The sequence below is a fragment of the Pygocentrus nattereri genome, chromosome 1 (assembly GCF_015220715.1).
Source record: "Pygocentrus nattereri isolate fPygNat1 chromosome 1, fPygNat1.pri, whole genome shotgun sequence".
Classification (NCBI taxonomy): Eukaryota; Metazoa; Chordata; class Actinopteri; order Characiformes; family Serrasalmidae; genus Pygocentrus; species Pygocentrus nattereri.
The window spans coordinates 41354318-41625152 of record NC_051211.1 but is presented as its reverse complement, the minus strand read 5'-3'; the positions used below and the strand labels follow the sequence as shown (position 1 = coordinate 41625152).

At 40.2% G+C, this 270835-nt stretch overlaps 4 protein-coding genes and 1 long non-coding RNA gene across 15 annotated transcripts; 4 read left to right on the top strand and 1 right to left on the bottom strand.

Moving 5' to 3' along the window:
• Positions 1-27259: 27259 nt before the first annotated feature.
• Positions 27260-139764, bottom strand: foxp2 (forkhead box P2). 9 transcript variants are annotated; one of them, XM_017694020.2, is made up of 20 exons: positions 139499-139764; positions 131475-131539; positions 130957-131021; positions 95483-95660; positions 70446-70535; positions 60792-60929; positions 59339-59428; positions 56181-56373; positions 54720-54933; positions 52961-53071; positions 45429-45516; positions 43258-43341; positions 39442-39652; positions 38514-38590; positions 38279-38380; positions 35736-35857; positions 35118-35187; positions 33606-33820; positions 32123-32194; positions 27260-28641 (listed from the first exon to the last, which is right to left on the bottom strand). In XM_017694020.2, exons 4-20 carry the CDS (start codon positions 95648-95650, stop codon positions 28497-28499), a joined length of 2190 nt encoding a protein of 729 aa, XP_017549509.1. In that variant the 5' UTR covers positions 95651-95660; positions 130957-131021; positions 131475-131539; positions 139499-139764; the 3' UTR covers positions 27260-28496. The 9 variants fall into 9 exon arrangements, with proteins under 9 accessions (XP_017549509.1, XP_017549511.1, XP_037394808.1 ...); XM_017694022.2 differs by lacking the exon at positions 95483-95660 and having other exon boundaries at positions 139499-139763; XM_037538911.1 differs by lacking the exons at positions 130957-131021; positions 131475-131539; positions 139499-139764 and adding an exon at positions 105918-105938.
• Positions 104473-107793, top strand: LOC108425395. The gene is made up of 3 exons (XR_001857706.2): positions 104473-104672; positions 106102-106345; positions 107074-107793. It is a non-coding gene; the product is annotated as an uncharacterized LOC108425395 (long non-coding RNA).
• On the top strand, positions 138314-154107 carry ppp1r3aa (protein phosphatase 1, regulatory subunit 3Aa). Of its 2 annotated transcripts, none has more exons than XM_037538892.1 (5): positions 138314-138534; positions 146071-146780; positions 147701-147753; positions 147838-147920; positions 151776-154107. In XM_037538892.1, the coding sequence occupies exons 1-5, from the start codon at positions 138406-138408 to the stop codon at positions 153744-153746; spliced, it is 2946 nt and encodes a 981-aa protein (XP_037394789.1). In that variant the 5' UTR covers positions 138314-138405; the 3' UTR covers positions 153747-154107. The 2 variants fall into 2 exon arrangements, with proteins under 2 accessions (XP_037394789.1, XP_017549508.1); XM_017694019.2 differs by lacking the exon at positions 138314-138534 and adding an exon at positions 144062-145126.
• A 62169-nt stretch (positions 154108-216276) lies between these two features.
• On the top strand, positions 216277-217111 carry LOC119264065 (small integral membrane protein 30-like). The gene has a single exon (XM_037541378.1). It carries the CDS (start codon positions 216302-216304, stop codon positions 216497-216499), a length of 198 nt encoding a protein of 65 aa, XP_037397275.1. The 5' UTR covers positions 216277-216301; the 3' UTR covers positions 216500-217111.
• A 369-nt stretch (positions 217112-217480) lies between these two features.
• gpr85 (G protein-coupled receptor 85) lies at positions 217481-222037 on the top strand. Of its 2 annotated transcripts, none has more exons than XM_017694016.2 (2): positions 217481-217834; positions 219082-222037. In XM_017694016.2, exon 2 carries the CDS (start codon positions 219238-219240, stop codon positions 220369-220371), a length of 1134 nt encoding a protein of 377 aa, XP_017549505.1. In that variant the 5' UTR covers positions 217481-217834; positions 219082-219237; the 3' UTR covers positions 220372-222037. The 2 variants fall into 2 exon arrangements, with proteins under 2 accessions (XP_017549505.1, XP_017549506.1); XM_017694017.2 differs by lacking the exon at positions 217481-217834 and adding an exon at positions 217875-217987.
• The last annotated feature ends 48798 nt before the right edge of the window (positions 222038-270835 follow it).

The window sequence follows — 270835 nt, the reverse complement described above, 5'->3', positions numbered from 1 at the left end:
ACCACTAAAAGAGCAACAGTAAAAAATTCTCATCAAATCTGTGGGGCAGAGAAATGTTTTTATTACCTTTTTAATTAATGTTGTGGAATAACTCGAACTGGCCATTGCAAATATGCAAATACTTCAACAGCAAAATACAACCACTTGTAGTAGACCTTGAAATATTACATGGACACTTGAAATATTGAAAATTTAAATGTCCCCAGCAGCTCAGTCTTTTAAACCTACCTATCTTCTTGAACTAGACACCAGCCATCATTTCTTTGCTGCAAATTCATTAATATTTTGGCTCAAGTTCCAAGCTGCTGAACTAACGTTAAGTACTTGGTTGAACTGCAGCTGAAATGCATTGGTGGTTTGACGTGTGAAATTGTGTAGAAATGTTTTGAATTGGGGTGTAACTGCTGTTTCATACACTGCTGTTGCATATAGGAGAGTTGAGTTAGAGCACATTACATTGCAGTGCATGCTGGGGACTGTACTGAAGCACATTGTGAAACAGGCTAATAATAATAGAAAATAAAAGTGGGCCGGTAGGATTGTGTGGTGGGCCTGGTCTGGCCCGTGGACACATGGGGCCTTATAGGGTAAAGTGTAATGAACCAAAAAGTGTTTAATGAACCAAAAACACTCCTGATCCATTTTTTACTTGAGCATTTCCCAACCAACTGTATCCCTTAGAGATTGTTACGAGGTTTTCTTCTGACAACAGTGAAATGTAAATATGATGGCTTTTTGTGACATTACAGACACAAGGAAATTAAAACTGTTTTTCTCTATATGACTTCGAACTGGGGAAAGAACAGTATGCTTTGAAATCTTAGTAATGTTTAGATATTACATTAAACCCATTTATTTTGAGAAAGCAAGGAACATGTAGCTTTCCACAATATGGCCTCTTTAAGTATAGTAATAAAGTATAAATGCTCAAGTATTTTCCATGCCTGCATATAAAGGTAGTATTTTCAAAATAGGAGTTTTGTTGTGACAGCAATTGTATGAAATATGATATAAACTTTTCAGCCGCTAGTGTCTATGCACATCGTTCCAGCAGGTTCTTTCACCTGACAGGCTGCATGCTGTAGAAAGGGTGGCCTACATAAATCAGCAAGGCCTGTGAAATCTTATCAGTAATCAGGAGGCCTCATAGGAAATAGCCTGTCCTCTAAGAGCAAAGCGACATTACACATGACAAAACAGCTTCTGGGAGATGCTATCAGAATGTACTCTGACAACGAGCAGTGTGAGAGAGAGTGTGTGTGTGTGTGTGTGTGTGTGTGTGTGTGTGTGTGTGTGTGTGTGTGTGTGTGTGTGTGTGTGTGTGTGTTGCATTGTTTGGCATTTATCTCCGCTGCCTTGGAATGTAAATTTGGCAACTGTTGTTCCACGGAGCACTGCAAGCCAAGAGCTTGGCCTGTTTCGCTTTTTCTTCAGAAGTGCAGGCCACCCTGCCTGAAGAGCCAGTGCAATGGGCTTAAGAGAACAGCGATTATGTTAATTGATCTCTGATATTGATCTCCGACCCTTAACAAATAATATACAATCAAATAACACCATCAAGAGTGTTTACCGATGACACCAGACAGCCTGTTCAATCTATAGCACGAGCTGACACCCCCTGTTGGGTGTGTACGTAATGGTTGTACTCGTAAAGTCATTTAAAGGTTAATGAAATATGGTGCTTATCATTGGGGAACGTATTCCCTGACTTAATATAATGCAGTCAAACTCATCTAAAAGCTGAATTCCCCATGGTAAGATATTGGGAGAGATGCAAATGCATAAGGCTCAAATTCAGCATGACACTTCTAGGGGCCCTGAGCCAACACCACAGTCATTAACTCTGAATAAACGCTGTTTATCTACCAAACATCAATTTCAGAAAAACACCCGAAGGCTGACTTATACATTTCAGGGCTGAATGCGAAGCTAACTAGCTAGATAGATAAATAGACAGACAGACAGACAGACAGACAGATAGACAGATACAAAAGGTGGAATTTACTCACACACACACACTATCTATACTGCTTATCTTTCTGGGTCACGGCGGGGTATCTGGTTGGAGCCTATCTTAGTGGTCATCGGATGGAAGGAAGGAGGTAGAATTTATAAGTTAATAATATATACATGATTGTGTTGCTACAGATAAGATCAATGGGGAATCATCAACGCCTTCCAGGCCTTCAGTGAAGGCTTAATAATTGCTAAGAACAAAAAATAAATTAATATTTAATTTGATAGTATCATCATGCTTATCTTAATTATACTCTTCACAGATAGTAGTAATGCTCTTATTTCACTGTTAAGTTTTGATTGGAAACAAAAGGGTTAAACCTTGAAACATCCCCACAGAAAATTGTCCAACCAAGGTGTTTATCTCCGTCGTCTCTATCTCCATATATAATAGCTGTACTTCCCATTAATAATGTAATTCTTTTCAGACAGTAGCCCTAAAATGATTAGAATATTTGGTCATTTTTTCAAATATTAAATTATTAACCTAACATCATTACTAGAATATTTGATCCCCAATGTACCTATAAAACTACCTGTTTATATTTCTTTTCTTGTTTTTGGCAAAAAGTAAACATGTGTGGGTTCTGCCCCCAAACCAGGCGCAAACGATACTTGCTAACGGTGGACTGCAAGGGAGGAGTGTCCATAAAGCATCATGTCTCAACTTCCTAAAGAAAGTTTTTCACACAGGAAGTAGAATGGTGGAACCTGTTAGCTTAGTCTATAGTGAAACAGGCTACAGTTGCTCCCCTAACATTAAATTACATGAAGTTACTTAATATCTTCACAGAAAACTCTGAGTATTTACATTTTTCTCCTTGTTTAGCCGACATTTAATCTGTGCAGGCAAACGTTTAGCAAGTTATTTATACTGTAACATCCTTTGACAACGTCTCAAAGTCTGTGTTTAATATATAATGGCCAAAAATGTTAATGTTATCCAGCATTAGTTTAGCACTAATACAATATGAGAGATCACACAGGGGCACCAGCAGAAATTTGGAACCAGAAATCATAGAGGTGGGTTTTTTCTTGGTTTTTAATGTTTGTGCTCCAAGCTGAAGGCTTAGTTCGAATAACGCTAACGGTTTGTGACTGGAGTAAAGAATAACACTACAACAGCTGGTGCAGTAGGAGTTCAGTAGGCCCTGACAGTAAGATGACTCATTCTAAAGTATATATTTACCAAAAAAACAATAGTGCTCATCATTAGTGTAGTTATTAATGACAGTTCACAACAGGGGGCCAGTCGTCCGGTCTGTCAGCAACACTCAGCTGAGTAAGGAAATGGCAGGCCTCAAATTTGGGGTCTTTAAGATAAAAGTTATTGGTGCAGAAGTCTATATATCCATTGGAGGTTTGTGCTTCTTCAGTGTCCGTCTCTGTGGTGGATTGTGGAGATTTCTGGCAGTGTCATGAATAAAAGATCAGAATCTCTCTCGCCAGCAGACCATGGTGTTCCTCACACACACCATGGAACACACTGGAATAAACTTGAGACAGAACAAAACATTAGGTATTACATCCCATTTGCATATCATTAGTAAGACGGGGGCCGCCACCCCCTATGGGTTATTCCCTTATAAATATATTTAAATATATAAATATCATGAATACATTAATTGATATTGCCCTCACATCCTCGCTAAAAGCATCCCCGCTCTTTATCATTGTATTGCTCGCTCTCTCGGGACAAGGCGACATACATGCAGACACCAAATGCATAGACAGACAGACTGCCACATGCATGCACATGCACACACGCAGATGTCTGTGGTGCCTTTTTCCCTTCTTCTGCCTGAATCGGAGCTAGAACACTATAAGTTCTCCTTTTTCTTGTTTTCATGGTTCACCGCAAAGAGCAATTACATCAGCGTCTGCAGGCCTGAAGACGTTAGCATCGCTCGGGGCAAACACCTGGCTGTGGTTACAGCAGCGGCAAAGGGGCACAGGCCAGATGTGTGGGTATATTTATGTGTGCGTGTGTCTGTGTGTGAGCCACTCTGATCTCCTCCTCACACACCACCTCAGAGAAGCCCTCATCCTCTCCCATCACATCCTATTAATATTCTGATCCTTCAGTGAGGAGTGCTGGGGCCACCTGCGTTTCACTCACAGCCTGCAGTCTCCTCCACTTCAGCTGCTTCTGACCAGAGCCTCATAGTCTTCTGTAGTGTAGCAGCCACTTTTAGTGCAAGTAGTGTGTTCACACTATGAAATGCATGTTTCTGGAGACCCTTTGGACAATTGACTAGGGTATTTAAACTAAAAAAAAATTGAGTTACTCTGATATCAGGACCCGCGACCCTGACAGAGAAGCGGCTTGGAAAATGGACGGATGGATGGATGATATCAGGACTCTGTTGGCTCTCTATATATGTTGCGTTGAGATGCTAGAGAGCAATGATGGGTGAAAGGGGAGGGGAGAGGACCCGCTTGCTTGAAAACAGTTCCCACTCCACAAAGGTGACCATGTTGAGATAAAAAAAAAAAAATCTGACTGTAGCTTTCTTAATAAAAACTAGCATTTAGCCACAACCAGTGTTTTTGGACTTTGGACTTTGGATTTTTGGAATTGGTTGCGTTTGCCCTTTTGACCTTAGTTGCCTGACTCTGTCATGTTTTTCCTTGTGTCTTTTTGGATTGTACTGGATCTGACCTTTGACTACGAGCTTGGATCACACTACAAACAATAAAGCCTCTTCATTTAACACACACACACACACACATATATATATATATATATATATATATATATATATATATATATATATATATATATATATATATCAAGATGATGTACTAGAACTAGGCATGTTGCAGTTACTACATAATTTGCCTGATTGTGCTTGCCTAAAATAATTGCTTTGATTTTCTGCAGTCGAGAAAGTTTTGAATTTTTTCTAAATTGCTGTCTTATTGTCAGTAATAACACAAGCATGTTGCATAATTTTGTATTCATTATTTCTGACTCGCTAAGCTAAGAAATTCTGTCATAGCTTTAGTCAGTACCACATCTGTGCCCACAAGCAGGCAAGGAGATATTTTATCATAATAATTTTATTAATATTATAATTTGATGAAACATTTCTCTTGTGTGTTGTTTTGCAAAAAGAATAACCACTGAGCACATTTTGGCCATGTTTTTACATTTTGGCCATTTCTTGGCATCAGAATAAAAAGTCAAAAGTCAGAAGCATACAGTCAAAGCTATCAACATAGAATGTGAATTAAATGTTAATGTATAATTAATTAATAGGGCGGCATGGCTCGCCTCACAGCAAGGAGGGCCTAGGTTTGATTCCCCGGCCGGGTGACCGGGGTCCTCTCTGTGTGGAGTTTGCATGTTCTCCCCGTGTCTGCATGGGTTTCCTCCGGGTTCTCCAGTTTCTTCCCACAGTCTAAAGACATGCAATCAGGCCAATTGGACATGCTAAATTGCCCCTAGGTGTGTGTGTGTGTGTGAGTGACTGTCTGTGTCTGTCTGTCTGCCCTGCGATGGACTGGCAACCTGTCCAGGGTGTGTCCTGCCTTTCGCCCAAAGACTGCTGGGATAGACTCCAGCACCCCCCGCGACCCTGACGGAGAAGCGGCTTAGAAAATGGATGTATAATTAAGGCAAAAATGTCTACATATATAATTACTTTTGTAAATGCCACTTTTATCCGTTTACATTCTTCTGCATATATATTGTGTACACTTACATTGCATTCTGTGAATAACGTATCACACACTTTGTATTGTACCAGTATACCAGTGTACACCAGTACATTGTAAGTACAGCAGTTACACCAAGTGAAACTCATCATATGTGCAAATGTGCTTATCCAGTAGAATGATTCTGTTTGGAAGAATGGCTTTAACATTTTCAATGTTAATGGCAAAGAAAGCATACACTATTTAGTGGAAATGATTTGAGACCCTGCAGAAATCCAAGTACAACATCTGTGAAGTACATAATGCAAAGTGTAGGAACATAGTGCATATTGCCCAAATTCAGACACAAGGATATCCTTTCTCATGATGAATATGATTTTGTTGTAGTGCTGCTGAGTATTTTATGTAAGGATTAAACTGGGTGCTGCCCAAAGCTAATTTTACCGAAAGAGGAAAGACTTGTTTACTTGTCTAGTGAAACCCGCAGTGCTGCATGAACACCTACAGCATTGACTTCACTCATTCAGAGTGTCTCCAGCTGGAGTTAAATGAATTCTGTCAAGTTTAAAAGAAAATTCCACCAATTTTCCACAGTTTCTGAATAATTAAGTTGTTGGGATATGAACGTCATTGAGAGTATGACAGAGAAATGGTACATTGTAGAGAAACTTATGCCTGTAGCCTTTAAAGTCTCTGAAAGCTAGCTCACTTTTACAAGGTTACAAGGTTTTGGGCTGACATGTATTGTGTAAAATGCATACAGTGCAGAGAAATATGTAAATAATGTTGTGAGGTAAAATGGTCCCCATAGTGCTTTTTTTCACTGCTATCACATTACATATAAAATCTCTGAAGGTTTGTGTGTTCTGGTTGTCCTTGATAGTGAATATAATAGTAGACATCACAACAACTTGTTTCTCTACAACTCAGCATTTCACAACAAAACTTTCTGATTGGCTTCAATTCAATTCAAATCTCAAGGACGGAATGTGAAAACTTGGTGGACCTGCCCGTTACTTAGTGGAATTGCATTGTAAAGTTTGTCTAAATCAACACAGACTTGAAGCTTTGATGAATGTGGTTGCTAATTCAACAGTGCCTTAAGGGTAACTACAGACAAATTCCTGAGAATGACCCTTGGAAGGAAAGCCACTGTCCTTTTATCATCATGTGACCTTAATCTGACCAATCTCATGTAGCTTCCCAACATCACTTGTTGCTGGCGGAGAGCCACCACACACCGCTTAGCCAATTAACGGCAGACTAAACCCAAACAGATTTCAACTGATAAATCTTTAATGATACGAGGGATTTTACACAAACGCACACTTGACAGTGCTAAATTAAAGTAAATACTGCACATGATTAAAATTCCCCTGGCTGTGGGAAGATAAATGTTTGAATAATTTATCAGATTTAATTGACAAGACTGTGATGTTGTAAACAGAAATGTTTTGATGTTCATAATACATTTTGACATGAAGAGCTTTTTTTTGGGACTGATCCAAGAAAGGCGCAACATAAAGTATGACAGCCGGAAGCGTGTGAAAGTGTGTGTGTGTGTGTGTGTGTGTGTGTGTGTGTGTGTGTGTGTGTGTGTGTGTGTGTGTGTGTGTGTGTGTGTGTGTGTGAAATAGGGGGTGACTAATTTATACTCCAGCCATGATTTCTGTAAATGAACTTTCAGTGCTCTGTATTTACATATTGCTGGAGCTCAGACTGGGTAAAGCAGGGTGATGCCACCGGGTATCTTATAATAACTAATTTGAGAAAAAAAGAACGTGAGCGTGTGAGACGAGAGGAGAGAGGCGAGAGGAGCGTGTGTGGAGGAGCAGTCTACAAACACACCAGTACACAAAGCTCAGAGCCAGCCTGGGGCTAAAGCACTTTACTCTGACCCTGATAAGTCGACGCTAAACAAGGATGTAAATGCAGCAGGAGAGAGATTCCAATGCCAGACATATTTACTCACTGATACAGAGCCAGAGAGAGGAATCTCTACACGTATAAGCTGTACACTCATACCACTCATACATACTCATGGACTGTGGCGGTAATGGGGCCATCAGGGTCATGACCTGACCTATTTTTTAATGTAGGCTCAAAAACTTTCAATAGCCTACCACTATATGAAATCCAGATCTCTTATGTCTGGTGGGTCAACCTGTATCACAATCATCACATTAAAATAGAAACATTTACTTGTTCATGATTGATTCAAACCTTTTGTATATATATATCTAAGATTAAACCAGTATTAAACCAGTGTTGTCAATAAAATACAACAAATTTGTTTAAACAATTGACTGTAAAATAATGATTGATATACCTGTAGGTTCACTGGATTATGGCAAAGTCTTTACATTATAAAGGAGGAGGATACAGTCTACCAAATTACATGGCTTATAACATTGAAATTATCATTTGTTTACAGGGAAAAAATATGTAGTGGTCAGAGCATGTCTTGTGTGTTATTTGAAACAAATGCTACAATTACTATTAATGCCTATTTTTGTCCAATTTTAACAGTGATTTCAAATGTTTTTGAAATGTTAGTGCACCTCTCAGTTTTTGAGTTTATAAGTCACATATAGGAGTCTTGTCTCATAGGAGTGGAAAGAAATACCCTTTTTTATCATGTCTCTGGTTCTGCTTTAGCAAGGTGGCATTAAAAAATATTGAGACTGACATTTAAAAAAATGCAACTTTCAAATATTTTTACCAGATCCACAGTAGATTTAGATATAAAATGAAATCATCTTCCTTTGCAGTAAAGTAAAGCCCTGCTGATCATTCTAACACAGTTTTAACAATAAATGGTCTTAAATGCTGAAGTTAATGGAGCCTATAACTGCTAATTTACCAACCTTTAATCCTGAAGGTACAAAAATCTTGCCTTGATAGTAGTTAACAAAACAGCAAAGAGAACCATTTAAGACAAACAATGATAATTTGGGGACAGACGGATGAACTTGCATTTATAATCACTCCAGCTGGTTTCCTGATATGTTTAGTCTGCAAAAACAAAACAAAACTGTCAAACACAAAGTCCTGAAGTTGAAGTCAGCTTCTCGTTTACCAGCCTCTTGTTTGAATTCTTCCGTTCCACCTTAAATGGTGCAGCAGTTAAATGCTGGCACTTCAGGTGGAATAGGAAAATTCAAACAAGAAGCTGGAGAATGAAAAAGTTGAACAATTGAGTGACATTTTACAAGAAACTGTTCTACTTTTGAGTAATGTTTTCCTGCCAGAGATGCAAGAAAAGCACTATAGCAGAGCTAAAGCTTAAAGCAGAGCAAAGTAAGTCTGCTTTTCATTAATATTATATATATTACAATATATATTATATATTTTTTATCCTTTACTAGTGTATCAGCACATACTGAGCCAGTCAACATGGTAAAATAGACAAAATATTCGGTGGCTCCCAAGATGGTGTGATTTTTGTTGAAAGGACAAAATGGTTCTTCTTAATATTTGGGTTGTTCTCCCCTGATCTATAATCCCAATTCCAATGGAGTTGGGACATTGTGTAAAACATGAATAAAAACAGAATACGATGATTTGCAAATCCTTTTCAACCTATATTCAATTGAATACACTACAAAGACAAGATATTTAATGTTCAAACTGATAAACTTTATTGTTTTTTGCAAATATTCACTCATTTTGAATTTGATGCCTGCAACACATTCCAAAGAAGTTGGGACAGAGGCAACAAAAGACTGGGAAAGTTGAGGAATGCTCAAAAAAAACCTGTTTGGAACATTCCACAGGTGAACAGGTTAATTGGAAACAGGTGAGTTTCATGACTGAATATAAAGGGAGCATCCCTCAAAGGCTCAGTCGTTCACAAGCAAGGACGGGCGAGGTTCACCACTTTGTGAACAACTGCGTGAGCAAATATTCCAACAGTTTCCAATATTTCCAACAAGATTTCTCAATGTGCAATTGCAAGGAATTTAGGGATTTCATTATCTACAGTCCATAATATCTTCAAAAGATTTAGAGAATCTGGAGAAATCTCTGCAAGTAAGCGGCAAGGCAGAACACCAACATTGAATGCCTGTGACCTTCAATCCCTCAGGCAGCACTGCATTAAAAACCGACATCATTCTGTAACGGATATTCCCACATGGGCTCAGGAACACTTCAGAAAACCACTGTCAGTGAACACAGTTCGTCGCTCCATCTACAAGTGCAAGTTAAAACTCTGCCATGCAAAGTGAAAGCCATATATCAACAACACCCAGAAACGCCGCCGGCTTCTCTGGGCCCGAGCTCATCTCAGATGGACTGACGCAAAGTGGAAAAGTGTCCTGTGGTCTGACGAGTCCACATTTCAAATTGTTTTTGGAAATCATGGACGTTGTGTCCTCCAGGGCAAAGAGGAAAAGGACTGTCTGGATTGTTATCAGCGCCAAGGTTAAAAGCCAGCATCTCTGATGGTTTGGGGGTGTGTTAGTGCCCATGGTATGGGTAACTTGCATGTCTGTGAAGGCATCATTAATGCTGAAAGGTACACACAGGTTTTGGAGCAACATATGCTGCCATCCAAGCAACGTCTTTTTCAGGGACGTCCTGCTTATTTCAGCAAGACAATGCCAAGCCACATTATGCACGTGTTACAACAGCGTGGCTTCGTAGTTAAAGAGTGCGGGTACTAGACTGGCCTGCCTGCAGTCCAGACCTGTCTCCCATTGAAAATGTGTGGCACATTATGAAGCTCAAAATACGACAACAGAGGCAACTGAAGTTGTACATCGAGCAAGAATGGGAAAGAATTCCACCTACAAAGCAAGTTCCACCTACAATTAGTGTCCTCAGTTCCCAAAAACTTATTGAGTGTTGTTAAAAGGAAAGGTGATGTAACACAGTGGTAAACATGCCCCCATCCCAACTTCTTTGGAACATGTTGCAGGTATCAAATTCAAAATGAGTGAAAAAACAATGAAGTTTATCTGTTTGAACATTAAATATCTTGTCTTTGTAGTGTATTCAACTGAATATAGATCGAAAAGGATTTGCAAATCATTGTATTCTGTTTTTATTTATGTTTTACACAACGGCCCAACTTCATTGGAATTGTGGTTGTAGGAACAAGGGTGTCCAGTTATATCTGCAAGGAGCCAGTTGATCTTAAACAGTTGATTATGTATGCTCCTGCTTCTTTGGAATGAAAACCTGTAACCAAGATTGGACACACCTGCTTTAGGATGTATAAAAAACACAATGTTTTTGCAATAAACATTAAACTTGAGTCAAGCTGTACACAGAAACATTGCTAACACAGTCAGGCTTTGAGAAAATGATAATTTTGTGAAAAGGAAAGCATGATCCTCACTTCCCCCAGAGGCATTTTGACCAGCTCTTTGGTCAGATAAGCAGTGTTTGCTCATCTCCTGCTCTTCTTCTGCCCCCTAACCCCCATCCCCCTCAGTCTGTACTATCAGCACTCACTGCTCTAAATGAATACATCAAACTTTGATGGAATGGCCATGTTGTGCATCCATGGCCTGCAGTGCTGTACGCCATGATACAGTATATACCTGCATACATGAATAGGAAAGAAGCAGCTTGTTGTTTGCTGGCCGCTGTTGACTGAATGTTTAAACACGTTGTTCTAATCTAACGGCAGGCTGCGTCTCGTCTCACTGGAGACAGACAACACAAAGGCGTGAGAAAGGGATTATCTGCTGTTCTGCTGCCTCTCAAGCATCCTCTCAGGGCCACAAGCAGATGTAACGAAGCGGAAGTCTGCTTTGACCTACGTTACAGATTTCAGCAGAGGACAAGAGAAAGTGACAATGTTATGGGTTCAGATGAATAGAGGAACTTGTCACCACTGTGTATTTCCAAACTAGGCTACGCCTTCCACCACCCTCAACCCAAACACACAGACACACACTCCTGGTCTCAGATGGGTAGCCTGTTTCAAAAAGCAGGATTTCTCAGTTTAGCTGGATGATATAAAGTGCACATATCATGGAAACCCAGAATTTCACTCACTTTTTAAAAAAATAAGAGTTTAATGCAATAAACACTGTTTCACTCTGTAGTTCAGGGGTGGCCACAAGCGGCTCTTTTACTTTTTACCTTGGCTGCCGTTAGATAAATAGTCTTTAGTCTTCTTGGAAGGCTTTGGCTACTGTGTGGTTGCTCCTGAACATTTTTTGGCAGTGCTTTTCTATGGAGAGTATACAAGCTGTTTGTGCACACCTGATTGCTTATATCTGCAATGGGTGCACCTTAAAGTAGTTGAATTGTCTGGATGCCTTTGGACACATAGTGTTCATCAATGAATCAGAAGCGACAATTCTTGGATTCCATTGTTTTGCACTGAGAAATGACTTTTTTGCAGTGAGTGATGTCACTGGTCCATCCTAGACCGATGTTAATTTCATGAATTTACCAGATTTCTTTTGGATTTCTCAGTCATGGTGATGCCACAAATACACAAGCAGCAATGCCTCGAAATGGCAGCAAAACACTTTTGGAGCAATGCTGAAATCAACTACATTCTTGATGATAACAAAGGATTTAAATATTCTTTATTTTCTAGATTATGCATGTTCATATTTTCAGGGAAAATGGCACAATGATTTAAAAAAAAGCCACAGCATGAATTTGGAGTTTGTCATTACGTTTACATCAGGTCTTCTTCTGTGAGCTTAGCAGAAATCTGATTACTGCCTGGCTCATGTAGATCTGGAGTTTTCCCATTATCTGATTAGTCGAGTGCATATGAACGCATTGATCTGATTACTGAAAAAATCTGATTTTCTGCAGTTATCAGATTAAATGCATGTGAAAGCACTCACTGTTGGCATGTTGTCTATGCCACTTGCACAGTTTGCATAACTATAGGATGTGCATGGAAGGCCAGGCCAGATGTCTTTAACATGTGTGGTAGAGCAGTTTATTAACTTCCAATCAATAAACATGCAGCCGGGGCGGAACTTAATCAGGAAATGCTGGCAAACTGGCTGACAATGTCTCAAAGCTCTGCGCTCAGAGGCAACAGCAAAGCCCTAACAAGCAGTTTATTACCGGTAGCTGTTACTGACATTAGTCAAAAAAACCAAGAAAGATAAAATGGAATAAGCAATGCGGTGCAGCAGAAGGGCCCACAGGCGGCGTGTTCCTCACACGCTTTTGATAACTGCACGTCTCCTCTTTGATATGATAACAAACATAAATTGTTTAAAAGCATCAAATGCACAGAGAACCAGGGCCAACGCAGCCATGGAGGGAACATGGAGTTGAACTGAAGCACAGGCCGCGTTGATCATGCGCAGGAAGCTCCAGTGATGGCCAGCTTGGCTGGTTATGCTGTGGAGACCTGCTGGAGGTGGTGGGTGGAATTCTATGGATTATCCTCCATCAGGTGATGTGATGTGATGATGTGCAGCTACAGCTGATCAACTAACACCAGCATTTCTGGAAAATAGCATGGTTCTCTCTCTCTCTCTCTCTCTCTCTCTCTCTCTCTCTCGCTCTCTCTCTCTGTATCTCTTTCACATTCTCTCTTTCTCACTAACTCTCCCTGTCTTTCCTTGTCTTTCTCTCTTTCTGTTTCTCACTTTCAAAGTCACTTTCCTCTGTCTTTCTCCTCGCCTCCTCCATTCTCTCTTCTCTCGTTTTATCTCAAATTCTCCTTCTCACCCTTTCTTTCTTACCCTCATTTTTTTCTTTCATTCTTTCTTTCTTTTCACCCTCATTTTCTTTCTTTCTTTCTTTCTTTCTTTCTTTCTTTCTTTGTCTCTTTCGTTCTCTCTTTTTCTTTCTTTTTTTCCTTCTTTGTCTGTCTTCTCTCTCTTTTACATTCAGTTTTTCTATCTCCCTCACTTTCTATCTCTCTCACTTAGTCTCTCTTACTATCACCCTTTCTTTCTCACCCTCTCTGCCTTTCTATCATCACCCCCCCCCCCCCTCTCTCTCTCTCTCTCTCTCTCTCTCTGTACTGTAGCAGAGGCCAAAGTGTGGTGAAGAGGGCAGACTGAACTCATGTTCAGGGGGCTGTTTGTTTCAAACCTGAGCTAAACGGAAGAACCAGATATTAAATATCTGCTGGGTATAGTGTGTATGTGTGTGTTTGTGTATGTGTGTGTGTGTGTGCGCATGTGTGTGTGGGTGGGTGTGCGTGTGTACCTGTGTGTCTGTGTGTGGAGCGTGTGTGGGGTGAAACATGTCTCCCTCACCCTCGGGTATATAAGAAGATGCTACAACAAGAAAAAAAATCTCATCCAAATAATTTTTGTGCCCCGTGGGCAGATACATGCAAATAAGAGATCAAACGCGTGTTGGGTGGAAAAAAGGAAGATTGGTGTGAATATCATCAGGCAGGTGTGACGGGTGGACTACACGGAGGAGAAAAAGAGCAGGATGCAGATCACAACTGACCATGCAGCAGAGAGAGAGAGAGAGAGAGAGAGGGAGAGAGAGAGAGAGAGAGAGAGAGAGAGAGAGAGAGAGAGAGAGAGAGAGAGAGAGAGAGTGAGCGAGAGAGAGAGAGTGAGCAAGAGAGAGAGAGAGAGAGAGAGAGGGAGAGAGAGAGAGAGAGTGAGAGAGAGAGAGAGAGAGAGAGAGAGAGAGAGAGAGAGAGAGAGAGAGTGAGCGAGAGAGAGAGGGTTGCAGTACTGAATTGAATACAGATAAAAACTCACTCAACATTTTTTGGCTTCAGATGCAGGAGAGAAAACACTGTGCTTTTGATCTCTCTCTCTCTCTCTCTCTCTCTCTCTCTCTCTCTCACACTCACTCACTCACTCTCTCTCTCTCGCTCACTCTCTCTCTCACTCACTCTCTCTCTCTTTCTCTGACACACACACACACACACACACACACACACTATAGCAGATTTTACTGTGCAAAAATCAGACCACCTTTCATTTAATTTCCAGCCACACAACCATTAAAATGATTCATTTTTCCGGACATATTTCTGGAGAGATTACACAAAAGATAATCCCATTTTGTAATGAATGAGAAAGTAAAATGAAAATAACTGAAGAAACAGGAGTTTCCAAAATGTTCAAACAGTCATTAAAAGATACAGAGAAAATGGAACTACAACCATGTGAGACCTGCTAAACCACCAAAACTGCCCCATCAGATAAATAGCACAGAAGAAAACAGTCTGAGTAAATCCACAGGTGTTTCTGTCCATTTGTCCACTGTGAGAAACTCCACACTCTGAGTCTGAAAGGATGTGTAGCTGTTAAGAAGCCTTTACTAAGAAAAGGGAATAGACAAAATAAATAAATCAATAAAAATTTGCAATTTGAATGAAGAAGCTGCTGGATATACTGACCACCCCAGGGTCCAGACCATAACACCACTGAATATGTTTGGGATTTTTCAATTGTGAGAACAGAAAATGTGACTAATTTCTAAGACTGAACTTTAGAGGCATGGACAAACATCCTCACACATTTCTTTGAAAAAACTGAAAGCAAATATTTCAAAAAGAACAGAAGCTGTGATGAAGTTCTAATGAATTTGTGGTGAAATTATTGCCTTCAGAAGTGCTCGATAAGCTGAATAAGGTGTTAGATTTGTGCTGGAGATGAAATCTGCAGGAAGGGAAATCTCCACACTCTCAGAAATAAAGATAATAAACTATCACTGGGGCAGTAACCCTCTTGTCACTGGGGTAGTACATCTCAGTAACTGTAGTCAGGGAACATAATTCATAATTCATAATTCAGGGAACATTAATCCAAAATGCATTACAATTATATTTTCTAGGTTCTATTGACTCCACACACCCCGTCTCGTCTCCAGGCTTTTATTTTAATGTTTTGCTTTAAAACATTAACCTATGAAAAGGTACAAACACGTACGTTTCACCTGGAAAAACGTATTTAAGATACACAATTCTACATTAAAACCGCCATTGTACCTTTGAGGGAACATTTACACTGTTTGTACCTCAATGAATGAAAACTGTATCTTCACAGAACCTTTATTTCTAACAGAGTAGGCGTGCTTGTGACTGTACTAACAATTTTGTTGCAGGAAAAAATAGAAAATGATTCTGTTATGACTCTACTGCTCTACAGATATGTCCAAAATGATGAATAAAGGTGGTTATGATTCTAATATGACTGAGAAAGCTATAGAACGTCAGGAATAAAATTATTACCCAGAATGACTGATTAAATCCTGAGGCACATTATCAAGGAATTACTGTAAAAATACAGTCACACTGGTGTGTCCAAAATCCTGAAACATTGAACAAAACATCTTGAAACACGTCTGGTGTCTAGCTCGTAGTATTTCAATCAACTTTTTTGAAACTTTTTAATGAATAAATGTTTCAAAACCTTTGAATGTGAATACATTTATTTCTTATCACTGTTGTTGGAAAAAACCTCATATCTCCAAAATGGTAAATTTATATATCTACTTTTAATGTACTTTTAATGTAGTCAGTGGAACCAGACTTTTTTACTATTCATTTTGGGTCATTTCTTTTGGTCCATTTGTCATGAAATTGACACAATGTAAAGTGCAGCAGGCAGTTTTTAATTATGTCAAAAACTAAAAAATGACAAAAATGGAGATACAAGGTTTTGTTCCAAAAGCATCAATATATCTCTTTATAGGGACCAACCAAATGTCCCCACAATGTCATAGATTTTAATTCCTGGGATGTTTGGTCCTCACTAAGTATGCAATACCAACACCATATGCACATTGTGTAACAGAGACATAAACACACATTATAACTTCATGAAAACTTGTTTTAAAAGCTTCTCAAGTACGAAGCAGAATTTCCAGCAGTTTTTCTGATCAGAGAGTGAAGCTGCAGCCCACTGTCACAGTCACAGCATCTCTCCATCACGCATCCATGCACAGAGCACAGGAGGGGGGAGATCAGCAGCATGTGTAAAAGCAGACCGCACCAGATGACGTGCAGATGAGAACGGGCCCAACACAAGGTTGCCGTGACTACTGCTAATGGCCCATATCACATGACCTTCAGCAGCGTTCTTGAGCACCTTCCATTACAACATCATCAACATCAGCCTGGACTGAGAGTTGCCACATCAGAGCCCCATCAACCTCACTGAGGAGCAGTGAGTCTGTAACGCTGCGGAGAAACTCTTTTACTTCTTTGATATTAGGAAATTTAATCACAATCTAAAGGGATTTTTTGTCGTTAATTGAAAGATCTTTGCTGGGATAATTCAGTTAGAGATGCTTCAGCATTTCAGATCGTATTAGGTGACACTGAAGGGCAAGAACTCATATATGCGTTTGTGATGCAGACAAAAAAAGAGAGTTGATTTTTCTCTGTCATTTTCCTTCCTCTCTGAGCAGCTGCATCAGGTAAAATCCTACAGCCGTGGCGAGGCAGCAGTGACTACTGAGTCAGCACAGTGGTCAGAAGAGGCAGCGGTCTTTATCCACATTCATTCACACTTTAAGGCCAAAAAGAGATCATTCACCATTACCCCCAAACCCTTAATCCTAATCTCTTCTTCTCTGTCCATCTCTCTCAATCACTCTCTCTGTTTGTCTCTTGCCACTCTCGCTACTCTTTCTCTTCTCTTTCTCCCTGTGCCCCCTCCTCTCTCTCTCTCCCTGCTCACTCTCTATGTCTCTCTCTCTTTCTTTCTCAAGTCCTCTCTCCCATGTATCTCTCTCTCTCTCTCTCTCTCTCTCTCTCTCTCTCTCCTGTACACTCTCTCTCTCTCTCTCTCTCTCTCTCTCTCTCCTGTACACTCTCTCTCTCTCTCTCTCTCTCTCTCTCTCTCTCTCCCCAAGCCTCATTATTGCCAATCATTTGACTGTGAGTGGCCAGTGTCACCTGCTCTGTAATCTGATTACTTCATGCAGGAATTAGTATGTATATTTAATGTAGTTTTTTTTTCGTTCTTGTTCTTGCTCAGTCTTGATGAGTGCAGCAGTGGTGAGGAAGCAGAGGAAAGGTTGTCTGGCGGATATGCCAGCATCGCACTAATAAATGACAGCTGATTTATGCATCTGTATTCTTTTATTTATAAAAAATAGCAAGCCGGCCGATATTCTGATATTAATAATACAAGTGGATCCACTTTGATTAGGCCTGTGCAGAGAGGCGCGCATATTCAGCATTACAATTAAATCTTCTGATGTGAAATGGGGATGACACGCTAATGAAGCGCGCCAGCGAGCCTGAACCGAGACTGTCCAACATCATTATGGGAAATCTTAGATGAAGAGTAATTATACGAGGAACACTGAAATGTCATTAAAAATCTTCAGTAAGTGATTTAACCCACTATTCCTCAGTAATGCCATCTCTCTCTCTCTCTCTCTCTCTCTCTCTCTCTGTCTCTGCCCCCCTTCTCTCTCTTCAGGACACCACTGTACTGTACAGAAAGTTCCTCTTCAGAAGTTCCTCCAGATGAAAATTGTAGGCCTTTGAATGTTCTGAGATTTTTGCAGACAGATATAATCAAGTGTCCTAATTTAATTTGGAGCATCAGAACTCAGTGATGATGGTGGTGCTGGTGATGGTACGTAATTGAAATCGTTCTTTAATAAATTCAGATGAATTGGCAATTAGGTCTGGATGTGAACCCTGAGCGCCGGATTGAAGCTGATAGTTGAGCGCTCCTTCAGCCGTATCACTCCAGCCACTTTAAACTATTACATCTTTAACTCTGATATGTGCTAAAATGCGCTTAAGAAATGATCATTTATGAGATTTATCATTCCTGCAGCTGCGCATAGACTATCACTGAATGAAGTAACCCTTAGAACCCTGGACGTTTGGGGAAATTACAATTGCAATTATAAAGTGTTTACACGAGACAGTCATACATGACATATGCTGTTATTTTCAGGAGACCCTGGGCTGCTCAGACATGCCATTATTTGACATAGAAATGCTAACAGAAATATGATATATTTATGAATTTGGTTAACGTTTAACGTGTACATAGCACTTCCAAAATTGTGTATTTTTTTAGCTTATACAGATCTCATATACAAGCTGTGCCTCAGATACCTTTACAGAAATTATTAGTCTGGAGTGCCTGTTAGCTGTTGTGATACATTCTATTGGGTGTTATGAGCAAAACTAAACAATTAGCATAAGGAGGACATGTTTTTATTGATTTCCTGTCTGCTTGGATTCAAGTGCTAAAACTCTGATACACAGCAAAACAGGCTTTATTTTTAATTCCAAATTCAGTTGCATTTAATGTCATATACTTTCAATACCCAAAATCAATGTAAAGTGAAAGACAGAGCGAGCTAATTATAATTAATTTTATAATAATATTTGTCATATTTATTGTTATTTATCTGTGAGAATGTGTTTTAGGGCCTGTTTGTGTGATTTTGAGGGAAAGAGGGAAAGTGCACTCAGTGCAGTGATTGGGACAAGGCCATTTGTCACCTTTGTCACCATCAGCTTAAGAGTCAGCATGAAATACAATATTACTGTTATGATATAAAACACAGCGGTGAAACAACTGAACTTTGACACTAGGGCATCAGTGATGTCATACAGTGTAGGACCCTCCATCAGAGGTAACCAGAGTTCTTGGGCAGAGAAGCCCTGAACCGGTCAGAGGCAGAGAGATGAGCCTGCCATCCAGACTCAACACTCCATTTTAGCTCACTGAAAACAGAGAGAGAGAGAACAAGATAGACTGAGAGAGGGAGGAAGAGAGGTGGGAAAAAAGAAAGAGAGAGAGAGAGGAAGAGAAGTGGAAAAAGACAGAGAGTGAGAGAGAGGGAGGAAAGGAAGGGGGAAAGAGAAAGAAACAGAGAGGGAGAAGAAGAAAGAGTTAGAAAAATAAACGGAGAGAGCCAGAGAGAGATAGAGAGAGAAAGAAAGAAACAGAGAGAGATAGAGAGAGAAAGAAAGAAACAGAGAGAGATAGAGAGAGAAAGAAAGAAAGAAAAAGAGAGAGATAGAGGAAAGAAAGAAACAGAGAGAGATAGAGAGAGAAAGAAAGAAAAAGAGAGATAGAGGAAAGAAAGAAACAGAGAGACATAGAGGAAAGAAAGAAACAGAGAGACATAGAGGAAAGAAAGAAACAGAGAGATATAGAGGCAAGAAAGGGGGAAAGAATAATAAACAGAAAGAGGGGAAGAAAGGGAGGGAAAGAAAAACAGAGAGACAGACAGAGGAAAGGAAGTGGGGAAAAGAAAAAGAAAGAAAGAAAGGAGACAGAAAGAATGGGGGAAAAGAAAGAGAGTGAGAGAGTAAGAGAGTGGGAAAATGAAAGAAACGGAGAGAGATGGAAGGAAGGAAGTGGGGTAAAGAAAAATAAAGAGAGAGAAAAGGAAGAAAGAGAGTTGGAAAAAAGAAACAGAGGGAAAAAGAGAAGGAGAGAGAGAAGAGAGAGACAAAGAGAGAGAGAGAGAGAGAGAGAGAGAGAGAGAGAGAGAGAGAATTAGAAAGCATGCATGTGTGTGTGTGTGTGTGTGTGTGTGTCTGTCTGTGTGTGTGGTACAAATGTGCCACAGGCTGAAATTTATCAGTGTCAGCAATTTCCAGAGTTTCCACACCTGTTCTAATGGCTTTCTGTTTTACACAGAGCCCCCCAGAAAAGTTTGGTGGAATATTTGCAAGGATTCACTTTATAGACTTTCATAATAACACATGCAGTTTTATCCCTCATATCATTGAGTTTTCTGGAGCAGGTTCCACACAATGTCTGCAGACAGACAGCACTTTGCAGACTGTCAACACTTTCAAAACGTTGGTTCTTCCTCCTTCCCTCCAGATAGAGCGCAGTGCTTCAGCATGTAGTAATAATGCATCTCAGTGTAAACAGTGATTGAGGTGCGCACGTCTTTACGGTGAGTAATGAAGAGCTGTGCTCTTTCTTATCTTAATAAAAATGCTCATCAGTGTGTGAGTCGGCGCAATGATCAGACATGAAAGCCTGGCCCTTTGTGGCTGTGGAGTGGAGCACATCAGTAACGTGACCAGCAGAAGAGGAGGAGGGAGAGAGAGCAGTGGTGTCCCTGAGGGGAGAGAGAGAGAGAGAGAGAGAGAGAGAGAGAGGAAGAGAGAGAGAGCTAGAGCTGTCCAACCCAAACGTGCCTCCCAGCCATGCAATTATTTTTTGCACTACGTTCCAATATCAACTCGAGAGCAATGCAAATTATTTAAGACACACTTTTTTTTCTGGAGCCGCAATTATAATAATGATGATCTCAATTAGCGTTGCCATCGCCTCAGACTATTTAGTGGCCGATTCTGTTGCCCTAGGGTGCGTCCTGCTGCAGAGCAGACACACACCGTCAGGGTTGAGAGAAGAGGGACATTTCTGGGCAATGAACCTATAAACTCAATATATCATGATAAATCACTATTCTCATCCACTATCATGCACTATTATCAGGCTGTGTAAAGTTATGTGTCCCCTACTGACATATACAACAAATACGTGCTTTAAAGGAATCATTTTTTAATCTCTATCTGCTGCACCTGTAGCGTTCGGCTCATTACCTCAGACAGATATGTTTTCCAGGACTTTAGCACAACAAAAAATCTGTCTTAATATGCAGATATTAATGTGCAGACTTAATGTGCAGATGCTTCAGCAGTTGCCCATTGACTTCCTTTATAAGTTTGATTCAAGTCAATGTATTTGTGTTCTCTTCTAAGGACAGGAAAATTACTGTCTGTACCACTGAATATATTCTACAGATAGACAGGCAGCAGATGGATTTGGTTATGAAATGCTGGAGTAATCATTTAAATATACAAAATATTATTTGAATGGTTATAAATATGTAATACATAGCAAACTTCCTGGTGCTGACCGCACTCATTGAATTGGAGACGAAGCTTTTAGTTCAGATGGACACAAATGACCACCGTAGGTGTTCAATCAACACTACATCAAACAATGAAATATGTTCCCAAATATGATAGAAATATGAACATGTCATAGATATATTATAAACATATGATTGTCTTATAAATATGTATCTAGTTCAGAGCAAAAGCTCAATCCTGAAAGATCTCCTCTAGTGTTTATATCAGTCCAGCTGGACACAAATGAGCACCACATGAGTTTATATAATGCTGTAGGTAATTGGTCACTACTGGGTATCATGCTATTGATTTGCATGTAACAAATTAACATGTGCACCAATTAGATACAACACATTTAACTTGGAATATCCATCAATAAAATACCAGCTGGGCAAAAATGACCACTGGCGTTCATCCTCTTTCATGAGTGGAACACAGTTGTGATGTATTATTCGCCGAAATAAAAGGAACGTCACCTCTGTTTTCAGAATGCTATCAGCTACAATCTAATTTAATGAACAGACTTGGACCTTTTCCTCAAGAGTGAAATGCAAGACGACCTATTTCAGCATTTCATCTCTTTTTGCTCCTTCTCTCTCTCGCGCTCTCTGTCTCGCTCGCTCTCTCCTGCGCCGTTTTAAAGTGCCTTCCTCCTTCCTCTTCAGTTCATGTGTGAAAGGCTTGCACCACTACCCCTTTCTTTTATTCATTGCACTGTAAATAACTCCACTTTATGAAAAGCAGCCAGTGTGACTGGCGGATCCCCACTAAACCACAACACATTATTATTTCATGGCCTTTGAAAGAGGGGTCTGTAATGTTGCTCACACTTTAATGTCTGCGCTCTCTCTGATGTTGTGTAGTACACAGCGCCCCTTGTTGCGCGCCGTATGCCATCCCTCACTTGAATTCACAAACACTTCCAAGTGCATAAATAGCACAGAAGAAGAAGAGTTGCCCCCGAGAGGTAGTGTACTGTACTGTGAACGCCAGAGACGAGCCAGAGCTAGTAACTAGCAGCTACCACCACTGGGCTGAGGGGGCAGGTGATAGTGCTTCAGACATCAGGCAGGACGTTTGATCAAAATGTATGAAGCGCTGTGCAAAAGTCAGAGACCACCCTTCATTTCTTTCTTTTCTAGTCAAACCGGTTATTGAGTACAAGTTACAAAAACATATATTTAACACAGAAGCATCATTAAGTAAATAAGCATCATAAAGTATGAAGCTTTTCAGTATTTAGTGTTTCCAATCTTTACCTTTATTACAGCTTCCAGTTATTTTCAGGAGACTTGCTGTCAGTTATCACAGAAATCTGCACAGAGATTTCTCCACTCCTCCAAGTTTAGTCTTATAAGTTGTTTGGATGTTCTGCTTCTCACAATCCAAATAATCCTAAACACTTTCAGTGATGAGATCTGGACTCTGGGGTGGTCAGTCCATTGTTTTGAGAACACCAGCAGCTTCTCTGTTTGCAGATGTTTCTTTCCTCAGTAAGGGCTTCTTGCAGAGTTGTGTCCTCACGGTGGAAGGATGGACAGAGACACCTGTGGATGTTTTTCAGATCTGAAGCAAGAGTGGAGCTTTAAGTGCTGCTTATCTGATGGTGGCAATTTTGGTGTCTACCAGCACTTGCAAATTGTTTGGGGTTCTATTTTCTCTTTCTCTTTTTAAGGCCAGTTTTGGGCTTATTTTCACTTTGACTTTCCTCTTTCTTGTGCAAGCGGATCATCTTGTGTGTAATCTCAGAAATATCTATACGCCTGAAAAATAATAGCCAGAAATTTTTAATGGAGAACAAATAAATCAAATGTGGTCTCTGATATCTAAATACAGCTTCCTTCTATATATCCCTGTTGTTGGAACAAAACCTTGGATCTCCAAAATTATAACTTTACATGAGAAGGAAAGACCTTCTTTACTTTAATTTAAGTCAATGGAGCCAGAGTCCCCAGCCCAACCCCCAAGTCATTTTTGGGTCATTTCTTTTGGTCCATTTATCATTAAATTTACATACAATGTAAAGAGCAACAGGTATTTTCAAATGATGTGGAAAAACTGAAAAACGTCAAAAATGGAGATACAAGGTTTTCTTCCAACAACAGCGATATACTGTACGTGTGTGTCTATAAGTGGGGTGTGTGTGTGTCTATAAGTAGTTCACACTGGTGAGCTACTTATAGAAGGGTTCTCAGGGACCTGTTAGACCACTCTTTGAGGTAAAGTCAAACCCCTTCAGACTTAAGGGCCACTGAGAGAGTGGGCCATCAGTCATGGTGGGACTGGTGTGAATGATAATGAGATGAGATTTTTACACCAGAGACTTGGACTCTTGGACAAGAGTCGCTTTTACTTTTGTGGCTCTTCACATTACTTTTGTGGCCAATGCATTTCAATGGCAAATTGAGATATTAGGACAAATCATGAGTCTTTTTAGTCAAAGTTGGGCATAAACTGAAGCAGGGCCGTCATGATCAGTCAGTTAAACTCAATTTAGAAAGGTGTCAAGTAAAAGTTGCCCCCTCATATATTTAACACATGCACAGATGAACATACACACACACACACACACACACACACACACACATAACAAGTCTTTCTCATTTTGTTGGTATCTCTGAAATCCTATGCACTATTGAATATGATTCATCTCTATTACTGGGCCTTTCTCAATCGTCAAAATATTCAGCGCATTACTGGAATACTGATTAGTAGTGACAACCCTATACTGAAGTGCACTTTCGCTCCTTGGTGCAAAAAGACAAAACATATTGTGCTCTGTGAGAGAATGCCCTGCACACAAGCCCAGCATATTCAATTATGAATGTGCCCCCCCGCATGCTACAGCTACCCTACTGCTGGCAGACATCTAAGACTACACGATGCTCAATGCTATGCATTATATCAGCTGGGTGAACCGCAGCAGTCCCTTCTGCAAGGCTTCAAATGCACTTGTAAACACGTAACGCACACCATGGTGTGACTCGGGGCCAGAGAGAGCTAAAGAAAAAGAGCAGGAATGAAGGGAAAATGCGCTGTTTTCCCAGAGAGGGTGCGCTCTAGCCCCAAATAGCCTTTCAAGTAAGTTGTGCCAGGCCATGTTCTCCAAAGATCAAAGCCTGAGGCTGGAGAACATGGGCCATGCCCATTAGATCCAGCTCAGCCTGGCCTGGCCACGCTCTGCCCCAGTCCTGCTCATCTAAACAACACTCTAGGTACTGGAAGCTTGAACAAAGAACTTGTAACATAGCTATTAAACTTTAATTGTTTTTTCTTTTTCTCACATTCTGGCTTTCTTTCTGGGGCCATGAGTTTCTGCGATGAATTCCTCTACATTGCATAAAAGCGTAATGCCGGCCTGATTTCCGTGGGCCTTTGTAGAATAAAAGATATATGTGTACAAAAAAGTAGGAACTCCCTGATGTTGGAGGTAGACAGTTGCTTTTCAAATCCTAGTTTTGGTCCTTTATTTTATTCAGCAGTGAAAAGCCATGAATACAGAAAATAATAACGCCTGTTACAATTCTCCATCATGATCTCTACTCTCGGCGAAAAAACCTTAACGTATGGACACAGTACACGGTAATGAAAAGTATCAAAAATTAGTTAACCTTGATTCAAAGGAATATAACAAAAAAACAAAAAAAAAAAAGAAAAAGAAGGTATTCACCAATTACATAAACATGTTTTTGCTACTGTCCCAATTTACTGTATACATAGGGGATCATATTCCCAATCATTAAAGAATGATAGTAATAGAAACGATACATGACTCATCGGCCAGACATAATGCTCCATAACGTATGCACAGAGGTACAAGCAATAAATACACACATTAGGTAAAGCCTTACAGCTACGCAACGCAGATGCAGGAAAAAAGCAGGTTTGCTATTCTTAGCAAGCAGTGTGAGAACAGTAAAAAGTCATGAAGTTCAGAAAAGAAACACTGATCTTTTAGCTTAGAAAAAAAAATGTCTGGTAAATTCATGGGTCCACCAACATTTTTTTTTTATCTTTTTACATAATATGCACAATTATCAAAATACAGACAAAATCATTATCCCAGAAAAAATCCAGACAATCCTAAATCTAGTGGAGGAGCAGATTGCTGATCTGGAGGTCTTTCTGGTATTATGTGCAAGCAACTATTTTAGACATTTTTTAAAATGTTTTTACAAAACCCATGCAAAATCTACAGGTAATATGCATTCTGTGGCTGAGAGTTCATTTTTTTCCATCCTCCAACCCCTCCCCCCTCCCCAAAAAAAACAGTATAGCTGAGGTATGCATATTATATGCATTGTACACTTAGGCCATCATCCTGATCTTTTTATTATATGCTTTTATTAACTCTTATTTCCAGTCCACCACATGAGTTTAGACATGCATTTTTAAAACACAATATCCCCTTACAGGTATATTTTTACATAACCATTCTACAAATGTTTCAGGACAACCTATTACAATGCAAAAACTTTCCATATCTGGCATTGGGAATGTAAAACTGTCTGTTGGCAACGTCTTATTGAGTCAGGTGGAGACATAATGTGACAGCTTTTGTAGCATTCTAATACGTCGTGCAATCTGCCATATTTGTTCAGAAATCATCATCATGAAGAGGTAGAACCTTTTTAGAAAGCCTTTTTGGATAAGTGGGAGAACCCTTTTTTTCCCCAAAAACCAAAGACGCTGTGTCCCTATATTTGGTGTGATAAAATTATTAACGTCTTCAAGTCAATTTGCTGACTCCAGCAAAGGATAAGGGATAAGCTTTGTTCCTGGATCCAGCTTCGTCTTTGAGCTGAACTGGTGTAAGAATCGTATTAGAGTGTGTGCGCATGTACGTATGTATGCACTGTGTGTGTGTGTGTGTGTGTGTGTGTGTGTGTGTGTGTGTGAGTGTTTGCGCTAAGCTAGCAGCCAACCCCTCGGTTTGGCACAACATTGGAGAGCGACGACTGCACAGTATGTTTCCATACGTACAAAGCAAACAAACTTGGATTTCATGTATGATACGTAGCATTATCGCTTTCAGACAGTTTTTGCTGTGTTGGTAGTTGACCAGAACGAGGACCAGGAAAGTCAGCAGACCAAAAAAGAAAGAAAACAACCAACCAAACAAACAAACAAGAAAAGGAGAACATTGCTGGACTGAGTGAGCCTTACAACAGCTTTGTGTGCTAGCATCTCTATCCCACACGAGAGGAGGCAGAATTTTGTGTAACTTTGGTTTGACTGAAAACAGAAATGACCTTTAAAGCAACAGCCACTTTTCTAGATGACATTAGCTATGATCAACACTCAAAACACTCAAGACTATTCACATCTGCTTTGATACCTAATCTCGTTTATACAGAGCACTTGCTGTACCCCATATACCTTCTCAAAAGCCAATGCTAGCTAAGGACGCCTTCTACGAGAATCTATGGAACAAAGCAAATCTCACCTAGAAAAGGTTCTTCTCAACTTTGATATCCTCTTTTACAATGGCTATATTATTTGCTTTCACAAGATAACCAAGCCATAATCATTTCATGTCGACTTGAAATCATGATTTTTTTGGCTTTACTAGATATCTTAAAGTTTGGTTCCTATGTTTTGTTTTTTTTTTTAGTTTTTTTTAGTTTTCGGCTTCGACGCGGCTCCAAGAAGAAAACCATACAGAGAGAAGACATGACATATCAGACAGTTCCACTGAACAATACATTTCACTAGGAAAGAAAACAATGATAAGATGGTGGACACAAATAATGAAGATTAAAACAAACAAAAACATCATGTATATATATATCTATATATAAAAAAAAAAAAAAAAAAAAAAAGATCTTCACAACAATTTTTTTCTGCACTTCCACTGATACACAAATGGTTGTTTTGGTCATGATCCACTTATAGCTGCTCTCTACCGCTTCTAGCCAGCCCACACGCCTGTAGTGTACTGCTCTCTCTGCCTGTTCCCCGGCTTGCGGCGGACCCTCCGCACATCGTCAATGTGAGCTCCCCCAACTGGAATCAAATTAAACATCAAAATCGCCTTCTTTAAAATCTTTGTACAGGGCTAAACGACACAATCCCAGAGGTTATTCGAAGGTAGTTAGCGGAAAACAAAGCTTCTCTTTGTACTAGTTAAAGTCACAGAAGGCTGACCAAAGAGTCTGGTGGCTTCTGTCTAAGCTATTGGCCATTGATAGTGTTGGCTTTGGTTTATAGCTGTTGCCTGTGACTCTTTGCAGGTAGACAAAGCTTTAGAACAAGGAGGTAAAGAGACTAGTAGAAGAATATGCAGAAATTCATCTTTTTTTTTCCTCAGCGTGGTGCTTACACAAACATTTACGTTTCAACTCAGTAATCACATTTCACTTTTCAGCACAAACAGAGATAAAGAGACACTGGAGAGACCTACTTTTTTTGGACAGCTGCAACAGTCTTGATACCGCGGTTCTGTTATTGGTGTGAGTTTTAAAAATGGCATTTACAGTTGGTGGTGTTGCAAATGTGACGGAAAAGAAAATAAGCTTTTGTTAAAAAAAAAAGAAAAAAAAGAAAAAGAAACAAAGAAATACTGTCTTTTGATTATTTTAGCAACATACAGGCAGTGACACTAATTTCTGATACTACTCCTGTGCAAATAATAACAGAGCAACAACTTGAATTGAACCAGCAATTGTATCTAACATCAGCGACTACTGTGGGCTGGATATTCACAAACTTAAAACTTTTTTGGCAGTATATGTGGCCAACAACTTTCTTACAGTAAAGACTCAAGTTTTTGTTTTTTCGTTTCTGTCCATGAGTCACGGTGTGAGGTGGCCATGCCATCTGAATGAAATCTTGTTCTTTTTTTAATTCATTTCTAGTCATTTTTAAAAGCAGACATCTCATGCCTGTTCTTATGTGGTCCTCAAAGGGCTGAGAGAGTTTCTTTGGGCCAGTCTCCCGGGTGCATTCGAAATAAATATTCCTCGCTTCCATTTGCTGCTTTTCTGTGGTTTGTGGAGTGGTTAGAGGGGCGAGTCCCAGCAAACGTGGGCGGAGACGACTATCACTCCAGGTCCTCCGATAAGTTGCCTTCCTCTAGCTCTCGTTCCTCCTCCAGCTCTGGACTGTGGTTGGCTGTCGTCACCAATGACATCGGACAGTCGTCATCGTCCATGTTTAGCGGCTCCTCCTTTACGTGAACCGGAGGCCTGCAAACAGTAACAGAAAAGAAACTATATTTAATAAATTTAAATACATTTAATGACCTACAGTGTTAAATTTAGCATAACGGGGGTTGTCAGTGCTCTGTGATTGGATTCTACCTATGATGTGCTGAAGTAGTGAGTCAAGAAGGATAAATATAGTGTAGTCATGAGGTTGAAAAGGGAAGGGCACTGTTGTGTATTAGCTGCCATTCTACTCATGCACAGATACAATCCAGAAGTAGACTTCATATTCAACACACCTTTGGCAAATTTTCAAGCCAGGGGTTGTTTTTCTCATATTTCGTATAAATGTAAATAGCAATTAAATTTAGATTAACAGAGCAGTCATAAAAATGCAGAGCAAAGCGGTTGATACCTCGACATGTTTGGCATTGAAAAGTTTACTGATGGCACCTGGCTGGAAAAAAAAGAGAGAGAAGCAGCAACCCCATTATAAATAATGGAGAATTTCTCATCCCCTCACCCCCTGGAGCAAAGGGGGGAGTGGAGCTTTTTTTATCTTGTTAATAGAAAGCGCAGGCCTTCGTTAATATGCAGGGGCTGCGGTGGCGCTTCTTGAGAGGGGAGAGAACCTGCAGCTAGGCTTCTACCATTAATCAACTCCAGTCCGTCAGTTCACTCGGACACCATGATCCATGTTTTTAACTCCAAATGGATGAATATCTTTACTGACTGTCAATAAATGGAGAGGGGAGGAAAAAAAAAACACAGTGAGGCGGCAAGTGAGCGACTTCTCCCCCCTGCAGAACGGCGGAGAGGAGAGGGTGGAAGTGGGGCTACTAACAAGAATAATAATGCTGTCACACACAAACAAGGCTTAACATGATCCTGGGCCCTTGGCAGGGAAAGGGGTTTGTGCTACCATGATAAATCTGACAAAACCTAATTATTTCTGACACGTTGGATGCATCGGGAAATCCCGCTAGACTAGGCGAGAGAGAGAGAGAGAGAGAGAGAGAGAGAGAGAGAGAAAGAGAGAGAGAGAGAGGGAGAGAGAGGGGAGAAAAAAACCTTATCAACTAGTCTCTGCATTAGAACATGTCTGGCAGTCATCTCTTGGGCTGCACTCATCAATGGCAGGGGGAACTTTGAATTTGAAAAGAATTTTAAAAGGTACAGATTACTTTAATATTTATAGCAAAATAGATTAATATTCAGATGTGGTAGAGGAGGGTTGCTGGCGCTGGGATGGATGCTGCTGTCTGCTGAGCCAACTGAGTCAGAAGGAGAGAAAGACACTACCGTTCACAAGTTTGAAATCCCTTATCATATATTGTTTTTTTTAATATTTTATATTCAATACTAACTTACACAACATAGATTTAAATTTCACAAACTATTCGTCAAAAGGTAGTTTTAGATGTTTTACTCAATATTTAAAGCATGTTGTAGACAACAAGAAATTATAAAATGATAAACAACCGTATTTATATATTCAGAATAATTTTCTGAAGTTACTAGCCTCAAGATTTTATCGCCACTTTTGAAATATGAGGCACTCTGGATTTTCATTGTAACTTCATTCTTAATGTTATACAGCTGTCTTTAGTCTTTTTGGAATCATCTACCCCTCTGTTCATCACTCTGAAACGGACAGATCTAAAACTTTTTCTCAGTCTCTTAGTAATTATTACAATTTATTATTTGAACGAAAAGGAATTTATTTTATTGAAAACAATTTTCAAACTTTTAAATGGTAGGCTCAACAGGGCTGCACTATAATGAGTTGTGAAAGTATTAAAAGTTTTTTTTTCACTTGTACAGTGTGGTTAATTAGTCTAACATTTAGTAATTTAAATTCTTTCTTTAAAGTTAAATTCCACTGATTTTTCAAAATTTCAGCATTTAAAATTTACATGTGTCTTCTGAATTTTTATGTGTAACGCTGATAATGGTTAAAAATAAATATGAAATAATAAATACTAAATATGAAAAAGTTTTATTTGAGTGCTTTTTTGCCTTAGAACACACTGTGTGTACCCCTCAACCATAAATGACTTAAAAAATGTTTTAGGCCAAAACCATCTCAGAAACAATGTCTCAGGCATCAGGCAGCGTATTCATAATAATTTTATGTAATAACTTGAGGGAGGGAGGTGAGGGAGCTTTCAGAGGCATTACACTTTCTAGATGTCTGGTTCCTGACTCAACAGTTCTGACTCTGTAAATATATAGAATGGGGCATTTCACATCACACCAATCTCAATGATTGTTTCTTAACCATTTAATTAAAGAGAGATTTTGAAAAAAATGTGTAATTCCCTTTTAACCTCTTAACACATTCCCATCCTTGATCAATTTTCATAGTTTTATAAAAAAAAATTAAATGTTATATTTAATAATGCACTTGATATCGGTGAAATTGAACTTTTGGTACTGTGACGACCTTAATAACCTGTCAGCTCATTCAGCACTATGGTGAAGTTGCTGCCGCTCCAAACATACACATCCTCCAATAAAACACATATCCAGTATATACTAATATTATGTAGCTGCCATCTCTGAATCTCATTCATATAGTGCACTCGCAGTTCATCTGTAATTACACAGGATACATTATGACTGTTTCTACCCACAGAGCAACAAATGTGCTGTGAGTGTCTGTAAACATGCATTATAATGACACATTATGATATAGGGCCATAAAAGCTGTCGCTGACCTGCACCTTGACTCTTCGCTGGGCTCTTTAAAAGCCACAGAGAGCTCAGAGGAGGGGCTGCCTCTCACATTTATCATGCCATAACAAACAGGTCTGCAGATATGGGCCTAAAGATATTACCCGGAGACAAATGATCCCCGGCCAGGCCAGCGCTGCACTGGCCATTAAGCCCGACACAGGCCTTTAGCCCGCATGTGAAGAAGCATGGCTTACAGCTTTCATTTGCATTCATTAGAAATCAGCGGCACACTTGTGTGGCTTGGAGGAGGGAAGAAAGCGATTAGTCCTTTCTCCACTGTATTAAGACATCAGGATGAGTCATTTAGTGGTTAACGAGAGGCTGGCATTAGCAAACCACGAGCTGGTGCCCGTGCCAGCCTGCGTGTGTGAGTGAGTGTGTTTGTTTTTGAGGTAATGACTTGCAGATCTGAGTCATTTAAAATTGAAAAACATATCTGATGTCAAATGCTGCTGATTATGGAATTAAATGTCATAACCCGTGTTGAAACAAGCTACTTCAGACATTGTATTTGTATTTTTTTAAAACATTTTAAACATTTTTTATTAACAATTTTGTCTATATTTCTATACACTTTCTCTTAAACAAATCTTAAATAGTGCCGGAACACACAAAAACCAACACATGCCTGACACTACCCATAGCTTGACTGAATGCGCAAATCATAACACGTTATGAAAAAGGTTAGTCTGATTGTGTGGTTATTCTCTGGTGGGCAGACGTGAAAATGTTGTCGGTAGCTGGCCTCTTCATTATTAAATGCATCCCAGAAAAAGCCACTTACAAAACACATTTCTTCCATTTTGGGCATGTAGTGGCCATGTAAGGAAGAGGCAGCATCGGCCACCTTTCGTGTCTGAGACAGAGAGAGAGAGAAAGAGAGAGAGAGAGAGAATGCTAGCATTCAAGAAACAGACTCAACTGTCCATTATTAAAAGTTAAATAACCTGAGGGAGTGAATATACTGGGATTCTGTCTGGCTTTCAGATTTGCCCCAGTTAACACTCCTGTCCCACTTCTCAACCTGACACACACACACCCCAACATGCGCTTGCGCACACACGCTCATGCTTACATATATGCCCGGCTGTATTTGCTAATTTATAGGGGTGATAAGGCACCACTAGCACAACTGAGGTGGGAATCCTGCTTTGGAATGACAAGAAGCAGAGAATGTGTCTACATATCTATGCATGTGTATGTGTTTGTGCATGTGTGACAGTGCTAAGTGTCCTATCTTTGGCCCGGTAAACACTGCACAGTGACATGTATGACATCACTGATTAGTGCAGGGCACATTCTACATACGCATTCCTCAAACTCACACCACATGAATCTTTAATCACCCTACTCTCTCTCTCTCCTGCTCTCTCTCCGCACCATTAAAAAAGATGGAAAGGCAAAGATTTTAAAGTAATTAATGATACAGTTAGCTGCTAAATATTAATAGGAACAGTCTTGCATAAAATATAACAACTAAACCTCTACGATGCGGACGTTAGAGTAATTAAAACAGAATCTGTAATTAGGACAGTCCCTATTTATAGGTGAGAGGTTAAAGTCTAGAACCAAATGTAAACTTACTATGAAGTATGATGTCCAAAGTGTGGTTCAGTGTGTGTTTATGCCTTTCATAGGACTGCACTTTAATTCACAGTACAGCCTACACCCTTAAAAAAGTGGCTTCTTGTCTAAAGGCAGTGGTTATATGTAGAGGCATGAACACTCAAAGAACCATTTCAATGCATAAATGGGTCTGTGCATGGTTAAATATTGCCTCTCTAAGAAGATACGCTGTATATGGTTCATTGTAGAACCTTTTAAAAATGGTTCTATGTAGCCCCAAAAAGGGTCCGGCAATTGTTACAAGTTACAGAACCTTTTTTGGTACCTTTTATTTGGTACTATATAGAACTCCAAGAGTGTAGTGGTCATTGTAATACTAATTTTTCTGAGTCATATATGTTTATACTCTTAGTTGAAATTCTGAAATGAAACAGAAATTTTAAGCTTGTTTCGTGTATAGAGGTACTGTTCAAATTGTTAGATAACCTATCCACTGACTGATGAAAATGAGTCATCTCACTAATTCTTGTCATGTTTACATCAATTCATATAATACTAATAACATAATACTGTAATAATAATCCATGTAAGTCATATTTACATCACAAAACAATGACCATAATCAGTGTATATAAATAAACATAGTAACTAAAAGTAAAGTAAACCACTGTGGCGGTATGATCTGCAGTGTGTCCACTCACATATGGGTCTGTGGGGAGTATCCGGGGCTGCTGTGACCATTAGTGTCGAGGTGGTCGAGCGTGCCGTTGAGCTCGTCGTGGGTGCTGCTCTGTAAGAGGCTGGGTGGGCTGCCGCTTAGCAGACCGGGTGGACTGCCCCCCATCAACCCTGATGCACTACTGTTCATCAGTGCCGCATTACCCAGCAACGGCAGAGATGTCTCCGCCAATGCTGCCTGAGACAGGGACAGAGAGAGAGAGAGAGAGAGAGAGAGAGAGAGAGGGTGAGAGAGAAAGAAATGAGCGAGTGAGAGAAAGAGAAGAAAGAGTAAATATATAGAGAGAGAGGAAACAGAGTTGGGGAGAATAGAGAGAGAGAGAGAGAGAGAGAGAGAGAGAGAGAGAGAGAGAGAGAGTGAGAGAGAGAGAGGGAGTAATGAGCAAGTGAGAGAAGGAGAAGAGAGAGTAAAGATAGAGAGAGAGAGAGAGAGAGAGAGAGAGAGAGAAAGAGAGAGCATTTCTTTAATTGATGTTTTAATTTCATGCGTTCCAACAGCATTTAGTGGTGTAAGAAAATCTCTAAAAATCTCTAAAACTAGAATCTATATATTTTACAATTTTTGATTACAAAACATAAATATAATTACTACTGTTAGTTAAAAATCTTAATGTTTTGCTTAACAGAATTTCTATTGGTCCATTTTTCATTTCTAATGCTGTGAAAAACAGTGACGACAATGACAATGTCAAGATATGCAATTTATGTAAAAGCTATTCCCTGGCTGTCTCTGAATTTGTATCACTAACTGCAACAAGTTCACTCTGGCCTTGATGACATCATATGGAAGAGGAGAAACTGAAAATAATCTGTTTAGACACCTGTGAGCTCCAAAAAGAAACAGAAAGGCCTCAGAGGAGCATCAGGAAAAAACATCAAGCATCTGCATGACTATTAAACTGGCCAAAAACTTTACCTGAAAATAGTAAAAAAAAAAATCTCCTCACAATTTTTGCCTCTTGCACATTAAAGTTATATATGGTAATTAAAATTTTAAGTTTTTGCCATGAGCACCTCACTGCCCGACGCTACGAAGCCAAATCATTTATGACAGCTTGGATAAATATTAATGCATATTCCCTTGCATTTGTGCAGGCTGCTATCAATCTGAAGCACAGGCATGCAGAAAAACTAGACTGGCAGAGAAGCTACCTGCCTCTGCCACACGGTGTCCTTCTAGACTCTCACTGCTTATGCCAACCTGGCTCTCTCTCTCTCTCTCTCTCTCTCTCTCTCTCTCTCTCTCTCACACACACACATACACTCACACACACACACACACACACACACACACATACACAAAACTCTGAGGAATTTATTCTCCTGCTGTTCAGGCTGTAATTATGAGAATACAGAGAAGCATACACAAACTGTGTACTCAGGCAAACAGTGAAACTGCTCTTTTATTTCAGCTCTGAGAACAGGTCATGGTCTGAAAGTGGGGGCTATCCCTATAAGAAGAGCCGGCTGCTTACCTGCAAGCTTGCATTAAGAGCTGCTCCGTAACCCAGACTGGATGGCAGGTTCTTCACCAGCGTTGGGCTCCTGTCCACAAAAAACACACACATTCAATTATTTACATCAGTTTCTATTCAATTAAATCACTTCTTCACAGCTTATCCTATTAATCTCTAGGGATATGCCTATGTACAGAGGCATGGACTAGTTTCTCACTCTCATACCTAGAGAAATTGACTATTAATTACGGTAAGTACACGTCCGTCTCTTACTGTCTTAATTACATGGCTTGCCTCATCAATATCTGAATGTGTAGAGGTGTTCAGCAATAACACATGGCCCACAGACTCCAACAATGCAGAAGGAGGCTTCATATGCATCATTGTCATTAGATCTTCACCCTTGCAATGTGGGTAAAGTGGATCCGGGACTGACTTATGCCACTGGGATTTACCCATGGTAACCGTCTTATAGCACAGAGAACTGTCTATATTAACGTAAAGAATTAAAATGATCATAAATGACCACTGATCATGCATGAATATTTTTACTTCTGTAGCTATAATAGTGACATGATACATTCTTACAACTTTGTCTGAGTGGAGCTTCAGATAATAAGAGACATTGGGCTTTACCCTGTTATCTTCTGTGATCTGCGTTTCTGGTACTCCATCTCGTCCACTGTCCACACTGCGCCCTTCACGTTTTCCACTCGCACAAAACACTTGTGCAGGCTCAGGTTGTGGCGCACTGCATTCTACAACACATAAACAAACATCCTTTGCTACAGTTATAAAAGCTACATAAATACAAATAATTACATAAATGTAAGTATAGTAATTATAAACATGTATAGATATAGATTGATTACATCATTATATCAAGTTCTCTTATCGTCCTTTATCTTCAAAAGACTATAATATCACTGTCTCTAAATAAGTCTATGATGCTTACAATAAAGAATACAAAAGCAAATATTGGTGCAAATATTCATCATCAAATCACACATATGTGATTAATCTATGCACCACTCGCTGTGCTGAGAATGGTGCACAGTATGTGCATACATTCAGATGGTCACTAATAATATCCAGGAGGTCTCTGAATTAAGCATGAACCTCACATGGCTCTTCTGACATCTATTTGTGCGAACACACCTATATTTAAATAATCCCCACAAATCAGGTTTATGAAAATGACCCCAAAACACGTTTACATTCATAATCAAGGAGGGTGGAAGGACGGGGTCTGCAGCACACCTCCTATATCATGAAAGAATCTAATTAAAACACGTGGCAACAGCAGCCAAATAATAACCTTTGCTTTAATATTACAGTTTTTTTCATGTTTTATTTCAGGGATGGGTTGTAGTGGTTTTGCTCTAAGAAAGGGATTCAATGAGACAGGAGGGGAAAAAAAAACTCATAAGCAGATCTCGCATCTGACCTGAAAATCCCAGGATTTGATTGATCTTAATGCCCATGGCTCTGAATATGATAATTTTAATATTAATGAGCAAATGAGCAGTTTTATTATGCATGCTATATAGTTATAACTAATAAGCTGCCGGGGCCGAGAGCTGGATCCCCAAGCTGAGCTGATGAGACCAAGCAGAGATATTAAATCACCTTTCATTCCTTTTTAAAAATTCTCTCAGTTAATCAAATGACAAGCCCATCACAGCCCAGCCTTGTAGAGCCAGCACAAAGGAGCAGCCAGACTCAAAATGTAAATATCCCAGCCTGGCTATTGTAAAAGGAGGGACCCGAATATTCCTAAAGCTACTCCAATGTTTTTTATTTGTTCCACCCGTTGGCCAGATTAAAAATATTTAGTGATAAAGAGTGAAAACCTAGTGCACATGTGAAAATACAGGATATTTTTAAAGAGAGCATGAGATAAGAGTTCTACCTATACTGAACACTGTCTACAGAAGCCCTTTAGGTTAAGTAAATGTTTTTATGAGCAGCAATGTTGGGCATCAATGTCTCTCTGATATTTAGTGTTGAAGCCCATATACAGTAAACCAGTTCCGGCCCTGTGTACTGATGTACAGGGAGCTATTGCACACCCTTGTGGAGCTGCAATCATACACCAGCATCATTAGCAACCCAAATCCAAATTAATTCACTTTGCTAAATCTAGTGCTGGGAGATGCTTAGCATGCTGATGAGAAAGAGGGAGAAAGCTTCTAGCCTGGCTCTGAGAAGGGCTCCTGGCTAAAAGTCATTTTATTGAAGTAAAAGAAAAAAAAACAGTTCAATGCTATCAATCTACATATATATATATATATATATATATATATATATATATATATATGTGTGTGTGTGTGTGTGTGTGTGTGTGTGTGTGTGTGTGTGTGTGTGTGTGTCCATCCGCATGTGTGTGTGCAGGTGTGCATTTCTAGCCCTCTTTTCACCACGCACCCCTCTTCCCTCCAAAAAAAAGCAGATCTGGGGTAACATTTTTAAATCTCATCTCCTTTTCTTCTTCTTCTATTCAGAAAATAGCAGACACTGAATTTGTTGGGAAAGGGATACAAATGAGAGCCTTTGTCCTGGTAAATAAAGTATGCTCCAGCAGTGACAGGAGCATTTACTTAGTGTTGGACTGGCCCTTTCCGTTCTCTCTCTTTCTATGTACATGAGCCACGGTGTGTACAAAGAACCACCCGACAACACCAAAAAAAAAGAAAAAGAAAAAAAAAATCCCAGACTGTCTGAAAGGCAAACAGCCATCTTTCAAACTAATTAACCAATAATATGCAAGGGGGGTGGAAGAGTGAGGGAGAGAAAGAGAGAGCAAAAGAGAGAGAGAAAGAAAGAAAGAGAAGAAGGAGTAATACACTGCATCTAACAAAAGGTGCTGATGATTGAGTGGCTGGGTAGTAATTAGTGCGTCAGAACGCACACCTCCCCGCCAAGCCTCAGCTATTAATTGCACCAAATTAGAAAACGATATCAGAGGCCGAATTATTCTTTCACTTGTCATTTTTCTACAGAGAAGAGAAAGAAAAGGAGAGGAAATTCACCCTTTTCAAGAGGCAGGTTAAAAAGAGGGGAGCGCGATACTAATCTATTCGTGTCAAGTAAATAAATGTCCCTTCCGGGCCTCTGTCTCTAGCTATCCAGTGGACAGGTTAGGGAGGGGTAGAGGAAAAAAGCACGGGGGACATTACCTTCCAAGTGGCGGCGTTACGTCTGAAGTAGGCAAAGGTGCGTGTGAACCAGCTGTAGATTTCATTAAGCGTTAACTGCATGTCTTTCGAGTCCATGATAGCCTGCAACAAGACGCCATCAAATAATGCTTTACTAACCAGGCCATTTAGCCACTCTCACCCTGCTGCAGTGTTAATTCAAGCAGCAATTAATTCTAATCTAATCAGGCAAAAGCTAATTTATTTCCCCACTCACCTGCCTGATGAGAGTTGCATACGTGAATGGTGGTCTGACATCAGCGTTCTTATAAAACTCATAGTTTGGGGCTATTTCTGCAATGGATAAAATAAAAAAAATTAAGAAAAAATATAAATAAATATAAATTGTCATCGCATGGAATAATTGCTAAATGCAACTCCTCAAGGAGCTGAATTCACTTAGGATTTAATGAAATTAAAAAAGAAGGGAAGAGAAAAAGGAGTGGGAGGGTGTGCACATCAAATCAGCATTTTACATGTCCAACAAAATGCATTTTTAATTAATCTCTCTCGAGAGAAATCTTAAACATTAACACAGGCGTGAAATTAGAGCCTGTGTAGATATTTTGTATGTATCTGAATAATTCATGCACCCCATGTGCAACTGCACAAGACCAGTAAATATAAACATCAGAGTGGATTCTGTAACGTGCATAACTTAATACACATGGCCATTTTAAATGTGATGAATATTGTATCATTTTCTGTTTGACTGTAATTAACGTTCATAAAATATTGATGCACTGTACGGCATGATATTTGTCTCTTTTGCATAAAGGAAGAAATGAAATAAAAAGCTTTAATATGGATGCTGGTTCCAAATGGAGCAAAGAACATGTCAGGAAGAATGACTTTTTTTGACAAATTTTACTTGAGGAATACTATATTGTTGCTGTAGGAACAAAACCTTGTATTGAAGAAATGTCAGATTTAAATAGAAGAAAAAAACTTTGAATGCATGCAAATTAAAGTGATTTTATTTTAAGTAATTTTGGATCATTTCAATTGGTAAATTGGTCAATATTCACAAAAAGGGCAGCTGGTGCTTCCAAATAACAAAATAATCAGAATAGAAAAGCAATGACTGCAACTATATAGCAAAACGTTGTGCTTTTCTATATGATTAGGCATGAGGGAATGCATACCTGAGGACAAGGGCATGGAATATTTGTCAGAGTGGCGTCTACGCATGGCGCCCATGCTGGGCACGTTGGCGGGGCTGAGGACTGAGGGGACCTGGGGCATCTGGCTCAATGGTGTGACGGGGGCTGTGGGGGTGGTAGGGGTCTGGGGCAGGTTCGGTGGGGAAGCTGACGGCAGGTTCTTCGACATGGTGATACTCGAGACTAAATTTAACTGATGAGGGAAAGAAGAAAGAGGAGGAGGAGCGATAGCAAGAAAGAGAGAGAGAGGGAGAGAGATACAGCGAGAGCGAGAGAGAGAGAGAGAGAGAGAGAGAGAGAGAGAGAGAGAGAGAAAGTTTAAAGGACTCAGACAAACAAGAACAGATTCAGTTGTACAGCTGTGTTTCCACTAATAAGCTGCAGAGGAAACAGCCAATCTCCACTAATTACAGGATAAAATTGTATCATAAGAATTCTAATTAGAGCACGCTGTTAAAGATTATCTAATGATCATCCTTTGTGTTATCCCAACCCATCTCCATCCCACAAGGGCCTCCTACATGTATAAGTGTGAGAGTGTAAGTGTGTGTACAAAACACAGAGAGTTACCACCTGTTTTTTTTTCAACCACCTGTATTAAAAGTCTAGACTAACCTCCTTCCATCTCTCTTCAAACCCAAACACAGCACATCACACTGAGATATATCACTGTCTCCCAGCATTCTATTTTTTTCCCTCTTTCATTTCAGTGTTCCGTTCCAAATCTCATGTGAGAGGGTCCAACCGACTGGAAAATTCCACCCTGACCTTTAGTCCCTGCTGCTAATTTGTGGGAATGGTAATGACATCATTACATATTCAAACCAAATTGCCTTAATTGTGAATGGCGAATAGGATTCTGTACTGGTTTGAATGGAAAGTAAACCAGAAATGGCAGAGGGAGAATAAAAGGAGTCAGGCATCAACAATCATGTGTGGCATGTGTTGATAAATAGTATGAAATGTCAAGTTGCCCATTCCCTCACGGCTGGGTGCTTTTGCAATTGATAATTATAACTCTACTTAATGGTAATTAGACAATGGCAACAGAAAGGGGTCCAAGCACTCTATATACAATTATACAAAGGACAGAACTCCACTAGAGCAGGGGTGTCAAACTCAACCACAAAATAGGGCCATAATAAAAAATCTCAACAAATCCGTGGGCCAGCTATGTTTTTATTTCTTGACCCGTGCTGGCCATTGTTTATTCAAAACATGCCCAAACTGCAACAGCAAAAAAAGCCACTGAATATCTGACATATTAAAAAAAAGAAATAAAAAGAAAACTGTTTTATATACAACAATAGATTTTGTATAAAACAATAGGCTACACTGCTACAGATAACTGTTAAACCTCTTTAACTGTTCCCAATATAAGGCAGGTTTTTAAACCTGACACCTGTCTATACACCTGAACTAGACACCTGCCATCTTTTCTTTTTATGGTGCTGTTCCATAGAAGCACATTATGTCTCAGTGTATGCTGGGGATTGTAGTGCAGCTCATGGTGAACTGGGCTAATATTAATAGAAAATTCTAATAATTCTGCGGGCCTTGTGTTAGTCACATGGGCACTAGAGGGACAGTGTACGTTGTCCAAACTTGTTGGTAATTGTGCTGCTTGACCCAACAGCATGGCAACATTAGTTGTCTTGTGTCTTTAAATGTAACAAGCGTGACATTCTGGTGATGGGTGAAAATTGTGCAGTTGTGAATCTATCGGTGTCATTTTTCTCTGTGCAGAGCACTCCATTGATGTGTATAATACAGGAATCTCCATATAATTCAGCCGAGGTCAGGTCAAGGCAATGGGCCGACACTTTGAAGAGCCTCCCTCTTAATCCCCCATTCACTGCAGCAGACTGTACGAGCAAAACCACAATATCAACCAGTAATTATTCGCTACTTGTTCTACACTGGGAACAACAAAGGCTGCTGATACACCGTCAAACATAGCGAAAAAAAGGCACTTCATAATAAATCCTATCAAGAGTGACTGAGTGCAAGTGTGTGTGCGTGTGGCATGTATATTTATAGTGTTAAGACAAGATTTTCTTCCCCTCTCTCTTCACCTGGTTACAGCAACAAGCGTAACATGTTTGCAGGCACACAATCCTGTATTTGCAAAATGGAATTTATTAAAACCTAACTGAGCAGGAGCGAATGAGAGGCAGGGATGAGCACTTTGCCACCTCTGCTCATCTGAATATATATTCAAGGTTGGCTGAGAGAAAGAGAGAGAGAGAGGGAGAAAAAAAACCCTCATTATTCAGGACTTGCAGCCTTGGTAACTTTGATTTTCAGCCATCCATGGCATGGCCAAAAGGTAACATTTAATGAAGTGCCATTCAGGGCGTAAATGGGGTCATATAATAGACAGTGTGTCTGCACCTTGTGTTGGGCTACTGATAGCTGTTAAGGGTGCGGTGATGAACCAACAGAGCTCATTTCGCCCTGCTAATAAATTCACACTATTAATATTTATCAAATGTGTGGGCTGCCTCCCTCTCAGCCGTATGCATGCGAGGGCGGAAATCCGTGCCATGATATCTATTACCTCTCCTCTTTTGTGTAGTACATACATTTTTGGGTGGATATGGCGTGTAGGATACGTGTTCTCTTTACACCAGTGATATTGGAAATATCAAGTACAGTTGTGTACACACACACATAGAGCTGCAAAGAGCTACATGCACAAAAAAAGACATGCAGATGCGCGCACACACACACACACATACACATACACACACACACACACACACACACACACACACACAGACAAAAGAAGGAAAGTGGGAAAAAACTGAGGCCATCATCGCTCATTTAAAAATCTGCCATTAATTGCTCGCCATCAAATGCAATTAGCAGCCCTTTCATGTGTGGTTTATGTAATGTAATACTTCATTAATATTATTCATTCATATGCAGTATTGGATTACAGGCTGAAATTCTTTATTAGTGTAGATGTAACCAAGCTGCTGGAGTTTTGAAGATTAAAAAGGGGAGATTGAATAATAAATTGGCAGAGGGGAGCAGCCCGATTCCTGGCGGATCTGCAGGATAATTATTCTATCTTGTGATTATCTATTTTATATGGTGGGAGGTGATGAGGAAAATTATGCCATTGAAATTAGGCACTTACTAAGCAGTAGAAACACACTATGCATTCCTCTGCAAAATATTGAATGTGGGTTAAATAATTTTGACACAAATATTTATTTTTGCTGACATCTATTTGTAAATAGTTTTGTGTAAGCCACACATTTTATATTTTTGTCTGATCCAGCTATGTTTTTACAGATTTTCCAAACTATTAATCCTTTTTTTTTCAAAGAAAACATCTCTCATCTCTCCAGCTATCTCTCAGACTGTTTACAGATTGCTGGTTATTTCATTTCACATCATCTTTGCTAGTCTCCATCTGTCATTACAGCTGTTTGTTTTCAGAATGAAATGTCTTTTGTTGCCTCCAGCTTCTTTAAGTGCTACTCAGGTCATGGAGCTTAACAGCTTCTGCTGGCCAACAGGTTGTTTGCAGTATTAAAGCCATCAGGCCGTAATGGCAGGGCCTTTTTTGGCTCAGATTGGGGGTATGATTTAATGCACTCACCGTCATCACAGTCTCCCCCTAGCCGTGGCTGATGGGGAGCAGTGAAACCTGGCATTACAAATCCCATTCTCTCCTCGTTCACTATCGCTCTCTCTCTCTCTCAGCGCTGTTAAACAGTGGCGTTTAGAGAGCTCATTTGCCGCCCTGCCGCCCTGTTTACCGTATGTGGAGCAATATGCACTCACCGGTTTGGGAGATGGCTTGGGCTCCGAGGGCCGCATGTGCAAGTGGGCCATCATTGCCTGAAGACGCTCACGTTCTTTAGAAAGCTGTTAAGAGAAAGAGCGGGAGAGAGAGAGGGAGGGGAGAAAAAGAATAAAGAAAAAAAAGAAAACAGAGTGGTTTTAGAAATGAGCGATTTTCCCCAGACTACCACAGTAATACATCTTGTTATTGAGCTTGTCTGGTTGTAATGAATCCTGCATATGCCCAGTCTGGCTTTCTTAAGCCTGCCTCAAAGACAGAGAGAGATAGAGAGATAGAGCAAGATAGGGAGAGAGAGAGGGGCAGAGAGACAGAGATACAGAAATGTGAAAGGGGTGTGAAAGAAAAAGAGGAAAGAAAGAATAATAGGAAGACAACCACAAGAACCTCAGACTGAGAGAAAGAGATTAAGGAAGAGAGAGAGAGCCAGAGAGAGAGAGAGAGAGAGAGAGAGAGAGAGAGAGAGAGAGTATAAAGAAACAGAGTAACAGAGTATAAATGAACAATAAAATGAAAAAAAAAATAAGGAAAGAGAATGAGTCAACTGGAGAAAGGAAGACTGAAGTAAGAAGATACTCAATAGTAAAAATGAAAAAGATAAAGAAAAAGAAGTCAACTTTCTCCCTCTCTCCTTGTATATATATGCATATATATATATATATAAACAGGGAAAAGGGGAAAGGAAGCATCATATGAAGAAGAGAAGAGACCCATTCCTGGTGAGCAGTGTGGTGGTGCCAAGAGGTCAGGGAAAACAAATAGCACTTCATCTTTTTGTCAATAGCAGAATTTAGGTCAGCGAAGCTTTGACAGTAACAAGCTACTCAGGCCATAAATTAGAGGGTTCTGGGCGTCTAGTCAAAGTCCTGTGGACACAGTTAAGGCTGGACTGGAGCCAGCAGCTGCCAAGAGGTGAAGGGGTCCCACAAACAGAGTGCCAGCCAAGCCCCGCCTCCACTCCCTCCACTCGGTCCCTCCGAGGTCCAGTTAGTGCCCCGGCGATCCTCTATCATCAATCTAGCTCACGGCGAGTGACAGAGACCAGCCCGCGACCATGCACACATGCTGAACTCCAGCACGGAGCCGGTGTAACCCACTCTGAAGCGGGCCTCATTACCACTGACGGAGGGATGAAAAAAGAAATGGAGTGGGATAGAAAAAAAGCAAGACGGAAAACAGCAACACTGCTGTAATTGGTCACAGTGTAAGCACGGGGTCGGCGCCTCTTTGGTCTCTGGGTGCACTCAGAAGGAAAAAAAAGGAAAAAGAAAAAGGTGGTGGACTTTTGTTATTTTACATATAAACAAGAATTATTCATTGTTCAGATTCAAGAGCCCAACAAATAAATAGGGATAAATTCACAGAGCGTAAAAACCTTTAAAGGTTGAGAGCAACGCTTGGCTTGCATTCAGACAGGCATCACAGAGGTTTAGGCAACAGTCAGAGTGCTATAGAGCCTGGATGGACAGATCCACATGGAAATAAAAGTTTTTTTTTAATATATATTTCCTGTGCTTCAACTAAATCGGATCCATTTGGAACCTTTAAGCAATCCACTACAAATCTTAACCTGTAAGTTGTTAGTAAGTACTATCAAAAAAGCTTGGTGTTTCCATCCCTCCAGAGTGATCCCCTTCAGAGTGACCCATGTTTCATTCCCATGCTGCACTGGGGCAGACAGGGGTGTGAAGATGTTGCTGGCAGGAGAGGCAGGCCTCAGTGCTGAGTAATAACGTCCTTCAATCACTGCACTCATTATCTTGCCAGCGTGACTCCTTAATAAGGTCACGCTCCACCTCCTGAAAATAGTGGCCCTCTTTAGAGCTTCCTTCAGGTGCAAAGTGCATTTAATTAACACCGACCAGCCCTAGATGCGTGCATATTAATTGGACGGCATAGAAAATAAGCACAAATCCTAATTCAATTAAAAAAATGCCATCCACGGCTCTTGCTGGCTCTCCATGCTCCTAGGATGTGTTAGTTTCACTAAAATCGTCCTGTACTGTTTTTCATGTTTTGGACAATAATGGATGAAGTAAGACCTGGAAAGTGGTGATAAACCCGTATATTGGAAGTTAACATTTCTGCTGTATTTACAGTTTTGAATTTTACATTGGTGATCGTGTAGATGATGCTGAGTGCTGTACTGTACCTGTATCTCTAGCTGCTGTACCACTTGCATCTGGACCCGGCACTGCGCCGTGCTCCTGTCGTCCAAAGCATGCTCACTGTTAAGGTGCCTAAAATCAGAGGACAGAGAATCAGAAAGCATTCCAGCCACAATTAATGTTAATAAAGACACTCATATTAACCAACATATTTATTTTACTTGATCCCTCTTTAGCTAATAAGTCATCTTTTCTTTAATATTTGCTAATAGTCTTGTCTGGTCTCTTCAGCATATTTTATATCATACACTAATCAAGAACATAGGATTACTCTACCCTAGATATATATGTTAATCCAGATTTCTACATTTTATAAAAGTGAAAGTATTGGCATTGGCATATATGTGCATAAAAATACTGGATATTGACATCGTCCCACAGTATCAGTACATCCCTAGGTAATAACAGTACTGATTCTAAAAAAAAATCATTAATAACAAAGCTTCTTGTTATTTTAGTTCATCAAACCATCATCAAAATTGTTATAGTGATGCTTTATGGGTCATCTTGCATTATTAGCCTTTTGGAAAAACAAAAAAAAAAAACCAACCTCCCTGTCTGTGAGTGTTCTCCATGGAGCACTGAAAGCTAGTGTTTAACATTACAATAGGGGCACTGTCATCTAAATCAGAGTCCTGCACACAGCAGCCCAGCTTATGAGGGATAAGGGATGTTGGCGTACAAAAGGCATCGCAAAGTGGTTTTGTCCTCTTCATTTATGGAAAACAATAAACGCAATTTAACTTGAGTAACATTTAAAAAGTGTCTCCTATGAAGAGTGCATTATTCAGCCATGTATTAAATGTATCTACTCATCCCTTCATTAGAATAAAGGGGGGGAAAAAACGCACAGCAGACTGCAAAAGCAGTCAATGGCGGTTTTCCCTGATTGGATTTTGTCTGCAGGACACAAAAGAAGCTCGCCATTAAAATAGACCTTTATTCCCAGTGAACGCACGGAGGCGAAAAGGTTTTTAAAAGTGTTGTGATGTTCGGTAATGAGCCTCTATCTAAATTATCATTGGTGACAAACCCACAAAGCGCTCTTTGAGGAGACATGGTTATGAAATGCCAAAGCTGCCACTTTCTTTCCTGTAATTATAGGTTAGCTTGCAGACCCTTCAATGATCATTTACAGTACAGCCTCCAGTGCATTAGAGTGAGCTTAAATCACACACACACACACACACACACACACACACACACACACACACACACATACACACACACACACACACACACACCACTGCTATGCATTCTCCCTATTCATTTGGACCACTCTATTGTTTATGTGCAATATGCAAAATAACAACGTATTCATAACCCTCCCAAAACACGCCAATCAAAGCGGAGGGCATCCAGGAGCACAATAGCTCCACTACCTTTCAATTACAGCCATGCCCATTTAAAATCATTTCATTTTATCATGATCATTTCTGCTTTTGTAACCATTTCAGGTCTAATGCTCAGATATTCTCCATTATAAATCAAGAATGAGATGCTTTAAAAAAGAGTGAGAGAGAGAAAGAGAGAGAGAGAGAGAGAGAGAGAGAGAGGGAGAGGGTGACTGGGGAGAGTTGGTGGCTTCCTCCAGCCCGTGCCTAATTGCTGTTTCAGAATGCGCATGCAAAGGGGCATTTCATTAATCATTTAATCACGTCCCTCGCAGGGAAGAGGGGAACTAATGTTGCAAATACCCTTTTCATTTCAATGCTCATAATGCTATCTTACGCACTTGATGTATGGCGGATGTCATAAATTACAGCTGCTTCAAAAGGGCCAGACGCCTTGCTCTGCTCTCCCCAAAGACGGCTTTGGAAAAACACATCTTATCCCTTTACTCATCATCAGCCATCTAGATTTAATCTTTTTTTTTCTCCTTTATCTCTTTTTTGGAAAAAGGGTACACTGCTTATGTGATGTGGTCACTTACTGAATCTCTTACAAAGGCAAGCGCTGGTCAGTTAGCTAAGGCTGTGCATATGATAGAGTGGGCTAATAAAAGGAGGAAAAGGAGGGCAAGGAGAAATGAGAGAGCGAGAGAGAGCAAAAAAGTGAGAGATTCAGAGGAAAGAGAGGCAGAAAGAGGAAGACAAAAAGACAGAGGGAAAAGGGAGAGAGTGAAACAGAGGGAGGCAGAAGCAGAGAGAGAGAAAGAAAAGGACAGAGGGGGGAAGATACAGAGGGAATCGGAGTGACAGAGGGAGACTCAAAAACAAAGAATGGGGGAGAAAAAGACAGAAAGACAGAGAAAGAGAGAGAGAGAGAGAGACATAGAGCGAGAGTGAGAGAGTGAGAGAGAGAGAGAGACACAGAGAGATTGGGGTGAGATGGAGTCACCAATATCTCTTAATGAGGCAGAGGCGGTGGGCTCAGTTCAAACAGAAAGGTGAGAAGAGTCTGCACAAAGACAGCTCCTGAACAAACATCTCTGCAGCCGTCTGTAATTTATGGGTCACTTTATAGGCATATTGATTTTTGTTTTGAGAAGGCGAATAAGAGCTGTGATGGGACTGGGCTCTGTGAAAAAAAAAAGACTGACAGGAACAATCCTTACTGACTGACTGACTGACTGACTGAGATTACAATTTAGTGTGCTTGAGAAAAACGGCCAAGCTACTATTAACAACACCTCATATGAGAAAAGATTATCTGATCTGAATGTAGTCTGAATAGGAATAACTACTCACATATATAGCAGTGGAAATGTAAAAAAATGTGCCCTTTTACACTGTGTGAACATTTAAAAAATGACATGGTGCAAAATGAATTGGACTAAAATCTTCTCACATTAAAAATACATTAAAATTAAGAACTTTATAGAAAGTCACCATGTGGGAAATCTAAAGCCACAATGTTAACTCCATCCTGGAATATGTGGCAAGCATGTTCATGAAGCAAATGCTGGCAGCCTTAAATGGCCAAACTATTTGCTATTCCAACAGCAGTGACAGCACTTACAAAAACCTTGCACACTTTCAGAGGTCCTGCCACCCCCAGCCACACACACCAGGAGTTGGGCTGACCTGGGGCAGCCTGCTGGCTTTAATTATCAACCAGTTTCAGTGATTGGCGAGCAGGTGACCGGTGGAGGCCTGGGTAACCACTTCCCATGGTTTGAGGGTACTAAAGACCCTCACGTGGCTGAGATGAATATGAGCAGAATAGACCCTGTTAAAGGGATATAGACCTCTGAAATTGTGTGCCATTTTGTACTCGGCAACATGCTCAAAGGACTCTGGATCTAAGCTGTTTCTGTCTAGGAGAGAAATTAATGTAATTTTTTTAAAAGTGTCCCTATTGCACTCTATAGTAAACAAAAACAGCTGATGCGTTTTGTCCTAAGTACATTTAATCCTGAATTGCATTTGGCTTTTGTATTAAGAAACTGTTAAGTACACAATATAAATACATAATACAAATACTGCCACATACATGCTACAACAAGGTAACAGTTTTGCAGATTGAATTCACATTACTAAATACATTACATAATACATTACCTCAATGTAATAATACATTACCTCAATACATACAACACTAGCTAGTCAAAATGTGGCTTATTACATCCCAAGCCTCTTAATTTCCACTTTTGACAAGGCATCATTTGTGTGGGCTGCACAGAGCTTGATATCGGCGAGTTTCAGAAACACTGTTAATTTTTTCTTTAGAGAAAAAGAGCTTTAACTACAGCTGGGTGTTATTGCTAACTGATATCACTATACTTCAAGAAATTTTCACAATACATAACGTCACGATATTTATGTTTCACTGACATCTGATAAGTTGGAACAGACAAAAAAGAACAAGCAGTGCCACCTACTAGTAAACAATACTAACAAAAACTATGAATGCAAATGATTTGTATGCAGTGTTTCATTGCACCAAATCCAGTTTATCAGGCCTAATTATACCTTTTTTCTAATACAACATGCAGTTGTTTGGTATTCTAGAAGTACTGAAAATATCCACAATATGCTCAAAAACGCATACTGAGATATAATTTACCACAATAATGATATATACTGTAATGCTGTCCAGCCCTGGCTTAAACCTAGAGCCCCTCCAGATGGACAACTGCAAAATGTCGACACATCAGAGGTCATTGAGATACACTACGCGACAAGTTCACCAAATTAAAAAGATCCCATATAGGGCTGAGGGATTGAGATTATGGAAGGCGCCAAGAGACTTCTGGAAAACAGTTGCTGTAAATATGCAGTGAAAAGGCAAGGAACTTTCTTGCTGGCATTATCTTCCTTTCTCTTTCCCTCACCGTCCTCCTCAAACATGTGAAAGGAAATCAATATGAGAAGTAGGGCAGCAATCTGTAGCTTATATAATAATAAACTCCCGGCATGGAAAAAGCAGAACTCGAGCGGGGATGAATTTGTTATGCATTTCTTTTTAATTTGACATATTTCCCAAATAAGTTGCCCTGAATCACACCACAAGAAGCTCTCAGAATAATGTATACTGTGATGCATAAATATACATATCTTGAGGTGACACACACACACCCGTACACACACACACGCACACACACACGTACACACACCCACGCACACACACCCACGCATGCACACACACACACACACACACAGAGTAATATTCCATTTGAACTTCAGAGCTAATGTAAGGTGCCAGGCACCTCTAGGCTACCTCTCCAGGTGAGAAACACTTAAAAGAACACTGAAGAGCTATTAAATGCTGATCTTGACAAGTTTCTCCGCAGCACAACACAGAATCCTAAACGCACAGAGCATATTCCTTCACCGGCAGCTGCAAGCAAAGCACCCCCCCCCCCAACAAACCCCACCCCCCACCCCCCCCGCCAAAACCCCATCAAAGGTGCCATTTGATTCTGACACCTATTTTATGTAAACCATTTTAGGCGTGTGTACCTGGCTGATGCGCTGCAGTGACTGCCATATCCTAAAACATTAAAAGCCTCTTCCTGACACCGACAATAGCTCCTCCAAGGCACAGCGACACCCGCCATCTCACTGGCTCAGATCATGCCAGCTTTGTTGGTGGGTGTGTGGGGGGGTGTTCTTGTGCAGGTTACAGTACGGAAGCCTCTGACTCGGGGAATGATCGGGGGAGTCTCATCCCCGTTTCAGCGCTGCACACTTGAAACACGCTGGTTTGTATGCTGATTGTTATGGCAGTGTCCTACTATGCAGCCTGTCACATGCAGAGTTCTTCGCTTCTTTTTCTTTTTTTTTCAGCTTGTGTTATGCATGTCTCTGTGCTTCATTTAATACTGAATCGAGCTCAGCAAGTCAGAGATCAGACTTTACACTGTATATAATATCACAGGCAGAGAACATATACAGACTTAGAAGAAGAAGAGGAGGATGTACCTCCTGGATGGAAGGGCACGTATGGATATTCTTCTATATCAGAATCTGTATCAGCTCTTATTAATCACAATTTGGATAAGCAAAGATTGCAGAAAGTGCTGATTTTTGTCACTTTCCGCAGCACATTTGCTGTAACTACTAGAAGCCTACTAGAAGGTAAATGTCTGGAGGGGTGCAGTTCCAGCTGAAAGCCTCTGTAATTAGCAAGAGTAATTTTGATTAGTCTCCTCCAAATCTTCCACTCTGCTTAAAGTGGACTCTTTTAGTTATGTCAGATGCATTTGAGAACCTGCCCCCCTATCCCAGACTGATTGAAAAAAAAAAGAGAAACAGTGTCTCCCACTTTCAAATGCTGTTTATGCGAACTGACGTGGACATTTACACCCACATAACGCGTGCAAGATCATTATTTCACAGTTAATTATGAACCTAATTAGAATATTCAAATGAACAGTTCTCCTTTTCTTCTGACGTTGAGGCACTCTTCTCCAAGTGGCAATGTGATAACCTATAATCTCTGGCATGGCAAACACCTTCTCCTTTGATGGCCCCCACTAACATCCACCGCAACAAAGCAGACCAATTACAAATGAGCTAATTAACTAAATTGTTGATGGAGCATGAAGAGTTCATTTCACTCCATTGGCTGCACCATGACAACACTGAATGTGTCCCATTGTGATGGGCTAACGTGGCTACACAATCTGCCATTTGCTGGTGGCACTCTTCACCAGCCTATCATGCTTTTTCCTGCGGCTGAGGCGCAGTCTATCTGTGGTCATTCTGATGCTCAGGCTCTGACAGCCTGACAGACAACACGGCAAGTATCACTACCTGTGTTTTACACTTACCAACCGAGTGTGAAATCTTTCGACTCCTTCCACATTTGTGTTAAAAACCCTCTTCAGGTGCTTTTTTGCAGATTACTTGATTAAATATTTTAATGAATAATTACTGAAGTAGTTAACCAAAGGAAATGTGATGTGGATGTGTATAAGTTAACAAATGGTTGGCAATCAGAACTGTCCAAGATTGAAATTGGCAGGTATTCACTCCTAACATACAATCAACAGATGGCTCATTTGTTTTTTTGTTTTGGCTGATCTGTGTAATGATTTTGTCACGTAAATAATGTGAGCCAGCAAAGTACATGTGTCCAAAAGCTATGCATTCATGTTCCAGCTTGTGTTAGGTCTACCCTACCCCACCCTCTTATGGGTTTTCGGTGAGTTCATTTAGTCCACAAAGTGCTTAAAGACATGGGAACTGCTCAGAGCAACTCTTTCTTTTGGACAAAGTGGTAATTCTGAGTTTATGGTTGAGAATTCTTCATGCATTCAGAGTACTAGGATCTGACCCACACATAAAACGCATTAAGAACAGTCTTCAGTGTTTTAGAGGTACGAATTTACAGTAAGACTAGCCTTATAAGTAGTTTAAAATGGTTGTATAGCTATTAAAAAGGTCATAGACATCTTAAATATCATTAATGAGCAGTTCCATCCATCCATCCATCCATCCATCCATTTTCTAAGCCGCTTCTCCGTCAGGGTCGCGGGAGCCTATCCCAGCAGTCATTGGGTGGAAGGCAGGATACACCCTGGACAGGTCGTCAGTCCATCGCCCGGGCAGACAGACAGACACAGGCACTCACTCACACCCAGGGGCAATTTAGCATGTCCAATTGGCCTGACTGCATGTCTTTGGACTGTGGGAGGAAAACGGAGAACCCGGAGGAAACCCACGCAGACACGGGGAGAACATGCAAACTCCACTTAATGAGCAGTTATAAAATATAAATAAAAAGGGCAACAGTAAGCTGTTATATCTGATTAATATAAACATCTGATGAAGCTGATATGTATAATGTTCACTGATGGAGAAGACAAAGTAAGATGTGTTATAGCAAGATCTGAGGTTTAACAGTATGGATGAATATGGGCTCACTATCTGGCAAGCAACCAGTCACTGTTGCCATTTTTATTTATGTGTTATAACTGTGTTTTAATGATTTTTAGGTGTTTATGACCTATAACCATTAGAAACTAACTCATTCAACTTATTCATAAAGTTTACCATTTCAGGATACTGGAAATTCCAATATTTCCCCCTGCACATACATAATGATATAAATATTGAGGGACACCTACTTCAAAAACTGTCCGAAGTCCTCACAGACACTTTCACAGCCTGGCCATTTGCACACTCCATGACCATAGAGGGAATGAGAATGTGACGCTCCAGTCTCTTCATGTAACGAGCTGTGAGAGAGAGGTGAAGAGAGGCAGAAGGGGGGGGTGGCGTCAGATTTCTTCACAAAGGGGCACAATAGCTAGAGGCCGCCTGTGCCTGTCAGGTTACAATCAGTGACAATCGGGTCAAAGCAGGCCAATTCAGCTCAGTTCTCCAGAACGGTTCAATTGGCAGGGCTAGTGGAGGGAGGACAGGCCATTAATGGGGTGGCAGCTGCTCAGAAAGGCTGGAAAAGCAGGCAAATGGCCCTTCCGTGGTACCACTGTCTGATTATTGATCCAGAGGGCAAGCGAGGAGCAAGCAACGTGTGAAAAACAGCCGTCTGGCCAAGCAAAATCAGCCTCCGACATTTTTTCCAGCGACTTTCACATTGTAAAGCTATTAAAAGGCACTCATGTAAACAGTGAAAAAAACAGACCCGGTGCTATAATTTTCATCAGGAGATTAATTTGTAGGGTAACCGCCGTTTTTAAGGACATGGCCTGGTGTGAAAAGCCACCAGAGGAAGTTACAGTCTCACTTCAGCCTGTTAGAGCTAAGAACTAGACCTGGGATACAGGCCTAAGAGGAAGAACAGGCTTCTGTGTATGTTTGTGTGTGCGTGTGCATGTGTGAGAAAGACCTCACTGCCTGTTTTACACCGCATCGCTGTGCCTTTATTGATCGGCTCCCGTTAGTAAGCTTTGACAATACTCCATGCTCGATCATTACGGGAGGCTGCAGGCCCTTGAGACACTCTTAGCCACAAAAAGAGTTTTCTGTTTCCAGCATTATTTCCTTCCCCTGCGTTTAATTCTTTTCTCTCTTTCAAGGGAAACTGTTTCTAAAGATATATTTTTTCTGAGTAGGGCTTAAGTGGCTGCTCAGATAGCATCTGCTTTAACCCAATTACACAACAGCTCCACTGCCAGTGAAGTCGACGGCTGGCGCTAGTTACACGTCGCTCGCGTGGCAGCAGGAGCCTGAATAATGCATGGAGCAGGTAGACAGGAATGCAGAACACTGTTTCACACCGGCAGAGCAGCAAATAAAAGGACCATCACACGGATAAACAGCGTGGAAAATGCCATGCCGGCATCAGGTATTCTGTTTACATGACAAGCTGTACAGGCGAGGTAATTTCAAAAGGAAAAAGCAGGCGCTAAATACTTAATGTACAGTGAGGTTAGCTGTTTGTGCCTGCTGTTGAGAGATGCACCTCCATGCTTTTGATATAAGTGGAAGACAGTGCGTTCAATGAGCGCACAGTCCTCAGATCCCCAGGGAGCTTTTGCCTTGTTTTGACTATTAGTACACATGCTTTAATAAAGTATTGATGAGCACGCAAACAAACAAGAAAATATTAAGATCTCCCTTTAGGAAGAAAATATGTCTCTCTTGTTCTAAATGGGGACAAATACAACTGTTCCTTTTTTTCACACATCAGATGATGTCTCACATGAAAAGGAGTTTAAACAGGCGCCTGCGGTTTGTGTTTGTGAGCATGTGTTGTATTTATACATACATTAGATGCTCTATTTATGTGTGTATGCCCAGAAGGAAGACGTAAGAGAAAATATCAGCATGTGAATTCCATGTGAATTCTGTATGTGCATGCATAGCACATGTAGGCTTGAAAGCATGTGCCTGTGCAAATGTGAATGTGTATGATGGTACCTCTCTCTGCGGTTGTTGAGGGCTGGAGACTGGCCGTTGGAGATGGGGTGGTGGGAGATGGGCGGAGAAGCTTTGGAGGTGGTGGAGGAGGTAGTGGAGGAAGAGTTGGTGGTGCTGAGGTCCAGGCCGCTATGCTTCAGTCCGTTATCCTCTATGGTGTGGCCGCCAGTCACATCCTTCCACAACTGCTGGAGCTCGGCTGGGCTCAGACCAGCTGCGTAACACATACAAAAAAAAAGTTTAGTCAAGTCTGTCTGGACACATATGATCAGTTCACCTAACATTAGCTGGATCATATCCTCCTTCACTTGCTCCTTATAAAAACAGACAGTAAAATAAGTGCTGGAAGTAGAGTAGATAGACCTGCGCTGTTCTGCTGAGTCAAGCACTCTCCATTCAAACTTGTCCAAACTCCATTGTCTCTTTTAAGCATCTGCAGATAGACTAGGGTAAGATCCGCTTGGACACTCATCTCTCGCTTGCTCTTCACTTCAGACCCAAAATCCAAAAAGTGCCAGCCTGCTAGACTCCGCCAGTAGTGTAGAAACTCATCTAGCCATGATTATACCTTCACAAACAAGCTTCTGTCTGCAAAATCATATCATCATGTAATCCCTCAGTTGAGACAACAACAATTCTACTCCAGAACATTCCAACAGCACTGCAATTAAGAGCCATTTCGCCACTATTGTTATCCAGCGCCATTTTGGTAACCACTGTAGCACCAGGTGTTTATTCCAGCAAAAGCAAATGGCAACGGCTCCTCGTCTTCTCCTCTCTGGGCTCGCACTGCAAGGCAGTAAACAACAACAACAACACCAGGGAGGGAGGTGGGGGGGGAGGCAGAGAGAGGCAGAGAGAGAACAACAAGCACACAGACACAGGCACCAGCCCTGAGAGAGAAGAGACAGAGAGAGAGAGAGAGAGAGAGAGAGAGAGAGAGAGAGAGAGAGGAAAGAGACTGCAAAAAACAGTGCAAGAAAAGGGGAGAGGAGACAGAAAGTGAGAGAGGAAATAGATTAGAGAGATGGAAGAGGAGAGGATAGAGAGAGAGAGAATGGCAGATAAAGAGACAGAGAGAAAGAAATTGAGACACCAACAGGGAAAAGAAAATGAAAACACCAGGAGAGACATACAAGTGAGGTAGAAAGAATAGAAAGAGAGAAAGTGAGAGAGAGAGAGAGAGAGAGAGAGAGCAGAAAGAGAGAGAATCAGAGAGAAAGCTAGTTAAAGACAAGATACAACAGAGAGAGAGAGAGAAAAAGAGAGAGAGAGAACAGAACGAAAATCCGAGAGAGCAAGATACAGACAGAACAGATAGAGAGAGAATAAGAGAGAGAGGGAGGGAGGGAGAAAGAGAAAGGGAGGGGATAGAGTGAGCATAGCACAGAGCTATGGAGAGATAGAGCATGTGAGTGTGAGTCACGTGACATTAGCGGAAGCGCTATGCAGGGGCTTTACCTGGCGGTAGGCTCTGTCCTGGCAGGGTGGGCTGTCCTGGGCCCGGGGGCAGAGAGAGTAGGCCCTGCCGCTGCATGTTCAGCAGGTGCTGCTGCTGCTGGAGCTGCTGCATCTGCAGGAGCTGCTGTTGAAACACCAGCTGCTGCGCTGCTAACTGCTGCTGATGCTGCTGCTGCTGCTGCTGCTGCTGTTGCTATAGTGAGCGAGACGGAGACAGAGCACACACACACACACACACACACAAAAATCACACACATTAACAAGAAAGTGTGCGCTTGCCATACATATGACCCTACTGCTGTTTTTCCTCTTCCCTTCTTTTAACTCTCCCTCTGTCTTCCACCTTCTCTCTCTCTCTCTCTCTCTCTCTCTCTCTGTCTCTCTGTGTGCCTGTGGGAGTATGTAGTGTATAATATGAGAGAGGGTGGGTTAAGGGGTGAGTCTCCTCCCTCCCATCGCAGATAGTTAATTGTCTTGCATTTCTAATGGTCTATTACAGCTTATGGGGCTGCAGGGAGAGAGGCAGAGTGAGAGAGAGAGAAAGAGGGCGAGAGACAGAGAGAGAACCAGCCAGATCCCAGCCCCCCCACCCCCCAGCCTTGTTTACTGCCAGCTTAGTCTGCCTCTTGCATAAGCTGGAGCAAAACAACAACAACAACAACAACAACAACAAAAACAACAACAGCAGTGGCAAGCAACAGCAGAAAAACAAAGCAAGCTGAATGCGATCAAAGCATAGCCACAGAGCATGATGCATTGTTTCGCTCTCAAAAATAAAACAATAAATTAGGAAATTGAGGTTAAAACCAAAAAAAAAAACTAGAGGGAGCAGCTGAGAGTGAAAAACATCCTTTAATTTCCATTCAGCCTGTGATGTGACTGACAAGCCAAAGCTGTATCTGTGCTAAAGTGCTGTATCTGTCAGAGTCTAACACTATGGAGTATTTTTATATTCTATGAATTGTTTCTGTCAAAATCTACCACTATATAGTATTTCTATATCCTGTGAATTGTATCTGTCAAAGTCTACTCTTATGCAGTACTTCCATGTCCTATGAATTGAATTCACTGGCCGTTTTTTAGGGGCCTCTTTTAAACACGTCTGAAGTTTTATCTCTCGATGGACTATGAGCATGGTCTCCAGAGGTCTATTAGTAAACTGGGATCTAGCAAAGGGCTTCCATAGACACACTGCAAGCCTCAGTTTTCTCTCTCTCACTCTCTCTCCTGCTCTTCTGCTGTCAGAATATATTACAACCAAGTACTCAGTCAAAGGCGGCAAAAAAAAGGGACCCCCATTACAGGAGAAAAGTCTAACTTCCCATTTTTTGCCAGGAATTACAAGAGCGAGTGGAGTAGAGCAGGCCCCAGAGGAGCCCTTCAACACATCACACTTCAGCTTGAGCCTCGGACACACTTGCTGCTGAGGAAGACCTTTCTCTTTTAGTTTTAGGGAAGAGAAAGAGAGAGGGAAAAGAGAAGCAGAAAAAGAGGTATAGAGAGGGGGGCAAAAACTTGTGAAGCGCTCACTGGAAAACAGCCTGCATAATGGAGCAAGCTGTGTGGATTGGCCCCTGCGTCTCGAGAGAAATAAGGGAGCAATTTCTATTCCATATTTGATGGTGGAGGCCTGCGAAAATTCTATTCACAAATCCAAACAGAAACAAAGCCTCCGGGAGGTCAGGCCTGCTTCCTGTAGGTCCTGCATAATGGGCCACGGGAAAAGAAGCAGGGAGGCGGGGAGGTCTGCCATACCTAGCTGATCAATTTAACTGCTTCAACACGTTTTGTTTGGATTTGTCCCACCCCCTCCCACTGCGCTCTGCTTTTGATGCCTGTCCCTCTGTGTCTGAGTCTCTCTCTCTCCCTCTCTCTGTCTGTCTGTCAGACGGGTCTGTGAACTGACTGTCAGCGTGATTTATGAGCGTGTTGTGGTCGAACTTTTTCGGCTCGCCGGCCCGAACCCACAGTAGTGCTTCATTAATCAGCGGACCCTGTCCCGTCCTGCGCTATGAAGGGCCTTTAACAGCACTCTCGCTCTGCATCCTCCACCAGCCTGACACCTGCCAAAGCCCTGTATCTGTCCGCCGTGCTACCCCTGTCAGCATGGAGCTTTCTTAGCAGCCATTAGGACACACTGTCTGTATAGACTTTGCCTATAAAGTTTGCTTTAACATAAAAAAGGAGAGACTCCTTCTAGCATTCCATGGAGTCAGCAGAACAAGTTTTACTGCTGAGCAAATAAGCTGGACAGGATAGGAGCTTTCTGCTGTTAAAGTAATACTCCAGCATTTTCTAAACTAATCTCTGCTGCATTTGTAACTACTAAAGTCTGCTGCATTTGTAGCATACGGTCGAGTACACCAGGCAGTAATTTTGGCACCTTTCCCTGTACTTAGGAGAAGAAAAACTGTTGATTCAAAACACACTTTTAATGGAAGTAACATGCTTATAATTGAAGGAGCAGACAGAGATTAGATTGAAAATCACTAGTAGAAGTGGGCAATGTGACAATATTTTATCATTATCCTGATAAATGTTGTTATGATAAACTGGGTAACATCAGAACTTAATCACTGACCAACTGTTTCATTAAAAAGAGAACATAACTGTATAATTAGATGTAGTGTAGCACAGTATGTGAAATGCTGAATAAAAATGTCTGGTGGCAGTTTTTAAATGTAGCTCTAATAGTGCATTGTGTCTGTATCAAAATATTGTGAAACATATTTGGTATCTTAAGTATTGTTATATGATATTTTTCCCATGTTGCCCACACCTAATCACTGTAATAGTCCTTAAATTTGCAGAATTTGTATGTGTTAGGGTTGCCCTGCTTCTGATAATGCCATCACAAAATTGGCCTTTGTAATACTGACAGCAGGGTGCAACATGCAAATTGACCTTCTAACTAACCACAATACTATTTACTGTGTGCTGTGAGCATCTTGATCACAGTTCCAGCTCCACATTAAGTTAAAAAGAAACACTATCTCGGTCAATATTGTATTATTGATTCACTAATGTTGTTTTAACATAATGCACGCTGTATCGCATTCACAATATGTAGAAACAGAATCATAATACTAGTATTCTGTCCATAATGTGCAGCCCTGTGTATGTGTGTACATCTATGAATGTATGTTGTCATGCTGTACCTCCTTTGCCTGTTTGCTGGGGTGCTGCTGCTGCAGAAGCTGGAGGTGGAGTTGCTCCTGCTGCTTCTTGTAAAACTCCTGCAAGTGTTGCTGTGGACACACAGTCATACAGTCAGTGAAGGATGGTTCTGTGGATCCTCTGAGCATAGACACTAATATAAAACTACGACAGCAACCTTAGTAATAGCACATAATAAATAACAATTACACAAATGGATTGAATTGAAAGTCCAGTGTTTTGTTTTTCATAACCACAAACAGAAAATCTGCCACAGAGTTCCCTGAGTTCATACCTGATGGCTGAAAAACAATTGAACAAACAAATCTGCGGCCAGAGCTGAGCTACTGTGGCCGCACCACAGGCCTGAAAGCGCTGCTGGGTGCTCATAAATAACCTCCACTCTGAGGGTGAGTGTCGCGGACTAGCACTTCCCCTCGCACTTCTCCATATGGGCCTCAAATGTTCCTGCACGATACTGCATGAGGACCGATTAATCACCTGCACTATATATTTCTCCTCTTGATGCCTAGACAGGCAGTGAAATGTTGAGGTGAATACATCACACTCGGAGGAGTAGATTCATCACTGTGAATTAATGCCTTTAACACACTTCTGCTCTCGTCCACTGAGGGCTAGCCTTAGGAGCCCTGCTAGAAACATGGCTGTTCAGTTTTTAGCAAGAGACGTCTCAATGCAGATTTCATTAAAAGAGCAAAACTAATGAAATAAGGGTTGTGCTCACATTCCTAGCAGCATTTTAACCATTTAAACTCTCAGAGACCCGTATGCAGGCCCACACTTCTATTATAAAACGCGAGTTCCTGAACTAAAATCTGTTTTTCTGAGCCACATATTTAAATCCCTTATATCATTGATACATGCACATCTATCAGAGCCTCACTGAATTCTATATTATTGCGACTAATCAGCATGTCTATGAAGTAAATGTACTGAAAAGTTAAGGGATGTTGTTAGTCCTTAAAACCCCAAGTGTGGCATCTCATTGCATATGGCTTTATTCTTCTACTATGTGCTATGTACATTATCCATGTACTAATATGTACATATACATATGTTTTAGTACATAGTAGTTACTGAATAATTCATAGTAGTTAATTTTAATAACTGAACAATAGACCTGCAGTTTAAGGGGTTAAGAGAGCATTGTGTTACACATGGCCTGGCTAGTTGGGCATGCTGAAGTCTCTCCTGTCATACTTGCTTATGTCTATGCTGTGTCAGTCCCTGAAAGATGTCCCTACTGAAAACACCTAATTATACGCCTGTCCATTATTGTTTCCTTCATCTAACGTCAAGGACATGAGCAGGATACGAAGGATGCATATTTCTACATGGATGTGAACTGAAACTTTTTTGAAAAAGTCCATAAGCAAATATACAGATGCACATGTGGATTAACGTCAGTGGATTTCATTGTGTATATGCATGTACCTGCTGTAGCATGACTGCCTGCTGTTGCTGTAGAAGGGCCTGGAGCTGCTGAGGGGAGAGAACCTGCTGCTGGAGGATTTGCTGCATCTGCTGGGGAGTGATGACCTGCGGACTCATCATGGCCACTGACACTGGTACCTGGAGACAGAGAGAGAGAAAATCGAGAGAAAGAAAGAGTAAGGAGAAAAATAGATCAGTCCTATTTCTTCTTCCATTCACTGATGCATGTGTGCACGGCTGAAGCACTGCTATATCCCTCTTGCTTGAGCCCTGTGAACAGCAAGCTGTATGTGTGCTGTGCTGTGTGTTTTTATATTTTTTGTCAGTTCCCTCAATGGGAAAAGCATGGCACTTTAAATAGTAGAGGACCTTAATTAGCTGAACCTTTGAACTCCCTTAGGCATTCCCTGCGCTACACATTTCTACTAGACAGCAGGAACACTTGGCCTGTAGAAGTACAGAGCAGAGACAGATACAGACTGCGCGTGTTTGCATGTGTGCTCTCTGCTTTTCTCTCTGTGTGAAGAACCCACTGAAGTAGAGCTCCAGCTTCTTCTGTTTATAGGAAGGTGAGCGGAATTACTAGTTGCTTCAAACCGTGCACTGAAGTTTCTCAAGTTGCACTCTCACACACGAAAGCAGCCAGAGGCACAAATCCTCTTCAAGATGCCATTTTAAAAAATTCATGTCATTTTTTAGGTGATGAGAATCATTAAAATACCAGCTGTCAAACCGTGCAGAGAGAACTTTTTTGTGTGTGTGTGTGTGTGAGAGAGAGAGAGAGTGAAAACAAAACAAAGAAAATATTTTTCCAGCCCAATTCTTATTAGACAGCAGTGACTTCAGAAAGAAACAGATCAATAGAGCAAGTGGATGCAACTTTTTCTGCGAGTTGAACACTACGACTGCCTGCGCACATATTAGCAGGAAAATGTGTGCAAAATACCATATATTAATTCATCTCAGTTTTTCTACATGCTTAAAAATTAAATACTGAGTGTTCAGATAAAAAATGTTTACTCTGCATGGAGAGGCCAGGAAACAGAGACATCAAGGAAAGAAACTCTAACCAAGTTCAACCGACCTCAAGTATTGCCACTGAGTGTATTTACATGCATACCAATAATAAGATCATTATCTGATTTCAGCAGTAATCAGATTAGTCAAGTGGTCATGTAAACAACATATTCCGATCTAAGATGAGATTAAAGAAATACGATTTTAAGACTTTTTCAGCATACTCTGAATGAATGAATTTCTTTCATTTCTCTACACATGTGCAGAACTAGAAAGTGAAAAGCTGTGTTTGAAGCTGTAAACACGACTTACTTAAACTCTATAACCATGAAATGGCTGTATTATGTGCTGTCTGAAGCCATATTAACTTTCAAATAATCTTTCAAATAATCATTTACCCGAAAAAGGGAAACAATGTTAAAAAGAATAGTGCAAGAAGTTTGAATTTTATGTCCTGTGCTGCATTTCTTTGGTGAGTTTACCGCTGAGTTGCCAGGCAACGGTAGAGGTGCACGTTGAGTATTTAGAAAGAAATTTGGTGACTTATGTAGACCTGGAGTTTTCTCATTATCAGATTATTGAAGTGCTTGTAAATGTTCTGAACAAATTATTGCCAAAATCTGATTTTCTGCAGTTATCAGATTGCTTTGTACAAGTAAATATACTGTAATATGAAAATTTCATATTTTGATTTTTATTAGTTTTTTTTTCATGTTACTTGAAAACACAAGCTTCCCTTTACATTGTGTGAATATTTCATGATGAATGGACCAAGAGAAATGGTTCTAAAATAGTAGATAAGGATGAATTTTTGTCCTGTAAAAGGATCATTTCAAAGATAATTTCAAAGATTATGTTATGATGGCCCACGACCCTGAGGGAGAAGTGGCTTAGAAAATGGATGGATGGATGGATGTTATGATGGCTATAACTTTACCACATACTCTTGGTGAGGAAGTGTTTTCATTTTGGCTTAAAAAATGACACAGACCAGAGTGTCAGTGTCGGCTAGTGTGGGGTGGTGGAGTGGTGTGAGGCCGGTGTGAGGCTGGCGTGTGGGGTGTGTATCAGGGGGCTGTGGAGATACGAGCGCTCCTCATGCTGGCTAATCAAGCTGCTTGATTGCTTTCCATACATCCGAGCTCTCGGGGCCTTGACACGTCCTTGTTTTGCTCTCCTCGCTCGCCCTGGCTCAGGTTCCCCTCTTTGATTAGCAGAGACATTTGCATGGTCACTACACATTTTTCATTTTAGAAGTCATTATGCATTAGCGCTCCTGATCGCCCAGCTTGACTAATCCTGATGAACTGAGTCGCACAGCTGAAGGTCACACTCTATCCTCACTGCACATTCATATTCATATTCAAACAAATCCAAGCACCATTCTTCATTAGACTGGCCCCAAAACTCAACAAGCTCTGCTATGGAAGAGCTGACACACACACACACACACACACACACACACACACACACACACACACACACACACACACACACACACACACACATACACACACACACACACACAGCCAGACACTCTCTCTCTCTCTAACACTCTCTAGGGGAAGAGAAAGTGATAGGAGAGAAAGAGGGAAAAAAATAAAACAAAGAACAAAGCAACAAAGTCACAAATTAAACAGCTGCATGTAATTATGCAAATGTATGCTTACACCTTCAATGTTATTAAACCTTAAGACACATTTGTGATGTGTAATTACCCCCAGGTTCAAGCGGGGTTCTGCGTTGGACTAAATGACAATACAAAGACCAAAGCACAGAAACGCAAGAGGAGATGTTCTCATTACGCTCATTATTTGTCTATTTAAATGAGCTTTTGGTGAATAACAAAAGAAACCTTGGTGGCTCTACAGTCCACTGAATACAATAAACATGTAAATTTCCGAACAATGCAGTATTAGTTTATTTATCTATCCGGTCCGATTACGTACGGTAAAACAGTCGCTGAGCGGGGTGCCTGAAAGCATGTGATTCCTAATCGTTTCAGAGGCAGCGAGCAAGAAGCCCGTCCTGACAAAAGGAGAGAGAAAACAGCAAACAAATGAAGTCAGGAAGCGCCTTTCAGCCTTTCATTAGCTTTTTAGTGGAGAGATGGATGATAATCATCTTCATTTCATCGCTCTTCCAAACAAAAAGAGGCGAGAGGAGAAAGGCAAAGTGGAGGGCCCCGGCCCATTCACTGCGAGCCCTGCACAATGCTAATTCCAGCATTTAACGGCATGCTTTTCTGCCTGATGTATCAGAGCTTGAAAGATGAAAGCAGATAAGTAATTGCTCTCCTGGTTCTTATTCTTCACTGACAACCCATAAATTTAATTTTACACACACGTTCATTTACATTTTCGAGTATATGACATGATAATTGGCGGAATATAACACCTCCATTCCGCTGGATACTGCACCGGGGGATGATTGACAAGTCGGGTGAATTGAAAGGAACAGAGGCTGAATTGCCTCTCCTGGAAATGATTTTGCAGAGAAGGGACAAAATTAATGAGCATTTACAGGAAGGGTCGAGCGGTAAACAGCCGCAGACAATAGGCAGCTCTCCGGCGCAGACGCCACACCAAGAGCACAGCCATGATAGTCAACAAAAGAACACCCCAGCGGTACAGCCAAAATTCTATTACCACACACTTGGGACAAATGAGATTCTTAAAGAATCATCTAAAATCAGCCCCACTGAAGACCTTGGCTGAGGACACTGATTAGAGACTGTTTTCATTGACAAAGTAATAAAGACCTGGATTCTCTCTCTGTTTGGATTCACAGCCTTTCTGAACAACTATTGACTTCATGCGGTCAAAAATATAACAAGGTCTCCACTGTATTTCCAGGCAAAATAAAGAATATAGAGCTAGAAAATAAAGCTAGCCAGATGATCTGCACTGACCTGCTGTTCAGAGCTACAAGCTTCTGCACCTGAGAGAAAGTGCACAACAAAGACCTTCAAATTGGCTGGTGATGAGAAAACATCACTGGTGCTCATGAAGAACAAGTACATCTTTATGGGGTTCTCACCACACTTAAAGCCCTCTCATTCTCTCTCTCTCTCTATCTCAATCTCTCTCTTTAACACCCTGTCTCTCTAAAAAAGGCTATCTTCTCATGAGCAGCAGGCAACTGTTGAACTGTTCTCTAGTCCATACTAGAAAAAGGCTCAATGTGTAGGGAAAACAGGAAAGGACAAAGGGAACATAAACAGTGTTGCTATCTTTGTTGCTTGTTGCATTAAAAAAAAGTTTCAGCCAGAAAAATTGCACATCCAAAAAGAGCTCAAAGTTATACCTAGAGAAAAAGACACAAATGTCATCCTTTCATGTGAGATACTTCTGTTCAAACCTGGATAGAAGCTGTACAGACATCAGGCGGTAAAACCAGTGCGCAGTGGCATATAATATGCCTAAGCCATGCAAAAGCAAGAATAAGGCACACTCTTATAACTCTTATTAGGAGATGTAATGTGTTTTCCCCATTTCAAATCACTATTCACTTTTCTCCCACTAGTCTAACAAAGACATGCAACATTTGCACTACTGGTTTATCCTCACTACAACAGCGAGGAGTACTTTGTCAGATTATCACCAGCCAGGCAGGGTTAGAGCCAAAACAGTTAGCGCGAGCCTGTTCAATTCACCATTTCTGCACCATTCATAGGCTAAGTAAAGGAAAGCGCAGATTAGATGTGTGGAATAGGCAGGCAGGCTGCTGAATGGGATGAATAATGTGGCCACTTCAGAGGAGGGGACGATGGCGACACTCGCCACAGATACTGTTAAGATAAATAAAATGAGAAATGGAGGGGCGTGGGGTGGTAATTACTTTAGCTGCTTGGCTGTGAGAGCCACCGTGTTAATTAAGGTGTAAAAGCCTGGGTTTGATCAGAGAAATGAGGGGAGAAGGACGAGGGAGAGGAGGAAGAGTGGAGGAGAGAGAGTGGGATTCCACACTCGCTAATTCATCTCAATCCCAGACTCCGGAGGGACGACAAGTCCCAAAGTCGGACCACCACGGAGCGCTCAGGCTGACCCCTCCACTTCTGCTGAGCTGACACCGCTAATTCACTCTGCAATTAATAGCCATGGCAGCCAAGGCTTTATTGATAGAGGGCCTGCTTTACTGAAGAACCACCAAGGTACAGGAGCTGTGGCCAATGAAGATACAGATATAACATGCACTATTTCACATACCTTTACAATGATTCTCTCAGACATGCACACAAAGAGAAAGATCATTCAGATTAGGGGATCAATGTGAGTGATCCTCAGGACCAGAGTTAAGTAGATTACGGGAACGTTTTCCCAAATCAATTTATTTTGCAGTTCAGCAACACACTATGGGAAGTGTAATGCATTTAAAGTGATGATAAAGTGGATGTAGTGCTCCATTAGAAGAGCTAAAGGGGTAATGGTGATACAATAGACCCTCCACAAAGATTTATCTCCATGTAGATAATCATGCTTTCATTTCCATCAATACAGGGAAGGATCACACACGTTGTACTACAGATGGAGACTTCTGTGCTGAGCCTGCCTGCGCTTTCCAGGAAGCTGTAATGAGCCTTAAAGAGCTGGGGAAGAAAAGCAGAGATAAAGTAATGTAAGGAATTGAAAGAAAAACCTTTCAAATATGAATGCACCACAGCTAACAAGTGCTCTTCATCATGAGCCACGTAAGATGAAGCAAGGACTGTGGATGCTCGCAGGCTACTATAAGGGTTTTTAAGTACTTTTAAATTCATTTCTAAAAAAAAAAACTCATGTCCACACTACCATAATTAAAGGGGTGTATTGTGTAACATTCACAAGGCACACTCTTGAGTCCCCCTCTCTCTCTCTCTGTCTGCTCTCTGATGTCACAGGTAATAGGGAGTCCATCGGATCCAGTGCCTCATCAAATGACACACAATAAATTACACGAGCTTCAAGCAGCTTGGCGAATTCTAGTTCATCACTTGGAAAGACTTCCCTCCACTGGGCTACACATATCAGATCTGCCAGTTAGGATCCAATTAACACCCTGGCCAGAGTAATCAGATTGCATGTGTAAGGGCTGCTAGAACTCGTTTATTGCTCCCATGAATCTTCTGTCAGAAGGTAAATTTGTTGCTGCTACATCAAAGCGCTGTGGCACTCTTTTTTTCCCTCCCCCCCTCTTCTCCCTACCTCTAGCCTTAGGGTTATACTCCAACTTCTTTTGCATCACAATGATGAATCCTGCGTGCTGTCCCTTGCAATTTACCCAGCCGGGAAAGTAAAAAAAAGAAAAAAAAGCTTGTTTTCTGGTTACAAAGGCAATAACTGAAGGTATCCAAGAGAGAAATATGCCGACATACTTTTAACCCTCCAAAGGTCCCCCATGTAAGTCTTTTCTTTCCTCTACAATAACCGTTCGTTTCTCCATTTCTCCTTGCGATCCCACCAGGGGGAGCGGACTTAATAATAAATGTTAATGTGGGAGCATATGTCTCTCTATAAATTCAGCTGGCTTTTTCGCACGGTTCCAGTTGGTAGACTAAGTAGATGAATTTTAAGGAACATGGCGCAGGAATGTGGCGCTTTTGATGAGATGTGTGCGGCAGTGACCTTTAAAACGGTGACACCCTGAGGATGCCCCAGTGCGCACGGCGTGATTGGGTGGGCTATCTCCCGGCCCTGTACTCTCTTTTCATCCAGAAAAACCATGCCAACCACTAGGCCTGATGCAGACTTCCCATCCAGCCTGGTGCAAGGGGAGGGAACTGTGCAGAAAGAGTAGAGCAAGAGCTGAGAGAAAGTCTTTTTTTCTGTTTAAAAGTTGCATTTGCTTAGTGAGTGGACCTGGAGTGTACCAAAGGTCAGTGTGTCCAAAAGTGGTTCCTTTTGTCCATGGAAACACCAGCGCTCGCAGGCCTGTGGCTGTTTGTGCTATGCTAGTGGCATGTCCGTGGGTGTTGAGGCTCAAACTGCTTTTGTTCGGTCTCTCATTGTGCTCCTCTGACTCGTTAATGCTTCCCTAGAACTCACAGGCCCTGCTCAGACCACAGGGCAGGGGTCAATGCTCCCTCTTTACACTCTGCTCTGACATCTAGGCGGCTGTGCTCGATCACACCACCCCCCCCATACTCATACACGTTGGCATGGTAGGCTGGGTGTTTGCACAGCCTGTGTTTTCTTGCCGTTCTCATTCAGCGCACACCTTGCGTGTGTCAGTGCTGAGCTCTGGCAGCTGTTTCTACTCTGCTAAATGCCCATTCTGCCACCAGGATGAGGCGATTAGGTGGCCTGTGTGCATCGGCGGAAGAATGGAGCCTGACAATGGCAAACAAACAAACTAACACGCGGCTTAGAGATGCGAAATGACAACTGAGCTGATCTGGAGGGAAGGGGGGGCGGGTGTGGGACACGATTGTCAGGCGCAAGAGCTGGCTGTAATCCGCCTTCCCTTTCGTCCTCGCCGCTTCTTTATTTGTGTTTTAAATGTCAGTGTATAAAATGTGGAGGAGATATTGCCATGCGGGGAGAGAAAAAGGCGTGGAGACGTGAGAGGGCTGTTGTGTGCCTTGGGAAATCCTTGTAAGCAGTGTGGCGAAGGCACGGGGATTTACGGGAGAGAAATAGGTGTTTATTGAGTGCTCCCGTGGGCTTACTGGGTAATAATAGACCTGTCACATTACGCAAATGTGGAAAAGCAGCTTGTGTGCATGTCAACAGCCTCCGATGAGGCAACGGATAGAATTAGTCAGGCGAGAGCCTTTAGACACTAATGCAAGTAATTAAAACTGCACGCCGCAGCACTTAGATGCTAGTGTGGTAAATAATTTATACGGCATGATGTATGGATCGTTTCCCCTTCCTCCTGCAAGGAAAACGGCGGGATTTGTTAGTGTCGGGCGTAAACTGGCTCTCACTTACTGAAACGAGGGGCCAATCAAGCGAGGTGCTTGAGCACCATTGAGTAAGCTGTTGACTGTTCATGGCATTGCTGTCTGAACCGGGAACTGGTTGATGAGGAAAAAAAACAAAACTTAAAACACTAAGAATTGAATATAAATCTGACAGAAACTGGATCACAGTTTAAAAGTTTACCTTTCCCAAGACATTCTGTCCATTAATGCCAAGAGGTGAAGATGTTAATAATGGATGGCCCAAAAGCAGTGATTAACTACAGCCTGTTATACATGACTCAACATGACTCAAAGCCCCTGATTCATATTGATTCATATGGCTAACATGAGGCAAGGATGTAGTAAGCAAATGTAAATATTCAATATTTACTATCCTCTAGTGTTATTAGAGTCAGAGTCTTGGTCCTGGGTCGCCAGTTATCACAGACGTTCCTCAGCCAATATCACTCTGCTCTCGTCTAAAGTATTGTGCCGTACGTGTGGCAATTTGCAGTCACACAGAGTGCCAGGAATCCATTCTCTAAGTATACAGAGGGCTGGGAAAATTCAATAGGCTCAGCGTATTCAATACTGCGTCCTGCTAGACTTTGTTTTACAACTATGTCTTGCGCTCTGAGGAAAAGAAGAAGAGAAAAAAAAATCCCCAAGTTATGAATTCTCTCATATAAGATGCGTATTTGTAGTGATAAGTCTGAGTGTATTAACATTCAGAACAGAATTGATTTGGCTGATTCCAACAGCACCCTTCGCCAAGCTTATCTTTTGCCACCACATAATTAGATACACAGGGGTGTGACTCCAATTGAAGGTGTCGCCATTGTTATATTCTGTGAAAATATTAACGATGAGGGTTAACGCCAATTTTCCCTTTCTTTAATTAAATGCACAGAGTACTAATGAGGTAAACCACTACTCCCTGATAGCACTTATTAGCAGGGAGGAGAGCACACACTCTCACACTTCAGTTTGAACCTAAAAATACAGAGCCTGGCAGATGTCAAGTGCTTACATAATTTCAAGCAGGAATCGAATGCTGCATTTGCATTGTGAAGATGTGAGAGAAATGGCCTAATAAGTTTCCCTGACAGGGAAGGAGTAAACAGCTCTGGCACGAGGGGAATGCATCACGCACAATGCTATCGTGACCTTTACCAAATCACTGACAACAGAAATAGAGCGCAGCTGGAATCAGTAAGGCAAATTATCTTGGTGGAGTTCAAATGGCAGCTACTTAGAATATACTACAGTATGGGGAAGAGCTTCAGCAGGCTGCCATTCATACTGGTGTTCATGTGTGCAAATGGACTGTTGATTCATGTAAGGGTTATCCTGGAAAGCATGCATATTAATGTAATCATGCACAACTGAGTATGTGACATGCATGTTGTCGGAATGAGTGTTATTATTCATTCTTTGTTAGCAAGGAATTTTTTTATGGCACCCGTTGTAATACGTCCACAGCAGGACATGAGGTGAAAACATCTGTGTCAGAAAGCCTGACAGAATGGAGTTACCGCTCAAGTGGACAGCAGAAAGTTTAGTAAAAGAATGATGTATCTTGTGTGAGTGTGTGTGTGTTTCTTCGGAGAAGGGCAGACCTGACAGGTTTAGAATTTCAGTGACAAGTCCAGAATTACATTGCCAAGTCAAACAGACTGGTGGAACAGAGGAAATCTTTTCCAGAGCACCATGTATTATGGATGGACTTAAGAGATTAGTGAGGAGCTGCTCACCTGCAGCGGACGCTGTTTGTCGTTGTTCTTTGGAGACTTCAGGCCACTGCCTGGTTGCTGTAAGAGTAATTGCCTTGCTGCTTGTAGGGCCTGCAAAAAGAAAAAAGGAAGAAGGCGGCAAAATTAGATATTTTTTGGCCTTTTCTCCATCCGACAGTATGACACACACACACACACACACACACACACACACACACAGGAAAACCATGTCACCAATCCCACAAAGACCTATCTGCCTTTGCTTTAAAGATGAAGCCTGAAAAATACCGGACGCATATTATACATTTTTCATGATGATCCACCAAGCCGTGATGAAGAATAAATACAGTTTGTCTAAAGCACCCCTGAAGTGTGGGTGAAAAAACCACAGAGCGCGTCAGTAGAATTGACCTGTCTAGTGTGTGCTCAACTGAAATACCCACTTCTCTGCAAATTACCAGCCCATTTGCATATTCATAATATCAATTTGAAGTAGAGGCAGGCGATGTGAAGTGTTCCTACAAGCTGTAATTAAAGTTGACAAAATCAACATCAGATTACCTTAGGAGTGAATTAACAAGGAGCTGGGGTTTTACACTGTGCATTAGCGGTGCTTATGAGCAGAGAAGGGGAAAATGGGCTTTCTAGGCCTAATCATACTGGCTGCCTACTGTGCCTTCTCTGAGGGGAAGACCGCTACCTAATGTTACAAACATAGCAAATGCAATGAAACCAGGAAAAAACACACTTCTAGGTTGTTTTTTCCCCTCTTTCCTTTCTGTAAGTAAGATGATGGCAATGGCAGGCAGGTGGGATGATGTAATATGTTGTCCATGCACTGTATCCACAGCCGCATCTAGAGCTAAGCTCATAGTGAGGCCACTCTTATGACTTCTTTGCGCTTTATCCGGCACAGAAAGGCAGAAGAAATAGGCCTCTCTGGTGCAGCTGCAAACTACGGCTCCCAGAAGCCCAACAACAATAGACTTAAAAAAAAATAATAATAAAATAAACAAAACAATATGTTCACAGGTGTTGCTTCAAGTGGAGAGAGACAAGGTGAGGAGCGAGGGAGAAAGAAAAAACTGCTTCAGATAAAGAGTGACACTTCTTCCTGCAGAAATCAAGGGGTTGTTTTATTTTCTGGTGCTTGCCAGTATCCATGACAACAGCTGCCTTGACAGGATGTGCATATGGCACCGCTCTGCCAGCTGGTGAGAACAATGTTTGAACTAGTACATTGAGATGCTGAGCAAACAGGGAGAGGGAGAAAGAGAGAGAGGGGAGAAAGAGAGGGGGCGAGAGAGAGGGGGTGTGAGAGAGAGAAAGAAAAGGGGGCGAGAATGAGGGAGAGAGAGAGAGAGAGAGAGAGGGAGAGAGAAAGGGAGAGGAAAAAAAGTTGCCACATCTTAACCCTCTGGGATGGCAGCCATCCCCCTGATCAATTATGAAAAGACAGAGGCGAGGAGCTGCCACTGTCTGTCTGGCTGCGGCTCGGAGGAGCCAGGCTCTAGGAGCCCCAGTAAACAAACACAACACAGTGGCGCTGGGTCCTAACAGCATCGATCTGTCTCCTCAGACACATGCACACACACAGCCCACTGATGTGGCCTTACTCTTCAGAGGACACTAGGGGCGGAGACTAGCGCTGGTGCACTTCACATTCTCTCCACTTCAGCCTCGAGCTCACGCTGCCATTGTCTCCAAATGCCAAAGAAATGACAAGGACTGTCATTGAAGCCTAATAAATCGTCAACTTCTTGTTTTGTTTTGTTTTTTTTTTCTTTCACAGCCTGGGAATATATCAGGGCCCATGATTTCAGAATGCTTTACTGGTCTCTCCATTTCAATGTTGAATTGATTGATTAGTTACGGTGCAAGTGATGCTTTTGGATGCATGAGTGACTTATGAGCAGTGGCGAAACTTGCTCCAGGTCTCAAGTCATTACTGGTGAAGATTCGAGGTTGAGATTGTAAATTGCGGAAGATTTCACGCCCATCCAAGCGTTGATTGTGATTGTGGGGCTTTGGCGGTCGGCTAATGGGTTCGGCACAACAATTAACAGAAGGAAAATGTTTATCTGAGCTGGGATCAATACAGGCTCCCTGTCCTCGGGTGAACAAGGACAAGTCAAAGACGTCACTCGATAAGATACTGGTAGAAGAGTGTGGTGCACTTTTCCAGTAGGAATGGTGCAAAAGTGCTGAGTGTACAGGAAACCGATCAACTTCCTACCGCTTATTAGAGTAACTATGTTCTCAAGTTCTGAGAATTTCAGAGGTAGTGTCATTATTTTCAGCATTTGGAGGCCCTGAAATTCAACTGAAATCATCTCCCTTACCAACTGATGCGCCCTTGACAGTTGTCATTAGTGACATCAATGCTGAGGCCATAGCTGCTCCTCTGCTAGGCTCTAATACAGAAGCCTACACAAAGCTATATCAGATCCCTCAAAACTTTAACAATGAGAACTAAAGTAAGGCAGCCATCAAAACTTTGCTCAAAAGCCCGAACTGCACAATGTGTCCATTTAAACCAGTGTTGCTGTGTGCAAGAAATGCCAGCACCATTCCATTAATGCACACATTGTATAAACAGCACAATGTGCTGCATTCCTCAGAGCTAGGAGCTCAAGATCCCTGGCTGGAACATAAATAACAAGACACTCAGGAACATATTTGATGTTGATATCCATCTCCGAGGACCTGGAGAAAAAGAAACACACAATCACATTCTGCACACTAATACACACTCAAACACACACACACACACACACCTATGCACATTCAACCAAACACGCTAGGACGCAAGCACGCAGCAGCTCAGGATCCTTATGAAAATAAGATTCAGTCCAAATGGATCTGCTGTAATTGGTTTCAGATAGCGAGGTCAGGAGAAAGCCGATACGAGCAACTATTATGCGAAACGGAGGGAGAAACACGAATGTTTACATAGGCACTCCCCAGCAACATTAATAGCCTAGCAGAGCTCACCGGAGAGGGAGAGGGAGAGAGAGACAGACGAAAGAAACATATGTCAGCTATCGCCCTCCTCCAAACCTCCCCCCCACCATCTCTTTGCACGGCCTGTGTTTACACTTAATACAGCAGTAATAAGGAACACATCACAATGCACCTTTGTGAGACCATTCCCTAGCCTAAAACAAGCATGAAATACATTAGCAGCCAGCCGCAGCTTGGCACATCATTACAAACACGTCACCATTCCTCCAGACCACCACTTGAACCGCACTTTAATAGCCAGATACAGACTCCATGGCTGTGACTAAAGGTATTAAAAGAAAACACAAACAGGGGAGAGATAGCATGCAAGATGAATTACCTCCTGAGGGTCAGAGGAAGTTGATTTGTTTGAGAAAGGAAATATATCCAAGTGATGTGGATTCTAAGGAATGCTGGGCCCATGAAAACAGGCAGGAACTGATGCGCCAATACAAGCCTGTCTGTTTAGTGTGTAGGTAATGTGTAACGGGGGAATGAATGGTGCTGGATTTGAGAGAACATGTATTTAGTAGATATAACAAGTATATTGAATGCATTTTGTTTTCATAATTGATTATATTACCTAGTAAGTACATGTGTGTGAGGTAGGGTCAATAGTAAGGCCTGAATTATATACTCTTTTAAAGAAGATATTGGCCAATATTGAGAACCTTTGTTTTTCATTGATGTTTTTAGCCTCTTAAACTTTAAACCGGTATCATCCACAAAATTTTCATAATAGTCAGGCCCTAGTCAATATCACTGGAAAGCTGTAACAGGGCATTAATGGTGGGAAATATGGAAAATATATCACAACACTTGAAGACACTTTGACAGTATATAATTTGTCATAATTTGACAATATATAATTTGAATAACTGAAATAAACTATTTAAGAAGAAACAAAAAGGAGGAAAAAAACTTTATAAGCTCTCTATATTTGGTTTAAATCTGTCATTTTTAAAGAATGTATATGTTTAATATTTTAAAAGCTCTCACAACACCTGTAATAAAGTGTGCACACCTATAAAAAAGCAAAGTGTTATATAATTTATCATGATAATAATAACATATAGCCATATTGCACATTCTAACTGTGCATTGCTACAGTGTGTGACATTGACTTATAGCAATATAGGTGGGTGAGAGTGAAACACCATTCTGTCAGCTTTAACAGCTCCAGACCTGTAGACAGGGCAGGCATGTCAACCTGCTTATCTGCTCTGTTTGCTGGGAAGGGAAATACATGGTCTAAGAGAGAGAGACAGCGAGCAACAGAGACAGATGCAGAGAGAGAGAGAGACAGCAAGCAACAGGGAGAGGGAGAGAGAGAGAGAGAGAGAGAGAGAGAGAGAGAGAGAGAGAGAGAGAGAAAGAGCGCAACAGATTGAGCAGCAAGAGAACACAACCCTTTTATCAAACCAGCAGGAGTCGCCTGCTGCTGAAAACAAGGGACAAACAGTTTAAGCTGAGCAAACAAACAGAGCTGATTGGCTGGCAGCCTGCACGGGCTTTGCAGAGATAGGGCCTAACTCTCTGCACCAAAATATTGACACCATATCTGTTATGTAAGTGTGTTCAGGACATAGGGGTGTGATGGAGGGCCAAGCCACTCATGAATATAAAACCATACTTCAGGCTACGGATTTCATAAACAGCTTACAAGCCGAGAGGCTGAGGACACATTTCTACACGCACCATACACGCTTCTGCACACACTGTGTGGAGAACAGGAGCTGGAGGGCTGGACAGACATCCAACTGAACATGTACAAGCAGCAAATGTGTGTCTGGTAGTGGTGTGTGTGAGAGTCACTGGTTTGAAGTCACTGTCTGAGAAAGGAGCAGACTGGTATCCTTTTATCAAAGGTCACTTGCTGCTGTGCAGCTCCACTGAGTACAGTCTTATCAGCCCAGCAGAGTCGACTCAGTCTGCTCCCAGCAGCCTCTGCTCCACTGACTCTTCACAAATTGAGGAATCAGAGCTGGAATAACAGCACCTGAGAGAGCCACACCTGAGTAAGAGGGATGCACTAGTCCAATACGTTGGATCAGCAACTGCTCTGATACTGAGCTTATTAAATGGATCAGATTTTCAACAGATGTGATAACCCACATTCAGTGCTGCTGCTCAGTCACAGTCATAAAACTGTTACAAATTAACAATATAATTAAAAAGTTTTATTTAAAAAGAAAGTTGGTGTCTAACCGTCTTCATTATGGTACATAAGTGCCCTGCTGTGTGTTTATGTTCTTTGATATTATGACAGCCAAGTGCCTTATTAGAGCATTGGGTCAGTACCCTAAGTTCTGATATCAGAAGTGGTACTGAAAAAGAAAAAATCACCCACCATGAAGGTTTCATGGCTTTAATCATATCCATTTAAATGGTATGTAATAACATCACATATTAAATATTTTAACACATAACGTCACATTTAAAAAACATCATTGTATATCAATGATGACTATGAGAACAATGTTGAGTGGAAGAAAGAATCAATGTGGCTGGAGTGTGATTTTAAGAAGGATCTGATGTTCTGTCAAGCATGTCATCAGTTTCTACAAGCAGACACCACAAGTTCTTTACAAGGATTAATTCGTTTGGAAAGCTCAATATTCAAAAGCACAATTGTAGCTTTCAACATTATTGTTATTATAGCACTTCTTTTTTCAGCAATCCCAATAACAAACCTGCATAGCCAGTTGAAAGCCTAATGAAGATGGAGGTCAGTCAGTAGGAATGAATGACATAAATTTTCAAAAAAATATGCATATACACTATATTTTAACCAAAAGTATTCACTCGTCTGCCTTGAAACTGAGATCCCATTCTTAATCCATAGGGTTTAATATGATGTCGGCCCACCCTTTGCAGCTATAACAGCTTCAACTCTTCTGGGAAGGCTTTCCACAAAGTTTAGGAGTGTGTTTATGGGAATTTTTGACCATTCTTCCAGTAGCGCATTTGTGAGGCCAGACACTGATGTTGGATGAGAAGGCCTGACTCGCAGTTTATGAACTAATTCATCCCAAAGGTGTTCTATCGGGTTAAGGTCTGGAGGGCAGTCAAGTTCTTCCACACCAAACTCGCTCATCCATGTCTTTATGGACCTTGCTTTGCACACTGGTCTGCAGTCACGTTGGAACAGGAAGGGGCCATCCCCAAACTGTTCCCACAAAGTTGTGAACATGAAATTGATCAAAAACTCTTGGTCTGCTGAAGCATTAAGAGTTCCCTTCTCTGGAACTAAGGGCGCTTTACACCACTGCATTCAAAGCTTTGCATTGTGTTTGGTGATGTAAGGCTTGGATGCAGCTACTTGGCCATGGAAACCCATTCCATGAAGCTCTCTACGCTGTTCTTGAGCTAATCTGAAGACCACATGAAGTTTGGAGGTCTGTAGCAAATGACTCTGCAGAAAGTTGATGACCTCTGCGCACTATGCGCCTCAACATCTGCTGTTTCCGCTCTGTCGTTTTATGTGGCCTATCACTTCATGGCTGAGTTGCTGCCATTCCCAATCGCTTCCACTTTGTTATAAAACCACTGACAGTTGACTGTGGAATATTTAGTAGTGAGGAAATTTCATGATTCGACTTTACAGGTGGCATCCTATCATGGTATAACGCTGGATTTCACTGAGCTCCTGAGAGCGACCCATTCTTTCACAAATGTTTGTAGAGGCAGTCTGTATGCCTAGGTGAGTGAATGATGAGTGGATGAGTGAGTGAATACTTTTGGCAATATAGTGTAACTACCTGACTAATATTGCAATTGTGAGTCACATGTGATTATTCTTTCTGAACAATGCTGCTAGCCTTTTTTCTTGCAAAGAAGACTAGTTACAAGACCACTTTTCAGACTTAAGCTTAAACATCAAAGGTAGCGTGCAAGACTGCCGGTTAAGAAGCTCTGTGTTATTAGGTCATTTTTTTGCTTGTTTATAGTTAGTACTTAGTTAGCACTTAGTCTTATTCTTCAGTAATGTAAAATATATAATCAAAATTGCAATTCTTATGATTTGTACTGCATTCTTTTAAATTGTAGTTTAATAAAAAAACAATTAATTTATATAAATTTAATATAAAGACACTTCCCGTATCTGCCCTTCTGGTCAGCCAAAAGTTTGCACATATAAGAGATTTATATTTGGTTATGTAGTACCTCACAGAGCAAAAGAAAAAAGAAAAAAAAAAGAAAAAACTCAGGCAAACAACCATTCTTGTACTGTTTCATGTATTCATAATGTAATACAGACATCAACTCTTATATACTTTCACATAGACACACATCTACTTGCATCTCATTCATTGCATTGTGAAGTTCATTGCATAGCCAATAAAGGTCCTAAACTGAACTCTAGTGATGATTCAGCAGCGGAGGAGCAGGGAGATAAACAAAAAATTGAGAGAGAGAGAGAGAGAGAGAGAGAGAGAGAAAGTGGGAGAGATTTTAAAGCTTTTGTGGAATCAGATTGTTTTTCAGTGTGTTTTTCTTCAGCTGAATGCCAGGCTTCCCAGACAAGAGAAAAGGATGTGGGGATAATGAGCATTTTTATGTATGACTCAATAAATCAACAGAGTGTGCAGTGCACGGGCCGGTCCGTGGAGAATCTGCCTCGAGTGCGGGACGGAGCGCGAGCTAACCAGCAGAACAATGGGCTTCTGTGTGTTGCTCTGGCTGCCACGACCACTTTCTCTCCTCACTCTATTTCTTTCTTTTTTTGTTCTTTTTTTTCTCTTTTTCACTCCCTCATTCTTCCACTTGCTCCTTCAATCCCTCCATTTCTTATTTATGTATTCCCCTATCATTCTATGCTCTCAGATCTCTCTCTCTCTCTCTCTCTCTCTCTCTCTCTCCTTGTTTATTGATTTTCTAGATTAAGAATCCCAGGGAGAGGGATTGTAACACACAACCATAAAATTATTTTGGGGTGTGCTTATTTGCCTTTCCCTTGCATCTATTTGGCCTGTGTCTGTAGACAATTATGCTTCCCGGCCCAGACTCAGGTGCTAATAATGAAGGACAAATAGAATCATATGTGTAAACTTCCCCTTCTGATGAAAATTTATATTAACTTTCTGCCACTGTAAACAGAGAGGCATAGCGCAGCCTTCCCTGGTGAATTGGAGATGAATTCAGTCATTTCTACCCCAGGAAGCTGTGCATTTATAGGAGGCAGAGAGGGAGGGAGGGAGAGAGAAACAGAGTGAGGAGAAAAAAAAGAAAGACAGAATCCTGCCTCATTGTGTAACCTCACACTTATTTTTCCAAGTGCGAGAAGACAAAACATGGGCCTGTTCAGCCCATCAGGACGAGAGTGTGTGTGCATGTGTCTCTGTGCCAACACTGGTGTGTGCGCGCGTGTGTGTGCATGTGTATATATATGACTCCAGCAGGCTCTCATTGGGACAGCCCTGCCAGCAATAACAGGCCAAACAGAGCGGCCTTCCATCGTTCACTGCAACCACAAACATTCATACACTTCCCGCCTCCTGCAGACACTGTTATGGATGGTTCTTGCAAATACGCGCCACACGTTTTGCGATGGAGCACGTATAATAGTTTACAGTATCGCCAGCAACCTGCGGAGAGAATTAGACTGTAGGGGCCCCATACTGAAAACAACATCTGTAACCCATAGAAATACAGCAACAAATAGAGCAGAATGAAGAAAAGAAAAGCCCCCACCCCAATCACCTCTACTGCTGCTAATTACTAGAGCTACAATCACAGTCATTCACTGAGTTCTGCTCTGGTCTATATCAGTCTTAAACACTGTAGGTGCTATAGCTGCAGTAGAGGGGTGGGTGAAATGACCATATATTGTCATAATATGTTTTTTTTGTGTACACAGTGGGTATCGTCATTACTTAAAGAATGCTGAACAACTGCATGTTTCATAAAAGCGATAGTTTGATGAAATATCAAATTTACACACTTTTCTATTTACCCCAAATGTAGCCAATCAGCCCAGACATGTTTGGAGTCCAAACATTGCTTTCTTAGTTTAGAACTGGAGCCTTGAGGCTAACATTACTAACAAACACTAGAACTAGAACTTTTAGTCACCCAAATAGCTTAAATAAATTCTATGAAAAAACATCTCAAAACTTCTCCCAAATTACATCTAGATCTTCACTAAGTTCAGAGCACAGAATAACTTATCGTGAGATATAAAACTAAACAAAAGTTCTTTGCTAGGGTAGATGTTTCAGAAAACACCAGGGCTGGTTGGTATTCACAAGGCAGGACAGATCTTTGCTCAGATTCTTCTATAAGTCTGACGCTCATTGTCACAAATGCTGATTCTATGTCAGCACTTCTTCCTGATGTAGTTTGTGAATACAATTGTCTGAAGTGGCTGCCTACAGTTTTGTTAATTTATATAATTTACAGTAAGTCATAAACTACTGTGTCTTACACTACACTGACTGTATAATCTTAATGAGAAACTGGATACAGTCTGAGTGGCTTTAAAAGAGGTTTTGACAATGTATTTTTATGGAAACAATTTTAGGCTATCTGAGGAACTACTGAGTTCTAGTGTTTGATAGCAACGTTAGCCTCACAGCTCCAGCTCTAAACATAAGAAGCAAAATTTTGGACTCCAAACGTGTCTCAAAAGATCAATTACATGTGGGGTAATCTTTGTATACAAATATGTTGTTGGTGCATCGTGTCTCTTCTAACATGTACCTGTATTTTCGGCAATATGATAATATTATTATCATGACACAGTATATCACATTATGTCACAATATGCTGAGCAAACTGTGGATATTGTCAGTGGTTAAAGAAAACTGGCCATGCACGTTTCATCATGAAAAGAGCATAATTAGTCTTGTTTAACTGGATATAGTGCAGCACAGTACATGAAATGCTGGATAAAAATCATTGTATGCATAGTTTTCCATTTTTAACTGTGGCACTACTGGTGCTTTGATGTTTTTTATATCAAACCTCAGAAAAAACAAATATAATGATGCATATTGTTTATTGAGAAAATGACTTGATATTCCATGATATAACATTTTTTGCCATGTTGCCCACTCCTAGTAGAGTCTGTTTCTGGCTCTCTCTCTCTGGAAACATTGTCTCAGAGTGTCTCTCAGCCAGCTCCCTCACTTATGAAATTCAATTTATCCCCCCCTTCTCTTCGGTCAGCTTTAGTAAAGCCCTCACTTTCAACTGTTGTATAGCAGCGGGGTTTAGATAAGGTGACGCGCAGGGCCATTCACTGCTCTTTTATCTGCCTCCTCTAAGAGAAGTCCTTTACACCAGCCACAACTGAGAGCTTGCACTATCTGCTATCAAAAAAAAGAGAGAGAGCAAGAGAGAGCACTGCTTTTCACTTACACCATCAACATGTACGCACAGCAATCTAAGAATAAGAGAGAAGCAGAAAGAGGAAAAGAAAAAGACAGAGAGAATAAGAAAAAGAAAGGCAGAGAGAGAGCCAGTGAACGCCCACTTCCCCTTGGTCCTAGTGTGCACTTGATCCGCTCCGTTTGGCCTTCAAGTGATTATGATCCATCTCCTTTTCACAGTTCCACGCCGATGAGCGTCACACAGTTGGAGGAATACCTCTTAATAAATGTTGCATTAAAGGGAGAGAAAAAGCACTCTCCACTTCATTTAGAGCGAGGCCAGTGGAAAAAAAAAGTAAAGTGCACCATGGAAGGAGGTTCTTTAGTCTCAGCAGCCGGCAGGTTCCAGCTGAATGGAGTTGTTTTGCGCGCTGCTCCGTTTGGGTCTTGTCTTTGTTGACAAGCACTTATTAAGAGGCTCACACACCAAAGTACACGGCCAGAGGCGAAGAGCAGCGTGGGGAGAAGCCGGCAATCTTTCAGCAGCTTCGACAAAAGCAGAAGTGTTTGTGCTGTATGTCAATACCAATACGCTCGACTGCCAGGCTCGCGGCATCTCATACACACAAACAATGAAGTTTGAAAAATAAAAAACGATCTAGCAAATGAAAGAAAAGCTTACTAGCTGTACTGATGTCTGCAAATTCTTTTAATTTATTAAGGTAAGAAAAAACACACTTTTTTAACTGAATAAAAAGATTAACCCTTAGACAGCCAGTGCTAACTAAAGCATGGTGTGATTTCATTCTCATTATTTCTCACTGAAACAGGCTGAGAAATTCTGGCAAGTGCATACACTAAAGTTTCTATTGATATTCCACTTGTGTTCATAAGCAAAAAAAGTTGAAGTTTATGATTTGAGTTTGATGAAATGTTATTATTGAGCACATAATCTTGTTCTTGCTATTTTTGTTGCTGTCATTCTTAACATCAAAACAAAAGTGAAGAATTTGGTAAATAAGCAAACCCAAATCTGTCAAAACATAAAGTATATTGAAGATATATATTGTTCGCTGTGTTTCTATGTAACCAAACATGTGTAGGGCTGGCCCAAGTAATTTGAATGCGTATTTGTTTGTTATGCACCAATTTCTCTATTCTGTGTGTGTAGATTTTGTTCTTACTTAAGAAGAAACCTTAAATAAGAACACACTGGTGATGATCAAGTTTTCATCTTCGTGAAAACTGCGTAAGTGCATTTTAAGAACAAATTTCTTCTTATGAATGGTTGGTGAATGGGGACCAATGTTTTTAAATAAGATTTTGAGTACATCAGTAGTCATTCAGGAATAGCACAGAGCATTTAAAGCCAAAATGCTGCACTGACCATCCCTAAATTGGTAACTATGTAGTTCTATTTGAATTCTTCAACAGTTCTGCATATGTGGGCAAAGCCATTTGATTTTTCATTCGACGTGAAAAGATCAGTTGTAGAGAAACTTACTGACTCAGATTTCTTTGCAGTGGTGGTACTAGAAGTCAAAAGCCATGTCTACATTGCAGAAACAGCCATTTTATTGACTATCCAAAGTAATCCTACACATTTCTTTGGTTGTATGCAATGACGATAATGGTAAAATAGTGGTGAATGAGAAAATTGAGGTTTTGGGCCTGTTTTATTAGACAATGACTTGCATGTACCCCTCTACCATGTATTTAACACATTTTTAAAAAATAGCAATGTATTTGTAACCCTGTCATGTAATAACTTTCTGTGGAGTAGCTATTAGAAGCAGTGAACTCTTTAGATGTCTGGTTCCTATCACCACTACTGTGAAAAATTATAATTCTTTAAGTTTCTGTAAAATGGTGCATTTCACATCAAACCATGCTGAATGGCTTTGTTTACATTACATGAATTTAATTATGCAGAAATGATAAAAACCTGTGGAATTACCCTTTAAGGTTGAGGTCACACCTTTTTTGGACTCTTCTCACAGCAATTAACAGTGATTCAGTGCACTGAACTACGCTTCACTGATCTACACAAGCTCTCTCGCTATCTCTATTAAATGAAACGTTTGTGCGTGTGTGTGTGCGTGTGTGTCAGGGGGCCCATGTGTATGCGAGCATGGCCAGGTCGCACACGTGGAGGCACTCAATCTGTGGGTCAATAGTGTGTGTCTGAGTCGGAATGGCTCAGCCACTGCTCGTACAGTGTTACCCAGAGGGGTCGATCGAGCGTCTCTCTGACCTCAGATGTAAATATCTTAACCTTAATTACCGTGGATGTGATCTCAGAGGCTGTGGTGTGGCAGGCTCTATTTTCCAAACGTGTCAAAGTTATTGCTCAAGGAAGAAATATGTGCTCAACCCTCTAGGAGTACAGTAAGGAGAGCAAAAGCTGCTCCAACTTTATCACTCCTGGTGCACTGGGGTGGGGAAGAAATGGCCAGCATGAAATGACATAGAGTTCAACAAATACAGTACAAGAGTGGAGCTAATCTTGTCTGCACTCCAGGTGAAGGCAAACTATTGTTTTCAGTCCATTTACCTGAGCGTCAGAATGTCATTAGACCACGGTGGGCCAGCGGAGTCATCCAGCCAGAGTGATGGATCTCTCCAGTCCATCTGAATGAGTGTCCAGCTCCACCAAAGATCAGCAGAGTTAATGGCACTGCATCTAGCTGGAGGAGGGCCAATGCATCTCCGTCAGCACTGGCCCCAGCAGCTTATGAAGCCCTACTGCACTGCATGCACTCCTGATCTGCGCGCTCGCTTTGTGAATATTCCGATTACAGCACAGGCCTGACCTTTTGAGAGCCGAATGAGATACAGTTATCTTCCAATATGACATGCACCGTCTATCAATCAGTGCTGCTTCGCATAGAGAGAGAGAGAGAGAGAGAGAGAGAGGGAGGAGATAGAGAAAGTAATGAGAGAGAAGAAAAGTGACAAGCAGGAGAAGAAGAAGAAAGGGGAACAGACAGTCAGAAGCAGAAAGAGAAGAATGAGAAGAGAGTGGAAAGAGAAAGTAGTGAGAGAGAAAAAAGACAGACGAAGGAGAAGAGAAAGAGACTCAGAAGAAACATGCAGAAGAGAGAGAGAATAGACAGAGAGAACAGTGTGAGACAAGACAGAGAAGAAAGAGAAAAAGAGAAAAGAGAAAATAGAGGGCAGTAGGAGATATAAAGAGAAACTGAGTGAAATAAAGGAGAAGATGAAAAGGGAGAAGGGAGATAGAGGGAGTAGAGGGAGTAGATGGAGAGAGAAGAAAACACGGGGGAGACAAAGAGATAAACAAGTAGTAGTGAGAGAGAAAGAAGGCATGAAGGAGAATATAAAGATAGATAAAGACATCAAAAAGAGAAGAGAGAGAGAGGGAATGGGAAGAGAAAGAGTTGTGAGAGAAGAAGAAAAGGAATAAGAGAGAAAGAAAGAGAGAAGAATGTGAAACGTGTGAGGGAGAGTAGATAGGGAAAGACAGTGGAGAGTAGAGAAGGAGAAGAAAAGAGAAAGAGATAGAGAGAGAAGAAGTGTAAGATGAGGGAGGAAGAAAGGGAGGGATAAGAGAGAGAAAGCAGATACAGTAGTAATGAGGAAAGAGAACAAGATCTAGAAAGAGAGAGAAGTAGAGAAAGAGAAAGAATTAGAAAGAGAAAGAGAGAGCTTGATTATATATTAGATAAAACTATGCTGTGAGCAAATGCACACATGAATGCTCTGATTAAGATTTATCCACTGAACACAGACAAAAAATATCTGTTCTCACACTACTTAATGGATCTTGGATGTGTGTTTCTAGGAACATTTACATAATGGAGAAATCTTATAAAAAGGTTCTTCACATTGACACACTTCATTTACAATAAGAAATGAAAGGTTCTTCAGGGAACCAAACATGGTTCTTCTATGTCATTCCCTTGAAGAGCCCATTTTGGCACCGTCATTTTTAAGGCCGGCCTGTAATCAGCCCTCAACTGCCTGAATACACTCAGCCTCTATAAACAAGAGTCTTTCCACAGGCGTCCCATGGCAGGCTTATAAGAGGAACCTAGCATGACCAAAGTCATACTTGTTCATTTCCCCCACACACCCCCCTCCAAAGACCTAATCTACATCTTTCATTGAATCAAGAATGGAAATTCAGAAGAAATGCTTCTTTTTCAATTTCATGCTGAAGTAGCTCAAGTTAGTGGATGTAATTTCTCCTAACAAGAAAATTTATCACTGTGTCGTTCACTTAGTCTGCCAATGTGAGAAGCAACCCCCCTCCCCTTCTTTTTTTCTGCATTTTCTTTTTTCTCTGCTTTGATAAATGTGCCAAAAGCATGATCGCTCCTTCCAAAGCACTCCCGACAAGAACAGCACAATTATACTGCTTATTAAAAAAACCCACTGACTACAATCTCCATCAAAAAGAAATGACACATTATTCATGGAGCAGCCACTGAGTGCAGGCGTGTGAGAGTATAAAAGGCACTGAGTGATGCATTTCACCCTCACACAGCCAAAGTCATCAGTGACGGTCAGAGGACAGACGAGTCCATCATTACATGTAATACAACTACAAGCATTACTACAAGCAGTGCATGGACATACGATTGACAATGCGAGAGTGATCACTATTGCTTGGCACTGTTTGGATTGCAGTTTTTTCTACTGTTTGAAAAATACAGAAAAAAGCAAACCTGTTTGTGTGTTGGTGTGTCCAAACTTTTGACTGAAAATGTATATGAACTTTTGTTTATAAAGCATCATCTTTGAATCAGAACATATCATAGTCATACCGAAAGCTTGCAACTTCAATTTTTGCTCATGCTTGACAACAGCAGCTTCTCTATATATATTGTATAAACATTTAATGACTAATGGACCAATAAAAATCTTGCTAAATCAATATTAGTTTGTGTTTTGGGGATTTTGTTATGACAACAACATTAAATTGTTCCATGTGTGGTACAGTTGTTGGAAATTGAGATCATTTCTGAGCAGGAAAAGTCTGACATCGTTACACAAGTGACAGAGGGGCCTGGCAGGCAAATCCACTCAGCAGGAACATACATCAAATAACTTCTGGTAAATACTCGGGCAATAACAATCACATTTCAATTGAAACGGAGCCGGTATTGGAAGACTCAAGCGTGAAACCAATATCAGCTTAGCGTCAAGTCAAGCATGAAGCATCGCGCACAACATTAATGCATGCGCTGTATACGATCACAGTGTTTCCTTATCGCATAATACATGCAAATACACACACACACACACACACACACACACACACACACACACACACACACACACACACACACACACACACACTCTCACTGTGGTACACCAGACGACTGCTGCCTGAGCATTTACAGTAAGCTCACACTGCTGTATGTATTACATGTGATATGATGATACTTTATCACTATTGTGTATCACTTTATCACTATTGATGATACTTTATCACATTTATGCAACATATGCTCTTTTAAGTATAGAGTATAGAACACTTACAAGCAGTGTTGTTGGTTTTCTGGTGCATTTTGTCTATTGCAACTTATCAAAGCTCAGAAAAGCTAAAAATCATGAGAGAAGACATTTCGGTACTGATGGGTATCTGTGCTATGCTGGTACCAGCAGAAAATGCTGGACTGGATATGAGAGGGGAAAAAAAGAATCTGTTTCAATCCTGTAACGAATCTATAAATATCAGCTCACATTGTGTGATGTGATGTTGTTAGCTGTCTCTTTCTCGGGGTAGAAGAGTGTTCGTATCTCTTATTTCTTTCTCGGGGTGGCAGAGTGTTTGTGTAGCTTCAGCCTCATAATCTACTTTCACATGATCAACTTAAGTGAAGAGCTTCAATTAAACTAGCTCATTTAAAATTTCAGTAGTTTTCAAAAAAGAAATGTTTATATTAGTGTTGGTCAATCAAGGTTTCAATATTTGTATTGCTATTGAAAAAAATGGCATTGTGCCAGATTCTTATGTTAAATTTCCCAACTTAAAACTTGTTGAATAGCTTACAAATATAATATAACAAAAATTGCACTTATAAAATATAAAAACAATTAATTGCTCAGGCCAAGTATCATGTTCTATTTCTGCCATATCGCTCACCACTCATGTGTATCTGCTGACACTACTGTAATGGGTGAAAATGAAGACATCACTCCAACGGTGACAGCATTGAGGAAGGCACCGACCCTCCACTTTAAAAACACCCCTACAAGCCTTTACTACAAAAAACCCACCCACAGAGAAAGAGTGAAAACGCACTCTAAGTGACACATGTGCGTGTTTGAAAAGCCTCTTGTGTATTTGTGAGGTGAGGCCAGGGCTTATTTACTGCATTTGTTCAAAAGCCCCAAAGAGCTGCAGGCTGAGAGGCCCTCTTACATATGTATTCAGCGTCTGGGGGCAGCGGGCTGTAAGCTGGGCCAAACTCTAACTCTCTCTCTCTTTCTCTCTCTCTCTATGCCAACAATATGGAATCGAAATTTTCAAGTGCAAAGCAACAAACATCTGACTACCCCGTGCATAGTAAGAGAGAGAGAGAGAGAGAGAGAGAGAGAGAGAGAGAGAGAGAGAGAGAGAGAGAGAGAGAGAGAGAGAGAGAGAGTGAGAGAGAGTTCCAGTATCTCAGCCCTCACCTTCTTAACCAGATTTACATCATTTTAATATTTGTTAGAGAGGGAGGAAACCCACACACAAACATCCCTGGGCCGGCGTTTCACAGGCTGATTTGTTACTATTCATGGCCAAAGCAGAGAGAAACTGTAATACTAGACATGCTTGTTAAATTCACAAGGCTCCAAAGCTGCCTTCTAGCAAATCCTGCCTCTTGGTTGTCAGCTTAAGACGGTCGGCATATGCATATATGGGCTTTTTAAGCTCTGTTAAATGGATAGCAGTGTCGCAGGCTGTCAAAGACGTCGAGGAAAAAAAAACCCTGCCTGCGTTCAGAATGGCTCCTCATCCAACAGCAGCAACCTAGTGTTTCTTTTCACTCTGCTTGTGCTCATTTACTCTAATACATGCAGAACTGTGTGGAGCCTTTCACCTGGAAAAGCAAAGCCATTCCTTTCACTACTTCAAATCATGAGTTTCAGGCGTGAACTCCGCTGCCCATAAACACGTAACTGGAGCGCTGCACCTTTAAGACATTGTTTTAATGGGATGGGTCAGTGTATAAATGCTTGGCTGTTGGGGGCAGGCAGAAGCCTCTACCGTTAAGGTTCTATAGATCCAGTGTCATTAATTTCCCCAGGCAGAGGTAGTTAGCAGGCATAAAAGGAAATGAGTTGTGAAGTGGTCATTGATCTTGACCCGGGCTGCCTGTTTGAGTTTTATTTACACATGGAGATTAACCTGTAATCGCTAAACATAACCCACTGGGTCACATAAACAGTGAGTTGCATGCTAAAGCACTATATTAAAACATACTGCATTGTGTCATACTGCATTGCAAAGTGTCATATGCACTGTATCGTACTGTATTATTGTACAGTGTGTCAGTGGCGCAATAGATCAAGGCACTTTGCTAACCCTAACCCTAACCCTACAAACAAGTTGCCACAAGGGGTTCTTTGAAGAAAGTTATAGATTAACCACTTTAGATTCTCTAATAAGCCATGTTTCATAGGAGATCTCTGAGTGGTTATACACCAATATAAGGGTTCTTCCAGAAACCTTTACGTTTTGTGGAGGTCCTTTAAGCTGTACAATGTTCTTCACACTTATATATCAAAACTTATCAAAACTCTTTCCTATCATATTGAACCGCATTATGAATTTCATAAATAGGTATAATATATATGTATTGTTGGAATTCAGAAATCTATATAACAGACATAAACAGCTGCAACTGGAGTGGCATCAATAAAAGCTGTTGTATATAGAAGTCTGGATGCCCCAGTCAAATTACATTGTATTGTTGGTTCTAACTTTCGTTTGTTGTAACTGAAAATAAGAAGAAATAAGATATAGTGCATTCTACATAGAGCACAGTTCTCCACATTTTAATGCATTATTGTTTAATAATTGCACATTATTGTTTATTTGTTGAATGTGCTGGAATGTACTGGAGAGAAAAAATCTAAATCATAAAATGTAGTATTTTAAAAATATTTATTTTTTCAATATGCTAAAATCAACAAATTACTGAAATGTTGCACTAAAATATGTGAAACAACTGGCATGTTTATGTTTGTCCCCATTAGAGAATGTGTAAACTTACTTTCAGTTTACTTTAAAAACCAACAAGATGTAACTTAGCCAGGGATTTCAAATTTGAACTGTATGACTATGTTATAAAGCTATATAACAGTCCTAAACAGCTATTATACTTTGGAGGTGTGTGCTAAACCATAACACACACACACACACACACACACACACACACACACACACACACACACACACATATATAGGGTGAGTCAAAAGTCACAGGACATGTTTTATTTTATTTTTTATTATCGACTTTTATCTCTGGGATCATCTCAAACAAACTGTGTATGCTGAGAAAATCTGCAACAAACACCACCTTCAGCACCGCATCGTGGAGGCTTGTGACAGCATAAAAAATGAAATAAAATAAAACGGTGTCCTGTGAATTCTGACTCACCATGTATATATCTTACACACTATGTGTAGGTGCAGGGTTTATTTCCTATACAGGATTGTGTGTATCTCGGCGTGTGTGCGCTACACCTGTGATCGTCTTTGACCTGCACCGCTCACCGTCACAATGGCACAGAGCTGCTCAAGCATAAAATGGTAGTAAGTGTTTGTTTCCAGGAGATTTCACTCTGACTCTCTATCTCTCACTCTGTCTTTCTCCCCCCTCTGCTTGCCTCAATCTCTCTCTCTCCCTCTCCCCCATCCCTCTCTCCATGCCTCTTTCAAAGCCGCTGCTTGACATTTCACCGGGTCTCTGGAGACCCTGATGTGAAATGGAGTTACTACAGCAGCCACACTGTAAATTCCATGCAGCCACATGTAATGTGCCTTAAACACAGATGACCACTCCAGGTTTGCAGCCGGAGCTCTGGAAGAAGTGTATGTGCCGCACAGCACACGCATAAGTGTGTGTGTGATAATAGAATAATGCTCTGTGTTGTCTAGGGAGCGGAGCAAACACACGCTACACTGTCATTCATGGCCCTATATCTTACAGTGTCATCGCCTGGAGGAGGACAACTCTATATGTCAGTCCTCAATGTACTATACAGCGGGGACCATACTGAAGATAGCGAAATGTTAACAATGAAATGTAGAGCACAATAAATAAAGTAGGATGTGGGCCACTGCAGAATGCCAGCCCATCAAAAGCACATAAAACACAAAGTCCACAGAAACTGCCTTGTTTTGTTATTTTATTTCCTCTGATCTGAGATTTACTCAGGGATTCTGTGGTTTGTGAGGAAGCAAATATTTCAGCAGGTGTTCCAGGGTCTATGTGAGAGTGTGTTATGGGTAGGCAGTACATTATCATTCTCATGATATTTCTCCAAATATCTCCTCTTGTTCCCGCTCAACCACTTAAAACTCCAGGCTTATTATTTTTGAAGGCTTGTTTTTTGAGGTTTAACAATGTATATACAATATGCATATTAGATGTGATACAGTGGTGTGGCTGCAAATGCACCTAAGATTAAAATGTTAATGTTTCCATGTTTTGTTTATAAGAACATTCAAGATAAAACAAGTACAATATTTGAAACAAAAGCTGCGCTTTATGGTCCTGATTTAATGCTCAAGCCTGAAACTAACACACTGGACACAAGCTAACGTGATAGACATGATACAACGATGTGATGTACTGCGATACAATTCAGTTCACTGCAATACAATTTGATACAAAATAATTTGCTAAAATACAATTTGATGCAATAAAATATGCTGCACTGCTACTCCTCAACTTATTATTAGACTTTAATGTGAACTAGCTGAGGTATTCATATACTATAGAGCAGTAAGTATACCTGCTCCATAGTAGGTAAGTCTTTTTTTTATTTTAATAGGGGAAAATAAGTTAACCTACCCTCCCTTCTGCATATTGTAATGTATAATTTGCTGAGTTTAACATATTGGAGGAAAAAAAACGTTGTGGTATATTTAACATTTTATGTTTTACTTTGAAATTAGTTAAACTAAGCAAATAAACATTAAATAAACAACTGTGCTCCAAAATTACCATACTTTTTATGTAAGTTTGCATATAATTTTATTTGCCATAAATTTGCCATACTTTTGCATGTCGCTATAGAAACGTGTAATAAGTTTGTTAGTTTATTTCTGAAAATAATAAATGAAAAGAAAAAAAAAAACATTGTATGTAGTTGTTATAGCCTTTAAAATTGTGGTGCTGCTGTTTTGTCAGTTCAAACCTGCAAATCATATACATACTGTATTGTGGAAATGTCTTCAGGTATCGCAATGTTACATTTTTTGCCATATTGCCTATCCCTCATGCCTGAGTGTGTGTTATTTACGCACTGGAGTGGCGGAGTCTCGGGCCGGCGTGATAAAGCTAATGAGCTTCTGTGTTGGAGTGTAAATGAGAGAGAGTCAACCCGCTCAGCCTATCGGCACGGCCGAGACTCCAGGGGTGATTACCGCTTTAAATTATGCTCAAGGGCAAAGCGCTATTTGCATCAGAGGGGCTTTTACTGGGCTGATGAGCGGAACCCGTCAACACCCTGCCTGAGATGTTGCACTCTCTGCTCCCGGTGGACGTTGTGGAGAATGAGGAGGGAGATGGAGACAGAAGCAAAAGCAAGCGTTTGTATGGCGGCTTCACCTTTACAGCTCCTCCTGAATGACACTCGATGGAGCCCCAGAGGCCCCAGTGAAGTCTGGGTGAATGTTTGTTAGGTGACGATGAAGGCAGCCTTCCTGAATATCAATTAACACTGTGTAACGGTTTGTGTCCCATTGAGTAAAAAAGTGACAGTAATATCACAAAAAGTGAGCCGTTTATCTGAAGATAAAAAGAAGGTAACTAATCGAATACAATCTAATGAAAGGTTAAAACCACTGCACCAAATATTTTATACTACCAGTCATAGTTAGTGTCTTCAATTTCAGTTGCACCCCCAATCCTATGAGCCCCCAACACCTCCTCCCCAGTGGCTTCCTTAACCATGATGCTACCTCCAATTTCATTTGCTCTTAAAGCCAGAGAACAGTAAAAAAATGGCTGACGTTGGCTGTCAGATATCTCATCTTAAATTCTCCTCAAGCTAAAATGTCGGGTTAATTGCTGTCACTTTTACATTGGGCCAGTGACTTACAGGCGACTTGCTGTAGCGATTGCTGTGGGCATGAAAAAGAAATGTCCTCTGCATCTGGATGGCATTCATAAAGGCCAACACAACTTCAGCAAACAGCATCATTCCGCTACAGAGCTCAACAATGAACAGTGATTGGATTTCAGCAGTCATTTCGAACACTGCAAGAAGAAAATGAAAGGAATGTGGGTTTCCTCTGATAAAATAGAGTCTGGCAACTGCTTCTGAAAGTCATAAAGGAGTCCAGGATGACTCTGATGCTGCCCTGAGCACAGCTCTACCTCTCCAAGAAGGAAGCTCACTGACAGAGCTACACTGTTCTCGAGCCAACAGACTGTGCAATAAAATGCAGAGACTGAAGACCACAGTAATCACCTAACAGCTCCATTACAGTATATTACTGTATGGATCCTCAGATCAATGTAAAGCCTTCGTGTATACACATTATCATTACCATACATTAAAGCATCTATTCAACACAGACTTATAATCAATAAATATTAAGAGCAGCAGGCATTTTTATTATCACCTTGCCACAGAGGTTTCATGTGGCTTTCTTATAAAATTGAGAAACTTTTGTAAATCAAATTATTGTGATTTCATCTGAAAAGACTTAATGAGCAAAACTTTTGGAACTGACACAGTGAAACAATTAATAAGAACCAAAATGCCAGTAGAAATACAACGTCATGGCAACGAATTTCCATCCCCAGATATTTATATATAAAACTGTAAATGCAAACATACAACAGTTTATTACACAATTGTTTTCCCTCCAAAAAGAAAAATAACATCTGAAAATCATTCACGGGTTTAAATAAAACAAAGGTACCAAACCTAAGAGTTTTGTGATTTTCAAAGAAGTGAGCAGAAAATAAAGCAATTGGTCTGTGATGATGGTGAAGGATTTTGCTTACAAGTTTATACATGAGCCTCTGAGAAGAGCTACTGAGCCACTGTTACTGTCTAACTAATCCTAAGACTGCTAAACAGACTACTACTAATGACTTGCAAATAGTAACAATTATAAATTAGTATTATTATTATTATTGTTAGTAATAGTAGTAGTAGTAATATTGATTAGTAGTATTTTTTGAGCATTATTATCATCATTGAACATAGCACTACTACTATTACTCCTCCTCCTCCTTCTCCTCCTCCTCCTACTACTACTAATAATAATAATAATACAGATAACATTCTGCAGAAACTGTTTCAGATGCAAAGTAAAACAGAGAGAGAGAGAGAGACAGAGAGAGATAGATAGATAGGGGGAGAGAGAGAGAGAGAGAGATGAAGAGATGAAGAGGGACAGTACTAACAGAGAGATTGGGCAGGTTATTAAATGTGTAGGTATTCTCTAGCTCTGGCTTGGGCGTGCATGTGAGAGAAGTGGGGAGAAGAAAGAAGAAGCTGGGCGCAGGAAGTGTGTGAAGTTAACAGCATCTGGCCTCTCTTTAAGAAGCCTCTGGAGGCCTGTTAGCCGGATCGCTCATTTCAATGCACAGGAAAAAATTGTCTCCCTCTTGCTGTTTGCCTGAGCATGGGAACACACTGTCACTCTACTGTCTCTGCTCAGTCCTGCTGCCCACAGTCACCGGCCTTTACTGCGACCCTCATTACCATATGCTTTATAAAGGACCCTCAGCATCTTACAGCACTGTTTACAGCAGTTTTCTTAACAAGAAAAGAATTATTATTATTTTAATAATAATAATAATAATAATAATAATAATGCACAGAGATTTGGAATATTACACTGGCATTTTATAAATGTTCCTCATATATATATATATATATATATATATATATATATATATATATATATATACATACATACATATAAATAACAACATCAATAATAATAATAACTATTTTTTTTTATTATTTTTTATTAATAGAATTAGTAGTATTGCTGTTGTTATTGCTGCATACCTAAATTTAAATGTAAAAGTGAATTATTAAATAACAAATAAAAATAACCCTAACCCTAACGCTACTTAAAGTTGTACATTTCAAACTAAACAACCCCCCCCCCCCCCCCCCCCCCGACCACCAACACCTCCCCCAACAAACTCCCACACACAGTCTGGAGTAGGTGTGCAGGTTAAAACAGAGGACAGTAATGAGAAGGAGGGGGTTGACCTCAATCAGACGTGTATGGAAGCAGAGACAGAGACAGAGACCGAGAGAGAGAGACAGGCGCTGTGATGATGAATGGGGGGAGAGGCCATGGTGTCGGGGTGCTGTTGTAATCACCAGCTGGAGTGTGTGTGTATGTGTGTGTGTGTGTGTATTGGGGAGGAGGGGGGTACTAGAGGGGCCCACACATCCCTGCAGGACACACTTCATTCTGCTACAATGCTCCCTCACCACTGGCTTTCAGCTGCCTATACCAGCTCCGGGTGCATGTGCCCACAGACAAACACAGACACATGGATACACTTACAAATAAAAAGAATTATAAACTAAACAACATACAAATAACACTAAATATATTGTTAACATTGTAGGACATAAATAAGTGGCAGAGTTCATGTTATGTTATTATGAACATGGGAAAACATGCAAAAATTTTACAAAATTCACACACACACACACACACACACACACACACACACACACACACACACACTCATGCATGAACATTGTGCCGTAAACCTCTCCTGCAGCCCAGGGTGACCCCCAGCGCTGTGCTTTTGGAAAGCTGTCAAAGCCATCAGTCAGTGAATGGAAACACACAAGAACTCCCCTGATCTGCTGTCACCCAAAACTACAGTGGACACATAACACGCACACTCAGAGCAGCAATGCAAAGACCTACATACCTCATATTTATATAAGAAAAAATAAAAGTACGTTTCAATTATCAGAATGTCTAAACTAAGTTTTCTACCTGGATGTAAAATGTCCTCTAAGAAGCAGCACAGTGTGTTTAGTCCATAAAATGCTCAGGATATTACAGCAAACGGGCCACGTTTGAAAAGTCTCTCTGTTTCGGCGGAGAAGACCAGTGGAAGTCGAGTTAGGCCGCCCTCTGGTGGCAGCTGGAGAACCCAAACACATCCATGCGCTCCAGCTCACTCCCCCTTCTCCCACACACGCACAGACACATATGGCCTCGGCTTCAGCGTGTCGTTCACCCCGGCACAGAAATACAAATAAAAGCAGTAAATACCTCCAAAAAAGCATCACAATCTCCACATACGTCACACAACTACTCCTTTCAGCAAAAACCAGCACTGCCATAACCAACACTGCCACAACAAACAAGCAACCCTGAAGATCAGCACACAAACAACAAATCAATAAACAAAAAAATATTACACACACAAAAAAAAACCTACAGAAAAGTCCAGTTCCTATCTAAACACACAGTGGGAGATTTTTTAGAGCCCATGTGCCTGCGTGTCAGTGTGAATCTAAGCCCTGAGAGCGAGAAACACAACTTACCTGCTGTTGTTGCAGATGCAGCAGCTCGACTGTGCTTACTTCGCTGCTCGTGTCACCGCTTGATCTTCCATCTCTACTGCCAGCATCTAATTGGCTGCTTAGGGTGCTCATTCCATTTTGACTCATTGAACTGTTGCTTATTGTCTCACTGGCCGACTCCTGCATCATGACTTAATACCTAGAAGTGATTAAGAGGCACCAGTTAAGGCTCTTGTTACAATCCCCCTTTAAAAAAAAATTTGCATTATCAAGCCCTGGTCCCTCTCTGCAAATTAAAGCATTTAACAGGGGGAGGGGGGAGGGAGATGCGGGAGAAATTATGCATTCATTGTGTAAATGAAGCAATACAAAGAGATGCACGTTTTCTGAGCTCATGGGGGAGGAGAGTGTTGGGTGCTTTTCTTTTTTTGTATTTGCAGGTTTAAATTTGCTTTGGATTCTTTAATTGAACAGAATATTCACATACACACAAATACATTTTTAAAAATGTACGTGAATAAAAGAATTTTCCAGACTCCCTTATTTTCGATGGGAATTGTCAACGTAATGCTTCTGTAATATAACACATGAACATAACTGTGTGTGAATGTACACACACACATACACACACGTACGTATATACACACATCATAATAAGCTTTTTTTGGACCCCGTTCATACAGTCTCCTAAAATATCCCCCGTCTTGACAGTGTCAGAGTTTTACGCTGCGTCTCGACTGAATGAAGTTGCTTAATGATGCACAGCTAATCATGCAAAATTAAAATTGGGTCGCGGAGATGAGGAGAGGAGGGGGGAGTGTAACAAATCACATGGTACCATCCCGTGATGAACGATACAATGGTATTCTCCTCTAACTAAAGCTAAATAAAATTTGCCTGCAAGGCTTCTTAAGGAGAAAAAAAATCCTCTTGACACATATTGACTAGTTTTCTCTCTTTTTTTAATCAAACCTGCAATATTCAATTATTTTTGGTGACATTTAAAACATTTAGCGCAGCAGCCATCCCCAGAGCACAATTACTGTGGCCAGAGAGCCCAAATCAAATGGTACGGGGCATCTTAACCCTCAATTTTTAACATGGACAAATAAATGAAGGATATTAAATTAATTTTACCAGCATCTATTAGATATGAAAAACAGGGGGGGAGCAGACGCAAGAAAAGAAAAATCTATCACGAATATCACTAATGATTGTGCTAAAAACAGCATAAATTATGCATATTACCTCCTCTCTAGTAATAAATGTTTTATCATTTTCCCTGCATAAATGCTCTGTACTTTCAAAGGAGCAATGAGGAGTCCTGCCAAGATCTGTGGAGATCCTCGCAATAAATAAAAGAATCGGCCTGACCCAACAAATGCAATTCAAGGTGTGTTCTGCATAGCTAATATACCCACAAGAGCCTTTTTAATTCACACACTCCGCAGCTCGAACCTCATCGCCTCTCTGTCATTCATATACTCATTAAAACACCTTTTTTTCCTCCTTTCTTCCACATTACACATTTTGTTCCTCTCAGAAAATGATTACTGGACGTCTCATATTTCATCTTATTAAAATATAAACAATATTAATTATATTAATGGGGGCTGCATCCCTGTATAATAACCCTAATCTCATGTAATGTTTAGAGCGGATTCATTTTTGAGCAATATTTTCATTTATTTCTCTGACAGGGCTGCCATCCTCCTTCGCCTAGATTAAGCACATCAATTTTGTCACCTGCTCTGCATGGGCAATTAGTACGGCACTCTGAATAAGAGTATACAGTAGCGAGACAGCTTAGCGTTGAAAAATAACACCGATAATCAAATGCTCGACACAACAAAGAAGATGTCTTCTAATCCGTGGCTGCTTTTCAGATCAGTAAATGACATTTTAACGGCACAGGGCTTTCTTCTGCTTAAAAAAAAAAAAAAAAAAAAGAAGGCAGAGGCAGCGGAGGGAGCGCTTTTACGCCGTCCAGAAGGACACTAGGCAGAAAAAAAAAGCACGACTTAAGTTCCACACAGGGTGACAGCTGCCCACACAACGGTCAACAAACAACCAACAAGACATGCTCAGCCACAAACAATGCCAGCTACTAAAACAGCATTGACAGAGGGAGTGAATGACAATAAAAATGAAAGAGACAGAGAGAGAGAGAGAGAGAGAGAGAGAGAGAGAGAGGGGTAAAAAGAAACAGAGTGAGAGAGAAGGAGCAAGAGAAAGAGTGACGACGAGATGCTGATGAATCTCTCTTGAAGAAACACAAAGCTGCCGTAGAGATCAGGCGACTAATGAGTATTCAAATTAGGCATAAATTTTACATGCCCTGTGTTTTAAATATTCAGAGAAAGAGTGCCTGATTGCCTTTACTCGAATTTTAAGAACAATCTAATGGAGTGTTTTTTAACAGCAATGAAGTGCATAACTTGAAGATAACGCAGATAAGAAGGACTTTGGGAAAAAAAAGTTTGTATAAAATCAACTCTACAAACCGCCAATTAAAATCATTCTGATCTTGTTTAATAAATCGGAAATTCAAATATATAAAAAAAGAAAAGATGGTAATTTTTTTCTATAGAAATTAAATTCCAATGCAATATTAACATTCTACCCAGAAGAATGGCTTCAGCTTTTTTTTTTTGCGGAATAAAATATAAAAAATGTATAATGCGCCTGCCACATTTTCTTCAAACCAGAATCTGATTTTCTATTAATGCTCCCGAATACTGATGAGATCATTAAAGACGCACACGTCATTAACACCATATTTACCTCCAAATCCACATTATCCAAAAGTTGAATGTAGGTGTGTAACTGGAAATAATAGGCATGCAGATATATGCAAAGTGTATTCAGGGAGATCAGATGGTGCTTTAACCTTAATGACAGCGGTGAGATAAATTAATTAGCCATCTAACAGCAGCATTCAAATCTGCCAATTACAATGTCAATTAGAAACACACCCTCGCCTGCATTCGTTTCCACGCCACGGAGCAGGGGAGGAGTGTGTGCACGCCACGGACTGGAGGAGTGTCACCACTCACTGTACAGGCTGAGAGAGATGGACAGTGACAGGAGAGAGAGTGAGAGAGAGACAGAGAGAGAGAGAGAGAGAGAGAGAGAGAGAGAGAGAGAGCAAGAGGGTGAGAGCAAGAGGGAGGGAGAGAGAGAGAGAGAGAGAGAGAGAGATGTGTTCATCAAATACACCTCTGTCTTTGCAGACACACATACACACTGGCCCTAAGGGCTAGCAGCCTGTCACTGTATCAGACCGTCCTTTCCTAAAAAACCCACTGGGGCAGAAGGCTAGCCCCACTGGAACAATATTTACAGCTCCCGTTAGTGCTGCTGTGCCTGCAACTTCCTTACAGTTAGGCTACCTTTTCATCCACAGCAATTAGGTTTGTGTGCAAATTGGCACATTCAAAAAACTGTTTTTCATAACTGAGATGCTAATCAAAATGTGCCATCCATTATTAGATCCATCAGCACGGTGACGTGCTAAAGGAAAGTCAGTCAAACAAAAGGTGACCTCACAGAAGCTCCAGACCTGCCTTAAAAAGAGTTGACTTGATAAAACCCAATCACTGCAGCTCTTATATAAAGAGCTATTTGCACCGTCTCTTTGTTTTATCTCTTCTTTTTGGAATGCTGTAACAGTGCCACACTGTCTGTGTAAATGTTTGCTCTCAAACTCATACGACGTGCAATTCTGTCTTTTCCATCAGGTGAAAAATCCCAGACAGAATCCTGACATCGCATTCAGGGCTATAGCTGCGATTTTGGGGGAATATAAGCAGACGGAGGAAGGTGTGGGAGGGGAGAGAGCCACTTACAGCCCAGATGTTTCAAGCAAACACACCACACGCTCACACACACGTGCGCGTGATCACACACGCACAAACCAATTCGATAAGCTGACTTCAAAGACGTTAATGTTGACTCATTAGCTAACATGACAATGCTTTTATGAGACTGATTCACTCAAATCCGACTTTTCCGAAATCATAGCCAAATGCCTGAAACAATTCTCATGCTTCAGCATTACTTTCAGCACTTTTTTTTTTTTTTATAAAAGATGCCCCTTTGGCTAAAGTAGCCTCCCTCTCCACCTAAAAAGGACAGGGAACAGAGCCTGAAAGCATCAGAAAAGGCACACTGTCATTCATAAAGTCTGTTCATTATCAGTGCATTGCTCAGGTACTAGGAATTCTAACGGTGGAGGAGGAAAGAAAAAAGAAAAACTAAAAATTACATTTCACAGTCTGCTAGCTACTCCCACTCTGATCCAGTTAAGATATGGATACTGTTTAAAATAATCACAAATTCTGTGCTCCACTGAAATTAATTCATCATTGCCATAAGTTATAATGCATACAAAATAAAGAAGTGCAGCACCCGGCATGCTCAAATATTTAATAGTTGGGATTGCTTAATAAATCAAAATGCCAGATTTGCACCATTTGAAACACGCTAGCCTGGCCACACTAGCTGAAATGTTATCCGAGTCTGTGCGTCTGATCCGCTGCTCTACCTCCCGGATGCAGGTACTGAGGAGGACAGGAGAATTACAGTGACTAATAAACAGCATGTCTATAAAAGCAGGCTTTAAGGTGCAGGAGAATAAATACAGACACTTTTAACATTCAAAAGTCCTCTGAAGATTAACAATGCACGCCAGATGATCTTTTTTTGGCTTTAAAGGGCCACCACACAGAGAGTTAACGACTCCCATATAAACCTGAGTAATAGCATGGCGCTCTTCTCAGATAGGAGGATTTCAAAGTGATTCACAATGGATGAGATTGCCTTAGAAAGAGAGAGTGTGCAAAAAATTATATTTACAAAATCACCAGCTCCAAAATGAAAGGACCCTGAGAATAATAAGCTGGTTTTTCGGATTAACGTTATGCAAAGTAACAGAATCAAGTTGTTATCTGTGGTACAAGACAGCACATTTAGAGGAAAAAAAAGAAAGAAAAAAAATTCAATTCATCATTTCAGCCAACAATAAATAGTCTTTATGTCACATGAGTCACTCTGCGGAGAACGCTAATTCAGTTCTATTTACATTAGCAGAACAAGAAAAGGCAAAAAGAGATAAAAGAAAGAATGGAAAGGGAGAAAGAGAGACAATTGAGTCAATCTTTGTACGAGGGTGTGGGATGTGGTGAGAGCTCAAAAGGGTCTCGGTGAAATAAATGCACGTACTGAAACCTGTACTAGCACATTTCACTGATTCACTGATTGCTCGTTCTGACTCTACCTAAGGACAGTTAACACTAAGAATCATCTTTGTGACCGAACAAACAACCACAAAAATTAATCCAATATTGTAACTGGAAAAGTTCTCTAGAAAGAGGAACATTTCAATTTAAAAGCACACCCAGCCAATGTACGGTAAGATGTGGAGCATATGAGATGGGCATTGTCTCTTGTCTTCTCCAGCACCACTGTGCTCCATTCTTCAGTTCTTTTCATATAATTAAAATTTTACCCAGCAAAAGCACCTCCCTGTAGGAGAACAGGGCTCAGAAAGTAGGTGAACAGACAGTGACACTATCTAATCAAGCAGTCCACCCGTTTTCATTTTGGGTAATTTCTTTAATTAACTCAGCCCACCTAATCATCAGTAATTGACCTATAAAAGGGGGAGGCCCCATTGTCTGCTCCAATCAGCTTTGGCAGGAGAACAGTTCTGAGGCAAGTGCTCTCTCTCTCTCTCTCTCTCTCTCTCTCTCTCTCTCTCTCTCTCTCTCTCTCTCTCTCTCTCTCTCTCTCTCACACACACTCATTCACTCGCTCACTCATTCAAAGCTCTATTTATCCATCTTCCTGGACTATTTACCCGACTCAAATGCATATTTCATTTCACCGTGGCATTGTTCTGGTCCAATTATCCTCAGTGTCACCAGCTGTTTTCTTTTTTTCTTTTCTTTTTTTTTTTTGCATGGAGTGGGCTATGTGGAGGGGGTTAAATATTAAAACAGGGGCATTGACTTTCTCATGCCAGTGCTGAGAGGTGCTTACGAGTCCTGTGGCAAGGAAGGTGAGGGGCAGACAGTAGCGTTAACGGCAGTGAGGAGCTGGCGAGAGGAACACGCAGCTGCACAGCCATAGAGACATAGCTCATAGTGACGTTTCCAGTTATTTGGGGCTGATTAGGGTCATTATGTCCCCAGCTCTGATTTATGTTGTCATTCCCTCTCCCCAGTCCTGCATCGATAGATCTTAATGAATTGGTAAATAAGGGTGAAGATTATACTTGACAACACCGCAACATTTCTCATTCATACCCGACAAGATTTATGTAACCAATTAGGGCTGTAACAGGCGGGATTGGTCAAGAGAAAAATAATCTTTCCAGAGGAAAATTACCCAAGTCTAACCCTCGACAAAACAGATAATGGGCAGTCTTTAGCAGCGGCTTAGTCACAGGCTAGGCTAACCAGGCTGAAGGCTCCTCAAAAGTGCATTTACAAAAGGAAGCTGCTCTTTTCCCTCCCAGAGTTTTCAAATTGATTTTTTTTTACCCAAGCATCACACTGTACAAAGTGAAGCCCCCCTACATTTCAGTACGTACACCTAATCAGTCTTCTCGATGGAATCAATAGATTAAAAATTAAACTCTTGCCAACAAAGGAGCACTTTGATGTGCAAATGCAAATTGAAGGAGGAAGATTTTATAAGCTTATATACTCTCCCAAACGGGATTAAAAAAAAAAGACATAGATAAATAAATAAATAAACTACAAATCAATCGCATCTGATAGACTTCACTTAAGGTTTGGTATGACTGCGGGTCCATTTGCATTTTTTAATAATCTCTCATTTCCGTTATTACATTTTCACTTCTGCAGCGCGAGTAATCAGTCTGTCCGCTCTTTGTCATTAAAATATCAGATAAAAGTGCTGATCATCAATAGGGAGCGACAGGCCGGGAGGAGCTGAAGGGCGGGAGGGAACAGAGGTGGAAAATGAAAGCAGATAGAGTGCTGCTGCAGCCAGCTCATCCAGCTTCCCCCTTCAAGCACATGCAAATGAGCCTGTGATGCTTAACTGCATCATTTATGGGGATAATAGCGGCATCATCATTATGGGACTCAAATTAAATTACATCACAATTAGCATAACAAAGTGATTGGTTAAACTTTCAAAACAAATACCCTGCTCGGTTAATGAACGGTGTTAATTGGCCCGGGTGCATTCTAAATAAAACATGTAGGTAAACATGTGTTTTAGTTAAACAATTTTAAAATTCATTCTTTTTAGAGAGGGTGTGAGAGAAGAGGAGAGGGAGGGGAAAGAGGGAAAAAAGGCTCCAAACAGAATATTGCCGAGGGGATTTGTAAGCTGAAATATAAAATGTGTAGCATTTAATTTCATTGCACTAAAGAACCTATTATATTCAGACTCTTGAGAACAATGTGAATTATCTGTCTTCAGAATGGAGTTGGACCAATTCTCCATACGAACTAATCACATAGCTCATTATGCATTGGGGTATTAAATTATGAAGAAGAGCCCTTCTGCATTCCAGCACAAGCCCTATGAAATGTTAATAATATGCTCACAATAGCCCAATACCATGCCTTACTCACCCTCATGAATATTTAAGTAAACAAATTATCAGCCCGCCTTTGATAGTGATAATTAGTATTTCACTGCTCATAATTTTACTGACCCCTCCTCCTCAAAGTGGGATAGGCTCTATAAAGTTCTGGATGACTGTGAAAAATCTAAATAACTCCTTCAAATAAAAAAAAAAAAAAAGAGGAAAAAAAAAGCTCACCGTAGTAAAACAGATATATGCAACTCATTAATATTTTACCACTATTAGCTTATTAAAGAAACATAATGGCTGGCCTCCTCTTTTCTTTTATATATCACCACCAGCAGACACTGAAGTACAATAAAAACATTAGTTTCACCTCTTGATTTTAATGATGGTGGATTGCTCTATTAGCACATTGTAAACTTCGCAACAGCACATTCCTAAAGACAGAGAACACTTCAAATAAAAGCGCACACACCAAAGAGGCAAAGTTGAACTACTCTGTTCTGCAGGACGCGCACACATGCGCGCTCACACACATCCATTCATCACCGTGATTGCCATATCAGCAGTAATTAACCCAGAGACAAAAGCAAATGGAACAAGCCGGAGCAGGATGAATCCTCAGCTCACTAAAGCGGCAGGAGCGAGAGACAGAGGTAGAGTGAAGGGAGAGGGGATGGAGAGATGGATGGAGAGGTCGGTGTTACCTGCATGTGAGCGGGGACGGGGCTGCTGTGCTGTGCTGTTTGGCGGCGCGCTGGCGGCTGCTGTCACGGGCAGCGACGTGCTCTTATCTGTGTCATCACTCCAACTGTGTTTATACAGTCTGGCATCATAAACAAGCGCCTCGCTCGCCCCCGTCCCTCACGCGCTGCTCATGCATACTTAAGTTACCGGTGCACCCATTAGAAGAAGAAAAAAAAGAAAAAAAAGGACCCCTCTCTCCTGACAATTATTCCATCATTTCCACTTGTCACCGGGCAATTACAGCGGCGGACAGACAGACAGACAGGGGCCCAATAGGAGACGCTGGGGTTTTTGGGGGGGAAGAAGAAGTAGCAGCAACGTACCCGTCCCGGCAGAAGGGGGGCCGAGGGGGGAGCAGAAAAGTGTCCGAAATGGAAATGTATTGCCTCGACCAGCTGCCTTTCTCCTTTTCTGACACACTGGAAATAATTACCCCAACTTACTTCTTGTCTCTGATGAAATATATCACAATTACTTCAAAACACTATTTATCCTTTTATTTGCCTGCAGTTTTTACATTTGAACTGCTTGACAATTATTTCTGCTCTGAAAATAACCTTTAAAAAATTCCTCTGCTTTTTTTTCTTAAATCGCCGCACTGCTCTTTGGTGAGTTAGAGTGAGAGAGGTGAGTGTGTGTGTGTGTGTGAGTGAGACTGCGCTGCGCGGTGGCGATGCTGTGTGTGTGTGCGCCTCTCTCTCAGAGGCTGTGCGGGGAGCTGCTCCTCTGCTCGCGCTCTGCCAGGCGCCCCTCGCGCCGAGAGAGCTGCGGCAGACACACGCATGCTCTCTCTCTCTCTCCGTAAGGCACACAAGCTTGCACGCTCCTGTGTTCGGACTCTGGCTGTGGGGACTTAACAAAGGCTGGAGCTTCCCTTAATGCTCCCGGAGAAAGGTATGTTAGCCTGCTTTCTATTCTAGCCTGCGTGTGTTTAAATTAGAGTAGTCTATTCAGAGAAAGAACAGCAGCCAGTAGCCTCGGCAGAGAAACGAGTGAGGGAACGCTCCTCTCTTAAACAACAATTAGCAACCTCTTGTCTTTAACTGGCAGGCAACGACACAGCCTTACAAAAAAGAAAACAAAAAAGCAGCATGCCACATAGCTAGAATATGCCTCAGAGCAATACACAAACACATCAGCTCTCAGAAGCTGTCAGAAAGAGAGAAAGAAAAGTAACCTACCTTTTAAACAATGACAGAGAATTCCACCCCCCAAAGGTAGAGTCATTTGAAGATATTCTTAGAAGCCTTGAAGCATTAATATGAATCAAAATGAGGGAAAAAGAATGCCACTGGTAGGCAACAGCATCAGAGAGAGTGAGAAAAAAATAGAAAAAGGGGGAGAGAGAGTGGTGGTGGGGGGAAAACTAGCTGACGCTCACTGTCAAAGCCATCATCAAAGAACTATTTACAGCAGTATTTACACGACAGCCAGAGCAGCCTCTGCCCGATCACGTCCCACAGCCGCTGCATTTTACTTAGGCGCGTAATTAAAACAAAATCAGCCAGACCTCTGATTGTTTTGGCACACAAGGTACACAAAAAATCAAGCAATATGATGGGATGGGTGGGGGGTGTTCTGGGGGGCTGGAGGTATTGGTAGTTTGGTTGACAGGATTGGGGGGGGGCGAGGGGAAGGGGCTCAGAGGACTTCTTTCTCTTTTTTTCTCTCCTTTTTGTGGTGGTGGTACAGGGGTAATCACCTGGTGTAGTCAAAGAGGAGTAACCTTAAACAACTAACTACTCCTCGTGTTCTTACTCCCTTTTTCAGAATAAAATACATGCAAGATAAATAAAGTAAAAACATCATCTACTAAGAGAATGTGTCAGTCCCTTAAACAGGCACTAACGACTCTGAAAATATGCCTGCTGTATCCCTTATTAGGGCAAGCCTACTGAAAACCAAATAAGAAAGAAAGAAAGAAAGAAAGAAAGAAAGAAAGAAAAACTCCTTACAGAGCAAATATGTGAGTGGAGGAGCAGGAGGAGGAGGAGGGAAAACGCAAACCAGACAAGCTTTTTCACAGCTTTTTCCCGCGTCAGATAAAGCTTGGAAACCACTTCACAAAGGCAAATTTGTCTTTACAGATGTTAATCAAGCCTCGGTCTTTTTGAGCTGCGGATTCCTCCATTTACTAACCTTAATTAGAACCGCAGAGCAGAGGCTTCTGCCAGGCAGCCATCACAGTGATGTATTGACATATGTGCCGTACTGTAAACAGTACACACCAGCAATGACATGGAACATCTTTGGCTAATGGTGTTTGTCAACCCTTTTGTCAATTCTGCTTTTTTCCCCCTCTCCCCCCCCTTGCATGCCACAGATGTTTTTCTTAGTCGCTCCAACAGACAGGAATCTACTTGCAGAGAAGAAAGCCCTCGCTCTCCCCCAGGAGTGGAGTACAAAGGCCGGTCTGCACACAGCAGATGCAAAAAGCAAGTCCATCTGCTACCAGCTCCCTCTACCACATGGACTTGGGGAGATTGAAGAGAGTGAGGCTTGTCTGGCTGGGTGTGTGTGAACACACAACTGGAAAAGGAGTGAGGGAGCCAGCTGTTTATGAACGGGTAACTCAAAAAGCGTGCACTTGTGTCTGCAAGACTGAAAAAGTTCAAAATGTGCTGAGAAGAGAAAAGGGAGCAAAAATAGGCCTAGATGGGTCAAAATATTGGCGATTCACCTGCAATTTACATAGAAATGACATAAAAATACAGACCCAGCCCACTCATGAAATCAATAATCTCTCTTGCATGTGCACATACTGCCAAGTTTAAACACACACACACACACACACACACACACACACACTGTCAGAGAGTGAGCAAGAACTTTCATGTTGTGTGAGATCCACCCAAGGCAGGCATGACAGATTTATTTAGTTAAAGATCTAGCCATCAACGCAGCGCAAGACCACTTCTCTGCTCCAAGCTCTTTGTTGGCATGATTTAACAGGCTCTGAATACTGTATTATCTACCAGCTGAACTGGAGCATATTTTACCAGTATGATATTATTAGAACTGGTGATCTGAGGCCAAGAACTGTTTTTATTGGCCTCCACCCTGGGCCCCGGGATAAACACTAAACAAGGCAGAGCAAAGACTGCTACATCAAATGGCAGCTGCTGATGGCTTTTAGCCATAGACATTAGCCTGGCTAGCATTTCATTATAAATGAACATTTCAGCTAAGCTATGTTGATGGCCCTCTCCATCAGTTTAGCTGCAATTTTAGCACTATTCGCTGCTTCCTCATATGTGTACAATGCTAATTTTCTCCCTTTATTCTCATTTTGCAGGGCTTTGGACTACCAAGGTCAATGAGGACAAACAATCCCAGCAGCACTTGAGCAGTGGCAGAAGAAAGCGTGCGGCTGGTGGGTGGGTGGGGGGACGGGGTGCCGCGCGCATGGTGGTCACCGCCATGCCGGTGGAGCTTTCCGTCTCCAAGCGATGGCATAATTTCCATAGCAACCCCCTCTAACGATTCATTTTCAATTAAAGCAGACACAAAAACGTGCTGCCCCGAGCCAGCAGACAGTGTCAAGAGCCCATCTCCATCTTCCTCACTCCTTCATGTGGGGGTGATGTAGCCTCCCTTAGCCCAATGCCACCAGCCTGTCTTACAGTAACAATCACACAGCCCTGTTTAAACCAATAACTCAGAGCACAAATCATATGCACACCAGTGTAGAAACCAATGGTGTATTAACAATCACCATAGAGTTAATGGTATAGCATACATTGTGAAACGTGGATGAATGGACGATTCTTGAGCACGGCAAGGCCACGCGACTTAGCTTGTGTGCAGTCATTGAGAATTTGATGCGTTTCAGGCCTTGCAGAATTGCCACAAGCATTAAAGCTGTTCTCTCTGGTTGAAGAGTTATCCACTTGAGTTCATCTCCACCTCCATTCTCCCTTCCCCCCTTATGTCCGAGCCATGCAGTATGCACACGGTACTTGTAAACACTGCCCTAATAAACTCACAGCATGTTGCTGTCTGTCTCCCGTCCATAGACCTGCCTTTATTTGCACATGTATGGGATTTCAATAGAATGTGACATTTGAACAAAGCAAATTCAAATATAACTCAGCCACTAACCACACTAAGTTCAGTCTAACCAAACATTATCAGCATCATCACAGAGACATCTAGTGCATCAGAGGCCATATATGCAGGGTCAATATTGTGTAATTGGTTAAATGTGGTCCAAATAGTGAGTATTAGCTTAATACCACAAATTTAGCAGATTACCAAAATCACATAATTACTAAAATGTCTTCTTGAAAGGCAAAAATAGCGCATCAACAGCTCCAAAATTACACACAAAGATCCTTTCCGCTTCTATGGCAAATCCCCACCAGATAAAGTAACAAGTCGTACATTTATCTATCCCCTCCAGCTAAATATTCCCCTGCAATGAACAGTGCTTTGTGAAGAAACAGTGGTTCTAACTTGCAAACTCCTACTCCTACTAGTGCTGGTTTTGTAACACTTCCAAGGTGAGAGTATGTTTGTCTAATTATGCTACATGGGTTGAAATGTCCATAAATAGTGCCTTTGTGCAGAGGTCCATGCATTTGTGAAAAAAAAGATTAATAACAAACTAATAGGACCAACGGATTTCGGCTTTAATGATGTTCTTCATTATACATCAAAATGGCCTGAAATGGACAATTAGAACACAGAGATGATATAAGGGAGAGCTAAACATTGCAATATAATGTACTTAAGCTCTGGAGTATCCATGGCAACTTGCCTTTGCCATGCAAGGCACAGCCTTAATGAAATCCCTATTAAGTAGCCTATAATGATAGTGTACAAATATATTTGCATATCCCTGGCAAGACGGGGGGGGGGGGGGGGGGGGGGGGGGGCAAAGCAAAGCTCAACAATAAGCAGAGTAAGCATGTGTATACTTAATCTTTAACATAAATCTGGAAAGTAACAAGCCTGGAGCACAGGAGCAAGAGACAAATCTCAAGATAGACACAATGCACATCAAAATAAGCCGCTATCCAGGCGGGTAAATAAGCTGCGCCATTAAAACGCTAATTAAGGCCGGTGGGCGCGAGTGTGAGGAGGCCTCCTGCGGAGCCAGGGCCTGCTCCTCTCCACTCGCCTCGCAGGATCCCTACACAGGAGTTCGCACATGTGACTTCCATTTGCGACTCTGGCCAGCCGCCCAACAGGACATCCCCGAGTGAGTGTTTGCTCGACTCAATATCAACAGGGCGAGTAAGCAGCTCCAGGGAAGGGCCCTGATTCAGTTCCTATTGAAAATAAACCAGCACACATTCGTAAGAGCTGGAATATCAACATGCAAAAGCAAGAGTCACATATAGCATTCAGCAGTGCTTACCCTCTCTCTCTCTCTCTCTTTCTCTCTCTCTCTCTCTCTCTCTCTCTCTTTCTCTCTCTTTTTCGTGTGCTTAATGATACCTGCACTCCAGCAGCTGCAGGGAGAATTGAAGTATACATTACAGCAGAGAAATAAAAGAGATAGAAATGATAGAAGTCAGACAGTTCAAGCTGACCGGCCACTTCAAACAGAAAGCCCCAGCGAACGCGACAGACACTCCAGGTTAAATTGGCTCTTCTGCACCTTCCCTTAAAATGTGGGTTTCTTCAAAAGCGCATTTGAATTAGGCGAGTTGATGAAATCAAAGACTTGACTGTGTGGGTAAATTTATACAAGCAAGTACACCTCACAGCAGTTTACCTATTATGCAGCAGATTGGAGCAAGATGAAAGCATGCTGTATGACAGCCTACTTCCCTTTTCACACACAAGATATTATCATATTGTAAAGGCTGCAATTTGTATTAGATTCACTTTGGGGGAAAACGTAGGTGACAGGACTTGATACGCTCACGGCTGCCAAACTTGTAATCAGATGAAAGGATATGCGATGAGGACTGTATAACAACCACTCGACACATTCGGCACAATGACAAATAAAAACAAAACAAAAAAAGACTCAAAATACACTCATTCATTTTGGCTGAGACCACTTAAATAAACAGAACAAAAGAGAGGGAAAAGAAAAAAGAGACCAAGACAGCATCAGTGACAAGAAATAATATCCTTGTGCAGTTGACATGTGATTCATTGGAATTAAGTGCAAGTTCAACGCAGTGGAGGAGAGAGAGTGAGAGTGTGTGTGTGTATGAGAGAGAGAGAGAGAGAGAGAGAAAAAGAGACAGAGAGATAGAGTCCAGGACACTCTCACATTACATCAGGGCTCAGTACTAACATTAACCTCATCCATTCAGCAGTTAAGGTCTATTCAAACAGACACAAATTAAACAAAAAAAAGTAAGAAAGAGAGAAAGAAAATTCATTCAGGAAAATGGCATCCTACCAAAGAATAATAAACTCATTATATGGAAATTTCAAACTTAACCGTTCTCTATGCCGCTGCTAATTTAAACCTAATTTTTACTAGCCACTAATTCGGCAAGGGCGGAGAAAGGAATTACATCTGGAGGTAATTCACTGCATGGAACTGAGCCCAGTGGAGGCTACCCAAAGAGAGAGAGAGAGAGAGAGAAAGAGAGAGAGAGAGAGAGAGAGACTGAGAGGGAGAGAGGAGTAGGGGGGTGTGGGGTTCCGGTCTCTGAAAACTGGAGAATGTTTTCATGGTGCTGTCATCGGATGAGGCTTAGAGCAGACATAGGTGTTGCATGTGCGGAGAAAGAGGAACAGACTCTCAGCTCGTCCCGGGAGGAGTCCAGCGCACTTTCTGCTGTGCAGTGGGGCAAAGGCCATCTGAGACCAAGGGAACTGGATGGTGCAAGTGGGTCAAATCTAACTGCAGTGTTTTCAAACAGCATTTACATAGCTATGCAATATGTGTGCTCAACATCAGTAGCTAAAGGCTTCTCTCAACACTACATAACCATGAAATCTGCAAGACCAATAAAACTACTGCTTTATAATATGGTAAAAAACTGGTACTAGTGCTGGGAAATATGACAATATTTATCATTATTGTGATAAACTATTTCAAATATCTGTGATGGACTGGCGACTTGTCCAGGGTGTATCCTGCCTTCCGCCCAATGACAGATAGGCTCTAGCACGCCCCCGCGACCCAGAAGGAGAAGCGGCTTAGAAGGTGTGTGTGTGTGTGTGTGTGTGTGTGTGTTCCAACTATGTCAAATGATGTACTTCTGAGCACACAGTGGATACCATCAGTACTTAAAAACACTTTGCAACTGCATGTTTGATTACAAAGAGGGCATAATGAGTCCTTTTTGAATGGATTTTGGATCATAGTATGTGAAATGATGAATATAATCATTGAATTCATAGTGTTGTGAAAACTTCTTGAAGCACTGTGATACTACATTTTTTCCATATCAGCCACCTCTAATTGGTATAATATTGTATAACTGGTAATGTTCAGTTATTAACCATAAAGAAAAATGTCGGAACAAAACCTTGCATCTCCATTTTTTTTTGCCTGTTCCCTTTACACTGTGTATAAATTTCATGAAGGATGGACCAAAAGAAATTACCCAGAATGACTTGGGGGAAAAAGTCTAGACCCAATTACTTACATTCAAAGTATGTTTTTTCCATCTGCTGTAAAGTCATTTTGCAGATATGAGGTTTTGTTGTGACAGAAGCCATGTTATACATACATATGAGAGAGAGTGTAAATAAAAATACATTTTGAGGACAGAATACTGCACAAAATTGGAAATACAGTGAAATGTGTGGTCTTTTTTTACCTCAATCTATTTTTGTTCTCAAAACCTTTTTTATTCTGAAAATTTCAGCACATAATACAGCTGACTAGCTAACTGCCCCACTGCTGTTAATGAATGGCTAGACTTCTTTTTCCTCCAATCTAGCAAGTATATGACATTTTATCACTCAAACAATATAATTTCCCTTGCGGTCAGAGGCTTGGCTTTAATTGCCATCTGCATGTATTACTTCTTGACCACGTTATTTACAAAATGACAGCTCTAAGTGGGTGTGTAATCCAGCCATGTACATTCTGAATGGCTGATCTCCTGTCTATATTCTTATCCTGCTGCAGAAATGCTGCAAACACAGTCTGTTTTGATTTAAATAACACAAAGGATCAAACTTTCATAGACTAAGCTTATCATTGTCATAAAGGAAAAGTTTATCCCAATAAGGACCAAGATTGTTTTATCGCCCTGCATTAAGTCAGACAATAACAATTACGAGCAACCATAAACTAGTAGAACTGAGATGGGACATGATTCTGAATCTCACTGCGGTAAACTTTCCGTCTAACAAAACACTGACTGGTTAGACACTTACAACTCCCCTACTAACCCAGTGGAATTTCTTATGCACTGGCTGGTGCAAACTGCAGTGTTGTGAGTTTGGATTAATCTACTTAGACTACCAATCTGCATTACCATACACTGTAAATCCAACACATGGTGTAGGAGAGAACTAGAGAACTAAGGATGTTTTAACCTGAGAATGTAAGCGCATGGAAATTGGAAAATTGCAATAATTCCCAACCTCAATCACAAACCACACAAAGATATGTTACATAGAGTGTAAAATGCAGTCACTGCATGTGAATGTGATGGCCTTACAAGGAGGAAGTACTGGGAGGCTAGGTCTTGGCCGTTTTGAGAGCGAGCATGGTGAACAGGGACGCCAGCCGCACACTTCTCTTACCGGTCCTAGTGGGAGGGGAATTAGAAGTTTGGGATCCAATAATCCAGAGTGAAAAGTGGCTCAAAGAAGACATTTACATTCGATACAGAGCCTGGCAGAGCCCCCCCTCCCCACCACCTTCACCTCCTCTTGAGGTGAACAGAAAATGTGTTTTCCAAATGAAAATAAACTGAGGCTGGCTGGTTTGAGGCAGTTAAACTCAGGAATATGAGATCAAATAAAGGCTCCTGTGGAGTCTGAAAGGAGAAATGAAATCGCTTCTGAGGGGAGATGTACTGGGTAATAAAATCACTCCTTTATATCTTCCTAAACGGCACATGTTCCTCAGGAGTGGTTAAGCTTTTGCACTGCGGTCAAAGACAGTATGCAAGTGGCAATTTTTACTTCCCAAAGATTCCCCCCACCGATATCCTTCTTCAGTCTTGTGCTCTGCAATTTGGCCAAGGCGGTGAACTCTTTCACTGTCGAGTTGGAGGGAAACTTTTTGCGACAATTGCTTTAATGACATTCCGAGTCAGACAGTTGTTGAAAAGTCCATATTCCATCAGGTAGAAATGACCGTAATAGCATTGCCATTGGTTCAAAGGCCTCTGGTTCAGGCTGCAGTGGTTATAGAATACATAGTCTTGATTGGGGACCACTGATGACATACTGCACAAACAAAAAAACACTTTCATTCTGTGGGGTCTGACAGTGCATGTACCTCTTTTCTCCCTCACTCACTCTAGCCCATCTATTCGGCTGCCCATAAACGGATTGACAGCAGAATTGCGGTGCATTACCAAAAACATGTAATTGATTTGTCTTTGAAAAGGTAGCCACAATAAAATTCAGACCGCATTTTAGCCATGGCAGTCGGCTATATTGAAGGGCATTAGCAAACGGAGGAATACATTATAAATTATAATACAGCAGTTATTACAGTTCCAATAAAAAGGGTTTAGAAAGTGAAATGAGCCACTTATCAGTTTGCTGCTGCACTACCTTAAAAGCAGCCCATGTTCTGTAATTTAAGCACAGAATCACAGTCTATGGTGACACTGAAAACGGGACTGAATGTACAAATTTTCCTCAACACAAATGGCTTCCATTAATTCCTGGACTAGCAGAAATTGTAACTGTTTATGGCAAAAGATGAAAAAGAAAGAGGTGTGGGACTTAAAAGCGTTAACATTTATGCAAAAACACACATCCTGTTTCAAACAACAAGCAATCAAAAACCAAACAAACAACAAACAAACAAAAACTACTTTAAATCTTTGGTAGAAGAATTTGAAGAAGGCATTATAGACATTTTTGTAAATGCACTTAATTGTAACCTCTTAGCAATCAAATGTCTGATGGGAACCATCATCAAATATCAGCAAAATAAAGGAAATAAAGAAAGAAAAACTTTTCTGGGTGCAGAAAATCTGTAATGCAGGGTTCACAAATATGGTATCTTCAAATACACAAAAGTTACAAAGATTATAGAAAAAAAAACAACAAACTCATAAGTGAATGCTGGAGCTTCTCATCTTTCACTTATGCATCATTCGTGATATTATTCTGGATCTTTCTTTTTACTACTTTGACATGCAGCTAATAGATTTTCCTTCAGCTAATATTGTTTTGTAGTTACTGTAGTCATTTATATGGTACCAAACTGTATGCTTTGTGGTGGTTTTGATATTTTCTGCCACCCATGTACACATGCATGCACACACACATATATTACAGGCATATTTTCATAACAGACATATCTGAATCAAGCAAATCAGGGATCATCCCCCTAGAGCCCAGAGCAGCCTCTGAGAAAGTTGTGAAAGTTATAACCGTGGGCGATTTTAATTTTCACATCCAAACTCAATCACACTCCATGGCTACACTGCTTATTCCCACTACCAGACACCTACAACTTACTTTTTTTTTCATTATTCCACTTAAGAGTTCAGCACAGACTTTTTTTCAGCCTTCCCTGAAAGAGTGATGGAAAAAAAGGAGGGATGTTCATGACAGTTTAAAAGTGCCCAACAGCTGCTGCCAGGCCATCTAAAAGCACATACACCATCCACCTCCCCAAACAAACAGAAGACTCGACTTCAAATACATAGCTGGACTATTAGGTAATCCCTCCTTTGTTCGGATTCACTGAGGCTCGATGGCCAGCCTCCATCTTCCCTACTGCTCCGACTAAAGCTTTAAACTAACAACGGAACTCTGAATGCCAGCATACAAACAGGCCCACAATAAATAACCATGATGACCGAAGAAATATGCGTGACATATCTCATGTTAGGAAAAACATGATGGTATTGCTACTTGCATATAGTAATCATGACAGGACCCCATCAGAAGAAGAGCCGAACAGCAGGAGAGAGGCCTGAACAGGGTTCTATTGTTTGGCCCGGACAAATCTGGGTTTTCCTTTAGCACATTCAATACCCTGCAAGCAGCAGGGCATGCCCACAGTAGTACACTCTGGCTTACTTTTGTGGATGTATAGAAGTTATTGAGCATGCAAGCCTGTAAGTTGTTCAAAGACTTTTTACAAAGAGCCAAACTACCGTAAATTAATAAAACATGAAGACATAGTGTTGACAGAAACAGCAAGGTATTTACATTCTTTTGACCGTCGTCAGTCCAGCAACTTGTTTAGCAATAAAAGTGTACTTTTGCAATTGCTTTTCTGAGTTAACAGTAATTGTCTAAATGTCAGCTAGGTTTACAATATTCAGAAGTACCCAGCATGAAAAAGCAGTGTGCTGTACTGTTATATGGGCCATCATCCAAATTTTCTTGACATGCTGCCATAAGAACGAAAGGCAAATGTTTCATTAGCAGGTGACTTTTTTTTGTTCCTTTTTTACAAGTCTACAGAAGTTCCGATTTAAGACACACAAATTCACACACACACAAATTATAAATGCAAGGATCTTGCTATGGGGAGCTGAACTTTTCACACCTTTCAAAGCCACAAAATTGGCTGCTTTTGGGCTTTCTGCAGCTGCTGCTCTGCACTAATGCAAGGCGGTGTCATATGAAAAATATTCTTCTCCCCAAACCACAGAGCTGGTCATTAATGAAATACAGGCTGCACGGTGAGGTCATGCAAAGTCTACGTTTCAGCAGCCGCATTTACAAAAGACAAATATGCTCCAAAGGAATCGGGCAACATGAACACAAATCAGATTCCAGTCCCAAGGACAGAGAAAAATAAATAAATAGAGGCAAGCAGTGGCCTCTCACATTTTCCCCCCGCACTTTGCAAACAACCGTCAACTGCTACTCAGAAACAGTGCGGGTTCACAATGAGAGCAGACTAAACAATCAGATCCCAGCCAAGGCAAACGCTCTGCAACTCTGCACACAGTCGCATTACAGGATGTCTCAGCCTAATTGCCAACTATCAAATCTCACAATGGAATCTGTCCATTTGGCCAGGGCCTCGCTAGCAGACCAGATAAAACGTGGTTTAGGACAGAAAAAAGTGACAACTTGGGCCAGAATGAGGAGAAAATCATTCGGAAAGAATCATAGTTTCTAACACAGCCCTGGCAGCAATTCTTTCATTTGTTTGTTTATTTCTTACATTTCATTGCCAGTTGACAGAGTAATGGAGGGAGAGGCAAAGAACCCTCACAAAACTTTTAAGAGGGGGCTATTTTACAGAATGTTAACCCAATGCACTCTAAATACAGAAGTAAATTCAGTTTATAGCTAGTGCTGACTGGTATTATGTACACCAGTACTGGTGTCACACAGTGAACTACATTTTTAGTTTTAGCCTTACTGATGGTTAACAAAACTTACAATGTAAAACTTTAAAATTTACTTAATTACAATGTATAATACTGTACACAAGACCTACTCAGCCATAAAAACTGCTTAAAATAATTATCTAGGCAGTAAGGATGTCTCTGCCAGTCAAAAGACCATATAAGATTATAACAAATACAAATAAACATTAACACAATGAAATGTAAACAGATTTTTTGTTGTTTTTAAAATATATTGAAGTTTTTAAAATGTATTAAAATGACATCACAGAATACCACATTTCCCTTGTCTTTTGGATATGTAATAGTAATATGTAATAGGTAAACATTGTTAAAATTTCAAAACATATCCTTCATACAATCCATGCATGGAAGCTAAGCTGCACAAACAGTTTTGAATCCACTGTATCTGTGATGTCACAAGAACCAACTCATTTACATATATCCACCTACTCAACTTACAGCAGTTTAGCCCTACCCGTTAATACTGCAGTTCTAATGTTTCACCTCTGAATGAGGCACGATGCAGGGCAGTCAGTCAGAACACAGCGCATGTATCTTATACCTGTCTTAAATGCACAGTTACAAAAACGGCCTGTTTCATTATGCGAGACGCAAAGAGGTTGGAAAATGATTATGTAAAAATGAATTATTAAGTACGTTAAAAACTTACAGGAACAGATAAAATACAAGGAAAATGTAGGATATGGACCACTTAACACAATAGACAATAGTTGGTTAGAATACAGTTAGAAGAACACAACTTTTTTTTTTAAGTTTTGCACATAACTTCATGGATTTGTTCAGTTCCATTAGCAGCACACCTTATTTAATTTAATGAAGGACTGATCGATGATGTATATCTGTCTAGTTTTATTTATTCTAATATTACTGTTTTCAACAAATAAATCACTGCTGTTGGAACAAAACCTCATATCTCCATTTTCGTCGTTTTTCAGTTTTTGAGATCATTTGAAAATACTTGTTACTCTTTACATTGTGTGTAAATTTCATGTTGAATGGACCAAAAGAAATCACCCAAAATTACTTGGAAAAAAGTCTGGTTCCATTGACTTACATTAAAGGTAAAGTATGTTTTTTCCTTCTCCTGTAAAATTGTCATTTTGGAGATACAATGTTTTATTCCAACAGCAGCAAAATGCTCTTTGCTTTACATAAAATCTTCTAAGATGTCAAGGATGACTGCACAGTACTGTACATCATTTGATTATTTAAAATACATAAAAAGTGACTAAGTAAGTAGTAGGTTTTATTTTACTGAAACATGGCTTCTCTCTGATTAATGCTAACTGTACTGTAAGAGCTTCCAGTTGGTGTCATTTTAAGAGAAGAAAGAGAACAAAACAGTCTAATCAAACCGAGCTATGCCAGGTTTCTTTTAGCATATAGCACCAGTACTCAGGAAGCACAGGTTCATTAACTTTGTCACTGCAGACTAGAATATCATCTGATACTGTGATACATCCAAACTATATCATGTTATTGCATCTACAGTCAAGCAGAATAAAGCGAGAAGGAGGATTTAGCTGAGTTGCATGGAGAGCTAAGTATGTGTGGGAATGTTCAAGTGTCTGGGAGGGACTGGGAAATAGAACAGACAGTAAGTGTGAGGGACAGACGGTAGCGTGGTGGGAGTGGGAGAGGGACAGGCACTAACTGGGCTATGATGCCAGGCTAATCGCTGTGTCACTCCTCGTGGCATTCTGCTCTTCCAAGTCAGACTCTCCAGCTCCCTGATCCAAAACTTCAAACAACCAAAATACCAGCACATTCATAAAACAGAACAGAACCGCTGGGAATTTAAGGAGAGAGAAAACACAAGCGCACATATACAATCTCATACACACATGCGCACACACACACACACACATACACACAAAGGTAGCAGGCCTCAACAGCAGATGGTAAAATTAACATTTCAACAGTTCTCCCCTTTCATGTGGGTCTCGGCAGAACTGCTTTTTTTCCTGAAAAAAAAAAGGAAAAAAAGTAAGGGCTGGGGTTTGGAAAGATGCAGGGCTCGAGAAAGCATCTGGAAAACGGGAAGAAGAATATTGGCTTATTGCTCCTGATGGTCCTCCTCCATGAAAAATTAAATAGGTCTGTTTTGCAGGTTTGGCTCTCTGGAGTGCCCTAAGCTGTGTTATGGAAACATCATCTCAGTAATTTATATGTGCGAGAACACCTGGTGATGAAAGAAAATAAACTTTTTTTTTTATTCTTTAAATCTAGTCCGTTGACTTTTTCACCCTCCTTTAATCTCCCCCATTTCCCCCTTGTTAACTTCCAGACAATCGTTACTCAACGTTTTGCAAGCTTCAACCTATACAGTATGTGCGACACCTTTGACAGAACAGACTAAACATTATTTTGAGTTTAACACTGAATAAATTCTCTAAACAGATACCAGCACCATTGGTGGACACAAGCACAATGAGTGAGGCACTGCCTACTGCATTTCCAATAAATAAATGAAAAAATAAAATCATAAAAATATCAAACTGCCTGACTCATCTGGGCCTATTGAATGGAACGTCTGTGCAGAGGCCATTAATTTGGACACAGTTATGGCTAAATTACACATGTTCCACCTCTGTGACATTTTAAATGCAATTAAAAGCTGGTTATGAAAGAGTGCGGACTTCCTTGTGATGAAGGAAATCGCTTTCGTGATTAACATGCAAACGAGCTCACGCTGGCAGAGTAGATTGGGGTTTGAAAACCTCAATTACTTTTGTGTGATTATCTATTTACCAGTATACAGCGTTCCATTTTTCATCCCTCCTCAGCCTCCCCTATGCACGCCACTCAATTACACTCCCACCTTTATTTATGATTAGCGCGGCATTGAAACATAACTGTGGCAATTTTTCACACTGCTGTTTTGTCTCACATACAGTAAAGTACAGCTACAATGGAAATGTGCATTAGCTTCCTCTGAGTTACAAGCGAGCTGGACTTTAAGTTTAAGTTCATGTACTGCGTACAATAAAATGTTCTACCATTTGGCATGAATAATGCTGGAAATAGGTGGTTATTAGTAAAATGGTTCTGAATGCTATTTCTTAATTGAATCTGCTCCTGTGCATGTGCATGGATTTAATCCAGGCGAGTACAGGCCCTTCTGATTGTGGTTTTCCTTACCACAGCCTCACTGCTGGAGCAGTGGATTCAGACTGAAATGAACTGTCACCTTAGAAACACTTTCAGCCCTATTATGCTTCGGCGTGTTGATGCAATTATCATCAGAACGCCTGGCAGCATCAGAGGAATCTGATTTAATTAATTTAACCGGGTGAATAACCACAGAATTCCTGTTGTAGGAAATGTGTGCAGAAAATTAACAGTGGAATTCTAAAACGGACTGGGCTGAGGAGTAATATGGGGCTACACCAGAGTGTCTCTATTTTTGCCTACTTCAGCAGTGTATATACAATATACCCTATGTGTTTTGCTGAAATGGTACATCCTGATTATGCATAAGTCACTAGCAAAAAAACAATTATCTGCTGTCATCAGTCAAAACAAACGTAATCTGAATAAACACCCTAAGGCATCACACATTTCCTGAAATAAAAATACAATTCTGGCCTCAAAACAAGTTGATGCGCTTTTTACAATTACAAACGAAAAGAAAACGATTATGCAGAAACCCATAAAGCATGACAAAACAGACAAAAAAGGACTGCTTTCAAAAAACATAACAAACCACAGCAAAAAAAATGATTTCACAGCAATCTCCTAGTGCTGCCTTTAGTCTTTGACCCCTCACAGGCACAATAATGGGCTGGAGGTAGTGGGTGAGCTGTGGTTTTGAGCCTTCTGTGCCCAGCATCATGCTTCCACGCTGGGTGCATTTAGAGGCGCTTGCCCTGGGACATGGGTTGAGGAGCCTCTGGCACTCTTGAAGTTCCTGCCTTTTCAAGTGCACTCAGCCTACATAAAACATACCCTGTTGCTGCAGCCGTGGGGGCTGGGTGAAGAAAAAAGGAAACAGTGCCATCATGTGATGTTTCTGAGCATTCCTCAAGTGCTACGAGCTCATTTCCTCATCTTAGACCTGATCTCCAGCAAGCACGCAGTTGAAAATCTACTTTCAACTACAAAACATAACAAAAGAAAACAAAACCTGCTGAACATTTCCAGCCTCAAGATTAAGGGGAACTGTGACAAGATCTCAAATAAAGTGTGCATATTAGTAGGTTACAGCAGGTTATTATACAATAGTTTATTAATGACACCCACCATCATGAGAAAAAATAATTCAAGTAAGAGTCTATAAAGCAACTAGGGTTGGGCATCGTTCCAAGATGTTCCAAGACTCCATTGACTTCAATACCTGTGTCTGAATAATACTTAATTCACTACACTCTTTTAAATTACAAACCGAAGGTGCTAGAATGGGTATATTTACCGACTGCAACAGACCGCAAGAAGCAGTGAAGCTTACAACCAGCATTTAGAACACATCACCATGCCAAATTTGGAAAAAGTATGCTTATTGGCTCACTCGTGCTGATAAGACTGGCTACTTAAGTACTGAAATTTGATACTGAACGAAAGAGAATCTCTGTAGAAACTCTCTGTAATTTTGTAGTACTTCAGTCAGTACAATTAAAGCACTTAATTTTGTTAATCAGCCATATGAATGTCACAATCACAAAATTTTAGCTGATGATTAATTGCCATATAAATAACTGTGATTAACAATTTAATTGTCCTTTTTTTGTTGACTGTATGCAACTACAGCATATGGCTAAATTGGTCAAATTGGCTGATTAGCTACCTTGCTTCTTTGTTGTTGATACTCAGTAGCTCCCAACTGACACACACACACAACTCGAGCTCAAATAAACAAATATTACTCATCACTGCCCTCTAAAGGTGCTAAAACAGCAGTCAGACGTTGGAACTTTCATTGGCCCATAATGTGTTTTAATACATACATTTCCTGCTTTCTTCTGCTTACATATATTTGCCTCAATCTAATGAATAAAAACACATTCACATTCTGTTTACTGCGATGTAGCTCTCACAGAAAGACTGTGAGAGCTTACAACTGTGGAAAATAAGTCAGCTTAAATAACTGTGCCCAGATCAAATAATTGTGATCAGGTGATTATATAATAATGGTGGTGACGGGCTTACGTATGCTATGATCAGGTAAAATCTTCACAAAAATAGTGGCAGGCAAAACAACTGAGAGACATTTGTAAATATTTACTGCATATATAATTTAAATAAAAGCACAAACATTTAAAAACCATCAAATATAATCCCTGGAACAACCATAAGCAATCAGACTCCATATTGCTCCTATACAAAGAGTAAGAATTTGCATTTAATTAAACATATAAAAGCTAATTATATATAAATGAGGAACCGCTGGGCCACTGAGCATCACAGGGAGATTTCCTGTTCATTTTAAGGCCCAGAAGAACCCCCTCCCAGCTCTAAATCTATTGATCTGTGAAACACTGTACTCAAGGGAGGCGATTCACTTAATATTATACATCTAATCATGAGATGAAGAACGATTATACCATTTGGTAATTAAACGTCTTACAAACCATTTAACTGACTGTATGTCAAAAAGGGCCACTGGAGGTCAAAGTGATTGTTTTTCATTTTAACACGGTGCATGCAGAGAGAGAGCGAGAGACAGTTGGGGGGAAGAGACAGAGAAAAAAACACTACGTGACAACAGTAAAAACACATTGATGGTTGTTAGCGGCTACAGCGCTAATCCTCTCCGCTGTCAAGGCAATGAAAGGAAAACAATTTAAGGAGGGAAAAAAAGCCAGACAAACACCTCATCTTTGTGGAAAAGTGGGTAAATTATATATTTAGAAAGCTCATTAGTCGGCATATGCATGGTTTCACAAAGAAAGGGTTCAGCCAGTGAGAAACAGAGAGTGTTGTGTGTGTGGTATGTTGGAGCCTCTGTGTATTACTGTCTCTGATCCACACCCAGGTGCATGAAACACATGCTAAAAGCCAATTTGCTGTCAACATTTCCATTCTAATCCCTACTTAAAGCTAATAATTACCCAGTGTTAGTAGCTTTAGTTTGTTGTTCAGCAGACAGGCAACTTCTGAAGTGTGAGAGGTTAATGCTATGTACATACAGTGTATGTGTGTGAGTGCATATATATATATATATATATATATATATATATATATATATATACACACCTGTCAGTGTTTTACAATGGACATATACACATTTAACCCAGTGACAGAACCTGGCTCAGCCACATGGTGTGAAACATTTCCATATGCTTTGTTTTCACTGTCTCTCTTTAAAAAAGTAAGAACCATTACTTTTATTTGCTATACAGTTCAAATGTAATTATGCAGCTACATTTTTTATCGCACAGTAAGTTAACATTAAACCTGTCTGAATCTCCACAAAAAATCCATTTTTATAGAACAAAGCTACCCTTTACACTGTGTCAAAATGACGAACGAGCTATCAAACTGGAGTAAAATCTTGTTACATAAACTTCCATCCAAACATCAGAATGTTTTTCCCTCCTGTAAAGTTACTTTTATGTACATTTTTCTTCCAACCACGGCAGTGTACATTCATTTACATTCAACAAAGTCTGCACTTTTAGCTTTTTTCCACTTGAACTTTTATGGAGCAGTGAAAAATTTGGCAAAATGTAAAGGACCGTTTTTTTTTTGCACAGCATGACTGTACAACCAGCAATATCTCCAGCAAATCCAAATCATAATAAAATATCTTCTCTCCTGCTTACAAACACAAGCAAAGATTAGTGACGGAAAGATTAGAACCTGTGCTTTCAGCACTATTCGCCACTTCCTTCAGTGATCTAGAGAAATAATGAATTTCCAACTACACCATGCTCTTCTTATCTCTGGAAGTAACTGCATCTTTCAAGGGTTAATGTATATTATAGTTAAAGAAAAGTAATATTAAAGACTGATACAGATGTCACAATATTTCTGCAGCCTGTGTAATCTCTAGAACGCACATATCAACCGTTCATACCGGCGGCCTGTCACATACCAAGCATGTTCGTATTGGCGTGTACACATGCACACATACAGACACAAATCCACTCATGACTGTATTCTTGTATCTCTACACAATACCTTTATTCTTACACTGGTTGCAGTCAAGGCGAACACTGAGCCAGTCAAGTGCTTATTGAATGATAGCTAGTAAACACTGTCATGGCGAAGGTGGGCTGGATTAAATCCTGGTAAAGGCATTGAGCAGAAGAGAAAAGAGGACAGAAATCCAAACAATGGCAAAATGGAGGCCAGTATCACATCGGTCCAATGACATGATGAATATGTGAGAGATTATAGGAACCGTTCCATCATTTACATAATGTAAAAACTCTCTCTTTCTTCCCCCCTTCCACTATTCACTAAATAAATGAGAAAACTATCAAAGCACTGAAATGTTTGACAAAAGGAGGAGAGAGTGAATTCAGAATGACCTAGCGCTCTCCACAATACACACGCAGCACAAGAGCATTCAGGGCCAGCAGACTGAGGAGGAGCTGGTAGAATATTTATTATTGAGTACAATAGTAATGTATTACTGTGTCACCTATACCACTCCTCAGCCCAAAGGAAATCACATCCAAATCTGAATATGCTCCTTCCCTCCAGTGGAGAAAACTCCAGAGGAAAACGGTTTTACATTCAAATTTGCATGAATGTAAATCTATGGAAAATGGAGTGGTTTCAAAGGCTTAAAAATTAACATAGCGCTTATCTAATGCGGACTGCTTCAACTTTCAAAAATCTAAGGCTGCTGCACTGATTCAGAGTAAACGCACTCAAACTGATGGCCCGATGCTTTTAAGTCATTTGTATGAGGAACAAAAGCATGAATGAGGAAACGTTGCTCTATGATCTGTGCACGTGGCTTCCTGCAGACCATCAAAGCAATTAACACAGAGTTCCACACTGTGTATCCTAACTTTTCACTCTTTCACTCAAAAAGAAAAGGTATTACAGTATATTTGATGCGTCATATTGGTACAAACAATGTTTTTTTTACAAAAAATTGGCCAGTATTACATCACCAGAAAAGTATGACTGTGCTCAGAGACTGCACAATAATACACTTTGAGTAAATTTATGGTTGGCATTCCTTGGAAAGGGGGTTTTAAATCGAACCGTTTGCTTTCTCCGAGACCTCTCAAAAAACATTGGACTTGTGAAATTCCTGGGCCATAAAAACAGCTCCCTCCTTCTGTAACTCACACCTCTAGAAAAAGCCTCATCCCAGTCCTTCTTCAGCTTTCTATCAGCCAATCATGGTCGGGACTGCGCATTGTCTTCTGTGTGTGTGTATGTTTCAGATCATTCCAGTCTATTTCGGTGAACTCTCATAAGGCAACCTATTTTATTTACTTTATCTTCAATAAAATGGTTCAGTGAACATTAGCAACTTTGAGACATGAGTTTCAATCAGTCCTGTGGCAGCGGCGTCAGTCTGCATTAAAGCCTGAGGCGTGCGTGTGTGTGCATGTGTGTGTGTGTGTGCGTTTGTGCGTGTGTATGTGTGTGAGGAGCAGCAGAAGGAACTATGCCTCAGACAGGAGTGAGTGGGGGCTGGAGAATGAAAGAGAGAGAGTGGATTAAGGGATGGAGATGGGGTTTGGAGAAAGAAGCCAAGTGTGAGGATAGGGAGATTGAGGAGCAGAGCCTGACCGATATACTGGCTGGCTGATAATATCGTCCAATATCTACATCCCACAAATTTATCAGTATCTGCACAAATCCTGGAGATAAAACACTGAAGATTGCTTGGTGTATGTTGTAAGTTAGTGGTTGTAAGTAGTTTCAAACTAATATATCTTTCAAGTAGCAAACTTACCATCCAAAAGTTACTGCTCACTTTGATGTGCACAGGTACTCAAGAACTGAGCTAAATATTCAAGATGCCACTATCCAAATACTGAAAACACTTCATTAAGGAAGATACACAAAAGGAGAACGTACACTGGTTAACGATGCAATGAAACACATTTTAGGACTGTAAAATATGACAGATTTACTCATACTTACAAGTAAGTCACTATGTTTTACAATTATATTACACTTTGCTGCAAGTGTGCCTTAACCTGAGTGCTAAGGATGTTGTGAGGCTTTTTTACTAACAATGTTAACTATTCTAGCTGATGGTAGCTAGGTCTAAAACAATGAAAATATATTTCTTTTTCTGTTAGCACACTATCCAAGGAGGAGAAAAGACCTTGTGTAGAAGATCTTATCAGTACAACATTGTGCCAGTTAGCTGTAGTATTAGCTCCATATCTCTTTCTCCAAACCTCAACTCCAAAAGGTTTCTGCTGTTTATCAAAGGTTAAGAATTTAAAAGCTCATAAATGACAATCACATTTGATCATTCACACCTGACAAATGAAAGCCATATCAGGAAAGAGTCTGTTTAATTTTTGATCATACTGTATGTATTAATATAGGTAGATTTTAGTTCCTTAAAATCACTACTGGCATCACAGTAACAAAAGTTTCAAATCAGTTGGGCCCTGGACAGAGAGACAGAGACACAGAGAGAGAGAGAGAGAGAGAGAGAGGTGCACTCCCTGGACAGTGTGGAATAGCTCATGTACAACAAAACACAGGTGAGTGGCCTGACACTGAGTGATGGCAGAGCCAAGACAACTCAAGAGCTTTTACATGACATGAAGTGTGGAGCTTGGAAAATACAAGTCACTCTGATGAAGACAGAAGGAAAGAGACAGACAGAGAAAGAAAGAAAGAATGGAGAGAGAGGGAGGGAGGAGGGGAGAGCATTTTAAAGGACAGGTCTTCACAGGTGAGCTGGGGCAGAGGACACCCTGTCTCTGTGTGTGCTGCTGAAACGGCATGTTTATGCAGACTGGAGTCCTCTCACATGACTCCCCTCTGGCTGCTCCAGTCAACATCACTCCACGAGCCTCAGAGTCAGCTAGTGTGACCACACAATTGGCCTGGAGGCACCGTTTTCATGAGGGGGGGTGGGGCACACGAGTAATCAGAAACCCCATTTCAAATGTTCCCTCAGTTTGTCAACACATTCACACACACATGTATTATCACTGTCTTAGATAAACCTCAAATCTCCAAAATGGTGACTTCAAAAGAGATACAATAACGTAATGAGATTTTATATCAGGCAATTTTGGATGTTTTCTATTAATCCTTTCATCATGAAATGTTTACATCATGTAAAGATCAGCTGGTGGTTTCAAATGATGTAAATAATAAACACAGAGAAGAGGATATTAAAGGTTTGATATGTCATTATAACACATTACATTCACAAAAGTCTGTGGATGTCCACACATCCACTATCCAGACTTCTGACCAGTCGTGCAGACAACAACATCGCCCAGACAAACACTTTCACACCGCTCCATCAAGCCAGGTAGCTGTGACGCGGATACATTGTGCAGGCTTGTGGTTTGTGGTTGGGAAGCCAAATTCCAAGCTCTAGTACTACTGTTTCCGTTGTATCACTTTTCAAGCCACGATCAAATGATCACAGAGAACAAAGCAGTGGGCTTGTTCTTTTGTAGTAAAATCTTCTGAATGACTGTGACTTGACTCTAAGTGTTCAAACGGGGAAAAAAGTATTTCAAAACAGTGCTATCAAAGCAACTCAAGGAGTTAAGGCTACTTTCATAAAATAAAGTGACTGATTATTCTAACAATAATGTGCTATAAACTATTTACACAAAACTTCAAAATTGCATATATGAAAAAAGCTGCCATATATTGTGCTCCTGAATTGTGAGGAAAGAAAAAATGAGACTGGGTTAATTTAATCTAATTTACATTTATATGAACCTTCTTTGTGGCCAATTATTCCTATAATCTGAGAGTCTTACAACTCCACAGGAGGCCAAAATCCTTCAGACTCAGTTGCTTCAAAGTGGATAAAAACTGTTTCTAAGAAACCAATTGCAGCTAATAGAGTATTTATTATATGATGTTTTATATAATCATTTTGGTTTGGCTAAACTATTTCTTGGCACAGTCCTTCAGATCATCGATGTGTGTAATCTGGCAGTTGTTAAACTGAAATATATATCGTAACTACAAAAGTAGCACAAAATGATACAGCAACATAATCAAGCTGTAACTCAACAACAAAAGCAAGAGCAGCCATGTCTGCTGCAGACAGCGATCCAGTTCATGACTGTGCTGATCACAGGGGACTGCAGTGCTGTTGGGATAATCAACGTTAGACGACACAGCGAGGGCGAGACAACGTGAGACCAATGCATTGGACATGATCACCTTTGAGAAAAGCGCCTTCCTAATTCCCCCCACCTGGAATAACGGGGTGAACACTGTGTCAGGCTGCTCTGATGTCATGCCTGAATGGGGTCCCATTTCACAATCATCTCAGGCACTTGGAAAAATTCCACCTTTTGGGATTCAGCGCCCACACTTTTTCCAATTAAGTCGGAGAGTAAGAATAACACATGTAATGTGATATCGTCCGGTTGACAAAAAGAATGCAGGACTGATGCTCTTCTATCAGAGTTATTGACAGAGTTGTGGTCTGGTGTGCAGCTCTCAGTAGAAGTGTAATGGGGATGTTGGGGGTGGCGGGTGGGGGGGGGGGGGTGAGGAATGAAGAAGAGAAGTGAGGGAGCTGGATTAGAAGTCGCAGTGAAGGACACTGAATCTCAGCCCATTCAGGATGGTGATTAGCATAGCTCCCCTCTGGATCAATAACCTCATTGAGTCAGTCTGTCTCCTCCATCAGGAGTGATGGCAGCAAGGCGCAGACTCTCCTTTGTAACTTTATTCTCATGGCAACTGCTCATTCTCTTAAAGGTGGGCAGTATTGTTTTTGTCACAGTTTGCAAAACAGTCTTGCTACATTTTAAAGAATATACACAATTGATTTAAATCTATCTTCACACTCAAAAAAGCATAATGTTAAATCATAATTTAGCATGATAACCATAACATGTCATCATACCATCCACTTCTATGTTCTGCATTTTCTTGCACTTCTCTCCCTTTCTACATTTCTCTGTTTCTAACAAGTAACCAGCAAGTTAGTTATTCACACTGTTAAAACAAAATGTGCAAGTACTGGACACTGTAAATGTGTGCAAAGTATACAAAGTTTTATGCAGCAAGCCCATTTCCTGAATTTACTTACAAAAAAGCACTTTAGTAGCATATTTGAAGAAAGCTCTTTGAGAGAGGAAGACAAGGAGCCACTTAAGATCCAATTTGCTCACAGCATGACTTTATCAGCCCTTAACCAAACCTAGTTTAACAGGAATATGGAAACTTGGTCAAGCTCCAAAAAAAAACTCTCCTTCTTTCTAAAGCAGAGACAAAACAATGAAGCGGAGAAAGTTTAAGAATGAGAGAAACGCCAGATCCTTGAACCGCTGGGGGAAAAAGTGAACCTTTGATGACAAGGACTTTTTTGTCATGGAAAAAGCTTAAGTTTAAAATATTCTGGGTGGCTATGAAAGGGGGATTGACCAGTGACCTGATCCCAGGAGCACTCTGGGTGCTAGGGTTAATGGGGGATAAAGATTAGCTTCATCCCCATCCCATCCCATCCACCTTACCCTCCAATCCCAAATCAGCCACACAATGAGACCTGCCAATGGGGACGGAGCCCAGCGCCTTTGATATCCCCCATCTTCTTCGCTCCAAGTGGCCAGAGCAAAGCTCCGTGGAGGTTACACTTCTCCACGCTGGGGAAGGAAAGAGCTCTCAAAGAGCCATTTGGGAAGGAAATGACAGGCGCTCTGCCAGAACAAGAAATCAATTTTTAAAGGGGGAGCATGAGCAAAGCTGTCCATCCGAACTGCCATCTTCAAACTTGGGGCGAGATATGCTTAATTGCAGCAGATTTTGCGACGCGTGTGCATTCGTGGTGTGAAGTTGGGGGGCAATTATACTTTTTTCCCCTGCCTTGATGAGAAGAGTTCTGTTCCAGAACAGATCTGCTTTAAGAGTTCATCTTTGAAGATTTAACTGGATACTCGACAAATTAAAAACTAATATTCAAATCTCTTTAAGGTGGGAAGAGGGAAGCGGGGTTCTGCTAAGTCTTGTGAAGCGATGACTCATGGGATATGAGCTTCGGCCTACAGCCAAGCCACCCAACCTCGCGGCAAACTTTAATCATTTCTACAGCTTGGCAGAGGCAGAGCTATGGAGTGGGATAGCCACACGGGTAGAGGCCTTTCCAGTATAAAAATCCACAGGACTGGTTTAATCAAGCTGCCCATTATCACTGGTTGGAACTTTGTGAGAGGAGAAAACAAACTCCCCGCAGAATTTAGCCCTACTAACTACAGAAACGCTGATCATGGACATGGAGGTATGACTTAATAGGTAGAGGCATGAAATTAGACGTGTTAAAGGAATAAGTATTCTCAAGCATCCTCTCTAAATCTTGTATTTTAAAGTGTATGTTTTGTAAAATATAACTTAAGTATTATGTCTTCTGGGAATAACACCTGTCAAGTCAAGAAAATATAACTGTTACAAATATAACTTTGCACTCGAAAACATTTATGTATACATTCTAAAGCTGTCATAAACTCAAAATGGGCTTTGGAGCTTTTAGTGTATGCAAAAACTGCCATTGTTCCCTACAGATTTAAATATACAACCTGTCACTTCCTCAAAAAATGGGAAAAAATACTGATGTGTCCTGTTAAAAACCGTCTTGAAAGATAACCTGTTACCTAAATACATCTGCTTATTAATAGCTTCTGTATGCTATCAGTTAGCAATAGCAAGCAGTAAATCATGTTCTGTAAGTGTGTCTTTGCATTCTTCTAACTGTCTGGTCTGTATGCTGCTTCCTTTCCCAACCACCAAATGCCTTCATATGTAAACGAGTTTGCAGTAAGTTCTAAACTTTTTTTGTGAAAGTCCAGTTTTGCATCCAGCTTAGTATTAACTCACCAGTTATGGTGAAGTGTTTACAGAGTCTGATGTATATCAGGCTACAAACTCTACATATTCTTCCCGTATTTCCTGTTTCAATAAGAATATGTCAACATTTGGAATCAAATAATTCTCATCAAGCCATTTCAAGATTATTTAAAAATCTCAAATGATCTTCTGTGTTTCTTTACCATGAACAGAATTTCTGCTTGACACCACATCATCCAGTTAGCATGTGAGCAAGAGTTTCTTTTTTTTTTCTCTCTAACACGACTACAGTTCAGTGTCTAGCAATGTCTGTATGACGGCATCTAAGTCTTCTCTTTAGGGGGGCTATACTGCTAATGACAAACTCTGCCACTGCTGTCACATAATCGGTGGGTGAGGAAATTCCTCGCACTTCTTCTGCACTGACTTGGTGACAAACTGCTGCCGTTACTGAAGCCTGCGAGAGAGGGCCAGAGGACTCGCTGCAGCTGCTCTCAGACACTATGTACAATTGAATGAGCTCATTTTGTCATTAACATTAAACACTTCCAGAGTGAGTGGTGGGCACTTACTGTTCTGAGAGTTTTAGGAATTTAGGAAAGAGCGATGGAAGGGCCTTCTAAGAATGAAGATGCGTGTAGAGTCTTTTCGTTTTCTCTACTACACATCATTAGAGTTGCTCTCTGGCTGTAGTTGATGGAATATTTAATAGGGCAGACTTTTGAGAATGCATCACGATTATGACTGAGACAAGACGATGGGACATGCAAATGACCACTTTAAAGACTGCATTTACTCACCACTTCTGCCTTGGCTTCAGAGTGCTCGGGCTATGCAGTGTGCAACTGCCATACCAGATCTCATCCTGAATGAGAAAAATGAGAATGGAAATTCACGTAAGAACATGTTAACATTTTGCCTAATCCACTGAAATGGTTCCATACCTTTTACCCTGCTTTTTTGTCTTGTTAGCAAACACAGCAACAACTGAAAGTCTATGATTCTAGTAAGTAATACTTGGAAAGAATCTTAAATGATACAAAAATACATCAGACTCTCTGTAGATCTATAGATTTCTGTTTTTATCGTTTAGCTCAGGTGGTACTCCAAAGAAAAGGGAATTAAAACAAAGGGCAGCACTGAAACATCAAGGTAGCAAATAAAATTGTAATTTGATAGAAGATCATTTGCTATATGCCAGTCTGGTCTGCTGTCTCTAAACTATCCTTCACTCATTTCTTTAAAGAAAAAAACATATCTGCCAAAAAGATGAAAGCCCTCACAGAAGTACAATAGAAACTGTGCTTTGCAAACTTACCCTGAGGGGAAAAACGTTCAGCCGATGTCCGTCTTCTGAGGGGCGAGTCCAGGTATGCAAAGGATCTGTCAAACAAGACATCAAATATTACTCACTCAAAGCTGCTTCTATTGCTTCAGTGATTTGTCTACTTTAAAACAGAAGCAAAAACTTTATACAGACATTTTTACACAGAAATATACATCTTGAAGACCATGTGATTATATGAGTGTTGAATGTTCCTTTACCTGAGGCCTCGATTCAAAAGTATCGGATTTTGAATAATAATCTGAGTTACAAGTGAAGGAGTGAAGAAAAATGTTTTGCCTTAAAAGGGCCTACTGTGCCTCTCAAAAAGCAACTGTGCATGCATAAGGCAAACTTTTCACTAAGTGCTCTCATTTTTGCTGACACTAACAGATATCTGCGTGCATAGATCAGCTCATAATGGTTAAAAAAAACTCGCGTGTTGCAGCATATGACTGTCTTTTGTTAGAAACATTTCACACATGAACTCTCTGGCATAGAACAGACAGACACACACACACACTTTTTCAACCAAGTGGCCTGGATACTCCTGAGATTTTTTTTCCTCTCAGAATTCCAATGACCCCTGTAGGCAACTAGCAACTTCTGGATCCTGTGGAATGTGCTCCCTGAACTGTACAAAGGGGCGGGAGAGCATTGCTGCAAACAAAAACTGCCAAGTGCCATTACGTTTACTGCCTGAGTTCAGGGAGGTGTTGCAAAGACCTCGGCTACTGAGCATTAAAAAAGAGTGTGAACTGTTTTATCAGCCCAGCCATCAGGACAAGGCTGATAAGACTGCTCTGTTTTTACCTACACATGCTAAAAAGTGTTTATTATTGCTAATGTTTGTGCTTACAGCATCTTTTTCAGAACCACTAATGCTCAGTTTGTTTGCTCAAACAGTGCGTCACTTGGTGTATATTTAAGCCTACTTGCTCAGTCAACATTTGAATCAAAGACTTATTATGAAAATTAGATTTCAAACTGTTAAGCCCTTTTTTGTGTAAATAAACATTGAAAATGAAATGCAATATAACATGAACTCACCACATAATTATCCTGGCAAAACGTTATTTTTTGTTAATGTTCCATTCATTTTAAATGGCCTCTGAGTTTACTTTAATACCACAACACCTCTGGACTGTGAAAACTCACAATTTAAATCACAGCAATGCAATACCAATACCATTAGTCTGCGTGACCTCTGCATCAAGGGTTTACACAATGCCATAGCTCTTTCTATTCTCCATACAAAGCGTTCTTCTAAATACTATCAAATTATGTATACACACTCCATCAGCCATTCATAAGCTCTAATAATGCCAATGTCTGATATTTACATGAAGCGCCACGCTAAGTCAAGATAAACTATTTCAAATCAGAGGCAGGAATACCTCCACAACCCCATACCGGGCTGCGAGGACGAAAGAAGACATTATGCTAACAAGTCAGATTACTGTACACAATAATTTTTATCTTTAAAGTAAATACCATTCCTGTATTACAGGGAAAGTCGCCGCAATATTTTTTGACAGAGGCCAAATGCCCCTTATCTGTGTTAGTCAAGCAATTCAAGGCCTCCGAACAAAGATGGGTCTTCAAACTCCTTCTATTCATCACTGGACGTGTAATTACCCCCGGTTCACAGTCTAGACGTTACCGCTTTCAGAGTATTTAAGACCCCCTTTGCAACATGCATGGCGCTTGCACCCAGCCCAACGTTAAATCTGCACCAGATAAATTAGCAAAGAATGCAATAAAAAAGAGCACAATGAAAAGAACTTTATCCTTCCCACTGCTAAATGAGATTTCTTTGAAATGCAGATCAGTGGCGCTAGATTAGTGAATTTTAGCTGCTGTCAACATCATAACAAAATACAAATGCGATTGTTCGCCTGGTTCTTATCTCCTTGCTTCCATCTGCTGCCTCGTTATTTACTCTCCTTGATTTACTATGCAGATCTAAATAAGACGCATCAAAAGGAGGGCTTACAGCACAATGGCTTTTTAAGCTTCTACATCAAGGTATTTGAGAGCGCCGTCACATGAAAAGCCGGCCCATCAAAGGCACATCCCTAATGAACTTCCATATCAGAGAGGGGTGTGTGGTGCTCCAAAGCGGCACAGGGAGAGGGAGAGACACTAAATCAGAGGAGGTAAATAGAGGCAGGATACCTCCGTGGCCCAGGGAGATTAACGTCCTGCAGGGACCCTCATTGAAGCCCCACATGGGCCTGGCCAAGCCAAGCACAGCCTCTTTTCCACCACACCTCTCCAACGCACATTAGTGGTGGAATAAAAAAAACACTCAGGTAGCGCAGCGTGTGCTTGAGAGTATAGTGAATCAGGCCTGAAGGCAGGACTGCTGCCTGTAAGTAATAAAATCCAGCCTGCCACCATGGCAGACATGGACATCTTGACATATCTGTGTGTCGAGTAATCACAAGGAGAGCATTATGTGGGTGCGTGTACAGTGCGCAAGGACACAAGAGTTCAGCCGAAGCTCGATTCTCATGGAGGTGCCACAATAATGACGGTAATCTTCAAAGCTTGGGTGTAATATTTGGGGAATAACCTCTAATTTCACGCCATATTTGTTGCATCCTGCGTACACAGACAGGATTACAACTCAAATCCCACAACTTACGGAGGCGGAGGGAGCGGGTGGGGGCGAGAAAAAGTGTGAGTGTTTGAAGATATCTCTGATGTTATTGGACTCTGGAGCGGGTTAAGAGCCTATATGCAGTCAGTTTAGTGGGGAGCAATTAGCCCCAGAGGCAGAGCAGATGTAGGGCTGGCACATGTGGCCTGGAGCAGGGCCATGGGAGCCCACCAGATGATGAGAGGGCAATAAGGGGAGTGGAAGGGGCACAGGGGGTATGAGGTGTGCAACGCGTGGCAAGCACTCATGTGCCAAGCACCGGCTCCTGGACATACCCTGTTACAGACCACCACACCCCCCCCACCCCCCAAAGCCCCCTCCTTAGAGAAAAAGAAAATAAAGAAAGAGGAATTGTATCCTGTTCTTAGAGCCTTTCTTGTGCAGTTGCAGGAAACAGGCCCTTTTCACTCCACAAAGTGCAGGCGGCCCTTTAGAAAATGGCATTAAGCCTCATCCAGTGGGTCTGTGGTCGTGCCACACAAACCACTGTTGTCTTTTCACCATCTCTCAGCCCTCCCCTTTCTCTGTCTCTCTCTCTCTCTCTCTCTTGCTCTTCCTCTTTGCCTGCATGGTGCCAAGTGGGCTCAGTGCCAGTCGCATTTGCAACCACAAGGGACCGTTGCCTTTTTTCTTGTTTAATGAAATGACAAAACAACAGATTTACATATGCAGAAACAGGTGTTGTAACAGGTTTGACTCCTCTTGACCTAAAGTGCACAGAGGGAAAAAAACAGCAAAAAAACAGAAAAAAAGTTTATTAGCAACAGCTGCCTAGAGGGTATTTAGGCTCTGATGGGCATTCAAGTCTGCACCATCTGCCCTGCTGGTTGCCAGGAGTGACAATCTAAATTAAAAACCACTCATCAAATATCATAAAAATAAACCATTGTATTGCTGTGGCCATATGCTGCAAGTGGCCCTATCAAAGACAAAAGCCTCTCAGGTGCACACTCAGAGTATAATTAACCTTCTGCACAGCCTGCATCTCCAACCACAGCACACTGCCAACTGAAGACATCCCTGTGCAGAAAACAAAACAATGGCTCCTGTGTTATTCACAAACACATTCCTGCATGCCCCTAAGTGCATACTGTCAGTCTGTGCAGAGCAGGGGATGTAGTTTTCTAGAGGAATTTTCATTCTGAGGAGGGCAATGTTCAGCTGGTTAATATCAGTGTTATAAGGAACAATTACAAACAAATTACAAATTTTACGATATTTATAAAATAACATTAGCATATTAATTTAATGTGTTTTTTGACAATAAAGTATACCACAGTTTACAATATAAAAGAAACTAATCACGGTCATTTCAACAACAAATGATATTGTGGTCATTCATTTAACTCATAAAAGCATAAAAAAGTAAGTCCTATAAGAGACGTGACAACATGGCTATGTGCTCTGATTTTCAGAAAGAGAGGGAAAGAAAAAAAATTGAGGCCAAAGAGTCAAACAGAAAACATTTGCTTTGCCCTTCTGTTAGACAAAGGCAACATTAAAGTGCTTGTTTTCTGCCCTGTTTTTATTTAGAGGGAGGCAGGAGGAACAAACCTGAGACAGTCGTGACCCTGCCAGAGTGTTGCAACTTGTTCTAGAGCTATGCCAGCAGAAGGCAGCACCATATGCCCCCAGCCCCGAGCCCGATGCTCTTTCTGCAGCCTAATACGCCTGTCAGGAGATGTTACCATCATAAATCCTGTTTTTTTTTTTGTAACATTTTCAAATAAACAGATTTTCCCCTTTCCTAACAGCACTGTCCTCAGAGATTCCAGTTAGAAGGTTGCCATTTGGCTGTACTGTTTTGATTATGACAATTATACAAAGTGTTCTCAGGATTTATACAGTGTAATGATTTTACTGAGTTTACTGATATTATTTAAAGGGGAGACATTTTGCTTATTAATGCTATATTTTCACCTGGCCTAATATAGTTATTTAAAATGTACTTACTCACAAATGTATTAACTAGGCAAAAAAGCAACACACTTAACTGCTGTACCAAATGAAACAATGTCAATAAGCACAACAAAAAAAAGGTCACAGCCTGTCCTGCTCTCTTGTCTTCCCTGATGCAGTTCACTGTTTACTATACAGTCAGGCCAGGGGCGAGTGTGATCTGAGCGCTCATGACCTTGCCGTTCACTACAAATGACACCCCTCCACCCGATCTTTCGTTCAGGCTGGACCCTGAAACCAAGATGCTTTCACACCAGCGTGCTGTCACCTTGCTCTGAATCTGTGAGCTCAGCCTGAGATGCATGCCATGCCTTCACACCACAGAGGAGGACACATACAAAAAATAGGTTTATAAGCTTTACATGAGAGATCATTACACTAATAATGACTGAAGAACATTTAAAGGCAATTAATTTCCTCTCTTGGTAATGATACACAACTCTCCCCACTTTTCATGACGAGTTATCTCAGAAAAGCAAAAAGGAAGGGTTGAAATCAACAATTTGCTAAAGGTTAAAGTGATATTTCCAGAATTCATTTAAAACATGTATCGAATGACTGCATTCAAGCAGCAGTTGGAATGTGGAGAGCTTTGGGTCATCTGTCCAAAACCCCAGTTACTAAAGAGCCCTGAAATTAAATTGTTCCTCTGCTCTGCCTTTACTCAAACAAGACACTGGACATTTTAGAGCCTAGACTGCAATCCACACATAATCCATATCCGCTGACCCCACCCAAAAAAAACTTTTCTTTTTTCCTGGCCAGAATTCGCAGCACTTTCTCATTGAAAACAGCAGCTCTAGTCAGGCTTAATAGGTGACCCAGAGCATAACTAAAAAAGCCTCAGCTCTCAGCCTCTTAGTTACTGAAGCACACAAAACACCATTACGATGATGTGGATAATTATGGCACACGAGGGCCTCTTAAGCATGTAATACAGTCTTTTATCTAAAGAAGTCAATCTCTCCTAGGCTGACAGCTAGAAGCATATGATCCTGGTAAACAAATACTTTCACGCGGCACAAAAGTGCCATTAAAGGCCAGAACTGTCAACACAAATTCCATTCTTACTGGAGAAGGAAGGGAGAAAGAAGGGGAAAAAAAACTTGATCACCTCTGGTTGCCTTAACTTGCATGGAGGTTGTCATGGAAACATTTCTGTGAAGTTAATGTGGATAAAAACAGAAGGCTTTCGAGCTTAATTTCCATTAGTGTTTTTGGACCTTGTTTAGGCATCCGCAGGTTTCAGGAAAAGGCCAGCAGAGATATCAGGCAGTGCAAGCTGCAGATCACTGGCCGTTGTTTTTCTTTTTTCCAAAACAGTGCAACACCTCAAGGTCGAGCAAGTGGGCAGTTTGATTTAAAAAGTGGAGCAGGGGGCTAAGCAAGGGGGAAACGGGAAAGTTGAGATAAAACAGACACATAAAAATGCATTTTCTTTCAGTACATATTGAGGAATGAACCATACAAAATAAATTTGCCAAAATAAAGTTTATACTAACAACTGAAATAATTCATCCAAATAAGCACAAACAGTGTATGCTGACCTTTTATGGGTGAATAAACAGATCATAATTGTATGTTTTTGGTATGAAATGCCAAGTCGGAAAAGAATATGGATATGTACATTAACCTACAAGCAGTCGACTCAACCCTTAATTTTGACAAATGATTTCAACTTAACAAAATGCATGCACATTAATCCAGGGAGGCCATACATTTTCCTATCAGCAGAACACACGGAGTGGCCGTGATGAATGGTGTAATCTGGGGGATGTATGCAAAATGCCAGGCTGAACGTGGGTTTGGGTCCCAGTCACGGGTCAGCTGTCATCTGTCCCCCATCAAGTCATCACACTGGCACTGCGTGTGCGCCCCATCCCTCTCCACAGAGGGTGCACTGAAACGGCACTAATTAAAATCACCTGGAGAAGACTGCGTGAGGCTAACGAAGGGCCAGGCTTCGGGTTGCACTGAGAGGTCGGAGCCGTCGAGGTGTGCTCGGCAAAATTTTACTACTGCTGTTACGGCCCCTTTGAAGAGGCCGCGTGTTGAGTGATGAAATGGTGTGAGACACACCTGCACTTCACCTGCACAGCTGCCAGAGTAAACCAGAGGCTTCGGCCCCAGCTAACACAGAGGTGAAAGCTTGAAAGCTAATCACGGGTCACCACTGGAGCTGGGCTACTACACCTCTTGTTAGCAGTTAAATGGGTTAAAAGGGGGGAAAAAAATCACCTACCCTATTCATTTAGTCACAGATATCTTTTACCCACCAAGCCCCTCAGATAGTGCCATAAAATGGGCCTGGATCTAAGAGGAGTGCTGCCCCTTATCCGACTCTGTATTACCTGCATCATTACCACTTACTATCAGTACTCACACTATGGAGATTTCACAAGGACCATGGGATGGGAGCAAGCAAACACGGTAAGATAATAATAATAATAATTTTTAAGATGTCAATTTCAGAAAAATATTAGTAAGGTACTTTTAACACTTTTTCTGGTTTGATATTTTGTTTGATGCCTAACAAATGATCCAACACAGAATAACATTAAAACACAAACTACATTTTGTCCTAAACTACACATAGTTCCAACGTGCTTTTAAACTAAAGAAATAGGACGTAGGCAATGTGACTATTGAGGTCAGCATCATTTCTACTTAAAAAAAAAAACTCTAGAAAAAAGCCAGCTAAATATAAATTGTTTCCAATAATCTGTCCTGAAAGCACATAATTAGCCAATGTATTATAACGTTATGTATTACTAATTAGTAACACAACCTGCTGAAAGTTACATTTATACGCTGCTAATTATACAGTTACGCAAGGAAATCGTGTAGTCTACATTTTAGACGCACCGTCTGTGCTACATTTTAGCGAGAAAGCCAACAATACGTGATTTATTCTCTACTGTTTCAAACTTTTTTTAAAGTGAACTCATCATGCCTGTTTTTGCTTCTACTCAGTCTTTAACCAACTAATGCTTTAGCGGGGAAAAACTACATACAACGTACCATTTCTCGCTATTTGCACTGAGTGATATATAAAGGCTAAATGAAAAGAGTGAGGAGTCTCTCTCTCGCTCTGTCTCTCTCCTCTGTGTATTGACTTCTGTGTGACCCACGCCGGACACTAACGATAAAGCTTCAGGGTCTGTTGGCACCAGAACTACCCCACAAAGACTAACTATGAGAGAAAGACCCTCAAAATATCACCCCCTTCTCACTGAAAGCCCTCAGAGTAGCTGCACCGCTCGCACCACCACAAACTGCTCGGGTGAAGTTGTGTGAGGTTTCGGCTCCCAGTCGACACGCAGCAGCTGAAGTGAAACTCACTACACAACACAGGAGGCTGGAAAGCGATAAAACAGTGAAGTGGAAAACTCACCAAAACACGCGCTTATTTCCTCCGTGGGAAGCAAAAAATAATAAAAAAAAAAAAACACAACAACAACAGAGGTTTGTGGAAAACACACGAAAGTGTGGCTCGCTTTCGGCGTCGTGAGGAAACAGGCTAACGCACGTGAGCGTACAAGTTAATCATAAAAGCAGGTTTTAAAAAAATGAACAACAAGCCGTAGAGTAAATAAGACCGCTGAGGTATCCCTCCGCTCGGAGATGCACGCGTTGCCTCCTGTCTTCAGCCAGAGTGCTGCTGTTATTACTAATGCAACACAGGCAGAAAAAAAGCAAGCCGAGTACACTGAGTCCTGTTACAATGCTCGCGCATGAGGCGCAATACGGAGCGGCAGCTTGTTTTTTTTTTTTGCGTTACGATTCAGTACATCAAGATGTATTCCGCCGAGCGTTCGGGACTAGCTGATTAGAAAGCAGCCCCCCCAGGGGAGGCTCTTCCGCGGAGGTGGATTTTGTTATTTTTTGGAGTGCCGCGACCGCGTGTGACGTCATGTCCACCTGCTTTGTAAACAACAACAGAAAACAAAACTCGTTAGAAGTTGTATTTAGGCGGGTTTTTCACACTTTTGCCCAGCTGAGCTCTTGAAAGCCACTACTGAGCTGCTCCTAGGCGTCTACGACAAACAGCCTGTGGAAGAATATTTTCTGCTGGAAAGTTGAGAACAAAAGAGTGAGAGAGCGCGCGCCAAGGAAGAAAGAAACATGTTTTAGATAGATAGATAGATAGATAGATAGATAGATAGATAGATAGATAGATAGATAGATATGTGTGTATGTATACTATTATGACTGTATTACAAGTGTACAATATACACACATCACACACACGCATCTATATATATATATATATATATGTGTGTGTGTGTGTGTGTGTGTGTGTGTATATACATATTCATATATGTATACATATGTATTTACATTAAATATGAAGTATAGGAGTATATTATATGCGTGTTGTATAGAATTAGTCTAGTATATATGTACACAATACCTTCATTAATGAACTATAACCTTGTTCATCGCCACAATTTCTTTTTTAACATTTTCATCTTACGTCTCACATTTAACTGACTAGACCGAGATCGTTTAAAACGTATTTGTTGACGTCATTACAATGATCAAAAACCTGACCACTGCGCTTTCCTTCATCTCCATATTCGCGCTACAGCTGCGATTTCGGGTCCATTGTCCACTCTGCGCTCGGAAACTCACTGACCTTTGTGTTGAACAAAAACTCTAAAGTTCTCCGGCCAGCAGATCTGTGCTAATCGCAGGTTAAGTCCCTGATCTTGCCGTGTTGACTGCCATGGTAATTTGATATGAATAATTCAGGACAGTTTTCTCGTGAACTCCTCTAAAACAGCGAGCGCACACAGAGTAACGGCTCGCGCTAATTTAAATGACACATGACGGCACATCCTTTCAGTCCCACAGTCCATCAGTCCGGCTTTAACTCTGCCTGGACAGAAGCACATCAGCCCAAAATCTAGGCGGTTGTTTATGCAGCCAGCAAAACTGTTCACTTTCAGATGAGTTTTAATAAATAAAAAAAAACAAACATTTTAACCATGTTGGGATTTAAAATCAGATCTTTAGAAAACGAGTCGTGTTTGTGTAGAATGTAAAGTGTGAGGCATTTTAATGTCTTCATTAGTTAATCGGACCCATCACAAAATCAATATCACAATAGCCACAATAGTACACACACACACACACACACGCACACATATATCTATCTATCTATCTTTATATATATATATATATATATATATATATATATATAAATTCAACGTACAACAGGATGCTCGTTATTAATGTTTCTCCACATCTAGAAAACAGCAGAAGATGCAGAGTCAGTTCAAGAAGTGCTACTTTGTTCTTGAAATCATAGTTTAATCTATAATCCTTACAAACAAATATAAACTTTAGTGCCAGTTATCCGGGCTGCTGACTCTTTTCGTTGATTACATCATTAGAAATTTAGCGAAGAGTAACTGCGTGTGGAATTGCAAGAAAATAATAAGTGTAAAAATCACCGGAGACTCCGGACTCAGCCCAAAGAGTTGAGTGTTGCTGCCACCTATCGGTCCAGTTTAAAACTGCACTCAACCAGTGGAGGAGCGCTCGGCTGGCAGAAAGCGTGGCTTAAATGTGAGCGCACAGTGCCCTCTAGTGGTGAGAGTCAAATATCGTGATTTTCAGAGACAGATTAGGCCTGATTGTCAGACTTTATGGATCCAAATGCAAACAAATCAAATAAATCACATAAATAATGGTGCCTCTATAAGAAAATTACTTTTGGTGAATGAAAAAGTCAATGGATTCAGCTGTTTACTCACTATCATTATGTCTAAAACAAGGCACGACACTCCACCCACTAGCACGACACTAAATATTTACGAGACTGCCTATGTAAGGTTTTAAAAGTAAGAATAATAAATATATCATGTTACAGGTTGTAAAGGGTACTTTTTACAACACATAGCATGGATGAGATGAATTATGATGAGATGAATAATAATAATTAATGGCAGTCTGAAGAACAAAATCCTCAAAAGTGTGGGAGAATTTCACGCTAAACCCAGAAAAAATGTGGTCAATAGTTGTATTTGTAAAGCCGACCTCCTCCATGCTGGAACATCTGAGAGGAGACGTCGACTCACCGGATAAAGAAGATTCTCGGTAAGATGTCGCGTTCCAACCGCATACTAGCTCACTGAATAGTGTGTAAAAATGTCACATATACCATTAGAAGTGCACTCATTAGTGTAGTGTTTGTGTAATTCAGAAGTGTGTGGTTTGGGACGCGGCGATAGTTGTTTCTATCGAGCTGGTTAGCTAGGTTAATGTTTGTGATAATTCCGTCTTATTTCGTGTTATAAACTGAGCTGTAACACCTCTGTTTCGAAATGCAGGTTCTCTTGAATCATTAATGGAGATGGAACAGCAGGTACCTTGTTTACTTTCATGACAACGTTTACTCTTTTTAACACTGCATAGTTGTCGAGGCCACATTCGGCGAACACACGGAGAGCCTCTCCAAACATTTGTCTGTTCTGGCTCCACTCGCTAACACTTTAAGGAGGTAGTTCTCCGTGAACACACAGGGTGGCTGGACAACGGGTTAAATCGTTCAAATGTAACTGTTTATAGAGAAGTTTTCCACAATCGTTCCACAACCGCTTCCCCTCCGCGCCATCAGAGCGCGTCCTGTCTGCTGTGGTGAGTATCTGCTCTCAGAGGACAGCGAGACTCTCACAGGGGCCAGAGAGGCGCTGACTTTCCTCCGATTCACTGAAGACCAGTGACTGTAGAATTCAGCTGCAGTAAAGTGTAGACAGACAGCAGAATGCACTGTTTACATTTAACCTTTAAATTCAGATAGATTTGTCTGTTTACTCTATTACTAAAGGAAAACTGATATAGTTATTGCTGCTACTTTGCACATCCTTGGTTTAAAACTTTGACAGGAAAAAAAATACTGGAGTTTTAACCTCAAGCTAAATTTAAGAGCTAATAGCTACATAAAACTTATATGATATCGCTGTGATGTATAATCAGAATAATCGATTATTCGTTTGAGTAATCGATAGATTATTCGATTATTAAATTAGTCGTTTGTTACAGCCCTAGTGTAGTCTCGTCAATTTCTATATGAGGGGACAGTAAAGATGTTAGGGGATGACTGCAGAGTAGCCTAAACCCCTAGTTAAGTAAAAGTATTGTGATAGTAGTAAAAATGTATTAAGTTAAAGTGCTTTTCAGAAAAAAAAAAAGAAAAAGGAAATTAAGTCTGTTAAGACAATATTCATCTCATTTTTGGGATCCTTTGGGTTTAAAATAAAATGTTAAAGTTCCGAAGTGGGAGTTGTGAGCAATGTTGTGCTATGGGCAAATGAAATTGTCAATTTGCTGCCTAATTATGCCCCAACAATGGGCAATACAGCAACGCCTGCAGAGCAGCAGTGCCTGGTGCCTTGCCCATTGAACTTGTACTTAAGTACACTTATCTGTGTAAGTGTAACTAGTTAATTACCCATCTCTGCCTGCAGATAGTTATATACAGAAGTTTGGACACCCTTGGCTGTATCACATACTGGATTTGTTCATTTTTGAAGTGAAAAGAAGACATAACCTCTGCAGAAAACATTAAAAAAACAATTTCCTGAAAACAAAGACTTATTTTATGTTTGATGAAAAAAAATAGTAAAGACAGCATGAGCAAAAATGTTGATGCTTGCGAGCACTTTTTGTAGCCAGCTTGAGCCCTTTCTGTTCTTTTCGACATTTTCACCTACTCTTCCTTACAGAATGCTTCTAGTGCTGCAATATCTATGGGTTGTCTTGCATACACAGACTGTTTAAGATGTACTTACCGATTGTCAATGACGTTCAAGTTAGGGGACTGTGAGGATCATTCTAACAGGTTCAGTTTGTATCTCTTGAAGTAGTTCATTGTAGATTTTGAGGTATGTTTAGGATCCTTGTTTTGTTGTGGAAGCCAGCTTCTTTTCAGCTTCAGTTTCTTGACTATGTTGCATTTGATTACAGAATTTGCTGATATTTTATGGAATCCATTCTTCCACATACCCATGCAGTGTTTTGTATGGCAATGGCTGCCTTAATAGTTGTCAAGTGTTCTTTTCATCAAATGCTGTTCCTTTTGGTGACACATACTTTTGGTGATTGTGGTCAAAATGTTCCATTTGTACTTCATCAGTCCACAGCACTTGTTTCCAAAATGCCACCAACTTATCTAGATGTTGTTTTGTATGCTACAGACATTGATCTTTGTGATGAGGTCACAGGTAAGGTGTCCTTCTGATGACATGTCCGTGCAGATCATGTTTGTGCAAGCAATACTGACTGTGCACCACCACTCGTGTCAGCTAAACCATCCTGCAGGCCCTTTGCTGTCATATGGGGGTTTTGCTTTGCCTTTCCGGCCAGCATACGGGCAGTTCTATCCACAAATTTTCCTCTAGATCTTGCCTTGACTTCCACAATGTCCCTTAACTGTCCTCTTTTAATGACAAACTCGACATTGGATCAAATGTCCTTACACCAACTGCTGCTCTGCCCTTTTATGCAATTCTTCATTTTAAGGGTTATACGGGAACTATCATGAATTAACCAGCAGTGGTCACCTTAAGCCGCCAATAGTTCTTCAGAGTTTAAGGAGTCAACCTAGACAACTTTATTCCATTATATCACCCCTTACATAACATCAAATAAGGAACACTTGGGATCAGTACTTTTACTTGCCAGACATTCTTTACAGAGTCAAATGAACCAGCAAGGATAGAAGCTAGTACATACTGTATCTGCTCAGTGTCCACAGAGGGCACACTAGCATGAGCAGTGGAAGCTATATTTAAGTCAGGCTCTCAGTACAATGTTGAGCTGCAACCTGAGCCATCATGTGTAGTCACATCATGTGTGGTGTGTCAGTGGACTGCCTCTGTCTGTTTCTCACACACACTGAACTGGGATGTCGGCAGAAAAGTCTGGACTGCCGGTGGCCTCCTACTGCATGGAGACCCCTATCCTCAGTGCCTGGATGCAGCACAAAAGCAGGGAAGAGGAGAAAGATGAGGAGGTAATGCTGGGTGATATATGGTCTATATTGGTCTAAGAGTATTGGTTTCACACTGTAATATTTGTTTTTAGTTGCACTGTAAATAAGTTGCATTGTATCCATGCTAACATTCTAATCTAGTCCGATGACATCTTCTACTACAACTGAAGGTGCAGTGATCCAACATGTATTCTAATATTCTATATATGGTTTATATTTATTATACTATGTAAGGTACCCTTTGGTGTTTAAAAGTGGAACAAAACAGTGCAAAATAAGTTATATCAGGTTTATAAAACATTCTTTTAGAATAAGGTACCAAATATAATTAATAATAATTCTTCATTTTTATATAGCACTTTATCAGGACCCAAAGATGCTTACAGTTCAGAGTACATAAATAACACACTTAACACAGACAACAAGAGCACATTAATACATACAAAAAGACAAGCAGTATATGGGCAGGTCTAATGAAGGAGCATAACAGACTGATGGCAGGTTATGAAATATGGGTTCATTCACTTTATTAATACAAACTTAAATGTTATCAAATACGTACACTCTTATAAATAGAAGTGCTATGTATTTATATTGTTCGTTCATCAAGGTACAAACAAAAACTGATATTTAAGGTTTTGTTGTTTACCTAAAATAAGATTTTCCCAGGTGAAAAGTATGTATTTGTACATTTTCATAAACAAATGTTTGAGAACAGAACAATAAAATAAAACGCCTGGAGATGAGACGGGGTGTGTGGAATCAAAACAGTATGTATTTTATATAATTATATAAATATAATTTCAATGGATTAAAGGATCCCTGACTAAAGTTACTTAGATGTACCCTTGAGTACAAGAGGGGTACTGCCCCAGTAACAGTTTCGTACCTTCTTTTCTAAGAGTGTTTGTTGCTGTGATGAATTTGTAAAGTATTATAATATTGAATTTTATCATTACATCCAGCACTACGAAGATTCAAACAGATGGGAGGAGCCTCAGAGAAGCTCCAGCGATGAATCCGAAGAGTCTGAACCTGAGCCTCCACCACCTTCAGTGATACGTAGGAAGGTTTCCTTTGCAGACGCCTTTGGTCTGGAGCTGGTGTCGGTCAAAGAGTTTGATAGCACAGCTGAGACGGGGCCTAATGGCTTAGAAAGGTTGCTTGGGGTAGAGGCCCGAGAAGAGAACTACTACCTGTCCAGCCTCTTCACCGTCCCATCCTCAGATGAGGAGCTTTCACTATTGCTGCAACAGAACAAGCTGGAGCTAGAGAGCATCGAGCTCATGCCTGGCTCCACTACCATCCGAGGCATCATCCAGGTGCTCAATCTTTCCTACCAAAAGGCCGTCTATGTCCGCACCACACTGGACAGATGGCAAACCCACTTCGACCTGTTGGCCGAATACATACCCGGCTCCAGTGATGGACAGACAGACCGCTTCTCCTTCAGACTCACCCTGGTGCCCCCATTCCAGACAGATGGTGCTCGGGTGGAGTTCTGCCTCCGCTATGAGTCCTCTGCTGGAACCTTCTGGGCCAACAACGGAGGCACTAACTATGTGTTGTTCTGCCACCAGAAAGGAGGGAGGGAGCTGAAAGAGAAGGAAGGAGAGAAAGAAAGGGATACAGAGGAAAATTACCCTGAGAAGAAGAGCTGCTTGAAAGGTAGAAGGTGAGATGGCATTTGATGCAGATTTTAAAAATGTTTTAAAGGACCATATTCCACATTTTTATGTTTTCCTTTATATCCCCTGAGGTCCTCTTATATTGTTTGTGGTGTTTTATCTACCAAAAACAATCAGAAATTGATTTAACACGGTCATTTTCCAGCCTCTGTTTATCCCTTAGAATAAAACAGGCTGTTTTTGTTAGCTGTGTTTTCCTCAAATGTAGTCATCTGCAGGGCGAAGGCTAGTACAGACTTCCTCTAAGACCTCTGATACCTCTGTTGTGATGTACTGCGCCTTAAAAAGCAATCCAGGCTGAAACCCTGCTTATAACTTCAATGTGAATGGGCAGGGCTAAGTACTGTCGGCTGAGTAGGTGGATATATGTAAATGGGATTGTTTTTCTGTGACATCACAAAAACAATTAATTAAAAACAAGCTGTTTTTGCAGCATAGTTTTCACAGTTTCCACATATGGACTGTAAGGACATTTTACATAAACAAAACAAACTAAATCTAGTAGACCTATAATACTTATATATACACATATACTGTATAACAAAGGTAAAGTAATTATAGTGTAATACCAAATGGCCTACATGCCAAATATATTAAAAGGCAACCCTAGTTTAAAAAATCTGATTGAATTCTGATATCCTTTTTCTTCAGTTATCCAATCAAACGTTTTCTGCTGGAATTACATCAGTTCTATTCTCCAGACAGAAAATAATATTTTCTTTGTACAACTTTGTAAACTAAAGCTTTAAGCACTGAAACATGTCATGTCAAATCAAACTGGACTAAAGTAGAAGACAGAATGTTTTGTTCTAGTATGCAGTGATGTATGTTATAGCTAAATATGGCTGAAGCTTGGACACATGGCTGAAGTGAAGTATATGATTAGCTCTGTTCTGTTTGTTTACAGAAAGTGGAGCAATGCTGAGCTGAAGTCCACTGGCTCGAGCAGTGATCTCTCAGGTTCGTGTCCCAGCCAGTAGAATCACTACGGGGTAAACTTGACCTGTATTGAATCTAAGCATGATGGAAGTGTTTTATTTTCAGAACCAGAGTCATCTAAGTCTGAGAAGAGTGAGGAAGAGAAAACTCAGAATGAAGCAGTGGTGAAGGCGTGCCACAAAACTTTGGTGAGCTTCATCAATTGTCCTTCAGGGCTGTGACATAGGCATGCATAAAAGAGAAGGTAAAAATAGGAATGTATCACATGCGTTTTAGTGATTGTGCTTGATTTAGTTTCTGTTTTCCAGACTTTTCAACAGTGCCTCACTTTTGTTACCAAACTGTTAAGACACTCCAGTTTGTACTCAATTGATTAGAGCTACGGTTATATTTTCCAAAGCATGAACAGAGCTTGAAACAAGCCCTTCATTATCAACTATTTCAAATTGACTGCAACAAATGATATCTTGATGGGTGAAAACATCTTAAATCCATTCAATCCAGCCAACATTTCTCATAACAAATATTGGTAACTCTTCACTTGTACACTGCTACATAACATTGATATAACGATGCCATATACATGTCATGGCAGATGTTTTGTACCGGGGTTAAGTAAGGTGTTACCAAAATAGAAAACTGTACTTATTTCTAGACATTTTTCTTGTTTTAAGTTGTTTCATGTAGTCAACCTGTCTCATTCTATTTGCTGATAGTTTCACTTGTTTGAAGAAATAATGCAGATATATTTTGTTCTTTTTTGATGAAATATTACTTTAAACAGCTAAAAATAGGTTGTAACATCTTGTAAAATTGCAGCAACCTCATAATGAGAAATACAAGATACATTAAGTAGATTTAAGATGATTTCTCTTGCCAAGATTGCACTATTGATACACACCCTCCTATAATTTCTGGTCAGTTTTTCAGTTTTTTAATTTGCAACTAGGTTGCTACATTGAAACTACCCAGTAGTTTCTCAAAGGCCCACTTTTTCTTGCACTTGAGTTCTACAGTACTTCTCTCTCAGCATAACTGTTCTGCATTCCTTCCATGCTATCAGTAGCTAAATAAAAAAGTTATATAAAGAAAAGAAATGCATTTGAAGCTAGAAATCTAATTCAAATAGCTTTTGCAGCTGAAGCAGAGTATGACACATGGAAATGCTTTGCCTCCTGAGTGAGAATGAGTGGGATTAGGACAGCTTGTAATGTGCCGCAGTTCAAAGTGTACAGGGTGCTCAGTATAAGAGTGGGCAGTAACTTGACGCCAAGGAACATACCATACATCCCTCAAAAGCTGTCACATGCAAAACTATTAATGCTACTTGTCAATGCAGAACATGCTCATGTAAACACAGATAGATGAGTGAGTACAGTTAGGTTAAGTATTCATGCTGATAAATGATACCACATGACCAAGTTCAGCTTAAAAACGTCTAGCTTGAAGCAAAAGTTCAGCAAAAAAATCAAAGCTGTACAATTTTCCTCTTGAAGGTTTCAGTCAGTTAAGAAGTGATTGGTGAAGTTTGCCTCTAGTTTTGGACTAGAGCTTTGTGGCAAATGCAGCTAACAAGTGATAGAAACCAATATGATATCAATTAGCATTGATCTAACTGCATGTCTAAATTATCACACAGTTGCTTATGTAGCATCTGATACTGTATAGTACACTGTTATGTATGTATCTAATATATCTGTACATTGAATAGCTTAAAACAGCCATAGCAGACACCTTGAAGCCTAAATGTTGCTTGAACTCTTGTGGTTTGCAGAAATATAGTTTGCATGATGCTAATGGACATACATTACTTGTAAGCTACATTAGCACTTTCTCACCAATGCAAAACAAAAGAAGCAAACTTCATACACCAAACATGTCTTTGCTCATTGATTCCTTTTACAGTAAGTGAAAAATGGATTGATTTGATTTTTCCCAACAGTTATATAATATAAATATAGTAACAAATTACAATTACTCTTGTTACTATGCAAGAGTAAATTTTCCCTCTAATAGATTAAACCATAGAACATTTATTCTTAGTTACTTTTTAATGTAATGAAATACTTTTACTTCAATGCTGATGTTTTTTAATAACATTACAAAGTAAAAATAAAGCATTAGCATATCAGCTCATAAACCAATTTGACGAAAAAAAGAGAAAACTATCAAATAAGAGCAGCACACAGCCACGAAAACACTACATGGATGTGCAGTTTAGTGGAGAAAGAAAGAAGAGAACTTTAGTAGCACACATTCAAATGGTCATCTTCATTCCTTCATAAATGAACTAAAAACTGCATTATTATCAGTGGCTAAACACAAAACCTGCCTGCTAGCTACTTTAGTTAACAGGTGTCACCCATAACCTGGTTCATGGCTTAAATTTAAACCTAGTTTAGTTGCCATTTTGGGGATAAACAACCATATACAGCTGTGATACTGGAAATCTCATGTAATACAGGTTCCCCATAAACTCAGGCTTTCTTTTTTTAATCTTGCTGACCTAATCTGACCAGACAGTAGGGAGGGTATAAGTTCTTTTGTTGTGTACATGCTGTACACAGAGTTCGCCTCACATCAGCAACATCAGGGCATTACTCAAATAGAGTTTAAACAGTGTTGTGCTATAATGTTGAGATCATTGTTTGGTCTGATTGTAGAAAGACTGTATACTGCACATCTGGACTTACTTGGTACTTACTTAAAAATGCGTTTACCAAAATACATTCACTCCTAATCTCACCTGACAGATAAAACAAGAAACACAGGACGGACTCACATCCATTGAAAGGTCTTTCAATGAAGATGTGTCCTTGCCAGAATCAAGAAAGTTAATTCTGTCAGTTTATCACAGAACTCTACCTAGCTTTCCTCTCACTCCCTCTCTGCCTTTGTATTTAAATATGTGAGAGGCTGTTCAGTTCAGTGTTTAATTTTAACTGTCAAATAGAGTACTAATTAATGTGAGATTCTATATTAAATATGCAGTATGATTACCAGTGAAAAATGTGACAGTAAAGACAGCACTGGATAAACAGCTGTTGCTGATAATGAATTTAATGATAGAACTGTATTACACATGTATCAGTTAATAGATACAGTTTTACAGCTGTTAATGTAATATTTGTAGTTAATAGGCTGACACCCATTAATGTAAGTTAATGTTGAAGGAGCTGATGGGCAGCAGGACTGTCACTAAAAACTGTCACTAAAAATATTAATTGAGTAATGTACTCATAATTTTGACTCAGTTAAGTAATCTGCTTTTTGTATTGAATTGTAGACTTCATTAAACAGTGAACTCTGCACAGCCTTTTAGGGATTCTAAACCACTGTGTTGGAAATAGATAAACCACTTTAGAAACAGATAATCCAGCAAGTCTTATAAAATCATCTAACCTTCAAGAGCATGTACTTCAACATAAACCTTGTTCCTTTCACAGTTCACAGAAAGATGTCATGACTGTCCAAAGAAAACCATTTATCTCCATTTTTGTCGATTTTTACTTGTATACATCATTTCGACACACCAGCTGTCCTTTATGTTGCAAATATTTCATGATGAATGGACCAGTAGAAATGCTCTAAAATCACTTGGAATAAAGTCTCATCATGTTAACTTGCATTAAAAAGTAAGAATGTTTTTGCCCTCTCATGTAAAGTTGCTATTTTGGAGATACTTGTTTTTCTTTGCACATTGACGATAAGCACTAGTGGTGCATACTGTGATCAGTCTCTGCAACTTTTTCTTACATAAAATGTTTTGCTTTAGTTTTGTCTGTACTGATTATTCCCATTGATGTAGCCATGTCAACTCAAACATTTTCAGGTTGTGACTGTCAATATACAAGAAAGTAACTAATTTCCTCCTGTAGTTTTCCACAAAACATCTTACTTGAGTAATTTTCTTTACTAATATTTTTGCTTATATTCAATTAAATTACCACCACAGTAACACTACTTTTGCTTAAGTAGGGATTTTCAGTACTTTCTATTCCTGGTTAAACAGAACTGTTTTTATGACTGCATTTGATTGACAGGCAGAAAGACGGAATAGACGGCGGGCAGCTCGGTTGGCACGAGTGCAAGACTACCTCTCTCAGAGGCAAACAGAAGTTCAGAAAATGGAGAGAGATTTAAATATGGCAATACCTGCTTCACAGCTTAGTACTCCAGTGGAGCTAGACACCTCTGAGGTATCCTTAGTGCACAGAAGAAAGGATCAGGATACACCACCAATCCTAACATACCACCAGATCCCCTTACTTTCTTTGGACTGGGGTAAAAACACAACACCTCTCACACATACGAACACTCCTAAGATATACAGTGGAGCCAGCCCAGATATGCCTGAGAAGCAACTAACAGAAGAAGAGTCATCAGGGTCATCCACCAATGCCTGGGAAGCTTTTCTCAAAGGGACAGGTAGTTCAGACACCCATGCTAATGCACTTGACCAAGAGTGTTTACTTTGCATGACTTCATTCCCATCACACAATGAATGTAACATGTCCACCCCATGGGAGAAGGTGTTGTCAGAGAGTCTACAGAGTCCACTCACCAGTGGTAATAGATCGCTCAGATGTTTTAGCCCAGAGGAAACTCTAGAGTCTGATCCTGCTGAGAAGTGGCAAGACTTCAAGCCATGTCATGCCAAAGAGAAGGCATTGGGTAACAAGCATACCGAAAAGCCAGGCATCACTACTGAAACACACATTGTCCAAGAATCAGAATTGGTCTGGGTGCAACCGGGGACAAAAACACAGGACGGACTTACATACAGGGAAAAATCTTTCAGTGAAGATGCATCCTTCCCAGAATCAAAGAATTCAGTCCAAATAGTGGATGCCACAGAATCTCAGGATTCCAAAGGAGAACACAGAGTCTCACCTGAAGAATGCGTAGGTAACCCAAACTACTCGGCCCCAGAAGATGACGTGAAAGGAGACTCAGACAAAATGGTCAGCACCACCCTGACATTTAGAGAGATCAAAGATGAGCCATTTACAGACAGACAAACAGGAACAGGGGGGTCCTTAGAAAGACTGTGTAGAGATGAGAACAGAGAGCTAAAGTGGGTGAAAGAGCATATCAGGAAAGAAAATGAGATTGCAGTAGAAATTAAGGTGAAGATATCCTGCAATGAGTATCCTGGAGATTTGACAGAGGGACTAGAAAGCAGATGTCAAGAAGAGAGTGAGGAACCATCCCAGTTGAGGAATCAGAGCATGGAAATGATTTCAGCAAGCAAGAGCATGGTGTTTGATGAAGAAGAATTCAACAGAGTGATTGAATGGACTGACACAGAAGCTTCAAAGTCACAAAAAGAAGAGGAGATCGGGTGGCATAAGCCAGAGAAAGAGCGACTTGCTGAAAAAAGTGAGACAATGTCATCTGTAGCAGTAGACAAGTATATAGCAGATAGAGAACATGAAATCAGTTCAATAGCAAAGATGGAGGGTCAGGAAGAACAATATGAAGTAGATGAGACAGTACAGGGAAGGAAAGGTGGAGGTGATGCCTGCAAAGACTTGATCACATGCAAGGATCCACATAAGACTCACAGTACCACTGACACCTGTACAAACGCATCCACTCATTCTGTAACCAGTCACTCCAGTGACCCATCTGGGCTGTTTGGCTGTACAGAATCTGTGAGTGAGGGTGGACCCTTACTCTTTTCTGGCAGTTTCGGGGAGACTCTGAGGTACAGGGCAGCTCAGGGCCTCCAGGATCTCCAGGATCCAGAGGCAGAGTCCCCTGCCCCATTGTCCAAAACAGCCACTCCATCAGGGAGCACAGTGTCTGGTAGGCTCCTGGAATGGTGGGTTGAATTCTGCTCCCTAAGGCACATATCCAAGGCTCTGCTGTATACCATCTTGTTTTTGATCTTTATAACTGCTTATCTGCATGACCTGCCAGTCTGCTTGGGCATCTACCTGCTGTCCGCATGCTGGTGGTGTGGGCAGAGCATGAAAAAGCGAGTAGCCGCAGCTGATGGTGTGGACTGATGTCAACATCAGAAAAGTATTATTCTTTTAAGGCTATGGCACACTAACACAATATTTCCAAACCCGACATTCCCCAACATTCTAATGTTGGGATATGGCTTTATGTTGTTTCAGAAAAATAACTAACAAGTCAAATGAACCATTGTGTTATACTTGTGGTCACACACAGGTATGGCACACCAACCAAAAGTTTGGGTTTGTTGGGTCAGGGTACTCTGGCCTTTAGTCAAGCAAAGAATTGTAAGGGCCCAACATAAGTTGACTATATGTACCAGATTCATAAAGTGGCATTTGTTTTTATTCTAAATACTGTTGTTTCCATTAATAAAATAATTTAGAAAATGACATCACAGCTAAAATATCTTGGCTCAATTTATATGCTGCATCTTTTATGTGATATACAGCCAATATGTTTGCAGAATACACACAAAGAACAATTTAAAAGAAAAAAGAACATGTTATAAGTATGAACCACTAATGTACGTGCTATGCAAGGTGATATGAGTTGAATACAAACATCTAAGATACAGCAGTTTTACCACAGAACTATGTACTAAGCAAGCTGGATATTTAATTTGCATTTAATTTAATTGATCCCATGAAAGAATTCTATAATGCACGAGCCATATAATGCTTTGACAAAATGGCTCATCTATGTTAAATGTTGATAAATTCTGTGAAATTTAAACTCTTGCTTGAACTAAAATGTGCTGACTCTTAAGACTTACACTTATCTTATCTTATGATCTTTCTATGGTGTACATTATTAAGATATTGTGAAATCAGGTGGATGAGTAGAATGTAAGTGTCTCCCTAACTTGTACAGGTGCACACAACTGGCCTCTATATAGCTCTAGGCAAGATGTCATCAGGCTCAGGAGAAAGATTCAGGTTAGTGTGTTCATGTGATCATGTGATTAGCAACTAGGCATCTGATCAGTGGATCAATAAATTCAAGAGTTTGCAAAGGAAAGAGTTAGTAAAGAAAGACATAGCAAGCAGGTGGCATATGACTCCAGTTATTATCATTGTCTTTTCTGGAGAAGTTGAAGGGAAACGTGGAAGAATCCATAGAGATCCCGAGGGAAGACAACCCTGAATTTTGGCTTACTACCAAAGCAAAACTGCTAAGTAGCTAGCTATGTGATAACGGCTAGCTTTTGTATTTAGCTAAGCTGACAAAATCAGTGCAAACAGCAAGATAATTCAAATGACTTCCTTATAAATGGCAGATGAAACTGTAACACTGCCTAGCTAAATAGTGTCTGCCTGTCATGCAGTTTGACAGAGTGTCTGCTTGTGTTATTGTCTGTCATGCTAAGTGTGAAATTTACGATCCAGATTCTCTGATTCCAGGTTTTTGGGTATCATTTTTAGACTTGAATAAAGTGGAAAACAAAAAAGTAGTTGTTACAATCAAACAATCTTGCTAGTGCTGAAGGGAGCTGACTGAGGAGGATCAGCCAAGTTAATATAGCTAGAGGTAGCTCTACTAATTTCCTTGCTAAGAGCTACTAAATCATATGACCTAACCTTAAATTGATATCTTCTGATATCTGTTTGGTGGCACAGTGGTGCAGTAGTTTCGATTCCCTGGCTGGCTGACCAAGGTCCTTTCTCAGTGGAGTTTGCATGTTCTCTCCATGTCTGCATCAGTTTCCTCCAACAGTCTAAAGACTTGACCAATTGGACATGCTAAATTGCCCCCAGGTGTGAATATGTGTGTGAATGTATTTGTCTGTGTGTCTGCCCTGTAAAAGACTGGCAACCTGTCAAGGATGTATCCTGACTTCTGCTCAGTGACCACTGGGACTCCAGCAGCCCAGGAGGATAAGTGGCCTAGAAATGAATGTGTGTGTGTGATAGCTGTTCTTGTGAAACAACAGATGTGGTAGCACATGATACATGATCATGATACAATGAATATCAACATTCCTTGTGATTCAATACATGAATCGTGGTGTATAATGAACACCATGGTGTAATTAATGTTCAACCTTTTGTTTTGCTGGATTTCCTTTCCTGTGCCTTGATTTTTTTCACTTGGAATTGAAATTTAATAATTTTATTATGAGGGATATGATGTATTCAGGTAAGTATGTAGTTGCAAGGGGATGGGTTTGGCTTGCCTTTTGGACAAGTAGGCCTTCAAGCACCCATAATCATATCGCACTGCGCTTAACTACTCTGGTTTTAGCTGGAAAAAAGTTTTGGTGGTAAAAAAAAGACAATGTATGCTTCCATTTACACAATTTTAAAATCTGCCTGTGTACACTGTTCAAGAGTTTGGAATCATTGTCTTATTAATAATTGCTATTATTTAATCTTTTATTTATACAGTGTAAACTAAAACACTAAGTTAGACACTAGACGGTATTTAAAGTTCTTTTATTCAATATTTCAATACTGAATAATATTGTTGTTCTCTTTTTGAGAACACCAAAAAGCTATTAAATGATATCCTGATATCCTGATGTCCTGATAAGTTATCTGCCTGAGATTTGATGTTTCAAATATGTGGTATTCTGCATGTTAATTTTAGTATAACTCCATTCTCAATGCTTTACAGCTTTCTCAGTCATTACAGACTCATAGAGCTCTGTTCATCATTCTGGACATTCAAACACTTCTGCAGCATCATAATAGAGTCAGTTACTATTTTTAAAATTCTATGTAAAACAGTGATCCTATACTATCAAATTGTGATTCCAAACTATTGAATGCTAGTTTAAGTATTTAGTTGTGCATATAAGCCACAGAGCACATAACAAAAGCTAAAGTTATGTCAGTATTGACTCAATAGGCAGGGTAGGGTGAAGTAGCAGTATGCTGGTCATCCTCACACTAGCTCTGACCTCATGGAGCACCTGCTACGTGTTTGGACACACCGTGACGGACGTGACATTTCCTGCAACATCCGCCATGTGATTTTCCCCAGACTGACTACAAGAGAGAAGGGTTAGAGAGACAGAGAGAGTGGATCCATAGGGACACCTGATCTCTGTCACGTACGTAACTCACACACATAACCTGAGACTGAACCGCATGTGAGAGGTATCGGTGTCTCTGAGCACGTACACAGACAATAGTGTGCATAAGCAACATTTATAGCCATTTGGAAAGGACATGAGCTGTAAACGTTTGGAATCATTGTTTTTCAGTAATGAGGTCTGTATAACTAATTTTGATGCAGATATATAAAATAAAATGTAAAATGATCCTAATATTATACTGCTACTTCACAGGTGTTAAATAATTAGTAGTTAAAATTTGAGCTGTAGATATTCCATGAAGCATTGAGAATTAATGAAATTCCAGAAGTGATGATCAAATCTCAATACAGATAAGTTGAAAAGACTATGAATAGATAATACTTAAATCTATTTCCTTCCTAAATCTATGTCCTTCATTACTCAGAATAAATGTTCAAAAATGACTAACATGACAAATGATTCTAAACGAAAAGTTTAGCACGAAAGGTGAAGGTTCATGTGAGCACACTGGGCTGTGAGCAGGGAGTAAAGCTGTTGAGTGAGTGATACTGCAGCCACTTGATCCTGTCTGTCGTGACTCTGACCTTTCCAGAGCTGGATGGACTCCAAACTCAAGCTTCTCATCAGGAAGCAGTTCCACAGCACCACAACTGTCCCCCCTGAGAGTTACTGACCACTTCATACTCTGACTGACTGAGCAATCATATCACACTCAAATCGCTTCACTCTCAAATAGCAAAAATACCTTTTGTTCAGTACTTACCAAATACCTAAAACACCAGACAAAGACATTGTGAGCTCAGCATAGACAGAGACAGTGTAGTTTAGATCATATAAATGCTTAGACAATGTAAATGCAGTTACTGTACAGGTTATGCAGTTCATGGATATGCTGATTTGTCACCTTCTTCACATTCTGGCCACTGGAAGTACAGAGAGAGAAATTTCTGAGGAGATTAGATAAAAGATAATCCACTTGCACAAGGAAGGGAACATCCAGAAAAATGAGGAAAACCCTAGACCTCAATAAAATGATTAAAATATACAGAGAAAATGGACTTTTAATCTGGTAGTGCACCAATACTGTCACTATTAGATAAACAGTGCTTAAAGCTTTCTTCTCTGAGAGAGAGGAGAAAATCAAGCTCCACTCTTATGTAAAAAAAACATAGGTGTTTCTATCCATACATCTACTGTGAGAAGACATCTCAACACTATGGGTCTCAAAGGATGTGTAACTGTCAAGAAGGCCTTATTGAGAAAAGGAAAACCTGAAAATCAAACAAAGAAGCTGCTGGTGCTCTCAGGACAATGGAATGACCACCCCATAGTCCAGACCTCAACATTGCTGAATATGCTTGGTATTACCTGAATGATGACGAGCTGAAAAAAAATCCAACTTCTAATAGTGAACTTTGGAGGTGTGTGAATATATCCCTTATGTGCAAAACATTGTTTCTGCCTGACATGTAAAGAAACTCCACAATACTATGCATTTTCATCTAATCTCAGTGTGCACTGGCAGTGACAGGCTACTTTGGTGTACCATGAATAGAGCAAAATCAGTCACATTGTGGATATGAGACGCTCCTCACAGATTAACCACACTCTTTCACAGTGGTTCTGACGCTGGGGATCATGACCCCCTGGCTCCAAACCTCCCCCACCTCACTTCAGGTTTACAGGCTTGTTTACCTGTGTGTTATTCCAAAACAACAGAATAGCCAGAACTTCTGTTCGTAGCATTCTTTAAAACAGACATCTAAACACTACTGCCTTCTGTAGAATTGGCAGGCAAATGCTTTATACCGAGTTCATTTGGTTGCCTATATTAGTTGACAACTTGGATGCTGAATGTGTTCACAGTAACCAGCTGTGTTGAGCTCTAATGACTGCTCTGAAATATGAGCATGACCCCGACCTAACCTCACTGCTCTCCAACACTGATATCTTTCACATTTATATAAAGCTGTATAACTGCTATCATGTGAGAGATATTTTTTGAGGTGAGAATTCTTTGGAAGACTTGGTCATGGCTTACATTAACAGCTAGATGGCTCTCATTATCTCTGATACTGGTAAATGAGGGATACTAAATCTATGATATTGTTAATACATGTAGGTTTTTTTTATTAGTATATTGTTTAGCATATAGGGACATGATTGAACATAAAATGTTCTAAGTTAATGTGACCATCTGCTGAAACAACTGTATATGAATGAGCCAAAAAATAAATAGTTTGATAAACATGAAGCTGCAAAATATATCCAAAATAGTAGTAAATAGCTGTTTATGTTGCAGGGCCCACATTTTGCTTAAGAGTTAGTAGGTAAATGTTAGTAGATAGTTTTGAAACATATCGTTCACTCCCAAATCCATACAGCCTGGAAGAACAGCATGTGTTGATTGTTGATTTCATTGCTTCTGTGATGTCAATCTAAACATATTTATGCATATATACCCATACAGTCTACAGTCACAGTAATGTAAATGCACAATGAAGATTTAGAATAATAACAAACAAACAAAAAACTAACTCGGGTATGTCCTGGATATGTGAAGGAAAAAGTACTTCCAAACCTGGGTTAAATAAGAAGCTTATGGAAGCTTATCATCACTGTCATATCAAAACCATGTACCTATATTTACTTTATAGCACAGCAGCTGCCCTTTACATTGTATAAGTATTGAATGGACCAATATATGATGAATGGACCAATATAAATGGTCAAAACTGATCTACATTAACTTACATTAAAACTTTTATGCCGTCCTGTAAAGTTACCTTTTTTTTATATTTTGTTGGTTGGTTATGCCCTGTGACCCTGATGGAGAAGCAGCTTAAAAGATGTGTGTCTGTGTGTGTGTGTGTGGGTGTGTGTGTGTGGGTGTGTGTGGGTGTGTGTGTGTGTGTGTGTGTGTTGGTTATGTTTTGAATTCTTTGGCTGCAATTCTGATATGCTGTCAGTAGATGACAGTATAACACTACTTTAGGCCCTTACATTCCTTTGTGTCACTACATAGTGCTAAAATAGGGTCCACTGAGCAACACTGACAGAATGAGTTTGATCAAACAAACATACGTCCCCGGTGACCAGGCTTTAGGCAAACTAATATATCTAGTAAGACAATCTACACAAATGCATTAATGTATACAAATAAGACTGTTCTTAGGTGAACCCAGCCACAGAGGATGAGAGCACTGAGGAGGGAATGCCTGTCACATGATGGCACTGCATATTGTGTGATATTCTCTCTCTTTCTCTCTTTCTCTCTCTCACACACACACACACACAAACTCCCCTGTCCCTGCACGTCCACACATAGAATCTGGGTTATAACTTGGGTGTCCCAAGAGGGTGAACACTCATGCATCATTAGTGCACGTCCAGAGCTTCTTTCTCCACATCTTTCTCCCCCCACCTTCTCTCTCTCTCTCTCTCTCTCTCGCTCTCTCGCTTTCTCTCTCTCTTTCTCTCTCTCTCTCATACACATCCTAAGCACCTTCCTGTCACCTTCGTGTGTGTGTGTGTGTGTGTGTGTGTGTGTGTGTGTGTGTGTGTGAGAGAGAGAGAGAGAGAGAGAGAGAGAGAGAGAGAGATGTGTTGAGCTCTAGAAAGGGGGTGGGTTGGTACAGTATAGCAGCCTATAATAGGCTGCAATATACAGTAAGTACTACTGCAACTGCCACAGATGTTTTTAAATATCAGACCTTTCTGCAGTTTGCATTCATTAACTGAATAGAAATGTTAGGTGGTTCTGCATTTTGCTTGTGCACAGTCAACACCCAGAGACGTCTGGTATAATTGACTGTTTCCAAATTATGGATCTCAGCGAATCAAAATTGCCTTGAAATCAACCGAAACTCCTCAAAACAAACCTGCAGTGAAAACGGTGGTGACAGTAAAGTAGTTAGAACTAAGACAGATGCTATGAAGGAATGTATAGTCCCTCACGTGCATTATCTGATCATCTGGAGGATAATAATGGTTCTCTTCTAAAGCTGAAAAACATTTGGATCTATGTGGTAGACCACACTTCCAGCTAGGGTTACTACACAACCAGGATTTATCTGTATCACTCTGGGTGGAGTTTGTCTGCCCAGGAAAAAATGAGTAAATGAGTTCACAAAATGTCCAAGCATTTAAATAGGATTATACACACACATTTTCTAAACCTTTTATCCTTCTGGGTCATGGGGGCAAGGCTGGAGCCTATCACAGCAGTCACTGGGCAGGATACACCCTGGACAGGTCACCAATCTATGCAGGTCAGACACACAGACATATACATTCACACACCCTCATACTTATGGGCAATTTAGCATGTCCAATTGGCAAAACTGCATGTTTTTGAAAAGTGTGAGGAAACCCATGCAGACACAAGGGGGGCATGCAGTCTCCACACAGAAAGGACTTGGTCACCAAGCCAGGGAACCAAACCCAGGCCCTTCTTACTGTGAGGTGACAGCGCTACCCACTGGAAAGTTGGCAGCATGTTTAGGCAGCACTGCAACATGATACCCTGGTTCTATAGCTGCTTCTCATCTATCTTACTAATGCTATATTTACGTTATTCTGTGCCCTATAGCAGTCCACGACTGATGGTGGCAAACAGTTACGCAGTTGTTGCCATGGTGACAGCATCGTTCGTGAAAATGGTTAACTAATCAGGGGAAAGCTTTAGCAGTATCAACAGTTTGCTTAAGATTAAAAAGGCAAGAGAATACTCTGCACTCTTTATAACTATCTTTTTTGTTGTGCAATACTGGACACACCTGGACTTCATAGGCTCTCAAAAATTCCAACTTTTAGTTTATTCCATTGATATGTAGCATAGCAAAAGTTGCTGACCGCTGCAGTATGTCTTTGCAGCGCTATTGAAAACAATGGAATATCTGGTTTGCCCTTGACAAGTCTATCATTATAATATAAACACAACATCTGACTGCATTGTGAGCATAGCTTCTGCTGAATTTGATCAAAAAATCATGTGACTGATTGACTGATTCTAGTAATTTTACAGGACTGAGTTGGCAACTCTGCTCACAGCTCAGGGGATAATTAACTTTACTGGTTCTAAGGTAAGCTGAAGTCTATCTGGGTTACTGTAGATGCTGAAAATCGGTTAAATTTGCTAAAAATGACAAGTTGGATCATGAGTCCTCCTCAGCATCTAATGATGCTCTGACTAGCTCCAGTGTTAGCTTTAGTATTAGCTCAATTATTTACTCTGAATGAGTAGCTTATGACTCTAAAATCTCTTTATTAGACATAAAATCCTACTATTCTAACATCAAGAGAAATATTTTCTCTGGTTTGAGTGGTGTAAATGAGAAGAATTTCCAGAATCCTTTTTTGTTTGCTTCAATTTGTGCAACATTCTATTTGGCAAGTTCTCAAACATGCATGCCTGCACTGATCATCTTGTGAAGAAGTTTTTTTTTTCACTTTTTTTATTAAGATTATTTTTAATGAAAAATGGTTTAAATGTTTTCTGCTGTGTGCTTCTAACTTGTATTTGTGATACTGATTTTTTTGTCTAACGAAAGTTTGATGGACAACAGTACATTCTTACACAAAATGGTTATGAATAGGGCACCTGATGCCTGAGACATTGGTTTATGTTTTATGTTTGCGATTTATGATACTTTTTTGAGATCTACATCAGGGCTGCCCAAAGTGTGACCTACAGGCCAAAGTTGGCCCTTGAAGATGTTTCATTTGGCCCACCAGACATTTATCCCAACCCCTTCATTCAGTGATTTTTATATTACATATAATTTATTAAATTTAGCAACAGAATATAGTGTAATCCATCCTGCCCCAGTAATATATATATATATATATACCACTGTTGTAAAACACCCATAGCCTGTGGGATGCTAAATGGACCTATGCTTTTGTTTTTACATTAGTGGTGATATATATACTTTATTAGGTGCACCTGTTCGATTGCTTGTTAACACAAATAGCTAATCAGCTAATCACATGGCTGCAACTCAATGCAACTCAAGGCATGTAGAGGTGGTCAAGACAACTTGTTGAAGTGCAGACTGAGCATCAGAATGGGGAAGAAAGGTGATTTAAGTGACTTTGAAAATGGCGTGGTTGTTGGTGCCAGACGGGCTGGTCTGAGTATTTCAGAAACTGCTGATCTACTGGGATTTTCACGCACAACCATCTCTAGGGTTTACAGAGAATGGTCCAAAAAAGTGTGTGTGTGTGTGTGTGTGTGTGTGTGTGTGTGTGTGTGTGTGTGTGTGTGTGTGTGTGTGTGTGTGTGTGTGTGTGTGGTGTTTACCACCGTTTTATGGTAACTAACATCACAAATAAAAACTCAGAAGATGCGTGTAGGTTAACTGGTTGTTTTCGATTGTAATTCAAATGGTTATATTTACCCTGTAGACATAGTGACTCTTGGTTCCTTTCATTACCACAGTAAAGAAATATGACCCTGTTATTTTCTCTAAAACAAACCTTTCCAGAGCCAACCACTTTGTTTACTTCTCAAGTATTAAATTATGCAGATTATTTTTAATTCATACAAATTCCATAGTAGTCTCCAATAGCCTTGCTCAAATGGCTTCTGGCACTGTTTGACCTACTGTTATCTATAACAAAACAGTTTTAGTACTTATGAAATTGTACTCATTTCGTTATATTTTCTGGCTAATTCGGTTTTAGTAGAGTCAGGAAATAAAATGTTGGCCTACATATGCAATATATGAGGCCAGAGACATACAGATAAGAATATAAATGACAAGAGAGCATGTGAGGAAGCGAGAGGGAGAGAGCGAGGAGGGGAGAGGCCATGTAGGTGTATGGAAGTTGGCCAGAGGCTTCTGGGGCCCGATGGCAGTGGCTCCACTGAGTGAATCACGATGAGTTGTTTTTCTGCACTGCAGCTTGGGCTCCTAATGCAAGGAGACAAGCCTCTCCTAAGAGAATATCCCACGGGAAACAGGGGCCGACCAACACTTACTCTCACTCTCTCTCTCCCCCTCTCTCTCTCCCTCTGTCTCTCTTTCATCCTTTAGTCACCACACCAGTCCTGACAGCCACCCAGGCTGAGCCAATCACTCCTGCCTGCTTTTACAGTAATTAGTGATCCATGAGCTCCAGTGCAGCACGCACACACACGCGCACACACACACACACAAGCCCTGCAATGCACTGCAATTGGCAGCCCTCAAACACACACAGCCTGTGCGACAGTAAAGGGACCCATGCTCCAGTGCCATTAAAGTGTTGACCCAAATGGCAGTGTAACATTTGATAAAGTGATGAGGCCACAGTAATGGTTTCTCTTTTCGGGAACAGGAAAAGGGACATGACCCACATCACTGGAATTTTTTTTTAGAATTATCATAGCTTCCTTTGGCTTGGAAGGACAAGTCAGTTAAACTGCTTAGAAATGGTGACTCGAGTCAGTGCCTCAGACTCGTCACCCTCACTGCACATCAACATTTGGCTGTTCTAGATTAAATAAAGACATTTAAAGCTTTTGGTTTTTATGTGAAGCTTGCAAAAGTCATGAACATGTTGTACACTCTTTGTAGCAGTTTGAGTGTTGTAAAGTTGTAAAGAACCTCAGCAAAGCCTACTGCTGACAGCACATTGGTTTCGCTACTCATTATATTCATAATCAGTCACACATTTAGCACAGAATGCGTTGTCAATCAGAATCAGAATACTTTACTGATCCCAGAGGGAAAATGAAATGCTCTGTTCTGAAAAACTTACCAAGTCAGAACTGTTTACAGTAGTGGTGACAGGAACCAGACATCGGAAAAGTTTAAAGCATCTAAAAGCTCTCTCACAGTAAGCAGTGGGTCATTAGCCCCTCCAAAACTTTAAAGAATTTGGGGCAAAACCTTTCGATTCCTAATGCACAGGTCAGGAAAAGCCATGGGTTAGTGAAACTGCATAGAGCAGTCTGAAAAGAGCCGCTATAGTGAAACTGCAGTAACAGTACGGATTTTAAGCAAGCAAGGCCGCTATGGCAACCAGAAACACTGTGCTGTTTTCTGCAAGCGCGTGTTTCAATCACAGGTTCTTTCTTCATCATGAAAAATCTGGCTGGTTTGAAAATGCAGTTTATTAGATTAGTTGTAAATGTACAGCGGCTGTGGGGAAATAAATTTGAAAATGAAAATGAATCATCTTTTGAATGTATGTTGATCCCACTGCTGAATAGCTCGCAACACAAAGACACCTAGACGCATAAATGTGTCTAGAGAAGTGGCAGAAGAGTGCAGCTCATTCTGTGGAGACGCTGACCATTCTAAACCTGTACAGGGACAAACGTGTATCTCTAAGGCCTCAAAACGTGATCTCTGTAAGGAGACACAACTAGTATTTATTTATTTATTTGTTTGTTTACATATTTATTTATAAACTAGAGATCACTTTAAATGTATAATGTACAACCCCATTTCCACAAAAAAGTTGGGACACTGCACAAAATGTAAATAAAAACAAATTTCAATGATGTGTAAATCATTCAAACCCTATATTTCATTGAAAATAGTACAAAGACAACAAATCAAATGTTAAAAATAAGAATTTTTTTTTTTTTTTAAATATATGCCATTTTGAATTGAATTGACAACAACACGTTCCAAAAACACTGGGACAATGGCATGTTTACCACTGTGTTTCATCATCTCTTCTTTCAACAATACTGGAGACCAAATGCTTTTGAAAGTTAAATGTTTTCCTATTTTTCCTTAACAAAGGATTTAGCTGCTCAACAGTGCAGGGTCTCATTTGTTATATTTTTCATTTTATAACGTGCCAAATGTTTTCTGTGGTCTGGATTGCACATAGGCCAGTTTAACACCCAAACTCTTTTAATATGGAGCAATGCTGTCGTAATACATGAATTGTATTACAGAATGTGGTTTTACATTGTCTTACTGAAATAAGGCCTTCCCTGAAACAGATGTAGTCTGAATGGCAGCATATGTTGCCAAAAAATGTAGGCCTATATATCGTTCAGCATTAATGGTGCCTTCACAGATGTGCGCGTCACCATGTGCACTAATGCGCCCCTATTTGAACTGTGCACTGATTAGCCCAGTGGACACAGTGTCCATGATTTCCAAAAAGAAATTCAAATGTTGATTGGTCGGACCACAGGACACTTTTCCACTTCCTCTCAGTCCATTTTAAATGGGCTTGGGCCCAGAGAAGGTGGCAGCATTTCTGGATCCTGTTTATATACAAATTTACCAGCCTTTTGTTGCCCCCGCCCCAACTCTTTTGGAAAGTGTTGCTGGCAAAAAAAAACACCTGGTGGTTAATTGGCAGCAGGTCAGTAACATGATTGGGTCTCAACATAAAATAGCAAAGAACTTTGCTTTTCATCATCTACAGTATATAATATCATTAACAGATGCAGAGAATCAATCTCTGTACACAAGGGACAAGGACAAGAAAACAGTATTTGTTGGCCATTACCTTTGGGCCCTCAGGCAGCGCTGCATTAAAAACAGACATGATTCTATAGTGGAAATCACTGGATAGGCTCAGAAAAACTTCTGAAAAACACTGTCTATGAAAACAATTTGGCGCTGAATCCATAGATGCTAATCCAAACTCTTAAACACAAAGAAGAAGCCAAGCATTAGTTTCAAAATGGGCTTATATTTTTAAAAAAAACAAGAAAATTTCTCAGTTTCAGCATTTCATGTTATCTTTTTCAATGGAATATAGGGTTTAAATGATTTGCACATCACTGCATTTTGTTTTTATTTACATTTTGCCCACAATCCCACCTTTTTTAGAAATTGAGGTGTATAATAATGTTTTGTACTTTACAACTTTTTTTAGACTTTGGATACATCTTGGGTCTGTTTTAGTTTCTGGTGAGTTTTGGGTAAACTTTCTGCTGCCGGTTCTGTTTCACTCTGTGGGGCTGTGTGACAGCTACAATTCGCTTGCCTGGGTCATTCACACATACAGCTGTAGTGCTGCGGAGCGAAGCAGGAAGATAGATCTTACAGACAAGGTTGTAGGAGTGAGTTTGACATTGGGGGGGACACATTTGCTTCTGTAAATATGCTGCTTGAAACTATTTTGAAGGGGACTCAAGAGACTTCGGAGAAACTAAGCATATTGTATTATTTCTGTTTATTGATTGGAGAAACTGACATTAAATAGTATGGAGACACTTGGAGAAGTGCTTTCTTGTGTTACTGTAGTTCGTGCCATGTAACTGCTACACCATTTAAGGTGGCACATGCATTCAAACAAGACGCTGGCAAATATAAAGCTGACTCATTGTTGTCTGTGGCTAAAATCAGGCTGTTATTGTCCTGTCTCACATGTAGAACTCAGAACATGTAAAAATTACAGAAAAAAGTTTATGCAGTGCAGTTGACTGTTTGCTGTCCAAATCCAGAGCTAATAGTAAAGCTAATGATGCACTGCATTCGCTTAGTATAGTAAGGTCATTGGTTGGGGTGAACAAAATAACATCTAAACTAAATGTTTTAAACATTACAGATGTCCTGAGGTAAACTGGCATTACCCCACCTAACCAAATAGGGCTTAAGGCTACTCTTTAAAAAAAAAACCAGTAACCTTGTGCCCTATGATGGTTTTATTTATTTATTTTTGGTGGCATTTTGCTGAAATGACATGACAGAACAATTAACATTAAGGTTAATGCTGAGAAAAGTCTAGCGTTACAAGACTGAGACAAGAATAATATTAATGTTAGACAGTGAGGCTGCATCCCAAACAACACACTCTGGAATTTTACATACTGCACTACTGGCTTATTTCATTGTATTTTGCCTCAGTGCAGCTCTGCTTGCAGTTAACTGTTAACATGGGCACCTAAAGTCCTTTCACACCAGTCTTGCAGAGGTAGTGTTTAAATGAAATGTTTTTCTCTTAATAATGATATCAGTTAACACTGTGAGCAGAACAGCCAATTACAATTAAATCAATTATAATTAAATTATATATATATTCACCCATGACTCCTGCTCCTATTTCAACATCCTTCTCCCAAAAGACGTCAATTAACCCCCCCCCACACACACAAATTGGTGCCCATGCATCAATTGCTACTGAATATGCTATCTGATGCCTTCTTGCTAAGTTGGAGTACTTTTTTATTTGAAAAGCCTTGTCATGGTTGTACTTATCTATTTTTGGTGGCATTTTGCTGAAATGACATGACAGAGCAATTAGGTTAATGCTGAGAAAAGTCTAGCGTTACAAGACTGAGACAAGAATAATGTTAATGTTAGACAGTGAGGCTGCATCTCAAACAACACACTCTGGAACTTTACATACTGCACTACTGAATGCATGTCAAATGGGGGATTACTATTTTTACATGCTATTTAGTGTCACAGTAGGCTGTTTGGGACGTGGCCAGAGACCAGCTGTTAGCTGTTGTTGCTATTCGCTGTGCTCTCATTACTGACCTCAAGTTCAAAGCTGTTGAAAGCTAACCTCACTACCAATAAGACACTCCAGTGAGGAGAAAGCTGAGACCAGTAAAACTGGTAATTGGAGGATATTTAAACACACGTGATTTTGTTTAGGCAAAAGCTCTGTATTTTTGAAAAAGCACCTCAACACAAGCTTTTACAAAGGCTAAACGAAGGCCCAGCATAACAAAACACACAACCTAGCATGAAATGGTAACTTGTCAGACTTGCTGGAAAAATGCAGTGTTGCTCTTTCAAAACAACATTTCTCCCTTACAGTATAACTCTTGAGTGGGACTATTGCAGCTGTTTCCAATATTAGGTGGGATGTGTCCCACCTGGTTCCTATGCTACTGTCTACAGATATACATTATCCAAACAGATAAACAGTTTAATCAGCCACTTTGCTTAAAAACATAATTCTTAAAAGAACGGGCACATCTGTTTACCTATGACAGCATTCTGATTTGTGATTGGATGACAGTTTTAAGGCTTGGTATGAACCAGCTGTTAAATATGTTTGCAGCACGGAATGTTTAACTGGTATTTCATTTGATAACGGTCATTAATGAGAGAATTTGCATTTTTTAAAGATTTACTTGCTTTTCTGTTTTATTGTAATAGGCTTAAATGGCTTATTTCATTATATTTCACTTCAGTGCTGCTCTGCTCGTGCTGTGTGAAAGCTCTGACCTGTTAACATGACATTCTGACTTAAAAGAAGACATTCTGCACCGCTCTTGCAGAGGTAGCGTTTAAATTAGAAATATTTTCACTTAATAATGATATCAGTTAACACTGTGAGCTGAGCAGCCAATTTTCTAGTGTATGATCTGCTCATAACGTTACGAGAGGACAACAGTGCAAATACGCCATCACATTATCTACTACTGTGTCACAAAAGTGTATGAAAACAAGACATCAATTCAACATTCTTTTTTTGCCCCCCCTCTATATTCACCCCAGATTGGTGCCCATGCATGAAATGCTTCTGAATATGCTATCTGATGCCTTCTTGCTAAGTTGGACTGATACACTTTTTTTATTTTAAAAGCCATTAATAGCAAAAAGATATATGCAGATATGCATTTAGGTCTAGAGAAATTTAAAGGTGCGCAAAACATTGCCAGGAACTTGCCATCAGTAACAAGACACAACATCTGTCACCCACCCATGAAAGCTGCGCAGAATGGTTTACTTTGTGCAGTCTTTATATCAACACAGCCAATGACCTGGTCGCAGAGGCTTATGGGGGAGTCTCCCAGTCTGAGGCTGCAGAGAAGAGGATAAACGGTTGGATGATTCATCCTCTCTCCTGCGAGAGCCATGCGTCTGTGAGTTTCTCCAGCTATCCAGGCCACACTCTCCTTTATACTGTGAGCTACTGGATGCATGAGTTCGTCCTGTGGTTTAACTACTCTATTCACCTTCTTTTTCTCTCTCTCTGGGTCTCAAGCCAAGAATTTCTGTAGTTCGTTAGTCACTTCTATGGTGAGTTGATGCACTATAGCCTTATAAAACTGAAGTACGGAACAGGGTACGCTGTTTAATTGGTATTCTAAGGCTGCTGAAATGGGAGGAGCCACCAGAGGAAGCTACAGCTATAAATTTGTGTCATATATGAGTTTTTATCCTTCGATCCTTCAGCTTTATCTCTATATGACATTATTTGTGCTTGGCTTTGCACTGGGGAACTTGTTGTTCTCTACTTTTTGACATCCCATTCTAAATAGGTGGATTATTAAGTAGTGAGGAAATTTTATGACTGGACTTGTTGCATCCTATCACAGTACCACAGTGGAATTCACTGAGCTTCTTAGAGTGACCCATTCTTTCATAAATGTTTGTAAAAGCAGTCTGTATACCTAGGTGCTTGGTTTTGTACACCTGTGGCCATGGAAGTGATTGGAACACCTGAATTCAATGATTTTGATGGGTGAGTGAATACTTTTGGAAATATAATGTGTGTGTGTGTGTGTGTGTGTGTGTGTGTGTGTGTGTGTGTGTGTGTGTGTGTGTGTATATATATATATATATATATATATATATATATATATATATATATATATATATACTGCTCAAAAAAATGAAGGGAACACTCAAATAACACATCCTAGATCTGAATGAATGAAATATTCTCATTGAATACTTTGTTCTGTACAAAGTTGAATGTGCTGACAACAAAATCACACTAAAATCATTAATGGAAGTCAAATTTATTAACCAATGGAGGCCTGGATTTGGAGTCACACACAAAATTAAAGTGGAAAAACACACTACAGGCTGATCCAACTTTGATGTAATGTCCTTAAAACAAGTCAAAATGACGCTCAGTATTGTGTGTGGCCTCCACGTGCCTGTATGACCTCCCTACAACGCCTGGGCATGCTCCTGATGAGGTGGCGGATGGTCTCCTGAGGGATCTCCACCCAGACCTGGACTAAAGCATCCGCCAACTCCTGAACAGTCTGTGGTGCAACGTGGCGTTGGTGGATGGAGCGAGACATGATGTCCCAGATGTGCTCAATCGGATTCAGGTCTGGGGAACGGGCGGGCCAGTCCATAGCTTCAATGCCTTCATCTTGCAGGAACTGCTGATGCACTCCAGACACATGAGGTCTAGCATTGTCCTGCATTAGGAGGAACCCAGGGCCAACCGCACCAGCATATGGTCTCACAAGGGGTCTGAGGATCTCATCTCGTTACCTAATGGCAGTCAGGCTACCTCTGGCGAGCACATGGAGGGCTGTGCGGCCCTCCAAAGAAATGCCACCCCACACCATTACTGACCCACTGCCAAACCGGTCATGCTGAAGAAAGTTGCAGGCAGCAGATCACTCTCCACGGCGTCTCCAGACTCTGTTATGTTTGTCACATGTGTTCAGTGTGAACCTGCTTTCATCTGTGAAGAGCACAGGGCGCCAGTGGCGAATTTGCCAATCCTGGTGTTCTCTGGCAAATGCCAAGCGTTCTGCACGGTGTTGGGCTGTGAGCACAACCCCCATCTGTGGACGTCGGGCCCTCATACCATCCTCATGGAGTCGGTTTCTAACTGTTTGTGCAGAAACATGCACATTTGTGGCCTGCTGGAGCTCATTTTGCAGGGCTCTGGCAGTGCTCCTCCTGTTCCTCCTTGCACAAAGGCGGAGGTAGCGGTCCTGCTGCTGGGTTGTTGCCCTCCTACAGCCTCCTCCACGTCTCCTGGTGTACTGGCCTGTCTCCTGGTAGTGCCTCCGGCCTCTGGACACTACGCCGACAGACACAGCAAACCTTCTTGCCACAGCTCGCATTGATGTGCCATCCTGGATGAGCTGCACTACCTGAGCCACTTGTGTGGGTTGTAGAGTCCGTCTCATGCTACCACGAGTGTGAAAGCACCACCAACATTCAAAAGTGATCAAAACATCAGCCAGAAAGCAGAAAGGTACTGAGAAGGGGTCTGTGGTCCCCACCTGCAGAAACACTCCTTTATTGAGTGTGTCTTGCTAATTGCCAATAATTTCTACTGGTTGCCTATTCCATTTGCACAACAGCTGTGAAATTGATGGTCAATCAGTGTTGCTTCCTAAGTGGACAGTTTGATTTCACAGAAGTTTGATTTACTTGGAGTTATATTGTGTTGTTTAAGTGTTCCCTTTTTTTTTGAGCAGTGTATATATATATATATATATATATATATATATATATATATATATATACACACACACACACACACAGTATCTCACAAAACACCCCTCGCATTTCTGCAAATATTTTATTATATGATTGAATGGGACGACACTATGGAAATGAAACTTGGATAGTAGTCAGTGTACAGCTTGTACAGTATAGATTTACTATCCTCTGAAAATGACTTAACACACAGCCATTAATGTTTAAATAGCTGGCAACACGAGTCAGTGCACCTTACAGTTAACTTGTCCAAATTGTGCCCAACTGTGTCAATATTTTGTGTAACCACCATTATTATCTAGCACTGGCAGATGTTAGATACCTTGCGGATACCCCACAGGTGCTCAATTGGGTTTAGGTCTGGAGACATACTTGGCTAGTCCTTCACCTTTACCTTCAGTAAGGTAGTTGTCATATTGGAGGTGTGTTTAGGGTTGTTGGAATTAATGTTTTCCTCAATGAACCGCAGCTCCCCAGTGCCGGCAGCACTCATGCAGCTCCAGACCATGATGATACCACCACCATGCTTGACTGTAGGCAAGAGACAGATGTCTTGATATTTCTCACCAGGGTGCCACCAAACATGCTGGACACCATCTGAGCCAAACAAGTTTATCTTGGTCTCGTCAGACCATATTCTTGGACTGCTTGTCTTCAGCAAACTGTTTCTGGGCTTTCTTGTGTGCCAGCTTCAGAAGAGGCTTCCTTCTGGGACTACAACCATGCAGACCCAGTTGATGCATTGTGCAGTGTATGGTCTGGGCACTGAGAGGCTGACCTCCCACTTTTTCAACGTCTGCAGCAATGCTGGCAGCACTCATGCATCTATTTTTCTGAAGCCAACCTCTGGATATGATGCTGAACATGTGTACTCAACTACTTTGGTCGACCCTGGCAAGGCCTGTTCGGAGTAGAACCTGTTCTGGAAAACCACTGTATGACCTTAGTCACCATGCTATAGCTCAGATTCAGGGTGCTAGCAATCTAGTTATAGCCTAGGCCATCTTTGTGGAGAGCAAAAATTAAATTTCTCACATCCTTAGAGAGGTCTTTGCCATGAGGTGCCATCTTAAATATCCAGTGGCCAGTATGAGAAAATTGTATGCAAAACACCAAATTTAACAGCCCTGCTCCCCTTTCACATCTGGAACAAGACACCAGGGAGGGACAACGACACAATTGGGCACAATTTAGACATACTAACTGTGAGGTGTACTCACTTGTGTTGCCAGCTATTTAGACATTAATGGCTGTGTGTTGAGTTATTTTCAGAGAACAGTGAATCTATACTGCTATACAAGCTGTACACTGACTACTTTAAGTTATATCCAAGTTTCATTTCTCTAGTGTTATCCCATGAAAATATATAATGAAATATTTGCAGAAATGTGAGTTGTGTACTCACCTTTGTGAGATACTATTAATGATGTGTTGTGTGTATGTCTGTGTGTGTGTGTGTGTGTGTGTGTGTGTGTGTGTGTGTGTGTGTGTGTGTGTGTGTGTGTGTGTGCGTGCGTGTGTGTGTGTGTGTGTGTGAGAGAGAGAGAGAGAGAGAGAGAGAGAGAGAGAGAGAGAGAGAGCATTTTTTTATTAAGTTAATCTTGTTCCTGCTGGCAAACAGAACAGTAAACATGTACTAATTAGACCTAGTGAATAATGCTATAATAACCAGTGTACTTCATCACACTTCTCTTGTCTGATGTAAACTGTGCAGTCCTAATCTTAGCTAGTGCTTCCTTAGGCATTACACTGACCATTCACAAAGCTCATGTATCTTGCTCCACCCACATTTTCAGAGCCAGAGAAACTTAGCGAGCTAAAGCTAACCCAGCAAAACCAAAAACTAGACCATCTGTCTGTAGCTCCCCATTCATTCGTTTATCCAAACATGAACATTGTTCATTCATCTGTCCCTTCATTCAAGCATTACATTGTCCATCAGTTTGTTCATCTGTCTGTCAGTTTGCACATCTGTTTATCCATTCCTTTGTGCGATGCTTCATCCATCCGTTTGTTCATTTCTTCGTCTGTCCATTTCTTCATGACTGTTTTTCATACAGTTACATCACGTAAAAGCTGGATAGTGATTTTAGTTCTGTATGAGCAGCGAAGCAGCCAGCAGTATTGGACAGAGAGCTGTCAATCAAGCTGCTCATTAAGTCATAAATTTTTCCTCTTATTAATTTATATCTAGAATCATTTTGTTGTTGCTACAGTATGTATAGTCCAAGGTGCAAAATACGAGGGGTTCTGGAGGGTCTGGTACCCCCTAATTAACGTCTTGGATGCCTTGAATGTCTGAAAATCTAAATTCTTGGGGGTCCCTGAAAATAAACTTGTTGCGATGTTATGTTGTCCTCTAGGGGAAAACTCAAATGTAAGTTCAGGGGAAGGTCATTGTTTAGCTGCTCCACCCACAATCAGCCAGCTTCTTTGTCTTTGATATTTTCCTACAGCACTGGTCTGCCTCAGGGTGGCACTGTAGCAAATTGGTTCACCCAGTTGGTCCTTCATAGCCTAGCAACTGTAAATATGCCCAGAATGCCTCTGAAAAACTTTGCAATATAGCACAATGTAGCATATGCCCAATTTCCCAAGAGATTGGGGGAAGAGACAATTGTTCCTCATTTCTCAACCCAAAGACAGAAGAGAAGATGTGTAAGATGTGTAGAGCATATTACCAAACTAAGATCACTCTCAGAAGAAGAGTAGTTAAACTAAATATTTTGTTGGCATTGAAGTGCCACTATGGTGAGTGAGTTAGCAGCCAGCCAGCACTGGAGTAGCCAGCCAACATGGAACCCCCGAATACCTGTGGGTATTTTGCTTGCTGCCTGAATCAAAACAGGATCTTTCTCTTACTCTCTCTCTTGATCTCTCCCTGGTGGTAATCCAAATCAGGATAGATAGATAGACAGACAGACAGAAAGTTAGATTGATAGATGTCTGTTTATCTATAAATTGTGTAATATTTATACATTAGTGTTTGAGATGATGCTATAAACAGCTCTCTCTCATAAGGTCATTACATTCTAAGAAAGTCTTTGCACTGAAGCCCCCCATCTCTCGCTCTACCATAGAGCAGGTGAGCAAGGACAAAAGGAGGAGAATGTGGATGAGTGAATGAGTGAGGGAGGGAGGCTTGTCCTCCATCCGAGGATGAGGTGACTCTAGATGCCATCGATTTTCTCCAGAGTAGACCCGTGGCCTTAAATCACCCACTCCCAGCCAAACAGCATGCAGTGCAGGAGCCTGCGAGCAGTGCTTTATTAGCACCCAGCCTACAACACAAGAGCTCCAACATGAAATCCATCTCCACCGCCAGCACACTTTTGACTGCCTGATAAAAGCTCTGACTGAGGGGAAAGAGACTGCAATCACCGTCAGCACTGAGAGCCACAGTAGCCAAACACATTCACCTATGATTAGATCCAGTGTGGCGTATCCACAATCCTGCCTGCCAGTGGTGATAGAGTAGGTAGGGATGAGCAGAGGGGGAACTATGAGTTTGTACTGGTTACTCTGGTGAGAATGGGTGTGGCAAAGGTGTAGATGATAAATTGAGCATTTGGAATGTAAAAGTTGAGCGTAATGCCAGGCAAATGCCTGTTTTCCAGATTCCCCTGTAGAACACTCACTTACAATAATATGCAGGAATTTGGGCAAATTACAAGTAAAAATGAAAGCACAGAGAATGCACTTTATATGCACATTATAATGCAAAATTTCTGTTTATTGGCTGAATTTAACATATTGAAGGAAAAAATAGGTAGACTTGTCAAAAACTATGCCATTTTTATTTTATATTTTACTATTTTTCAGTATGGTAAAAGTTGTGTGAAAAAGTGAGCAGAAAATGCCATATTTAAGTTTGTTCCCCATAGAGAGTTTGATAACTTAATTACAAGCAACAAAACATGTAATTTCATTTAAAGACATAGTCCAGAGAAAACCTACACATTTTACACAATTTTCCCCAAATAGTGGCCCAGCTACATGCCCTGAAGCTATGAGTCTAATGTAGGTAACAAGTAATGGAAGTTTAAAGCAGTTAGCCCAGTGCAAACAGCATACCTACATCAGCACACACTTGCCTTGAGTTTATTTGAAAAATCTGCTCGCTTATGTACACTGCTCAAAAAAATAAAGGGAGCACTTAAACAACACAATATAACTCCAAGTAAATCAAACTTCTGTGAAATCAAACTGTCCACTTAGGAAGCCACACTGATTGACAATCAATTTCACATGCTGTTGTGCAAATGGAATAGACAACAGGTGGAAATTATTATTATTGGCAATTAGCAAGACACACTCAATAAAGGAGTGGTTCTGCAGGTGGGGACCACAGACCCCTTCTCAGTACCTTTCTGCTTTCTGGCTGATGTTTTGGTCACTTTTGAATGTTGGTGGTGCTTTCACACTCGTGGTAGCATGAGACGCACTCTACAACCCACACAAGTGGCTCAGGTAGTGCAGCTCATCCAGGATGGCACATCAATGCGAGCTGTGGCAAGAAGGTTTGCTGTGCCTGTCAGCATAGTGTCCAGAGGCTGGTGGCGCTCGTTCCATGTATATATTACCTCCTCAATATGCCACAATAATTAAAGATTAAATAGCATACCAAGCTGACATTGCTGCTTCAAGTTTGGCAGTTTGCTCACTGCCCATTGTACTTTCACTGGATAAATCACAGTTGCCACTGGGCTACTAGTACAAGAAATTTCTGTATTCATAAGTGCTCTTATATTACAGCCATTAACAATGCATGCACACAGCTAATCATGTATAAAATAGATAATGACTGATAATTCATAGTACTAAATGCTTATTTTAATGTCATTTTGCCATTGAAAACTGGCCAATCAGGATTTTTCTCTCCATGGTGTCTCAGGAGCTATAGCAAGCTCTCTTATTTGTTGGCACTTCAAGAGCATTAGATGAACCATCAGCATAATTATGACATGACAGAGGAATCAACCAATCGTATTTGATATCTAACAGGTGGGACTCATTTCATGACAAAAACATTACTTTAGGCCACACTGGCCTCATGGGCCAAAACACTGCAGACTTCAGCATACTGCCTCATTAAACACACCTAATTCAGATCATCAGCTAATTAGCAAGGCCTTCATGAACTGAATTCAGAGCATTAGATGAGGGTAAACTCTGCAACACTTGGAAGTTTCCCAGTTCAGCATGTCTGCTCCAGGCCTTTTGGAAGACCCAGATACATCATTTGCTGTGAATATGAACAGAAGCCTAATCGAGTTGCTAGAAAACAGTGGCAGCAGGTCTGTCCCAGAGTTCTCTACCCACAGATTCACTCTGAAACTACTACAAGGTAAAATATATGCTAATAAGTCTGTCACAAGCTTCAAGTAAAACATGGAATGTCTTTCAAAGACTCTGAATGTCTGTGTTTGATCTAGAATGGACAAAAATGTTCATGCAAATAACTGACTTAGTACTAATACACTACTAGAAGAATCCCAGAGGGATACTAGAATAAGTTAGCATTATTGTAGAGGTGGATTTTTCCTCATGTTTCGATCAAGTGTTGACATTTATGAATCAAACTGAAGGCCCAGCTCCAACAGTCACAGTTCACCAATGCAATGCAACTCAATTACGATTCAGAGGGCTGCAATATAATTATAAAATGATTATCAATGCGTCTTAATGCATCTTTGCTAGTTATAAATAGGTTAGAGAGCAAGCTAGTCCTGAGCTCAGATATTGCTAGAAGCAAAAGCCCGTGTTAATACCTGGTGAAAAAGGAACAGAATTAAACACAATATATTTCACTGTTATAGCTGGGGGTTGGGGGGTGGGGCACTCTGTCAGTAAAATATCTTCAAGATGGGACACTGTATCTCAGGTCCAAAGTGTGCAACATAGCCTGAAAGCCTTGGTTCTCAATGACTGAGTATGGACACAAATCCTTGGTCATAATAGTTGGCAACAGAATTTGTAACTTTCGGGTTCAAAATGTGTAATATGGTTTCTCGTGTTTATCATTTTCAAACTATTTTAGTTTAGTGCAACACAACCTGCAGCTCAGGGCTCAGCAACATACGGCTCTTTTACAGCCCTGGTGCGTCTTCACATGTGACAAATCAACAGAAACTAGACACTTGCAGATGTAAAAGACAATAGCATTTTAATAATACCAAGCAATCTAACCAGAAAAGGGCAGAGCAAAAAAACAATTTGCAAAAATAGGCCAAAAGGTTAAAAAACACAGATCAGTCAGAATGGGCAAAAGTACAAAAAGGGTTGAAGCATCTCTGTAACTCCTTCACTGAAGTGGCCGTGGACCATTGGGCAACTGCCTCAACTTTATGGTCATCCTTGATAACTCCCTGATGGCTGATGAAATAGCCTAGGAAGGACACAGACTAGAGATGGAATTCACACTTTTCTCCTTTAAGAAACAAATTGTTGTCTAATAGCCGTTGTAACGCGGATGGGATTCGTTGGAAGGTGAGTATATAAGAATGTCATCCAGGTAGGCTATGACAAATTGTCCTAACACGTCTCTAAGTACATCACTTATGAAAGCTTGGAATACAGAGGGGGCATTAGAGAGTCAGAATAACAAGGTATTCATTGTGCCCTCTAGTGGTCAAGAGGCTTAGACTGCCAACCTTTGTCACAGATTCTCCCCATGTCCTTCTGAGAGTGTCTTTCTTCCCCTCTGTGGTAGCCATGTGCCTTTAGTTTTCTTGTACCATGTGCTTTTATTGCTGTTCTGTGTCTCCTCCCTGGTCCTGCCCCCTTGTTATCTGCTCCACCTGTCTGTGCTCCACCCCTCATTAGTCCCAGATGTTTCTTATTTTTCCTCAGTGTATTTATACCCCTGTGTTTGTACAGTATTTGTCTTGCATTGTGGATGTTACCTTGTCTTGTGGTTTCTTGCATATTAAAGTTTGTTTTTGTCATGGACATGTCTTTTGTTCAAGCCTCTGTTACTTTGGACACTAAATTCAATATAAGCAACTTGCATTTGCATCCCACCTCCATTCTTCAACCATTACAGAATGCAAGACCACACAGGGAAGCAGCGAGTTTGCAGGATCTTATTAAGGAGAGTGAGGTCAGATTGCAGGAGAGTCAGTGTCTGCTTTGTCAGCTTGGACAAAGCAGCCATGGACGTTGCAGCAGGCCCGCCTGCCTCTGCGGACATCGCTGCAGGCCTGCCTGCCTCCAAGGAAGTCGCTGCAGGCCCGCCTGCCTCCAAGGACATCGCTGCAGGCCCGCCTGCCTCCGAGGATGTCGCAGCCCCTTTGTTCCCGCCCATCCTGCCCTCACATGTGTCTGCTGCTCCTCGTGGGCCTCCTGTTCCACCTAGGTCTGCTGCTCCCCATGGGCCTCCTGTCCTGCCTGTGTCTGCTGCTCCCCGTGGGCCTCCTGTTCCACCTGTGCTAATCTGTTTTTGCCATCCTCTGTTCCTGGTTTTGTTTCATTCCCTATTGTTGTGTATGTGCCTGTGCCCGTTCCTGTTGCGATTCCTGTTCCTGTCTCTCCTTCTGTTTCTGTCCCGATGTCTGTTTGTGTGACGGTTTCTGTGCCTGTGTCTGTTTTGGTTCCTGTTCCCTTGTCTTTTGCTTGGTCTGTCTTACGTTGTTTTCCTCATCCTGTTGTGCATTTGCATACTGCCTCCATGCCTCAACCGTTACATGCTTCTTCTTAATAAGAGAAAAAACTGGATGCTATGGGCGATGTGGATGGTCTGATTAAACCTTGGTCAAGGGCTTCTTGTATGTATGTATATATATATATATATATATATATATAGAGAGAGAGAGAGAGAGAGAGAGAGTGCTTTCTGCTCTTCTTGGGTCAGGGGATATACTCTAGCTTTGGGGAAAACAGTGTTCTCAATGAGCTCTATAGCGCAGTAATAAGGTCTATGAGGAGCAGTTTGGTGGCATTCTTCTTGTTAAATACTTCCTTCAGGTCTATGTATTCAGTGGGGTTCTCAAATGTGGGTCTTTCTATGGAGGTAGATAAAACAGAGATGGAAGGAGTGGTAAGGCTAGTTTGGACACAGTAATCAGACCACTTGGTGACAGTATGCTCAGTCCATGAAATGGTAGGGTTGTGTCTCTCTAATCAAGGGAGTCCTAGGATCAGCTCAAATTCTGATTGCTGTAAAACTAGAAATGACACTTCCTCCTGACAACCAGTATTGGTCTGTAAAGTCAAAGGTGTTGTGACCTTGGATATGGTTCCCAAACCAACTGGTCCTCCATCCAGTGCGGCCACTTTAATAACTGTCTGGAGGGTCTTCACCGGAATCTGCAACTGCTCCACTATTCTAGCAAGAATGAAGTTCCCCTATACACCAGAGTCGATCAGAGCTGAAACAACAAGAGAATGGGGATGACAGTCAAAGGTAACATCACAGATTTCGAAACCAACTCCTTTGTGGGCACACTCACCACATTAGTGTCCAGGGGTCGGCGCCTTGCTTTTCTGTGGTCTGGCTCAGTGGTCGCGAACTTGGTGTCCTGCCTTACCACAATACAGACATAGATGATTGTTCAGCTGACACAGTCCTTCCTCCTGTGACAACTGAGATGAATCACATGCAAGAGCTGCCTCATTCCAGCCATTGCTTGCTGCTAGAGTTCTAAACTCTAATGAATAGTCCACCACTCAACGATTTCCCTGATGTAATTGGGACCACTAACTTTACCCTCATATGGGTGATCAAACACCATCTTGAATTCTTTAATGAACTTAGCTCAACTGGCTGTGGCCCATTCAAGAGCTTTATCTGCTAAGTGAGACACAACAAAAGAGATCTTAGTCTGGTCAAAACTGAGAGGGGAATTGTCAAAAAAGACCAAGCACTGAAGCAGAAAACCACAACATCTATCTGGATTCCCTTCAAATTTGTCAGATTTACTAACCGGAAATACTGCTGGTGCAGTTTCTGCTACTGTGGTGAGTAAAACAGTGCTTAAAGTCTGTTCTGCTAGGCTTATATTCTGGAGTTGGCCTGTCAACGGGTGACCAGTTGAGCCAACTGAGCTTGCTGTTCCGCTTGTTGGTGGGCTAGTGACCCCAGGGATTGAGTCACTCCGGACAGCATGTGTTGATATCAGCCTAGGAGTTGTCCTTGTTCATTTAGAGCCTTTTGAAAGATTTCTGGATCTGCCATTTGTATGACACGTGAGGTATTCTGTGACCAATCAACAGAAACCAGACGCTCGAAGATGTAAAAGACAACAACGTTTTAATAATACCAGGCAATCTAACTAGAAAAGGACAGGGCAAAAGAAGTAGTCGCAAAACAGGCCAAAAGTTTCAAAAACAGATCAGTCAGAATGGGCAAAAGTACAGAAAGGGATGAAGCAAAAAGGCAGAATTGGAATAATCAAAGCAGTGGTCAAAACAAGGAATACAGGCAATCAGAATACAAACACTCAGTAGTTCACAAAGAAACAATACCTCACACCGATCCTAACTAAAGCCTGGGCTTATAAAGTAAACTACCCTGTTATATGACAAAACACACAGGTGATAGCATTTAGTATTCTGAGGACTGAGAGCGCTAATTGGAGCACAAGAGAGCGTCAGAAGTCACATGAGCCCCCATAGAACTGTGGGCAATGGAATCCCTGTCGGAGTCAGAGTCTGAGGGAAGTTGCTCAGTCACGTGATATCCCAGAGGAGTCGCTGAGATTCATCTAAGTCCATCTAAGTCCTTTCTGAGAGTTCGGCAAATGCATGACACCACAGCAGAATTATATTTAGATGAAAAACTACTCCTTTGAAGTAAAATAAAGCTCTGCTGATTGTTCTAACACTGTTTTAACAATAGATGGTCTTAAACACTACTAATTCACCACCCTATAACCCTGAAAGCTGGCGTGCAGTCTTGTCGAGCTAGTAATGTTAGCTAATGAAACTGCAAAGAGAGAGATTTAAGACAGCCGTTTTGAGATGAATGGACTCATTTGCATTTATATGCACTGCAGTTGGTTTCCTGGCATATTCAGTCTTCAACAAGAAACTGTCAAACACTAAAAAGGTGCAAAGCTGAAATCAGCTTCTCTTCATAATTTTCCTGTTCTGCCTTAAATGGTGTCGCATTTACATTCTGACACCTCAGTCAGAATTTAAGGTGAAACGGGAAAATTCTAACAAAAAGCTGGTGAATGAGAAGTGACTTTAGCCTCTTAAAACAGTCGAACGCTGAGAGACATTTTACAAGAAACTATTCTACTTTAAGAATAGAAAATGGCTTTTCTTAACATTTGGGTTGTTGACCCCTCACCTAACCTAGCTTAGAGGGTGCTGGTCGGATTTCTTGCTCATCCATTTGTGATCATTGCTATGTACCACCATAGACTGTCCAGGCGCTGCAGTGCCGCACTTCCAAGTTCCGCCTTTTGCATTCCGTCAACAATGCATTATCAATTAAAATTTAGAAAATCAATATTTGACATTTGTGAATCCATTCAGAATTGTCCACGTCCACATCGCAATGCGTCTAAGAATCACCAACCCCCCCCCCCCCCCCCCCATTGGTTATATTTGCCTATATTCTTTTCAGACTGACAATTGTTTACAGGCTGCAGATGGTATAGTGATATTTGAAGATGGCATTGTTGGTGCTATTAATGAAGTGAGTCAGCCGCCACATTGCAGTAATACTATATTGTACTCAAATACACATGCGAGCACACACACACATACACACAAAGTGTGGTAAAGGACAACAGGCGTGTGATGCTGATGTGTGACGGCACACAGTGCGAGAGATCATTCTCATATCTTTTGTCCCCAACGCCCCAAACATCTGTCTTGTCATATGACATCAGGAAATGAGGCTTCAAGCAGGGTTGGTGGTCTGAATTTCCCCTCGTTATGAATGCACAGATACACACACACAACTATGCACACAGAATGCATGCATCCAGTATACAGAAACATATAGACTTTGACACAAACCGACATTTACCCATATACATGTTATACTACTTGGAGGTCATTGGGAATTATTCGCAAGGTACATAACTGCCTAATTGAAAGAATCCTAGAACATGTTTAACCCAGAAATTCATGGTTACTCCTCCAATCATTCATACATAGCTGGGAAGATACCCAGGGATATATACTGAACAAATATATAAATGCAACATGTTTTTTTTCTCCCATTTTGCAGTTTGATAATAAAACATACATTTTTCCCCAGGAATGTGTTGCACTGCTACAGGCAAATAGACCTCATTACATATCATCACATCATTCTGTATTTGGCATCATGCCCATATTAGGAACTCCAGGTCTACGCTGGTTGAAATGAATGATATTTTGGAAAATTGCCAATGTCTTGCGATAACATAAAATGCTCCAAAGCTGACACAGTTTGCTGTTTAGACATTTAACCTCTGAACATCACCAGATCCTCTGAATAATGAGGCTGTTAAAGAGCCAATATACGACAATTGCTACACAGTGCTAGCACAGTTGGGCACTGAATTGACATCATAACATTGCCAACTACTTTAGGGGCTGCAGTTTGAGTAGCTGGTATATGTATCCTGCTGAAAAAAGTCCATTATGATTATTAGGATTAGAACCCAAATGTTTTGTTTTCTAAGAGGAACTGGGTCAACGGCTACGATTAAGGACCAATGGTTTCCTGTGGGACATCTTTAGATTCCATTAGGAAACCATCAAATGTGTCTGGATTTAACCCATTAGAATCCTTTATACTGAGATATCAAGTCATCAGGAAAACACAAAATACCATTGACTATTGGAGACCACCAGGAACCAACAGAAACTTCTAATGGTTTCTATGATTTCTTTCAGCAGGGTAAACAGTAGTGTTGAAGTTTGCTGTGAAGACCCCAGTGACAGCTGCAGTAATTTGCTGAATTCTGTCACAGATTATAAAATTTATGGATTCTTTCCGAGTCAGATAGCATTGCAACTCAATGAGCAGTGAGGTGAAGTTGAAAGTGGATGTGTATCATCAGCAATTTAATGTCTTTGAAGAAAAAGACATTAAAGACAGAAAAAGACATCTATTAAACATAAAAATACTTGCTGCTTTACAATTAAAGGAAAAATAGTTGCTGTTTTACCATAAAATACATATATGAGGCAGACTTGTCTGTGTAGCACCCATGGCACCTGGGCAAACATAGAAGTGCTAACATAATGATCACAATCATATACGAAGACTTCTTGCAAAGTGAACTCTAAAGTTGTCAATATGACTACAGGCTGGAACCAACAATGATGTAAGAGTGGTTTTATTGTAATTCTGTTAGCTATCATCCTACTTTTATTTCATCTGTCACCAGATTACTGTCTTTCTTCTCTAACTGTAATAGAATACAGTTATCTTTTTTGGAGTCTCTATTACATAACACCATTATGAGAGTTCTGTTATTTCCTAAATCTGGGCCACAATGTTGTATGTTGTTATTTTGGGGAAACCCATTGTGACCTATCTGAAAAAAATGGACTAGGTAAAGGGGGTCATATGAGGTCACAGGTTTCTACTGACCTGATGGGTGCATCTAGGTTAAAAGAGTTTGGACCTGGGAGAATAATAATGTGAAACATGTTCAAATGGACCTAAAATTAGGCTATATAGCTCAATGATGTATCAAACTGAAAGTACAAAGAGGTCAGCATCATCTTTCAACAATAATTGGATTCCAGAAGGTTTTTGGCTTGAAACTTAATTAAATCGGCATACACAGTGTTATCAAAGACCCAATCACATTATTCTAAGAGCTGGCAACCTTAGCCAATGGGCTTCAATAATCTTAAATATAAGAAGAGCATCAGATAGATTACATGACTAAATATGAGTCTCCAGCACACATGCGCTCTTTTTCTGGCTCAGGTAAAGTATTTAGCGGCAGTGAGCAGATGAGTAAGTAGGCCATGTGACTCCCAGCAGACGGAGAACAAAGAGGACAGGGCTGACTTTCACCTCCCTGCTCTCAGCAAATGCCTCTGACGCCACTTGCATCACACACACCAAAGCTGCTTCCACTGTAGACAAATTAGTCCAGAGTTTTTCTGCAAATGCATAGCCAGAAGTAAAAATAATGGTAGAGTGGATATGTAAGCTTTGGCCTGTACAAAGAAATAATACATGGCAATATATAGGTTAACCCCTGACCAAGTCATAGGTTCGCCAGGGAGCCCAAAGTTTTATTACACACTTCTATAACCTAAGAAAAGCTCCATTTGTTTGCACTGAAGTCCTTGTAGTTAATGTTAAATGTAATACTAAATGGTTAAACTACATTTTTTCCCCAGTAAAATTCTAATTTGTATATTGTAGCTGAATCATAACTTAGAATAAAATCTTGTTATGTTACTGAAAACTTAAGAAAAATGTTTCCTTATTATAAAAGGTTTTGTTTTGTTATGTACAGTATTTGTCCCATTTCTAGGTTTATCCATTCTTAACTGAAATCAGTAAAAGATCATTTTACTGTAATTTTACAGGTCTTTGTTTGGGATGTTTGTTTGATGTGCTGTTTGGATTGTTTGAAAATTCTAGTTTGAGGTTCTGTGGTTTGTTTCATTATGTCTGTTCCTCCTGCTCTTTGTGTTGGATATATGAACCTGGACTGTCATGACCACGATCTTGGATTTGCCCTCAATAAAAGTCACTTATCTCAGCGTCTTCGCTCCCCGGCGTTACACAAACACATTAGTGTAAAATGAAACTGCTCATATGCTAGTTTGTCTTTGTGAGAGCGCTATTGCTGCAGATACTTTTTACTTTTATACTTATCTATTTTATACATATGTATGATTAAATGTTTAATTTTTTTTGTACTTTAACTTTTGTAAAATTAGGCTCCACTGTAAAACCAGTACAATTTTAACACCATATTAAATACTCATAACTTAGTAGAAATATGTTTTCTCTGTTTTCCAACCGTGATCATGACTGCTGTGGTCATATATACATGACAAAGTAATCCAATTACATACAACATAAATATCAACCTAAATGCCACAAATCACACTTTCATATGGAGAAGATCTTGTCTTGGATATGTCAAAGAAAAAGGTCCATTTCTACTCATGGCTATTTACAGCATCAGATATTAACCTGAATGGTAGGCAAACCACCACCTCCTTCTGTCACTTCATGAGAAGATCCTCCTCTGTGTGTGTGTGTGTGTGTGTGTGTGTGTGTGTGTGTGTGTGTGTGTGTGTGTGTGTGCTTTGTGTGTGTGTGTTTTACATCTTCAGCCTTTATTTAACCAAAGTAGTCAGCTGACCTAACCATGCTGTGCCCACAAATGTATCCTTTAATAGCAACTGTTGCAAGGTTAGACAAAGTTTATGTACAGAACATGATGAGAAATCACTCTAGAAATGCATTCTCTTGTACTACCTATGGTTGGGTTGGATGCTTGACAAAAAAAACCCATTTCACCTCATGAGAAATGAACCCCGCCACACCACGCACACAAACATAGTAACACTCATCCGCTCCTGTTACTGACTATAGGGCACAATTCAAACTTTGTGAAAATATATGAATTTAGAATGCATAATCAAACTTCACATGAGTTTTATTTTGTTATTTTGTATGCTTGGGAAGGTCACATTATTGCATCAAAGAAGTAGCAGATCCCAGAAGCATGGTGAAATGATTTTGTTATGGCAACTCACACACAAAAAGAGTCTAATGGAACTTGTACTGGACCTAGGCAGCTACAGATACATGTTTCATCTAGCATTAACCTATAGAAATAAAATATTAACAGTAGCAATTGAACGTAAGAAAGGAAGAGGGAGAGAGCTGTGAGAACAATACAGACCTATCAAACAGAAAAGATCATAGATAGAGGGGGAGGAGATTCAAATGAAGGAAGAGTTGCAGTGTTATAAACTAAATGGCACATATGAAGACAGTACAGTAATTGGATTATGTAGCCATTCAAGTACAAATCAGATTTTGTACAAATGCTACCTTGTTCTGTACATAATTAAGTGGCTCCACCCCTTAGTGTGCTGTTGCCCCCCTTGTGTTAGTCCATGTTTAAAATCCTGGACACACTACAGCATACTGTATGTCCAAAGACCCCTGTTGTGTATCCAGACAGCCCTCCTAATTAGTGAATTTAGTTACTTTAAAGGGAACTCCAGTGATTTAGCAAAATTACTTAATCATTCATTGATTTAGATATAAACAAACAGCACTAGGTACCAGACATTCTAAAGCATTTAATGGCTCTAAAAGCTACACCCCTTTAAGTTATTACAGAAATGGTTATGAATGCATTGATTGGTACCTGAGATATTGTTTTGTAATAGTTTTGTTCTAAAGTTTTGGCCTAAACCATATTTTTAGCATAAACTGGATTCGCTCTCGAGATCAATGTGTGTGGCCTAATATGATTTTGATGTTACTGGCCTCTAACACACAGTTCAACACAGCTAACACCAGCAGCAGTTTGTTTACAGTTTATTTTTTATAGTTTTCTTACCTGATTTAGAAGATGGCTTAGAGGAGGCGTGTTTCCAAATCGATTTGAACCAGAATACAAAAATGAATTGCAGTGGCGTGAAGAAGACAGAGCCAAAAGTGAGAGAGAGAAAGAGAAAGAGAGACAGACTGAACCTACTGGCAGCGAAGCAGAACACCAAGGCCGAATGGTAATCAGTGGTGTCAACAACAAACTGTTTGCTACTCTGCTTGCCAGTCTATAAGCTAACGCCTAACGATGATATATATACACCGTGGCTACCAACGTCTCATTTATTTCACTCACAAACGTTTTTTACCTTGATTCCAGTTTCTGAGGTGGAAAATACAACAGAGAGAAAATCAGTTTTTTAGCTTTTTTCTTTTTGTTTTACAGGTTTACAGGGTTTTGAGTTGTCTTTGGCAGTTCATAGTTCAGTTTGTAGAGTTGGTGGACTTTGGTATTTGTGTGTAGCTTCAAAACAATTAGCCACAGCTTCAGGATTTCTGTATTTTCTGATTTTCTGTCTTTTGAGGAAAAATGTATTTTGTCTATGTGTATTTTCTCTATTTATTTTTGCATCCTGGTGCAGCTCAGGCAACCTCGCTGCAACACCGGCAACCCAAACAACACAAAAGGTGTGCAGGGCGGAGAGGTACATGCAGTGCATTGTAAAACTATTTTACCATTATCAGCATGACTTATAAAAACTTATATCCTTATAACTTAAAACTTATTTCCTAGTACTACAATAGTGAACCATTTTGATTAAGTTTCTCTAGACAGGCACATTTCACATCAAACCACTCTGAATGATTTTGTTAATATCTAAACCCTTGAATGATCGGGTAATTTTGCAAAATTCGGTGGAGTTCCCTATTAAATGAAGCCAAGTTAAGGCAAGTCAAGCCTTTCTTGTCATTCCTCAACATAACTTGCATACATTGTAATAAAAGGTCACTCTTCAGGCCCCATGATGCAACACACTACAGCAGCACATTATGAAAAATATTCCACAACTTTGTTCTTGGGTTATTTATGACATGCCAGACTTGCCAAAGATGTAAATCAATTCAAATCGACACAGATGCTTCCATTGCTAATACAGGCATTCAGTCATATAATCTCCATAGAGCAGGATTGCCAATAGAATAGGATGCTCTGCAGCAGTCAAACATGGGGCTAAGGTCACCATGCCCAATGCTAATTGTTGACTAGAAGGGTATAAAGCAGTTAAGTTCTCTAGAGTGATAGAGCTCCATTCAATACCTCTGGGATGAGCTGGAGTGGTATTTATGATCCAGAACCAATCATTCAGTATCAGTACCTGACCCCAGTAATGGCTGATTGCAAGCAAGTCCTCATGGCACTGTTTCATCATCTAGCATCCCAGAAGATCAGAGGCTGTTTCATTAGCAAAAGTTCCTAGATTGCAGAAGACATGTTGAACGAACAGGTGCCGTCAAACCTTCAGACACATAGTGCATTTCCATGAACGTGTTTTTCATTCTATTGGTTCATTCACACGAGCTCTGAATGTCAGCTCGCTCATCTCAGCTTTTGGATGAGGTAGTGCGGAAAACTGTACAAGCGGGAAGAGGAAAAAAAGACACACAATGGCAGAGGTAGGAGCTGTCAAAGCCAGGCACTTTCTGCAGCTGTCACAGTGCTATAGGAGGTAACAGCCAGCACGTCTCCGTGGCCTATGCCTGCCATATGAGTATGTGGAGGCGGAAGAGCTCTGTTACAGAACTGATAGGTTGCCATAGCGACTGTCTTTGCATTGAATCAATATTAAAAACAGAGAGAGAGAGCACGCGAGAGCGAGAGAGAAAGAGTAGCATGCAATTCAGTAGCAGCCTGGCAAAAAAAAAGAATCAGATGAAATGTTCAGGCTAGTGCTCCCGCCTCCAGACAGCATTGTGTGCCGCTGTCCAAATAGAGCAATCATTTGCTCTCAATATCAAAACCACATTTAATTCATTCCAGTTGGTTTGATCCAGCAGCTTGCTTGACGAGGAGCGCTTGTGTAATCTCAGTGAGACAAAAAAGGGTACGTTGTAGATGCACTAAGCCCTGGTGTGTGTGTGTGTGTGTGTGTGTGTGTGTGTGTGTGTGTGTGTGTGTGTGTGTGTTTGAGCAGATACTGGGGAGTACTTGGCCAGATGCCATATTTGGGGATCGGCAGAGTGCGGCGTGCCCGGATTCCTGACAGGCAGCAAAATCAATGAAGTCTTTAGCCCTCTAAAATGTAGTGCTATTGAACATCAGGTAAATTTTACACGCAAGGATGAAAACACCCACGTGCACAAACAGGATTGACAAGGGCTGCTGTTCCTCAGCAGTGATTTCACTAATGCTTGTCCAAGCTGTTTCAATAAGCAGTACATTGAGGATCACATTAACATCGGAGCGAGGCAGACATGACCTGCCTAACTAGTGAAATTGAGTGCTGCTGAGGTGACCTTGAAAAAGATGACATTAGCCCACTGCAATAATGGTCCACTGTAATAATAATGACCAGAATGGTCTAGCAGAGGAGGCTGCTTTTTAAAACCCATCTTTTTTCACCCCCTTCCACCTCCCCCTTCAATTTCTTTCGTTCTCAATTCGCTTGTGTGAAATCACAAATTATCCTACCCTCGTTTTTTTTTTTACAGAGGGGGAAGGGGATCCTTGTTTAAATGGGCACATGCTGTTTTCAGGGAGAGAAAGAAAGCCAGTGAGAGAGAGAGAGAGAGAGAGAGAGAGAGGGCAGGGGTGTCCTCTTCCAGGCACAGACGGGAGGAATCCTTATCAGGCAAAGAGACGCCCTGGCACATCATCCATTCCACCAATGGCAGTGCACGCATGGTGGAGGATGCAGAGGGTTTCCAAGGCTACCCCCTTCTTTCCCCTCCCCTCCATCACCAGCGCCTCTGCCTGAATGTCAGACAGCTAATAAAAGCAACTGAAGCCAGATCCATCCACTCTGGCTTACTTTGTCATTGCTTTCCTTGCCAACACAGTTCCTGCTGACTGTAAAACCCACATACATCTCCCATATAGCATGACTTTATCTAGTATAATGGGCCACAATGACTACATACTGTAGGCAATATGCTATTAAGGACACATAAAATGCTCTGCGCTTATTACATGCCATTTTCCTCATAGCTGCATTGGCGCTAATCGGCTAATTTAGCTGAGAGCAGCAAACTCTCCATCCCTCCATGCTTATCCATCCATGCAGAGCTCGGAGAACAGAAGAGTCTGTCAGCCTGTTAGGCAAAAAGTCTTATATGAACATACTGCTCAGACACTGAGCTGTCCGCCTTTTCTTTCCACAGCTATCACTCAATATTACGAGTAAAGGAAGTATATGGATCATCATACTGCATCAGTTTAAACTGCAGTCCTACTGTAAAAAACTATTATCCAGTACATAGACCTTAGACATTTGCAAGGATTATGTTACTATCTATTAAAACGCATAAAGGTAGTAATTGAGGTAGTAATAATACTAATATACATAAATTCAGCATTAATAGAGCACTTTCCATTGAGAAGTGGCTGTTCCAAACCTTAACCCTTAAATTCAAACCTGTGAAAAAAGATACTTTTTGCATTTTTAAAATGCTTTTCATTTTTTTTCCAGGTGAACTTGAAAAATGTAGATTTAAAAGATGTTTAATTAAAAAAAAAAAAAGCTATATTCATGCTGTCCAGCAGTTTCATGTCAGTACTGAAGCAAAAAGAATCATATTTTAGCCACATCCCTGCATTTCAGAGCAAGAAGTGAAACGGCACCCATGTCCAAAGTCTGAAAATCAGTATTTAACATTAATAATTATCACTACTGAAACACATATTCTGCAATTAAGTACACTTTGCTTATCACTTTGCTTATTTTTAACAAAAAACATTACAATTTCATGTGTGTACTGTTCAAAGCTGTGTTTGCTGTTGTCACAATTGGCTCCTCCCACTGCTCCATGTGCTTTTCTGTTTACTTTCTATCATCCATGTGCTTCTTTGTTTGGTTTCCTCCTGGTTCGGCCCCTTGTTTCTTGTCACCGCCCTTGATTGTTTCCACCTGTTTTCCACCTGTGTCTTGTGAACCATTGTTTGCCCTCTTGTATTTAAGTCTTATATAAAAAGTCTTATATGAACATTATATTCAATTATATTGTCTGAATTTAACATTGTAAAACTAAAAAAACTGTTTTCCTTAGTCTAGTTCTGGTCTTTGTTTGCTTGATGTTTGAATCGTTGTTCGATTGTTCTGTTGGAAGTGTTTGGTTTCGTGGTTGTATTTCATCATGTCTGTCCCCCATTCGATCCGTGTTGGCTATATGAACCTGGGCCGTTTTAACCATGACCCTGGATTTGCCCATAATAAAAGTAGCTTATCTCAACACGTGCGTCCACCTCATCGCTCCCCACCGTTACAGCTGTTCATGTACTGGCCAGCGTGTTTGCATTCTGCTCGAAATGGACTAAAACTATCACTACCAAAACGGTCACCACTATAATCATGGTAAAGTTTTGAGTGTTATGATTCTTTCGTTAGTGACCATTTCAAATGTTCAATCATATGTTTTGTTTGCTTTTTTTTATGTGCAAATACGTTAACACATCCTCTTCATAAACACACTTAAATATGGCATTTTTCTTTTCAATTTTCAGTTCAATTTATATTTATATTCAATTATATTGTCTGAATTTAACATTGTAAAAACTAAAATCAAAATATATAATAAAACTGTCGCACAGGCCATATTTTATAATTTATTATTTCACAACATGTTAAATTCTGCAAATAAACAGTAAATGACCATTAAAACGTGGAGATGTTTGGTCTGTGTAGAATATTAGAATATTAGAAAATCAACAAGACAAAATGTAATTTGACCTGGGGCGTCTAGACTCTTGCATATGACTGCATGTGGGAGTTCATATTTGGTTCCACTGGAACCTATTCTAGCGGTCATCAGGCGGAAGGCAGGATACACCCTGGACAGGTCACCAGCCCATCGCAAGGCAGACAAACAGACATACACAATCACACACACTCACACGTGGGGGCAATGCAGCATGTCCAGTTGGCCTAACTGCATGTCTTTGGACTGTGGGAGGAAACCGGAGAACCTGGAGGAAACCCACACAGACACGGGGAGAAGATGCAAACTCCACACAGAGAGGACCATGGTCGCCGAGCCGAGGATCTGGCAGAAACCATTGTTCTAAATAAATAATTTGTGCAAGAAAGACAAATCTTTTAAAGTTGAAAGAACCTTCACATAGTGTAAAGTTTTTTTTTTCTACAAATTAAACATGGGACACACTGTGGGAAAGATATTACACAAAACATCTGCCTGCTGCCTGAGACTTTGTTGTACGATAGTTTTGAGACAAACTTTTAGCCCAAAAGGTATTGTTTAAAGTTCATTCATGTCAGAGAACTACATGCAGGGTGTTGTAAGATGAAACAGTACCTGAAGAAAAAGACTCATCATTTTGTTGCAGACATCATAACTCCTGGGTCCCATCCTCCACTCCACATCAAACCAGATGTGACTTTGTTCACATCTCAGTGACTGAATTATGCAGACAATTTGAAAAATCAGTGGAAGTCCCCTTTCATTCTAAATGCAGACAAGACCTGCTCTCTGCGAGACAGTGAGGTTGTGTGTGTGGCATGGCTGTGCGCTTGGAGTTCACTTCATTAATCACACTCTTCAGCCCAGCAGGGTACCAGTCTGGAGGAGCAATAATGCATGCAAATGTTCTTCTTTTTTCCGCACCTCGAGAAACCAAGGGCAGCTGCAGAAACACACTCATGTATTCAACATAAGAATTCTAAGACCACACCAACCCATTCAGGTTATTTGTAGCTATAAATGGTCCCTTAGAATCATGCTGTGATTGGAACCGAAATGGGGGTTAAGACAGGTCTGATTGAAGATGGTAAAAACAGCTGCTCTTGTTCAATGTCTTCTCCAAATTGGGCTTTCTTGGATTCTGCCACTCATGAAGAAGTCGCCATGTAACTGTCATCGGCGTATCTTTGTCACCTGTACAATATTTGTCAGCAGTGCAAATTGACAGCGAATGGACGTGTCACTTCTCCGTACCTCGAGACAGAGAAGAAGAGACATGAAAGATTGCTCGGACCCAGGTGGAGCAAAGATGAAAGGCAGAGGAATTCCTCTGGGGTTTTTTCCCCCACATCAAGCTGGCATCAACTCTCTCAGCATATCACATGTTCTAATTATGATACACCTCTGTGTGTCCTCTAGCTCACTTTTACTGCCAGCCAGCTAAACGAAAACACAGACTGAGAGGTGGGCTGTGGAAGAGGGGTGTCTTTTAGATGATATCATGGCCTCGACAAGCCTTGGACAAAGACTGTGCCAGAACCAGAAATGAAATAGGAAGGCAATCATCTCACTCTGAACAAGTATTTTAACATTTTCTTCAAAAAAAAAAAAAAACACTAAAAAAGTTCATTACATTCCTATTACATAAGCTGTATGTAGGCCTGAAATCATTAAATAGCAGGGCTACACTATTATACCCAGCAGGTGTATTTGCATTTTTGAAGATATCATCTCACACATATACGCTAAGAAAACCTTTACATTCTTAATTTATGTTGCTTGCTCCATGGATTATGTAGTAGTGGTGGTCAAAAAGGCTACAGATGCTATTTGTCACTATAGCTACCTTCTTCAGTCAGTGTTTGGTGAAAAGATACATTGAAAGAAAGCTATGAAAAGCATGGACCTGATTTAAAGCCATGTGTCAGTTTGGAAGTAAGCCATAAATAATAAGCCAGTTCAAACTGATGGTAACATCTGCGTGGAATGAAAACATGCTATTAACTGGTAACTGAGAGGGGTTTGGTATTAAACAAAGCATTGTAGAGAAACTTACCAACTTTTGATTGATTTCTTTACAATGGTTGTGATGTCTGCTAATGCAAATATGTTCATGTTGTTTACTATCTTAAATAATCTGAACCTATTCATGATTTCTGTGTATTTAAATGTACAACCCCAATTCTAGTGAAGTTGAGACGTTGTGTAAAACATAAATAAAAACAGAATATGATGAATTGCAAATTCTTTTCAACCTATATTCAATTGAATACACTACAAAGACAAGATATTTAATGTTCAAATGGATAAACTTTATTGTTTTTTGCAAATATTCACTCATTTTGAATTGATGCCTGCAACACGTTCTGAAGAAGGGACAGGGACATGTTTACCACTGTGTTACATCACCTTTCCTTTTAACAACACTCAATAAGTATATGGGAACTGAGTACACTAATTGTTGAAGCGTTGTAGGTGGAATTCTTTCCCATTCTTCCTTGATGTACAACTTCAGTTGCTCAACAGTCCAGTGCACGTGCAGAATATGGCTTGACATTGTCTTGCTGAAATAAGCAGGGATGTCCCTGAAAAAGACGTTAATTGGATGGCAGCATATGTTGCTCCAAAACCCGCATGTACCTTTCAGCATAAATTATGCTTTCCCAGATGTGCAAGTTACCCATGCCATGGGCACTAACACACCCCCATACCATCAGAGATGCTGGCTTTTAACCTTGGCGTTGATAACAATCCAGGCAGTCCTTTTCCTCTTTGGCCGGGAGGACACAACGTCCATAATTTCCAAAAACAATTTGAAATGTGGACTCGTCAGACCACAGGACACTTTTCCACTTTGCGTCAGTCCATCTCAGATGAGCTTGGGCCCAGAGAAGCCGGCGGCGTTTCTGGGTGTTGTTGATATCTGGCTTTCGCTTTGCATGGAAGAGTTTTAACTTGCACGTGTAGATGGAGCGACGAACTGTGTTCAATGCCAATGGTTTTCTGAAGCGTTCCTGAGCCCATGTGGGAATATCCGTTACAGAATGATGTTGGTTTTTAATGCAGTGCCGCCTGAGTGATCGAAGGTCACGGGCATTCAATGTGGGTTTTCTGCCTTGCCGCTTACTTGCAGAAATTTCTCCAGATTCTCTGAATCTTTTGCACATTGAGAAACATTGTTCTTAAACTTTTGGACTATTTGCTCACACAGTTGTTCACAAAGTGGTGAACCTCACCCCATCCTTGCTTGTGAACAACTGAGCCTTTCAGGGATGCTGCCTTTATACCCAATCATGACACTCACCTGTTTCCAATTAACCTGTTCACCTGCGGAATGTTCCAAACAGGAGTTTTTGAGCATTCCTCAACTTTCCCAGTCATTTGTTGCCCCTGTCCCAACTTCTTTTGAATGTGTTGCAGGCATCAAATTCAAAATGAGTGAATATTTGCAAAAAACAATAATGTTTATCGGTTTGAACATAAAATATCTTGTCTTTGTAGTGTATTCAATTGAATATATGTTGAAAAGGATTTGCAAATTATCGTATTCTGTTTTTATTTACCCATGACCCCAAGGGAGAAGCGGCTTAGAAAGTGTGTGTGTGTGTATGTGTGTGTGTTTATTTATGTTTTACACAATGTCCCAACTTCATTGGAAGTGGCGTTGTAATATTGATAATGGTAAAACAATGTTAAATCCCCCCAGAAAAAGTGTTTTGGGTACTATTTTGCCTTACAACGCCCTGCATGTAGCCCTCCACCATGAATGCATTTAAAAAAATACTTTTTAGGCCAAAGCCTTCTCATCATAAACTAATGTCTCAGGCTTCAGGTAACATATTCATATTTTTGTCATGTAGTAGTTTTCTGTGAAGTAGCTTTCAGAGAAATTAAATATTTCAAACATCTGGTTCCTATCCCCACCACTGTGAACAATTCTGTCTCTGTAAATTTCTCTAGAATGGTCTGTTTCACATCAAACCACTCTGAATGGCTTTGTTTACATCTCAACCATTAAGTTATGCAGAAATGTTAAAACAATCAGTGGAATTTCCCTTTTAACCATGCAGTGCACAGAGTCTTTAAACCTCTATGCCAATGAACTATGGTCTGGAACTGATATGTGCAGGAGTGTATGATTAAATTTGTCCATTGGAAAATGTCTTTCAAGACATTCAGTTCACTTTCTTCACTGTTTTGCTTATGAACAATGTCCATGACCTTGATGATTTACATAAGCCGTGCATTTATTTCATCACTCTACAGCAGCAGTTCCACAAAGCCAAGGAATTTGTACTGAAATGTTAAAAGGATGGAAACAGTGTATTTTTCATCAAAAGGCTAAAACACAATGCAAATCTGACAGATAACAAACACTGCATAGCAAGGTGGTCTTGAAGGTGAGATCAGAAACCTACTCATTTCTATTTAAACTAGCACAATGTAACTGTATTTTTGCTCAATGCTGTGCCAATTAGCCAGGCCTGTTAATGCTGTGTTCATGATTTTACTTGGTCATGATTGGTAGTGTCATGTTAATTAGAGGTATTTCAGCTCCAGCCACTGGGAGACTATAAAGTTGACAAATGTCCAACAAATTTGCAGCATAAAAGGCCACACTTTAATTGCTTTTCAGTGTTATAGTGAGGGTCTCATCAAGGGAACAGAATTAAATTACAGTTTAAATGAGTGTTTTGTGGTAACCTATAATATACAACATGGGAAAACAAGTATTTAGAATCATATGTTTTTGTTATTTAATATACTTCCTGTGTTTATGCTCATTTCAAACTTACACACATAATCTCTTACACACATAATCTCTTTTAACCTTGTATTTATAAGTATGAACAAAAAAAGCATGTAATCATGCAGTATAAAGAACAAAACTGACATGGAAAATATGTGTTTGTGTGTGTGTGTGTGTGTGTGTGTGTGTGTGTGTGTGTGTGTGTGTGTGTGTGTGTATATATATATATATATATATATATATATATATATAGTTTTTGTAAAGGTAAAATAAAATAATAAATCAAGTTCTACATGTTCATGCTGTAAAAAATAAAATACTCTCATGCAAATTGCTGCTGGTGTCATTATAAAAGATGCTGCCATTTATGTGGGAATATTTCATGCAATAAGCAGCAATTATGTGGAAGGTGTAGAACCTTCCTAAAGTTCTCAACATTATTAAACAACATTTGAACCACGACTAATCATCCTCTGACAGATGCGCCACAGAAGATTCCTCACAAACGAATGATAAAGAAGGTAAGAGAGAAGCCAGCAGTCACTCGCACAGTATTATGGGATGACCTGAAAGCAGCAAGAACAAAAGTCACATAGAAAAAAGTGAGCAATGAACTGCACCGCAATCATCTCCATTCCTACTCCGATGTGTTAGAGGTGGATTTAAACTCAACAGTAAATAAAGAGGAGAAGATGGATGAAACAACAATGCAATGGCCCCAAACATACAGCCAAATAACTCAAAACTGGATTCTAAAAGAGGTGAAGGCCTCGCCAATCACCTGAATTCTATTTTGAGATTGCGAGTCCAACACAGGGACCCTCGAATCCTTGAGGAATTGAAGCAAAATTTACTTCTAACCGTAGACATCTCAAAGCTGTAAATTCCAACAACGGCTTTACAGCACTAAGGTTATTCATTTGTGGTGTTCATTTTCTCCCTATGAATTTTGTTTTTAAAACCTTAATATCTTTGTTTATGCTTATGAACACAGATGTTTTTGTTTATGAATACAAAGTCAGAAGACGCAGAAGTATGTGTGTGAATTTGAAGTGGATATATGCACTCGAGCCATATTAAATAACAAAAATTCTCTGAACACTTGTTTCCCCTCACTATACATGCTAATCATCATTGCTGATATTAAGTGTATCATGGCAACCGTCTTTGGGCTCATGTGTCAAGTTTGTCCAAGGTTTTCAGAACTGTCTATGGAAGATCTATGTTTTTGTTCAAGCTTAAGTTAATAGCACTAAACTCCTCCAGAAAGTTCCACAGCACCCAGCTTCAGGTTGCTCCTCTTAGAGTAATCGCCTACCATGCTAAATTTCCGTTATTATCCTATTTGTCCAGCATAGTCTAACAGCACTGCGGCGCTTGTACCCAGAGGGGTGAGCTATTTCATATGCTTGACAATATTTGCTGCTCTCAGTCCTTTTGTTATGACTTCCTTTAACGGCCACAACATTTACAGTACAAAACAGCCAACAAGCTGTGGAGTACAGGCAGAATCAATAGCAAAGCTGGGAAAATCTATGTAAGCCCTGTGTACAAAATCATGTTTTTATAGATTAAGCCAAACACTGACAAACAGATGAAGCAAAGTCACTGTTGTAATTCGCCAATGCTGCTCGCATAATTCTTTGCATTCCAAACATATCTGGCGACCAGCGACTCTATGCCCATACAAATCAGGGCCTGCTGTAACAAAATCAATTAGAGGACGGGCGAGTCAGGAAAGAGGGAGAGACGTAGAATTTTGAATCATTTTCTCTCGACTGCATGACTCTAAATTAGAGTCTGAAGACATCTCCACTGTCCTCATGAGGTGGTCAGGATTACGTTATTAAATCCAGGGGATTACTTCTCCAAGTGTGGCCTCATGTGACACAGCACCATTAAAGACAGACACATGCACACAGACAGCTGGCCCTCCAGCAAAGCATGCTAAGAAGGCTGTTACGTAATGGCGAGGACCAATATACAAGTCTCAGAATGTGTGTGAAGCAAAGTATCAACCATGTTTTGCTAAGACTTGTCACACACAGAGAACTCTCATACCTTAAGATCTTTGTCTGTTTACCATAGGATTGAATATAGTTCTATCTAATTGGTTGAAATGGCTATCATTGCTTTTCTGTCAGAAGAAAGTCTCATGTAAACCTTTACAACTGACAATATAGTCTGTCTCTCAAAACAGGGCCTGCTAACAAGCAGAGCTAGCTAGATAGCTAGGTAAGCACTTAGCAGCTGGTGAACATAAGACATGTTCCTGGATGAATATTCCTTTGCTGTTCCTGGAATCCCTGCTGAAAAAAGAGAATAGACCAGAATGAATTCCATAAATATATGTTTTAATATTTTAAACATACACTCCATTTCAACATTTCTTTTTAACATGCCCTTGTCATTAAGCTAAGCGCTACACAACAGCAGCGACACGGCAGAAGGGCAATGCACCAGATGAAAACCAGACAAAGCAATTACTCAAAAACCTCTCACAAAAGGTTTGAATGACAAAGTTTCCTTATCAAGCTAATAAGCTCAATGAGGTCAGCTTAGATAAGGCATAGTGTGTTCCTATTAAAAAATCTGCTCCTTGTTGTTACCTACTTGATCTATGATGAGCCCATGATGTTAACCATGACCTTTCACTCACAGGTTGTCTTACTGCATCGTGTAAAGAGCTTAATCCTTGCAACACAGAACCCTGGGAACATAGGATCTTAAGTGCTCAGGAAACTAGGAACATACAACCCTGGAACACAGGAACATAAGAACCTGTGAACATTGAAACCAGAACATAGGTGGGCTCCTTCAAAAAGGTCTGACTCCACAATGGTCTGTGGACCCAGGAGTTATTAAACCAACTTCAATTCATGGCTACCCTGCAGTACAGTGTAAGCCAAAATTTGATTCTGATCTGCATTTTATTTTACAACACTGTGCATACAAGCTGTTCCAGTAAGGGCATGTTGCAGTAAAGATATTTTTCATGTTTCTTCTAAACTTCTAATACCTAAAATTGTTTTAAAAGTCAAAACTCAAAATACATCAGTTATAAGTTGTACAATGAGGACATGGACAAAGATGACATTTACTTTGCTTTTCTGTGAATCCAAGGGCATCTAGATTATACTTTTGTTTATCTGCTGTTTTGCAAACTTATGTCCCCATCATAAGTTTGTTGGGTTTTTTAAAAAATGGCATTTGGTGTTTTCAGTTGAAAATATTTATGCATTTGAAGATTAAACCACAAGTGTGGTTTTTAACTTCACTGTCAATTTTGGATATTAAATCTGTTATAACATTAATACATTGATAAAATATTTCCTATGCTTCATGGTAGATGCAGAAACCAAAGGAGTCCCACAAGGCTCAATCCTGGGTCCAGTTTTCTTATATATGTATAGAAATACAATAGCAAAGAGTCCAGTGCTCTTTTAACACCTTACATAATTAGTTTTAAAAGCCAAGAAAAGTTTATGCTGTTCTCCAGAGATTCAAATATTGATTTTAATTCTGTGAATAGTACCACCCTGACAGGATACAGCATTGAGTGAGTCTCAGTGTATAAGAACTTTGCCCTTTGGCTGGATAAGAAGATTATTTTTAAATATCATAGTAATAAAGTAATCAGTAAGTGAAGACAGAGGTATGGACTCCTATATCAAAATAAATCTCTGCCTATCTATGCCACAGAAAGAGCTGTGGAGGCAAGCTTACTGTCACTACCAGACTGCAGTGATATAGCTTGTAGACATGCGTCCGCCAGTACCCTCAAACCACTAGACTCAATCTATCTAGTCATTACTGCTGACCCTTACAACACTCATCACTGCAGACTGCATGATAAAGTTGGTTGGTCCTCACTAGCAGCATGATGGGAAACACACTGGCTTGTTTTTAAATAACAGTAATTATCAGATCTGCTCTATAGACTGGATCAACTGTTAGGTACCTAGATTTTTTACTAAATTGGAAAAATCTGTTATCTACAGCGCACCAGTGAGCTGGAATATTCACTACAACAGTATAAAACTCAGCTCGATAGTGTTTCTCAATCATTTTAAACTTGTAGTCTCCAACTACCTTCAGAAAGCCTGTGACTGTTTTAGTTGGGTTTTACTTTTCCTTTCACCTTTTCAATTGATTTTACTATTTTTTTTATCTCACTATTTTATTGCAACTGTTTTATTTGATATAAATTATTTTACTGTTGTATTTTTATTTTTCTTATTGCTTATTATTGCTGATATCATTTGTAATGTGTTTTAATTACATTATTGCTATTTTCTGCCTGTTTTTTATTTGAGCTGTTTGTATTTTTTAATAAATCTTCCTCTATTGTTGATTTTCATTTGTCTCAGTTGATAAATTTCTTTTACACTTTTTCAGTCTCTTGCTCGGCTACAGTGGTCACCCTCAATGTACTTCCGAGTCAAAATAAAGGTTGAATGATTGATTGATCTCCAGATGTGTCATGAATAATCTGTCCAAAATCATCTTGGACCACATTTTAATCACACCTAGATTATATCTGCTAAGTTCTTAGATGGGCCATGACAACTGATCCATTTTGTTTACCTGATTATCATTTAGTTAGACCTGCAGTTTTATGGTGTTTTTCGACCAGGCAGTAATGGTCCAGCATGGTTTCACAGTTGTATGCAAAGGTTTGGACACCCCCAGTCCACTGAAAGTGAAAATAAGTTACACACAGAAAAATAATTGAAATATGTCATTTTCTGCTAATTTTACTGCACAGTTTCTATTTATTTGCTGAGCTTGACATATTGGAAAAATAACATTAAATGTATGCTAACTTTTGCACAGGCTACAGTTTATGATTTTTCCCCCCAAAATGTTAGATTTAGCAAATAAACAATAACTGTGCATTAAATATGCAGAAGAGTGTTCTCTGAAGATGATGTGTTAACTTCTTTTCATTTAGATATTTAACAAAACATGAGATTTGCTCAAAATTATGCTTACAACTGTAAATCCATGATCACACATTTGGTTGTCATTTCCACTGCCAAGTGAACTCTACCATATCCGAGCACCTATGCAAAATTTGGTTACGCTACTCACCAAGCATCTCGACCCTACACCAACAGGTAACCCTGCCAACATTAAATTGCAGATACTGGTACTGTGCTGCTGGGTGGAAAAACGGTGTTTGGTGTTTATAAATATCAAACCAAATACTGAACCACTCCTATGCATGTAAACATTAGAATGAAGCCATCTTCTACTGAAACAGTCATGCTTTTGAATCATTGCGCATATCTTGAGTGACACTATGTGGGCTCCTTTTATTATATGTCTCTGATAGTGCCTTGATAATGCTTGCACCGAAACATCTGGTCCATGCTCTGCTGCTGAGTCACTGACCTGTCTTAAAGCGAAAGCCTCACATCTCTTCCTGTCCATGATCACCAACGTTTTACTAAAAGCTGCTTTGCATTCTAATCTTGGGATGATTCACTCCACACTCACATGCACTTACTGCGCTATCGGAGTGCAGGGCTGACAGGGATGAAGCCTGGGCTGTCAGATGAAAGACAGAGCACACAATGAAGTGAATGATTTTGGTGGAAAGAGGGTGTCGGTTAAAAGGCTGAGTCATCAGAGCATCCAAAAATCATGGTGCTAAACCTAGAACCATGATTCATTGCTTTGTTCATTTTTGGTAATCAAACTTGGAGACATTTCAGAAATGACCTTGTTGCAAGAAATGCTTTGGTGGATAATGTAAACAGAAGCACGTATGAACCAGTTGTCTATACTCTAGAGAAACCAGCTCCAGATCCACTTGCAGTTCTGACACTCACCTTGTGGAGAGTCTCATTGGCACCCAACATCCCTGTTGATTCACTGATGAAGGCAAAGCTTTATAGTCACTGTCCTCACTCTGTTTTCAAAACCATGACATCCTGTTATCTTATCGATTTTTCTTCTTTTGCTTTGTCTCTCTTTTTATCCTCTCGTCTTTATCCCTCCCCTGCAGGTCCTTGTTGCTAAGGCTGGAGAGTCACTGACAGAATCCAAATGACCCTATCAGGGCCCACCGCTGACTACTGGAGCATGTGTCTTGCATACATGTTCATACAGAAAGTGTATCTTCAGGCTAAAACAGTAATAAAGATACAGTAAAAAAGAACAAAGCAACAAAAAAAAGCTATCTCTCACAATCTCAGTCACAGGCATGTGTCTATTTACAGTGTGCTGTGGTTGCAAAAATAGCAAATTCCCTCATTAATAGTTTATAGTTAATAGGTTATAGTTAATTACACAATGCTCTTATGGTGGTTTTTATTGTCCTTTATATATCTATGTGCAAACTGTGTGATCCCAAAACTTACAGGTTTTGGACTGTGTTAGTAGTGTGCTACAAATGAAAGCATCTCCTCCTTCACTTTAGATGTAAATTGTTTCTCAGTTGTTTCATCTTGAGACTAGCTAAGGGATACCACAACAGTGGACTATATATGGGTTTCCTTCCTTCTCATTTAGTAAGCATATATGTTAATACTCATATTCATATGACAAGCAGGTATAATCAGTGGATTTGGTTCTTAGGTTTGGTTCTTTGTACTGTTTTGGCCAATGAAATGGACCAACACTCTTTTGGGAGACTATTTAGCCTTCTGTAATCCTAGTTTCAAGTAGAGATCTTGGGTGTTTTTACCAGGACCTTCTCCCCATCTGTGTTTTTGAAAATATTACTTTGGAGATACAATTTTGACTCTGTTGCTTAAGTTATTATTATTTTTTGTTTGTTTATTAGGGACAGTTACCACATTGCCCATGTACATTACTGTAAACCAGGAGTGTAAACTTCCAACTGGACAACTTCATACAGTTCATCACGTTCGCAATTGATTCTTTGGCCTACAAATCAGTTTTGCATTTCTATGCAAAACTATGCATTTTGTTGAGGTAAGCCCACTAACACTAAGGTAAGCCCAGGAGGGATCCCAAGTGGCGCAACCATCTAAGCGTGGGCACTATCATCAGAAGATCGTGAGTTTGATCCCTGGTGATGCTACAGCCTTCTGTAGCCAGGAGTCTAAGAGAGTACAACTGGCCTCACTCTCTGGGTGGGTAGGAAAGCCCCCCTTCTCCCCCATCACTCAACACGATGCTAGTCAGCGCAGGCATCTGTTAGCTGAGGTAACAGATCTGGCGGTTGGTGCTTTCCTCCGAGCACATTCAGCTGTCTAATGACATTGCACTAATAGCAGTTCAAAAAAGATGTGATAGCTGCTCTCGGAGGAAGCCTGTGTTAGTGTTCACCCTTCTAGCGTTGATAGTATCATGTGATTGGGGGAGTCCTAACTAGCAGGTGGAACTGGAGACTAATAAATTGAGGAGAAAATTGGGTAAAAGTCCAACAACTGGGCTCCATTCACCAACCATTCTTAAGAAGACGTTTCTTCTTAAAACCCACTTCTGCAGTTTTCAACAAAACATTCTCACATTCACCAGTGTTTTCTTATTTGGGATTTGTTCTTAGGTAAGAACAGAATCCACACACACTCACAAAGGTGCGAGCAATTCTGCAGTTTAAGAACACATCGTGAATCTGACAGACTTTTTCTTAGGACCTTTCTCAAGAACAAATTTAAGAAAAAAAACAATGATTATATTGGAGAATAAGGCCCATTATTCCTATACTTAAGAGAATCCATGGGAATTATAAGCTTGAAAACATGTGGTGAAGTTAAGAGAATGGTCATGATCAAATATCGTTTCTAATTAGTTGTGCATCAACGGGAGATAATTCAGTGCCTAGTCTTCGGCACTTGATAAAACCACTGACAATATTGACCTGCTATATATGCCTGCTGTGTTATCCATTATATATTCTTACTGGCTGGTTTGAGATGACTAAAGAATAGTTCATCATTAACCAAGATGTGCTGAAATTATTTTATTTACTGTTTAATTGAAGTTCGCATTTGAAAAATATGAGCCCCCCCACCACTACCACCACTTTCATAAAGACCACCCACTCTCTCTGACCATAGGTTGCCTTTCTGTAACATTTCAAGGCTACAAAACTGGTTACAGACATCTTTTCTGTTCCACAGGATAGTAATGACTACTTGAGTTACCCACCATCTATAATGTATTAACTGCCAGAACCCTTGGAGGAAGGGAGAAACTTCAGCCTGAAAATAGTTCGCTTCTTCGACACAGCAGCCATTTCCCTGAACTCTGTAATTACCAGCAGTGCAATCAACAGTATCATTAATTTCCCAGACTGGCAAGTGCTGCTCTCTTGGTTACAGGAAATGTATGGCTGTGGTTTAATAGTAGAACGAAAATTGAACAGATATCTGCAGGCACTCTTGGACCTATATGCCATAACACTGCACAACTGCTGGAAAACAAGTGTTAAAATCCAACTGTAGCTGCAATGATAATGCATCAGGCCAATAGAGTCTAAGGAGCAATTAGACAGAACTAAACCGCAGACTTATTCAATAATGACTGTGTATCTGTTATTATTCAGTAACTATTCAGGATTTTTATGAAACTCATATGTAATATATCTATCGATATATCCATCCTTTGAGGATGCATCCAACTGCAGAGCTGGGGAGCAGCAGCAGTTGTAGACCAGTAACGTTATGTTGCGTTGTCTGAAAATTACAGAGCATATATACTGTCCATTAATCATTTAAAACAAGAATTTTCTGCACCCATAACATAAGACCACGTGTAGGCTACAATTTATGAATTTCCAGTTAAACTTTAAAAGATTTTAAATAAATTTATACACAAACCACAAACTGACTGTCATCTAGACCAGGGGTTGCTAATCTTATCCACAAAGCTTGTTTCAGAAAACCTCCAGCCACACTGGCCCTTTGTGGATAAGAATGGCCCTTGAAAAAATGATTCACCAAAAAAATCATTAAAAAAATCATATGTAGATGATTGGCCAAGACATGTTTGGTCTCAGAACCATTTCTTTAAGGTGTCAAAGGGCACATCATCTACATTTTTCTTGTATTTTATTGTATTTTAAAGTGGCCGTTTTTTGTTACAGTGTCTTTGAGATTGATATGTGTAAGCTATCTCTGCTCTAATTGGCTGCCCACTGTTATGCCTTAATCTAAACACTCAGTTTGAAACACTCCTTATAACTTCAGCATGAATGGGTGGGGCAGCACTGCTGTTGTGAGAATAGGTGGATATATAGTTATGTAAATATGTTGGTTTTTGTGACATCACAGAAACAGTGAATTCAAAACAGGCTGTTTCCACATGAGGACTGCATGGACTGGACTGACTTTTGAAACTATAACAGTGTTTATATAGTACGTCAAACCCTTTTTATTTCAAAATACTGAGAAGGATTAAGTTCACTATGATATAAATATTTCATACACCTGTAACATGCTGTACCATATTAGGACAAAACATGGGACAGGTCTCTACATGAGTAAGGTTGAGGACTGCAGTCCTTAACGTCACATTTCAGCAGTCAAGTGCTTGTGTAATCAGACTTGGGTCAAAAAATCACACACTTTTGCCCCAACACACATCTTCACTGTCAGCAATGTTCTGGACAGCAATCACCCCCTCTCCAACCTCACTGCAATCTTGTTATCACAATGGAGTGTCCATTCTCATCTTTGGGTGGAGTGCCCGGAGGCCTGAGGGGGGATGTGGGGGTACGGGCTGCAGAATCATCGATTTGAAAGCCAAGCATTTTGAGGCTCTCCACATCAGACATCCAGCCAAAGTAATTGCAGCGAGTGAGCCAGCAGAATTGGCCGTGGATAAATAGGTCACTTAATAGGCTGTTTACTGCGCAATTTGACACGATGCACGAGAGAAGGAGCAAAAACGTAGAAGGTTCTGCAGGCTAGAGCACAGCAAAGGCTAGGAATGTATAGGGTCTATCTCAGTGCATGAGGGCTAGCAAACAAATATGTATTTGTGCTCAGTGCTTTGTGTAGGGTTGAGATAATTTTCTATGGATTGGGCACACATAGACTCAAAAACTAGGGAGAGATTTCTCCATATTTATTTATTTAGGATTTGTCATTAGAGTGCATTCATATGACAAAGAGAATGCTCAGCACAATATGCTTTTTGAAAAGCACCAAAAAGAAAAAAGAAAAAGAAATAAAAAGCGTGCTTGGAGTGTGTAGCTACACTGATTCTGAATAATAGAAAAGGGGCTTTGCATGAAGTAATAGCAATCTAGGCCGATTATTTGTCAGCTGACATACCTCTTCAGTGAGCGAAGGCTCTTCTCTTCATGTTTTTATCTTGACTGTGAACTCGAAGCGAGGGCAAGCGCCTCAGCACAACAGTGGAAGCGAGGCTGAAGTCTGAGTCGCCATGGAAACAGTGAAACCATTGAAATGTTACCCTCTTCCTAACCCGCACCGTTCCTCTAGGCAGAAAAAATATTCCAGCTGAACGTTCAGGCAGAAGCCATGATACAAGTGTTTGTGTGCTGTGGTGATTTCATTAAACGTCACCCACTCCTTCGCTTCAGCATTAAGCCGCACATGAATTAACCTTACTCTCTGAGGGAATCAAACTGCCTGACATGTATTTCCTTCAGCCCTACATGACCACGACGTGTACTGCAATGTAAGGGATTAGACGATGCAAACATCTGTGCAGGAGGTCGCCTGGAGAGTGCATGTAGGCTTTTAGCTCAGGGAGACCGGTGGGGACGAGTAGCAGGCAGAGTGACATGCTTTTAGCCGAGGTAGATGCAGTGGCCATAAGGATAGGGGCTTCAAGAAAAAAAGGGGGGGCACGAGCCAGCAAGCATCCGTGGCACACTTTCCAGCATCTGTCATGGAGTGCCTTTCTGCTTGAATACTTCCTCTATCTAATCGCACTACAGTACAGTGGCCATTATAACAATGAGCACAACCCCCCTTCCCCAGCCAGCCTACAAAACATGTCTGAAAAGATACATTCTAGGGATTCCACCGAGCTCTAAACATCAGCGAGACTGGGTTCTTTCATCTTGTACTCATCAGGCTGCTATTTTTGCTCTTCTGAGAGAGAAAAAAAGCATATAGCACACGCTGCTTAAAACGGCAAAAATATGGTATTTGGACATAAGCAGGATTATCCCCATGTAAAGCGATTCTGACATTAGATTAAATTTCCAGATAAGGAGGGCAACACGCCGTCTGGCTGACTAAGAGAATCATGCCAGCCCAGAGACAGCAAGAAAGAGAGACGCAGATGAAGTGCATGATTGCGCTCGTCATACACGATGATGACATTTAAAGCAGTGAGGGGGGACGTGGTGCGGTGTCTGTTCTTCCACTGGCAGCACTAGAAATCATATGTACTTCACTCAATATGCCTCATTCATGGCCCTGTGCCTGAAGCCTTTCACCCAATCTGCATATTTCACCCTTTCGGGATTGTTTCTTAATATTTTGGGGATCTACATGACATCCTACTTTAGGGACCCCATCACCCACCCCAATATATGAGTGAAAAAGAATAAATACTTTGTTCATTTCAACTGGGAAAAAAGCTGAATAAACATTGGGGCTAATATCTGACATTTTCATATTTTTCCCTTGAGGTCCACTAATAACATTTGTGTGTTTTTATACAACACCAGTTACCAACCTCTCCATTTGTTACTGTACCAGTATGACTGATGTGAGATAAAAGATAAATCTGCTAAAGATAAACAATCTGAAACAAAGATAAATGATAACTCAGAAAAATGATCAATCTGTTCTAATTGGCTACCCTTTGAAAAGCAGACTTTTTTTTAAATTAGGAAAATGAGTTTTTCCATGATATACGCAGTGCCCAAAGAACCACTTTTAGTTATTTAAAGTGAATGGTTCCATAAAGAACTATGTTTGAAATGAAGATGTGTGAGTGTGAGGAATCTTTTTAAAGAACTTGCACATAATGTAAAAGTTCTAGGAAGAACACAAGGTGCTATGGTAACCTTTACACTATGCAAACAGGATCTGTGTTTGTCCATCACAACACTTCAACAAGTTTGGCTATGGAAAAATGTAGGTTATGGAAAAGGGAATTGTTGGTAATATTTTAGGCACGTTAACAAAACCTTTTCTGTTCTGATTAGTGGATACATGTTTTTGTGTGTGCGTGATGGGAGGACAGGAAAAGCAATCCTACCTTGGACTCCCAGTCATGGATGACGATTGTCTTTACAAAAGGAATAAATAAACAAAAAATAAAATAAAAATCACATACTCGTGGCGGTCCTCACAGCTTGGGGCCCTAATCGACTGCATAACCTGCTTATAGCAAGAAACAGCCTTGCTCCCAGGGCACTAAGATACTTTTGTCAATGGACGAATACCTTGTGTGTGAAAACATGCTTTGCTAATAAATGACTGTGACTCTGATGTTGATTCTGACACTCATTTTATTATCCTATTTTATGGGGGAAGGGGGGGGGGGGTCGTCCAGCAATAACCACACGAGTACTGGCCCATGAAATAGTTTTGTTTTTTACTACACAGACACAGCTCAAAGGTTTTCTCTATCTCTCTCGCTCGTTCTCTCCTTCTCTCTCCAGGGGAGAGAGAGAATTTAGGAGCAGTCGAAGAAAAAGTAGCACAGCCGCCACAGTGCAATTTATCTTTGTTAGAAAAAGAAAAGAAAAAAGAGCACTAGACAGAACACAAACAAAACAAGAAAATAAAGTGGTTTGGGCTCAAAACCATTGATCATAAATTCCATTAAGATTTGACACTGCACCAGATTGGAAGTGGGACAGTGCGTGTCCTTCACCAGGTGGAGACCAGGGGGGGGAGGGGGCGAGGTGAGGGGGGACAGGAGTCAGGAAGGAAATGAATTGGATAACGATGCAATCAAACTATTTCACCATGAATGGATTTCCCTTTTGCCAGCCTGCCAACTGTTGAGCCATGACAGCAAGCAGCAAGGTGTTAGCCACGTTCTGCATTGTTACACTAGCCAAGCCAGGCCAGCTCTAACATATGAGACACTTTGTAGGTCCAGCTTACCTCAAAGCCATTTCGAACCACAGTGCCTCTCCTCTGCTGCCCTGCCAGCCTGTGTGACTTAGTAGGACCAGTCGTCCTTCTTCTGCGCCAACATCTCAGCTCTGTTAAGTATTTAACATCCAGAACATTAGCACGAAAGCCACAGGACAATCCATTTGTCATGTCGTCTCACAGGAATTCATTATGGATGTACCAAAGGCTGGCTACAAAGGCAGCAATTGCTTCTAAGACTCACTTTCACTCCTCTCTTCTAAGAAACCTATTTCAGTGCATAATTAATCTTGAGAGAGGATGTTTTTCTGTGTGTGCCTTTCTAGCACAGGTGGATGAATCCGTCTCTACAAATGGAGACAGTAATTGGGAGGAAAGAAAATAACGTGATTTGAAGTGGACGAGGCCAAGGTCTAATATGCAAAACCAGTAGCGCTTACTTCTATTCAAAACCTTCACGTCATGGTGATATATAGCCTAGCAGTGGCAGCCAAGCCAACTCACATGCAAAAGACATAAGGTACATATGCTGTAGGCCTAAAAAGGAACAAGCCTACATGTCTCAAAATAAAGCTTTGTACACAGTTCCTGGCGCCAGCATACGCTTCTAGGAGAAACGTTTAAAGGGCCCATGTCACGGAAAACTGAAATTTTCTACCTTTTTTGAAATCATGTAGTACGTAAACACTGTTTAATTAAAAATTTAAAACGTACCCATTTACTTCCCGGCCAGTACAGTCCATATATGGAAACTAAGTTGTAAAAACAGCCTGTTTTGAATTCTTTTTTTTTTGTCCTCATCAAGAACTCCTCCCACACCAGGCATACACTATTCCAAGAGGAGATACAGAAGCATTCGGACCAGAGCCAGTCGACTCAGGTCCAGCTTCTGTCCCTCCGCCATCACCCTGCTACATTCCACACCACTCCCCTAATACTACTTGTGTGTTGCACATAATATTTATTTATTATCCTAGTGTTTCCATACAACAGACATATTGAATACAACACATAACTGCATACTCTAACAGTATGGAATATATACAGTTGCAACCAGAAGTTTACATACATTATATAAAAAGACACATGCATTTTTTTTCTCACTGGCTGACATGAAATCAGAATAAACTTTTCCCACTTTAGGTCGAATAGGATTACCAAAATTATTTCTATTTGCCAAATGCCAGAATAATGAGACAGGGAATTTAAGGCAATTTTTATTAATTTCTTCAAAGTCAAAAGTTTAAATACATTTCATTAGTATTTAGTACCATTGCCCTTAAACTGTATGACTTGGGTCAAACTTTTTGGATATCCACAAGCTTCTCACAATAGTTGGCAGGAATTCTGGCCCATTCCTCTTGACAGGTGTAACTGAGCTGTGTTTGTAGGCCGCCTTGCTCACACATGCCTTTTCAGCTTTGTCCATAAATTTTCAATAGGATTGAGATCAGGGCTTTGTGATGGCCACTCCAAAACATTGACTTTGTTATCCTTAAGCCACTTTGTAACCAGTTTGGCAGTGTGCTTCGGGTCATTGTCCATTTGGAAGACCCATTTGCGCCCAAGCTTTAACTTCCTGGCTTGATGTCTTGAGATGTTGCTTCAGTATTTCCACAAAAATGTTCTTTCCTCATGATGCCATCTATTTTGTGAAGTGCACCAGTCCCTCCTGAAGCAAAACAACCCCACAACTTGATGCTGCCACCCCTGTGTTTCACAGATGGGATGGTGTTCTCAGGCTTGCAAGCTTCCCCCTTTTACCTCCAAATGTACAGATGGTCATTATTGCCAAACAGTTCAATTTTAGTTTCGTCAGACCACAGGACATGTCTCCAAAAATTAAGGTCTTTGTCCCTGTGTGCATTTGCAAACATTAATCTGGCTTTTTTATGTTTCTTTTAGAGTAATGGCTTCTTCCTGGCAGAGTGGCCTTTCAGCCCATGTTGATACAGTACTCGTTTCACTGTGGATAATGACACACTCTTACCAGCTTCAGTCAGCATCTTCACAATGTCTTTTGCTTTTGTTCTTGGGGTGATATGGATATTTTGGACCAAAGCACGTTCATCTCTGGGACACAGAACCTGTCTCCTTCCTGAGGGGTATGATGGCTGGACATTCCCATCTTGTTTATACTTGCATATAATTGTTTGTACAGATGAACGTGGCACCTTCAGGCATCTGGAAATTGCACCCAAGGATGAACCAGACTTGTGCAAGTCCACAATTCTCTTCCTGATATCTTGGCTGATTTCTTTTGACTTTCCCATGATGTTACACAAAGAAGCAGTGTGTTTCAGGTGTGCCTTAAAATACATCCACTGGTGTGACTCTAATGAACTCAGATGTTAATTAACATCATACGGGCTGTCTCAAACTGTTTAAAGGCATAGTAATCGTAGTGTATTTAAACTTTTGACTTTGAAGAAAGTAATAAAAATTGCCTTAAAAAATCCCTCTCTCATTATTCTGGCATTTAGCAAATAGAAATAATTTGGGTAATCCTAATTGACCTAAAACAGGAAAAGTTTATTCTGATTGAATGTGTCTTTTTAAATAGTGTATGTAAACTTCTGGTTTCAACTGTATACACATAATACTATAAACATATATCTATATCTGTGTATATATATATATGTGTATATATATATATATATATATATATATATATATATATATATATATAATATTCACAGACACATTCAAATAGTTATATATTTCATGTTATGTCTGTTTTTGCACTATTTGCACTTCTGGTTGATGCTAACTGCATTTCATTGCTTTATACTTGTACTGAGCAATGACAATAAAGTTGAATCTATTGATCTATCTATCTATCTATCTATCTATCTATCTATCTATCTATCTATCTATCTGTCTGTCTGTCTGTCTGTCTGTCTGTCTGTCTACTTTTGTGATTTCACAAAACTAACTCATTTATATATCAGTCTTTTCATACTATAGCAGTTTAGCCCCACCCGTTGATGCTGAAGTTATAAAGAGTGTTTCATCCCAGACTGCAAGGAACCGTGCTCATTTACATAAATTAGTCTTAAAGTCATAGTAACAAAAATAGCCTGTTTAATTCTAAAGGGAAGTTAGAAAGTGGTCATGTAAAAAAGGAATAATGACAGCTTTTGGTACATAAAACCACACCAGTGTTAGACGTTGACCTCTAAGAAAGAGGAAAATAAAAGAAAAATGAAGGCATTAAATTGCTATGTAACATGTTATGTGGAGTTTCTTTCAATTTTGCAATGAGACATCTCATTTACAAAAGTGGTTCTTTACAGAACATCCATTGAAAGATTCTTTAGGCAACCAAAAGTAATTCTGTTATGGCATCACTCCAAAGAACCCTTATGGCTTTATTTTTAAGAGTGTACTACTAGAACTATTGAAAATCTTTGGTTTCTATTACAATTTACCACCTCTAACCCTAACCCACTCTGCTCCTCATAGGTCTCACAAGCCACCCATTTCTCTCTACCCTGCAAAGGCCCCTGTCATCGATCAGCACAGAGGAGAGCAAATATCGAGAAATAGGAGCATCTGTCCAGCAGGTTAGGACAGTGGCATTAATCTCCTCCGTTGTGCGCTCTGCATCATAATGGGGCTCTTTAGTAACAGGCTCACATTTCAGACCCACTGATAATCCCTGCACCGGCATGCTGCGGTAAGAGCATCGTAAACGAGCCGGACAGCGGTGGATGGGGCGGTCGGACATCATGGCAGGCTTACAAGGTCAATGTTTTACTTTGGCTGGTATGCTCTAATTAATTCACTGAGTCCTGCATCACACAGCTACAGACAGATGCAAAGCCAGTGAGCCCCCACTGTGCCATATGCCAATTAATTTGTGGCATGAGGTGAAACATAGCCTGGCATGTCAGCCAGTGAAACACAGCTGATTTGAAGCACGTTCAGCATGGTCTCTCCAGCTTTACCAAGCCAAAGAGAAAGTTGGGCATAATCCAATTATAAATAATTTGGTTAATCAGCAAAAACATTGGTTGGAGTCCATTTATATCTTTAAAGTTAGGCACAAACAGTTAAAAGAGAGTCGCCAGACCTTCACTGACATACTTTCTGAATTACAGCTCACTTCAAGGCCAAAGATTTCTGAACAGTGTCCGCTAAGATTTTTATCTTCTTCCTTTGTCAAATTATGGGGCATGCTATGTACATAGGCTCTAACATCATAACATGCTACAATAATGTGAGTCATATGCAAAAATTTTACCACTATGATGGAAGACACACAACTTATGCCCAAGTTGTTATGCTTTCTTAAAGGCCGTAGTCGGCCCCAGCCATGCCTCACAGAAAGCAAGGCTTAGGCTAACGGCTAGCTCTAGCAGTAGCTCAGGTCTGCCCTCACACTTGAGCTCCGACTGACCAGTTCTTCCTGTTGTACAGATATAAACATAGAACGAAGTGGGCTAACCCAGCCTTCACTGCAGAACAAATAACCCAGAATAAACATGTACACATTTCTTCAACATGCTATAATATTCTCAGTTAAATGACATTTGGTTGATTTTGAAAATAGTTAACACATCATCTACAAGGAACAAACCTAAACATTTTTCCAAAAATAGTGTAAAATGTCTATTTAATTGTCACGTTTAACATATTACAAAAAATAAAACATAAAATATAAAATGTGCCTTAACTTTTGTACATGCCACGTTTTTTTCCAATATGTCAAATTCAGCAAATAAACAGTCATTGTGCATTAAAATGTGCAAAATGTTTGCTCTCTGTAGTGGATGTGTAGCAGATTTATTTTCACTGAGAAAATCAACAAAAGATGTAATTTAAGGTAGGCCCCACATATAATCCCACTACAGTATATGACACTACAGATTATGGAAACTATTTCAATATTAAGCCAATATTCCGACTGGTTGGTTATGCATAGACCTTGAATGATTGGCAGCCCACTGAAAAAATGCAATGAAGAAAAAAAATAATGTAAAAACTGATTAAAATTAAGACCACACCAGGTGACAAGGATTAGCATATCCTTGAAATTGAATCAACTCTGCTACACGCTTAGAAAAATGTGTCTTCAAGGGTTCTTTAGTAACAGCAGTGATCATATATAGAACAGAGGCAACTTACTATGATGGGAAACCTGTTGTGTATAGTTCTTTAAAGCACCTTTTTAACGTTAAGAAGGGTTCTGCTGCGTTACAAGTCACAGAACCTTGGTGGGTTTTTTTTCTAAGAGTGTAGGAGTTGAGAGATTGTTTCAGATAATAGTTACTTTTCTCTGTATGATTACTCATTTATAGATTCATTTATTCTGAAAGATGATACGTCGTATACTTAAAATTGTAGTGCAGAACTATTTCTGCTTTACAGTGTATGCCACATATACAACTCAACATGGACGGTTTCATGTTTCAGTGCTATTAGTTCCCTTGGTATGTATGTACTTATGCATGTACAAATCCATAAATATGTATCTCTTTAAATAAATAAGTACCCAATGATGCCTTGGCTTCAGCAAACATTCTCCTTATTGGCTGTGTTTACTTTAACTGCTATTCACTTTAATGTTTTATTAAGAGTACTGATCATATTCAGCTCACAACAGCAGTGTGTCCTTCAGGTCTTTACTTCATTAATCCAGTGTCCAGCAGGACTTAGTCTATATATTTATGCGAGCATCTTTTCATACTTATGTTTTTACTTATGTTGTTAGAAGGATGGGCTACCTAGGGGCCTTTTCTTATCAGCTTTCACCATGAAACAAGCAAAATAAAAAAACAAACAAGCACTCTAATGCAAAAACTATAAAAACATTTAATACTAAGTACAGTACTACAGTAATACTGCTAGTACAGCAAATGAATAAATTACTAATAACTGTATACATTATATTATTAATCTATGTTCTGTATTTTTATTTTCCATTTAGACAGCTCCAGAACCCTCCCCGCGACCATGTGGGTGAAGTGGCTTAGAAAATGTGTGTGTGTGTGTGTGTGTGTGTGTGTGTGTGTGTGTGTGTGTGTGTGTGTGTGTGTGTGTGTGTATTTTCCATTGAATTTTTAGGACTTCTATCGATTTTCTCAGCCTATAATCACTCTAATACAAAAATATTTGGGATAACACGTAATAATAATATTGCATATTTAACAAAAAAATAGACTGTAAATAAACAAATAATGATGTTAGTCTATATTTTTTATCCAATCGGGGTGTAATTAGAGCAGAGGGGGGCGGGACTTTAAATTGCAGCGCTGCTGTGATTGGTTGTTGCAGAATAGGGAAGCGCAGCCAGATCACGTGACGTGCTCGTCAGCTTCATCCAGCATGATCAACATGGCTACTACTAACAACACTCGGCGTCTGTTCGCGGTGTTCTGCCTTTTCCTCACCACCCTCGTCCCCACCGTGGAGGCGTTTGACGGCGGCGACGCTGTGGCTCTTCTCCTGGGCATGACCATCACGGTGGTGGGGTTCTGTGCCTGTCTCGGCTGGTACGCGCGGAAACGAAACGGCCAGTTTTGAGAAGTTTCGGCCCTCCAGGCCTGGACAGGATGGTGTCTCGCCTCCTGAAATGCGCCCTGAAGACCTTCTTTCCCCTGAACGCACGGGGCAGAGACTGGGGGTGGAGACCCTACTGTGGCTAAATGGCTAAAAAGGCTAAAAGCTTACGGCTGGAGTTAGAAACATTGGGTTTCTGTGTGTGCGTGCGCCATTCCCGGAGGACTGATGCTAACAGCAGAGGAGAGAGACAGACACAGTGTGCTGCTCCAAAGCAACACCATTTCCTGGTCGACATGTGACTGTGGCCTAGCGTGATCATGTCATCGAAGCACATGGATTTACGGTCACTGGACTCACTGGGCTTTCATGTAGGGTGGCTGTCATTTGACATGTTATTGAAAATACTGTACTGTCCTTTCTGGCAAATATACTGTGTCATTCCACTTTTCCCCCTGAAATCTGTCCCCTGACTTCATTCTGTGTATACGCTTCTCAGTGCATCAGAATGCCCCTTTGCTTTTTGCACTTAAACGTGTGATCTTCACAGTGCGAGCTGTGCTCTAACTGTTCGAAGATCAGTGGTTCGCCGCTGCCTTTTTTCTTTCTTGAATAAACTTTGCAATATGTTGGCCAGCTGTGGCGTGTCACGTGATTTTTCCACTGATGTGATTTTGCTATGTGCACACGCAGTGCCACATAAGTAGGCCTGCAGCTCTAATTCATTGACTCATTAACAGATAAAAATAAGCACAGAAGGGGTGGAGCTTAAGACGCAGGCGTGTTATTCAGGCATGTGTATACAGTGAGGTTTCCATCTTCAGGGAGAGTTGGCTTTGTCTTAATTATGCCTGTCGAGTTTGCTTATCCTGAGGTGAACCCCTGCTTATTCGCCCTCATCCCCCTATCCATGGCCACAGGAATAATAATCAGGTTCATTCTAGCTGCTGGGTGGATGCAGTAGCGAAGTAAATACATAAATGATGCATGCATGCACGTTTGGCATAAATCGATAGGCTTATGAGTACTGTTTCAGACGGTCACCGTGTCGTCCTACGTAGACCTAAAAGCATTGAGCACGGTGGACGGACTGTGGCTGATGAGTAGGAGGTGAAAAGGACCAGTGATGCTGCCCCCATTGTGCAGATGTTGCCGAGGGAGGACGGCGCTGCTGCTGCAACAAGAGACGAGACGCGGCCAGATCACAAACAGCGCCAGTGCGCATGCTCCGTCTGCGCCGCTTACTGTATATTCACAGTGGGGGAAAAAAGGGCAGGCAACAAAAACCGAGCATTTTTACGGCAAAGCGACTCCTACCATGTAAATAACCTACAGGAAGACAAAGGGCAGAATCAACAGGTATGCTTTTAAATTGATATCTTCGCTGTTTTTTTGTTCGCAGTTCTACACGCAGCTCGGATTGCTGTCGATTCCTAAAGCGGGGACTTGGAAACTGCTCGAGAGCTAACGGCTCGGTCAGAGTCGATCCACGGTTCTGACAGACTCGGTGAGGTAAAGAAATGAGATATAAGCGCTCAGATAGGACTTCGTGTGTGTAGTTTTGCTGTCCGAACACCCAGGTTCGACTACGCCTTCAACATGGCTAACAAATACAGGCGTACAGTGATGATTTTGAAAATAACGGGGCGACATGAACGTTATTGGAATGGGGGTCTTAAGGCAGCCTGAATGATGCTAACTGAAGTAGGTTAACGTTAACGGTCGCCTGCGCAGGCTTGGTGCTTTCATTCGTCCATTGTCGTCGAATGTGACAGGTTTACGTTAGCCCACATAAAATATATATATATATATGCAGAAAGAGGAGAAATCGTGTAAGTACTAACGTGTCCGTGTCATTTGAAGTCAGAGGCACAGTGTTTTCGCCCTTTTTTTGTAATCTGTCCGTCGTGTAGGGTAGCATACCGTTATCCTTCTCCATGAAGGCTTTCATAAGCGATGCTACCTCAATGTTGGGCTTCTTTTCATTCCAGCCAGCAGTCAGTCAGCTAACATGGACGCTCAGTTAGCTCTCCGCTCATTTTCTACAATACCCAAAGGCTAAGACGAGATGGTCCCCGTTAAATAAGAGCCCACATCAGTTCTGCAGATTCTCTGGGTGTGATCAACAGCTTTCTTGCTGCATTTCTGTTAATGTTTCACTCCCTCCACACTGTAACCTCGAAATAAAGCCATTGTCTGCCCTCCGTGTTTAATAACGTCGTTCCCGTTGAGAAGTCTTTTTATAGATGAGCATTTGTTGTTAACATTCCTTTGGGTTTCTTTGTTTGATTATTGTTTGTGTTTAGTTTAGCCTGTTTTTCTTTTTTTGAAGAAAAAAGAAAGGCTGGTATTGCTAGGATTAATGTCTGTGTCATGTCGAATTGAATAAACCAACTGTGTGAGTCGAAACAGGCTCTGCACCGCCTGCATACCATTGCAGTTGTAATGTGATGTTCAAATAGGTAATGAGAAATAAATGACAAAAGCACGAAAATGAGTGCCTCTTATGCAATGGCTCCAAGCCTGATGTAGAGGGAGCAATGCAATGAAAATCAACCTGTTTGTTTTGTGCTAGCAAATCCTGATGGGTGGATCGTGTTTTTCAGGGATTTTTTTTAGGTGTGATGAGACAAAGGAACAAAGGATGCCTTAGAAGAGAGGCAGATAACAAGGTTGGAATCTGCTTCAAAGCACACCAAATGGATCTATCGCTCCCCCTTGCATCCAGATCATGATACTTGGCTGAAGCTTTAATCATCTTTATGATCCCTCCTCCATCTATGGCGAACTATAGCCATGCAGGGGACCACAACATCTTGCAGAATGTCTCTCCGCTTGCCACGTTCCTTAAACTAACCTCCCTGGGTTTCATCATCGGCGTCGGAGTGGTCGGAAACCTCCTGATCTCCATCCTGCTGTTCAAAGACAAGAGCCTGCACCGCGCACCCTACTACTTTCTGCTGGACCTGTGCGCCTCGGACATCCTGCGCTCTGCCATCTGCTTCCCCTTTGTGTTCACCTCGGTCAAGAATGGCTCCGCCTGGACATACGGCACGCTCACCTGCAAAGTGATCGCCTTCTTAGGCGTGCTCTCCTGTTTCCACACAGCCTTCATGCTGTTCTGCATCAGCGTAACGCGCTACCTAGCCATCGCCCACCACCGCTTCTACACAAAGAGGCTGACCTTCTGGACCTGCCTGGCCGTCATCTGCATGGTGTGGACGTTGTCTGTGGCCATGGCCTTCCCACCAGTGCTGGATGTGGGCACCTATTCGTTCATCCGCGAGGAGGACCAGTGCACCTTCCAGCACCGCTCCTTCCGCGCCAACGACTCGTTGGGCTTCATGCTGCTGCTCGCCCTCATCCTCCTGGCCACTCAGCTTGTCTACCTCAAGCTCATATTTTTCGTTCACGACCGTCGGAAGATGAAGCCTGTCCAGTTTGTGCCGGCCGTCAGCCAGAACTGGACCTTCCACGGTCCGGGGGCCAGCGGCCAGGCTGCGGCCAACTGGCTGGCTGGCTTTGGCCGAGGCCCCACGCCTCCAACTCTGCTGGGGATCCGGCAGAACAGCAATGCGGCGGGCCGCAGGCGTCTGCTGGTGCTGGATGAATTCAAGACTGAAAAGAGGATAAGCAGGATGTTCTACATCATGACCTTCTTCTTCCTGAGCCTGTGGGGGCCCTACCTGGTGGCCTGCTACTGGAGGGTGTTCGCCAGGGGTCCTGTGGTGCCTGGAGGCTACCTCACTGCAGCCGTGTGGATGAGCTTTGCTCAGGCGGGAGTCAACCCCTTCATCTGCATTTTCTCCAACCGGGAGCTCAGACGATGCTTCAGCACCACGCTCCTCTACTGCAGAAAATCCAGGTTACCTAGGGAACCCTACTGTGTTATATGAAGGCTTGGTTTTTTTGGTCTTGGGTATTTTTTTTTGCTTCCCTGATTTGTCAGGGATACATCTTGTTGTATAGCTCTCCTCTCTTTCTCTTCTTCACTACAGTCCCACTCCCGACTCATCCCAGCCCCCACCCTGTAGGTCTGATGTGGAACTGTCAATCATACACACCTCTTGATGTGAATGAGCGTCACACGTGAAGCTCGAAGGGAATAAAAATAATCAGGGAGCAGAGGACCCCTCCTGTGTTTATGTTCTAGTAAACAACTGCTGTGGAAGGCCATTTTTAAAGCAGATACGCAAAAAAAAAAAAAAAAAAAAAGAAAAGAAAAAAAAGAAAGCAAGAGAAAGAAAGAAGGAAAGAAATGTGATGTTAACATTAGACTGACCTGTCTGCTTTGGATATGTTGAAGACTCAAGGTGTACATGACAGAAAACAAATATGAATTCCTTCTGGGAATCACTGGAATGGTTTTGCGTTTAAAAGTTGCACTAAGTTATAAAGAAGTTATACAGATGCTTTTTTTTCGCTGAGTTGCATTGCAAGGATGTCTCTCTTACCCCCCCCCTAACTGAAATATGAATGCTTTCATTTGCAACAGACTTCTCATTCACTGTAAGTAAACAAACATGTGGGGTGACAAACTCTGTTGGAATACACCTTCACAAGAGGATAAAATTGGTTTAAATGTAAGTGTTATCTTTTCTTTTTTTCAATTTTCGGGGGTTGGGTTGGGAGGGGGTGGGATTCAATGGATAATGATGTGTGGTTTTCCAATTGCAACTTAAATTATTTCCTGTAGTTTTATGATCCATGCAGTATGTCCGTGTCTGGCAATGTTCTTTTCTTATCTCAGTTTCTAGCAGTCTTAATGTTTGGATTTTAAAAGTTGCTCTTGAGAACCTTGTGCTAAAATGACAGTGGAGAACCAGTTCAATGTTTCATATCCATGTACCTGAACACTGACATATTGTTACAGTATTGCTGATACCACTCCAGATGTTCTTGCCTTAATGGTTATGATGTTTATTTTTGATTTCTGTTTTGTTTTGGGTCTGATTTTCAGATGTGCTCCTCAAAAATGTCTCCAGGCATATAAGGGAGTGTTTTCACATTGATGTGAAGTGCATGTTCATTTTAAATGCATATCCACTTTCATGAGCATCACCACTGGCATTGCACCAGACGCCCCATTTCTTATCCTGCAACGGTTTGCTACACACCTACACCCCACTGAGTGCGCAGAATGCAGGGAGCAGCGTGTGTGTGTGTGTGTGTGTGTGTGTGTGTGTGTGTGTGTGTAAGCTGGACAACTGTCACGTCAAGACCAGAGCCTTAGTATAAAATCTTGCACAATTTGTAAAAAATTTAACAGAAAAACAACAAAAAAAAAGACATTGTATTTAAGGCACAGCGTCTTGTTTATACTTTCCCGACATTTGCTCTCTACTGATTGTTTTGATTAACTTACTTTTTTCTCTTGTGGCCATTTTAATATTTATTATGTATTTTTTTGTATATTATAGGTAGATAGTGTGTAAGTTTGTGAGTCTTTCATTTTGAAGTCCCGGACGTGAGTACTGTTTAAGTTAGGATTGCATTTGCTGAAAGTTAACTGTGTAATCTGTTGCTTACATTTTTGAAAATAAAATTTTACATTTTGCAAAACCTGTTTTTTTTTTTTTCTTCTGACTGTAGATCAGCCAATTCCAATGACCTCGATGTTTTAGTTTTTCAATAATTGGAAACTCAATTGACAAAAAAAAGAGTTAACTGTTAGTTTGCACTTAACATATTTAACATTTTCTTGCTGGAATCTACATGGATGTGAATTCAAAAATATTTGCAGCTCTTTGAATGAATGTGCAGCGACTGTGTCTACTTCATCATTGTCACTAACTCGTTTTTTTGTGTTGATGCTATTTCAGTGTGATTTTATTTAAGCTGGACCATGCTTTGTGAATGACTGGCCAGATGTATTGATTGTTCATGCACCCTGTAATGCCAAACTGCTGTATGAATAATATAATTCATGTGCCAGATGTCACGTGAGCTCAAAACATCACATTTTCAGCTGAAAAAAAAAGTCATTTTAGGCCAACTGCAGCAAAAAGTGTTCTTTTAGACAACACAGTTATTATTCCTCAAAAGGGGACCATCTGATTGCATTGTGGGCTACACTCTGTAGCTTTCATTTTACCCAATTACGCCTTAACAGGGGGAAACCATCAAGAATATATCTTGCCAAAAATGACAACAGCCACTTTGAAAAAGTCCTTGTTAGTACAATTTGACAGATGCAGGAGAATCGTTCACTTGTTGGGGAGATTGCAGTGCTCCTACTTGTACTCTTGACCTGGGTGATTCTTTTTTTTGTGTTTTAGTGGTGGGAGACACACCACACTAGACTAGAGAAATCACTAACCACTGGTTGAAGGTTGTTTTTAACGAAAGACATGCAAAAAAGCCATAGACCTGAACTTAAGGCTGTCTGTATTGTAAATCACTTCTCCAATGTTCTGTACAAGTTTTAATAGGAATGATCATCTCCACATATTGATCATGTGCTCTGTATTTCCGTATTATTGCTGATGTGATACAAACGTTGGTCTGAAGTAAATGATGTGTAAAGTGGGTGCCTATAGACAAATTTCATTGTAGTCTCAAAAACGGAAAGCCCAAATGCTTAAAGGTTGTAGTATTTCCTTTGTGTTTGTTTAACATATTCCATCCTGTTTAACTCTCCCAATGGCACTGATTTTGCCTCCAATTTTAGTGAATATCTCCATGACTACCTTTGGTGTTAACATGACATGAATTTACTCAATGTCCTTGGAGTGAAAACATGAAACACTGATTTCCTTGCCAAGGACATGACTTTGTTTGTCTTAAAGCAACATTCCAGTCAAAAATCATATTTACATAATTTTCCATTTAGATCAAATGTAGTTGATCAGGTGAGATCAGGTGTTTAAACTTTGAGCTACAAGGCTGCTGTATCTAATAAGTAATGGACACATTAGTTAAATCTAATTAGCATAGTGCCTAAGACATCACACACTTGGTGAATGGTTAAGTGATTTAATGTGCTAATGTGGTTTCTGACATTGTATGACAACCTGTTATCTCTAAAGATGGAGAAATGTACAGTGCACAGATAAGAGCAGTAGTAGCAGATATATTGAGGCCTGAATTTTATGCATACGTCTATTGTTTTCATGGCCAAACGCTGTGTTAGCTACAGTAGAATTGTAGTAGCAGTGAAAAAGTAAAGAAGTAACTTTGAGAACATAAACATACGTCGGTTAGATACATTTGTGGTAAAGGTTTTTTTATATTTGACCTTTTTGATGAATTATTGCTTTTAAAATAGACCAAAAGTAGATCAATAAGGGTCTATATGACCTTGCCTAAATAAGTGCCTTTAATTCTGTTTGCTGGTTATTTATTGAAAGTTTCCTTTGCTTTCTTGTCTGATAATGGTGACCACGACCTCTCAATACCTGTGACGGACAGAGAAAGAAGTCCCTAACATGCTTGACTGATTCAGCCTTTCTTTTTATTCAGGGGTCAGGACACAACACAGCAGCGCTTCCCTTAACGTGCTTTGTTAGTGCATAGCAACGTGCGTGAGTGGGGATCGTATTGGTGGTGGGGAGGGTTGTGTTCATTACTGCGCTGTTAGCCTAGGCTGTAAAGCAGGATTGGGGCCACAAGGTCCCCCCCTTGCCTCAGCATCTCAGGTGAAATATCACAGAGGTGGCTAACAGTTATCGATGTTCCTAGATCAGCCTTGTGCTGTCAAGGCAAGACTGGAACAGCAAGGGGTTATTCCAGGGGGCAGCGCACCGTCGCTAATGTAAAGCTGCGGATCAATAGCTAAACTGAACCGTGCAGAATTCGTTTGCCTCCTTTTAATAATCATGTTTAATATGTATGGTTAAAACATTTGTATCAAAAGACAAAACAACGAATAAATGCTAACGAGCGCAGAGGGGTGCAGTATCTGTTGCAGCTTTAATCCATCCACAGTTGGAAGTATTAATAGTGATGGAAATATTAGCATTGATATTGTGATGAGATGCAGTTGGAGGAGATAAAAGAATGATAATACATGTGTCCAGCTGTGTAGCAGCATTGGCAGTGCATAAACAGCTGGACTGAGCTTTCAAATCTGTTTGTTGACAATCTACCCCCCACCCCACCTAAAAAATGTCAGATTACGCTTGATTTGTGCTTTATCTGTAAAATATGCACGCAAGGCTATGGAGGGAGGAAGACGGAGGTGCTTGAGTGAAAGTCCAATAAAAAACAAGATGATGATCAGTGCTCCCTAGAGGTCTGCCTCAACAAAATGTTGCTGTATTTATCATCATCCACATCCCTACTACAGCCCGCCGTGGCCTCTGAATACAAATGATCAGGGAGACGGCGCCCAAAGTATTTGCATTTAGGCAGAGAAGATTTTCGTCTGTAACTGTTAAACACACTTTTTTATCGGTCGGCTGTGCTTCTGGCTTTAAAAAGAACATCCCTGCTTTAAATATTAACTGATTAAATAGTGGATGAAGCTTCAAAGGTTTCCCCTTGCATTTTTAAACAGTATTTCTTCGCTTCGTCTATTGGAAAGTAAGAGGTTTTTCTTATTCAGAGTTATGTTACTTTATCCTCAAGGGATTTTAGACATTGTTAAATCACTCATATCACACTTGGACGACTGTGTTTTCTGTCAGGGTGATCCAAACCTCTGTTTGCATGGCTTCATGCATGTTTGTTTATTAGCAGACCCTAAAGGGAGGGTAATAGGATGACCACCCTTGAAACAACTTGGAGTAAAGTGCCTTAAGGGTACAACTGGCCTATCCTTGCTTCACCCACTTTCTTAGGAACTACAAGAACCGTTGAGAACCGGCATAATCTTGAATTTTAAATGCTATGCTACCATGCTGTTAAAGCTAGTTGAAACTAAGCAGGTTGGGAATGGCCACAACCAATTGACCACCAGGCTAAGGATCAGTTGCACGCTCAGTTGCATGACAAAAAGACACATTTCATTTGTCCTAACAATGTGACAAGGCATACAGAGTAACAATGTTAGGCTAATAACACCCTAAGTGGAGTTATATTGACAAAGACTGAGTTGTTAAGTTCTGGAAAGCTTGCCTAATAGTCACTAAGAAGGAAAGTGTAGCATGGATAGGTCGATGGCTGACAGCACAGTGACCTTAGAATCTGTGGTACTGCAACCCAGTGCCCCAATGTCTTTTTCCTAGGGTGTCCACACTGAATCAAACAGATCAAAAAGCCTCTGGTTAGTGAGTATCCTCAACCACCAAGCTACCAACTGTCCTTTGAACTCCATCCACTTTGCCTTCCCCACTGCCTTAGGGAGACTAGTCATCGCATGAATACACAACATCACTTTATTCCCTCGCTACTGTGTACCTCTGCATATTTTGCATGAACTATAAATGTCTCAGCACTAGCTTAGAGAAATCCGCTATAATATTAAAACATGAGTCAGCAGTATAACGGTGGCATGTGTTGGGATAACAAAAAAAAGCACATAAACTGCAGACGAGAACAGAAAAGACAGCCGTCAAAAAGAGATTAGAGGTTCAACTAAACAAGTTTTAGCATTGTTCCCTCCATTGTACCACAAAATAATGTTGTAGAGAGAGATCTGGTGCTGCCGTTCTGCATTGCTCATCATGATTGCTGTATATTGAACTGCTTATATGTGTTTATGGTCACTTGATCAAACTGCAGTGGGTTTGTCACTCATTGTAATCACAACACTCTGTCCTCATGTTTCTCATTTGATACAGAAGGTTGACAGGCTACAGTGTTTGAAATGAGATTTGGAGATGTCATCTCTTCTGGGGTGCAATTGCTGAGCAGAATATTGAGCACATCATGACAGCCGCTGGGGACAGAAATTGAATGAAAGAAAAGAAAAGCAAGAAAAAAAGAGAGGCTTTCTCTAGACCACCCCACCTTAATATGGCCTGATTTCAAAAAAGGGTTATAAGCACAAAAGAGGAAGGATTTGTGCTGTTTAAGGACTATTGCTATTGCTATGTTGTCTGCACCTGTTGTATTGTCGTAATGCATCATATAATTATGCTTGCTTTGTGAGTAAAATGCTGTTTAGTCAATAATTGAGGGGAGATGTTTTGAATCAGGTAGCACTGTAGAACTGCACTATGTAATGTGTCCAGTCTTCTGAAAATGAGCACTCTTAAAAATAAAGCTGCCAACAGTGTTCATGGAGCAATGCCAGAGAATCACTTTTGGTTTAGGGAAAATTTCAATGGATGGCTCCTTAAATAATCTTTTTTTTTTTTTTTAATGAGATTTTTACATATATGAATATTTTAAAGTGATAGAATCTCCACATATAGTAAAAGAGTCTATACCAATTCAAATGATTTATCATTTTTCATTGCTTGCACAAAAATGACATGGTTTCTCAACTATGGTGCTGGAGTACCCCCTGTACTGCACCTTGTGTTTTTTCCTGTTGTAACACTCCTACTTCAACTCAAAAAGAACTTTTGAACCTCTAAAATGGCCTGGGCCCACCGGCAGGCCCAAAGTTTTATTACACTACTATTACGCAAGAATGGCTCAGCCAGTTTGCATTGAAGTCCTTGTAGTTGCGAAAGAATAAGCCTGGAATTTTAAGGGGTTAATGAGCTGATTATTTGGATCAGTTATGTTGGAGCAGGAAAAACACCAGCATGTGCAGGGTTGCTCGAACAGGGGGTGCTTTAAAGTATTAAAAGAGGATCTTCTATGGCATCACTCCAAAGAACACTCTCAGCGCCTTTGTTTTTGAGATAAAAAATATACGATGACGAGAATGGTTAGATTATTTAGCCCAGAGAATTGATTATTCGTGTGTTGTATGCTGGATGAAAGAGTCCCATCATGCTCTATAATCAAGAGAAAGAAATCCACAGGATGGACACCGACCCATCTCTGCACCATCAATGCCAGCCATCATGCCGTAAAGATCACCGTAATCTCTCCTCAGCTGAAGATACAGCTTGAAAAAAGGGGAAAAAGGGTGCATTCTCAGTGCTCGTAGTGTATGTAGATTGTAATCTAAACATCTAGGCCTGTCTGCACGACTTGAGTGAAATGGAAGCGAGCGGAAGTCATGCAGTCAGCAGAAACGCAAAAGGAATATTCAGGTCACATGAAAATTGAATGGCGGAGCTGTGATTGTGGGTTATTGCAAGCTTCCCTGTAACTGACAAGCAGTGCCCCTCATTTTGCTGCTAAGTTGCTAAAGTGCTAGCAGAGCTGGTATGAAGAAGCATTCCTAGAGAATGCACAACAATTTCCTGTCTGGACTATTTAGCTAAGCAGCGGATACTTTGTTTTATGTTTACTACAAGACCAGAACAATGGTCAAGGAGCTCGGAGACCAAGATCCGACCTTAAAAGACTAGCAAATACCTCAAGCCTGAGGCTACACAGGCTAAGAGGCCCCAAGGTCAACACCAAGACTGGTTTTACAAGAGAGTTAATCTTTCAGTCAATACCTCATTAATGTTCCCGAAATAAGCAGAGAATTGAATATTTATTGGTTAAATGTTAAAATATTTAAATATGATGAAATGTTAATGTTGCTTTATGGAAAGGAAAAACATCCTTTATATTCTTGCCATGCTTTTGTCTTGACATCAGACTTGACTGGACTTGCATCTGTTGATTCTGAATATAAATCGATTATATAAAAGTAATTTATGTAAATATGTGATTAAATATGTAAATACATTGTGACATAGCTGATGCAAATATGCAATAGTGTGTAATGTGGAGATGTCACAGTGCATCATGGGGAATGGGCATTCTATTAACTATGACAACGAGTGCAACTGCATTATTTAAACAATTCGTTTAGTACAAAACATTGTGAGAATATTGAATTGTGGCCAGTGTCAAGAATTGAAGCGTATCATTACACCCCTAGTAATTACATTTGAGTTGTAAAGCGCAATGAAAGTAATAATGTAAGACTTATAAGGGTTAAAACAACAGCTCTTGTTTAAAGTAATTACTTGTTCAATCAACAGATCAATAAAAGGGCCTAAGAGATAGATAAGCAATCACTTAATGGAGAACATGCTGATGGGGTGATTCCACGGTCGGGGTGCCATTCCGCCCTTGTAACTCTTAATTCTTTTGCAATTTTATTTTTTTATTTATTTATTTATTTATGTATTTATTTATTTATTTATTTATTTATTTAATCATTTGCAACATTGTATCTAAGAAAACATGCATTTAATCAGATGTGTTAACCCATCTCAGAAACAATGTCCCATTTTGTTTGAGGTTTCTTGGTTGACAATGGCCAAGATGTAAATGAGTCATGGGGAGGAAAGAGATTTGCAGCATAAGATCAGCAGTTACACAAAGTGTGGTTTAATAGCATCCATTTTACTTGTTTCTTTGTATGATTCAGATGATGCGACTTCCTGTTGACCATGTGATATTTCATAGGGTTGAGTGTGTTCAGGGTTGAGTGAAACGTTGAGGGACACAACCCAAATGTGCATTTTTCTCAGCACGTGATGGTTGTCTCATGAAAAAGAATGTTTCATGTATGACCAGTTGAAAGGATTCACACATTAGTGAAACATAATACCAAAGTATTTGAACCTCTTATTCACCAAGGTATATTTTGGTTTGTCCATCTAAATTTCCATGACCAAATCATGAGGCAAATTATTCAGTTACCACATGGAATAAATCTCAATTTTTTTTTTTGTAAAAGTTCCTCTCAAATGAATAGAACATGTGTTTTATAATCAGACATATTGCTACCTGCTTATCTTAGATGCTATTTGTATTGTTTTATGAAACTTTTCCAGAGTATATTACTGAAGAGACAACATCTGTTTATAGATAATAGCACAGATTTGTGGAAAAATGGGTCGACTCTCAGTAGAAAAAAATTGAGTTCAGCTTCTTTTGTTATAAGGGTTTAAAATGACATTACCCATCTATCTGACAGGAAAGAAGCTCTCATATCGTTGCTGTCAGAACATAACCTCATATCTCCATTTTTCAGTTTTTGACGTAATCTGGAAATGCCTTTTACATTGTTTGTAAATTTCCTAATAAACGGACCAAAAGAAACAGCTCAAAATGACATGAAAATATGTCTGGTTCCACTTACATTGAAAGTAAAGTATGTTTTTTATTTCTCCTGTAAAGTCACTAATTTGGAGAGGTTTTGATCTGAGAGCAGCAATATGACACCCACCTTTTGAATGTAGCTTATGAAATATAAAAGTTATGAAGAATATGATGAAGTGACAGGCATATTTACTGTTCTAAGTACTTTATATATTTTTTTATTATTGTTTTAAATTATTTATCTGAAAATAAATGTTAAAGGGTCTTTTACCTTTACTTTACATACAAGTTTGTAAATATCACATCAGTGGGACACAAATGGCACCACACTCATAGAATCACACTGTCTTCTGCAAGCATGCTGCTGGTGATAGAGTGCTGTTACCTCAGAAACGTCTGCTGATGTTCATAATCATGCTCTTATCAGAGATGGAAACCCTTTGAAGGTCAAAGCCCTTATACAAACAACAAGTTCAGCTCTGTTTGAGCGCACATTGTTGAAAAATGGTCTTTTTTAAACTATTTTTAGCTCAGTTTTATGAGCAGGAATGGCGATTGTGAGTCAGCAAGGTTAAGGTGGTCTGGATGTGTGCAACGTGCTCCTTTGTTGCCACTGATATAGCCTTTAAATGATTTCCAGTGTGGAAACAATTGTTCCACAGTCCCACTGTGTTCATTCTTATAGCCACACGTTGATTGTGACCTTGGTGATATGAACACTTTATGAAAGTTTCTTTCCTGTTTCTGTTTTGTTTTGCAAAATGACATTTATGAGTACCACAGCGCCCCTCAAGTGACAACAGACAAAGCAGCAATCATCACATGACCCCATAACCCCACTGTAATTAGAGCAGCACTCTTTTGGTATTCCAGTTGCTCTGAGTTCTGGTGTAATTTGTTTGGTCATGGCTGTCTGCTGTCAGCCCAGTTAGTATGGAAATGGCTTGGTTTGAAACATTGTTACTGTGGAGTTATTTTTCTCCACTTGCATTGTGACTCAAACCCCTTGCTCTAAGATTTAGTAGCCAATATTAGAGTAGGACATACCATGAGTATGAACTACTAGCCAGTGCTAGCTCAGCAGGCGGGGCTTGTGGGGCCTGCATGTGCATGGTTTGTCCCCAGTTTCCTAGGCTACCACTAGCACTTTGGATCATGCACCATTTTAGCGCTGAACTGAGGCTTGTCATCTTGCCTTGGCAACATGTAGGGGATGATGAACTGATACCCATTATCTGCTCTGGTGTTTTGAGAAAGCAGCCTCTTTTGATGAATTATCTGAATGCCGGTTTCAAATTTTGATCTTCTGATTATTGTTATTTTATTATTATAGGTCTGACACCGTCAGTTCATGTGAGATGGAAAGGGCTAGCTGACTCTTATGTTTTTGCCATTCTGAAGTGAATGAATTCCCCATTCAAATTACCTGGTTGTTTATTTTATCAGAGTGTGTCAACGTCTTTCACCCTTGAACTAATGAGAGGGATAACCTGCTGTAACGAATTAATCATTTTCTGCACAGCAGAAACCTTCATGGAAACTTTTGTAATTTGATGAGGAAACCAAAGGGCCCAAGGCCGTGGAATAGATTTGGACTAACATTGAAATGCTTGACTTATGATGTGCTTTGTATTCAGTTACACTTATTAATAGTGCTTTTTGGAGTGATGTTGTAAAAGAACCACTTTTGGTTTCCTAAAGAATCTCCATATAATGTAAAGAGTCAACACCAATTCTGTACTAAGGGTTTCTTCTAGGACCTTTTATGTTGCAGCCAAGAACCATTTAGGAATCTTTATTTTAGGAGTGGGGTGGCATGGTGGCACAGTGGGTTGCCTAACAGCAGGAAGGGCAAAGAAAAATGGTGTTGAACCATCTCTAATGATTCCATCTTTCATTACTTTTATGTGAATGTGTGGCTTGTATATTCAAATAATAGTAATGTAAGATGAAACCATCTTTTGTTTATAGTTATCGAACAGTTGGTGTATCAGTGGAGCTTATACACATGCACTGCTTGATATGAATAGTGACCACTCACTGATCGAGTGCCCAGTTTCCCTCAAGCGTGAGAGAGATACTGTGACTCAGCCAACTGTTAGCCTCCTCCAACAATGCCCACAGTCAGCTGACTGGCATTGGACTGCTATCGATCAATGGTACTACCTACTGTAGCTCTCACAGGAACTTGAGGGTGTCTTACTGTAGGTTTTTTTGCAAAAGGCAAGCATGATGCTGTCTTTGCCCACCACAGGAACTGAACAGAAAAGAGGGCCTATTTTCATGATCGTAGTGGAAATAAGGTGCAAGATCTTGCGCTGGTGCTAGCATGTGGAGGTGTGGCGGTTATATTTTGGGTATTTTCATTACCATTTGCAGGCGGTAACCTAGTAAAGAGCAGCACAGATGTAAAAAAAGGGGTTGGGTGAGAATAAATATATTATTAGGAGGAGTGGTCTAATCAAACCAACTCTTCTTTTCCATTTAAAACCTGTGTCTTTTAATGGACATATTTTAATGGACATATTTGGACATATAGCACAGAGACATATTTGTATGGCAGGGTCTACATAACACCTTCATTGATTTGTATAGGACTCAGATTGCATAGGAATCAGTGCCATTTCGCCCTACATCATGAGATCGGTCTGCCATGTTGGCAGGGTAGCCCTCTGCTTTTAAGCTACAAATACTACAAATATCATTTTCATGTGCTATTAAGCAGTTTAACTGGTTATTTCAATTATATAATAGAATAAAACAATGCAAATAAAAAATGTAGCTTAGTTACATGAATTCAAGCCTTAAACACTTTTGTAAGTCAGCTTTTGTAAAATTGAATTGTAAAAAGAACAACAGATTGTTCCATAATCATTGTGCATCACAATATGCCACATTCAAAAAATATGATTAAAAATATTTTACAAACTCCACTGCACTATTTCCAGTTAAACAGGACTAATTATGCTCTCTTAATGTAATATACAGTTGGTCCATGTTCTTTAAGTACTGACAATATCCATGATATGCTCAGAAAAGCATGTTGCACTACTTGTTGCACCACTCCACCCACATCAGCACAGTCACCAACAAAATAGAATCTGGGCAAAAACAGTAAAAAAAAAAAAAAGGTAAAATAATGCACTTGCAAAAGAACAATATGCTGTTGTTACACCATTATGCTGCACTTGCACAAAAATAGAACCCAGGATCTGAATATAAGAGATGTAAGTGGTAAGCAAATTAACATAACTTTTGACTCTGCACTGGTAGAGCACCATGTCTTTAATCATTCTGACCTAAACTCCATTCACTGCAGCCTCTCTTGAATGTTTTTTGCTTCTCCCACATAAGTGTACCAAATGCATTGCTATATTCATGCTTTTAAAAGCACTGGGACAGACCAGATCTGCTCTAAATAAGGCCCTTACATGCAAAAGTGGGTCAAGCATATTGACAAGAATGTAAAAACCATAAGCGTACTATGTAGGTGACACATAATGACCATGTGAGAACATGTTCTACAATACATAAATACTTCTACAACCTTGTATATGGGAAATCTCATTGCTGAGCACATTGATTTTGCAAACATTGCCACTGTTGGGACTTTAAAAGGGCCTGGAATGATTCTCTAGAGTGAGTACTGTGCCCAAGGTTTATACCTAAATAAACTCTGTCTCATGCAGCGGAGGTGGCTTACATAATCAGTGGCGACACACCAAGAAGTGGGAGGGCAAGAGAATAAGATTAACTAAATAGCCATTCTCTGCTACTGCATTGCCTTCTATATGAAGCCCCTGGCTTCAACTCAGCAAGACCAGGCAAGACAGATGGTCAGGGCCTTCTAGACCTTTAGAGAAAGCCAAATGGTCTCTGTAAATAAAACATACATGCATGTATTATTTTTAGTTCATTTTTATTTAAGAGAATCATTGTGCTTGTTGTGTATAAACCTTTAAGTGGTGCACATTCTTTTAATTTCTTTTTGAGTTTTGTTTGGGAAGAAAAGGGTCAAAATCTTGAGACGCCCAATGGACAATTATCCCATCAAGATTTTCTTCATTGCTGGTGTTTCTGTAGATGCAGCCACTCGAGATTTCCCATCGGTTTGGATTTCAGGAGCTGAATTAAACCCCTGAAGTGTCAGATTAACCACTAACAAGATCATTAAGTTATAATGGAATCAACCAATCAGGTTTTGATTGTTAATTATTAGGAACAGTTTTGTGAGAAAAATGTCACTCTAGGTCTTCCAGAAGTCTACATGTGTGACTGATTGTGGGTACGAGAGAATGTGCCAGGGCTCTTTACTGAGCTGCTACAAGGTAAAACATACCGCTGTTGTTGGATGATAACCTCGTATCTCCAAAACGGTAACTTTACAGGAGAAGGAAAAAAACCTACTTTACTTTTAATGTACACATGTAATCTAGAACATGGTCATGTTAATCGTTTTTAGCTTAGCACTAGCATACTACAAGAATCCTATAGGGATGCTTGCAGAACCTGCTAATAGTGTTGGTGTTGCAAGCCTTCTGGTGTAAGCTAAGTTGCTAGTTTATTTGGTGTATTTTTCTTCACTCATTGGTCATTTTATCAGGCAGGCTATGCTGCTACAATAGGTACACTTCGTAGCTATACAGTTCCTGATATACTTGTACCAGCACATCCTACACCAACTTGTCATTATCATGTCACTGCACTGAAAATGGCCTACCACTCAAATAATATCTGGTCTGTAGTGGTCCTTTTCCACTGATGGCTGTATTAGAGTGTGGATGATAAACTATGCAGCAAAATGGACCGTCAGTAATTGTATATCTTCAAGTGGCACCTCTTTGAGGCACCTCTTTATTAGGTTCCACCTAGTATGCGTGTAGCTGCATGCTAGGTGGAACCTAATAAACTGGCAGCTCAGTGCATGTCTTTGTGCATTCACTACTGTGGAGTTGAATCAGGTGTGCTTGATCAGGAAAATCACCAAACTGTGCACGAATCCAGCCTTCCAGGTTCCAAATTCCCAACTATTTAGGCTTTAAAACCCTGCTGCATTGCCAGGGTCCCGAGCAATCCACAGCCCAATGAATAACAGTAGAGTTTTTCTCTAATTACAGCAGGGATCGCTGGAGCGCTGGCTTTAGCCTCCCTCACTGAATTGCATAATTAATGTAATAAAAACCATAAACTTGACACGACATATTTGCTTATGCCTTGGATGGTTGACGTGGACATGGTTCAGGCATGTTTTATTTTTGACAAATACGAAAGACGATCTCTGGCCAAATAACCTGGTCCTTTCTTGTTCATACTGGAGATAATGAGAAGGGCTCAATGGGCCTTATTTTGTAGAAACCAGGTTCAGATGCTGCATACTTGAATATTGTATTGTTGTAGCAAACCTTATATTTCCAAAGTGGTAAATATTTAGAAGAAGGAAAGAATTACCTAACTTTAATATAGGTAAAGGTAATGGGATTTTATTCTATTATTAAGTCATTTTGACCATTTCTATTGGACCATTTATTATGAAATATTCATATAATGTAAAGAATGCTGTTTTTAAATAAATAAATAAATAAAAATATACATGACAGCAATTTTTCAGCTACATAGACCTACCTCTAGTCAGTCTTAGAGACCTGACATGATTATTATGCTGTAGTAGGCTATAAGACCGTGTCTGTACAGGGCATTGTGTAAATGTCTAGAAGCACATTTTGTTTCTCCCAGAGGCTGCCAGGGTTGTATGTCCTTGCTGTTTCTTCTCCAATCATAGCTTCTCTGACATTTCAAAAAGTCTGCCATGAAGATACAGACAATGATCCTGGGTAATTGAGACGTCCAAATCCATCATCAGTGCCCCTCACAGAGGTAGAATATCCTGTCTCTCGTTAGCTGAGGCCTCTGTGTTTAGGGGAAGAGTGAGAGAAATGTCAGGTTAGGCTGAAGCTGCTCTATTCTGAGATTCGCTGTCAGTACATGGAGAGAAACATGAGAAAGACAGAGAAGGGAATGTGATGCTGCATTACACTGCTGTACAGAACATAATTACAGGGGAAGATAGCATGAACAAGCTGAAGTGACTGAAATGATGGCTTCATGCATTTCTTTAGCTCAAAGAATTTCTGCTAGACACTTCAAAGCACATGCATAAGTACTGGATAACCTATTTAAAATGCCCATATCATGGAAACCAATTGTCTCTTTTTTAATTAAAGAGTTTGGTGTAGTATGTAAACTTTAAAGGTTTCAAGCTTGTAAAAGTTTTAAAGATCCATACAGTCCATGGAAGCCAAGCTTTTGAATTCAGTGTCAAAAATAAACTTTTTTATACACATGGTTATTCAGCCCACACTAGCTTAGCCCAAAACATTCATTCAAAATAAAGCTATAAAGACTGTTGAGCCTGGACTTGAATGAATCACAGGTGCAGAACAGGATGAGCCAATCAGAATAGAGGTCAATTACATATAGCAGTCTTAAAATTCCACAAAAGTTTAAAGTTTGTGCATAGTTCAATTATTATAGTTATTCGGGATGGTTTGATATGAAACGTTACATTTTAAAGAAACTTACTGAGTCAGAATTGTTCACAGCAGTGGTAATGGGAACCAGACGTCTGAAGAGTTTAAGATCTCTAAAAGTTATCTTACAGAAAGTTTTAACACAAAGTGGTTACAAATGCATTGCCTGATACCCAATTCAGCCCAAAATGTATTTTTTTTTTTTTATCAATTTATGGCAGAGAGATACATGCAGGGTGTTCTAAGGCAAAATAGTTCTCTTTTTTTCAGATCTACCATCATCAACATTCCATATAAGAACAGGTTCACTGGTTGTTTTGGACAGTAAACTAAAGTACATTTTCCATTTACAAAACTCTTGTCAATCAAATTCCTTTATTAAGCAGGAACAAAGCAAATATTGACACAATGTCAATGTCATTTGCTTCAGAAAGGATCTCATTTCATCTAATGAATATTGACATAAGCTAAACCCAACTATTGCTACTTAAATATGTTAATGAATGCTTATGCAGAGAATTTCTCTTACCCTCGGCACAGATGGGTGTTGATATGATGCATCCTGCTGTGTTATTTCAACCTATAATGTGTGCCAAGACAGAATGAGGCAGTCATAAAGCCTCTGCTACTCTATCTGAATGGGTCTGCTGTTTACATTGTCAGAGACAAATTTTTTATACAAAGGAGAATTCATGGTTAGGGTTTAGTTTGTGTGCATATATGTGCTTGTATCTGTATGTTTTCTACTGCTGTACTCAGGTGAGGTGACCTTATTCATCTTTAGGGCTGCTATTCAGGCAACAGCACCAGCTGCCTTCAGGGTTTTCATTCCTGTGCAATTCTCAAGAGCACGCAGCCTTAGCAAACCCATTAGTTGTATTGCTGGTCTTATATGTGGTGTTTGTGTTTGTTTGCATGTTGTATATTAGTGTGGAGGCAGATCAGTGTTGTAGCTTGGCTTTAAACAGTGAAACTTCAACATGACCGTTACACGAAGCAAGTCAAAAACAAAGTTGCTTTACATTTTCCATTTAGAAATACATTCAGTTACTCTAAAAGTTAACCAAATTAGCAAGCTGCAGTTTTTGAACCATATCATTCTTGCTATAAAGACATTTCTAAAAATATTTTATATATTTTTACACACTAGCAGCATTTTTTATTATCCTCATTTATTTTTTCCAACTGTCATTGCCATTCTTTTTTCTGTATCTATATATCTGTCATGTATTTATCTGTCTAGAGCTCCTTACTTTATATTTGAGATTTTTATCTGACATTTATAAGTTAAGCCTTTGAAAATGAATGTTTAAGTAGCCATTACAGGTATAGTGTACTCAATTCCTCACTCATCCAATGAAGACTACATATTAGTCTCTTATTTTATAATAATTTTCATCCTTTGGATCCCAAATTAATCTGAGCTCTGTGTAAAATTAGGGTGCATCAAGAGAGGAGATAAAGAAACTAGCTATTACAGAAAATTTTGTGTTAAGAACAGGGAGAAGGGGGGGTTCTTTTCATTCGCCCAGTAAACCTTCTTATGGTTAGTTTTATTGTTCATTGATTCTGTGAAATCGATGATTTGAACAGGTGTCATTCAATGTGATCATGTGTTGCATTACTGGCATTTTTATTAGCTGTTTCATGAAACTTGTTTCATACTATTGAGACACTTGCAACTGTTGCGAGTTTCAAATGAGTTGCAGGATACTTTACATTATACAACTCAAATGCAATTTAGTTTCATGTAGGTTTCAAGCAACTGAAGTTTCACCATGTAAAGCCAGTCTTATGGGGCACCAATTCAAAAACAATTAATGGAAAGATCTTCAAAGATAAAACTGGCAATGTAATTTGCTTGCTTACTCACTATTGCAATGTCTCAACCAAGAAGTAATATAGGCTAACTGCTAAAATATATTATTATTTAATCATAGCTATCCATGAGTCTTATTAAGCCCCAGTGCCACAGGCCACAGTGCAACTTCCCTGCCGATAGTTGTCATTGATGCAGACAACCTTCAGGTTATACTTACAGTTACCAGAGCAGTAACCCCCGGGCCTGCCCAAGCACATGGACATCCACTGACCAGACCAGGAAGCTGCCACAGAGACCAAATCAGGTGGCAAGAGAAGCTGTCAGTCCCACCCTGTCCGTATACATGGTCTACTGTCTCTGTGTCTTGCTTATCTGCAGGAGCGAGTGCTCCAGGCCCATGTTTTTGCAAGGCCTCATTTCAAGATAAAGCTGAAAATAGACTCCTCCTGCCGACAGCTCCCGGGCTGCCGATAAGCTCGGCGTGTCCCCGGCCGCAGCCGGACACCGGGGGGAAGAGGAAGACCAAGCACTAATGGATATATAAATGTCACACTGCAGCCATCATAGAGGTTTTGCTGCCTGGGCGACCCCGACACCCTCGACTTGGTAAACGGCTGATAAGAAAATGTCCTATTTTTATTCAAACTCTCCAGAGATGAAATTGATTTTCTTATTGACCCATGGACTCAAGGATCCAGCCAATAGTTACTCACACCTTATGTGGTTTTCTGGGTGCCCACAGTAATACTTTACCCTTCGCACTCATATGCACACACAGCGTCCCCTTTGTCACATCAGTGATCGTTTACCTCTTTTTGTGTGCCACACGCTGAGCGCAGTTTGATTGCACGAAGGGAATAGGTTTGTGCTAGTGCACGGGCATAATCAATAGGCCTGTGTCTCAGTGAATTAGATCGCACTGACAAGCCCCAGCAGTCAGCAGAGGGGTGCTTTATGTAACCACAGAGGGCTCTGATCTGTCTGTTTAATGCACAGCATACTGAGTACTGAGGATAACTGCCAGTCTCTTGTGACCCTGCGCTGCTGAACATGGTCTCACACAGATACTGAATGATACTATAGGGCTCATATCCTATATTTGTTTTGTATTTTCTTATGGCATTTGTGGACCAAAAAGAGTCCTACATGCCATTTTCAAACCTCCCCTATATCCTTTAGAATGAATCAGGTTGTTTTTGTTACTGTACCTTTAAAAACAATGTAAAAACAATATGCAAATGACCTCTGTTCTGATAGCCTCATTTGTAAAGCAATCTGGGCTGAAACTGTCCTTATAAAGTTAAAAACTTCAGCATGAATTTGCAGGGTTAATGTGCTGTAGGCTGAAAAGGCAGATATACAGTCATATGAGGACATAAGTACAGCCCAGCATATTCAGACATACAGATATCTGGTCTACATTTAAACAATGTTGATAGAAAAAGCTGATACAGTTTAACAAGTAACACCATTTTTGTCATCCTTTATATAACTGAAATAAACAGAAACAGAAATGCAGCTTCCTGATATGGAAAAAGTAAGTACACCATTACATATAACACTTCTTCAAATGTGTAACATTGAAGTCAGGTGCAGCCAATCAGGTGCTAATGAGAATATCTTGGAGAAACCTGTCTTATTTACATCTCAGATGTGTGGTCTGGTTCGCTCTTAGTTATTGGAGTTTGGGTATCATCATGCCTACATCAAAAGAGCTCTCTGAGAAAGAAAGTATAAAGAAAGAAAGCCTAAAAGAAGATTATAGATGCCTATGAATCTGGGAAGGAGTTTAAGTGTTCCCAAAATATTAAAATCAATTCTTCCACTCTCTGGAATAACATCTACAAGTAGAGAAGATTTAAAACCACTGCCGACCTGTCAAGGCCAGGCCACCGCAGCAAACTGAACCCTATAAAAAGACCATAAGATGCAAAAGAAGTCTTTAAAATTAAAATTTTTACAGGATATTCAAGTAGCTGTGGATGTCAAAGTGCATGCATCTACCTTTAGAACAAAACTGCACAACTGTGACCTACATGGAAGGTGCACCAAGAGGAAGCCTTTGCTGTCTAAAAGGAACATCAGGGCAAGATTATAGTTTCCTAATGAATATCTAGGCAAGGACTTCTAGAACAGTGTGCTATAGACAGGCCAGTAGTACCAGAAGCAATGTTTGTCAAAGAAATCATTTGATCAGAAGAACCTCATACACTGCAAAAAAGACTAGCTAACTAAACACTGAATTTGAGGAGAAAATGAATTAATACTAGTGGAACTGTCCATGTAGCAAATACGTAGGCCTTGATGAGTGTTCAAAGGTAGAAAATGCTGGATTTTAGATCAGATTACTTGAGATCAGACTATTGCACAGTAATAAGTGAAATACAGTGAACATAAGCAAATAGTTTTCTATATGTGTATTTTTTGCCTTCTTAATTTTAGCACACGAGAAAAATTAAGGCCAGGGAAGAAGACAGTGAATCACTCATTTGTAAATTGCCTGATTGTATTGATGATTATGTGATGATTAATAATATAATTATGCTGTTATGTGAAACAAGATGGCTCGTCTTGAAATGAGTAGGCCTAAACCTATACATTTAATATAAAATTATTGTATTTAATATAAAACCAGAAAAAAAAAACGCAGAGCATACATCTTTAAACAGGAAACTGATTTCATTGAATTCACAACCAGGACTGCAAGTGAAATTTCCATCAACATTTATTGACAGCTGGAATGCAGAGAGTGAGAAAGAGACAGAGACTGAGCGAGAGATGACACTGGACCACTGAAGAACAAAAAAGGTTATACTGTTTGAACATAAGAAAGAAAAATATTTCTGAATGAATGAAAGTATGAGAAAGAATGAGAAAACCTCAGAAGAGGAAACCAAAGGAAAAATGGATGTCCTAGCTTGCCATTCAGGCACAGGTGCACGACAACAAATGATTGAAAGACAGTGCAAATATACAGAGAAGCACAGCATTGCCATTAAATAAAGGAATGTTTTTTAATGTCTTATGTGTGCTTCTTAAATCAAGCAATTGGGCTTGAGTGTTGCTGAATCTTGAAAGTAAAAGAGAATTGCACAATTGGTACTCTATCTAATATAGCTTGTTATACCAGTAAATTATTCAATTTTAAGATTTCCTGACTAATTGGGAATAAAATTATGGGCATAAAATGATCAAATATATGACAAATTCAAAATTGAAAGCAAGAAATTTTTAAATAATTAATCTCATATTTCCAGATCTAAGATGTGAAATCTTGGCAAGCACAAATCAATTTGCCAGTGTTCCAGCCTTAAATAATGATTTGGAAATGTTATGGTTTGCTGTGACTGCTGCCTCGGGGCCTGGCCAACTTGGAGTCAAAGAATTGACTAAGAAATCTCTTTCACACCAGAACGTGCTTGAGAAGAATGTGAGGCCATCTGCTGTAACACTGAAGCTGAAGAAGTAGACCTTCCTACAGGAGAATGACCCCAAACATACAAGTAAATCCACCAAGTAATGGCTCAAAAGGAAAAAAATGTAGGGTTGTGGAAAGGCCTAGTCCAAAGATCTGAATGCCTTTGAAAAACTGTGGAGGTATATGAAAGGGGCTGAAGATGCAAGAAGCTCTCAAACATTGCACAGTTCAGACAATTCTGCTTAAAGGAGTGATCAATTACATAACATATTGTTTAGCTGATGATCAAATACTAATATGCCCAAATATGTCAAAAATATTTTATAGTTTTTTGGGGGGGTTTTTGGCCGCATGTAAATGCATTTTTCATATAAACAATGAGCTTAAAAGTGTTTTTCAGCTGAATTTCCATATGAAGATCACATGAACTGGAGAGTGTATGGTACATTATGAAATATGTTTACATGCTTTATCAATCTTTTTTTTATTTAAAAAAATTATGATATTTGCCTAAGGGAATGGGAAGTTATAGGAGTACAGTATAACATCATGGCTGGACCACTGCAATGTTCTCTTTTCTGGCCTCCCTGTGAAAACGCTCACTAAGTTACAATATGTTCAAAATGCCACTGCTAGGATCGCCACCTCTTCAAAAAAGAATGACCACCTCACCCTGTCCTTCAGAGTCTTCGCTGGTTGCCAATTACATTCCGTATTAAGTACAAAGTTCTTCTTGTAACAAATAAAGTTCTGCACAGTCTGGCTCCTCAATACTTGGCAGAGCTTCTTCATCTATATGTCCCATCCCATACTTTGAGATCACAAAATCTAGGCCTTCTTCATGTACCTAGATTTAAATTGGTTTCTATGGGTGGTTGATCATTTAATGTAGTTGCTCCCAAGTTATGGAATACTCACCCACAGTCTATTCGGGATGAAACCTCTCTGTCTTCATTCAAAACTCTGTTAAAGACTTATTTGTTTTCACTGTGTTATCGTTGTTCCATTTCTACTTAAATGTTTACCATCATTGTCCTTTTATTTAATGTGTTGTTGTTTAATGTGTTGATGTTCTTAGATTGCAAAGCGTCCTTGAGCATGGGAAAGGCGCTATATAAATAAAAGTGATGATGATGATGATGATGATAAGAGGACATTGAGTTTAATGTTTTGAGCTTTACTGAGGTTTGGCATGAGCAAAGAGGCACTGCAGATGTTACTGTGAACGGAACAAGGCCCTGCATGTGCTCAGAGCTTTTACCAATCACATGAAATGCTATCATTGGACAATAGTCATTCTGTTCATTGATGGTTTAGAAGATACCAGGGTGCCCACATTCAGGCAAACAAAGGCTAAATGCTGTATAGTAACACCATAGCATAATAATTTGCATGCTGTTTATTATGCTTTATTTTGACCGTATAAAATGAAATGGCAATTTTACGATCCCATCCAATTAACTACCATGCAACATTCAATGGTTAGGAAGAGCTTTCACGAGCCTGTTTTTGAAACCGGGCCAAACGCCATGATGTTTGCCTCTAAGCAGTGAGTGAAGCTGAAGGAGAGGATGGAGATGAGCTCCCTTTTGTTTTGGAGAGGCCACCCGGTGCCTTTACACAGCCGCTCCATTGATGAAGGGTTCTTGCCCAGCCGTTCCACATCACTATGCACTGATATTAGCATTCAGAGCGCATGAGCTAATTAGGGTACTATTTCTATTACTGTCCCTCCTCCCTGCCTCATTATCTTATCACTTATATATCAAAAATGGTAAGACTAAATGGGAACAAAAATGAGGGGAAAATTGATCCATTTATCTTTTGTGCTATTACTCAGGTTGCTCTGTGGAAACTTGTTCATTTATTAATGGTAACTGTGCCCTGCCATCATTTTCCTGGCTCTTAAAACAGCACAAACCTGTTATATATATCTTTGCTGTCCAATAAAAACCATGTATTTCCATTTTTTTGTTTTCTACATTTCAACACACCAGATGTCCTTTACATTGTGTAAAAATTTCATCATGCATGGACCAATAGAAATACTTTAAAATCACTTGGAACAAAGTCTCTTTACATTGACTCACATTGAAAGGTAAAAGTGTTTTTGCCTTCTACTGTAAAGTTGTTTTTTCATTGGACAGCAACGATATAGTATTGAAATATATACAACCCCATTTCTAAAAAAGGGATGCTGCACAAAGTGTAAACAAAAACAGAATGCAATCATGTGCAAATCATGCAAACCCTATATTTACTTGAAAATAGTACAGAGACAACATATCAAATGTTGAAACTGAGAAATTTGAAGAATGTACGTAAATTTGAGAAATGGCCTCTGGACGCCTCCCTAGGGAGGTGTTCCAGACATGCTCGACGGGGAGGATACCCCGGGGAAGACCCAGGACACGTTGGAGGGATTATATCTCTCGACTGTCTTGGGAACAACAGAGCGTTGTCAAAAGAAGAGGTGATGTAAGACAGTGGTTGGGACATTTGCCTCTGGCAACAGGTCAGTAACATGACTGGGTATAAAAAGAGCATCACAGAGAGGATGTGTCTTTCAGAAGTAAAGATGAGGAGGGGTTCACTGCTTTCTGAAAAATTGTGTTAGCGAATGTGCAACAATTTAAGAATAACATTTAAAATAGCAAAGAACTTGGGAATTTCATCTTCTACCTTACAAACATTCAAACTCTATGTGCAAGGAAAAAGGCTGAAAACCAATATTGGCTGGCCCTGATCTTTGGGCCCTCATGTGGCACTGATTTAAAAACAGACACAATTCTGTAGTGCAAATCACCTCTTATAAACGGCCCTGATAAACTGATAAGTGCAACCCCATGGGCTCAGGAACATTTCCAAAAACACAGTTTTGTGAACACAGTTCGTCAGTGTATCCACATAGAAAAACAGGATTCAGAAACAGGATTCAGAAACGCTGCCGCCTTCTCTGGGCCCAAGCTTATTTAAGATCGACTGAGGCGAAGTGGAAAAGTGTCTTGTGGTCTGACCGATCAACATTTTTTTTTTTTTTTGGAAACAATGGATGCTGTGTGCTCTGGGCTAAAGAGATGAGGGACCACTCGGCTTGTTATTAGCACACAGTTTAAAAGCCAGCACTGTGATGGTATGTGGGTACATTAGTGCACACGGCATGGGTGACTTGCCTATCTGTGAAGGCACCATTAATGCTGAATAACATCTTTTTCAGGTGGGCCTTGATGATGGTCAGGTCTCCACATACCTTTAGTCATTCAATGTATATGAGCTTGCTAGACATCCCATTGCAAAACCAAAATAACAAAAATTTAACATTTATGAACTACATTGATTAAAACAAAAAATGTAAATCTTATCTTGATTATTTGTTTATTTTTTTGCCACAGTTATTGGGACCTTTTCATTGCATAGCTCCTTTTTGAGTCTTGCCCTATGATGCCAAGGGATTTGAGAACATCTCTCCAGATCCTTCAGATTCTGTGTTCCAGCTTCCAAGGTGGACTCTCCTTTTCAGGTCATCTCTTAGGTTTTAGGTCAGGGAAATTGGATGGCCATATCAAAATCTTAATTCAGAGGTCAGTGAATCACTTTTTTCATTAATTTTGAGGTGTGCTTTGGATTATTGTCCAGCTAGAAGATCCAACCACAGCCCAGTTTAAGCTTCCTGGCAGAAGCAGTCAGGTTTTGATTTAATATCTGCTGGTACTTGAAAGAGTCCATGATACCATGTATCCAAACAAGCTGCCTGAGGCCTTTGAAAGAAAAGCTCCAAAATATCATAAAATTACATCACAGATCCACCACCATACTTCATAGTCAGGATACCTTTCTGCATGGCTATCTTTGTGGCTGCACCACACCCACCTCTGGTGTTTATTTTCATCTCATCTGACCATAAAACATGATTACACTGAAAGTTCTTGTAATATCTTGTGGTTGATGTTGTTGGTCCTTGACAGCAGAGGCTTTCTTCTGGCAATTCACCCAAACTACTTGTGACTATGTTGTGGCGTCTGATTGTAGTTTGGTAGACATTCTGATCCAAAGACCAAACTAATGTCTGCAGTTTCCCATCTGTGATCCTTGGAGGTTCTTTGACTACTTGAACCAGCCTCCTCACTTTGTATGGGGTCAATTTATACATGCATCCTCTTCCCAGCAGATTCCAGTTGCTTTACATTTCTTAATTATTGCCGTAATCGTGAAAATGAACTGTGTTGATATTTTCTTGTAGACATTTCCTGATTTGTGATGCTTAGCAACCTTGCTGTTGTTGTATTTTCTGGTATTTTATAGTGATGGATGGCTGAGGGAATTTGGCTTGTGTTTCATTTCATATATATTCTACAGGGAAACAGGAAGCCATAGCTGACCCTTTAAGTGCTCTTAATCGCTCAGGTGAACTTAAAAATATACAATATGAATGGGAATATACATCATTTAGATTTCATTCATAAGAATTTCTAGGAGTGCCAACAACTGTGGCTCATGTACATTAGTGAAAAATATCTATTTCAGGATAAGATGTATTTTTTTCTTTAAATCATTGTATTTCAAATAAAGGTTAGATTTTTGTTCAGATTTTGCATAAAAGATCAAAAGGATAAACAATAAAGATTTTTTTACCTTCCATATTTATTTCTCAAGTTTTTCAGGGGTGCCAATATTTTTGGAAGGTGCTGTAACATAAAAATGTTTGAATTATGTATGAATGTTTTTCTATGTGTCACGTATTTTTAGGTAGCAGCATGATTGAAAGGAACAACCTCTCAAGATACAGCAAGAGTCAAAGGCTTGAATACAGTTTTCTAAGTTGATTCTGAAAAATGGCACTTCAGTTGCAAGTCATGAGTGCTGTAAGTGACCTATGAAGAAAATTCTAAAGAAAAAGCAAATCTATCACGGGGACATTTTGTAAAAATGTCAACAATATTTTGCTCAGACAGTCATATGTGATACTGCCACATATTACCTGATCCCACAGTCAGACCAAACTACATTCTGTTGGACTTTGTTTTTGGCAGTTAAGGACAAAACCATACAGAATGGCAATAACAAGACAGAATTACATCACTTCATGTTCTCTCTAAAAGCTCTAAAAGGCCCTGTTTGAAATGTTGCTATACGCACTTCTGCAAGAGGTGAAAAATATTTTCCCCTCAAGAGACAAAGGGCAGAGTTCTTGCTGGTCACACTCATGCATAGTACATAAGGTCAGTGTGACACAAACATGTATCTACACAGAGCCTTTAGTGTTTTCTTGCTCATTTAATAGCATACCTACATGTAGCCACTTGGGTATTCAACGTATACAGCTGAACCTGCTTATGTGAAATCAAATGTGAAGATGTATAAGCCCAAAAACCTCCACCAAGTTCAGATTTTAAGATATGATTTTAAGTAAACACTCAAACATATCCTTTGAAAACATTGCTGCATAAAATTATGCATTTGTTCTGTCATTTTACATTGAGTCAGACATCAAAGTTAGGAATATATCAGCTATATGTGGGCCAAAAACAGCAAAAACTCCTTTTCCACTTAAATATAATATTTACTGACATTGCAATTTGTATAAGATTAATATAACCTGGGGTTATTTCTTATCCCAGGTTATATATGTTAATACTCCAGGTAAAAGGAGTCAGAATCTTTATGAACAGCCCATAAAAATGACTGAGATTGTGTATTCAGACAAGACTAAAATCACTGAGAAACTCCAGCAATAATGACATTACCCCACTTCCCCATGTAAAACTGTTTACAGTGTCTCCTTAGCAGTGACATTAAGCTCTCTCCTGCACGTGAGTATGACCTGTGTGTGCTGCATTCACCACCAGCTCCTTAAGCCAGGCTTTTGAAGGAAAATATCCTCTCTGCTCCGATCAGACGGTCACACGGGGCCGTTCGTGATCGCAGCCTCACCAGCCCTCTCTGGGGAAGATGTTCGCTATCCGGGGGCAATTCTACAAACATCTCTGGCGATCCCTACTAACAGAGAAGCCTCTGAACGCGGCTCCACAGAGAAGCCAGCTAAACATCTGAAGGCCATAACACAGATGCTGGCAAGCTTGCTTATCTCTACTGCTGCTGACCCATTTGTACCACACGCACAGCAAGGTGGCTAGGAGAACAAGCGCTGCAGTAAGGCCTGGCTTATGTAAGCGTGGAATTAGAGGCATTGTTTACGCAGTACTATTGCTCTGCATGCTAAATGAAGCGAAATGTTCATGAGAACTGTTCGCTCCCTGCTGAGGCTAATTTTTGCCTCATGACCTGGTTTAGGACAAACATACTATATGTGTTAACATCGCTCTTAACCAGCATCTCACCCCGACATCATTAACAATGTCCTTCACACTGAGGAGAACTTTGTTATTTCATCTTGTTGATAGGATTTAGCATTGAAAGCATTCTAATTATAAATATTATAGAGGAGTTCCTGGTGAAAATGGACATCATTAATTCATGTCTAGTGCACATTAGCTTGGCATAGTTTTCCAGTAATGACCTCTGGATGTCTGGGGGCTTGTTGTCAAGCCAATTGCATTTTGTAAGTTGCTTACTGTTTCACCCATTCAGTAAATTCTGTAACAATATGAGTGTAGTGTTTAGTCCCATGAGCAATGCTTTCACTGCTTTCATCTGTCCATACATTTTGAAAATCTCATTGCTAAAATGTTTCCAATTTTCAAACAATTTATGTACATAAAGTGATAGTGTCACGATTGGCCCCTCCCACTCCATGTGCCTTTTTGTCTTGGTTTATCCATGTGCGTTTGTTTTGTTTTAAGTCCTGCCCCCTGTTTGGTTGCTCAGCCCCTGGTTGTGTTCACCTGTCCCTCGTTACCCTTTGTTATTTAAGCCCTGTGTTTGCCCTTAGTGTTTGCCGGTCTTTGTATGAATGTATTGGTCTATGTTTGTTTGCCATGTCTGAACCCCGATCTGTCCGTATTGGCTCTTTGACCCTGGACCGTTTTGACCATGACCCTGGATTTGCCCTTAATAAAAGTCACTTACCTCCAAACATGCGTCCGCCTCATCGCTCCACGTTACAGATAGAAATGAATATTTTCTAATGTTATGACTTGAGAATGGTTTACATTGTAAAAGTGGGTAGCTTCAGTCATCAGTCATGCAGAAATGTTTATATAAATATATATATATAAATATATATATATATATAAAAGGAAAAATTCTGCATGCATGTGTGTGAGTCATTGTGTTTGTGAGTATTATGATTTTTTACACTACCGTTCAATGTTTGGAGTCATCAACCTATCTTTGCTCATAAAGGACCAAGCTTTCCCTGAATGCTTTTTTTTATGATGCTGAAGCCATCAATTGCAGAATGAGCACACATCTACAACAAGCAATGAAAAAACAATGCAAGTATTACTGGAACTGAGGTTTGTATCTGTTAAAAGGTACTTTTAGATGTTTTGAATGGCAAATGATTTACTGTAATCACATGTTTATGCATTTATAATTTTGATATTGCCTTGAGACTTAAGCTCCACTTAAAATATCGACTCTGTCCAATGAAAAACATATATCTCCATTTTTGTCAATTTCTGCATCATTTTCTGCACTGCAGCTATCCTTTACATTGTATGAGTACTTCGTGATAATTGGACCAATGGAAATGCGCTAAAATTGATTTGAATAAAATCTCTTTCCATTAACCTACATTGAAAGTAAAGAGCGTTTTTGCCCTCTCCTGTAAAGTTACTATTTTGAAGATACTAGTTTTTCTTTGGACAGCAACGATATATAAGATAATCAAATTAAAATATGATGAATTCTGGATCTTAATTCCATTCATATCAAAATCATCCACTGCTCACCAAAATATATGTTAGTATATATGGTACATATGTATTAGATGAATGTGTGTGTATATGTATCGTTGCTGTTGGAAGAAAACCTTGTATCTCCATTTTTATTGTTTTTGAGGTTTTGAGATAATTTGAAAATACCTGTTGTTCTGTACATTGTTTGTAAATTTCATGACGAATGGTCCAAAAGAAATATCTCAGAATTACTTGGAAAGACGTCTGGTTCCATTAACTTACATTTAAAGTGAAATATGTTTTTTCCTTCTCCTGTAAAGTTACCATTTTGGAGATACAAGGTTTTCTTCTGACAGCAGCGATTATGTTACAATGATGTCAATATCAGTAACAAGTTGTATTTCCATGAGCCACTAATAAACAGACACAATACAAAATACACAATACAGAAACAAATGTTATCAAATAAAAACCCTCTGTCAGTCCTGTGTGAGATGGACCACTGCTGCTAATGTTGTGCTCAGTGGAAATAATGACTGTATTTTAGCATCTTCCTGGAATTCAACCCAGCTGTCACATCTAAATTAACTGCTCATTTAACAGAGTCATTGGAAGCAAACTGAGTTTCAGTAATGAAGAAGTTTTGAAAGCCAGACACAGAAAGGTAGGAGCTACGCATGGCTTTCTGCTCAGCTGAACAGCACCTGTGTGTCTTACTAATGGTTCTATTTGATATGCCTTAGTATTAGTAAGATATTCAAAAACTCTAAAATGAATTTTCAGCCATAGAAAATGAAAAGCAATAAAAGAGAGCAGAAAGAAGTGAGTAGTGAGTGAGGAAAAAAAGAGATGCATTAGATCCCAGCATACTGAATCAAGTTCAGAGACAGGCAGAAGTGCAGAGTTGTCTTTTCTTTTAAATAGGTGGCTGTGAGAGGGGAGACTGCTAAAATTGGCAGAGGCCATAAACTACAAAGTGCATTTGGAGTAGAGCTCAAAAATGTGAAGATTTATTCCCAAAACAGCTTCAATGCACAAAAAAAAAACAATAAAAATGGCTGACAGTGAAAATCAACAACAAACAAAAGATGAAATAATGAACTCAAGCAATATCTATAAACAATCCTACAGTCTACACTCTCACAAATATAGGTGTGAAACTGTTGGGACAGTACCCCTCTTGTCACTGGGGTGCTACCCTCAAGAGTATATCTCAGTACCTTTAGTAAGGGAACATAATTGTACCAAAATCCAGTGAAATGATATTTTATTACGCTGTTTTAAAATAATTCACATCATTTTTAGGCTGCTAAACTGTTATAGCAGTTACACCAGTCCGCAGAATCAGTTTCAAACAAAAAACAAAGTGGTAGCTGATGGTTTTGGTTGCAAACAATGATAATTTATGTATTTTTAATTTAACATTTTTTGCTGACTGTAATTGAAAAAAGAAATCTGAAGATATAAAAATGAGGCCAACCCCCTCTTTTCAAAATTAAAAACTAATAAAATCCATATGGTTCACATAAGTGACATATTCATCACTCAAAACAGCAAATGTCACATGAAGTTTGGATGTCTGTAGCAATTGACTCTGCAGAAAGTTGGCGATCTCTGTGCATTATGCTCAGTATCCACTGACCCTGCTCTGTCATTTTACATGGCCTTCCAATTCATGGTTGAGCTGCTGTCAGTGTCAGTGTCGTGCAGTCTTATGAATGCTGGCCTCCAGTGAAGCCTCACCAAAAATTATATACCTAATGGTGAGTTTAAACTGTGGTCTCAGAATGTAAAGTGATTCACCTACAGTTTAGTGCTTTTGTAATAAAAGATAGCATATGGGAAAGAGTTGACAGTGTTAAACATCTCTGACCAAAATCTCACTACAAGCAAGTCTAAAAAGCCGCTAATAGAAGAATGGCACAGAGTGATGCACAACTTGCGCCAACTCAAGTAGGTGGTGTCGATGGATGACTCAAGCAGAATGTAGTCATTTTCTTGGATCGCACACCACTGTTCAAAGATTGGAATCACTTATGTTGTTAATAATTGCCCCTATTTTATTCAATAATAACATATTCACTGTATACTGAAATACTTTAAGCTGGACACTACAATACATTTGAATTAACTATTCACTGGATGTGTTTTATACAATGTTTTATATATTTGCAATCAAGAAGTTATGAAATTATGTCAATATACTATCATTATTTATTTACAGTCATTTCTGATAAGCTATCTGCCTTATTTTTTATCACCATATTTCAAATACAAGACATTCTGAATGTTAATATTCTAAATTCATTCTCATGTAAAAGAGCTTTCTCAGACTTATGTGTGAAAAACAAAAAACTTATATGTTTGTTTGCAATGAGCTTTGGTCATTAATAGACATTACTAGAGTTAAAAATAAAAGTAGTAATGGCTAAATATCGAATACAGTATCCTAAATGCGTTCAGTAATGTATAACATTACTGTGTCCTACTTTTATCTTCAACAAAGGTGTGACAGCACGTAAAACCCTTTGTGTCAATTAATTAACTATAATATTCACAATACCTGTACATATCATCATATACATACTGTACTTTCACTAAACTGACCATACTGCAAAATCCAAACACACACATTATCTAAACCACTTATCCTTCTGGGTCATGGGGGATGCTGAAACCTATCCCAGTGGTCACTGAACGGAAGGCAGGAAACACCCTGGACAGCTCACAAGTCCATCGCCAGGCAAAATTCTAATAAATGAATGGATAATATATACTATAAACAATTCCATATCCCATTAATAAAACCTTACAAATGTGACTATAAATTGGGAAGCTATGCGATTTTCAGTTACTGATATAGTTACAGTTACTAAGTGCTTTATTCTATGCTGTTGTTTTCTGGGGCAGCAGCATTAACAAAAGTGCTCTGAACAAACTAAACAAACATAATAGGAAGGCTGGTTCTGTTGTAGGAGTCAAGCTGGACTCTTTGGAGGTTGTGGCAGAACAGAGGACACTCCACAAGCTGTTAGCCTTAATGGATAACACCTCACACCCTCTGCAGGCTACAATGGATAAACATATAGCACATTCAGTTGCCGACTGTTACAGTTGCTCTGTGTTAAAGAGCGCTGTGTGACATCTTTCTTACCCACTGCTATAAGGCTCTGCAATGAGTCTCCTTACTGCAGAGACGGTACTGATCTCCTGCTATCTAAACTGTGCTGAACCACATCACTGTATCTCCTCTCCGATTAATACTCACTGTCCCATATATCACAACTATTACTGTAATGACACTTTCACTATGCACATTACACTTTAATACTGATGCAACTCTGAGTGAGTTATGTCTATAATAATATGTGCTTTTAGTTTACCTCATATCATTCAGTGCCTGCTGTCATGTAAATACAACAAATCTGTCTCATATGCCATGTAAATATGCAAATTATATACTTTTATTTTATTTCTCTTGTACTTTAACTTATGTCTAGATTTATTTCTATTTTTCTGAATAGTATATGTAAGTTTATGTGCAAGCACATGTCTTGCTACTGAAACACTGCAATTTCCCTTCAGGATCAATAAACATCCATCCATCCATCCATCCATCCATCCATCCATGCATCCATCCATCCATATACCACAAAATGTGCACGGAAGCCCAGTACAACACTGATGCCCCTGACTGACTACTTTATTAATGTATTCTGAATACATACTCCCATATTTGTATTCCATTATATCTCAACCTGGGACATTATATCAGTACTGTCATTATGATATTAATCATATAATAAGGAAATAAGAGCTGTTATAAGGATAAAAAGGGTAATAAGGATAAAAATAGCATCAGATTATTATTATATAATAGTATAATTTAGGGCTACTATCATTAACGTCCTATAGCATCTGATGTCCTTAAAATAGTAAACAAATATCTTGCTTTTGATTAATAGCAAAATGAAAACAAAACGAATAACAAGGATACATCATTCTCAACATTCATAAACAACATTTAAAGAAAATTCAAATATGACTACTGCTTTTAAACAACCAGTGAAACTACAAACTCAGTAATTTTGCATGGAGCTTTTAATTAACAGAAGGGAATGGCTGTCAGTGTTGGCACTTCAACACAGTGGCGAGGAGAGATGAAATTATTATTAAAAGCATCGCATATCAGCCTCTGCTATTTCATCTGATTAGAGAGTAGGTGGCAGGAGCCTCGGTGTAAACTATACAGCATGAGTTGTTATTTTTTGTTCCTTATGTCATACTGCGACAGACACAGCCAATAGCAGGCATTGCATTAATTGCAAGTGAAGGACTCAGTCATGCAGAGGAGATGGACTAGGAGAAAAAGACAGAGGAATGCAGTAGCAACAGAGAGAGAGAGAGAGAGAGAGAGAGATAGAGAGAGAGAGAGACAGAGAGAGAGAGATTGGCACTCTTCTGTCTAGTGCTATGGGGCTAATGTGAGGAGACTAGTGCCTATAAAAGGCTTCTCAGCCACAGAGCCGCTGGGCTAATGTCCTCTTTCTGTGTCCACTGCAGCTCCCCATATAGAACCATTTTACGCATTGTTTGAAAACACCTGCTCTTATGGATTTACAACCTCCAAGAAAAACGGCTGATCTGTCCTTGGACAATTGACCTCTCCACGTTCCATAAATTAGTCACAGCAACCGTTGCAAAATTCATCAAGAAAAATCACAACTTCATGAATTTTGTAGGTCACTTAAATGAGTTTGTGTGACTCTTTGCGTGATTGACTACTTTGTAGCTAATCAAAACTGGGCTGGTCAAAAACAACAACCCACCATACTAATGCTAGCTACACTACAGGCCTAAAAACACTAAACCCATCTATCCCAACACTGAGACCTTTCAACTCCAAACAAAAAAACTATATGGTCAAAAGTATGTGGACATTGCACTCGTATGAGCTACTTGGACTTCCCGTAAAAACTGGTTTCTTGAACATGACAATGGGCTCCACAGTCACCAGACCTCAATCCAATAGAGCACCTTTGGGATGTGGTGGAGCGGAAGATTCACATCATAGATGTGCAGCCAACAAATCTGCAGCAACTGCCTGATGCTTTTATGTCAATATGGACCAAAATCTCTAAGGAATGTTTCCAACACCTTGTTGAAAGTATGCCACAAAGAATTCAGGCAGTTCTGAAGGCAAAGTGGGTGCAACCTTTCACTAGCATATCAGTACCTAATAAAGTGGCTGGTGATTGTACATTTACATATAGAACTTGTAGGGTATATGATGGGTCATCATTGCTTAGAAAATGGTTTTGTACAGCATAGAGGAACAATATGTAAGATGACGCAACCAAAATCAATCAAATTGGATCATATTACACACAGTAAAAACAGGTAAAAAAGTAGCAATTTAGCATGTCACATTACACACATTCTAACAATGGCGATTTTACTGTAGCATATTAAAGTATATAAAAGCATAGAGTATCAACTAAATCATATTGGTATTAATGTTCATGTACTTGAAGTGCACACTGTGTGGCTAGGTTGGGGGGTAGGCAGCAGAATTGTCCAGGGGGGCCAGCCATGTACTGGGTGAAATTTTAGTACTTTTATGTTTGAGTATTGAAAAATTCTGTTTCATTCAAAACCAAACTTCAGCACCTAAGCAATCAATGTTAATGATCAATTAGATGCTGAAATTTGTTATTGAAAAATTAAGTGGCAGTCAATACAAATTTTCTGTGCCTAGGCAATCAGTCGTAATGCAAAATCAAGACTGGTTGATAAGCATATCACTAATGGCAGTAGTCTAGAAGATACAGTGAAACTAATGTTGGGTGCATATGAGAGTAAGGAACTGAAGTATGGACCCATATACAGGCCTGTTGGATTTAAGGGGTTGAGCAGAGTTTCAACCAGAGAGAAGACGGTGTTCTGCATATCTCCTACTTTAAACGAATGCACAGATCTGCAGTATTTTGTAGCAGGCGGCAGGTAACAGAGTGCGAGAGATGATGCTGTAAGGATGAGCGACGGTGGGAGTGGAGTGGGTGTTCAAACTGATTGTAATTGTCCTCAGCTGCTGAAATAATACATTCTGTCACCCAAGGCCTTTTCACCCACCACAGATTTCCACCATGTATCCTCAAGGTACACAGTTTTAAAGATTACTATGGATTAATGCTCCGTTATATAGTGGCCAAGCACAAAGGCTGCTATCAATGACCAGTTTCTTCTTAGACATGTTCAGTATAGCTTTATGCAGTTCTGATGCAACCAACAAATGCATGGCCACTTTAAGCTACCCTATGTAAGATTTGATGATTTGTTGATTTGGAGACCTCTCTGGTAGAAATGTGTAATTACACTCAACGTGAATATTTTATAAAGCCAGTTGTGCTTCAGACCCTTTCCCCAAGTGGATGAATCTGTGTCCAGACCAGCATTCCTCAAGATGGGTAGTGTGCCCCACCCCCCATTAGCAATGGTGTTCATTCAGACTGAGAGTCTAGGTTTAGAGAATGGAGAGATATAAAAAAGGCAGTGCTTCCAATACAAACAAAGCAAGTGACGTTAATGAACCAAAAAGCACGTCAAGAAAATGTGACAAAGCCTGCAACACTGCTTTAAAAAGATGTGCAGTGCAAAAGCTCATTGCAGCCACTTATGCGGTGATAGTACATGATCTCTTTCTTGCCAAATATCTGCATTTGTTCTTTTCTTTCTTTTTTGAATTGTAATCATTATTTGCACATTTAATTTTTATTTGCCACCAAAATAATGAAATAAAGATGAAAGAAATGTTCATGATTTTGATGCTGTTTCAACAAGTTAAACATGGCCCATTTTGACACCATTTTGTTGAGGTGTACAGGCATGAAAACATTTCTTCCTTCAAAGGGGAGCATGATGGAAACAGAACCACTGCTGTAGACTAATTACCTACCACATACCACCTACAAGAGTCTGTGGCCAAGTTAAGTTTTTAGTTCTTGGTTTGTTTTACTGTTTAGCTTGTTTTAATTTGTTTTGTATTTTCTCGTCTTAGTTTAAACTTTCTCACACGTGCATCCTGCCACCTTGTTTCTAACACGTTTACATTTGCAAATCTATATTTATATCTTCAATTAAACTAAATTAGGCTTTTTTGTCTCTCCTCTTTAATTCTTGGTTCTGATTGGTGATTGGCTGCCTGGTATGTCATCTCAAAATACAAGTCTGTGTTGAAATGTATTGAACATACTGGTAGGTTTGGACTGAAATCCTCAGATTTCCATTCCATTTCCAGATTATCCATTCCTTTGGATTGCTGGCTCCTTTAGAAGGCTGTAGTGATATGATTGCTTCCCAACAGGCAGGAACAGCACAATCCACAATTTCAATCCCATAACTCGACTACAGACTGTCAACAGAAACAACTTGTGAAACATTGTGAATGGGTGGGTTAACCATTATAGACTAAATAGATGATTTATTTATTTATTTATTTTTATTTAAAGAACATATACAAAACAAATGTCAGACCAATACATTATCAGACACCATATAAAAATGGTGGACAGTACAGTAAGTGTCTCTCCATAAAGCTGGTCATAGAATTTCAAAATCTCTTACTCTTCTTAGTTTCTACAAGATGTAAGGACTGGAGTAGTGATTTAAATTCCACTAAAAAGAGGGACAGGGTTGGGTGAGAATTTGAAAATTTCTGGTCATGAATAAAGAATTTCACATGTAGAATGAAAAAATTAACAACATACTCAAGAGGCTTGTTAGTAACGTTATTGTAGTAACAAATAATATATTTGACATTAAAGCAATAAGTCATTTTGACAGGGTTAAAAATGTGAGCACATAATTTGGACCAGAAGTCATTCGTTCTCTCACACTGAAAGAATAAGTGAGTCATAGTTTAATCAGCAGATCCACAGAAGGAGCAAAAGCTATTAATGTCAACAAATTTGTAAATAACAGAATTCACAGGCTATATTTTATGTAAAATTTTAAAGTGAACTTCTTTGACATACAATTCTTCTTCTTATTAGACATACAATATTCATGAGGCAAAAGCCACGCCCTTTTCCAATTGATATCCTCAATAAAAGACATCCAGCAAAACTTACCCCTATGGGGAACTTTTGTTCCTTTGATGAAGACTATATATATATACACATAGTCTTTATCAAGTATATTTACTGCTAAATGGGTGATTATATGCAAATGTGTTCATTGCTGTGACATCACAACCATGAGAAATCCAAAACAGCCTGCATTTGCAGCCTAGTTTCTATATATGGAAATTAAATGTAATTTCTTTAATTTTATTCATTTTTATTTTATTGTTTAACAATGTCTAGATATTATATCCAACTCTTTATTTCAGAAGAGCAAGGAAAGTGTGGTTTTTCTTGACATAGGTCCCTTTCACACAAAGCAAGCTTGCCCATAAATACATTATTTTAAAGCATAAAGCATGTTTTATCATTGTCAACAATAAAGCACTGTTGGAGTTTTTTATGTGAAATGGTAATAATTCCCACAGAGGGATAAAAACATTTTAACAAAATGATGGATCTACAATTACGCCGCCCAAGCAGACCAATTTTCACAGGGCTTGTTCTGTAAAGCTGAGAAAGCTGCATTCACCATTCCACCCCTCTGCCTCCCCAGGAGGTGCAACTCAGGCAAACATGGTGATGTGCATTTCAACAAATGCATTAATGTGGCTCTTACTGTTTACGCCAGTGCTGTGTGGCCCGCAGTGGGAGGCAGGGTGATTAAAGCATGTTTAGCGGCAGGAGTAAGTGAAGTGCCAGCACGGTGTGGCATTTGAGGATACAGGGGCATGAAGAGAGGTGCTGATCTGCCTGCAGGCAGCAGCCCAGACACCTGTTTCACTCACCCACCTCCAAATTAAATATGATATAAACAGGGCTCCGCTCCCCATGCGGCTGGCAGACATATTGGCCCCAATATGAATGCTAATATTCCAAACTAACGAGGCTCCACACTGCTGAAGACGCCGATGATGTATCCCTATGTACCTACTAGCATTTTGCAACAATTACTATAAAAGAGCACATTTCTGCAGTGTGAATAAGTCAATTACAGAATATTTTATTGTAGTTAAATAACATTGTAAGATTATTAACTGAATAAGCCTATGGTTCAAAAGATTAACTAAATATCAGTTTGAGGAGGATCATTGTTGACTGTGTATTGAAATGTTTCTCATGTTTTTGTGAACTTAATTATATTTGTCTTTGTCTTTTTAGAGTCAATTTACTTTGACTCTAAAGAAAGATTTTTCTTTATTGCTATGAGAGGACAAAATAAGCTACATATATGAACATATTAATTACTGGATAAACAAATGTGGTCAGAAAATGCTCTTCTCTTCATCACCATGAGACGCATAAGTTCAGTCCAGTGTGAAACAGCAGGCATCTGTCACAATTGGCCCCTCCCAGTTCTGTCCATGTGTTCGTGTTTTGGTTTAGCCCATGTATTTTTGTTTTGGTTTTTCTAGGCCTGCCCCCTCGTTTCGTAACTCCATCCCTGTTTTCACCTGTCCCTCGTTGTCCCTTTGTTGCTTAAGGCCTGTGTTTGCTCTTTGTCTTTACTGGTCTTTGTATCGGTCTTTGTTTGATGTGTTGGTCTTTGTTAGAACTCTTTGGTTGTTTGTGTTGTGTCGTCATGTCTGACCCACGATCTGTCCGTGTTGGCTCATTGACCCTGGACCGTTATGACCCTGATTTTGGATTTGCCCTTGATAAAAGTCGCTTACCTCCGCACATGCATCTGCTACCTCACTCCTCGTCACAGCATCACAGAGCAGTATAGGCTACATTTGAAAATTACATCACTCTGTTGTTGTTTTAAATCAGTTTTATCTTACTTAACAAATGCATGTAAGTCAGTGAGACTGAATCAGATGTATAAAAAATAAGTGAGTTATCAGAATTACTTATTTTTATTTGGTCAATGTAATCTTGTTGAGTACAACTCAATATCTTTCCCATTGGCTACTGGCTTCATCTATTTGCATTGTCTTTTCCTCATTTTACTCACCCTCTGTGTCGTCTTTCTTCCTGACCTACCTTCTATTGTGTGTGCATTTATCTTGTACTCCATGTTTAACTCCATAATCTATCTTAGCAATGGCTGTGAGTGCATGCAGCCTACTGTTGAGTGTAACACTACAACAGCTTAGTAGCACAGAAGTAACAAAATTATGTAGCTTTAACCTAATTAAATGTTTTTTTTTCTTCAGTATATAGTATATATCACTATAGTATATATAGGATATATATATCACTGAGCATCTTAAATGCTACTTAGCTTGTGTAGAACCCCTTTACATAACATTTTGAAGTAAATCTAAATCATTTCGGCAATACATAAAAATAATCAGTCTAGTTAATTAGAATGAACGCAAATCACTTTAGTGTGATATACTTGAATTCGTTATGTATATATTACTCAATCAAGTTCCTTAGAAGCTACTTAACAAGGTCTTGTGGAACCACTTCCTATTACATTTTTAAGTTAATCCAACTGAGTGTAGTGAGAGTGTAGTCTTGCAGGGCCAAATGTCATCTCATAATGAGATCTGGGGACAGTGTGGTTGGACTGCTTTCACAGAATCCCATTTAGCATAATGAGAAATTACAGCAGTCTTTTTAGACTAGGTTTGTTACATAACACTGAGTTACATACCAAGCTGGAATAAGTTGCTGTGGCTAATTAAAATTAGCTGGATTGAAAATGACCAGCTGCCACTTTGATAACATTCGGTTAAGTTACAACATCCTAATAATGTCACCTTTTACATGCATTCAAAATAAACATCATCTGAAACTAATAACACTTGAAATGTAGATTTTTTTAAGTATTTCGTCAAAGTTTAATAAAGCTTGTCCAGTCTACCAAAGGCTGCTGCAAAAGCACTTGTAGGAGGAGCAGACTGAGATCATAAATGAGATTTAGGGACAACTTGTCAACAACCTTTGGCGATGGACAGCCCCAATGAATTCTTCTACTACATGCTGTTTTAGTGTGCTAGCGAAATGCTAGTATTGGCTGTTTTTCGCTTGTATGAGGTCATGTTTCTTTTTACTGTGTGTAGTGTGTTCTCCATATATACAACACATATCTACATGCTTAACTGGAGTGGAGATTTTTGGGCTAATTTTGGGCCATGCTAACTTACGGTACATCCACGGTCTCACGACAAGCTTGTTTGCCATTATGGGTTGTTAAATTGGTTTAGAAATTTCAAATGATATTTGTTCCTTTTAACTCTCCTAATAACTCTATACTCCCTCCTACATTTACCCCAAAATGTCTCATGGTTGTCCCTAGATGTTCTCGATACAAGAATATATTCGGGCGCATTATGCTAAATATAAGCTTGCAGCGTGTGCCATGCCGCTTCTGGTGTAAAATTGCCTTCAGAAACCATTGCGTTATATTAAACAGAGATTTCTGTAGGAAAAGCGTGCAATAATTTTACAACCACAGTGTAAGGGACTGCCTCCAAGGGTGTGCAGCTGCATGCTGTATGCTGAGGCTGCTATTATGTAACACTGAATACTGCCTGTGGTTAAATAAAGGACAGCCCTTTCCTGTGTGAGCTACTAAAATCTCACCAGTACACTGTTTCCATGCATTCCATATGATGTGTACTGCATCATAGACATGCTTACACTTCATATCTCATGTCATCTCACCCATTGTGTCACCACAGGGGATTACGTGCCTCTGAGTTCAAGTACACGCACAAACACACTCAGACTGAGACACAAGTGTGCGCACCTAAACACACACACACACATATGCACACGACTGCCACCTCCAGAGATTTTGGATCACAGCCCCATGATAATCTCACACTAAATGATCACCATTGCCCTTGTAGATGTTTGCCCCCCTGCCAGTCATACAAGTGGCAGCCAAAGGGGTAAACCCCCCTTCAGTAATGCTGTCACGCTGAGCCAACAGACAAGCGCTGCATGAGGTGGAAAACACAAAGCACACAACATCATTAACACATCCTGGATCTTTTAGCAGGAGGGTAATGACTACGGGTGAAACAATATATTGTGGCAACGTGTATCACAAAGCAAAAGCTTCATTAGCACTGTGGAAATATCATTATCAGCTGGCAGTTATTATGCCATCTAACACAATAGACCTATGCCTGCTCTTCCCTCAAATGTGATCTTTTATAGCTACTGCTGCCAGGTTGGACTGTCTTCACAGAATCCCATTTAACATCATAGTAAATTATATAACAATTACATTGCTGTAGCTAATCGAAATTAGGATGGAAAATGAATTTGCCATTATGATGACATTAGTTCAAGTCAGTAAGTTACAACATCCCAACAATGTGACCTTTCTCATGCATTTAAAATAAACATCATTTAAACTAATAACACACTTGAAATGTAGATTTTTTTAGGCATTTCTTCAGTGTTCAGTAAAGTCTACTAAAGGTTGCTGCAAAAGCACTTGTGGGCAGAGCATGGATAGGGTTACTTGCATTGTCTGAACATTAAGAATGTAACTTAACGTGAACCCACGAATGGGTTACTAACTAAGCCACTGGGAGCAGTGCGCGGGGGATTGCCAGGGGCCTTGGTGGGCTCAAAAACAAGCCTCAGTTCCAAAAAGGTTGGGACAGCTCAAACAGAAATGACTAATCACTGCTTTCTGTACTTTGGATGGTTCACTGCAGATGTACACATAAAAATAAAGTAAATACATTAAATGTTCTCAGGCTTTATGTTTTTGGTCATTGTTCATTCATGGCATGTTGTTGTTGAATTTCAAATAGGCAGTTGGCTTTTACTCCTCCATATGTTTAAGATTTGTTCTGTTTTTGTGTTAGGAGTTAGCTTTGCATGAAAGAAGAAGAGAAGAAAGGACAACTGTAAACATGCAGACACAACAGACCACTGCATATTAATAATTAATGTTGTTTAGTTTCAAAACATAAAATACACAAATTACCAGTGTAAATTTCCACGTAAACATTGGTGTAGGGGGCCTCTCAAGACCACCCTAATAATGTTCCACCCTAATATTGTGAACTGAATCAAATCCTGAGTTGAATGTATTTTCAGTTACACTCCTAGAAGTGATGCAGTGTTCAGTTTCTGTTTTCTTGCGAATGTTCTGTCCTGCACCATATGACTGATCTAAACCAGCCATATTATTATTAATGAGATTGTTTACGAAAGAACAAAAGGGCAATATAGCAATTATGGGACATGTGGGTGCTCATGCCAAATGAGGTTTTGTCCTGCAATGCATCACCTCTATCAGCTCAGAGGGCGTGACATGGTCACTGTCTGTTCCCCATGTCAGCGAGGCCTTGCCACTAAAAATAATTCAGATATATTCTCATTAGCTGTAATGTTTACATAGAAATGTCAATTCGTATATATACAGCTGCAGGCCAGCGAGCATCTATCTGTCCACATATGTCTGTTTGCTGAAGAGAGAGGGCCGACAAAAGCGGAGGTGTGAATCCTCCGTCATGATTAATATTCATCCAAGGCAAGAATTTCTATTAATATTTCCATACCCCTTCTAATTACATCCCACACATTTTAAATGCCATTCCAAAGAGATGCGGCCTGCTTCTGGCAACATGGACCTATGTGTGGCCATATTTCTTTCTTTGTTTCTTTGTGAGTTGTATCTGTGCATTATTACCTATTTGTCTTACTGTGGTTAGACAGTGGAAAGTAATGCTGACTGGAAACATGAAGTGCTTCGCCGGTGGCCATGAAAAATAGATGCCTAGAGCAGATTAATATTCCGCACTTGGATGTGTGCAAGCCTTTATCAACGGCTTTATAGTAGCATTGTGCTGTTATTATTTGTAAAGAACTGTTATTTGTTTTCTCATTTTTTTCTGTTTGAGTTTGTAGGGAGCATTGAGATGGACTGGTGATCTGTCCAGTGTGTATCTTGCCCTCCACCCAATGACAGCTGGGATAGGATCCAGCACCCCCCACGACCCAGAAAAATAAGCGGTTTAGATGATGTGTGTGTGTGTGAGGTGTCTAAACAAGAGGTCTATGGGTAAAAATGGTCTACTACAGACTCTTTCATGTTCATTAACAAAGCAACTGCGTCCAATTTCTCTACTGACCCCCATTCTGCCAGCTGCAATTCACCACACAAATGTTACCTGCTTCTTATTCAGCTTGGCAATGTACCAGAGATAATATGTGCATGGCAGATAAATTCAAAGCACTGAAAGTGCCCAGCTTAGCAACTGTGAGGCATAGTTTAGCTGAGGAAGACAGTTGCCAGATGAATGATATAAATACCTGCAGACTGTTTATGAAAACAAAATGTTGAAGATTGCATCAGCGTTAGCTGAGGTTGTCAAGTTTGCTGGAAAATGTATTCCCTTTTTAAATTAAATTAAAAAAATCACCTACACATCCACATCGGCATTTCAATTTTGATGGAAAAGAATGGCATTCTTCATTTACGTCCTACAGCACTGTGTGCATGCAAGACGTTTATTTGACTGAAATCAATAAATGCGATATACAAAAGTGAGCAAGTGTAACATTGCAGGCATAGAGCTAGAATGCAAGTGCGTATTACGTCCCTACAGAACTCAAAGCCATTTACTAAGTCAAACATATGTCTCCAGTAGGTGCAATATTCAAAGAAAAAGCTCATATTAACAAAAAACACACTGCGTGGAGATATACAGAGCAAGCAACGATACTGGGCTTAGGAGAACAAGTTAGGCTATTAACCACAAGCTAAAGCCAAACAAAAGGAACAGCCAATGCTGAGGAACAAACAGACAACCAAGTACTGGCTGATATATCAACTATACTGGTATATAAAAATCAGTGTCACTCCATGATGATGATTTTTTTTTTTGTTTTAAAGATATTTATGGATAAGAAAAGTCAGTTAACTGCAGTGGTTGTGAGTTGCTGGCTGCTGCAGATTGTTTTGAAAGAAAAGTTTGGATTATATAAAAACTAAAGTCTTTATACAAATCTGGTTGGTGTCTGATTAGCCTTTTTTGGTGTCTGATTAGCCCAATGCTGTGTAAGATTCTCCTGGGTGTAACGGTGGGTCAAATAGAACAAAACAAACCAGAACAATTAAAATAAGTTGTTTCTAAGACATTTTCTTAGCATAGAGATGTAGACAATGTCATTCAGAATATTTTGATGTGAAATTCACTAGATTTAGAATTGTTCATAGAGGTGTTCAAGGGAACCAAATGTCCTGAAGCATTTACACTTACGGCATTTGGCTGACGCTCTTATCCAGAGCGACTTACAGTTTGATCATTTTACACAGGTAGGCCAAGGTGGTGTTAGGAGTCTTGCCCAAGGACCCTTATTGGTGTAGTGTGTTCACCCAGGTGGGGATTGAACCCCAGTCTACAGCATAGAAGGCAGAGGTGTTAACCACTACACTAACCAACCACAACATTTAATGCCTCTAAAAGCTACTTCACAGTAAATTAATACACAAAATGTTTACATATATGTTGTTTGATGCCTGAAAGCTTTGCGATGGTTTTGAAGGTTTTGGTCTAAAGCATATATTTTTTTTACAATCCATTCATGGCAGAGGGGTACCTGCAGGGCAAAAGGTTAAATAGTCCATATATATTTCACCACAATTTCACCATCATCAAGATTATAAAAAGAAGGTGTGTGTAAGTTCACTGGACAAGTTTTGGACAGTAAATAAATGGTTATATTTAAGCTGAAGACTTCACAACCCCTGGTTCCACTGCAACTGAAATAAATTGGTTAGGTTCTCTACAGCACAACTTCACATTAAAACAATCAGAATGACTTTGTTTATATCGCAGTGATTGCAGTTTGTTGTAAAATTTTGAAAAATTAGAATTCTTCTTCGAGGTATTCCTTTAGAAATGCAAACTTAGACATCATCACACTGTGACATCAGGATATACAGTGGTGTGAAAAAGTGTTTGCCCCCTTCCTCATTTCCTGTTTTTTTGCATGTTTGTCACACTTAAGTGTTTCGGAACATCAAACCAATTTAAACAATAGTCAAGGACAACACAAGTAAACACAAAATGCAATTTGTAAATGAAGGTGTTTATTATTAAAGGAGAAAAAAAATCCAAACCATCATGGCCCTGTGTGAAAAAGTGATTGCCCCCTAAACCTAATAACTGGTTGGGCCACCCTTAGCAGCAACAACTGCAACCAAGCGTTTACGATAACTTGCAATGAGTCTTTTACAGCGTTCTGGAGGAATTTTGGCCCACTCATCTTTGCAGAATTGTTCTAATTCAGTTACATTAGAGGGTTTTCGAGCATGAACGGTCATACCACAACATCTCAATAGGATTCAGGTCAGGACTTTGGCTAGGCCACTCCAAAGTCTTCATTTTGTTTTTCTTCAGCCATTCAATGGTGGACTTGCTGGTGTGTTTAGGATCATTGTCCTGCTGCAGAACCCAAGTTCGTTTCAGCTTGAGTTCACGAACAGATGGTCGGACATTCTCCTTCAGGATCTTTTGGTAGACAGCAGAATTCATAGTTCCATTTATCACAGCAAGTCTTCCAGGTCCTGATGCAGCAAAACAGCCCCAGACCATCACACTACTACCACCATATTTTACTGTTGGTATAATGTTCTTTTTCTGAAATGCAGTGTTCCTTTTACGCCAGATGTAATGGGACACACACCTTCCAAAGAGTTCCACTTTTGTCTCATCGGTCCACAGAATGTTTTCCCAAAAGTGTTTGGGATCATCAAGATGTGTTTTGGAAAAATTGAGACGAGCTTTAATGTTCTTTTTGCTCAGCAGTGGTTTTCTTCTTGGAACTCTGCCATGCAGGCCATTTTTGCCCAGTCTTTTTCTGATGGTGGAGGCATGAACGCTGACCTTAACTGAGGCAAGTGAGGCCTGCAGTTCTTTGGACGTTGTTGTGGGGTCTTTTGTGGACCTCTTGGATGAGTCGTCGCTGCGCTCTTGGGGTAATTTTGGGCGGCTGGCCACTCCTGGGAAGGTTCACCACTGTTCCATGTCTTCGCCATTTGTGGATAATGGCTCTCACTGTGGTTCGCTGGATTCCCAAAGCTTTGGAAATGGCTTTATAACCCTTTCCAGACTGATAGATCTCAATTACTTTCTTTCTCAATTGTTCCTGAATTTCTTTGGATCTCGGCATGATGTGTAGCTTTTAAGGATCTTTTGGTGGACTTTACTGTGTCAGGCAGCTCCTATTTAAGTGATGTCTTGATTGAGAACAGGTGTGGCAATAATCAGGCCTGGGTGTGGCTAGAGAAATTGAACTCAGGTGTTAAAAACCACAGTTATAGTATATTTTAACGAGGGGGGCAATCACTTTTTCACACAGGGCCATGATGGTTTGGGCCTTTAATAATAAACACCTTCATTTACAAATTGCATTTTGTGTTTACTTGTGTTGTCCTTGACTATTGTTTAAATTGGTTTGATGTTCCGAAACACTTAAGTGTGACAAACATGCAAAAAAACAGGAAATGAGGAAGGGGGCAAACACTTTTTCACACCACTGTATTTGGAAATATTTATTTTAATTTATGGTAAAATCTAAATATTTAAAATAGAATCACTGTGAGGACAAAAACTTACATCTCTTTGTTTACAGAATATGAAAATCCAAATGATTCCTTATAATATATTGAAATTTCATTATGAATCGACCCATATAAATAGTCTAAAATCACTTGGGGGGGTGCTGACTTCCATACAAAGTTAAGATTGATTTTTCCTTCCTTCATATTTTGGATATACAAGGTGTTGTGCTGACTGCGACAGTGGGCCTCATTCTCCAATATCTTCCAAGTTTTTTTTTTCTTAAATTTATTCTTGAGAAAGGTCCTAACAAAAATTCTACATCAGATTCATGACACATTCTTAAACCGCAGAATCATACTCAGTGATGAAATTGGAGTGGCGCTACGCCAGTGTGAAGCAGGCAAAGCTGAAACAAGTTGGGGTTGACTCCGAATGGTTTCATTGGGGAAAGGAGCTCTGGTGGGGCAAACGTGACAGCAACAGTAACAAATAAAATATGTTTTTATTCATTTATGTTATTATTTGAAGGTCTTGATTTGAATATTAACAGACAGCAAGTTTCAGAATCAGACTGACGCAGTCACACTGAGACAGTGCTTCAGTCTGAGGCTGGGCTCATAACAGGCACTTTTGAGACAGTACTTAAGTGTCATTAACCTCATATCCAAACCCCTGCAGATGTCACATTCGTTTTCTACTGTACACTGAAGTGCATTTTTTCTCCTACTAAACTCCCATTAGAAAAGCACTGTCTGCCTCTGCCTGCATCAAGCAGTGGGCCTCGTCTGTCCATGACCTTCTCCCACGGCCATATCTCTTTCTTGGAAGAGGAACATAGCCGTCGGCTAGAGACGCTTTCTCTCCGTGCGAGCTCCTCCATGCTTCAAATTTCCCACAGAGACAAAGAAGGATTAAGTAAAGTTGCTTGAAAATCCACTTCAGGCAGGTTCCAGGCTCAACCGGAATAATAACGATAAGCTTGTGTGTATTTTACAACCTTTCTCTCTCCTCTGAGAGTGTTTATTTTAATTCCTCAATTTGATCTGCGGTGCTTAATGCACAGAGAATTACTGTAGTGCTTTTTAAACGGGCAGTTCCCTCCAGTGATAAAATATTAGAGTTCATTTCATGTAGCGCACGAGTGTCTGCCTCTGGCACAGGCTTAAAAAAAACTTTAACCAGCGTTTAATTTTACAAAGCCTTGATTTCAGGGTGCATTATTATTATTAGACCGTCCCTGTGGTGAGGGCTCTTTTCCGGACTGTGGTTTTGGGGTGAAAATGGCAATAAGAAATTCTGTGCCAAAGTGTAAGATAAGAGCAAACAGGCAGAAGATGGAAAGGTCAGAGCATGCAAATTTCATGTGTGTAGGAAAGGAGGCCCAGGAGAAGATGCTGAGAGAGGCCAGTGCAAATATGGGCTATCAAAGCTACATTCTCCTCAGGTAAGTTTTCTGCAGCACACGGCACACACCTCATGTTGGCATGTTGGTGCAGCAGCGAGGCTACATCGCTCTTCATCTTTTCCCCTCACTCTCCCCTTCTCTCCCTCTCGCTCTATCACACTCTCCCTCTTTTACCCGAGGCCTGCTCATGAAGGGAAATGTTATATTTAGCTGACCAGTATTTTGTTTGTTCGCTTGAAGTAACAGTGCCCTTGGAAGGCTGCCAGATAGCTGCAGAGTGCTCTCTCTCTCTCTCTCTCTCCCTCTCTCTCTCTCTCTCTCACGCTCTCTCTCAGCATAAACAAGCCCAACACCACAGTGCACCAATTCCGGGTGCCCACCCTCAACCTCCCCAACCCCCCTCTCTGCCCAGCTCAGGAGTAGATCTAATGTGACACTGGCAGAAAATACAGAAATTGTGTGTGTGTGTGTGTGTGTGTGTGTGTGTGTATATATATATATATATATATGTATGTATGTAAAACCCCATTTCCAAGAAAGTTGAGATGCTGTACAAAATGTAAATGATAACAAAGTGCAGTAATATGCAATTCATTCAAACCCAATATTTAATTGAAAATAGAACAAAGACAACAAATCAAATGTTGAAACTGAGAAATTGTATTGTTTTTTGAAAAATATATGCCCTTTTTGAATTTGATGCCAACAACATGTTCCAAAAAAGTTGGGATGGGGGCATGTTTACCACTGTTTACAGCCCTCTGTAAGTGTTTGGAGACTGAGGAGATTGAGTGCTGTAGTTTTGAAAGTGATTTGTTTTCCCATAGGATTTCAGCTGCTCAACAATTCAGGGTCTTCTTTGTTATATTTTTCATTTTCATAATGCACCAAATGTTATTAGTGGGTGACATGTTTAGACTGCAGGCAGGTCACAAGCTGAGTGGTCTTTAGCCTAGGGGACACAGTGTCCATGACTTCCAAATGTTAATTTGTCAGCCCACAGGACACAGAGCCCAGAGAAGGTGGCAGCATTTCTGCATCCTGTTTATATATATATACTGTATATATATTCCAAAAAAGCAATGGACTTAATTAAGATCAAAGACAAAAAAGAAAAACTGACCTAAAATTAAAAAATTAAGGCAATCAAATAGATTATTTATTAGCTAAACTGGCACACAGCAGAAGCTTCCTCCTTTGCATATTAAGATATTCTTGAAAACATCAATTCATACTCAGATTCATTACCTTGGCAACACTCACTTAAATAGACAGAAGGTATTATAGTGATTTAAAATGGTCATAATTGAGTAGGGATCCAGCACAGTTCAGATGAAGTCAGTACTGGCATTTTACCTTCCACTTGTTCCACCAAAGAACACCTACCTAGTACTTCCATTTACTGGCCACTTTATGAGCTGCAACTAGGTCCTCTACATTTACAGACTGTAGCCCATCTGTTGTCATGCATAATTTGTCAGACAACCTCTACCCCTCCTGGATCATTCTCAGCAGTGATAGAAACATGGTAGTGTGTACAGTGCTGTTATGAGTATATCAGACATAGCAGTGTTGCTGTTTTTTTCTTTTTTTTTGTTTGTTTTAAATACACGTCACTAGGTTGCTATTGAGAATAGTCTCGCAGGGTCAGATGTGATCTCGTAATGAGAGCATCCGGGGACATCCATGAGAAGATGTGAGCTAAATGTTGGTGGGAACACAGACTTATTAGGGAACTTAAGGGAACTCTGTGACTGTGAGGTAAATTTTAAACAAGTGCTGGTTCCTTGAAAAGGGCATGATAGTGCATTTGTTAATATTGTCTGTTGTTTGCCTGTGGATGTAATGCATCCCCATGAACTTTAGTTAGGTACCTAGATGTGTTTTGAGTGTGTGGAGAAAAAATTAAGTAAAAATAAATGCAATCGTTTGTGAGTGAAAAACCGTTTGAATGGTTAAACATAGCAATTTTCTATATAGCTTTTTTGGCTTGTGTTGTGTAGTACTTCAGGCTTTAAGTGCAATAGTTGCATTCTTTTTTTTTTAAAAAAGGTTTTACAAGTTGTCCCCAGACATGTATTATCATTACAAGATCACATCTGGCCCAGTGAGACAAGGTTTGGAGTGGACCTTCCAAAAGGTTCCATTTTCAATTTATCCATCCACAGAACATTTTTCTTAAAGGTTTGGAGTCATCAGGTTGTTTTTTGACAATTGTGAGACAGGCCTTTATGTTCCTCATGATTAGCAGTGCTTTGCAAGCGAGGGCTACAGTTCCTTTAATGTTCATCTGGGTTCTTTTGTGAGTTCCTAGATGATTTGTTGCTGTGCTCTTTAATGAATTGTGATAGGCTGGCCACTTCCAGGAAGGTCCACCATTGTTCCACGTTTTCTCCGTTTGAAAATAATGGCTCTTACTATGGTTTGCTGAAGTCCCAGAGCTTCAGATATGGCTTTCTAACCCTTTGCAGACCAATATGTTTCCTATGGAATGTCTTTTGATCATGGCATAATATCCGCTGGTTTAGATCTTTTAGCTATGTTCACATTGCTGGAAATTTAGACTCAACAGCGCTGGCAGGAAGCTTGGATGTGTCCATTTTATTATCATCATCATCATCATCATCATCATCATCATTAACTTCTTAGTCCAGATAGGGTCGCGGTTGCAGTTGGGAGAGCAGAGAATCCCAGATGACCCTCTCACCCGCAACTTTCTCCAGCTCAT

Bases quoted from the DNA above. Each gene is read 5' to 3' on its own strand.
- foxp2 (XM_017694020.2), bottom strand. From the start codon at position 95,650: ATGATGCAGGAGTCGGCCAGTGAGACAATAAGCAACAGTTCAATGAGT. The intron at 35,188-35,735 runs GTAAAGCCCAAT...TTTTGTGGACAG, and splicing joins AGATCACAGAAGATAACAGG to GAGCCCAACGCTGGTGAAGA. The intron at 28,642-32,122 runs GTAAGTGGCTTT...TACTGTTTGCAG, and splicing joins AAATGGAAGAAATGTGTTTT to GCCTCCGGTTCACGTAAAGG.
- ppp1r3aa (XM_037538892.1), top strand. From the start codon at position 138,406: ATGGGCCTGGATCTAAGAGGAGTGCTGCCCCTTATCCGACTCTGTATT. The intron at 146,781-147,700 runs GTGAGATGGCAT...GTTTGTTTACAG, and splicing joins AGCTGCTTGAAAGGTAGAAG to AAAGTGGAGCAATGCTGAGC. The intron at 147,754-147,837 runs GTTCGTGTCCCA...TTTTATTTTCAG, and splicing joins CTCGAGCAGTGATCTCTCAG to AACCAGAGTCATCTAAGTCT.
- gpr85 (XM_017694016.2), top strand. From the start codon at position 219,238: ATGATCCCTCCTCCATCTATGGCGAACTATAGCCATGCAGGGGACCAC.
- LOC119264065 (XM_037541378.1), top strand. From the start codon at position 216,302: ATGATCAACATGGCTACTACTAACAACACTCGGCGTCTGTTCGCGGTG.